The sequence below is a fragment of the Scomber japonicus genome, chromosome 2 (genome assembly GCF_027409825.1).
Source record: "Scomber japonicus isolate fScoJap1 chromosome 2, fScoJap1.pri, whole genome shotgun sequence".
NCBI lineage: Eukaryota > Metazoa > Chordata > Actinopteri > Scombriformes > Scombridae > Scomber > Scomber japonicus.
Genome location: NC_070579.1, coordinates 21,172,506 through 21,453,211, shown reverse-complemented (window position 1 = coordinate 21,453,211; position 280,706 = coordinate 21,172,506). Strand labels below are relative to the sequence as shown.

At 39.9% G+C, this 280,706-nt stretch overlaps 9 protein-coding genes and 1 non-coding gene across 19 annotated transcripts in view; 7 read left to right on the top strand and 3 right to left on the bottom strand.

Annotated features, from left to right (window-relative positions):
• pax5 (paired box 5) overlaps nt 1-19,068 on the bottom strand; it is a 44,392-nt gene extending 25,324 nt beyond the window's left edge. The window contains exons 1-5 of the mRNA XM_053330122.1: nt 19,026-19,068; nt 10,547-10,712; nt 6,704-6,901; nt 5,823-5,884; nt 2,553-2,678 (exon numbers count right to left, since the gene is read on the bottom strand). Of these exons, the coding sequence (XP_053186097.1) occupies nt 2,553-2,678; nt 5,823-5,884; nt 6,704-6,901; nt 10,547-10,712; nt 19,026-19,068 (595 nt within the window). The remainder of the gene's footprint in view (nt 1-2,552; nt 2,679-5,822; nt 5,885-6,703; nt 6,902-10,546; nt 10,713-19,025) is intronic.
• An 18,045-nt stretch (nt 19,069-37,113) lies between these two features.
• Nucleotides 37,114-86,082, top strand: zcchc7 (zinc finger, CCHC domain containing 7). Its single transcript, XM_053337200.1, has 10 exons — nt 37,114-37,186; nt 41,810-42,499; nt 43,875-44,112; nt 66,389-66,444; nt 66,945-67,082; nt 67,192-67,362; nt 70,303-70,338; nt 83,144-83,239; nt 83,906-84,023; nt 84,439-86,082. The coding sequence occupies exons 2-10, from the start codon at nt 41,918-41,920 to the stop codon at nt 85,047-85,049; spliced, it is 2,046 nt and encodes a 681-aa protein (XP_053193175.1). The 5' UTR covers nt 37,114-37,186; nt 41,810-41,917; the 3' UTR covers nt 85,050-86,082.
• Nucleotides 86,083-87,899: 1,817 nt separating this feature from the next.
• On the top strand, nt 87,900-97,839 carry pgm2 (phosphoglucomutase 2). The gene is made up of 13 exons (XM_053334646.1): nt 87,900-88,053; nt 90,023-90,190; nt 90,729-90,920; nt 91,514-91,597; nt 91,766-91,959; nt 92,384-92,573; nt 93,091-93,188; nt 93,382-93,562; nt 94,014-94,107; nt 95,525-95,654; nt 96,274-96,466; nt 96,590-96,723; nt 96,849-97,839. Exons 1-13 carry the CDS (start codon nt 87,979-87,981, stop codon nt 96,949-96,951), a joined length of 1,836 nt encoding a protein of 611 aa, XP_053190621.1. The 5' UTR covers nt 87,900-87,978; the 3' UTR covers nt 96,952-97,839.
• A 371-nt stretch (nt 97,840-98,210) lies between these two features.
• Nucleotides 98,211-148,125, top strand: tbc1d1 (TBC1 (tre-2/USP6, BUB2, cdc16) domain family, member 1). 2 transcript variants are annotated; one of them, XM_053336994.1, is made up of 21 exons: nt 98,211-98,254; nt 99,318-99,958; nt 116,798-117,394; nt 119,730-119,819; nt 119,923-120,027; nt 121,698-121,830; nt 122,932-123,023; nt 123,593-123,709; nt 123,977-124,102; nt 124,337-124,485; nt 125,229-125,489; nt 127,137-127,270; nt 133,048-133,248; nt 136,432-136,593; nt 138,322-138,480; nt 139,723-139,823; nt 139,997-140,140; nt 141,265-141,424; nt 143,375-143,544; nt 146,297-146,473; nt 146,569-148,125. In XM_053336994.1, exons 2-21 carry the CDS (start codon nt 99,359-99,361, stop codon nt 146,872-146,874), a joined length of 3,984 nt encoding a protein of 1,327 aa, XP_053192969.1. In that variant the 5' UTR covers nt 98,211-98,254; nt 99,318-99,358; the 3' UTR covers nt 146,875-148,125. The 2 variants fall into 2 exon arrangements, with proteins under 2 accessions (XP_053192969.1, XP_053192978.1); XM_053337003.1 differs by lacking the exons at nt 98,211-98,254; nt 99,318-99,958 and adding an exon at nt 104,470-104,603.
• A 22,836-nt stretch (nt 148,126-170,961) lies between these two features.
• klf3 (Kruppel-like factor 3 (basic)) lies at nt 170,962-185,975 on the top strand. 4 transcript variants are annotated; one of them, XM_053337070.1, is made up of 6 exons: nt 170,962-171,155; nt 179,195-179,255; nt 179,698-180,244; nt 180,774-180,921; nt 182,872-183,038; nt 183,149-185,975. In XM_053337070.1, the coding sequence occupies exons 2-6, from the start codon at nt 179,214-179,216 to the stop codon at nt 183,328-183,330; spliced, it is 1,086 nt and encodes a 361-aa protein (XP_053193045.1). In that variant the 5' UTR covers nt 170,962-171,155; nt 179,195-179,213; the 3' UTR covers nt 183,331-185,975. The 4 variants fall into 4 exon arrangements, with proteins under 4 accessions (XP_053193045.1, XP_053193060.1, XP_053193052.1 ...); XM_053337085.1 differs by lacking the exon at nt 170,962-171,155 and adding an exon at nt 172,036-172,054; XM_053337077.1 differs by lacking the exon at nt 170,962-171,155 and adding an exon at nt 173,991-174,032.
• Nucleotides 185,976-186,660: 685 nt separating this feature from the next.
• On the bottom strand, nt 186,661-186,732 carry trnap-agg (transfer RNA proline (anticodon AGG)). Its single transcript has one exon. It is a non-coding gene; the product is annotated as a tRNA-Pro (tRNA).
• A 447-nt stretch (nt 186,733-187,179) lies between these two features.
• fam114a1 (family with sequence similarity 114 member A1) lies at nt 187,180-199,790 on the top strand. 4 transcript variants are annotated; one of them, XM_053337044.1, is made up of 13 exons: nt 187,180-187,235; nt 188,751-189,059; nt 189,561-189,645; nt 189,768-190,000; nt 191,623-191,757; nt 191,936-192,088; nt 192,174-192,354; nt 193,959-194,044; nt 194,941-195,195; nt 195,360-195,499; nt 195,599-195,671; nt 197,595-197,648; nt 198,329-199,790. In XM_053337044.1, exons 2-13 carry the CDS (start codon nt 188,757-188,759, stop codon nt 198,452-198,454), a joined length of 1,824 nt encoding a protein of 607 aa, XP_053193019.1. In that variant the 5' UTR covers nt 187,180-187,235; nt 188,751-188,756; the 3' UTR covers nt 198,455-199,790. The 4 variants fall into 4 exon arrangements, with proteins under 4 accessions (XP_053193019.1, XP_053193027.1, XP_053193010.1 ...); XM_053337052.1 differs by lacking the exon at nt 187,180-187,235 and adding an exon at nt 187,247-187,326; XM_053337035.1 differs by lacking the exon at nt 187,180-187,235 and adding an exon at nt 187,605-187,661 and having other exon boundaries at nt 192,174-192,315.
• Nucleotides 199,791-199,795: 5 nt separating this feature from the next.
• si:dkey-192k22.2 (uncharacterized) lies at nt 199,796-206,145 on the bottom strand. 2 transcript variants are annotated; one of them, XM_053337097.1, is made up of 10 exons: nt 205,817-206,145; nt 204,929-205,225; nt 203,801-204,112; nt 202,858-202,992; nt 202,638-202,691; nt 201,667-201,702; nt 201,544-201,582; nt 201,424-201,456; nt 201,267-201,314; nt 199,796-199,912 (listed from the first exon to the last, which is right to left on the bottom strand). In XM_053337097.1, exons 1-10 carry the CDS (start codon nt 205,902-205,904, stop codon nt 199,875-199,877), a joined length of 1,080 nt encoding a protein of 359 aa, XP_053193072.1. In that variant the 5' UTR covers nt 205,905-206,145; the 3' UTR covers nt 199,796-199,874. The 2 variants fall into 2 exon arrangements, with proteins under 2 accessions (XP_053193072.1, XP_053193080.1); XM_053337105.1 differs by having other exon boundaries at nt 202,858-202,968.
• Nucleotides 206,146-239,762: 33,617 nt separating this feature from the next.
• On the top strand, nt 239,763-263,805 carry klhl5 (kelch-like family member 5). Its single transcript, XM_053337014.1, has 13 exons — nt 239,763-240,358; nt 245,005-245,193; nt 250,695-250,831; nt 252,195-252,391; nt 253,425-253,637; nt 257,104-257,290; nt 258,185-258,409; nt 259,158-259,233; nt 259,642-259,728; nt 260,810-260,884; nt 261,247-261,384; nt 262,541-262,712; nt 263,749-263,805. Exons 1-13 carry the CDS (start codon nt 239,763-239,765, stop codon nt 263,803-263,805), a joined length of 2,349 nt encoding a protein of 782 aa, XP_053192989.1.
• A 7,735-nt stretch (nt 263,806-271,540) lies between these two features.
• wdr19 (WD repeat domain 19) overlaps nt 271,541-280,706 on the top strand; it is a 15,741-nt gene continuing 6,575 nt past the window's right edge. The window contains exons 1-21 of one of the 2 annotated variants that reach the window (XM_053336983.1): nt 271,541-271,631; nt 272,844-272,935; nt 273,034-273,099; nt 273,210-273,335; nt 273,444-273,559; nt 273,661-273,776; nt 274,136-274,216; nt 274,486-274,598; nt 274,708-274,881; nt 274,979-275,049; nt 275,136-275,308; nt 275,854-275,974; nt 276,076-276,182; nt 276,312-276,428; nt 276,775-276,930; nt 277,833-277,980; nt 278,141-278,354; nt 279,437-279,596; nt 279,736-279,846; nt 280,076-280,185; nt 280,627-280,684. In XM_053336983.1, coding sequence (XP_053192958.1) covers nt 271,626-271,631; nt 272,844-272,935; nt 273,034-273,099; nt 273,210-273,335; nt 273,444-273,559; nt 273,661-273,776; nt 274,136-274,216; nt 274,486-274,598; nt 274,708-274,881; nt 274,979-275,049; nt 275,136-275,308; nt 275,854-275,974; nt 276,076-276,182; nt 276,312-276,428; nt 276,775-276,930; nt 277,833-277,980; nt 278,141-278,354; nt 279,437-279,596; nt 279,736-279,846; nt 280,076-280,185; nt 280,627-280,684 — 2,436 coding nt within the window. In that variant the 5' untranslated portion in view covers nt 271,541-271,625. Of the gene's footprint in view, nt 271,632-272,843; nt 272,936-273,033; nt 273,100-273,209; nt 273,336-273,440; nt 273,560-273,660; nt 273,777-274,135; nt 274,217-274,485; nt 274,599-274,707; nt 274,882-274,978; nt 275,050-275,135; nt 275,309-275,853; nt 275,975-276,075; nt 276,183-276,311; nt 276,429-276,774; nt 276,931-277,832; nt 277,981-278,140; nt 278,355-279,436; nt 279,597-279,735; nt 279,847-280,075; nt 280,186-280,626; nt 280,685-280,706 lie in introns of both variants that reach the window. The other variant, XM_053336976.1, reaches the window with a different exon arrangement.

Below are 280,706 nucleotides of genomic sequence, written 5' to 3'. Positions count from 1 at the left end.
GTGGAACTAATAGCATTAAATATGGTTCAGTGAATCTGCTACACTGGAGTCATGGAACTGGCAAAACTAAACAGGATTCAGCATCATTAATGTTATTAATTGCACCTGTCCTTTCTTACTATGACATGTCAAAATGTCTACTGCAAAATTTGTCTACAAGAACTGAAATGTGGCGGCACCCCAACGATGAACAAAAGCAAATCACCTTATTTCTTGAACATTTTGATGACACATGGCCTCACACCAAAGCATGTCACTAAAACTTCACTAAATCTTTTTTATTTTTTTAAATGCGTTTTTTATGACTGGAGTGCCTTTTTCTTTGAAATTAGTTTCAGGGAAATAAACACATGATTTACATATCTGTTAAATGCTTTTGCCTCACACATTGATGTACTGCAGTATGTGTAGGACACTGGGGTTCACTATTACTGTCTCATCGTGTAACATTGTAACATAGTCACATGTGCACAAAGACATACATTAACAAGAGGCGGCTGTGTGATTGTTGGCCTTGTGATTGTGTGTATATTTCTGTTTCCATCTGTGTGTGTACAAATGCCTGTACAGACAAGCATATGGGTGTGAAGAGGTTTGCATTATTGTGTGTTTGCATATGTGTTTGTCTGTGTCTGTCCATGTCAGTGCATGCTGTTCCTCCTGTCACCCCTTGCTGTGTGTATGTGTGTCATTATCCAGCGGGGGCTGCTCTAATGGAAGCTGTGATTAGCAATGCTGTTAATTAGACCACAGAGCCAACCGCGCAGATCTCTGCTACAGAAACACTGCAGATAAAACACACCAAGCAAACGTGATGTGCAGAAACACAACGTTCAAATTACGGTTTCTGGCTGCTTCAGTGAAACGTGAAGTGATACAGTGTTTTTCGATTTGGATTATGAAACACTGGGTCCAGTCGTGGTTGAGCAACAGACAGACCACACATGTAGCACATGGTGTAGAGCGTCATGCACATAAAGAACAAAGTGAAACAATAATGCTGCTAATTAGATTACAGAGCTCATACTTCTCTCTACAGATCTGACCACAGAGGCTTTGCCACAGACAAAAGAGCACATATATTTCTTATTATTCATGTCAGAAAAATATGGTTTATAACAAAAGTAAACCCACAACAGAGCTTTTATTCTACAGATATTTTGACTTGTCGTAACAAGAACAGCACGGGTGTTGCTAATATAATATGAATATGAGTAACATTAACAACAATGGCTGTACTATTATAGTTTCCCAATGAGTGATTTGAACTGTAGCACCTCAATCTATATATTATTGTTATGTTATTGCTTTTAATCCAATAACGTGAAAAGGGCTGTTGTAGCTCTGAGTTAAACATGGCGTTTTGAGTAGTGATGACAATGATTGATATTGGTAACAGTGGGAAGTGATCACATCGATGTTTAAAATTAAAAACTCATAATAACTTTTGTGTCATCTGGTTTTGGGTACGGGGCTGGGTGGCCGGGTGTGCTGGGTGACTGGATACTGCACAGTTCATAAAGCACAGTACAATTTGAATCTTCAGCTATCCAAGAAAAACATAGTTTTCACCTGTGCCCTGTAAGTGTGTGTGTGTGTATGTGTGTGGTGGTGGGGGGGGGGGTCTAAAGTCTTTGTGCTCTGCTGATGGGTAAGTGAGCCGTATCCGAGCACATCAGAACTTAGGAGGTACACAGGGGATTCATCCTGGATTCTGCTGGAATCTTTTGGAAATTCATCAGCAGTGGGAAAAGGGCCCCATATCTGTATATGTGTGTAACTGTGTGTGTGTGTGTTGGTAGGTGGGAGATAGAGCGCGAGAAAGAGAGGGAGAGAAAGAGCCCCCAGTGGCGTTCTGTCACCCCCCCTCGCTCCGACATCTGGTCCTGTCTCATTTACCGTAGGAGACTGTCTGCATGATGGCTTTTTAATGCCATTGACACTGCCACATATACACTCATAAACATGCACAAACACACACACAGACACACACACACACAGGCACACACATTTTCATTCACATACCCAAACTTATACATACATGTACAATACATGTGAGAGCACCTGCGTGTACACACACACATACACACACACATACACACACACACACACACACACACCTCTATTAACATGCATACAACATTGATCCAGTATGACAGCGTATATGATCAATAGTGCATGCATAAACTGGCTTCTCAGGTAGCTCTCCTGTGAAGCTCTCTCAGTAAACAAATAGGGGTTTCTGAATGAAGATGTTTGGTTTACAACTCCCAGACTGCACACATGCGTACACACACACACACACACACACATCTGTCATTGATCCTCACGTGCTAAGTTCTTTCCATCTGGGCTTTCCATGCGGGAAAGGAAGGGAGGCTGTCCATCATAGTATAATATGTTTATATACTGTATGTTGTGTGTGTGTGTGTGTGTGTGTGTGTGTGTGTGTGTGTGTAGTACATGTAGGAATGCCAGTATTGCACTGAAGAATACATGCATTTGCCAGAACAGAAGGACAGGCATGCACACACACATATTCTTTTGCTCACCTTCGTCCCTCTTCCTCTTCCCCACGTCAGCAGCTGAGCTGATACCCAGAATGCCACTGATGGAGTACGAGGAGCCGGCCGAGTCGCTGGTCACCGCTGAGACCTGTGTGGCAGCCACAGATGTCGCTGTGGACAGATCACATGACATTGTGATGTGAGGGGTATGTAATCATCTGCAACTTGAGGGATTCCTATTACCAATATACTGTTTATTAACATTTTCTTTCTTTTGTCAAAATAAAATATAAAGCTCCCATCAAAGCTAATATAGAGTGTTGCTGTAAATTTCAGTATCGCAGATCCACTAAACTGTGCCAACTTTTATTTTAACGGTTTACAGCTGGATTTTCAACAAAGGGGGGGTGGGGCACTACTCCTATAATAATAGTATCATCTTAGTTAAATTACTGTAATGCTGAGCCATGTGATTACATACAATGAAATCTGATCAATAAATAAAATTGTATATGTCCAATACTACTACTTGTTCAAAGCAACAATCTCATATCTTCATTCGGTTATTTGTGACAACCAAAACATTTTTTTCGCAGTTAAAATCCCATTTTTCTCTTTCTAAACTCAACGTAGATGCACTTTGATCTCTGGAAACTTTACCCAGCTACACACTAAATTGAAGCAAAAAAAAAAGGCACAAAGGACAGGAGTCAGTGTTGTGCTCCTAGTTGTCTCTCCCTCTAATCTTCCCCCTGGAGGAGACAAGTTCCTCGCTGGGCAACACAGCGACATACTTGTCATCGCTTCAGTGACAAACACACACACACATTTCATAACCTCCTGACATACACACAGACACACACACACCGAAACATACAGTCACTCACTCCTTTGTCCCTTATCTGTGCCCCTGTAAGCGGACGCAGGACTGAGTGACAGTATGGCATCCCAGGAGGGACAGAAAGGTGTGGAGACAGACATCCTAATCCTCTCTCCCAGCAGACCCCCCAAACACAGAAAGACAAGACCGAAAAGGGAATAAAAAAAAAAAAAAAGAATGACAAACCAGAGGATCAAGGTCCCTTCCAGCCGTTACTCCTCTAACGACAGGGAGAATATAATGAATGCATATCCCTCCTTTTCCCATCACTTGATTTAGCACTTCAATTATCTGATTTTCCTTTCTCTTTCTTTTCACTCTTTTTTTTTTTATCAGAACGTAACGCTTTTATTCTGCAAATCCAAATGTTCAATTTTCCGCCTGGGAGTGGGACCCATTTATCTGTGTAATCTGTAAGTGTGCGTGTGTGTGTGTGTGTGTGTGTGTGTGTGTGTGTGTGTGTGTATATATATACATATACAAGGCAGGAGTCAGGGAGCAGTGTGTGTGAAATTAATTTAGATTAATAGACAATGTGTGATTATGAAGAGAGGGAGAGAGGGGGAGAGAGAGAGATAGAGAGATAGAGAGAGAGAAAGGGGGGGGGACTCATTTTTACTTGTAGTCTGAGATATTCATCGAATGAAAGGAAATAATGTTGCAGACATAGCTGTAATAGATATATTGCTTCAGTCTGTATCATGATTATAAACTACAAATGAACATCCAACCCTTGTTAATCTAAACAAAGGTGAGTTTATTCGGTTTCTATCGTCACTTTAATGAGCAGAATAATGATGACCTTCCTTTCTAGGATTTCTTGAGAATGGACATAAGAGTCTTCAGTTCTTAGATGAGAAATTTGAGGGCTATTAAGATTTTTTTGTCTTCCATAATGATGTCATCACACAACATCACTTTATGAGCAAGGATAGTAATTTCACTCTAATGACAGAATCACTTGTAACACCACCTTAATTACTTATTTACTCAAATGTCCAAAATTGGCAAAAGAAAAAATGGCTGATTTAACCCGCCAAGGGGAAGAAATGACCTGCGAGTCCCTGTTTGTGGTAATTTAATGCATGTAAATCTTGGCAGCTCTGAAGCCCTTATAATTTCAGTTGATAATGTGCTATAGCGGTGCATACTCGCAAACAAATTTACAATTTACCAAATAACCACACACATGATGAGAATCCATCCTAGCTGTGATCTAGAGTTTGTGAACATAAATACTACTCGTTTTAAGACACATACAACGTAACTGCTATGTCCCCTCTCTCTTTAGTCAGGCTACCCAACTCTCAAATACAGACAAAAATATTCTTTTAAAAAGAACCAAACTCAGAGTGCCTTTATAGCCGAATGGTTACAATGCATATCACATAACCGCAGCGTCCTTGGTTTGACTCCGGCTGGGGATCCTTGTTGCATATCGTGCCCCTCTCTCTCTCTCTCTCTCTCTCTCTCTCTCTCTCTCTCTCTCTCTCTCTCTCCTCTCTCTCTCTCTCTCTCTCTCTCTCTCTCTCTCTCTCTCTCTCTCTCTCTCACCCCCCCCCCCCCCCCCCCCCACCCCCCCCTCTCTCTCTCTCTCTTGTTTCCCGTCTATTTCTCTACTATCAGATGTTCAATAGAGGCAAAAATACCCCAAAAAGCACATCTTTAGAAAGACAGCAGAGATACGATTTCAAATAGCTTGACATTTAAGTGCTTATAGTAATTGTATAAATACGCTTTTTTTTCTTGGGAATGGAATTGGTTCAGGTCCACATTTTGTAGGAAATCATTTAATTTCTGTGGATCAATTATCTTAGAACTTAAATGTCGTCTAGCCTGGATGACTTGTTTTTTTGTGAATCTAAACATTTATGTTCAGGTTCATATGCTTTGGTGTTGCGTGCTCCAACAACTTTCTTTATGTTCTTTGTAATATTGTATCCTCCACTGGCTGCATTGTTGCATTTCTTTGTTATAAAGTACACCTGTGCTTGGTTGCAACACATTGTAGTACTGTCCTGCTGAAAACTCATCCGGGTTTCCTCAGGACGTCTTTTGAGTCTCACTGGACTCCTTTGTTACATGTTATCATCCCTCACTCTCCTTTTCCTGTCAGGGTAAAAATGTTATAAACCCCAACCATCACATAAACCTGGTTAGAAATCTAAATGCACTTATTAGAAAAAAAATAACAAATTTTAATTATGGACTCTCCATCTGAAGGCATCGTCAATAAAGCATTCAAGTGATGAACTGACTGGAACATATTTCACACTGTGTCCATGTAGGTTTGCCGTCCAGAATTTCAATATGTTTCGTTGTTCCACATACAGCCCACAGTCGGGCTCTTCTCCTGTGAGATTCCCATAAAAACGGCTCTCTTATAAAATTTTGCTTTGACAGTTATAAGCAGGATTTTTATGGCAGCGACCTACCTAAGTTGTGAGCCGACACTGAGCCCGTTTGGCCGGGCTGCTGAACCTTAGTCCGAATGATCCTGCAGGAGAAGAGAAGAGATATTAGTGTATGTGAAGTGGTTTTGAGTGTGTGTGTGAGAGAGAGAGAGAAAGAGGATTCTGAGTGACGGAGAGAACATGACCATCGTGGGAGCGAAACTGTGTGTGTGTGTGTGTGTGTGTGTGTGTGTGTGTGTGTGTGTGTGTGTGTGTGTGTGTGTGTGTGTGTGTGTGTGTGTGTGTGTGTGTGTGTGTGTGTGTGTGTGTGTGTGTGTGTGTGTGAGAGAAGTGGCTGAGGCAGGCTGACATGGCAGAGGGGCCTCACACTTCCTGCTTGGCTGCTCATGCAAGCCTTTTCTTCCTCTTTCCTTTCCTTTCTTTTCCTTTCCTCCCCTTTCCTCTCTTCTCTCGTGTCCTCTTCTTCCCTTTCCTTTCCTTCCTTTCCCCTTTCTTTCCTTTCCTTTTGTGTCTTTTTTCTTCCCCTACTCTCGCACACCTTCCCTCCCTTTTGTCTGCCTCTTTTGCTCACTCCTTCTCTCTCTTATTTTACTATCCCTCCCTCTCTCTGCCTCTATGCTCAGGGGAAAAGGTTGTCATTGTACCATCGTGTTGAACCACTGAGCTGCAGCCACTTCATACATATGGAGACTGGGGCCTCTTTGCTATTCTCTTTTCCACTCCCAGACACACACACACACACACATACACACACACACACACACACACACACATACACACACACATACATACATAAAACACAGTAGTATAGTGCCTTGTGGTCTACCTACACTCAGTACCTGTTGCTATAAGTTGATACTCACTCACTCACACACACACAGATTACACACAGACTGTAATACCTGTTGATGGAGCTGACACTGGGGACGCTGTCGTTGTCACACACTCTCTCAGCCAGGAGCCTGTCCCGGATCTCCCAGGCAAACATGGTGGGGTTTTGGCGTTTGTAATCGGCAATCTTGTCGACCACTTTGGGTGTAGCAACCTTTGGTTTGGATCCCCCGATTACCCCTGGGCGGATACTGCCCGTTTCATAGTACCTGCCAATCAGAGCATAGAGGAGGTTTTCGTTGGCAATAAGCAGCAACACAAGAAGGTTGTACAATGATAGTAGAAGGAGTGTTGAACAGATGCTGTTATAAGGTTCAATCTCAAAATCCATGCCTGTGCTCTGTTATCAGTGTGTGTGTGTGTGTGTGTGTGTGTGTGTGTGTGTGTGTGTGTGTGTGTCGCTTCCAGTCCCACGGGGTGTTTTGCTTAAATGTACTATGTTATCTTGAAATTGAATTCTGAAAATTAAAAGTAAAAATAAATAAATTATGCAACAATATCTTCTTTCATCTTTCTTTATAATTCGTAACTGTGTCCTGATCGCTGATCAGGCATCTGTGTTTATTCTGACACCATTCACTGATACTGATTTCTTTGTTTTCAAAGGAGTGATGGCATTCTTTTATTATTTCCTTATTGTCAACAAATCCAATGAAAAGATCAAAACCAACAATGTGTTAATTTGTCTTTTAACATTTTCTTCCCCTGTCTGCGGCACTCAGCATCAAGCCCATTTTAATCCTGCTGAAGACGTATTTCCTAAAAATGACTCGCGAATAGTTTAATCTTTTTTTAAAAAAAGCTGAGTAATTTCTTGAACAAATGTTTCTCAAACAGGTGTAAAAAGTCCATTTGTTGGGGACTATTTTCAACAGATTTGGTGAACTGATGACTCTTTACTGTTTGTGGAATCTCTAAAAAAAACTGCAAATGCCACGTTCAATGCAGTGAAGTAATATAACACCCCATGCAGCTGGATGGCTTATTGATGGACTATGACTATACACGTGTCAGCAGCATAAAGTAATGGCTGGTTTTGGTGTTTTGATGGAGTAACAAAAATACAGAATATTATCATGCTTTTGCTTTAAAATCATGGACTTTGATGATTCCTCCATCTTTAAATCTTAAATCTAAAATACACAACTGCTGAAATCACATCATGATTGGCAGGACAACTTTTATTGGCGGCATCAAAACAATAAATTAATTAGATTGAGCTCTGCTTCATTGCTGAGCTCAGTTACACACTGTACTCCAGAGAAACCCCTCCTCATGGCGATTTGGACGAATGTTCCACTCAGTCTCTACTCTTTCCCCTCCTGGCTCTCCAGTGGAGGAATGACCTTCCCAGTGCGGTCAGGACTTCTTTCTGGCTTGAATTCAAACCTCCTCAAGAAACATTTCACGTCCCACTGGCCTGTCCCTTGCCCTCCTCCTCCACTTGGAATAAGATGATCCCCCTGTCTTATGTCTTTTTTTTTTTTTTTTTAAAGGTAAAAAATGAAGGTAACATCAAAATAGTTATCGGAGGCTGTAAATGTTCCTGCTGTCCATACTGATGATACAAAATCAAATCCTACATCGTACAAAATCCACAGTCCTTGTTCTGTGACACATATTTATTGTCCTTAATTTCTTGCCAGTATACTTGTATAGCAATAGGAGAGAAAGCCTCTATGTTTTCTGCTCTAATGACTCGAATTGATTAAGGAAACTAATAACCTTGCTGTAAACCGCTCCCTTATATTTGCCTTTTTTGTTTTGTTGTTTGTTTTTATGCTGCTGTTTAGCTAGGTCACCGCTACAAAAGTGGTCTTCAGCCTCATTAGGACTTACCTGGTTAACATTACTACTAGTTGGTTGATCATGTTGCAGCCATCAGAATACCAACTGTCACAGATACCAACATCAGCTAAATAGTAAAACACCTGCTGAAAAGTATTTCTCTGACCAGTCATACAAATTGCTGTTGTTTCCTTTAGCAGTTTCACATTGTGACACAGAGGTAAGACGAGGGTTGACACTGATACACACACACACACACAAACACACACATAAGGATTCAGGCGTTTCGTGTCCACCATGGCTATTTCATGAATGTATTTGCATGCAGAAGGGGCATGGGGGCAGGGGGTGGGAGGACAGCAAATGCGCTACACAGCTTGCAGAAAAGGGGGGATGCTGTGTGTGGATGCAAGCTGTCAGTCAGTCTTAAACCTGCTGCTCTCTCTCTCTTTCTCTCTCCCTCTGTCTCTCTCTCACTCTCCACCGCTGTACGGTAGAGTAATCCCTTCCGTGAAGATGTGTGTTTCTGTAAATGTGCGTTTCCTCGTCTGTCTGTGTGTGTGTCTGTGTGTGTGTGTGCGTGTGTCTGTATGTGTGTGTGCGTGTGTCTGTGTGTGTGTGTGTGTTGTGGTGTGGTGTGTGTCTGTGTGTGTCTGTGTGTGTGCACGCGCATATGTGGAAGTGTTGCGCATTTTCACTATTCACAGCTGGAGTATAAACACAGCTAAAGAAAAAAACAATCTATTTTCAAATGGAAAACTATTTAAATTATTCACAGCTGAATCATTGGTGAATAAACGAGCGTGGTTATTGATATCCGCACAACTATGAGCCAGTACACACACATACTTCTCTCTCTCTCACACACACATACACACACACACACACGCATATACACACACACAGGGTGGTAGAGTTGGTGTTTTTGTTCTGCTGGCACCAGAGAGACAGAGAGGAGAGGATAAAACAACCCTCCCTCCCTCCTTCCATCCCTCGATCCCCTCTCCTCCCCCCTCACGGTAACGCTTCAGTGAGTTGAACGGCCAGGACAGGGGAGAGAAAGAGATAGAGAGAGAAAGAGAGATGAAGAGAGAGAGAGAGAAAGAGAGGCAAGGGAGAACAATGAGCAACACATTTTTTGATATAGCTGAGGGTCGCTGTAGCTAATCCTTCCCCTCCGTCCCCACAAATGGTCTCTCTGTCTCTCATTCGTTTTTTCTCTTTTCCTCACTCTTCTTCTTTAACACGTCTTCTCCTGTTTGATTGTGTTCCTTGTTCTTGTCTTTCTCCCATTCCCCATCTCTCTCTCTGTCTTTTTTATATTATTTTTTTTTTCTTTTGGGTGCAGAAATATGGTGCCACTTTCATTTTGATGCTAATTCCAAAAAGTGATGAATCTTTTCCCTTTTGTCCCCCTTTCTTCTCTGGGGGGCGGAACGAACAGGGATTTACTCTCGAATTTAGCTTTGAAAAGACAGAGAGAGAGAGAGAGACAGACAGACAGAGAGTAAGAAGGATGTGATGAGAGAGACAGAAATATTGAAAGGGGTCGGACGAGAAATACAGGATACAGAGAGGGAAGAGGAAGGTGAAAAGACAAAAGATGTTTGTTGGTGTTAAAAAAAAAAGGAAATATAGAGAAATACAGAGAGGGAAATCAGGAAAATGCAGCTTGTGCATTCTAAGACTCCTAATGAGTCAATGTGACCTTACAGACACTACAGTTTGACAAGTTTATCCAACACTTGACCAGCATGTGTGTTTATTTTCCTTGGTGACAAAAAAAAAACTAACCAGGGTGATCCAAAAATGAACCAGATGTGCAAAGCAAAATGTTTCTGGATGGACAATTTCATACTGCAAATGCACTTCAAAGGTTTCCGTTATGCATTAAGGATGATGTTGGAAGTAGATAATTGTGTCAAACTAGGAGGCTGACATTTTTGAACACCTTAACCAACTGGCCATGGCACACAGCCTCGCAGTCTGCTGGACTTTGAAAGAGCTTTAAAGGATTGCCACCATACGAGTGTAGTGTAGTTTTTTTATGTGTGTGTGCTTATTACCTGCCCAGTATCTTGCTGACGCAACCATGGCTGACTCGTAGCTGGCGTGAGATGTCACAGGGCCGAACCCCTTGGTGGGCGAGTTCCACAATTCGCTGTCGCACTACATCCGGGAGGGGCCTGCCATTTACAAACACACCTCCAAGCTGGTTCACTCCACCATGTCCTATAAGAGACAGGCACATAGTAGGAGACAAATCAAAACAAAGTCAGGAATAAGTGAGAGGCTGAAACATTATGGCTTGATTTAAGCTGTTGAGAAAAGATAAAGTAGGATTAACGACTTCTGTAAGTACAAAGTGTAGAATTAGTTGACAAGGAATGAAATTAAACAGAGGCAAAAGCGACCACATGTAGGTTGAGCAACACTATGAACCAAGGTATATGAGCTGATGGGCCAAGAATTTTAGGAGACTAAAGAGATTGTGACTTAAGCTGCATGTTCCTAAAACAAAAAAAAACAAAAAACAAAACATCAAGTCTCTATTAAATTTTTGACCTAATAGAAAATTGGACTGGAGCAAGACGGTTATAGTGTTCACATGTTTGAAACCAGATTTAAAAAGACAGATTAACTGTGAGGTTTTCAGGAGAACACACAAGAACCACCAGTACACCTGATGCAGCTGGAGCAGCCTGTTAAAGAGCAATGAGGGAAGCCTTTATATCATACATAAACATCACTGGTCATTCATCAGGAGCTACATATTCCAGTAACAACACTCCAGTATGGATTAAAGCATCTAGTTCTTACCTGCTCTGCCTAAATACTATTCAATTCTCAGCCTTATGGATTAATCTTGTCCAGAACTCATACAAACGCTAAAACACTAAAAATATAAACAGTATGTACAAAAAATCTGGTATATTTGGCTACTGGCATTGATTTGCATGTATATGTGATTTTCATTTATGGAGTTTGGTCAATAAATACTACAATAACTTCAGCAGAGCTACTTTCTGGGCATGTATCCCACAGCTGCTGGCCTCTAGCTTGAGTCAATTTACTATCTCAAATACATCTGCTTTCTCTCCCGCCACTTATTAATCTTGCTCAGCATAATAGTAGTTCGGCTAGCCCAAAGTGCAAACTTTGCCCATTTTTACCCCAGGCAGACTAAGCTAAGATTTAAAGTAAATGAAGGGATTTCAATTAATTATTGACCAAGGCCTTGCTCCTCTGGCCCCTTACTGAACTGCTAATATTCCCCCAGAGGGATGAAAGTATAAGAGGAGACTGAAAGACTGGAGCAGAATAGAATAGTAGACAATTTGAATCTTTGCATCAAAGAGTAATTCTGTCCTTTGGATTGTTACACAATGTTGAAATCATTCTTCTCTAATGTTGTAACCGTATGACAGAAAAATCACAGCTATCTGTTGATTCATTTGACAAAACTTCAAAACTGCTTCAAACTAGCGCAAAATGTATAACCATGCAAACTAATTTATAGCAATGAAGTTTGTGTCTAGCTTTACCAGTTATCTTCTCCTGTGGGCTATCCCAGCATGCAATTGACAGGCATTATGAGTACATTCTGGACGGGCCAGCAGTCTATCACAGGACAAACACATATTACACAGATGAACACATTCACACCTCTGCAAACCCTAGGACCCTCTTGCTTTGAGGTGACAGTGCTAACCACTGTATCAGCCACTAGTGAGATACAGTATGCATGAGTGAGAAAGGAAGAAGGGGCTATTTGGTTTCTCCCTCTTCCCATCAGTATGTGTGTATATACTGTATTTATCGCACCAAAGGCAAGGCAGAGCATAAATCAAGCAGAATTTCTCCACCACATAATCCACTGGCTTTTGTATTACCATAGTGATTACGTCTTTAGGGGAAACACACACACACTCACATTCACACTCACTAATCCTAGCTATGGGGGTAATAGATTTTAAACACATTACCCCAGCAGGGATACCCCCTAAAACACAAAGCTGTCCCCTGAACCTGTCCCCCTGTCCTCTTCTCTTTTTTCCATCAGCATAAAATAAAGAAACACACACAGAGACTCCTCCAGCCCAAACATAAATAAGCTAACACTGAGGATACATACAGAAATGTGAAGTCTAGAGCGTCTCATTCTGTGAAATCAAACAAAGCCATTTCCCAAACGGCTGATGTGGACGGTCACTTTCTTCCTCACTTTATTTTTTTTTTTAAGGTAGAAGCCTCATTATGCAGATGCCTGCTGCAGACAGCAGAATTTGAAAAGCAATCACTCTTTACAAAAGACAGCAATATATAGACGGTCATATCCATTTATGCAATGCACGAGTGCTCTGCCCAACCAAAATCTAAATGGCATAAAATGTAACGACCAGCATGAACTTAGCCAGTATAACAACACCAGCTGTGTCAATTTGACTTTTATTACCACACCGCTTCAATTAAAGGACCAATCCACTAAACTGCAGTAGATTTGTCTTAGTGTTTCAGATTTGTGTAGGCATGGATATGGTGAGACAGCTACATTGAAGAGGCACTGCATTCATTTTACATATCAATATCAGTTTAATCATTAGTAGTACTACTCAGCTTGTGAAGCTTTGGCTTTGGAGGAGTTTTGTCAAGTCTGAAAAAATAACCCTGGCGACAGCTCCTGGAAATTACAAATGTATAACGGATAGAGTTCATAATGCTACTGATTTACATTGTGGGCCGCAGGCATTTTTGGATCTTGACACATACTAGGAACTAAAAGTCAGGACCTCAGTCAGGCTGCTTCAATTTTGACTATTCTTGTTTAAATATGTCTCTTGCAAGTGCCATAACTTTATGGGCATGCAAAACTAAATCCCTGCATGGCCCTTTTTTATCAGTGTCAGCTTTATTGACCAAGTAGGTTCACACATACATGGAATTTGACATAATAAATCCACTGTGGCAGTGCCTAGCAGTAAAAAAGACATTCTGGACTGGGGAAGTAAGTTTTTTAAGTAAGTAATGTGTGTAAATATCCCTGCATGTCAGAAGTTTGTCTGCTGGTAAGCAAGATGAAACATCATGAGTGAAGAGGATAATTGACTGGATATTGAGAAAACCTGTTTCAACCTGCTCAACTAGATTAAAGACTCTTTAGATTTTGTATCAACAGAACAAGTATGTATCTGAATGACAGAACTCAGTAGTGGAAGTCACCTGCACTGTGTTGGATCATTTCTTAATACATTACATGTCATTCAGATTCTCACTTTTGCATATCTGTGTTGACTTTAAGCTGTTTTTTATCATCTGTTTGAAATATGTAGTGTCTGCAGGTGTGAAGTACTTGATACTCCATATGTAATGATGGTTTGTTGACTTCCTTGTGTGTGACCCTGCTGTTGGTTTTTGGTGTAATTGGTATGGTACGGGGTGGACAGTAAAGTCAAGTTAGCTTTACACATATAACCCAAAATCATAATTCACAATGTTGCCTCAGAAGGTTTTGCAATCTGTATTGTATGATACACCTTCCATCCTTCCTGCCTTAAATTCACTCTGCTAACTCTGAGCTCCACTGTCTTTTAAAAGCAGTTTTGGCTCTTTCATGCCTTAATTAGAGAGTTAAAAGACATGCAACAAAGGTTCCCGACTGGACTTGAAGTGGGGATGTCGGTCAGTGCTTCAAAGACCACCATCGTTCACTTATACCCCTTTTAGAATTAGTTTTGTTTCTGTATCTCTTATCTATGATTTACAGTGACTGATTAACATGATTTTACTCAAAGTTGTGACTGTAATGCCGCATGAGGTGCAGAGATGAAGAAAGAAAACAAACACACACATGCACACAAACACATTTTTCGATATTCCTCAAAACAAGAAAGAGTCTGCACGAACGAATTCAAGTCCTAAACACAATCATTCGTTCTCTGTTAAAGCTTTGTATTGCCATTATTCCTCCGTCCTCTCTTTATTATTATTTCCGGAAACCTCTCAGTGAATAGAAGCACAGTTTTTGCAGGGTAATTTATAGAAGCCTACTGTGCAACGTCCTCCTCACCACAGGTATCTGCAGAGAAGACTCTCTCTCTTTCTCTCTCTCTCTCTCTGTCACTCTCTCTCTCTCCCTCTCTCCCTCTCTCTCCGATAACAGTAAATGAAATGGTTCTTTTCACCCTTCCTATCTGGGCCAGGGCATGAAATACGCCTTGCTTTGTAAAGAGATGGAGAGGAATGACTTGTGACCTACAAAAACCTTCCAGATAAGTATTTATTCACTTATCTGTGTATTTACTGTTGGCATTAGATGTTCAGGCTCTCACCATTCTTGGGGTAGGCTATGGGGATTATGTGTGTGAAATTTATTTCCCAAGCCTATAAATACTGATAGGGACAAACGCAAAAACTTACACATTCTATAAAGGCATTTGTTTATCGGGCCACTGTAGTATAATTCTCTGAATAAGTGATATAAGTTCTCATTTTAAAGGCTACGTGACATGTTTTTACACATAGGAGGCAGCTGCAGAAATGGTTCTCGCCTAAAGCAAGTTACAGTTTTTATCATTATAACAGAAAGAAATGCTCAAAAACACCCAGAAATGGTCTGGCATTTGAGCAGGAATCTATACCTATGAAATTAATTGGACATGCTTCACCTCACAGAAGAATTTAAGGACTGATGTTTCCTCATATCTGTGTCAGTTTGGTGACAGAGGTCCACTAATTATTTATGCTGACCAAACAAATTAACCACTTACTCCCAGAAATTCAACCAGCATATGTAGCTGAGGAGCTTTTTTGTTGCGGATACAAAGATTTTTGCCAAATTAGAACATCTCAGCTTTTTAAGGGTCTTTCTATAAAAGCTGAACCAACAAAGTCTCAGGAGGGCAAGCTGTTGGCAGAGGCAGCAGTTTCATTTTCATCCTGGAGAAACGGAATCAGAGAGGGACAGACACAGCCAGGGGACCAGGGGTCATTATGCATCCCTGTTGTATTTTATTTATTTACCCTTTATAGGAGCTGACTTAAGAGCCCAGCACCTCCTTAAATGTTTGATTGATTCACTGTTTCCGGGAGGAAAAAAATACAGAGATAAAGCAGAATATATTCGAGTTCCCCCATCCAGAAAATAAGGTCCATTAGGCTCTCTGTCTCTCTCTTTCCCGCTACCCCCCCCCCCCCCCTCTCTCTCTCTCTCCTTCTTTCTCTCTCTCTCTCTCTCTCTCATCTCTCATCTGCCTCGTCACGGCCTGACGACTCAAAAATAAAGCAAAAGAGAAATCACAACAAAACGCCACCGGTACTCTCTCGCTTTCTCTTCTCTCTCTCTTAAAGAAAAAAAAACGGAACTAGAAATTACTTTTGGCTGAAAACCTGTTTGGAAAGTTTCCCGCGAGAATACAGATGAAGCACATTTCCTTGAGCAAACAGTGAATAGATCTGTGAGATGTGCCAGGCAGGCATTTTGGACGTATAGTGTTATTCTGGTGTTTCCCCCCCATCAACTATGAAATTATAAATGTTTTGTCAGGAAAGTGCGACTCAGGGAAGCTTGTTAATGAACATTTGGATTTACAAAAAGTTGTTCTATATTAAAAGAAATCTATTCTATACATATTTTCCCAGATAAGTACAATTTAATTAAAAGCCGAGTTTGACAACGGCCTGATAAATAAATAAATAAATAAAAAGGTAAATAGATAAATAAATAAATAAATACATAGTAAGCCTGCAACAGTCTATTATTCCTGTTTCTATACTTCCCTATTCTTTGGACAGTTTCATTCGATTTGTCAGATTAAAATGTATTTTTTCATGTTCAAAAAAAACAAAAATTTATATCCGAATTGTTTTTTTTTTCTTTGAGCCAACTCATAACTTGATCACTAAGGTAGGCCACAGCCTTACATAGCTACTTAATATTCAGCATGCCACCATTACCATTACAATGCGTTATTATGAAATTCAGCTCATTATCATCACAATTACCTGGTATAGGTTTTTTTTAAGAAAGAAAAAAACGTCACTGACATATATTGTCCCTAACACACTACAAAGTTAGCAGGTTTCCTCCAGATGTTTCTGGTTTTTATCAACGATATTGAAGACATGTAACTAATATCACTGAGAAAAATACAGCAGTGATTGTGTACGTGAAGACAATCGTCTTTAGTATTGAACACAGACTACTTAATGTTTTATACTAGTTAAGCAAAAAAAAAGTGGACAAGTGAATATTAAACTTTAGTTGATATAATAACTCCACACCTAAAGGCTGCACATATTCTGTGACTTGTGAACTCTAGGTTATGAAAGTGTAACACACACACACACACACACACACTCTCACACACTCTCTCTCTCTCTCTCTCTCTCTCTCTCTCTCTCTCTCTCTCTCTCTCTCTCTCTCTCTCTCTCTCTCTCTCTCTCTCGGACAGCAGCATTTGGACGCGTCACAGTCGATTCCTCCCAACCTCTCTGTCTCTACCTTTGACATTTTTTAGGTGTAATCGTTTTAAAGCGTCTCCGGGCTTTGACATATATAACTTTAGCTCCGCTGTTACCGTCAGCACCGCGGATCATTGGCTTTGGTGAAACGGCAGGGAGAGGAAACGTGATTCGTTCTAGCTTTTGGATGTGTGTGTATATGTGTGTGTGTGTGTGTGCGTGCGTGTGTGCAGTTTTTTTTTAATCCTAAAGGATAACGCACCGTGGGAACCTCTGTCAGTCACATAACACGGGTCCTCTCCGGGATTAAACTGCAATAAAATACAGAATGCATAATCTATTACATGTTTTTTTTTTAAACAAAGCCTGAAGCACAATTCATTGAGCCTTTAAATACAAAAGCTACATATAACATGAAGAGGTTGCTAATGCAGTCTTCTTAAAATGTAATTATCTCCATATATGAAATAAAACTCGAAATGGGCCTTTTTACAAAACCTATTATTTTCCATTACAGACAAACTTCAGAGTTTTCTAACCATAGCCTAAATATTCTATTAATTTGAAGATTATAAATTGTTTTTAAATGTGAGAATGCACTCAGCTGATAGGGCCTATTGTCTAATTAAAGACTCTAGTTTAAAGCTTAATTTTATCTTATGTTTTAAAACTTGAAGAATTGTGTAAATATGAGTCCTGTTTTTTGTAAATAGAAATCCTTTTTTTTTATTACTCTTCCTGATAGTAACAGACATGCCATGCCAATACAAATACATTCCGACTGGGGGGAGATGGCTGGTAGTTGGGGAGGCAAAGTGGCCAGAAAAACAAAGCAGGGCCTGGCATGAGTGACTAAGTTGTGTCCCACATTTAAAGCATATGGTTGCGACCCCAAGCGCCTGCTGAAGTGTCTCTGAGCAAGACACCGCGGTGCATGCTGTGAGGATGAACCTGTATGTGTTCTGACCTGCTGAGCAGTGAAAGGAGAATTTCTCTGCAGGCGATCAACGAAGTCTCGCCTTATTATTATAAGACCTGAGCAGATCTCCGCTCGCACCTGTGCGTGTGTGTGTGTGTGTGTGTGTGTGTGTGTGTGTGTGTGTGTGTGTGTGTGTGTGTGTGTGTGTGTGTGTGTGTGTGTGTGTGTGTGTGTGTGTGTGTGTGTCTAACTTGGTTACGTGCAGAAACACTGTGGATCAAGTTCAGCTTTTAGTCATGCTTTGTTACCCCGGTGGGCTCTCTCTCTCTCTCTCTCTCTCTCTCTCTCTCTCTCTCTCTCTCTCTCTCTCTCTCTCTCTCTCTCTCTCTCTCTCTCTCTGACCCCTGCACCTCCTCTTTCTGACCCCTGCACCTCCTCTTCCACTCAAGAGAGGAGGAGGAGGAGGAAGGGTGCAGAGCAAACCGTCTCACACAAGGCACCTACAAATACACCAAAATGCGGGCCTGCATTTCAGTTGTGTATTATAAATACAATTTAAGGAAACCACTCCAGCTTCTCATTCCACTATTAATTTAGTCAGTTTACACCTGTTTAAAGTGCTCATTTGAAAAACACTGCAAGAAAAAAACACTAAAAAATCAAGTAGTAGGCTTAAGTGCAAATGCATAAATGAGGAAAGAGAATACTAAAAAACAACCACACAATTTAGGCCTAAAGTTTTGCATGCATCCAGATTTAAAACACTGCAAGAAGTCTTTAAGTGGGAAAAAAATGTGACAACATGAGAGATAATTCACTTGCAATGTCTGTCCACCGAGTTAAATTTCTTAAATTTAACTCATCTTAAATTTAGGCAGATCAATTCACTATTAAAACGTTATTTAATTTGCCAAAAATCTTAAAGAAGACTGCTCATTACCTTAGCATTACTGCAGACTTTTAGATGGGAGAAATGAAAATAAATATAGACTTTATGACTGTTTTATTTTTATTTTTATTTTTTGCAGTGGATGGTGCAGCTGGACAGAATAGTACCCTAGTAATAGTATGTAATGGTACATGCACAGAGTTTTTGGTCTGGGGGGAGGGAGGGGGGTTGCTTCAGCTCAGGGCAGATGGAGGAAATTATAAAGGTATAAACTTACTGTGCATAGCCGCAAACGGGTCGTGCTTACAGTGAATCTCCATCGTTTAGGTGGGGCTGGAGGGCCCCGATGTGAGGGGTCTTAAAAATGCCACCGGACGCCCCGCTTCAGTCGATCACTATGTTGACAGACCGTGACCTCCAATAAATGGAAACGGGTAGCAGTTCCAATTCAAATAGATGAACTTTTTCTCTCTTTTTTTTTTTTGATGAATTAATTTTAAAAAAAAAAGAGAAACTTTAATTGATTGGCAGCATGGCCCAGGCTGCGTACTGACTCGTGGGAATTAAAAGATGGTTTAAAAAAAAAGATATGTTTGCAGGTGGACGACAAGAAAGAAATGGCGTCAAAAATATAAATCAGAGACGCGCTCCCTCCTCATAGGGACGGGACACCAGCGCGGGTCTGATCTGGCGTCTCCAAAACCTGAGGAGGGAAACAACAGCAGTGGTGCTCATTCCTTCAGCTGCTCACTCCAAAGAGTAAAACTTTTTCAAAAAAAAAAAAAAAAAAAGAAGAAATATTTATATGTAAAAAAGCAAACAGTATCCAAGTCCTCCCTCCCTGCCTTTCTCTCCTTCTCGGTCCGCTGGCCGTGACCTCTGAACTGCGACTAAACCGATGGGGGGGCTAAACTTTCTCCTCTCAGTCTGTTAAAACAGATTTCAAAAATTCAAATCGCTGTCAACAACAAAAATATTCGTTACAGATCCGCGGTTGGGTAATTAGTTTTTCTTCTTCCAGATTAGTAGCTGCAGATTCTTCTTGTCAAAAAAATCGTCCTAGACAGTTGCTTTCACATTTACACTTCAGTCTCCCATCAATAAAGCCAGAGAGAGTGGATGAGTGCTCACTTCTTGAAGTCCCGTATCCACTGTGCCAAAAAAACAAACAAACAGGAAAACAACAACAACAAGAAGAAAACCAAAAAAAATGCAGTGTAGTAAAATAAAGAAAAGCAGCACTCTCTGGTGGGAGCTGCTAAAAGCTACTCGGAATGAGAGTTATCTTGTTGTATGAACAGGAAATGTAGAAATGCAGCTCTTGGTCACTTTCTCTTATTTCCCCTCTTGAGCGCACGGAGCTGCAGGACTCCCAGGTTTATGTGTGAGTTTGGAGACGCATTTCTTCAGTTGGAAAAAGTCCTGTCCAAATTGGGGTGGGAAAAAAAGGGGGTCGTTTTTCTCTCCGCTCACGCCAGGAAACGCCAAAGACAGTGATGTAAATATGTACACAAACAGGCTTCTTGAACTGCGCAGTGAAAAGCTGCCTGCGCCCAGCTTCCACGGTGGCGCACGCCGTGTTTCAGGACCTGGTCTGCGGACAGCGCCCGCGCTCCCAACCCCCTGCAACCCTAACCTACACACGCCGGCCAGCCGCCCGTCACTCACAGCAGAGCCAGCCAATCATAACGCGAACCTTGCCTCAACGTCACCGCCAACCCTGGATAGGATCGGGTGGGCGGGGGAGGGAGGCGCTGATTGGCTGCTGGGAATCCCGTGGGCCAATGACGCCCCGCATGTATTGCCCGTCGACCAATAGGGAGGCTCGGTGAAGCGACGCAGGGCTCGGGGAGCAGATGATCATATGTTTAATTTCAATTAACGAAGTAAAAAACCTAATGCCTTTATACCCATTTGCGCTCAATTTATTCATGTCAATATTAAATGGCTAATTAATTGAGTATTACTAAAAATGAGGCTTAGTTGCAGCAAGGCTTTATAAATTAGAGAGTGCTCAGGAAAGTCAAACAGTAGTTGTCCATATTTCTCATTGTAGGTATATAAAGAAAAAAAAAAGAAAAGAGTATATGAAGAGAAAGAAGTTCACAGCATGTCAGAAACCTTAACTGTGTGTTTTTCCACTTGCTCTAACCACCTTTACAAGGCCTACAGAAGTGAGAGCTGTCAAGTGCTATGAAAACACTTGACCCCCCTCCCACACACACACACACACACACACACACACATACACACACACACACATACACACACACACACACACACACACAATAATTCTTCTCTTTCAACACAAATGTTATAAATCTTCAGCTTGGGGAGAAGTGAGAGGAAGCATATGAAACATGCATTGGCCACTCATTACCTAACTGATTGCTGATCTGAACGGATATGTCGTGTTTTTTGTTTTCTTCCTTTTTGTTTAATGAAATGCAATTGGCGAGCTCCGCATTTACACTCCAAACTGAGAGAGAGAGGGGGGATTCAATACATGTGCGTCCCACCTGATTTGAGAGGGCATATCTAAGCCTCGCCCCTGTAATATTAACCACACAAATAGCCTAAAGCATGAGCCAAATGAAAAAAAAGTGTTATTTCCCTTCTTCCTGTTTCTAGACATTTAATCATTTCAGTTCCTCGCTCTTATACTGCGCGCGTGACCCTTAGATTGGACATATTTATAGCTCCAGGACAGAAACAATCATGTGACCCTTACCTATATCATTAAATATACTGCCTATATGATTATTTAGAGACTTAATGTGCACTGCTGAATGTACGACAATAACAGCAATTTGTCCATAGTTCACAGTTGTATCCTCAAAAGACTTCCAGGCTTGATGTACCTCAAGGCGATGCATCAGATCCTGAAAAGGTCAATATATGATATTATTGAATTTATTTCATTTCTTAGGTTTATCTTTCTTTCATGACGTGCACTTCTGTCTCTGTGGTCATTTTGAATCCCTCAAAGCCCACCAGAAACAGCCTTAAATCCAAATGCAGCAGAACTTGTCAGAGGCAGGTTGTCCTCATTAAAACTGTTTATTTCACTTCATGTTTTCTTCTACTTCTTCTTCTATTAGAAATCATATCAGAAACCTGATCTCTTCAGCTTTTCTTTGGGGTTTGCTCTCTGTCGGAGGCTTCTTTAGTGTGTGTATTTACAACATGAACCACAAGGGGGCGTTCAACCTTGGGCTATGTGCCAGCACGCGCGCACGAGCACACACACACGCGCAAATACAAGACACACAGGAACTTTACCATCAACATTCTTGAATTTATAAGCTTCCAAGCAGTCCAAGAGGGCCATAAACTAATCCATAATATGAGTCAATGGACCTGTATGGAAACATATTAATGCACATTATACAGGATCATTGAAATAATACCACTCAGTTTCTCTAACCCACATCTTTAACACTAAATGTGGTTTCATGAATCTGCATTGATTTCATGTTACTGCTCTTTAATCCACTGACAGGAAAGTACAGCCCGAAACATTCACACTAATCCTCATTCATATTTCACGTCTCTTTCTTGAGTATCCATGAATTATAAAGTCTCATACAAATCTGACAGGCAGCAAACCGGATTGATTTTGTTTCCTAATTCCAAAAAAAAGAAACCGAGGGAAACTGAAACTGATATTTAGACTTGGATCATGCACATAGACAGAGACATAGACTTTAATGCATTTAGGCCACGTAGGGACGAAAGTATAGCAAAAGCAGCTCCAGACAGACTTGAGAGACACGTGAGACATTTGTATTTTCAAAATACATTTTAACATGATGTATTTACTTTTTTTTTCCTGCATTCATTTCATTTTCCATAATAAATTAATATATAAAAATAGCAAATAATACAGGCCTATATTTGCATTATTAGAGCATGAGGTTCTTGGGGTCTTCAAAGAGGGGCTCTAAAGCAACAAAAAAAAGCAAAAAAAAGCAAACAAGACAATATAATATTATTTTGTGTGTTATCTTTCTCGTTTTCATTGTATCCGTTCTCCCTCTGCAGCCAGAGTCTGTTTTGGTAATTTGAGATATAGACACAAGCGGTTTCTCCCCACATAAGTAAGTTGCAGTCGCAGCCCTTGTCTCTCCGATTTGCAAATTAAATACATAAGCAATTAAAAATCCAAACACAATCAATCATGTATACAAATTGTTGTTGCTTTAGGGTTGGAAATTTAGAGGAAAAAACTTCCATCAGGGTAGGACGACTTTAATCCGGGGGTCCAAATACATTACCATATTTCATTACCTCTCCAGTGTTAGAAATGGGAGGATGGGTGGAAGAGGAGGAGGAGGAGGAGGAAGAGGGTGTGTATACTTTTTTAAACATTAGTAAGAATGTGGTTGACTTGTGATAATCATTTGGAGGCAAATTGGAGGCAATGTTGTTGCTTAAGTGCTCCCTCTCTTTCTCTCCCCTTCCCTCCATCCACCATGAAAGCTTCGGCTGTTTTGCTTTTTGCGCCCGAGCCTCGAAACGAAAAAGCAATGAAAAATTAATAGCGCATGTTAACTCCACCAGCTCGTTTATTACACGCCCGCTGACTGTAAACATAATGAGAAAGCTCCCGTATCTCTTCTTAAGTTTTCATTTGCTTATAAAATATAAAAGTCATAACCAATAAATAAAATATATGGACTGGAGAGTGAACAGTCTTGGACCTCCGTGGTGGAACTCGACTGTGTACCGAGCAGGTTAAATCACTCTGATGCGTCCTTCAGTTACAGGCCTCATCAGATGGACCTATTTGTATTCATTTGGCTCGATGATAACGCAAGTAAAGACCAGTCTGTCATCTGTCAGGTGGGATGCGTGGCCCTGACCGTAATATCAGGCCCTGTCCTGTGGTTTGAAAGGGCACTTGAGGTCATAACGAAAGTAGGCTATGCCATGTGAGGTCACCTCTCTCTTTCTTTTTCCCCCCTCCCCTCTTCCTCTCCTCCTCTCGCTCTCACTCACATATCGTAGATCTTCTTGGTTTCTCTTGTGCAACCGATGCAACATCAGAAAACCTAATCTGGCTCAAAAGCTTGGTGAAGGTTTTGGCATTTACTTCAACGTGTAGAAACGAATATAGTTTATTAGAAATATATACAAATATAAAGCCTGAACAGTCAGAGAGGCGCTGTTTGGGATCCATACACTGTTTGGTCTTTAAGCTGCAGGGGCACAGACATAAAAAGGGCTGATTGTGGCTTACACCTAGTGTAGTATATGTGGACCAAAGCTTGCATCTAAATGGTGGCTGAGTGAGGGTTTGGTTTTTACTCTGCAACAGGCAATTCAGATTTCATCATGCTGAAATTTTGTTGTTTTAGAGGAAACGATTTGAGGGGGAAATGGCTCAGTTTTGAGTAACACATTAAAAGTCACAGGGAGATAAAGATTTCTGTAATTAGACCAGAACAGATAAATTGAGCCACGTCTATTTTTTCACATTTGTAAAATAATTATTTCACGTCAGTCACTGTCCCCTATACTTGAAACGGGCCTTGCTTTTTCGAAAGAACCGGCCTTGAGCACTTTTACGCACGACCAACCTGCGTGCGGGAAGAGGCGGGAGTCTCATTAGATCCACGTTCATTCTCACAGACTCTTCTTTGTACCCCAAGCACGTATTTTAAAGTGAGAGGAAATGGAGAGGCTGTAGGTATAGGCCCCGGGCCCTAAAGACTTGACACATCAACAGGGGAGGGCCTCCTTTAAACTTTGGTTTCCTCCGTGGTTAAAGGGTTATTATCCAATTGCTACAAATCCCATTGCTTTCACCGTGTATCGAGGGGAAAGGCCCACTCCACAAAAGGAGGCATTATTTGTCTTACAGACCATAGGCATTATTTAGTGACAAATGTCCACAGAAATCTGGGAACCGGCTAATTTATTTCCATTTTAAGACAACGTGTCTGAATCGCGGCACACTTCCTTTACACGATATTATCAAAATGATTCACCAAATATTTTCAGCACAGTTTTGGTAATTTAATATGTATATTCTAATTAACAGGCACAGGTAAAGCAGATTTATTTTTGCTTTCATGGATAAAAGGCTTTTCACTAAACACATTACCCTTTTAGATAGAGGCTGATGACCTGCCCACCGTTTCTTAACGACAAAAGACGTTTTATCAATGCAGACGCAGCGGGCAGCAATATGAAATGATGTGATATCCATTGGGTGCCATAACAAGGTCGATGGCCTGCTCCATTGCTGTACCAGACCCCGCTGTTTTATGAATAGGTCTATAGGAGATTAACCTGTTGAATAAAGTAATGGAGACACGCAGGAACGAGTGGAGCTCAGACTCACTGAGTCAACGAGGAAACTGAGTCTGCACTTCAACTTCTGTTCCATAAAACAGCCTCCATTGGTTTATTTTCTCCTCATAACACAAATTCAAAAATATTGATCGAATTGGATTTAATTAGAAGGTGAACTGATGCCATACAAACACACACACACACACACACACACACATAACTGCAAACAACCACCATCACAGTCTCTCACAACTCCACTGCATTTTTCATTAAAAGTACCAATAAAGGTACCAAGGTGCTCCACTCAGGTAGTGCTGAACATACCAACACGTGGAGCTGAACTAGATGACGCACAACGTGGTGGTCCAAACTTAACCCAACAAGCAGACCCACAACCAAAAACTGTAAACTTAACCAAAAAACCAAACGTTTAAAATAATGATTAAACAAATCCATTGCTGCCAATAAAATCCAATTTCAACCAGCAGAATATTAATTCTCAAAATTCTCCAGCCACAACAGTTTTTCCTTTGCTGTTTAAAGTCAAACAACACATTTAAAAAAACATTTCTTTAACACAGCAACAAGTTTCAATTGAAAGATGACTAACTGATCCCAAAAGTTTTCATCAGTGGCAACAAAAGTCACAAACTTGAGAGAAAAAACCCATTTTGGCTCGTGTATGGGCAACTAGTTGAAAAGTATGTTAATGGTACATCTTTTCTTAGTTTTAGTTATGAGGGACAACTTCAGAAAACTTTGTAATAGTTCAAATATTTCGGAAAACCACACAAAACTATAGTCTAAATAACTTTCACAACACAGTGAAAAGTTTTTCATCAGCATAACATTCAACAAATAAAACAATGCCACCAAACTGCGTTCCACCTGTTAAAAGATCAATTAACCTCATCATAAAAGTGAAATGAAGCCGGTGCGACCCTACCTGCTCTCCCCAGCCGCAGTGCAGGACTCTTGGGCCCCTGGTCCATGTTACTCGGTTAGAACAGGGGGAGGCGATGGAGGGAGAAAAAAGAAAAAGAACAAAAAACTTTTTCCTATGTCCCTTCTGTCCCCCCCTCCCTCTCTCTCTCTCTCTCTCTCTCTCTCTCTCTCTCTCTCTCTCTCTCTCCCTTCCTCTCTCCCTCTCTCTCTCTCTCTCTCTCTCTCCTCTCTCTCTCTCTCTCTCTCTCTCTCTCCCCCCCCCCCCTCTTCCTTACTCTCTGGCACTGTTTTCCTCTCTCCCTCTTTTTTTCCTTTCGTCCTACAGTACTTTTGGGGCGAGTTGTAGGTTGAAATAATTCGACCCTTCCGCTCCCTATTGCACTCCCTGCAAGTGCTCAGTCAGCTGCAACTAAACGCTTTAGGTGGAAAAAAGGCTTCGGGGGGAAGCGTGAAATGATCACGCCGAGTAAAAGAGCCGCTCTCTCAATGTGCGCTCATGTCCTGTCCTTTTCCTGCACGGGCTGCACACACAAATGCAATAAACGTACGCGCTCACGTGCACGCATTAAACACGCACTCTAGCTCTCGCGCGCACACACAACATACAACCTCCACCCTTCCCTGCAGGGCCGCGCCCCCCTCACTCGCATCTGTTACCAAGTTCCACTTTACTAAACTTTCCCGCCCCCGCCCCACTCCCCCTCTCTCTGTGTTTTTCTTACTCTGCCCCTCTTTTATGTTAGATTAATTTCCTCTGTCTCACACACCCCGGCTGCTATGTAGGTAGCATTAAATTAGCCAATATGCGTAACGACAGGTTCTGTTTTCAGTAACTCACAAACCAGAGAAAGTTGTGTTTTTACGCGAATTTATGTTCAGTGTCCCTTCCAGCATCTCACAAAAGAGTGTCTTTGTGAGTTTTTTCCAAACTTCTCTCTTTCTCTGCCAGAATACACCTGTTACGCACGATGCACTTTACGCATTACGCACGGACTGAAAGACTGAGGAGTAGGTGCACAAGGGCTCACACACGCACACACACACACACACACACACACACACACATACACACACACACAGACACACACACACACACACACACACACACACACACACACACACGGCTACAACTTCTTGAGCTCCCGCGTTCTGCAGAGGAGAGTGCAGCCTTCTCCTCCTGCACTTGACTGTGGGCAAAGTGTTTGTTACAAAACGGATAGTTCCGGTCCTCAGCTCTGATTGTTCGCAGACACACACCTGTGAACGCATAACATTTAATTTAAATATTAATTTGCCAACGGAAAATTTTCCACTCATACTGATACTCACAGCTTTGTTATGTTCTCTTCGCAGGGAACTTTATTCTCTGGCGGAACAATGCCATTCAAGATTTCTTCAACATTTCTCTTTGCACCTGCCGTCTCACTAAAGCACATCTCCACTGAAAACAGACATTTTACACCAACTTAGAGGGTTTTACTCCACTTGGCACAGGGTAACAACCCTCCTGCACTGTGTAACGTTGACCCTCTGGCTTATCACTAGCCTAATACATTCATTCTCAAAATGTGTCGCTTGGATTGATAGCAACAGGAAGAATTTATGAAATGTGCCTTTACTAAAAATGTCAGTAACCTACACTCGTGTTGACACGTAAACATATAATTAAATAGAAGCCACAAAAAAAATCACTCTTCCCCATTCAAAGAAAGGTGGAATAATTAAAGCTCAAGACGTAGGCTGTTATTCAAAATCAATTAAAAGATGTGAATATTTGCACGTTCCAGTTTGAGACCAAAGCTAAAAGTAGCAGCGAAAGTTTCGAGTCTTTTGGGGAAGAAATGATAAGAGTTAGACATGAGCGCGTTCAGCTTCAGATTTCAACCAACAGATAGAGCATGAGCCGAAATCAAGAATGTCATTTGCCAGTTGTCTACTGCACCACAAATAGATTTGGTTTTTCATGTGTGCACAGATTCAGTGACAAAAACGCTATGACGCCAGGTAAAATCTGTGGAAATGATTTAGTGCCGAGGGAAAACATGAGGGAAGGGAGTTGAAATCAAGGCCACTCTTATATCAGCACTGAATAAAGTAAACGCTTTTGCCATAAAATCCTGACAGACATGACAGCGAAGGGACGGTGAAGAAGAATTAGAAACATTTTGTTGTTTTGCCTCCTTGCTCTGTGTCTAACTGCTCCTTCCTCTCCTTTCCTTTCCTCTCTCTCTCTCTCTCTCTCTCTCTCTCTCTCTCTCTCTCTCTCCGTTTTCTCTCCTCCAGACAGCTGCAGGTCTCAAGGTTCACGCGCAGCCCCGAGACAATTGAGTGTGGAACAAAGCACGAGACAGCGATCCATTTTGCTCTGCTTGTCGCCTCGCGCTGCAACACTACGACCCTGACCTCCGGCTCGCGCCCACACAACATCGCAACATAAATACTAATGTTTCCATGTGATGGCGGGAAACAAACAAAAAAAGGAAGATCATGTCTGACCTCCCCACACAGAACAGCCAATGAATCAATCAATCAATCAATCGATTCTTATCAGGAAAATATTAATTTATGCTACTTGAAGTGTTGCAGAGGCTGCAGAGAAAGAATAAAGAAAGAATAAATTGATGTTAGTATAAAGTGAGACATATTTGCAGTATTCCACAAGTATGGATAACCGTTAGAAATAGGCTTTATTAGGTTACTTATTGCCTACTGCAGCTACTTGTCACTTATTACACTGTTAAATGTATAGAGTTGTAGATTTCTTATAGCCTAAACCAATGAGTTATAGCAGAAGTCTTTTCCTCTCTGCAACACTTACAGTTTGCCTACAGGGGAAGAAGATCATGAATCCTCGACAGACGTGCCTTGTTGTTATCTTTTTATAGGCCCAAAAGTTGAATCTGTATGCATGGCCATGGTAGCGGATTATTCAGTGCATTTCCTAAACGTGTGAGCTCGCACTAAAGACTGTACAATTATCTTTTATTGAGCTATTTGAAGAAACTCAGTTATTATAGGCACTATAATGCCTTTAAAAAAAAAGAAGTTATGTTGCCAAGGTTACAGTGCGGAATAGGATGATTGAGAAGACTTTTTATTAAAATAATATAATAATGAAATAATATAGGCTAGTAATACTTAATACATAATATGTAAAATTGACACAGGTTGTGGAAAATAAGGTTAATAATGCCCATAATTAAGCGTTGCCTGTCAATATGAAAATGTGAATAGTTATACTTTATTATTACTTACTTTATTATTTTTACTTTATTTTATTTTTATATTATTGTATATAATAAAGTATAATATAAGTATAGTGAAGTATGTATAATGAAGTATGTCATATATATACACACACATATATATTTTAGTCATTACAAATGGAAAACTTACATATTATACACATACACACACATAAATAATGTAATAATAGCTATATATAATAGACACGCCCCTTTTGAGAGATAAAGGGGAAAATTATATCATTGTTATATTAAATAGGTATTGGTGTAGTAAAATAATTTTAATATCTTAGTAGTAACAGTAATAGTTTTTTTTTTCTTGTTGTCTCCTGCACTTAGTGAGGTGTCGCTCCACATTTGGCTTGCCTGCAGGATCTCTTCAAAGAATTCGCCATAGTTTAGATATTAATCATCACTTGTTTGTTTTTCATCCCCGTACTAATTAATGTAATTAATCTGAGGGGGAGTAGTTGGATCGGTGACCCGCGCTCTGACCGAGCGGAACCGGAAAGAATCGCATTAAAGCGAGAGACAGAAGAAGAACTACAGGGACGATTATAACAATAAGTAAACACGTAAACACAAGAGGAGATGCTGTCTGTGCCTCTCTGGGACTTTTGCCTTTCACCACGATGTTTACATGTAGTGTAAACTGCAGGCAAAAAGAGCTCAGGTTAAAGGCCTGCTGTTGTCAGGGATTTAGATAAATGCATGTGTGAGGAAGACTGCAGGCAGGATTGACAGAGACAATGACCTCAGTGTATTAATGAAGAATTATGCATCAGAACCAGTCTGTCTGTTTATGTAGCTTAGCTGTCATGGAAGATCAGAGCCTCCTACTTGAGTAAAAGTAGTAGTATACCACAGTGCAAAAATATTTCACTACAAGTAAAAGTTTTCTAAAATAAGTAATTACTTGCAAAAAAGAGTGAAGAATGTAAAGTATTCATTATGCAGATAGACTCATTTCATAGAGTGTGTGATATTATGTTGAATGATGATTATTGTATGTGTATTATATTATTACAGATATTATAGTCTCATATATAACAATGTGTAATTTCTTATAAATCCATCATACAGCAGAATCTTTATCTGCAAAGTAAAATTGCTGTCAGATAAATGTAGTGGAATATATTGTGAAATGTTTACCCAGAATTAGTAATGAGATAAAGGTTGCAGAAATGAAAGTACCTTAAAATAGAGTTAGGTAATGTTTCACAAACACAAAAATAGAGTCCATTACCATTCTTGCTTTTCCCCTCTAAATAGGAGCAGCTACAAATGCTCAATTCAGTTTTTTGTTTAACTTCAGAGCCACATTTACATTTTTTGACAGGACTTTTACCAAGAGGTGGCTTTTGGGTTTGAAATTAATTTATATCTCAACCAGATGTTCCCTAAAATATGCTTAAAATGAACAGAGACTACACATATGTGCAAACTTTGGCCCTAAAGTATGAAATAGTTTACCTCTCACTATCAGATCATCTAATTTACCTTTTTTAAAAAAAAAAAAAACAACAACAAACAAACAAACAAACAAAAAACCCTCACTTATATTCCCTCATGTTTTTAGCAGATGTTTTACTGACATTATTTCTCTTTTATTGATTTTATTTCTTTCCTGTTATATTTGTCATTGTCCTGTTTGATATTTTGTGCTTTTAATTTAAGGCACCATATAACTTCTATTTTGAAAAAAACTACAAGTACATTTTTTACTCTCTTACAGACTTGCTTACTCTAGCTTGATGGTTTAACTCAAGGTTTCAGTGTTTTTACTATACTTGAAGTAAATCATGTGTGTCTGGAAGCATAATAACACAGTAGCCAATAACACAAAGACAATATACTCCTTTATTGGGTGTGTTGTAATTCTCCTTTTGGTAGATTTTCTTCTTATATGTCTGTATACCCAGACATTTAAACGCTTTGATAATAACTTGTGTTTGCCTTCGCTTTCCCCCCCGAAATACTCAGAGCCACAGTGCCGATTGAGCTTACTTCGATATCCCTGGGATTTAATTCAGACTGGCACTTCAGTGTGGCGACACAAGGTTCCCCTTTTTTGCAGCCACAGGGCCTGGGTGTTGCTGTGACTATAGAGGCTAGAAGGGGGCTTAAGGGCTGCAGGGCGGATTGAGAAATGGGACACATTATTTGTCCATGAAACATTATGTGACACAACATGACACCAGGCCATTTGTATGTAAAGGTAAACATTTCAGCGTGACGATTCGACAAGAGCGGACAAGGCTCCTGTCAATGTGGTTTTTATACTTGCAGCTGAGAAAGAGGTGTTGTGGCATCGTGTAGTGATGGAGTGTGTATATGGGACTTTGTGTGTGTGTGTGTGTGTGTGTGTGTGTGTGTGTGTGTGTGTGTGTGTGTGTGTGTGTGTGTGTGTGTGTGTGTGTGTGTGTGTATAGAAATTTAATCCCCATAGACACAAGTCACTTGGTTTTGTCTGAAAAGGTGTTGTCAGGCTTGTTCTTTTTCCTGCTGAAAACACTGACAGACTGTTGATCACAGAGCTTCACAAAAGGTGTTTTTTTGGGGGGGCGGGGGGTGTATGTGGTAATTTTACCTGAAAGGGTAATTCATTTAATTGAAAGAAAGTGTGATGGTCAAACATGTCCAGCAGGTGTTTAATAAATATATTATGAGCCAGATTGGACCACAAAAAATGACTCAAGTACATCAACAGAGAGTCCAAAGATAATGATTCCTGAAGTTTTTGGCTTGTGACCCCTTAAAAAGAAGTAAGTTCTATTTGTGACCCCTCCATCACATTTGGAAATGAGTTAAAAGCATTTCAAGTAACCATTGTTTTTTTCCTTCTAGAATAGTTTGATTTGAAGTAGAGTCTGATATTAAACCATCAGACAACATAAACTTTAAATTGTCAGAAATGTTGTAATTTATATTGATGGAGGTTTCTATTCCTTTAAGATCTCTGGGTGTGTCAAGGCATTGTAGGCAGTGTTGCAAATCAATGAGCAGGATCGTTTAATGGCCATATTGGATTTTTATATGATTTTTGCATCAATCTAATGAAATACTTTGATTTGTCAGGTGTTCGGTTTTGGTGAATTATCCTAACCTGACATTCAATATGATTCTATCTATAAACAGTTTCTTTATTTTTTTATTTTTTTTTAATAGAAAATAATACATCATGATATAAGTCAATATCACAATAGAAAATTACACTACACATACAGTGATTGAAAATGTTATAGTGTCATATTGTCAGGAAAAAAAAAAAAAATAAGAAAAGTCAAGGACATTTTTTTTGTGTGTGTCAACAGGATTGTTTTTTTCATCCTATTATAACTAGTGACCCCAAAGATTTTTGTGGTCCTGACCCCCAAGTTGGGAATTTGTAGTCTGGGAAAGAGACTATGTAATCACAAAGTTAATGTCTTAGCTAAAAGAGGCTAAAATGAACAAAAAAAGAACATTAACTGTAGTATGTGAATCTTTCTGCTTTTCATTGTATCATGAGTCAGAATCAAAGCTAGTGGTGTGGAAGAGGTGTCATTTTTAGGGGCATATTATATTCCATGTCTGAAAACTGAAGTACAATTTCAACATAGGGTAGAGAAACTGAAGAAATATTCTTTTACATGGCACAGAATTTCAGGTTATGCCCCTGTGACAAGTTATCATGCCCCTACGGCTGTGTTTTATCATTTGTTTCTTCCTGCATGTGAGCTTTGCCTCTGATTAGTACATGCTCCACTTGGCATATTAACTCCAGAATCTACTGATTTTTTTTTTTTAATACAACCACCAGTTTCTTATCCTGCAAAGCTATTTGTTGCGGTGATATCTATTAGAATTCATGCAAATATAACACCTCTGTTTATATGATTGAAAAGATCAAACTTTCACTGAAGTGATACGACATTGTGAAAAAAAAATCCCTGGTGATGGGGCTTTAGGTTCAAATGCTGTACATCCAAGATATGTGAATGACTGCAGCACAGAGGGCCCCATATGGGTGATGCATGGGAGCCATTTTTGTTCAGAAGCGCTGATCCAGGGCAAGTCTTTTTTTCAGAGGGAATTCCTCCTGCCTGGCTGCTTTAATACAGGCTGACTGGTTGTATTTACATACATACAGTAACAAGGAAGCCTGTGCCAACAGCAGAAAAGGAAGTAGTATATTTTCTTTTTAACAGAAGTCCCTTTACAGAATTGAAACAAGCTGATGCAATAAGTTACTGTTACAATCTACATCTGAGCAGGTGTTAAATGTGCTTTAAAAAGACATTCATTATGCATTTCAAACCTTACACTTACCTCGAGGGTTTCAACTAACAATTCATTATGGATTTCTTAATTGATTTCTTAATTGTTTGGTCTGTAGAATGTTAACATGTGTATATATATATATAAAACAAAATTAAAAAAGAAAAAAGTTCCCAGAGCCCATGGTGATTTCTCAAAATGTCTTTTCACAAGACATCAACACTCCTAAATTTAAAGATACTGTTTTCTTTCATATAAGACAAAGAAAAACAGAAAATATTCACATTTGAGAAGCTAGAACCAGTGATTTTTTTCTACAGTTTTCGCTTAAAAAGCTAAATTAAATCATTGCAGATTCATTTCTTATAGTCGACTAATCATTTCAGCTTCACTTATTTCTGAAACAACTGCACTATGGACAAAATATTTCACATATTTTTATTCTTCTGCACCAACAGATTCACCAGAGAAAGCCATATGCTATTTTAGATTTTAGTACAATTTCTGTGAAATCTTGTCATTAACGTTTCATCACACTGACTAAATCCTGGCAATATCAGTGTTGAGGACACAGTTGGGTCTTAAGACAAGTATAAACTACACAGTTACAGAAAATTGCCAATAAACCACAAGAATCCTGTATGGATAAAACACTTCATTCAGAGCGTCTGGCTCCAAATGAAAGTGGGAGGCACTATGGCACATACAAACACCATCAAATGAGAGCAATGACATGCTTCTTTTAACTCCTTCTCCTCAATAAAGATCATTCATCAGGCAGAACCATCCCTTTGGAATGTGTGATTGGAAATTGGGTGACTTTAGATCCCAGTCCTGGACACTCTATCCATCTTCAACACGCCAGTGGTCTGAACACTTGGAGATGAGCCACTGAACCAGATGCCTCCATTCAGCCGATCTCCTCTACCTTTTCTAAAAAAAATAATAGTAAATACCAGAAAATGCATGGAACCCAAAATCAGGCAGCCACATCACAATTTCACTGAGGCAGTGAGGCATCCCGAACCTGCATCCAATTTAGGGAGAGACGGGAAGCAGAGGAGGCAGAGGGCCCCCCATAAGCACTTCCCAAAAACAAAACAGATGCAGGATCATAAGTGTGTGTATGTGTGTGTATGAGATGTATACATGGCCAAAAAGAGGTGATAGTGTTGAGACATGAAGTGCAGCCTAACCTTTGGTAGGAAACAATCCTAACTCATTGATGGCCTTTCCTGTGTTGACACGCATGGAGAAACCTCTGGAATCAGATGGCATTCACCCTCTGATTCGCTATCATGGCACCATTTTCTCACTGTTATTATGACAGGGGTGCCTATAGCTGGATATACAGAGTTCACAATTATTATCATGATATGAAGGGGAGGAAAAGAAGGATGTTAATGTTACACAGTCTGCAGGAGAGCCAGGATGGCATAATTTTGCTGTATTCAACTTGTAATAAATATGACTGATGGCGATAGCTCGTCTGCTGAATTACATTTACATATAGATTTACATTTCCATCAACATGTAATAATAGCACAAGCCTGAAGGTCCATACTAGTCGCTCAGACATGCATGCACACACTCAGTGCACATATTCTGACATTTCATAGCTAATATTTGTGCCTTATTGAGGAAGGTGAACACGCTTTGCATCCATCAGAGTGACAACAGTCTATGTGGTGAAAAACAGTGCAGAGCTCTGCTGGATCTTTTGTCTGTAGAAAAAGATATATGATGCCTCGGAAGTAAAGCAGCCCAGTTGACAATTCAACAGTAACTTAAATAATGACTTTTAAAAATCACAATAATGAAGTTAATGGGTACTCTTTGAGCACAAAGAATATGTGCCACCATAAGCTCACAATATTTTGCATAACATTAGAGCTCAATCAGGCCCTGGAGGTATGTTTTTATGCAAGTGTTTTGTTGGCATTATGCCTTAGATAGTGATAGTAAAGAACGAGAGAGAGAGAGAGAGAGAGAGAGAGAGAGAGAGAGAGAGAGAGAGAGAGAGAGAGAGAGAGAGAGAGAGAGAGAGAGAGAGAGAGAGAGAGAGAGAGAGAGAGAGAGAGAGAGAGAGAGAGAGAGAGAGAGAGAGAGAGAGAGAGAGAGAGAGAGAGAGAGAGAGAGAGAGAGAGAGAGAGAGAGAGAGATATGACATGAAGTAAACTTCCCCCAGCTAGACTTAAACCAGGGATGTCATGAGTGCATGGTCAGCGTCCCAAACCCTTTAGCCATCAGTAGAAATCCACTTTAGATCTGCTATCATTGTAAGTGGATTTCTATTTCTTTTGTCAAACCTGAACAGTTTTGTATGATGATTTATCAGTCAGCCTAAAGATAAAAAACTATTCATTAATTCTCTCTCAAAATTAGTTTGTTTGTAAGTTTGTAAGTTTTTGGACAACAATGGAGGTCTGCATCACAAAGAAATAAGATATCAGGGTTTGGATACACACATAATACTGGTTAGAGGATGAGTTGATCAAGTTTATCGGGGATTCACTTGAGATTTGTTGACAATAAGAACAATATAGAAAATCACTAGCCTTATCCTTTAAATTTGTATGATTGAAAATGTATTTTTTTCTGTACTTTAAAACTTTCCATAACCTTAAAATCACCACCTGCCCCTGTGGGAAGTGCTGACTTGCAGAACCTCTTTACTAAATGTCTCGTCGGATTTCATAGATTCACAGTTTTGGTCATTATAGATAGTCTTAGTAAGAAAAAAAAACTCCTACAGGGAAATGATTTGGTAATCCTATAATTATACTAATTATACTACTTCTACAAACTCCACATCACATCACCTAACCCTAACCCTTCCTTTAGGATATCAGAAGAATATAATGACACCAAATTCAGATGAGCAAATAGTGCACAGACACACTGACGGTCCATGTCAGCACATGATTAATTCACTCAGATCGAGCTAACAGTGAGGACTTAACCCACAACTGAAAGTCCCTCTCCACTCAAAAATGTGTTTTCCTTCTTGTTCCAGTTGGATGTTTGAGCTTCACTGTGCAGACTTATGTATGTACAGATTTTGACACTAGAAAGCTGTTTTCACATTCATCTGCTGACAGTGGGAAATTTCTCTGTGCTCATTGAAAAAACAAAACATTTTAAGTGAAGCATGATTTGTGACATCACAGCTTGAAGGCCAATCCTGGTTCAAGACTGAATTTACACAAGTGTGATGTGGAAACTTGAATCCTCCAGTGAAGAAACACTGAGAATGGACTTTACAGTGAAGACAGAGACATTGAGGGTTCAGAAATTAAACTTGTATCTGCATATTCACATATCCATGAATTTCTATTGAGGGAGAATAGGAGTAGCTTAGATGTCATTTAAGGATTTTAATGAGATAGACCTAATTTAACTTTTTTGTATGGAAAAAACATATTAGACACAAATTATTACTCAGTGTAGATAGCTTTTATAAAAAATCTCTGGAGGTTATCTTGAAACAAACACAATCACAACAGCTGACAGTTTCACTACAGCCTCTGTAATATCTCCTGGGTTTTGGCCTGACGGAGTGAAACGTTACGCTCGGCCAACCGCTTTCCTTTGGACAAACCCGGATGTTAATCGTCTGTCTCCCTCTGGCTGGAAGTGAGAGAGCAGCCTCCGACACATGTAACCTCATCAGTTTGTTGGATAAAAGGTGAGCTTATGATTATTGACAATAAACATGAAACATGCTCAGTGTTGGCGTGACGCAGGGTGGCTATAGTCTCCATTATCGTCTGTCTTTGATGGATGTTTGTGACTGAAGTCCTTCATTGTTTACATCCGGCTGCTGTGCTGCTTATAAACACGTGGACTGACAGGGGGGACACATGCTAACCAGGCATGGTCGATATTCAGAAATAACTGGAAGCAGTCACTGCTCAGGGGCTGTTTCATTTAGCTATTTGGCTTTTTGGGGCGAAATTACTGTGTTTCGTTTAACTGTAGCTTTAAACAACAGCTAGCTTTAGCCTCAGTGTGACTGGTAGCTAGTTAGCATGTTGCTAGCCGGTGCTAGCACTGAGCTAACTAACTGAAGTTAGGAGCTACTCACAAAACTGGTGAATTTGCCGCTTTAATGGTCATTTTGGTGTAATCAGTCTCACTTGTGTGCTCAGGATCACACCCTGTTACTCTCATCGGTGTGTGTTTACCTGAGGAATCAAACATCATGGCAGCCACACATCAAATCAGTACATTGATTTCTTAATTTGTCTGTTTTTCCTGTTTATGTTTAAGGGCTGTCCGTAAGTGGACTGACAGCAGAGAAGATAAGATATGATTTTAATACTGTCATAAACAATATACACTTAACACACCTTAAAAGATAAGTTACCAGCCTGTCTTAAAAAGCAACAGTCAGGTGCTCAAATGAAAACCGAAGGAGGATTGAAGTTAGCTCTCATTACCTACGTTATGAAATGATCTTCCAATGCTCAGTATGAACAAGAGGGATGATTGTGGTTAGAACAACCTAGTTCAGTATTCATTTGGGCACCAGGTAAAGGATATGCATTCAGAATTAGAAGTATTAGAAGTAACATGTTAGTAGGACTTAGATACTGTTGGTTGAGGTGGATCTACTTTAAGCTGCTTATTCACAGTTTATATCAGTGCACCATATTTTATAAGATGATCCTGTTTTGCGATTTGGGTTGTGAACTGTTGGTTGGGACAAAACAAGTAATTTAAGGACATCACTTTGGGCTGTAGGAAACAGTGATTTTTGGACATTTTATAGACCAAACAACTTATTGATCAATAGAGAAAATAATCAGTATAACTTATCAGTAATTAGAATAATCATCACATGCAGTCCTAAAAGTAGATAAAATAGACATTTTCTAAATAAGTACCTCACAGTTGTATTATTCTGACTGATTAGACTTCTGGTCAGGTTGAAGTTGGTTTGAGCTATGCCGGGATGTACATGAGGTCCCTGTATTCCTTTAACTAATAGGAATGATAAAGGTGCAGTACATCCCACCTTAATAGGAGCAACAAAGCCTCAATTAGGTGTTGTGTGGATATCCATCAAACAGCCTGTATATACCTCTCCTGAGAAGAGGTCCAATTAGCCAAAATAAGTAGACACACAGGTGTTATCAGCTGTTTGGCTTTATTAGACACCTGCTTTGGGTTATGTTGCACAGAAGTATAATAGGTATTTCGTCACCAAACCAGTAGGCACACGGAAGCTACAAGTGTCATCAATGATAGCTTTGTTAAATTCAAATGTCCACTAATGACTAGTGAACCATCATGCACAATATCAGGGAGCTAAAACTGAAGCAGCTTTGTGGAAATAGCCGGAAATCGTTTTATTATTTACACAAGCTTTTCCTACTGTGACACATTAAAATGTCTTCCGTGTTGAGGAAGGACTATTACATGTGAAAAAGCTAACAGGAGAGTTGGGGAAATGTCAGCTGAGTACAGGCCGCACACACCCACACAGTCCTGAGAGGGGCTTTAATTATATAGATTAACTGAAAACACCTCTGTTTGTGGACCATGACTCTGCAAGAGCTTTAAGTACAGTACTTGAGTAAATGCACTTAGTTACGTTCCACCACTGCAGTCATTTGTCGGCTTCAGGTCCCTGTGCACTGCTAAACTTTTTACACATAAATGACACTCTCCCTCTGCAGCCAGTAAGACTCTTCTTTCTGTCATTTTAATCCCCGGCGGGCAGCTTGTGACTGTGTAGCGTGGCGTTTCTGCCGTGTGTGCGGTCTGGGAGCCAATCATCTCCAGCCATCATGGCACAGACACGCAGGACTGGACAGAGCAATGGGCCAGTGCCATTTTCTGTTCGCTGCCTGCCTGTGTGAGAGGGAGAGAGAGAGAGAGAGAGAGAGGGAGAGAGACAGACAGAGATTGGGAAAATTAGTAGCACAGTGTGTGTTTTATAGCATGTCACAAGAAGATAATTTCACAGCTTCAAGCATTCAAAGTGAGTCCCAGATGATGTCTTGTTAAACAGTTTGCTGACATCCTCACCTCACAGGTGATGAACTTGGAGCTGTTTGTTGGCACCAAAGCACTGATGAAACAGTCTACAGGTAGAAGAAAAAAAGTGAGTGCAACTGAAGCGTGCTCTTCCTCAGCTTTGTTAACAAGCCCTTATGGATTTCAGAACAAGACCAGAGTCTGTGCCTTTTCTGTAATTGATGTTGGCCTGTCACTACTTGTTCTTCATTGCTGTAGATAATAGTCCAAGTATTTTTATACTGTGGTCACTGAAAAATCTGTATTTTGATTGGCTGGAAGAAGGTGACACCTGACCTATAGTGTTTCTTTGCAATTCTTAGTGCTCCAGTAGGGTTGGGTGATGCACCATATGTGTTTTTTTAACAAATACCTTGATATCAATATTGCAACAATATTGTAGGGCTTATTTTTTTAATTATATCAATATTATAATACTGATTTATTGCCCAGCACCATGATTGAGTATTAAACAATTATTAAGGACAGCAACAATGATATTTTGTGGTTTGTGTTACCACCACCACAACTAAAATGATGAAAAAATCTCATTGAGAACTATGCAAACTTAAAAACATTTTATATTTGTGTGAATCTGGACATCCAAAACACTAACAATAGGAGGAAGAAAGGTAGGACCTTTGTGGTGAAGCTGCATGGTGCAGGTCTGAAGAGGGACAGCTACAGGGGAAAGCAGAGGGGAAATCAGAACAAAACTGGACAGAAAATAGAGAGATGGGGAGAAGGAGAGGGAAAGAGAGAATGATGCAGAAGTATCGTAAGTGCTGCATAGCGTAATCTAAGATGGAAAGGTTGACCCTGAGCAGGATGCAGCAGGGCTCAGCTTATCGAGAATTTGGGAGCAACCACTAAAATTGCTCTTCCAATTTTAAAAACTCCTGGCCCAGCATCCTGAACCCCTTCCAGTTATGCAAGATGTTGCCTAGCAACACAAACAGTGGGTATTTTGAAACTATTTCATGATGTTTAAAACAGTAAAACAAGATCACTACTACTTTTGAGAATGGCTGATATTTTTTAATTTGATGACATATAATTTTAATGTCAGGTATCCATCAAATAATCTGGGTAATAGAGACCTGGAGTGAAACCAAAGCTTTCAGGTTTTGTTCCAGAAGTAGAAAAACCTCAATTCAAAACCTATTTACATTTGTAACAGTGCAATTAACTAAAGATCCAGCCTTCCAGCAGAATCTTTCTCAACAATATGTCATGTTTTTCACTCCGTATGTAATGCTGGTAAGAAAAAAAAAAGATTGATTTAATCACCCGTAAACAAAACTCTACTCCATGGTGGGTTAAACATGCTTTGACAAAAGAGCTGATCCTACTGACAAGTCGAGGGGGCCATAGTAAGTACAGAGAGGCCCAGTTTCAGGTATTTTCCTTTGTGTATTTCCATGTAATGGATACTTTAAAATACTTTCCCTTTTCTATAAAATACCAATACCAATCAAGATAGTCAAGATTGTCATTGACCTTGTCCAGATGTGAGTGCACCATGTTGAATACATTAAGAGATTGATGTAGATAGGTTTTAAATTAAAAAGGGAAAAACAGAGTTGGTATTATACAGGTACTTGTTTTAGCCAATACTTTAAGTGAAGGAATCGGACTAGGTCTTAGGACAGATGGGTCTCAGTTTGGCTTTATTCATCGTTGCAAATCTGCAGGACTTGCAACCAAGCAACAAACTTTATACAATAAGAAACTCCGAAATTCATGCTCTCTCTCTATATTTTACTTATTTTTATGTGGTGTTTGATTTTCCAGTAACATTGCTTTAGAGCACAGTACTGTTTAGCTGCTGATTCTTAAACAGAGGGTGAAAAAGCTTGTGAACTGCACTTGAATACACCTCCTTACTATATTATTAGTTTATTATATTATTAGTCGAACAGAAAGGTAATCGATGTTAGATTAGGTGTTAAGTTTAGATGTTAAGTTTAATAATCGACAACTATTTCGTAATTAAGAATTAATTTAAGTCATTTTAAAGCTAGTTTCAGCCTCTCAGTTGTGAGTATTTAAGGACTTTAAAAAATGTGATTGATATTAATATTATGATATTAAGTGAGCATTATTTATAAATGGGTTCTCAGTTTCTTAAAGTGCAGTTTTAACATTATGACATTGTTACACATATATTTATAGTTTTTACATGGTATTTAAGCTTGTAATGTCATGACTGTGTATTCATTTTGATGACTTGATTACTAAAATAACCCATCTTTGATTTTGTGTCTGTTTTTATCTCTGCATTCAGCTTCAGCCACCGGGTCACCATTTCCCAAGGTGTGAGTGTTTTCGTGTGCGTGTGTGTATGTGTGTGTGTATGTGTGTGTGTATGTGCTGAGAGTGCTTTGTGGTGGTGATGTACTGTAGCTATCAGGACCGAGAGGACTTGGAGGATGATCTCTACAAAGATGATGTTGGGGACTCTGATGGGTCAGAGGCCAACAGTGAGCTGGAGTTCCGCCTCTACAGCCAGCTTCACTACTCTTCCAATCCTGGAGAGGTGGAGGAGCAGGAGGACAAAGGAGACGAGGGAGAGGGACAGGGTCAGGACAGTCCGCAGCTTAAGGAGACCAAGAAGACTACAGATATTGATGTAAATGGAGAGCTAGAATGCAGTGCGGAAATCAGGCCTCCATCATCTAGTGCTGTCAAGTTACGGCAAGACCTGAAGACGAAGACCAAGCAGAAGAAGAAAAAGAAGGAGGAGGAAGAGTTACAGAAATGTGATAAACAGAAAAGGGGAAAAAGTGATGTTAAAGGTCAGAAGTCGACATCATTACTTTTTGAGGAGGTCATCGTCATTGCCTCCAGCCCTGATGTTATCTCCATCTCTGAGGATGACACTGCTGATGGTGACATTTCCGATGATGACGTAGGGGTCTGTGCCTTAAAGGGTCGGAATTTACGCCAACTGCAGACATCCACCCCTGTCCAACAGGTAGAGAACAAGAGAGTGAGATGCTGTGTGTGTGTGTGTGTGTGTGTGTCATTGCTTTGGTATATGAAATTGTCTACTGTGTGGGTCAGACTAATCAATTGTTCAGTTAATTTCAATCACTGCATGAGCTGATTGCTGAAGTACAACCTAGAGTCTGACACTGAAGATCCCCCTCTGACAATTTTGAGACAACTACAACCCCCAGTTACCATCACCCCTGCAGCAATCTTAAATTGTGATCATTGAGTTTTTTGTCTGTAGGTCTGATGTTTTTAAACACAGGACAGATATATGTATATGAATGGGTAGAGGAGATTGGCAGAGTTCAAGGAATATAAAATTCAGATTATTAGTAATGCAATGAAAATATAGTTAGTGCAACATGAAAAAAGTTTATTGATGGATTTTGTCACTCTTATTATTCTTTGTTCCTTGTCTTGCTTAAATTTGGGGGATAATAATGCTCTCAGTTTTGCTACAGTTCCCACAATGCTTTGGGGGATGTAAACAAAGTATAATTTATATGTGTATATATATTTAGGGAGCTGTGAACCCTGTTCAATCAGCTTGTATTTGTTTAGATTTTAGCAAACTGACACCATGAAAAGTCATGCCGAATAAGCTTAGATTAGTTTCTATTTGCTTGTATGTACAGACGTCTGTCACTGGATTACTATGATACTGAAGAAAACTAAAAAATGTGGATTGTCTGGCATATATAATGGCATATAACATTATAATATTGATATGGAGTTTAAGTTTTTCTATCGTTCTTGGAGAGATGTATTGACTTTTTTGTGATCAGGGCTTTTGATATGCTCGTGAATCACAGGTCAAAATGAATTTAAAAATATCTCTGTCATATCTCTGTGTTCAGAATTGACTTTGTTATGAAGCAGAATCAGTGCAGCATCAATTATATAACACAGTGTTATTGTGACAACTAATGATTTATTCTAGCAGTGAATGACTGACGTGAGGAATCCAAGTAATTGCTTTTTCCAGAAGGTCTGCATTATAAAGGACCAAGTCAGATATATGTGACCTTTTTACTTTCTCAGTACTGATCATGGTTAAGATGCTGCCATTAACACAGTAACTGTCTGTTTTCCATCCTCAGCTACTTTTTGTTGTCCTTGCGTGACACCACCTGACCCTCATAGGCAAAACACATGACGTAATGTTTTCATCCTGGGAGATTTCTTGGTTTCTTTACTCTTAATTTGCACTTCTGGCAGCCACTTGGTAAACATCAGCTACTATAGCTTCCTGATTGCTGTTGCAGAGTGCAACTGCAGCAGCCAGTGGGGCATGTAGCAATACTTTCAAGTCACTTGCTGCAGTAGATGTTAAACATTTTTGTTTGGTCATCTAGGTATCCCAGAAAAGGAAGAAGAATCTTAAAGTCCCAGTGGATGTGGACTCGAGCAGCTCAGAATCTGATTCAGAAGAGTCAGAGTCCAAATCTGAGACTGAGTCATCTGAGTCATCTGAGTCATCAGAGTCATCTGATTCGGATGATCTGGAGAACTGGATGCTCCTGGGCCGAGGAAATCAGGATGGAGACCACACGATCTCACTCAACCTGGAGGGAAGCTCTGACTTTAATGCAGGTGTGTATGTGTGTGTGTGTGTGTGTGTGTGTGTGTATGTTCATTTATAAGTTGTTTATGTATGTGCATTGTGCAGTGTTTTACTGGTTGTGTTGAGCATTGTTCAGAGCTTTGTGATATGTTTTTTTGGATGTAAATGTGTGTGACCAGGAGAACGGAAGCACAGAGTCATTTAGTATGGTCCAGCTCGATCAGAACACTTACCCTACCTGCAGCACATTGATAAGGAGCGGGCACAGCGATGGGCCATACTGTGAACAATCTGCCGCCTGCGTGCATGTTTGTGTGTACATATGCAGCATCTGTGTCTGCATGTTTACGAATTTGTAAGCTCTTAACATTCCTGGCACTGTCTGCCCAGTTGCTCGCTTCTCTGATGCATCTTTAAGTATGTTTGTGTGCATTATGTATTGATATGTGCGTGCAGGTTTGTTCAAGTCTGAATATTTGTGTTTATAAAATATTCCAGTTCTAATCAGCATGCATGTGTACATACACACACATACCAACAGTCATAACACTAATACCAAAAACAAACAAACGGAGAGATGGGGGTAATCAAAAAATGAATAAAAATGTTCTCTGCAAATCTCTTCAGATCTACACATTATCTTAACCTGCAACCTCAGCAACCTCTTCAGCTCCTCTTCCCCCTCCCTTCTCCCTCCTACCTAACACTCTCCCATCTCATTCTTTTATCCTATTTTCTCACTATTGTGCTCCCTCTCTCTCCCACTCTCCCTCCCTCTGTCTGTCTCTCTCTCACTGTTTCTTCCTCATTTGAATTTCCCTGGGCTGATGTTTCTGCAAGAGTGCTCACTGCCTCCTCTACACACAACTGGGCTAAAGGAGGGGGTCTGGAGCTGATGGGAAGGCTTGAGGTTTTGGCCTGGTTTTGGGAGGAAAGGAGGATTTTAGGTTTCTGCCCCCCCCCTTCCCCTCTCGTCTGGCTTCTCTCTGTGATCTTTGGAGCTTGACCTCATGTCTGCACATGGGGGGTCATGGGTGTGGTGTGAAAGGGGTCTTAAAGTGAGAGGGATGGGGGTAGGGTTTAGTCAAAAAAAAAAGGAAATGAAGGTAACGAAATTTAAGGGAAGAGCCTTAAATGCCTTGAGCTGTTTTCCACTTACCATTCTACACACTAACAAGGTGCTGAGTAAATGAGTAATTTGAAGGATAAGGCTGCATTTTAATTTGATATTTTTGTTTTGGTCAAAAAAATCACATGAAAATTAACTGATCCCACTAAAAAGTATTTTCTTTCCAGCCAAAACCTGATATAATTTATTCCTCTCTGTCACAGAGCTCCATTGTTGTCCATATTTCACCTATCATGCTCATTTCCAGTTCTGTATTTAGTTTTGGACTTTATTTTTGGATTTTTGGCCCTTTATGCAGCCCCTCAGTTCAGCCTCTGTGTCCTAACAGGCAGTCTTAACTTCTTCTCTTTAAGGCCTACTATACATATATATGCTATGAGCCCACTGTGTTCTGATTGGCCAGCTTTCTGGACGCTGCTGAAGGGCAGCCGTATCAGAGTTGTGTTGAGTTACTACCAATGCAAACCCAACACTTCCTGTTTACTGTTTCATATTAAACTATTTATTTTACTTTGCCCTGTTGTGTTATGGTATAACACTGACAGTGTGCCAGCTTGACCTGAGTTATGACTCGGCACGACTACTCTTAAAATAATAGAAACATGGCATAATGTTAGCGGAGTGGAGCTGTGAACTTGAGTGCTGTTGTGGAGTAGATGACCGTCACAAGCTGATGTCAGCTCGGCCCCAAAGTAGAAGAACTGAGTGTTCAGAACAGTCTGAAGCTGGTCCTTTTTGCTCGCAGAGATTTCTTCGACAAATGTTTACCTCATGTCCTCATGTATACATGGCCACATGTATATGATAGAAAATAAGGAAAACAATAATAGGTGCCCTTTAAAACACATTGTTGCACTAGCTGACCATTTTCACCTTTACTACTAATATGGACACTTTTTATTTTGAGTCAGTCCCACATATACCATCCTGCTGCTGTAAACACTCACTAGTGCACCACGCCTGTGTTCATCTGTTGCTGAAAATAGTCCACAACAAATGCATTATCTCCAGTTGAGTAACATTTGCTTAAAACTACAGTAACCTGCCTTAACAGAAATTAAACTGAATATATTTTACTTGTATCTTTGGGAACTAACTAGCTTGGAGCTGAGTGCCATACATAGTGTACTGTGGCAACACATGGTTGATATTGGTCTTTTCCTGATGATTAAAAAAAAACAAAACCGAGAATACCAGCCAGGGTCACCTACTGTGTTTAAAGAAGATATGGGCCATTTTACATAAAACAAAGACCATCTTTACTTACTTCATCAAATGAATTTGCTCTTAACTTTTAAAACCATTAAATCAAAAAATCACTGGTGCTATTTCATACAGAAAATGCCATTAAATTAATTTGGCTGTTTCGCCAGTTGAATTGTGATTTCAATTGATCACAATATCCAGGTGGCTAATACCTCAGCTAGTTTTCTGAAGGAAAAGTATTATATTTTTTGAAAAACATTTAGCTTTTTCTTTGTAGAGTTCAATTGGACTAATTGAATTTGACATTCTAAAATTAGTTTGATTGCCGTTACATATGGCATTACTTCCTTTTAGTACAAAATGGTAAAATTGTATTGATTATATATTTCCACTCTGCAGAAAGAGTTGGAATAACAATATATTTAGTGTCTGTATATATATATATTTAAAAACATATACTGTATGTAACTGGAATGCAGCTTTGATGATCTCTGTTCTCTTCCTCTTTGCCATTGTGTCTTTAATACTGTTTGCAGCTGGGATAGTATGCTGATTTATTTTTTTCTTCTGGGAATTTGTTTCACATACCCTTTTTATTTTACAAAGAAATGGAGTGAGAAGGCCAAGCTTAGGTCACTGAGATATGGCTGGCTGAATTTTTATCACTACAATAACCGTTACATCCATAACCGGGGGATGTTGGATAAATATAAAGATTGATTCCTGTTTTTATATGCCATGCTGTGTGTTGACTACTGTAGTCTAAGAGCCTTGCTTTGTGTTTTACAGTTGTGTATGTGTATGTGTGTGGGTGTGTGTGTGTGTGTGTGTGCACGGGTGTCTGCAAATGCACGGAGTAACAGGTTTGCACAGCAGTGACTAATAGTATTTGTACGCCTAAACCCCATCTCAGCATCACCATCAAATCACATTCACTACACTTAGTCTCTCCCTCTCACATACAGAAATTGAATCCTTTCATCCTCTTTCTCATTCTGTCTCTCTCCTACATGGTGCCACTTGTTCACATACTTTTACAATCTAATCTTTACTCACTTCCTCACACATGTTTTTTTATCAAATACATGGACATATGGACACACATGCACACACGTGCACGGCTCAAGAGGCTATCTGTCACCTGGCTGTTGGTGGGTGGATCTGTAGGGACACTGGATAAGGAAAAGAGAAAAGATAGTAGAGAAAAGGGGGATGAGCGAGGGCCGTCTGCCTGTCTGGCAGCTATGCAGCAGCAACCAGAAGGAACAAGAGAGAAAAATCAGGGCTTCCCAAAATCCAGCTCAGTGCCTCTCCCACCCGGAGAGCTGTGCGCGTACTTTCCTGTGAATGAATCTGGGGCGTAGGCGGGGTGTGCTGAAGCTAAACTTGAATCGTAAGTGGTTAAACTTCACTCAGTGATCACACTCACTTTTTTTCTCTCCTTTGCTCCCCCCAGTTCTCTCCCTTGCTTTTTTGTCCCTCTAGTCGTGGTCAGTGCACACCAAACTTTGTTTGAGGCTTAGAGAGTCAGCTCGCTATCGGGGTGGCCGATCACATCAGAGTTTCTCTGAGTGTGTATCAGTGTGTGTGTGCGCTCTACTGAAAGTCTTGGTGAATTAGAGAGAAGGGAGAGTGTTTTTGTGTTTGTACCCAAAGGTTAGCTCTCTCTGTCTCTCAGAGGAGGAAGGTAAGCTCTTTTCTTCTCTGGTCACCTCTAACTCCTCTCTTCAAGCATAATTTTCTTTCTGCTGTATTTTATAGTCTTGCTATTCAGTTTAGATACGCATAATGTTTTCATACTCTCATATTTGTTTATAAAAACAGGGTACAAATGTGTTCACCTGAGTATGTGCTTGATAGAGCGATGGTATCAGAAGAAGGCTTCAGTGTTGCTCTGGGCCTGAAGCTTCTTGCACTCCTGCGACCTCAGTTGGCCTTTTGTATATTTTGAAATGTGTATCATCCTAACTCACAGTGCGAGCAGAGTAAAATATGGATTTAGTTGGCTTCTCTGCGTGTTTGTGGCCGTGATTATGAGTGTGAGTGTGTGCTTATGTTCAGGGCATTGGGATTGTAAAATGAGATTACAATGGCATGCAGGGTACCACACTTGGTGTGTGTAGGTTTGTGGTGGTGTGTGTGTGTGTGTTGTGGGTGTGTGGGTGGGCGGGCGGGCGCTGCAGAAGGGAGGCATGGATAGGATCAGCTCTTATCTTAGCTGCCCAGTGCCACACGAGGTGTAACGCCACACCCACACTACCACACAGTGTGTTTGAACAGGCGCACACACACACACACACACACACCATGAAATCGCTGTGCCATAGTTTGACTTGTATTATCCAGTTTTTACAGAGGATATGCAAATGAGATCAGATTACTGAGTAGGCCTAATATTAGCGCATGCAAAATAAAAATTCAGTTGAAAGCCAGATGCTTTCATTTTTGAAAAGCTTCTGATTGAACAATCATTTGACGCCGACAGCCACTGAAATGTAATGACAACTTTAATGTGGTAAAAGAAACTGCAGTTTTTGTCATTTCAAAGATCTTATCAGTAAGCGGTCACATTTGGTGACAAACTCGATCAAATCTCTTGTCCTGTTCTCTGAGTGGATGTTTTATATATGTCAAACTAAAATAAATTCATCATTTAATGGAAAGACAACATTTTCAGATTGATTATTTAGCTGCATTTAGTGCTTGTTATTTGTCAGTTTTGGACATAGTGGTGCCTTGATTGTGGTATTCATTTTTCAGAATGAAGTGCAGGATGTTTGCTAATAATGTTATAGGGAGCTCACCTTAACGTATGTGAAACAGTAAAGAAAGTTTCATTAAAGTGCCTTTGTTTAGTCTCATTTCACTTTTCATTGCTCTTTTTTTTGTTCTTGTCATTGCTAAACACGTTCACTGTCAATTCATGTTTCCTTCCTTAAGCTCAGCCCCATGTCCTCTAGTGGACAAAAATTAGGAAAATTGATCCTTAACATGACCGAAGAACAACAGGGAGCGGGCAGTAGTATTTCTGAGCAAATTGGAAGGAATGTGAAACAGCTCTTGAGTTCGTATCTAAAGAAATCTGTGTGGAAGGAGGGAGAGCGAGGCTCCGCATCAGACAGAGGGAGAGAGAGATGAGAGTGGGTAAGCTAAAGTGGATAAGACAGGCCTTGAAAAGAATCGGCCATGGTAATGCTGTCGGTCAGGGACGGTTTGTCTCCAGGCTAAGATCTCAGAGTGGCTTAAACACGGCTGGATTTCTGTCTGCACAGACTGACATCCAGCGCTGTCTGTCAGTCCTGTCTTCGTCAATCTTCACATGTAACGCCGCTCACCTACAGTTGTGTGGCTCCAAGCAAAACCACAAATCTGCTTTCAACGCTGCATGTTTTTTGAGCTAAATGAAACAGCTGTTTGTCTTGTGAACCGTTTCAGATTCGTAACATGTCGGCCACGATTGAATTGGTTCGTGTGAGGCTTTGTACTTCTAATTTGTGCTGTCACAAATTTATATTAGTTTGATCATGAATTTAAGATGTTTACATTGAATTGATATTGGATTTTGCTGGCCAAGTATTGTATTGATCACTGTGGTATCAGCAAATTAAATAGAGTTTTATTGTACATAATTATTGAGAGTAATTTTTATGATCTTTTGATTATTTATTTGTTTACTGCAACCTTTTTCTATCCTTACTTGCATTCATTTAGTAGAATTACAGGGAGATTATTATTCCTGCTATTAGTCATCGCTAGTATATCTAGCTGTGCTACGTCTGTGCTGCTTGTCTTTTTTTTGTGCTTGTGCATCAGTATCCTGTCTGAAAGTAATCTTTGTCAAAATAATCTATGAAAATGTATTTCTCTATTTTTCTTTTCTTGGAAACTTTGACTAAAAACACCCACAGACATCTGTGGTTGTGGCTGCAGGTGCTCATTTGTATTAATGCGTCTGTTTGTTCTTCAGCGTCAGTAAGGGGCAGCATTTAAATATAATCTAGAGGAAAACATTTCGGCTAACTTAGACACATACACCGCAGCCCATCCGTCTTGAAACCAGCATTCTTCAGTGGGTGGATGATATTTCGATTTTGAAATTGAAGGTTGGAAATTGATGGTTTAATATGACAGTCGAAACTCTTCTTATATTCATCGTTGGCTATGATAATTGCAGTTTTAATATTTTGAATTGTTGGAACGAGAGAAGATTTTTCAAGTGAAAGTGAAGGTGTGATTCAAGGTTTGAATGTTGTGTGTGTTGGAGTGTGAAGGTGTGCGCATCTAAAGACAAAAGTGTGTGTGAGCTGGTGTCACCCTCACCACGCCTGAGATGAGCCCAATAACCGTGCCCTGGCCCACTGGAACGAAGTTTCACCGTCTTTAGTTCCGAATAGAGAAAGAATGTGACATTAAATGAAATAGTTTTCAGCACGGTTTGGATGTTGCACTGTTGAACTGTGGGTTTTACCTTGTGTGATTTTTTTAATTTTTAATTTTACAATTCACGGCCAAATGTGTCAGCACAAATGTGAGTTTTTTATTATTATTGTTGTTTTTTTGTTTTTTTGTTTAAATAGAAAACACACATGACCTCCTGTTTGTAGTAACTGTAGCCTGGAGGAAGGGGTAATAAACTGGAGACCAGAGGGTCCCTACTGTAGTTTAGTGTGTGTGTGTGTGTATGTGTGAAAGGGGGTGGGGGGTGTTCTTCTTTAACCTTTATTTAACCAGGATATCCCATTGAGATAAAGAATCTCTTTTCTAAGGAGACCTGCAGCAGACATTGTGCCCTGAAGCTACAGGATAAGACATCTAGACGAATACAGACACACACACACTGAAACACACTCATGTATGATTAAATAAAACTTCTTAGCCTCAGCAACCGTAATCACACATTGTATGTTCAGGTGGACAGGGGTAGTCAGTTTATTTTAAATGACAGATTGTCAAGTGCTTTTCTGTTACGCCACCATCTTTCTCCTTTTTTTAAGTCTCTTGTGCATTTGCACAACCTGTCTTGTCCTTTAAGGAGACCTGGAGGGAAGGGACAGAGAGGAGAGTAGCAGAGAAAAAAAATGTCAATTACAATTACCAATAATAATCATTATAATTAAGCAATCACTTAATAGGAAATCAAATTATTGTGGGGGTGACAGTGGGAGAGAGGGGGATCCCGTGGGACTGTATTAATTTCTGTTCTTTTATTTGGCCGGAGAACTTTCCCCTTATTGTCTTTCCTTGGTTTTGGGGCTGGGAGGGGTCGTCGAGAGGGCTTTATTAACTGGTAGCCTAGGGTGGTGATATTTTTTGGGGATGGTGGAGTTGAGGGGAAGGGGTTGGAGGGATATGTATTAATATTAATACGTTTTTGGGATGAGGAACAGGAGGAAGAGGGGTGAGCAGGGGTGGGTGAGAGGGATGGTGGTGGTGGTGGTGGGGGGGAGCAAAGGCAGTCATGGATCCACAAAATCACCCTTCTCCCCTCGCCTCGTTCTCCCCCCTCCTCCCCCCTTTTATTCCTCTCACTTTTCATTTCCCATCTTCAGCACCGGTAGAGGAGGAGAGAGCTGTTTTGGAATCAGAAGTTAAACAGTTTAACAGTCAACAGGACAAGAGGGAGAACCCCAAACACACACACACACACATTTAGGGTTAGTGCACTTGCTCCGGTATGCAAAGGGTTGCCTAATAATAGCTGGGCAATGTTTTTCACAAGGTCCCAGAGGGGGAGGGGGGGGGGGGGTTGTGTGTGTGTGTGTGTGTGTGTGTGTGTGTGTGTGTGTGTGTGTGTGTGTGTGTGTGTGTGTGTGTGTGTGTGTGTGAGATACTTGGCAGTGCACCACACAGACACACAAGTGTGCCTGTTTAGCAGTTTCCCCTCCAGAGGCTCCTGGCAGTGTGTATGTGGCCATTCCAAGGCTTCTCCCCATGTCTCTTAATTAAGGCTCTCGTCAGACAGAGACCAGCTGGGCCTGGTCTGGCCTAGCTGGCACTCACTTTAATTTCAGTCACTCCAGTTCTTTCCTCATTTTCATCCTCCTCCTCCTTTCTCTCACTCACTTTCCCTTCATCTTCTGATTTTACCTACTGTTATATACAGTATGTTGTCTGATTGCTGTTCATCGGTTCTACATATTTATGACATGCGTAAGCTTAACTGGTTGACCTTTCCATCACACCTGCCTTCAATAAAGCGCTAATTAGGAGTCCCATTAGGATCTAAGAGCTTGCCAGTTAATAGGCCCTTAAATACAAGGATTTAGATGTTTGGTAGAACATGCTAAAGACCAAATGCCAAACGGAAGGAGGAAATGCAAATGTTTACTCTTTAAAGAGAGAGAGTTAGAGCCTATATCTGTCTGAAAAATGTACAGTATTTTAAAAACACACAGGTATTAGATGACTGATCGAGATTCAGATTTTTATTAAAACCAAAACTCTTATTCATTGTTAATAATTTAAGGACATTTTTTTTGCAGCTGCATTGCTTGATATCTATCTAATAATTCCTGATGATTCAAGGTAGTATTCTTTCATGTCCACATAAGACTTAACACACAGCCCATACCCTCACATGCTAAGATTGAATATTCAGGAACTTACGATTTCAGCCAAAAAAATACATTGGTGTAGGACTGCAGCTAATAATTATTAAAAACAATAATAATACAATTCATTGTTTGGTCTATAAAATTCCGGAAAACAGAAAAAAAATGCTTGTCACAGTTTTCTGAAGGTGAAGGTGTCGTCATATTGAATTTACTATCACAGAGGACCAAGAGCAAATCATTACAAATAATACGCTAATGTTTGGAAATTTGGCTTTAAAAATGATATCAACAATTCATTGATTATCAAAATAGTTGCAGATTATCTTTCTGTCAATTGACCAATCGATTAATCAACTAATCGATGCATCTCTATATCAGTGTGATCATCGCCGAAAGGATTTTCATGATGTCATGATTTCATGAGGTGAAGTGAATTTATTGGCACGATATCCTGAATATTTCAAAGCCAGCGCAGGATAAGGGTGTCTTGGAAACTCAAAATCAGCCCGTATCTATACCCGCACTCCACCTTTCCTCCCCTTACCCTACAGCTCCACCCCTCCCTCCATCCATCCCATTTCTGTATTCCTCCACTCCCATTCCCAACCATCCTTCCATACAACAAGACCAATCCTTGGTTACGTGGCTGTTGCTATGCCGGGCTTGCAGGGTTAAGATTCATGCTATAGGCTGGCCTAAAATAATCCAGCTTGTACCTTGGATCCGTTTGAGAGGTCACACAGCTGACAGGAAACATTATGTCCTTATTCTACACATTCACAGTTCCCTTGATGCGTCCAAATGTGGTAAATGAATTTCCTCAGCATTGGTATGACAAGCTTTCCTTGCACATCTGTGTACCTGGTTTAAAGCATTGTGTGTCTGTGAATGAAGTTCAAGTCTTGTCTCGTGCACGTATTCCTGCGTGCACACATGCCTGTGCATTAGCACACCTAGGCTGCCCCTTTATCCGGGGGATTATGGTTAAATGGAATGCTGAGATTCTGGCGGCGAGCAACCGATAAAGCCAAAGTCGGCGTAGGAAAGAAAATTAATTATTGAGGATAAAATCAGAGCGAAGGAGATAGTTACCAACTCATTGTTGAGTTTAGTCATTGATATTTCGGCGCAGGCTTTCAGACAACACACAGTTCATGACACCCTTAATGTGAGCCTAGTTTTGTGTGTCTGTGAGCGTGTGTGAGGCAGGGCGCTGCAAACTTTTAAAGGTTTTGCTTTTTGTGTTAATTCTTTTCCTGGGGATCAGCTGGACTCTTCTCAGGCAGCGCCAGGTGTCTTCTTATTCAGTGTTATATAGTCAACATCAGTTCCCTGTTTATACTTAGCATTAAATAGTTATGCAGCAATTCAAAATGTAATAGTCTACTTGAATGGATATTCATTATTTATACATCTGCTTCAGTCTGGACAAGATTTATAAACAGTAACTGGAATTGAATTTGGACAAATGAGTGTATTGATATGATTTGATGCTGAATATTAAATATCAGCAATGGCAATGAAAATTGTTACTAAAGCCTTAGTCCCTTCAAAATAATGCATTTGAGGTTACAACGTACTATGAATCTTTTCCATTTTGATGACTTTTTGATAAATAATATCTTTTAATGCAAAGAAACAAAAGTACAAAGACTATTTTTTACAGTCTCTTTGTGTGAGTAAATGTCACACATTTTAGCCTTGAGCAAAGAATTTGAGCTACATTTTTTGAACAGAAAACTGTTGACATACTGTACAAATGAAGAAAATATTCCAAATGTAGTGGTAAAAAAAATCTGAAAAGATTTTACTTCAGGTACATAAAAACATCTTAGTCTCTCAGTCAGATGCTTGTCATTTGGTGTGAAAGAAGCTGTGACCAGTACAGTATACAGATGAGTACATTGTTTAGGAGAAAATGTTCAATGCTGTAAACAGATAACTAAAATGTATCAGCACCTGGCTTCAGGTCACTGTTACAACACACTGATAGGTATTGATATCCTTGTAACCTACAGATGTTATTTTCTGGTCCTTTTCTGAATTTGGTCTCTTTGTCTGAATTCTTTGTGCAAAATGGAGTAACTTGAACCTCACTCCCAACAAGATCTACTTTGAATAAAACATCCCCGAATGAATGTACAGCCACATAAACAACCACATTCAAATAATTGTATCCTCTCTGTGATGGTGTTGCTTCAAACTCCTCCCAAATAGTTTTATCAACACATGGAGTTTGTAGCTACTTTGCTTTTAACAGCCCAGATAATGAAAATTAAAGTACAGTTAAGACTCCTGGTCCTGATATGCAGTTACACCTCAGTATTTTGGGGGTTAAGTAAAAGTAATATATATAATATATAATGCTTTACAGGATTTTCCAGTTTTTAACAGTCCTGCGTGGTTACTCTTAAAAATCAGCTGTGAACAAATAACCATCTCTGACCTTACAGGACTTTCTGTATCTAGACAGATTTGTGTGTGTGCTTGCAAGTATGTGCGTGCGTGTGAGTGCATTTCTGTCCTCTGAGTGCAGACTGATCAATAGTAATTGGGTTGAGTGTCTCAGGCCTGTTTCTCTCCTTTGTACTGTGGGCCTTTTGTAGGCTGACACAGGGCCAGAAGAGAAAACGGGACAGGGGAGAGAAAGAAAAGAAGAAAGAAAGGGGGAGACGGAGAGAAAATGGAGGATGTTTGCAAGTCGACGAGCATGACCGACCCCCTCAACCAAATCTCCGGATATTTATTCAGCATTACTCGCTAATCTAAAAAAAATCTTCCTCCCTTTCTGCCTCTCCTCCTTTTTTTTCATTCACACATTGGAAGGGTATTCACACATTGGCAGGAATGCGTGTGTGTTTGTGTGTGTGCAGGTTTCCAGTGAGGGGGTATTGTAGGAGGAACCTAAAAAGGTGTGATAAAACAGAGCGATAACTTGTTAAGATGCATTATCGGGCGTCTCACCTTTTCCTCTCTTTCTCTGCCTTGCTTACAAACACAAACACACTCCCAGTGTGTCTCACCATTCTCTTCCCTTGCTATAGTGTCTCTTTTATGACTTCCATAAAAGCACTGTGTGTTGAGTTAGGGCGGCAGGCTCCAGCGGTATTAGCAGGGAGGCATTAGGCATAAACTCTAAGGTATATTAAAGCAACGGCCCTGTTGTTCATATAAACACGCCAATTCAATTTAGCCTGCCCCACGGGGAATGGGATTTTCAGCAGCTACCGAGAGGAGGAGGAGGAGGAGGAGGAGAGGGAAAGAGGGAGGGAGTGAGGGAGGGAGGGAGGGAGGGAGCACGAGCGGTGAATGAGGTAAGACATGAAGAGGAGGTGGGATGAAGGGGTCTTGGGCAGTAGAGGAGAGATGCAGAAGCAGGAAGAGGGGGGGATTGAGGAAAAAGAGGAGAGGTCAGAGATGTGAAGATTGGCATAAGGGAGTGGCATGGTGGCTAGTTGTAGGAATTCATTATTGTTGTTTCATTAACTACCATGACGTAAGCACCTGTGTGTTTGTGTGTAAGCACCGTGGATTTAAATGCACATACACACACACACACACACACACACACACACACACACACACACATATTCACACACTGTGGCAGGCAGAGGGGCTGCCAGTGTCTGTGCGGCGTTGCACGCTTGGACAGAGCGTTATGTGGGAAACCCTACAGTTATATTATTCAATCCAAATTCAAATGGGCTTGTCAGGAAAGCTCCTGCTTTTTATTACCTGTCAGAAAAGCCAAGGGATGGACGGAGCAGAGGGGGAGCAAATTAAACGACAGTAAATAAGACCCCCTATCTCTCTCTGCTCTCCTTCTGCCAGTCCTTCCTGTGCTGTATTTTGGAGACACACACACACACACATACAAATCTGACAGCATGTTGTTGTTCGGCTCAATCTGTAGTTTACCTTAACCAGGTTTTATCTGTCAATCAGGTGCAGGAAGACCTAATTATCTTGTTCATCACTGAATACATTCTCCAGCCAATATGGAATCAACTGAGAACGTCACATATTTATTGAATGCGTTTGATGTCTATAAACCTCATTGTTTAGGAGGAAATGAAGAGAATTGAAGGGATTGAAGGGATTTCTTGAGGATGAACAGTTTATGGTGAGAAGTGAGTAAAAGAGCATCTTGTTTCCTCCCTTTATATACACCCACACACACACACACACACCCTGAACACCCTCTTCCCGTCTTGGCCCTTTCAGCCAGGCATAACCTCTGCCATCTGTCCACCCCCCTTTTCTCTTCTCTTCTTCCTTTTTCCCTTTTCACCCTCCTCCTCCTCTGCTCTTCCTCATCTCCCTCCTGCCCCTGTCCCCCCCACCCCCCCAATTCATTTAAGTCCTGAGTCCCCCACCTTCACTCGATGGAATTCAGTGGATTATTTTGTGTTTTCCTCGAGAGTCAAAGGGAGATTTTTATATCTATGACAAGGCGACGTAGAGGCAGAAGTTTTTCTAGAGTCCAAAGCGAGGAGTGTGAAGCAATGAAAGTTTTTTTATTCACACATTATAATCATTTATGTAAGTTATTTTTGAGATTTGGATTTTAAGGCTGAACAGCTCAATGCAGCTTTGACTAATATATTGTCATCACATGACATGAGTCTCAGTCTTTCTTCAGTGTCAACATCTAGCATGTGACCAGTATTGTCATTCTGAGACTTCCAGTAACACCTGGAAGACCTTGTCTTTCAATTTAGCTTTGAAACATCAACATCAAATTTTCAGGCCTGGTCAGAATCAAAATCAGTTGCTACATATGATACGTTCATCACATGGCCAGGTCTTCATTTATACTCCTTTTTCCTCCTTTTAACAATAATACAGCTGAATCAATGCATTTAAAAGTCCAATAAAAGAATACAAATAAATAAAATATGATACATGTTGTTGATACAGCTCCTCATATAAGTATTCTCTTGCTTTGTTTATCATTACAATATTTTTGGGTTACCAACATGACTGTTGAATAAGACAATATCAAAAGTTTAAGACTTTACTTTATGTGGTAATTTTAGGACATGAAGTTGTAATTGAATATTTTAGTTATTTTTATTATTTGAGTTATATTTTATGCCTTCTATTTGTGAGTCGACAGTAGAGAGATGATATTAAATGAAGGGAGTGAGATACAACATGCAACAACTGCTAGACTCAAAGTCGTGTTAATGGTCTGCCCCTTTAACTCCCGGGCCACACATGATGACCCCTCAGTTTTTACAGGTAGTTTCAACCCTAAATATTGTTTTGTTCCTATTCTATCCTACATTTACCTCCAACTTCTAACTTTGCCAGGTGAAAAGGACAGCTGGATGCATTTATAAACTGCATTTGAGTGAAGCGATAAAAGAGCCATATTAGGAGCTCCTCTTCTAATCCTCTATTGTTCTTTGTCTGTCCCCTGTCCCACAGAGGGGCCGCTCTAATTAAAGACTAATAATTGTATTGTTTTATAAAGCCTATGGAGACAGAGATTCTGCTCTTCAATCATTCACTCTCTCCGATGTACCCTGCCCATCGAGGGCTATCTCGTTGGATGAAGTCTCTAACACTCTATGACTGACTGTTTCGGATGGGTGTGTGTGTGTATGTGTGTGAGCTGTGTGGCATACAGTAGGAGGAGGAAGGAAAAGCCAAATCTAAATTAAAACTTTAAAGCACCATTATTTAATTACCCCAAAGGCTGTGGATTTGAAGGTGTGTGTGTGTGTGTGTGCGTGTGCGTGTACGTGTACATTGTGGGAGTTTTAGACATGGGAAATGAGGAAATTATAAGAATGTGAGGACATTTTGGCCAGTCCTCACGTCCTGTCATACCTTCAAAGGGCTGTTTGAGTGTTCAGACTTGGTTAAAGGTTTAGTTTAGGTTTAGGGTTTAGGTATTTATTTGTGATGGTTAAGGTAAGGGGCTAAGGGAATGCATTATGTCAGTGAATGTCCTCACTAGCCAGCCATACCTATTTTCTGTGTGTGTGTGTGTGTGTGTGTGTGTGTGTGTGTGTGTGTGTGTGTGTGTGTGTGTGTGTGTGTGTGGTGTTTGCTCATGCAAACGTGTGGTGCTGTCCAGGAGCATTTCGGTTTTTCAATTTGCCGTTCTCCTCAGAGTGTGCGTGTGTGTGTGTGTGTGTGTGTGTGTGTGTGTGTGTGTGTGTGTGTGTGTGTGTGTGTGCAGTGGGTGTTCATATGTGTATTTGTATGTGCAGTGCGTGTGACCACAGTGTAACCTCTTATTGGTTGCCCTCTCCCGGTGCCCCTCCTTCACCCCTACCCTCCACACACACAGGCGCGCGCGCACACACACACATGCATGCATGCACACATGCTGAAGCGCCGGCAGATAAAAAGGCATTATGGTAAATTCCACTTAATGACAAATTTTTAATTTGGGGAACAGGGCCTGGTGAATGGAGCTTAATTACCGGGGCCAAAGATCCCTCGGAAAAATAACCCCCTCGACGTGCCCAACCTGCCCGATAATGGAGCGCTCCGCAAAATGCCTCAGATTAACCAACGTCGTTTATCTACCCCCCACCCCCCCTTCTCTCTCTGTATAATAACAAAAATAACAATCATGAAAATTCTATCTGCCTCCCAGCCCCCTTCACCCCACTTCCCTCTACCGCCTTTCCCTCTCCCGCCCACTGGCTGGCTCACTCCCGCAGGAGGAAATTCATCAAAATGAAATTGAGGTTGCAACTCACTGGTTTTATTAAAATATATTTGCCCCTTACAGACATTGTGCACTGGTGTATTGCCGTAGAAGACAAAAGGGGGTACCCTGAATAATTTGGTCAGTTTTATCAGCGATAATTTCTGTGCATGCGTACACGAGTGTGACTTGAGCCATAAAAAGCAAACACTTGTTGACTAGTCAGCTACTCTGCCATCGTACTGCATTAAGTTAAAACTCTGAAGTCCTCCCTTTATCCAAATGGACTTATTGAAAACAACACATGGCGCCTCTGTTACAGCAGTAAAATCTATTTCCTCATATGGCCAACTGTGTAAAGCTCCTGATTCACACACTGGTAAAAGGGTTCAACTTTAATTTTGAAATATTTAAATTCAGATATTATTTTGGGGAAATATTATAGACAACACTACAAATTTTGTCACCCAGTTCTGATTGCAATCGTGTATGATTTTAATATTTTTTTAATATGCAATGTCAGCCCCACAGAAGACAACATATTGTTTCTTTTCCGGATCAGATTCTTATTTATATCTGACAATTATACTATACTGTATTATGTAAATTACATAGAAGCCCTGATTTCCCCATCTAAATTCTTTAACTTCCAGGTAAATTCCAGCGCATGAAGCTATTCAAATCAAGTCTGAGTCACTCATGCAATCGCACACCGACTTATCACTGGATCCATTTGACATTTGTGTTATGAATGAAAAATCTCATCTTGTAGTTGGAGATATATGGAGAGATACTTTGGTAGAGAGCGTACATGTAGAGAAGCCTAGTTAGAAGTGAGATCTTGCACTATTTTGTACACCCATAATGTCATAGGCACAAACCAAACCAACCAAGCATGTTTGGGGCAATTAAATAAAGCAATTTTTAATTCTGTCTCCTTTTGAAACATAGATTGATGATTGGTGAGACCACAACAATCGCTCACGAGTCAGGACAGTGTGTTTAATAACAACCACTCTGATTATCAGCAGATAAATGGAGATCAGTTTTTTTGTGATTGAATTGAAAATCTCCACAAAATAGACAGCTAACGGATATTAAAAAGACACAATGACTACCTGTCTTCTGTCAAACCCTCAGTCACACATTGACTCGGCTTTGGATAACTTGAACATGGTTCCGCCATACTTGCGCCCACGCACACACACACCACACACACCACACACACCACACACAGAATCACTTTTCTTGGCCTTCTCCGGTCCCTGTTGTTGTGTACCCTGATTGGACCATGTGGTTGCCATGCGGTTGCCAGGCCGCGCCCCTGCTGTGTGGTAATTGGTGTCTATGGTGTTGCCGCGTGGCGACGGTGCTTTGACTGACAGGTTTGGCCACCTGCCCTGCCCTGGCTGCCAACATGGTGTGGAAGGGGGCGAAGAGGAAGGGAGGATGTGGCACGGGCTGGCAGGGGGTGAACACTCAGCATGTCATGGGCGGAGGGGGGTGGATAATCAGAGACGGGCTGCGATGAAATATGACCACAAGGCAGATTCAACAGAGATCAGGGTGATGGCATCTGCTTGTATTTCACTTTTCCGCCAATCTGCAGTCTCAAAACTGACTGACGCCATCTTTTCATTTCTCCTTTTAAAAAATGCTTATTACATCAATTGATGATAGCTTCTTGGACTGTAACCAAGGCAGATTTCCAGCATCATGCAGCAGCTTGGCCAGAAAGAAATAAGAGTTCTGCTACCCAACCAGATGTTAAAACTGTAGGCTTCAGCTGGGTTTTACATTTTGCTCTGTGCTTTCCCAGGTTGAGTACTGCTATGGATACTTGGTCCTTTATGTTGATTCCTGTGATGCCAGGAATTGGAAGGTGTATTAAAATAATATGTAACCACTGCAATTTTAGGTCAAATTATGTGGAAAACATGCAAATGAAAGCTAGCCATCTTTGTCAAAATTTGTAATTTTTATAGTTTATTTTTTATACGTTTGACTATTGATGATGATCAATTGTGTTGTTTTTGTTGATAGTATGATGTTGCATGTCACATGTGCTCCTGTCAATTCGCTATCACAATGGGCCACTATGGAAATAAGTCTTGGGCCAGTTAGTGTGTTATCTTTGAGTGTGTTCTATGTAGTTTGATGTCCTCCTACTCATAATGTCAAATAAACTCCCTAAAACAAATACAAATGTTTCCCACAAGACAGCTGGTCTATATCCTTTCCGTAAATGAAGCATATCTTTGACACTTTGATGTTGATGGGCGACCTGCAGATTTGACTTCAACTGGAAATTTACACGACTGATTTTTAACTTGACTTTTCTGTTGGGGATCTTTCTCTCTCACCCTCCATCTAACAGAGAGATCAGTGAAGATGGGCAAAGAAAGAGCATGAAATGAAGTCAAATGAAATCTGCTGCTTTAATCTATAATCAGCCTGTACAGCTATTGATCTATTCCCTGCATGACAAACATCTACACACACACACACACGCAAACACACACACACACACACATAGACAGTGTCTGTCTCCTCCTGGTGCAGCATATCATTTCATCTTCTTTACCTAATTTGCTCCCACTCCTTCGCTGTCTTTCACATTTATTTCTATTATGAAACACTTCGTCCTGTTCTACCTAGATGCTGTTTGTTGTCCGGTGGGCTTGACACTCAGCCAGCTTCCTCTTTTGTTGTGTTGTAATGTGCGCCATGGCCCATACCCATGCATTTTCATCATCCTCACCACCCCCCACCCCTCCTTCCTCTCACTGCTCTTGTTCATCTCACTTGTTCTCCTGCTCTCTTTGCTATTGTGTTTTACATCCATTGCCAGACTTTTCTGTCACACAAAAGAATAGAGGAAAGCTACGAGCATGTGCGCGTGTCTGCGTGTGTGTCTGACTTAGCCAATCTCTCACTGTGTTTAACCTTGCAAAGGGCAAGGCTGTAGGGCAAGGGTGATGTCACAAAGGAAGCACTTTTTTTAACATGAACACACAGACATACACACCCACAGCCTGCACACTCCCGCCCACCCTCACCATTGTGATGTATAGTGTTGCTAATCCGGCCCTGTCGCTTCAGTATCAAACATCACCTCCATTTGGGGGGCAAGGCCCCTCTTTCACTCCCCGTTGTGTGTGTGTGTGTGTGTGTGTGTGTGTGTGTGTGTGTGTGTGTGTGTGTGTGCGTGTGCGTGCAACACTGGTTGGTGTGTTAATGGGCCCAGTCAACACTGTGGTACAATGGGCTGGTTTGGGATGCCTGTTTAAGTGTAGGGACAGGGAAAGAGGGATAGGGGCAAGGCGGGCCAAACCAAGGCTTTGATGTTCCTGGGACGGATGGGAGAACAGCTTGTAGATGACATGCACACACGCACACACTCATATCAGAGGACACTAGTTAATGGTCACATTTGAGGGTGGTTATTAGGAGAGACTGCCCCATTAGGATGTGTGTGTGTCTTGACATTCTCAGGCTATTCCTTTGGTTATCAGACTCAAACCACCCTGTCCCATGCGAGGGATGGTCTCTGTCTGTGTGTGTGTGTGTGTGTGTGTGTGTGGAGAGCCGGGTGTTCATGGTTCATTAGCCACACGTACACTTCCGTTCTGTTCTCGCTGGTAAAGAGATTCAAAGCATTTACACACACACACACACACACACACACACACACACACACACACACACACAATTCCTCTGTTTTGTTCTGTTCTGCCAGCTCTGATGAACTGACGCACAACCTCCTCCCCTCTCCCCCTCATCTTCTTCCAGTAATCAGGGTACCTATGAGACAGACAGGTAGCATCTGTCGCCTCCTCTCCCCTGATCCTTCCCTCCCTCTCTTTCCTTGCCCCCCCCCTCTACAACGCCATTGTGTTGAATTTCCCTCGACGGGGCAGTGATGTGATAATGTAAGAGATGTCCCGTAGAATCAAAATCAGTGCAACTTGCTGTAAATGGGGCGCTGTGGTCAAATTTCTCATTTTTCCTACAGATTAATTTATTGAAAGCACGTAGGCACCATTCAAGACTGTGAAGTCCCTCAGACCTGTCATGTCATTATCCACCCATACATTTTTTTAATAGGATATTTGGACTTAGACCTCTAAGATGGCTGTAAGGAGGGATTCAGCATTAGATCTAGTCAGATTGAACAGTTGCAGTCAACATGGCGGAGGCCTCTCTCGAGTCCCTACAGCTGCTCAGTGAAGCCGCTGCCATCTGCTTATTCAGCTCCAGACTCCTTCAGATCTGTTGGGCCACGATGGAGAGAGAGCAGCTCTGATGGTTTTGGTTTTGAACGGGGCCTCAAGGTTGATTAGCATATTTTCACCCAGTGTACAGACAACAACCCCCCCCCCCCCCCCCCCCACCCTTTCCTCTTTTCCTCCTCCATCCTCTTCCTCCTCCTCCAAACACCCCCCACCCCCCCATGTGTTTGATTCCTCGGCCGTGACAAAGAGCTTCACCCTTTATCCATGTGTGTGTTGGTGAGATGGGGGGATCTTAGATTAAGGGAAAGCTTCCTGCTCTTTATTTGGGGAGTCCCCCTGGGAGACGCTTTGGGAATGACTTTCGTTGAGTCACTAACACCACATACACACACACACACACACACACACACACACACACACACACACACACACACACACACTCAGACACAATTCGACACCCACATACACACCTTTCACCCCCCTGTCTTCTTTTAAGCTGCCCATTGACTGGGTGCTGGTTGTTGTGTAACACCAACTACGCCTACACGAACGAACGCATGCACACACACACACACACACACACACACACACACACACACACACACACACACACACACACTCACACGTCATGCCAAGGCCCCCCAGATTGCCCACAGTAGGTGTGTGCTGCAGAGGATCCTAGTTCACTTCTCTTGTACACTAACCAAAAGTAACTACACTACAATAACTCTAGCGTGACAGTGTGAGACACCACACTGTGATGCACTGATCTGACACCATGCAGTAAATTTCAAGTCTTGTATGTAATCTTCAGTGTGGTCGATCACTCAGGGAAAGTGAACTACTGATAACGACGGCACAGAGCACCAAATTAAAAATGTAGGCTAACTTACCAAAGCTCTTGCTCAAGTATTATCTATGGTTGTACTATAGTTCATAATAGATAAGTGCCAAATATAATATTCGTACTTACTTAATCACCACATACTCCTTTTGAAGAGCAGGAGAAAATGTGACTGATTCAAATTGATATAAACCGTAACAGGAAAATACACTTTAAAATGAAATTCACACCCTGAGCTTAATGGCATTAGTCACAAATTGAGTAACCTTAACAATTACTACCCGGTTACATAATACATTTTAAGTCTTGGAGCTCTGGTTTCCAGCTTTTGATCAGCAGTGTAGATGCTAATGTTAAAGTCAAAAATCTTTGGAAAAGCTTAGATAAGCCCCACCCAACATATCAACTTTTCAGAAACCAAGAAAACAGCCTTTGTTTTAGCTCAGTTACCATCCAGAGAAGATTTTTAGGTTTTTATCTCCCTAACCTGAGGACCCTTTAGTGCTGATAAAAAAGTAGAATTAATCTAAATTTGCCTTTTTATATGACAAAAACAACATGGAGTTTCTTGTTCCTTGCTGCATGTGTGTTTTTTGAGGTGAAGGTTGTGGCAGAAAGAAGCCCCATCCAAACAGCAGCCATTTTAATTTGTTTGACAGAAAGGGAGGTGATAACCTCCCTCTGCAGCGGGGAGAAGGGGGGGGTATGGGGGGATAGAAAACAACAAGGAGAGAACGAGCGAAAGCAAAGGAAGGAGGGCTGAACAGAATAGCGATAAGGGGCTAGGTAGAGAGAGTTAGAAAAAGAAAGAGAGAGAGAGAGAGAGGTGGAAAGGAGAGTGAAATATTTGATTATGGCTCAAGGCTGCGTGTTTGTCCAAAGGCTAGAGACTGTCAACCAGCTAATCGCAGGGGTAGATGTGTGGGTGTGTCTGTATGCGTTTGTGAAAGCATGCAAGCCTGTGTGGGTCATCACTATCAGAGTATAATTTATGTTGAGTACACGTGTCTCTGTGTGTGTGTGTGTGTGTGTGTGTGTGTGTGTGTGTGTGTGTGTGTGTGTGTGTGTGTGTGTCTGAGTGTCTGAGTGTCTGAGTGTTTATGTTACGATCTCTGGATGTCAGTTACAGTTCTGTGGGCCTGAGGAGAATACAGTGGTCTCCCTCAGGGCGCTGTTAGTGCCACTCTCATACAGATGTGCTGGGCTGCCACTGTGTCAGTTTCAGTGTGTGTGTGTGTGTGTGTGTGCGCATCCCACTCTTACAGGAAGCTAAAGTCATTCATTCACATGTTAATATTACATCTTTACCACAGTTCTGATATATTGTTTAAGTAACCATTGAAAGCAAAGATTACTGTCATTGTCTGCAGATGTAGGCTACTATGAGCAGAAATTTGTGACATTTAGCAACAAGTTTGAGTGCATCTCTGATCTCTTTCCTTGTTTGTTTTTTATTGTATTTTTGTGTGTGCTTAGTAAGAATAATTTATCCTTCTCAAAAAGCAATATCTTGCAAAACAAAAATATCATCATAGTCAAAAATCACATGCAGTCGTACATGAATGTAAAACTTGTGCACAAATGAATATCTGTATTTTATCGAAACTGGATTAAAAAATGAACACTGTCTTAAGTTACTGTATGTTAAAGTGCCTTTTTCTGTTCAGATGCTGAAGGAAAAGAACACGATGGCACATGGGTGGTCTCTGATAAGGACAAGGAGGTATGAGGTTTTACAGCTTTACAGTATTTAATTTATGATATAACCTAAACTACTTTTGTCTGTGTGATGTCTATTTCTGTTAATGGTTTTAATTATGATTATTTTCTGAAAACCAAGCAAGAACAGAAGGTTTGTTCATTCATAAATGAACAAAAAAAGTATGTTTGAATGTATAGAAAGTATATGTTCAAATTTGCAAAGTGCAAATACTTGGTTAATGAGTACTGGCTCATTGTGAGCATATAAATAAATGTAATATTAAAATTTTACAATATACAAACTACTTGTGCTTTGACCTATATATGGATATAACACATCCTCAGCTGACATCTATAATCTATTTCTTTGTTTCTCACAAATGGTTGGAAAATTATATTTCTATAATTTTCAGAATTGAGAATTGAACTTTGTGTTTTGTGTGTACGAAACTTTCAGGTTAGTCCATCGAGGCTAACACCACTAACATGATGCTAATGATGCATTGACTGTCTGTGTTTCAGGCTCAGATCTTCAACAAAGACAAAGGTGCCAGGTTATCGGTGCAGCGAGTGTCAAACAGATACTATACCAACAAGAACGTCCAATGCAGAAACTGCAACAAGAACGGACATCTATCCAAAAACTGCCCCGAGCCCAAAGTCAGTTCCACTCTGTGAACACTAGCATGTAAAGCTTAGACACACTGATGGGCACAAGTATGCACAGCTGCCAACTGTATTGTGTCTGTATATGTGTGTGTGTCTGCAGAAGTTGTCTCCCTGTTTCCTTTGTGGCACCCCAGGCCACGTGGTCAGCGCATGTCCCAATAAACACTGCAACAACTGCGGGATGCCAGGTCACCTGTACGATTCCTGCAGTGAGAGGGCGTACTGGCACAAACGGTGTCATCGCTGCAGCATGACGGGACACTTCTTTGATGTGAGTATAGCTTCATGTTTTTGATTGTTCTTAAAAGGTTACACAGGTCACAATAGGTTGGAATAATTAAGGGAAGAAGAATCTGGACCTCCATTTGGGTAAATTTGGAAGTGTAATAGATTGTTTAGAATATCATTGTATGCTGTATAGCATTAAGGATTCCCATTACTGGGACTTCAGAGCTGAGCTTAAGCCAGACAGTCTGAAACCGATTTTGTGTGTGTGTGTTTGCTCATAATGTGCATTTACAAAAGTTCACCTAATCAAACGTCACTTTGTGTAAGTAGCCGGCCACACTGGACATATAAAACTGCACTTCACTATTTGTGAGTCATAGTCGCTAACAGAACAATATGAACAAAGACAGGAAGAGATATGTGTTTTGATATCAGTGGGCAAAAACTTGTTTTCATTCACAGAACCATGTTCACTAAAACTATCTTTATTATCTTAAATTAATATTATCTATCACATTACAAGCAAAAAACATTCTGCAGATTTTCATTCTGGATCACCGCTGAAAACTCCAAAAACGTCTGCAGATTCCGTTTGCTTTTGGCCACATTAGTTTATTTGAAACAAGGGAATCAACACCATGTAACAAGACCAAATAAAACACACCTGTCCTGTGTGAAGTAAGTACGCATGGGGTAATGTGAGGAAACTTTCTGTGGTTTCTGAGATTAAAATACAAATAAAACAATAATAAAATACAATTTATCACAGGAAGGAAGAAAAATCAGTACAGAAATGAATTAGACAATCAAGAAATAGACCAATATAAGAAAAAGGAGGAAATGAACTATTGCATTGTATTGTATTCAGTCAGCTTTGTGAACAGGCAAAAACAGGTCGAATCTCCACAGTGTAGTCAGAATATAGAACAATTATAGCTTAATGTAACTGTGGCCAAACACCAGCCATCTTTACAATCGAAGTATACTGTATGCACCTTACTTTTATTTCCTATCCATCACTCCGTATCTCCCCATCACTCCCTCTTTTCCCCCTTTTCTCCCCCACTTTCTCTCAGTAATAATGAGTGACCAGGGGTCAGCACACGCTGCTGTTCACATTAATTGATACACTTCAGCAATTACAGCTTAGTTATGTCTCTACCATGCTGCATATTCCAGCTGTGGGCCTCTGTGTATGTGTGTGTGCGTGTGTGTGTATGTTGGCACTGAAGGGTGAATCTAATGACCATCAATGACAATTATCCCACCGCAACGTTCATTACCTTGCCCATTTACACTAATGCCATAGAATGGAAAACCCTGTGTGTATGTAAGAGCCCGCCTGTGCCCCCCCTCTCTCTCTCGCTCTCTCTCTCTCTCTCTCTCTTGCTCTCCGTCAGTCAGTCATGTACTGTGCTCTGTGTAATGGATGAGTAACCAGGTGAACACCGGAGGGAGAGGGGAGACCAGGGCACACACAGCCCATTTTCTCTCTTTCTTTCCACACTCACTCTCTCTCTCTCTCTCTCTCTCTCTCTCTCTCTCTCTCTTTCTCTCTCTCTCTTTCTCTTTCTCTCTCTCTCTCTCTCTCTCTCTCTCTCTCTCTCTCTCTCTCTCTCTCTCTCTCTCTCTCTCTCTCTCTTCTCACCTCCTCCCCCAGATCTTCATTTTCATCTTCTCTCTTGCATACTACTTTTAAAATCAAGCAAAGGTGCAAAGTCTTGTGATATTGTAATTACCCTTTTCTTGGAACACATCTTAGGCTCAAATTGTGTGTGTGTGTGTGTGTGTGAGTGTGAGAGAAAGAGAGTCAGGTCTCTGTCCCCTGGGCCTTTCTGTGTCTCTCATTAAAGACAGACGGTTGACGGAGCGCGAGTGTGTCGCTCGCCTCGCCTGTCGCCCTCGACAACAACACACTACCCCGGCGGTCTGGAGGGAGCGAGCAAACGGGAGGGAGCGGGTGTGGGTGGGTGAGGGGGAGTTGTTAAAAGAAAAGAAAGCTAGATGAGAGGTGGAGGAAGATACAGCTGTTGAAATTCATATTTGTCCACCTCTGTATTCAAATCTAATCAGCCCAGATTATGCCGAAAAACCACACACAAAAAAGGCCCACAGCTCTTTACTGTAAAGGTCAGGATTTGAACAAGCACTTTGGGCCAAGAAGTCACTACTAATGTGATGAATTTGAATGTGTGAAAGAATTTGCATGTCTGGCAAATATGTATAGGACCTCGTTTAGTGTACGACAGAGAAAACTAAACACATAGCCTCCTTCACGCAGGCTTAAATCTTCCCTTTGCTTCTCTCTTATTCTTGCTCTCTGTGCCTCTCTCACTCAGTAGGTGTGTAAGTAGATAAATCTTGTTGCCTGCGGCGACTGCGGCATTTTCAATTTCCCAGTGGGAAGTGGCGGTGGTTGGGAAAGGATGTCTGAACGCTTAAGGAACAGCATGGCGAAGCCCCAGAGATAATGCTTTAGCCACACCGGGACAAAACGATTGACTGCCTTACTTACTGACTGTTTGAGTGACTGACTGCAGAGAGATGCATGGATGGGAGAAAGGGTTGTTGCTGAGACATCAGGGTGATGAAGGTTTAGTGAGAGACAGAGGAAGGATAGTTAAAGAGTCAGAGACAGAGGAAGGATAGTTAAAGAGTCAGAGACAGAGGAAGGATAGTTAAAGAGTCAAACAGGCAAGCAAAGGACACCATGGCCCGTGTTTCAGTTTCCTTTTGGCCCTTTTTCAGTCCTCTCTGGTCTGTCTATTCATGAGCATCTGTAGCTACTTCACTTCTCATCTGTCTCTCCTCCTGTTTTCTCCGCACTGCCTACATGTTTCTTTTTCATTGTGTCTCTACTACAGTATCCCGCACACATGACAAGTTATCATTTGGAATTTTTACTTTCCTCTTTTTAAGCCTCTTTATTATTTTCATGTGGTGTTTGATGACTGTATAACAGAGTCTTCTTTTCTCTTCTCAGGCTTGTCCGGAGATCTGGAGACAGTACCACATCACGGTGAGTATTGTGTGACAAAAGCAAAACTGTCAGTCCTCCATGCAAAGCATAACATTTAAGCAAAATCAACACAGAAAATCCACAGTCCCAAGTATTTTGGTAACTGGGTCTACCCATAAGTTAAATGCACAAGCTCCATGCATTTACTTTATCATAATAGTAGTCAATGAAGATGCACCTGTTGGATGAAGTGATTTCATTAAGTATTGTGAACTGTGTCAGTGTTAAACCTTTAGCTGCTACAAGAAATAAGTCATTTTGTGACTTGTATTCTGTTGCTTAGTGCTTGTTTTCACAAATGAGCTTCATTATCACTGGCTAGTATTGATCAAAACTGTAAATAAAGACTTTATGTCTTAAGGGCGCACTCACACTAGGTAATCGTACCGTGCCCAAGCCAGATTATTTGGCTAGTGTGAGTGCAAGTGTACCGTGTGTACATTAGCTGAGCCCTGGTCATTTCAAGCAACACTAAATGCAACGAGGAGACATTATGCATATGGGTTCCCAATCCGACCATTTTTTGTGTATTATTTTATCATTATTAAGGCAAAGGAACTCAATTTATGTCCATTGACATTATAATGAATAGGCTATAGGCTTAATATTAGTTTGCATCCAGCGTTGACTTCATTACATCTGCTGCACAGCTGCTACCACAATTATGAAATGCTAAGTTTATTGTCTGTGACTGTGACCCTCATAAAAGTAATATTTTACAAATCTGCATTATATAAACTAACGCAATTTGTTAAAGTAAGTCATTTGGCGACTTCTAAGTCATTCAGTTAAACTAAGTCTATTCCTGCGAGCGTGAAGGCAACCGTGCTTGAGTACACTTTTGAGGTAATATGAGTGCGGGCCAGTGGGGGACAGGGGAGGGGAGACATTCGTGCTTCAGCACGGTACGCAACAACCGGCCCTAGTGTGAGTGCCCTCATGCAAATTGTTAAGACTACTTATTGACAGTATGGAAACTTAAGTATGCACATTTTGTGTGTGAAAGGTGCACAATGGAGTTACAGTAACTTGGGCAACAGTCAATGTTCATTATTTTGAGAGTAACAAACAGGCCAGAGGACATTTTTTTCTTATGTTTTCATGATAAAAAATGTTTTTTAACAGGGCAATGGAGCAAAATAGAAAAGTGGGAACTTGTCATGCCACCCTGAATGTGAAAATATGACATTTATAGATTTATATGTGCTTTACATTCAGTGATTTAAACTAAAAGCAGCCTATGTTGAATGTAATAAGAGTTTGGACACAACCTGTGTCACATATGGCAAAATATTACTGGATGTTGTAATTCTGTCCCAGACTCCCAATTAAAGCAGAGAAATGTAAAAGAACGAGGTGGTGGTGCTGGAGGGGGCGACTAAGCCAGCAACACACTCAACCCGGCCCACTTAGGGTGGTGACGCTTCTCAAATCTTCTTGCAGAACGTACCTCATCAGAATAGACATATCGGGAATGGACATATTTTTGATTAGTGACAGAGCTTATAAATTTAAACTCTGACCACTGATAACATTGGGGTCCTGTGTGAATCTTCATGCGGTATCTAACATTGATTTGATCAGTATGACAGAAAACAGCTAATGTGTAGTTCAGCATCATGTTCTGAAAGTCTGCCACAAAAACAGTATTTTTCCAGGAACTTCGTGAAGGTGAAGGTGTGACATGATCAGTCATAATCAATAAGTCAGTTGTGATTGGTATTGACCTTACCCTGTAGCAGATGAGTGAACCATGGCGAGGGGGGAAAAAAACTATCACAAAAGATTAAGGAAGTGCTGAGAGTGATGCAAACCTTTTTTTTGCTTTTTTAAAATTTATTTATTTAATTTTGCTTAATTTTCAAGTGCACATGTCACATCTGTGTGTGTGTGGGGGGGGGGGGGTGTGTAAATGTGTCAAAGAGTAGAAAACTGTGTGACAGTCACATGGGCCATATGTCAGCGGGGAGGTATTTGCTTATGTGTGTGCATCTCTGAAATCTGAAAAGATAACTAGTTTTCTTGGCTGCTTACTGTGTGTGTGTGTGTGTGTGTGTCTGTGTGTGTGTGTGTGTGTGTGTGTCTGTGTGTGTGTGTGTGTGTGTGTGTGTGTGTGTGTGTGTGTGTGTGTGTGTGTGCGCATCTGAGCGAGGGGGTGATATAGACCTCAGCCTAAGAGAAAAGAGCAGCTTGTTTGTCAATTAAAAGACGTGATAAAGCATGAAATGGGCTGCCAACGCCACGCGGGACGAGGGAGTGAGAGAGAGGGAAGAAGAGTGTGTGTTTGCATATATCTTGGCGTGCACTTTGTGTGTGTGTGTGTGTTGGGGGAGGTCTGTCACTCTCCTCTATGGAGATTAATTAGCAGGGGCTGTCTAATGAAAAGGCAGCATCGTTAGCGCTAGGGTAGCACGGCGGGAGAGACGGAGGGAGGAGGAGGGAGCGGGACAGAGAAGTTCCAGGGGAGACGCATGCAGAGAAAATGGGAGTTGAGTTTAATTGTTGCTCATTTGTTACTACGGGATGTTCTGTTTTATTGTAGAGTTTCACTTTCACAAGAGGAAAAGACACTGACAAAGAAGCTTTGGTCACATTGCAAGGTGATAAAAAAAAACAACAACATAATTTTGGTGTGTTTCTGTGTGTGTGGGTGTGTGTTTGTGTGTGATGGCGTGCTTTAACGGGTGGTGGATTGTGACCCAGGTCTAATTGAAGTATTTAAGCCATTTAAGCACTGGGAACAGAAGGTCGTTACAGATCCAAACTGGCATGGGGTTTAGGGGCCCGCACAGACACAAACACACTCTCTCACACACAAACACACCTACACACATGCATACACGGGGCTCCTTCTGTTTAAGACAGCCTCATTTTATTCATGATGCTGCTTATGACCCTGAACTCCCCAATGTGAGAAGGTGTGTGTGTGTGTGTGTGTGTGTGTGTGTGTGTGTGTGTGTGTGTGTGTGTGTGTGTGTGTGTGTGTGTGTGTGTGTGTGTGTGTGTTCGCTTTGGGAGATGTGACTCTGTCACCTTCCGCTGGGCTCAGCCAGGTGTGAAAAGGCATTCTGTCAGACCTCCCTGCTACTGGGTCCATTTATCCTTCTTGTGTGTGTGTGTGTGTGTGTGTGTGTTGGGTCCGTTTATCTTCTGTGAGTGTATGTGTTGTCTGCCTGCACCTGGCCCTCAACTAACAAACTCCTCCAAACCACACAGTATAGACCACAAAGCCCTGGGGTATTTACTGAGAAAGTAAGATACTGACACACATGGACAAACACACACGTACGCACACAAATATATAGAGCAGTAAATGGAGTAAAAAGCTATCCACAACATTTTCAGCTTGTCTGACTCAAATGGAGTTGAAGGCATTTTTACAAGAGTAATATTTATATAAAAATATTTGCTTTTTTGCTGTGAAGAACGGGTTTACTTCTCAGTCTCTCTTTCACTCACCCACGTACGCCCACAGATACCCTGGTTTTACTTCTTTTTTTGCATACAGCTTTGCAGCTTGGGGTGGCTCCTTTTCCTGCAAACCCCATCTGTCTCCCTCTTTTCTGTCTTTGTGAATCGTTACCTTTCATACCGAATACTGTACAAAATGTCATTGGAAAAATCCTTATAAAACTGTTAAATATCAGTGGTATGTGTAAATGTGTGATTTAATTGTTTTATTAACATCTTTTAGCCAATCTCATCTTGATACTTTTGTGTTTCTGTTTGTGTTGTCTTCCATCTCCCAGAATGCCTTTATAAAAAGCCCAAAAGGACAGGTGTGAGCCTGCTACCTTCAGTCTAAGATGAGTGTCTGGTTGAGTCAGTTTTGTTATCGGGGCTTGTCTGAGATCACACCTGCACCCTGTACACAAATCGCATGTCTAGGGACTGCATGCCCCCTCTGTTTTGGATTCCTTTTGATTGTTGAATACAAAATGGAGACTGTAGGCAGAGGCCAAAGGTTTAAGTTTGATGATTTAAATTGCTGAAAATTTTACTGTTCTTAAATTCTATTGGAGCTCCTCCACAAATGTGAGTGATGTCACGTTGTCTGTGCCAATCAACCATAAGAATTTAGAAATACAACATATGCAAAATGGACCCAGAAATGTAGCACATAGCTGCAACTGATTATTTTCATTATGGATTAGTCTGTTTGAATTTTTTCAATTAATCAAATAATCATTTTGCATTCAAATGTGAAAAATGCATCATGTATTATACAAAGGATGAACATGGAAAAAATAAGTACTTTCATCATTACCAACCAGCCACTAACACAGGAAACGAGAACAACAAGAAAGAGACAATACATGGTTTCAGCAGTAGGGAAGGAGAGAGAGAGAGAAAGAGATGGAAGACAGGGAAGAAGGAGTACGATGAAGGCAGAGACGGACGGATGGAGAACGATCAGGAAAGGCCCTAGTGCAAGTAGAGTGACCTGCTGTCTGTATGAAGGCTGCTTTAATGCATGTAAAGATCATGCATAAATGCGTGCATGCATGCAACGCACACACACGCACACAGTCACACAGTCACACAGTCACAGTGACTTTTTTCCCCTCTTGTTAGTGTCAGGACCCTGCAGTGCTGGGTTAAGACTAGAGCGCCACCCTCTGGCTGTCGCAGGAAGTCAAAGCTTTCTTTCTTTCTTTCTTTAACCAGCTACAATATTTGAAGTGGGAATTTCCCTCCTTTGAATTAGTAGAACTCTGAACATCCATCAAATCCTCATCAAACATTACACCTGTTTGTCCCATCTTGGTAAGTTTTTGTTAGCAGTGTGTGGGGCAAGACAGGGGTCACGTGACGTTAGATTCAACATGATTGACCTACATACCAGACTATGCATGGGCAAGAGACAGAGATGGGAAGATGTGTGTTGTAAGAGATGCAGGAGAAAAAGAGAGAAAGAAATGAGAAAGGGTTGAGTTTATTAAGCAGGGTTAAACAGACCAGAGAGAGCGAGAGGAGAGAGGGAATCTGAGTGCTGAGCAGCTGATTGGTACAGGTATATCGGTGTGTGAGCATTGATCTGGCCTCTCTTTAGATAATAGTGGTGACACCTGTATGTGTGTGTTTATTGATCGGTACCTCTGCCCACGGTGGTTTGTGTGTATGTGTATTGAGCGAGTTCTCTCATCACAGTCGTGTGTGTGTGTGTGTGTGTGTGTGTGTGTGTGTGTGTGTGTGTGTTCGTGTGTTCGTTCATGTGTGTTCGTGTGTGTGTGTATTGATCTCTTTCCCAGGGACGTCTGTCTGTCTGTCTCTTTCGGGGTAATCATGAAAAAAATAGTCTGTGAACTTTTTGTTCAACACAGAAATGAAGCCGTGTTAACTCCCCTCTTTAAACTCCATTTGGAGTCCCTCCTTCTCACCTGACTGCCTTTTTTCTCTCTTTTCATTTAGTGTGATTTACCTTTTTTATACTTTTTTTTGTCTCACTGTCTTTGTCTAGAAGGTTTCTTCGCTTGATTCACACATGCCTTTGTTAGCCCAAGGTTAGGACATTTTGTCCCTTAAATCCTCTTATTGTCAGAAAAAAGAAAATACCATTACACTCCTATAGGAAAGAATAATAAAATGACCCATTAACACAGTCAGACATTTCAGGTTGACCGTCTGGAATTTAAGCACATAAATTAAAAACTAAAACATTTACTCTTTATAATTCTTTTTTCTCTGTCATTGGTTTAACAAAAACGAGTTGTTGCAAGTATGACCTTTAGCCTTGAAAATAGTTGTTAAAAAAATCTTAATTTTCTCATGTTAGATTGATTTTTATTATTTTAAAGAGAGTGAGGTTAGATAGAAACTTGCTGGATATGTTACTCTTTAATTTGACTGCTTTTGTTTTTGATTTGATCTTCATTATTCTTTAAAACTGATTTTTGTTTTAGTATTGGATGATTTAATGATTTATTGCTATTATTACAACTGATTAAATTAATATCAACTAGGACTGCCAATAATTATTTTCATTATCAATTCAATTGTGCATTTTATTTTCTTGCTTAATTGGTCAGCTATCTGGTCGACAAATTGTCAGAAAATTGTAAAAAAAAAAATGTTGTTCACTGTTCATTTGAGGTGACGTCCTCAAATGTCTTGTTTTGTCCACAACACAAAGACATTCAGTTTACTGTCATAGAGGACTATGACACCAGAAAAAATATCACATTTTAAAAGCTGAGAACAGAATTTGAGGGTTTTTTTCTAAAAAAAAAAGTGACTCCACTCATTTGATTATCAAAATAGTTAATTAGGTGATTGATTTAATAGCTGACAACTAATAATAATGAGGATAAATGATTTGTATTGTGCTTTTTTTAGACATTAGTCATGAAGTACTTCACAAAAGCACAATGCAACATTCAAGAAAGTAAGAAATCCTAACAGGCCAAGTGCAACACTTAAAAACACAATGCATAATAGGAAAAAAAATATATAACTAATCATCATTGCAGCATAGACAATTTTTTGTCTCAGTATCTATCAACAGTTAGTCCTCTGTGTATTTATAACCCTAACCCTAACCAATATATAGAAGTTTATTGACTCTGTGATGGAGTCATTGTGTTAATGGGTAATTGTTTCATTGCAAACTTGCGCTTTTTGTACCATTGTGACCTAAAAGACAAGATCAGCTACATAAAAGCAGCTGGCAGTAAAGTCCTGGTGCTGTACACAGAACTGAGTTCACATTTAAAGCAAATGTAATCACATCACACAAACTTGAAATATATTTGAAAATGTATCTTGACAGACAACTATGTCAAATCATGATTGGTTACAGAGCATTAAACATCATCATCCTCTGGATCACTTTTAAAGGCTTTTTTTCTCCTTCAGTTGCATCAGAAATGATTAGAGTATGTTTTTTATCTAAAGCTTTGACTGTTAAATACATGTTAATAATAATGATGATGACTGAGTGCATCTTTTCCCTTTACCTCACCTGTCTCACTTCAGCAGTAGGCCACGGGACCCTTTCAGCCTTCTGTGTGGAGTTAAAGCGCCCTTTAGTGGTCAAATAGAAAACTGCACTCTGATCCAGCACATGGTTGAGACATTCTCAGTTAGATAAATTGTTTCTGTGGATTAATTGTCACTGTACATTTGCAGGATGGTTGTGTAGTTTATGTACCACTACCATGTTAAAGAACAAGTTTTATTCCTCTGTCCTACCAGTATTATGGTTTAATCAGCAGGAAGCTCATGCACATCCAGACATTTTTGGCAGGGTGCTGGGTAATAATTATCTTTCCAAAATTACCAAAAATGTCCACCTGCTGCTGCTTCATCTTGTTCATCTTTTATTCTACATGAACATATCAGTGTTTCAATCACAGTAACTTAAGTATGTGTAGGGGTTATTTTCCATCTGATTGTATGACATTATTGAATAGTCTTATTAATAATATGAATTAACAGTAACCATTAAAAAAACAGGAGGGGGTAATCAAAATAAATAGTGAGAAACCATCTTGTATGAGGGAATGCTTCTTTGCCAATTTCTCACAAATTAGTTTAAATAATAATGAACAATATCAGCTGGAAGTCTTTTGGTTCTTTCTGCTGAACTTAAAGTTACGGGTTTAAGTTTTGACCTTTATTCCACTTCTTGTCCTGTCCTTCCCTCTGTCTGGCTGACCCCTTTCTCTCGCTCCTCTTACAAGAATGCGCTCAATTCAAACAGTGCTCTGTAAAAATCCTCTAAATCCACCACCATTCAGTGAGCGCTTTTTGCTGTCTCATCATTGTACGGTTCAGGCTCCAGCCTTCCCACCTCTGTCATGTCAAAAGGCTCGCGTTCTCTATTCTCCCTCAGACTTCGACACTGACTGCACAGGGGTGGGGGGCGGGTGAAGGGTCCATTTTTAAAAGGAAATGGTTTTCATGTGTCTCAAAACTAGACAAGTAGCATCAGGGCACAGAAAGTAAAGACCTGCAGGTCATTTAGTTAGCACAGTTAATGAAGGAAAAGTGCAGTGCAGAGGGCGGCAGTTTGAGACAGAGTTTAAAAGTTAACTGGTGTACATACACTGGTCTTGTCCACCAATTAACAGCTTAAATCCAGCTCAAAAATGCATTCACATCAGTTCATTCTGCTCTGTTTTGGAATTTAGCTTGCAATGCAAAACAAACAGACTAGCCTTTTTAATATTTTTTAAGACTGTAGAAGTTGAACAAAGATTCAACTGAAATCAAACAGAGGACAATTTGGATCATGTATACATCTTACCTCCTTGGCCACAGTGACTTTCCAAAACATACTAGTCTTAACAGTCAACAGAGTACACAAGAAAAAATTGTCAACAGCAATAACAAAATTATTAATTAAAACCGTTAAAAACAATAAATAAAAATGAAAAATGTCAGTGATTCTCCTCAAAAGTTGCATACACTTTCTGTTAGATGAAGAAGACAAGGACCCTGCAGTGGGTGTTTTAGTCTATGGCACAGGTGTTTTCATTTACACTGCTGGATGTACACACACAACCATAGGAATGTACACACATGTTTACACACACTCACTCGTACACACAGGTGCTGTGCGTTATCAGAGGTCTTGCAGGCCTTGCTGGTCATTGTGCTTTTCCGCTTAGCTGGATGGTGTCGATATTGCGCCTCTGCAAGTGTGTGTATGTTTGTGTGCGATTGATTGGCTGAGATGTAGAATCGGGGTTTAACATCCTGACCACGGCACAAGAGACTGTAGCATGGAAGGTCTGTCTCTAGGTCTGTCTCCTATGTCCACATGTGTCATCTCAGTCCAACTGCAAGGAATCAACTGTATTACCTTGAAACAGGAGAGAGAAAAGCCACTGAACTCAGCATTGAGCTCTGAGAACAGATATTCAATAACTTGATTTGAATAGATTAGCTTGTATCCTCTGTTCCGCCTTCCACGGTGTGACCAGATTACCTCCAGTTGCTGCCCCAAAAGGGGGTTTTCTCCAGTGGTGGCAACCCCGCCACCGTTCACCCATGAATCACATTATCATTACATTCCAGGAGCATTTTCTCTCTCTCCCTCCCTCTAAAGAGAAAATCAGGACTCCTGCTGATTGTCTTCAGACTGATTGACTGACTGACGGGATGAGATAGGAAGAGCCTCTGGGAATTCGTGTGCGAGCGTCAGTGCTATCAGGGCGCAGGGTTAAGGCCTTCGGTCTGAGTCTTTGTGAACTGGCAGACACAAAGGGGGCAGGAATCACATCTGGTTTTTTGGAAGACACCCCCCCCCCCTTCTCCTCATCCTCCTCTGTAGCCTTTCTAACCACACATGAACACCTTCACCTTAAACAGTCTCCTAAGAACGTCTGATTCTTCATGAGTGAGAGTAAACATTATAATTAATTTCTTTACCGTTTTGTAAATAGCGTAGTTCAAATCCCCACATGACGGTAAGACAATAAGAGGATTAATGATCTGCAGTTCATTTTTTTTTGCGCTCTGTTTGAGAAGATGTTCACCTTATAGCCATTTCATCTCACTAATTCACAACTGTCTAATTAACCCTCCGTGTTAACCTAATATGTACATACTGGCATGTTGCACACACAGATCTGTTTGTTTTGGTATGAACCCAGTAGTCTTGTGTTGTGTTGTGAGGCTGTTTTCTATGATAAAGCATGCAGAGTTGGTCCCCTGTGGGTCCAGTAACATATGCAAACCTCTCCCCATTGCTGCAATAACATATGCAAAACAGCGCCGCTGGCCCTGGCCCCCTCGCTCCCACCACCCGTTACTGTTCAGATCCCACCCCCTCACACACATGCACACACACACACACACACACAATCCGAGAAGCAAACAGGCTTGTGTGTGTGTGTGTGTGTGTGTGTGTGTGTGTGTGTGTGTGTTCCTTCAGATTGTAGTCTGTAACAGTCTGAGCTTTGTGTTGGCCGAAGGATTATCACGGCTTTGCCACCAGCAGCTAAGGCAAGGAGCATAGGAGAGCGAGGCTTAGACAGAGACAGAGTATGTGTTGGGACAACTGTGGGAAAACACTGTTGTGTGTGTGTGTGTGTGTGTGTGTGTGTGTGTGTGTGTGTGTGTGTGTGTGTGTGTGTGTGTGTGTGTGTGTGTGTGTGTGTGTGTGTGTGTGTGTGTGTGTGTGTGTGTGTGTGTGTGTGTGTGTGTATTTGACAGAGAGAGAGCGCTCATGTGTCTGTGTGTGCATGCATGAGAGGCCACGGATGGCTGGTTGTCTATGTCCACACAGCGAAGCCCCTAGGACCTTCTCAAACACCCTCCTATACACACACACACACACATCCTAAACCGTCAGTCCTCTTCCAAGCTTCAGTCCTCTTTTTGTCTGACTGGCAAAGTATCTCTAAACTGCTCCAGAAGCTCCTCATGTCACATCAGCAGGCTCAGACATAGAACATTCCTGCTGTCTCTGCACTCGGAGGATGTTAGTTAAACAACAGCAACCTTTTTGTCCTCTCATGATGGAGGGATCAAGTGAATGTGAGGATGAACAGATTAGGACCTTTTGGGAAAAGGGGAAAAAAACTTTTATATAATTATTTATCTGATTTCAGCCGAGATGACAGTAGGAAAGATATCCAAAATAAATGTGGTAATAAATTTAATATAACTTTACTGTTCAACGTGATAATTGGCATATATGACAATAACAGTGCACATTTTCAGATAGCAGACTAGAGTAAACTTGTTTAGACCTCTAGCTAATTTGTGTTAGTTTCAGTTTTAGGCTAATTTTTGAGGATCACATTACTCAATGAAAGCACCTCTCCTTTCATTCTACACTTTGTCTTTTTCATGCATGTACGTTTGTAAAAGGCAGATTATAAACCTGATATATATGAACGAGACATCTGCATTTTCCCGGAAAAATCTACCTGGAGAAACAATGCTTTTCTACTTCCCTCCTCTGATTCGTTTTTTTTTTTAATCACTTTTCAAATTTCAGCCTGATTACTTAAAGCCAACCATTTATAAGTTTAAGATTTTGCCGCAAGATCTTGAAAGCATCCTCTGAGAATTAGATGGAAGAGATGGGATCCCAACCAATCAGTATGCCATTTAGATGATTACATCACTTGTTAGGTTTCAGAGCTAAACTATTAAACTTTTAAGTCTAGTGTTGTAAATATAAAATAATGCCTGACTCTGCAACCACAGAGTCTGTTTCTTTGCTCAGATTTAACCAGAAACCAGATAGTGCAGGAGAAATGTGACCTTTTTGGAACATTGACCATGTATCCAATTTGAAAATCCGAATCAGTTCGGTTTAGGAAGTGTGCGTGTTGATGTGTGACCCAAGCAAATACCGATTTAAGCTTTTAACCGCTACAATAAGTGAATCAGAATTAGTGGATTGGATTCGAATGACATTAAACAAAGAACCGTGTGTCGAGTTTGATGCTGAGCTGAAACAAATTCCCTGCACATGATAACTGGTGGCTCTAAAACTGTCTAAAACTATGCAAAATTGACTTTAACTGCGCAGCCAGACTCTCTAGGACTCCCTTCCAAACCCCTGAGAGAGTGAGAAAGAGAAAGACACCAAACTGATATGATCCCTCAGGCCCAAACTCCGTTAGCCATTTAGAAGGAATGAGAGAGGGTTGAAGGTTCATCCAGTTAATTAATATTGTATGAGACACACACACACACACACACACACACACACACACACACACACACACACACACAGGTTTCAGACAACTATCACAGGTTGATGGAAGAATTGGACGGGATTTCATTTCTTCTTCTTTTTTTTCATTCATTCTGTCTTTCGCGCTGGATCAGAGTATGTTGAGATAACACAAGCCCAAGGTCAGGGAGAGAGAGACAGAGGGAGACCTACAGCCAATTTACATGAAAGATGAATGGGAAGAGGGGCAGGAAGGTGGGGGGGGGCGGGCTTGAGACGGGGACTGTGATCTCCTTAGGGTGTGTGCGTGCGTGTACGTGTGCTCGCAAAAGGGTCTGTGATCTCCTGGCCTTTGTGATGGAGATGGGCCCGGCCGGCCTGACCCGATAATGACGCGACGCTCTAATAGCATTCATCCTTTCTGCCGCAAAACTACTCAAGCGGAAAAGAGGGAGAGAGAGGGGGGAAAAAAAACAAGTGTGAGGGGTAGATGTGGGGACAGAGGGGTGTGTACGGAGGAGAGAGGGAAGCAAGAGGAAGGGAGAGGAGAAGAAAAGGAGGGGAGGTTAGCTAAGCTATGTTTAAGAAATGACGTGGGGCACAAATCATTTGTAATCTCAGAATCAGGGGAAGAGAGGAGGGAGGGGGCACCTTAGTTGTGTGTGAAGGTGTGTGCAGCTGTGTGTGTGTTTCAGAGAATGGCATTAGGTGTGTGTGTGTAACATTAGCAGTAAATGCACTGTGCCTTTGTCTCCTCTCTCTCTCTTTATCAGTGTATATTTGCTGTGGGCGCTGGAGCATGGAAGGCTTTCAGAACACTGGCCCATAGGGGACGGGACCCCATGTCACATACACACACACACACACACACACACACACACACACACACACACACACACACACACACAGACAGTTACTTATCGTACAGGGTCATTACAGGCCTCTAACTATAGCCCCAGTAATCACCAGTTCATATCAGCACCCATATTCACCGTACAATACACAGCAGCCCGTATTAATAGAGAGCATGGGAATGATGCGAGAGAAGTGGAAGATTAAACCACCACGTTTCATTGTATCCTGCAGGTTTAGAGGATCATTGAGAGAAAGCATTTTGAATTTTAACACAGTAACAGTCTCTTTTAATTTTGTCTCCTTGTATTTTAGACTAAGACAGGTCCGCCTGTGAAGCAGCGGGGAGAGGACCAGGGCCGAACCCCTGCCTACTGCTACAACTGCTCCAAGAAAGGACACTTTGGCCACGTAAGTAGCTTTCATTTATATTGCATGTGCAGGAATGAACCATTTCCAGTGCTTCTTTCTGGCCTCTGGACTAAAATAAAGCCCACATTGATGGAAAAAATTGTGAGCAGGAACTGTTCAAAGTATAAAATAGAATTAAAGGTTATTTTACTCATTTGCAACTGTAAAAATTTCTTCTATGAGTTGTTGGTAGAAAGAAAAACTGTTGGATAAGTTCAGTTTTCACCACTATTCTTACTCTTGAAGTTATTTATTATGTCTGTGTTACAGAAGAGCTTTTTGGAGGGAGCAACACATTTCACATACAAATGTTTGAACCTTGAATCAAAAAAACTCTTGCACACCTGCTGAGCCTTTGGCATAGATGTGTGTTAGTTGAGTAGCCACATACTAAAAAGAAAAAGGCAACCCCATGCGGTCTTCACTCAATAAAGATACTTTGACATATTAAATGTGTCAGTCAAAGACCTTCTTCAGGTGACTTCAGGTATCGCCTTCATACCTGAAGAGGGTTAATGACCAAAACATATGTACATATTAAAATATCTTTATTGAGCAAGTAGTAAAAGATTTTTTCAGCTAGTCATTATCCTCAACCTCTGTATCTCTTACTGTAGGTGATTTATTTTCCTGTCCATATATTTTTTATTTGTGTGTTTTCCTCAGGCATGTACACGACAGAGGATGTTTAATGGAACTTATCCCAGCACCCCATTCATCAACCATTACGACACTATGGAAGACATCAAGCGTAGACAACACAGGACAAAGATTAAGGTTAATGGTAGGTCACACATATTTTCTTTTTGGTTATTGTCAAAAAGTTGACCCATAGGCTATAATTTTTACTGTTAGGATTAATGTATTCAAACATTGATGTGTGGTTAACAAGTAATCTCAATGAATCAACAAAAACATAAGGAAGTAAGTATTGCTCCAATGTTATAATGCTACAGTAAAGCTCAGACACACCAAGTGTGTAAGCTGAAATCCTGTGACCTCTATTACTGAATATTGCTTTATGAGTTTCCATTTTTGATTGTGCAATTTGCAGAGGTGTAACATTAACTTGGGTTGGTTTGAATATTGACCCTGTCTTTTTTCTGACCTGACTTTGGCTCATGGTGCCATAGCAGTATCCTGCATGAGAGGCAAAAGACAAAATAAATCCTTAAAGTATTTATTTCTGTTTTCCACAGACCTGAAGAAAAGTGGCGTTCTCCTTGCTAGCTCTCAGGCCCCTCTCACCCCAGGACCATCAAAGAAGAAACAGAAAGTCAGCCATCACAAAAACAACCACCAGTCTAACCATACACCTCACCATACCCCTAACAACTACAAACCAAGCTCCAGCCACATCTTTTTTGCTGACGATGACTTTACTGATGTGAAATCGAAAACAAATAACCACAAAAAGTCCAAACGGCAAGAAAGTATCGGTGCAGGGAAACCATGGAAACCCAAGAGACCCGTGCCGACCTCGAGAGACCAGGTCTCAACAGGTAAACTAATTTTGGATGAAGCGGATGACTTTCCCAGAGGTGGAGGCAGAGGAGAGGAAATAGAAAAGAAGAAGAAGATTAAGAGGATGCAGAAATCAAAGAAAGTTCCTCTAGAGGGACACAGAGATAGCAGACCAGATGGTCTTTGCTGGACTGTAACAGGGTCAAAGTCAAAGAACCAAGAGAGAGAAAACAGGAAGAAGAAGAAAGATGCTGCCCGCATGATTGCTAACAAGAAACATGCTGAACAGATGTACCCAACCGATGAGAACCTGTTTATCATAAAACAAAGGAAACGCAAGAGATAGTATCAGTTTGTGTGATGGGTGGGTGTCAGGGGGTGTCAGGGGGTGTCAGGGCGGCAACCTTTATGACCAGAGTATTTTTGTGGGCGTGACAGGAATGTGATAAACATTTTGTTGTCTCAGGTCTCGTTGCAGAACAGTCAACGTTTATTTTGTGTCATACTGTAAACTTGATCCTTATTAAAACAGCAACATGTCTTCATGACATCTTCATTGGTATGTTTGAGTGACAGGTGAAGTGGCAGTTCATGGAGTCTGTTTAGTTCAATTATTTTTGACACTATGAAATAATTTCCACAGTGATAAACAATCTCAAATAAACAAGATGAGACGCATTGCTAATGAACTTAAAGAAACTGTTTTCCTCCATCAACCTACAATGTTTACAGTTCATTATTTAAAAAGAAGTGGAAAAAATAAGTTTAAAATCATCATTTAATTATCATTTACAATTTATCTCTTTACATCAGTCATTGCAAAGTTTAAATTAAAAACAGACTCCTTGAAGTACAGTCGGAGAATCTCCGTGCCCCTGAACTGAAGTACTCATAAAGTTGTTAGTGCTGTTTGCTGTTGGAACCAAAGAGGATAGTGTTTTTAAAAAATACTTCTACAACTTCTTTCCATTTAGAACTGCAACACATACTAATTTTAAATTAATTTAAATGTGTGAATATACTGTAAATACCTGCATTACACATGCTTGATGCACATCTGATGGTTTCCAGATAGCATGCATCACTGACATGCAGCCCTGACAGTAGTAAGTTTTTAACCATCCACTAAACACAGCTGTACATAGTCTCACCTTGGAAATATGAATACCGGTTACTCGAAGTCTGCCCAACAAAAAGAAGACTTGAATCTTCTCTGTCTCACTTGTTTTGTGATTCAGGAAGAAAAATAGGTTGCATCAATGTGTGCTTTACATCAATTTTGTTTGCTTTTGTATCCTGGATAGCTTTTATCATTTAAACAAGGATTCACATCACATTCTTTGTGGTATAATTTATGTCAATGGTCCAATAAAATCATATGGTTCCACTCATTAAATGTCCTTTTTTCCAACTTGATGAGAAACCTGTGTGATTGTCAGCAATGTGAATATTAATCATCAGTTCATCTGCAGGCACAAACATACACACATTGAATACATTTAAATTAAACAGTTAACTGCATGTTGACCTACATGCTCATGGTCTCCACAACATAATTATCCCTTTGTGGTAATTTAATTGGGTTTGGGGTGAAAAAAAAAGGACCATGTCATTTTACTGAAGGATAAGTGGAAATACAGAGATGCTCTGTTATGAATACAAGAACTGCTTTCAAAGCTTTATCTGCAGTAAGTTAAAGTACTAAAGTATTATCAGCACATAATGTTTGTGGGGTTTTTTGTTTTGTTTTTTTCAGCACAGACTCCTTTATTTAACAGTAGACAGACAGGACTGGGATTTGAATTGGGGTCAGCTGCATATATGGCATGTGCTCTAACCACTCAACCGCCCAACCACCTGTGCACCCAGCACATAATATCTTGAGAGTAAACTTAGTCATGTGGAATGGGCCCTTTCACAGTAGATTTTTTGGATGCATTTATGTTCAACTTCTGCATACTATACTTCGCAGTGTTTTTTAATTCACATGTAAATTATTGTTGGGTAGTTTAAATAGTAGTGGAAGAAGTACTCAGAACCTTTACTTAGGTAAAAGTAACTATACAGCAATGTAAAAATACTCAAGTAAAAGCCCTGCATTAAAAGTCATACTTAAGTAAAAGCACATAAGTATTATCAGCTTGATGTAGTCAAAAGTATTAAAGTAAACATATTGTTCAATCCCTCTGAGTGATATATTATTATAACATTAGATTATTAATACTGAAGCATTGGTGTGTAAGCAACATGTTACTGTTGTAGCTGCTGGAGGTGGCGCTAGTTTCAACATCTTATACAGTAGCGAGTTTAGTCCAGTGGTTCCCAACCTAGGTGTCAGGACCCTCCAATGGGTCACCAGATGGATCTTAGCGGTCATTAGATGATTAATGGAGAGGAAAGGAGAAAAAACAAAGTTCTGATAGACAAATCTGTTTTCAGACTTTTTCTCTAATCATTGATTTTGGGTGAAACACTGGAACAATTGAACATTTATTGAAATTAACCATGTGAGAAGTCTGGGGGGGGGAGACACTTTTTAGTGGAGCTGTTAACAACTCATAGACATTTCAAATTTGACTGCTTTTTGTTAGACGTCAAAAGTCAAAACATTGGAAACCAGTGGTTTCAACTTAAACAATGTGTTGTATTTCAAAGCTTTAAAAGCTCCATTATGCATGGTGTCAAATCTTAATCCAAGTAGAAAGAACAATATTTTCCTCTGAAATGTAAGGAGTGGGGAAATGGGCAATATTTCAGAAGTGTACACTGCCAGAGCCCTTCTATTAGAAATTCTCTGGCAGTACTACTACTACAATTGAATCCCCTGAGAGAGGTTGAAGTAGGCTACATCAAATTTACAGTGACTCGTTACAGTTACTGAGAAAAAATGTGTTGATGATGACAAAGGGCGTTACATCTGAAGTCAGACCTTTAATATATTAAAAATCGTACACAAACGTGCTGTTCTGTACTTTTAATTTTCGTAAAACAGTAAAAGATCTCCACTATTTCCCAGTCACCCTCTCCACTTGTTGAAACCGTCAGTGAAGCCCTCAAGCTGTTATTACCACATTTACGGAAACACCTGAAGGCACCAGATGAGAAACTCGTGACGCTGTACGTCGCTCCGCCTCACGTCACGGACAGCAGCGCGGTCACTCCCACAGCTGAATTTCCCGTTTTGTGTAGAAAACAGCTTTCAGAGAGAGCATATTCACCTCGTGTGACCACAGACAGCCAGCTGGACAGTCTTCGGACTCAGTGTAAGAAGAGAAATGGAAAACAGTCAGTCCACAACCGGTGACACCAAGCTGGACCAGGCTATCAGGCAGTGGCTGCAGTATGACAAGGTAAGCTCGTTAGCTTCATGTGCGGCGTTCATATAAATGCAGGAAATATTACCGGGAGTTAAAGAAAATCGTCTTTGTGACCTCTAAGTTAGTGATTATTAAAATACCAAACTATAATCACATAGTATGTTACTACGTATGAATAAAGTGTTACAGTGTTAAGTTGTTGTTAAAGTGTAACATTAGGATTAACACAGTTTAAAACACTGCTAACTGACACTGCTATTTTTTTCTTCAAACATAATTTCCAGATAATTTTAAACAAGTGTCCTGTAAAGAGACCGTGTCCAAATTGTCCACGTCTATTAAATCAAATGTAAATTAAAGGGTCGGGGTCACAGTCCAAATGAACATGGAAACCGCTGTTTCTTGCCATAATCATTCCTCTTGATAGATAGATAGATAGATAGATAGACTATAGATAGATTTACTTTATTAATCCCCCAGGGGAAATTTAAAATGTCAGAGCAGCAATACCGCAATACATGGCACAAACATAGCACAAAGACAACAGACATAGAAATCACACAAAATACCTAAGAATACATACAAACACAGTTAACACACCCTCCCACCCTCCGCATTGCTAGAACCCAGTATAAAAGCACAATGAGTATATGGATGCATGTAAAGGCACAATAAATACATAGGTAAAAGTGCATGTAAAGTAGTTAGGGTCAGGGTGCATTATGTAAGTGAGTCATTGTACAGTTGTATTGCAGTGGGTAGGAAGGATCTTTAGTAACGTTCTCTTGGGCAGCGGGGGAGTCTGAATCTGTTGCTAAATGAGCTCCTTGTTCATACTCATATTCATTGGAAGATCCCTTTTATAATGCACTTACAATGCATGTGATGAGGGCCAAAATCCACAGTCCTCTGTCTGTGCAAAAATGTATTAAACAGTTATTTTGAAGCTAATATGAAAGTGAAACTGTCCAAATAAGTCAAATCAAGTACTTATCTTTCACTTTTCATATGGACACCTGACTGCTGTTTTAAGACAGACTTGTAAAATTGTGAACCTATCCTTTAACTTCTCATTTAACCAGTAGAGTCTGTTAGTCAGAGCACAGCGGATGAGCTTAAAGTATACAAATGTGGAATTTGTCCACATACAAGAAAACATGTCACCATACATGGAGAACAAAAGTTTCAACAATAAATGAGGAATTAATAAATATTCCCTTGGCTTGTAAAATGGAGCAGTTCTTTCAAGAAAGGTACTGTTTTGCTATTATTACTATCACATCGCAGGTATTTCTAGGAAATTGTGCTGCAAATACATTCAACTAATATGAAAGCTAAGTTATGTGTGCCACATTTAATTTCCCTCTCTGCTGTCCTCACCAAAAGGACAATCCACTTCCTACATACTGTCAGATATGCTGATCAACAGTAATTTCACAGAGAAAATACTCAGTCACGCGACACTAACGAGCACAGACACAGATGTGTAGGAAGACTAACATGCATCCACTAACACAAACAGAGTCATTCATGGCCCTAAAGAGACATGGGATGCCACCAATCAGGTCACGTTGGAAAAGGTACCTAGATTCATTAGTATTAAGATAATTATGTTAGAGAAGCTTCCTCAGTGACCCTGAGTGGCCCATTTAATCATTGAGTGTCATATGGAGCTACTTAACGTATTTATGGATGCTATATGAAGTTTTTGCTATATTTAGAAAACTGATTGTTTCATTCACGCAATGCACAAAACAAAATTAATCATAGTTGATAGATAAATACTTTGCGTTGAAGTCAGAAGAACAAATATCCTCTATAAACGCTTCCTCCACACTGTGCATAATCTGATTAAGACTAGAAACAATTAATTCTATAATCACTCATTTTGTCATTATTTTTAAGTAAAACTGCTGAAAGTCCTTTAGTAAAGGACCTTTACCATACATTTTTAGACTTAAGAGTAATTGAGTTATTCATAAAATGTGTGTGTTCTCCCTAGAACCCAAAGACAGTGTCCATCGTGGAGGATCTGTTGAAGGATAAAAAAGTGGAGACCCTGAAGAAATGTTTCTCCTCCAGGATGGAGTTTGGTACCGCAGGTCTGAGGGCAGCCATGGGCCCCGGCATATCCTGTATGAATGACCTCACTATCATCCAGACCACACAGGTTGGTTAATAAATGTTACCTACTAACACACACGTGTTACACATCAGGTCACATGGAGAGCCAGACATACAAATTATTCGTTCTTGTTCTCTGCTGTTTGAAGCAGTGATGGCAGTCTCTCATGGTTGACTGCAAAGCTTACATGCCATCACCTTTTTTACCCATCTCTGTAGCATCTCAATGCAGCTACTTGTTTCACAGGTTTCCTGTTGCTATTTAAGTGAAGGTTCATTACCTTTTTGGGTTTTTATATCATTCTGTAGCTTCACATTAGTTTTCCATATGTATTCAAATGCGGAAATTCATTCCTAGAAAATAGCCAAAGATAGGCACTCAGCAGCTGTTTGTCCCTCCATTCCGTCCATTGCATTTAGAAATATCTTACACACTCAGACTCAGCACTGTGACATCACTCATAGTATACAGTATCTGAATCATTTTTCATGCTCTAACATACACTGAATGTTAGGAGAACACTGTCAGCAAATCGCTCTTCTCTCATTTCCCAGTTTCACTCACATCATTCCCTCCATTACAGGGTTTCTGTCACTACCTGGAGGAGAGCTTTCAGAACCTAAAGGAGCGAGGGGTGGTGATTGGGTATGACGCCCGGGCCCATCCTCCCAGTGGGGGCAGCAGCAAGCGATTCGCTAGCCTGGCTGCAGCTGTATTCATCAGCCGAGGGGTGCCTGTCCACCTCTTCTCTGACATCACCCCTACACCTTTTGTGGTAATCACTTGAACTTCTGTTATTTCCTCATTTGGATTTTTTTGGGACATTGTAATCACAGTTAAACTTACAACACCTTCAAATGGAAGTATCGTTTTATTTCTTATGATTACATTTTAAACATGCTTGACATTGCATTTGGAGGGTCAGTTTGTGTGCTATAGTACTTGATTGGTGGAGCAGGTTAGGGAGCTTAGGGGGCAAATTCCATTCAAAAAGCACTCTTCCCACTAGTTTGCTCCATGTTGCATAATGTACATGATTCACAGGGTTATACTTGGTTCAAAACCTGTGTAAGGGCACCGCTTACATGCGCTTGTGTCTATACTACACATGCATACAAAGATTTCATCTTTACATCTGCTTCATTACAGTCGTAAAAAATTGTTCACCTTCAAAAGTTTGTATGGCTTTATTTTGCCCTGTGACAATTACATTTTCTTGAGAGTAAATTACCTTTTTGTCCACACATGCAAACTACAAGTCTCATAATTTTTTTAAAACATTTTTATTTGTTGCGTTTTCTGTGTGCTTTTAATATATTTTACAGCTAGTATACTATGATCTTTGAGTGTGTATCCTTCTTCCTGCAGCCTTTCACAGTTTCCCACCTGGGTCTGTCTGCTGGTATCATGGTGACTGCCTCTCACAATCCCAAACAGGACAATGGGTACAAGGTAACACATTTTACTACTTATCATTTACCATCTTTGTTTTTGCATAAGTGTTCCAGGCTAATTGTGCTCCGCAGCCTGATATGGCTGACAGGTTATTTGATTGATCAGTTCTTGTTCTGGTTTCACTCTGTTGTCACATCTTTCCTTTTTGCTCTGTCTCTATCTCAGGTTTATTGGGAGAACGGTGCCCAGATTGTGTCCCCTCATGACAAAGGCATCGCCAAGGCCATAGAGGACAACCTGGAGCCTTGGCCTGAGTCCTGGAACACAGTGGAGGCCCTGAAGAGTCCCTTGCTCAAAGACCCCTACCAAGACATCCACACACAATACTTCAAAGCCATCCAGAAACACTGTCACCACAGGTGCTTCATAGACAAACTACTTGCAGAATAGCATGTACCATTTGAAATGCCTGATTAAATCATGATGTTAAACTAGATTTAAAGAACGTGTTCTATAATGTGTGCATGTGATGTAGATTTAGGCCAGAGGTGTCTATAAAGGCTCATATGACTGCAGATTTCCATTCCAACCAAGCAGAAGCGCACTAGGCTTGACTCATTTAATCAGTTGATCTAAGTCTTCAGACATTTTATTGGTCAAATTGTGTGCTCTTGATGGGTTGGAAGGAAAACCAGCGGGCACACGGCCCTTCATGGAATAGTTTGGACATGGCTGCTTTAGGCCATTGAAGGACATGCATGCAATGCTACAGAGTATAAATATAGATACACAGACACTCAAAGACAAAAAACAATTTTTTGACCTGGGACTCTTTCTCCACAGGGAGATAAACAAGAAGTCAGAGGTGAAAGTTGTGCATACGTCTGTGCACGGAGTTGGCCACGCATTTGTTCAGTCAGCTTTCAAGGCCTTTGACCTTCAACCTCCATATGCTGTAGAGGAGCAGAAAGATCCAGATCCCGAATTCCCCACCGTCAAATATCCCAATCCTGAGGAGGGAGAGGGAGTCCTGGTATGCACTGAACATACACACAAACACACTGTTAGAGCCTTTTGGTATTGGGTTCATTATTGTATGTGTGTGTATGACTATATTGACTAGTGTGGTTCCCCATTCACACACTAGGTGGTGTGTGGAGTATGGGGAAGGTTTAAATAGGTGATGCAGTAATCACATCCAGGTGTGTTACCTACGAGAAGCATATAGTTTTTTGACCATCACCACTGGTATAGTGTTGTTTATTTATCATGCATGTTAAATGGACATAAGTGAATGGTGACAGCGATCTAAACTGCCGATGGACCTGATCATGTAATAAATACCACATTGAAGCATGGCGACAGATGTTCATGCATTCATGCTATACATATGATACACGTCAGTTAGGCAAGTACGTGGTAACACAGCCCTCAGTGGCTTGTAAGTTTTTTGTTTCGTCAAAGTCAAGTCATTACACATTACACAACACGTGATTGTTGAAGGTGTGTGTGTGTGTGTGTGTGTGTGTGTGTGTGTGTGTGTTTTGTAGACACTGTCGTTCGCCCTTGCAGAGAAGGAGGGGGCCACTGTGGTGTTGGCGAATGACCCAGATGCTGATCGACTGGCTATCGCTGAGAAACAGGAGAGGTCTGTTTTTGTGTGCAGTGAAAGAATTTCATCCTCCTTTGCAGAGGAATTTTCATAAGTTATTCTGCAAAATGTGGGACTGCTTTAAACATCACAGAGTGGTGATTTACAAACTTGTTAAATAAGATCCTGGTTATATTTGCTTGTACACTCAAATTTCCATAACCTCTGTCTATCTCTCTCTCTCTGTCAGTGGACAGTGGCGAGTGTTCAGCGGTAATGAGTTGGGAGCGTTGCTTGGCTGGTGGATGTTCCGCTGCTGGAAACAGCAGAACTCTGACGCTGCTGCTTTGAAAAACCTTTACATGCTGTCAAGCACTGTCTCATCCAAGATACTGCGTGCCATCGCCCTGAAGGAAGGCTTCCACTTTGAGGTAACACAGTCAAGTTCAAAACTGTAGTTTGAAACTTGGGAGCAGCAAGGCATTAAACATAAAGCACCTACTAAATGGACAAATATTAAATCTCAAATGCAGGGGTCACCTGGGTGGCCAAATGTTAAAGACACTTACTACTTAACTGCAATGTCACATCACCTCTAGTAGATCAAATAAAGGAAAAATGCAAAAGAAAATCTTTCAAACTCAAATGTACAGTGTTGCCTGCGTAAAACAGGCTCACTGTGTCCACCTCTTCCTGATTTTTCAGTCAAGTATACCTTAAATGTTCTTTTATTCTTTTCCTACTTTTGCAATGAAGATGGTTCATAAAATACAAATAATTATAGTAATTAGTAATATTAGTAATATAGTAAATGCACATTTGTTTTTAGGCTCAACTGTTGCTTCAGGATTTTCTAAATGCCATCACCTAATGTTCTTATAGGAAACACTAACAGGGTTCAAGTGGATGGGGAACAGAGCCAGAGACCTTTTGGATCAAGGCAAGACTGTTCTGTTTGCCTTTGAGGAGGCCATAGGTATATATACGCATTCACGCACACACACATATACACACATGTATCAGACCATAATCACTTTTGGAGACATTGTATAGACTTATGTCAATTTCCTGGGGACATACCCTAACCCTGACTATCAGCACTAGTTGCCTGACCCTAACTCTCACCCTAACCTTAACCAATTACCCTAAAATCAGCTTTTCTCAGTTGATGGAACAGCTTTTGTCCCCAATTGGACAAGCTGTCCTCAATTAACTAGTCCTAAGTCTGAAATTTGCCCCCAAAATTAACCTATGACAGACCACATGAGTTAATGTTGTCCATGTGTAGGATCATCTGGAGGCAATGCTGAGGAAGTCAATTTGATCTGCCTGAAAGTATTCATGTGATGTAAATGTATCTGGGATCAGGTGACGTAAAGGACAACTTACTATTTGAGTGTTAAAACATTTCTTTTGCCAGCTCACAAGATCTAAACTGGGCTGATGGCTGTTACGAAACCGTGTTTTATGAGAAACAAAATAAGAAGAGTATGTATGGTAGTAAATTTTGGCATCCTAGAACTACGCACCTGTATCACCACTGCAGGCTGATATGAAAAAGTCATGGAATATGAGATTATTGGGACAACAAATTAAATAAGATAAGACATCTTAAAGCTGCAGAAAAATTATATATTGTGTTAAACATTTTATTTATTTTATTAAAACTACTTTTTAATTAATGTATGTAATGTGTAATTATAAAACTATGCAGTTTCTTCTTTAGTCTTTCTTAATATCTCAGTCAACAGAACATGCTTTGTCCCCTCTAGATCATAGTTATTACGACACTGAGTGCAACACTAAATTATATTGTGTTTTTAATTCAAATATTGAGTTACATTAGTGTAACCAGTTTAACCTGTATAACAATCTGTTCTCTAGAACTAAAAGCGGCTCTCTTCAAAAGCTTTCTATGTAGTCTCCTTCAGCAGACTCTTAATGCATGTAGCAGCCAATGTCTTGTGAAGACTGTTTACACTGGCTTTCCAACCATGCTGTACAGTCTTGGTCAATTGATACATGCATAAATGGTCATTAAAAACAGAGGAAGCATGAAAATGTCACACTTTAGTCCACTGAAGTCTGACCAAAAATGTGTCATTTTTGAACCGTGCCTGCTTTCAAACGCCATGCAGGGTTAAAGGTTGTCTGGAGTTTATGACAAATGTTCAGTCAAACACACACACATGCACACACACACACACAACATCACATAGTTTATTGCATTCCCATATAACATGATTATAATGCTGTAATTGGAATTGCATGCCTTTGCACACACTGTTAATAGGAGAGGCACGTGACTATAGCAGTTGGAGGTTTGAGCATTGTGTGTGTGTGTGTGTGTGTGTGTGTGTGTGTGTGTGTGTGTGTGTGTGTGTGTGTTGCAGGGTATATGTGCAGTCCCTATGTATTGGACAAGGACGGGGTGAGCGCTGCAGCCATAGCAGGAGAGATGATTTCTTATCTGGCCACTAAAAAGACAAGCCTTTCTCAGCAACTCACTGCCATCTTTGTAGAGTAAGACACACACACACGCATACATATACATCGCAGGACTCATCTGTCTTTGAATTCTGAAAATGATGTACTAAAGATTTTATTTACTGTTAATTTGTTCCATCTCTCATCAACTGTGTTAATTATCGTCATCATTTAACAGTTTTCCACTGTGCTACATGAAGTCTGACTTTTATGATAATGTTATGGAGTGCCCTGGTGGTCAATTGGGTAGAGCGCATTCCACATAATCGCAGCGTCCCTGGTTTGAATCTGGCCAGGGACCGAGCTGCAAGTAATTCCTCTCTCTCTCTCTCTCTCTCTCTCTCTCTCTCTCTCTCTCTCTCTCTCTCTCTCTCTCTCTCTCTCTCTCTCTCTCTCTCTCTCTCTCTCTCTCTCTCTCTCTCTCTCTCTCTCTCTCTCTCTCTCTCTCTCTCTCTCTCTCTCTCTCTCTCTCTCTGTTTCCTTGTTTCCTGTCGGCATCTCTGCTAGTTACTATCAAAATAAAGGCACAAAAGCCCAAAATAAATCTTTTAAAAAAAGCAAAAAAACCTGTTATGATATTGAATTATATTTTACATTTTTCAGAAACTAAAATTGGATGTGGAGTTGTTCATCTCTCTCTGGTCTTCATTCTCAGGTACGGCTACCACATCAGTAAGAACTCATACTTCATTTGCCATGACCAGGATGTGATCCGCAGTCTGTTTGAGCGTCTGCGCAACTACGGTGGCCAGAAGGACTCATACCCAACTAAATGTGGTCGGTTCTCCATCTCTGCTGTACGAGACTTGACCACTGGCTACGACAACAACCAACCTGATAAAAAGGCTGTAAGGATGTACAGACTCGTTTACACCCTCACAGAGCACAGCCTACCTCTGACAGTTAATGTTCCTCTTATATTTTGTTTTAATTCTTCCTGTCCATGTATTGCTTGCTCTTCTCGTCCACAGGTTCTTCCCACTTCCAGTTCCAGTCAGATGATTACATTTACCTTCTCTAATGGCGGCGTGGCGACTATGAGGACCAGCGGCACCGAGCCAAAAATCAAATACTACACTGAACTCTGTGCTGCGCCTGGTAACAGGTACGTTCCTACTGAGATCAGGCCATTTTCCCACAGTGACAACAGTCTTTAACTGTAAAAGGAAACCCAGTTATCTTAACATTGTTACTTTATTATTTCCCTTTGTTTTCCTCTCTCTGTAACAGTGATGTGACACACCTGAAGAAGGAACTGGATGACTTGGTCGATGCAATCATTGAAAACTTCTTTGAGCCAAAGAAGAATAATCTGCAGCCTAAACCAGAGTAGAACTGATCTTTATAATTGCAGACAGACATATAAACAGGACCAGTTGTGACTAATATCTCTGACCAGCATGTCATATAATGTCTTAAATACATCAGAAGGGATCTAACTCTTAATTTGAACAATCTGCAGGTTAATTGAAATCTCTAATCCTTATTCTGAGTTAGTTAAACCATCCATCCGGTTTGGAGCTTTAATTTTTGGGTCCAGTGCCAGTTTTACATTAAACAATCACAACACATCACAGCTACATGTTTTGTTTACAGTTGATCTCAACGCTGGATATTGTAACATCACAACTGTGAAATATTCAGCATTCCCAACTACAGTCATTCCTGCTTCCTGAGAATAGCGATAGATACACATATTAATGTATTTATGTATGTAACAGTCATTCATTCCACAGTGTGCTTCAGCAACGGCTGCAGGGCTGCTAATACCAAGAGTGTAAATGAAAACTTATATTGTAACTTTCAATTAATGGTTGTTGTATACTCCTGTTAAACCTTGAATATGAATATATTTGATTATCTAAATTTATATTGAGGTATAGCATTTCAAGTGACAATAGAAAGAAGATTAATTCAAAACATGATGTGAAAAACTACAATTTTACAGTTTGAAAAATGATGAAACCTAAAAGCTGATAGCCCCACTAAGTGGAGAAATTGTACATGAATCTTTCAAATGTACCCACTGTTCATTCTTTGAAATGAATAGTTAAAACTTAAAGGGACTCTTCACACCATCATGTAATGTACAACTAACCACCCTTTTTTAAGTGATCATGAATGACTGTTCCAGAAATGGGTAATTAGAAGCTCACCTTTCCTGATGTGCCTCTTAATCAAAGATACTGTGCAAAAAATATGTTTTCAATAAATGAAGCTTTCTAACGGTCTAACTGTCTAAGTGGAAGCAAATGTATCGTTTATAAAGCGGGAGCACACACACACACACACACACACACACATATATATATATATATATACACACACACACACACACACATTCTATATTGTGTACACACTGCGTCGCCGCGGCATCCTCTAGCAGCGCATGCATGCAGCATGCCCTCTTCATGCCCCATCTGAGTATAGAGAGGAGAGGAGGGAGGTACAGCAGGCGACCCTGCCATCTATATTTAACTCAAACTGAAGACAGACAGGGCTATGCGGAGCCCCCCTCCCCGTTCCTCTGCGTGTGTGTTGTGTATCGTTTCTCTGACATACACTACAACCTCTCTCCGTTACACTTGTCCCGCTGCACACGCCGGATAGGACCGTTGAGTTCTGGCAGTGAACAGGTAAGTCGACACAATGAGGAGATGAAATTATGTCATGAAGTTAAAACATTTTTTTATATCAATTTGGCATTAGCGCTTATTAATAGTGCGTAAATCATGCGTAAAAATAACTGGTTCCGTGCGTACAATAACAAGAATCAGAGGAGTTGTTCGGTAAAGTTGAAAATATATTCGAGATGTCGTTTGTGATTCAATGATGTTTCGCTTGTGAATTTTTGATCCGGGAGGTTCGATTCTGTGAATATAATTCCAACTTTACCGAACTTGAAATGAGGCGAACATGTCTGACTGCGCCCCTCGGATATAGCTACAAACCCAATTTCCACTTCCGCGCACTGTTAAAATGCTGCAGACAGACCCCGTAATGCTCTGCACTGTCCCAACTGATGTAACCTGAGGGATATATTTATGTTGCAAGGTCAAACATGAGGTACGTAAGCAGCTGCTCTGATTTCATCCTTAAAAATGATTGTCATGGACGCTATGATTCTCATTTATCACCATTGTAATCACCTTCCGCTACGGTAACAACCGCCGCTGTAGCTTGAACCTTTTATCCATGGCTTTGATTTCATATTCATATTCTAACACCGTACTCTGTAGACTTTCTGTCAGTAATTAAATTAGACATTATAATATAAGTTTGTTGATTAATGTATGCAGGTTTAAATGAGTCAGCTGGACCCCTCCCTTCTTTCTGTATTACTGGCCAAATATGATCCTCACACTAGTGTAACTGTCATGTGTTTGTGTGTCCTTGACACTGTAAAGGTCTAGGTCGGTAATCAAGCCGTGTGTTTCTGGCTGGGTAAACACCAGGTGGTCGTTTTTGTAGTACCCTCTAAATGACCCTGCTTACCACACTATAGGGCTTCTCTTATTCAATTTGTCATGGGAATGTTGACCTGATTCTCCAGCAATGACAAAGTAGAGCAAAAATACAGGAATAGCATTACATTATAAATCTGTTCAAAAGAAATGTTTGCTTAATGTAAAAGCTAAACAGATTCTGCATGTCCCCATCCTGTTACCTGCTGGATTATAAATAACTGATGTTCTGCAGGTAAAAGCAGAGGCTGACAGCTACCTCTGGCCACACAAGTCATGGAGGGACTCTACTTTGAAGTGAAGCCCAGAAGAGATGAAGCCCTCAGGCCAGGGAGCTCTGACAAACCCCGTCCTAATCTGACTTCAAACCACCGCTCATTTCCATCACTTTCACATTTCACCTCTTCTCAAAAGCTCACCTCAGCCAGGGAGACTGCTGCATGGAGGGAGAAGGTGGAGGAAGAGGTAGAGGAAGAGGAAGAGGTACGATACAAACTGACATTAATCGGATCTCTACCGGTCCACCACATGACCACCATGGCCATGCTGCCCTGGGTGGTGGCTGAGATTAGCAGATCTCGGCCTGCTGAGTGGGAGGAGGTGCAGTGTGCAGGACCCGGCGGAGGACAGCTGTATCCCCCTACCCGAAATCAGACAGTTTTTCTATGCGTGTCGGCATCATTGGTGCGGTGTATGTCCGTTTGGGCTGAGGGGGTTGTCTGGGACCCTCTTACACATACAGTGCTGTTTGAATGCCGTCCACACCAGGTGACAAAGCTAATTCATAACAGCCAGGAGGCCAGCATCTTTGGCTGCCTGGTCAGAGGTGCACCTAACTGTGCCTGCTACGTCTTCCAGTGCCAGGACAGCACTAAGGTAGGTGTGGGTGCATGTGTTCACAAAATATGATATTAGAATAAACACTAGTGTCTAAGGCTGTAGGCACAATATACACATGTATGAAAAGTAAAGACGCTTAATTGAAAAGGGGTGACTTTATACCAGTGTTTAATTTAATTATTATAGTTACAAAAACAGCAGCAAAGGTGAGTCATTATAAGTATCATGGAGTCAAATTAGAGCTCAAACCTCAACAGACAGGATAGTTTAGATTGGATCTGTAGAGATAAGGACTTTCAAATAAGTTGCACATTATAAATAAAGCTCCAGATATAACCATGTGCTCCAGACCTCATTACTTAAGAACTTTAGTCATGTTAAATGTCAATCAGCTATAAAATGCCTTTGGTAACAAGAAGACAACAGACAACTATAAGAGCTCCAAATGGCGCAAGTCATCTGTGCTCACATTGCATGTGATCGTGGGGAAACCATCTCAAAACAGACTATATTTCAAAGATCAACACATTAACACAATGACAGACTGACAGAGATACACTGTAGCATTCAGATGACACAATCTGGCACCAACCTCTTCTTTATATTTAATAACAGAAAGCTTCCTGAGCATTCGGTGTGACCTTGCCAGTATTTATTCTGACATCTCACGGAGAGAAACAGGATCTGGTGTTATATGGCAGCCCACTGTGCTTTTTACTTTTTTTTTCAACAAGAGAAGCAAACACCGACGGGAATAAAATCCACACACAGTACACACTCTCACACTCTGCTGACCAGCAGATCCCTGACCTCTAATCCCTTTACCTCTCACATGGCCTCTGTGCACTGTAAAACTGCAGCTAGTGTCTGATTCTGGCCAGAGACATATAGATTGGTCAAATCATGGAGATGGAGACAGAGGAGGATATTAAAATGGGACTAAAATTAATCAAAGACGACAGAATACTTTGTCAGAATATGAACAGCCAGCATATACTATGTAATATGCTGTAAGTATGACTGAGTGTACATATATATATATATCACTGAATCTAGACCTGCTGCATGTGGTGTTAATGTACACCACATACAGTATGTGTGTGTGATTATGCACAGTACATGTGTGTGCTACTTGAGTGACAGGAGATTAACTTACATCAAATGAACCAAGCAGGATGTAGAACCACGTTACTATGGAGACAACTTCCGGTGGCCCAGCGCCTTTTACTTGCGTGATAGTGTGTGTGATAGTGTGCGTGACAGTGTGTGTTGGTGCTTGTTGTTGTCTCTCTCTGTCTTTTCAGGCCTTCCAAGAATGTGATGGTGATGTCAGGCTGACCACCTGTTGCTCTAGCTCTGTCACGCACACACACATACATACACACATACACTGATTATATATTTGCAATCCTTAGGAATTGCTGTGGGGCTTTGAACACTCATTTATCATACAGACTGCTTTTGCTGTAGTTTATCAGATTTTTTGGCCAATATACTTATACATATAGAAGGTATGTACACTGCACCAAGCTAAAGAGGGAATCAGGAACTACTCTTTCCTTTGAACCAAACCAACCATACACACCATCAGATCTATAAACATCTTCTACAGGAAACACTGAACCACTCCCAAACACACAAAATGACATGTTACGTATAGACAATGTTACTTTCACATGGTGGAGGTGATGGTATAGTTTCAGAACAATCTCTTTATATCACAATTTCATGTGCAGAAATCATTCGATTGTCCATAGGCACACTTCTCTCACATATAGCATAACAGGCACATTATACTGTATACAGCTTTTAAGAATGTACATGTACCAGTTCATCCTCAGCAAAAAGTTAAAGCAGCATTCACACAGTATAGGGCAACTCTGTATGTTATGCTGCTCTGGTAATGCTCTTTTCCGGTAGTCCACACCCTGCCCCAGGCCAACAGTTAGTTGCACTGCAGTGCAGGGAAAATTGCCCCATTACCAATTAGGAGGACACTTAATAAACGTAGCACACAGAATTCTCCTAATATTGCAAAAAAGGCACTGTGTTGTACTATACATAGTGTACTATTATGACTACTAGAGAGTGTGTGTATTTGCATTGCTTCTTATCAAACATATTTGCAATGATATGAATTAAAATGATAGATGTTGTTAATATGAGATATAATATATAATATAGATATAATATTATATATTATATATGTATATACACACACACACATATATATATATATATATAAATATATACATACATATGTGTGTGTGTGTGTGTGTGTGTGTTTCACCTAAAATATTTGCTATATGTGTTTAATTGTGAATAGTATCAACACTCAACATATAGTGATTTGTTTACATATTTTTGTTAATGCCATGCAGAGCATAACAGAAATGTAGGACATGATGTCTGTTACATGCATTATTTCTGTGTGGTATAAAATGATTATTAAGGAAGAATGTGCCATTAATGCAGAGATGAAGAAGAACTTTCTCTTCTATGTCAAGGAACATGAACTGTCCTAGAGAGTCTGTGGGGTTTCCCCTGCTACTCTTGTTGTTAAAAAAAGAAGAAAAAAGCAACCACTAGATGTCACCACTGAAGTGTTACAAAGTGCACAATGCTTCACTGAGATGTGTTCAAGAATGTGTGCTCCTTGTAGTACTTTATTGTTTAATTAATGGACAAAACCTTTCCTAAATTACCTATTATCTAATAGAAACTGTAAATATTGCTCTTATTTTAGTCATTCACTTACATTAATTTAAATAGCAGTTGGTGGGAATTTGGGTTTTAATCACTATACCACTTTAATTAATTTGCTTTCAATTAAAGTATTTGTTTTAATGAATTAATTATATGAATATAATGAATTAATTATACTAATTTAGTTTAATTCATTTATTACTATTACTTAATCACTGATGTACCAGTCAACAGATTCTAATCATTTAAAATGATATAGTATGTGTCAAAGGCAATTCTTGCACTTATATTTTTTACTAGTCAAACTAAAAAAATTAAAAATGATTAATTATCTTATTTTCATAACCAGTCAATTATATAATATACTTAAAACTCTATTAAGTAAGCTATTCTCATCTCAATGTGATTAGGATATCTGAATAAACTCTTTTTAGAGTTTTGTAAACTTTAATCACTAATCACTAGGATATTATAATTAGTTTCATGCATGTGTGAGAGATTTGGCTTGTGACATAAAATTTCTGGGGAATCTGACAAATAAGAGTAATTTGATCGAGTCTAAAAATAGCTAACCTAACTCGCCAGTTCATAGTCAGATACTAATAAATATTAAATATTAAGTGATAGTCCATTCGTCAGTCCTACCTGCTGTAGGCTCTATCATTGATTTTACTTGCTATTAAATATCTAGTGCAGATTTCCACTTCTCATCCATATGATCAACAGCCACCGATTGATGTTTAGGTTTGATCAGTCTTTCATTTGGAGGGTAGGCCTATTTAAAAACTGATGGTGGTCATTAAAAGGTGGCTAATAAAATGCTAAATGAAATATGTCTGTTCAGTTTTATTATTTTAAAGGACAGGTTCACAATTTTTCAAGCCTGTCTTAAAACAACAGTCAGATGCCCATATGAAAACTGAAAGATGTTTTCTTCACTGTAATCATTCCTCCTGTTACCAGCATAGACTGTATGGTTACCAGCTATTAAAGGACCCCCTTCAAACGTGCTTTCAATGTAAGAGATGCAGGTCAAAACCCACAGTGTGTCCCTTCAGTTTATGCAATAATATGATATATATATAGCACAAGACCAATCAATATATTATATTGTTTATCCACAGCAATCTGTATTAACAACTCTCTATACTCTGTTTAAATGTATTTTCGACTGTTTTTTTTTTTACAAATGTATTCTCCCCGTATGAACAGGAGGAATGATTCATCTTCATTAAATCTGTTTTTTAAAAATAGATTAGAAAAATTGTGAACTTATCCTTTGACACATTGATTTAACATAGCAACTGTATTACACTGTCATGGTTCAGCTTGAAATAAAAGTATCAAATGAAGATTCAGAGGCTTTAGCTATTTGTCATACTCCCAGTTCTCAATCTGTTGCTCTTCATACCCGGGGGCATTCATTCCTGCTTGATTGGGTCAGCCATGTCCGCAAACAGGAAATGTTGTTTATATTCAGTCATTTCAACGAAGATAATGGCCACAGTTTAAACCATGTATCGGCGGTGAAGTGTAAACCGCCCCATAGTCTGCCGCCTTAACGTTTGAGTGGTCCGGGACAGGAACTGTGTCCACCCCAGTCTCTAAACGTATTGGCCGATTTAGCAGTGCCAAGCAAACGGAGATAAAATCGGAAGTTGGTGGACTTGCTTTCAAAATAAAAGCAAAAATCTGCCTTGTGTGGACGATATCATTATGAACAGATTGGCATTATCTTAATTTGAAATTCGTTGTGGTCGTGCGTCAGCGAGCTTGACGCCGCGCCGCTGGGTCTTGAGCTCCAGGCAGTAAACTCAACTTTCCAATGAAATGATAAGTGTCCCACATTGGTCTGAGACTAGCTTGAAACGAGAGCGACCCCTCAGACGCTGCTTTTGGAAAGTTTATGGCGGATGGGATGAAAGCACGACTCCAGCGGTTCAACCTGTTCACCGCCAAACAAGAGCAGAAAGATGTAAGTGAAGTTGAAAACGCTGCTGTTGTCTGTGTCGCTCGGGTTAGTTTGTGTGCCGTGCTAGGTGGACATTTAGCTAACATTAACCGAGGTAGTTAGCCAACATTAACATTAGCCAAAATGTCTCGTTGAGGTACATGACTTGTTATGTTACTAGACTTGAATAGTCTAGTAATGTTTTCCGTATTCACCATTGACGCACATCAAATATCTTAATATAAGTCTATTTAACGCTAGCTAAACTTGTAGACTCTCAGGCTTTTTTCCTAGGTGCCAAATAGATATGTTTATTCTATTTGTATTACAGTGTAAATATGAAGTGAACATCTATATACACTGCTGCTCTTGTTCCTCAGAGAGAGGGTGGTGATGTAGTCGGTCAAGTTACCATAACTGGTCAAGAGCTTTTGGGTGGAAAATGTCATCACTGAGTGGTTGCTGTTGGCGAGCTGGCTGTAAATATTCAGGGCAATTTAGGCTGATGCAGTTTAAGTCGATTATTTGTGTAGTGTAGTGAGGTTAAGTAATTTACTTCAACAGTAGATAAAGATGAAAATGTTTAGCTTGTTACAGGATAAGATTTTGGATGCACGTGGGTATTTGTGCCTCATGGACTATAAATAAGGATTATTATTTATGTTTATCTTACTTAAGCTGAAGTTTGTGTTTGTGGTCTGGCATAGACTTATTTTTGGGGACTTCAGACTCAGGACCAGTTGATTGGGGACTACTTGTTCTAAAACCATGTCCCCTACTCGGAAAAGCCTCATTTTGGGGCCAGTGGTTAAAGTTACAGTTACGGGAAGGATTAGGGTTAGGCAAGTAGTGGTTATGGTTAGGGTATTAACCATAACCACTACTCAAAATAAATGTAATGTCCCCAAAAGTGACCACGATCTGACGTGTGTGTGTTGCGGTTAGAATAACAGTGTCAACATCTTCACTGCTATATGTTTAAGGCTGCAGCTAACAATTATTGTTATTATTGAATGATCTCTCTATTAATCGTTTACTCCTTGAAATGTCAGAAGACTGTGAACAATGTCCTTTTCATTTTCCCACAATGTTTTTGTGTGTGCAACCAACAGGGGAAAGCCCCAGAGTTTTTCAGAGTACAATTACAAATAATAGAGAAAAGCAGAAAATCACAACAGAATAGCTGCATTATTATATAAAGAAGCAAATTGATTATTATTATTGTTATTATTATTATTATTATTATGTTTTCCTATTGTTTGACTGTTATCGACAAATGATTAATGTTTAATTGCTATGTCGGCAGATTTATCAACAATTTTCAGTGGTTGGAACCATTAAGCTGATAGTTTGTGCTTTCTGACACAGTGCATCATACAGAAGAGGATCTCTCCTTTTCCTCCCACCTCATAGTGTTCAACATGGTTTTTGAAAATGTGCTCCTAATAAGGCAACAGATTGTCTTGACTGGACAGAGTTTGAATCACTGATTCTGGTAAATGATTAATTATCAAACACTTTTTAAAAAGAAGAAGCTGAGTACATCCTAATCCAGTCTGTTGAGTTGTTGTGAAAATGAGCCAAATGTAGGTGTACATGAGTGAGTGAGTCATGGCGATATCACCTCCAGAGCCATTGTGCTTATGCCAGGACTTCACTCCTGGATCAGGATGCAAGTCTCTTTCTGCACCTTATTAGTCATATGTTTTATACACACACGTCTGTCTTTTATGGCTGGTTTCACACATGTGCAACCTTAAAAGTATTGTGAACAAGAGTATTAGTGATAGTGCTGTATGCAGGTTTTTGTTTTTTGTTACTAATAGTGATATAAATTGTAGGGGGTGTAGGTAGCTTACAGTTTACTATATCAGTTTGTAGAGTAGTGGACATTTTTTTATATAGGTTGAGACCTATGAGACCCAATGAGTATAATTGACCTATTTTGGACTAAAGATTCAGGGCTTGGAAAGTACTGAAAACATTTTTTAATTTAGACACAAAAGGATTAGAGTTAATGGTTAACTAAACTGTCCAAGATAGTCCCCTATCACCTTTTCTCCTTTCTGATATACCCTCTTCTTGTAATACCTTGTTCTCACATGCTTCTCCCTCCTTCTTTTTTATGTGACTTCCCTCTTCTCTTCATGTGACACACTCCTTGCACCGTAGTAAAAATAAGACAGTAAAGTGGACTGGAGTCACCTTCCTGTCCTGTCTATACAACTGACAGTGTGTCCCTGAAGCAGTTTCAGTCTGCTTTATGTCTTTTTGTAGAGCACTTTGTCTCTGACAGTGTTCATTCAAGAGTTTCTTCTCCCCCCTGACATCCTGTCCGTCTTAGAAAAGGTTTTGAGACCTAACCCAACATTCCCACCCTCGGGTCTCTTTCAGCACTCTCAGATTGATGAATCTGTGTTATCTGTGAGCCTTACTGACCCAATTTACTCCCAGTAAAGAATTCAGTTTGACTCAGCACAGCACTTTCAACAAGCCCCTTCATTGTGTCTCTGTTATCACATTTGAATGAATTTGTCATCTCTGTCGTGCTTGTCTTTGTGCTATGAAGTGGCTCCTTAATCTCAGTGGAGTGATGTCAGTGTGTTGGAACCTTGTGGTGAACCAATACATGGACATTTCCTGCCGCCCCTTTATTTTCCCCCCGTTTCTTTTTGCACTTCACTCTGTGTTAAGGAGGCTTCTTGTCTGCTGAATGGCCCCTAAACTTTGAACTCCTGTGAGATTTGGCTATGCTTCATGAGGCACAAGATCCAGGCACATGACCATGGGAAGTGCAGAAGTGGGACTTTTAGCTGGCTCGTCATCGTTGTTGTTGATTTTTCTAAGCTGGCTGGTGCGTCACTGGGCTTTCAATGGTATTTCCCTCTAACTTTTTATTTTTGACCTTGTATTTTTAGTCAGATTTATAGAAGTGGAATAATTATTTAGATAAATTTGGCAAATTTGAAGTGTTGTATGGGACAAATTCTTCCTTGTGTGTGTTTTTTGTGCATGTTTCACTAAATTACTCCATGATATGAAGTAGAATTGCAACAATGAGTTGATTAATTGATTAGTTGATTTACAGAAAATTAATCATCGATTTTTGTAATTTTTCAAGCAAAAACACCAAATATTCTTTACTTTATTTAGTTTAGGTCTCTGTTACAGATAGGTTTGGGGTTTTTCTGTCCTTTCTGTTTATTGGTTGAGCAGAGCTGGGTGGGAAACCTGAGAGTTTGCAGCTATGCAGGTTATGGGTTGTGCTTTGAGAGGTCACTTCCTGCCCATTTGTTTGGCGGGAGTGACTGATTGATAATTGGGCACAGCTGATCAGCAGAGAGAATCCTCGAGAGCATGGCACCTGATCGGAGGCTACATTCACACCGCAGGCCTTAATGCTTAATTCCGATTTATTGCTCCAATCTGATTCTTTGTTTGGCTGTTCATATTACACTTTTAAATGTGGCCTGTCTGCGGACTGCGATGTGAACAGCTCACGCTCCTGAAGGGACCCGCATGCTCAGTTGATCATTAATGACGTCACGCACAGAACGGTGTTTACAGAAGCGAACATGGCAACAGCAACAGCCGGTGAAGTTAATGGTAGTCTCATTCATGGTCTAACGTTAAAAACAGTGTGTGGTGGCAGCCAGCACATTTGTGAGCGGGTGATGTTAAAAAGGAGGAAGAGAAGAAAGAAAATCAATACTTTAATGATGTCTTTATGCGGAGCATTAGGTGTGTGTTGCTGTGTGTTGCTCCAGAATAACGTGAAAGCCCCATTAAATGTGACCTGACTGTTCAGATTGTGGTCACATTCAAAAAAATCTCATATGTATCCGATTCAGTACCACATTTGAAAGTGGACTGAATCGGATTTAGAAATGTCAGTTTCAATGCTACTTGTGCTGTTCACATTGTCAGAAACAAATCAGATATGGGTCACATTTGAGCGAACAAATCTGATTCAGGTCATTTTTAACTGCAGTGTGAACATAGCCAGAGAAGAGGCCAGGCCGCGTAGAGATCAGACCCGAGTCTCCTACTGGAAGGCGGCTAAATTGTAGTGTGCCCAATGCGGGGTCGGACCGAGTAGCTGCCCAACCCAGGAAAGGGCGCAGACTGACAGGACTCCAGATTGGAAAGCCCTCACACTCCGCTCGGCGACTAAACACCTCTCTCTCTCCACGACTACATCAACAAAAGCTGAACTATATCTACCACCACGGGCAGGCTGGTGGCTCACTGAAGCTGCGCTTGGGTTCTTTGGATCACTGAGGGGAGACGTCCTTGCGGGGGGTCCGGAATATCACATGGCTGCAGTAACTGTAAGCATAGCTGCCAGTTACTCACCACTGGGTTTGACATCAGCTCCGAATTACCATTGTCTGCCTTCTTTCTTTAATTCTTAAGGTGTACTACGCAGTGACAAGTCTGGAGTAGGGCATATTTAGGTAGTAGCCTAACTCCCTCTCAGATTGACAATTAGCTGTTTTCATATTTGGCAGTAAATTATAATTATAATTATATACTCTGTTTGGGCTGTTTCCTGGACAAAAAAGCAAATCACATCAGTGGGCTCTAATAAACTGTGATTTTTTTTCTTTTCTTCCCAATTTTTAATAATCTATTAAATGCCAGAGATCAGATAGTTCAAAAAGTCTAGAAATAAAGGAAAAATAAATGAAGTCAAATAGTAGAGAAAACTGATGTAGACAAACCTGTAAAATACTTTTGTGCTTTAGTTTTATAGTCTGAAGAATTCAACATACATTTCTGACCAGGCAGCTCACTATGATATCCTCACCTTTGACCTTGTTCTCTCTTCAACAAACAACAAAAGTTTATTTTGTTTATTGCACTCAGTTGCAGCTTCTCTTTTACCGACAGCACTTATGTAACTTCCTTCTTTTTGAGGTCAGCACTACAGTAGTTCTATTTAATTCTGGTTCGGTGAAAAACGTGGTGTTTTTACTCTGTGAGAGACTGAGTCTGTGGGTCACAGCCTCAGGCTGTGTCCAACTGCCTTCCTGTTGCAGATCAGCCTCATGGAAATGTTTCACTGAACAGATACTGTGTGTCCATGGCTGAAGCTGCCCTCTGAGGAGCCGATCCTCCCTTCGCGCCCCAAAAACTTCAAATCAGATTTTTTTTTAGCTTTGTACATTAGGTCTAAAAGACTTGTAAGAAGATGTCTAAAAAAGTGGAAGTATCAGAGTAGGAAATCAAAGAACTGACGACATATGATGATGATGTACAAAGAAATGTGTCAACACTCAGTGTGAGTGTGGTGTGAGACAGCCATCACATGTAGAAAACAATTTATTTGTTTCCTCTCTCTAGCATGATCACAGTAACAAAGTCTATTTTTCTCCTAACGCTGCCTTTCTTATATTTTAACAATGTGATATTGTGCTTGCTACAATGGTATGTTTGCAGTTGGTCGTCATGTGAAATGAATTCATGCAGACACTGAAAATGCACTTTTTACTGCAAATGCACTTGGGAAGGGAGTGACTGAATGAGAAAGTAGAAGTGGCTGATAGCATCATCTTGCTGAGTAGTGAAGAAACAGCTGTCAGCCAAAGATGGAGTCAAACTGGTGTAGGTGGACTGAAATAATTAAATGTTTTGACTAATACAGCAATATAATACAATGTCACTCTCCACACAGCTGCTCTGTGTCTTTTTAAAGGCAGAAGAATATGAGAGAGAGAAAGAGAGAGAGAGAGATGAGGAATGAACAAGTACTAAACTGTATCCGCTGGTTGAAGAGTTTCAGAGCATCATGTAGAGAAAGCAGAAGGAAGAGGAAGGGGTTGATGGGGGGGGGGGGGGGGGGGGGGGGGGTAAAACAGAGAGAGGTCTATTGTTAGTGGACAGATAGCAGACTCTCCTCTCATGCCAGGATGATTAAAAACAAGTGGACACTAGAATGTAGAGGGTGAGAAACAGGGTGTCCGGATACTGATGGGAGAGAGGACCTGAAGCAGTGAATGAACTGTTAAAGAGAGTGTTAGGAGATGACTAAAGAAGGTAGGGATTAAAGGAAGATGAGTCAGGGTCTGTGGGTAAAAGATGGCAAAAAGAAGTGATACAGACAAAAAGCCAAATGGACAATTCAGCCCCTTGTAATTGGTTTATTTTTAATTTAAGTGATTTAAATACCGCCTCCATAAGCATTCAAGACATTGAGAATGAGGGAAATAAAAACCTGTAATTTATGTATTATAATGCAAAAATCATGGCTCAGTAGTAGCACAGTGTTAGTGTCATGGTTTCATATGCTGCCAGTGGATTGTCAGTAGGCTGATGTTTTTTCTCTCATATAGACACGTACAGTAGTGTGGATCACTTGTCAAACCACAATAACCTACTTTTTTTATTGTGGTCAAACACAACTTTCATAACTCATAATCTCTCTCTGTCTCTTTTCATCTTTTCTTCATTCTTTATGTTAGATTTCGTAGTTTTAAGGGTTATTTAAGGATTCAGCTGCTCTCAGGTTTTATTTAGGCTACCATAAAAAAGTTTAGAAATACAGTCCCACTGGTTAAAATGCGTACCACATAATATCATTATGTTGCTTGTTTTGTACACGGTTTGATACTTGCTGCGGGCCTTTGTTGTTATCCACATTTCCTGTCTCTCTCTCTTCACTGTCACTCATCAAATAAAAGCAAAAATACCCCAAAAAAGGCAAAAAAAGAAAAAAAAAGCTTCTATTGTAATACCCGCAATAGTACACAATAGTAATATACTATTATATTTCTATGTTTGTAAGCATTATTGGACAGTTTTATTCAACACAGAAGCTATCCAGTAGAACAGTAAATCATATTATGTGTTATCTGTGTCTGTCTCTTATCTAGCAGTCTCTCCTGTCCAGAGTCTTCCTTTGGGACTGAGGCCCTTGTCTTCTAAACATTTAGTGTTTATGAAACCCTTGACTGGATCTGAAGGAGCAATCAGAAACAATGCAAAGTCAAATCTAATAATCACTGTTATCCAAGTTGTTTAACTGTATTTAATGAATGTAAATATATGGAAGCAAAACAAGTGGACCTGGAAGAAAATAAATTAAACAGTTTGAGTTCTTGGTTAGTTTTAAAAACTACTTACACACAAACAGATACAGAGATAAGAGCACATGTTGTTACTGTCAGTGCAGTGCAGCACTTATTAACTGTCTGTTTCTGTCAATAAACAGCTAAAATACCACAAGGGCAGGTTTGTGTCACACCTCAAGTCATGTTGTTCAAGCTTTCTGTTTCTTTCCTTTCTTACTGCATCTTTTTATGTTTCTCTCTCATTCTTTGTCATTCTGTTAGCACGAAAGGACCTTGTAACCAGTATTTCCTCATTTGGGGGAAGTTCATATTTTATCTACAGGCAGTACTTTATAACTTAAGTCAGGTAGCAGTCCAGAGCAAAGTGCTTGTCACATGCTGCAAAGTCACACAGCCGACTAGGCCATATAGCCAATCTAGATAAGAAGGAATGCATATTGTCTTTTTTTTTTGTTCCCCAAGTCAGTCATTATACAACAGGCCAAGATTCTTGGTTCCTAGTATCCACAGAAAAGCAAAACATGCATTCAGATTCATTCATTCCATTCAGAGGGTATTTACAGTACCTTTGTAAGCCCTAAACTCTACATTTGTTGTTTTTGTTTTTAATTTAATAATTGAACATTGTAGACACTTTCGACTTAAATCTGATCTAATCACTTGGTCTTTGACCCACCCGCGTCCCGCTTAATAATGTTACACGATGATGTATGTTTAACACCCAACACTCACACACAGGCGTTTTCACTTATTCACCTGATAGGACCTTTGTGTACATAAAGTGTTCTCATTAATATCATGTCCATGTGATATTGAAGTAATTACATTTAAAAGTTTACAGCTTGTAAAGAGTGTTCATGTCAACCTCCAAGTCATAATTACAACTGGGGAAACTTTTCAAAGCTCTGATTTAGCTGACTTTAATACTGAAGTGCCTGAAAACAAAGTAAACATGGATTGCTCTCGTCAGCCTAAGTCTGTTGCTCAATGTAATTAAATCCAAAATTTAATGGATATAATGTAATTTTGTCAGTGCACAGTGTCATAACCCTTCATGTGACCAACTTAGCTATGGTACAACCTTCCTAAGTTGTCAGATGATGTGAACAGTCTTTAGCACTTGAATCTTACACAGCATAAGGCAGGACCACTTATACTTTCATCATCCTCATTAGTATGTTGAGATTGGTGATGTCATTTTATCACAATACCTATCACCAACTTCAGTCTGAATCTAATCAGTCAGGTGAACTGAACACAGCTGTGTGGGTGTGCAGAGCCTTTAAATGACTGGTTTGTCATTACGAATACATTAAAAGCCGCCTTACACACAGGTGTTTTCACTTATTTGCCTGATTAGACCTTGTTTGAAGACAATGTGGGCATATTTATTCTGTGACCCTCCTACAGTATAAGTTTTGTTAGACCTGTTAAGTTTGCGGTCAGACCAAATTTTGCCTGGCAAAATGTATTCGTCGTGTAGTGTGGTCAAAAGCAGGTTTGACCACATGAGATATACTGCAGGAGCTAATGTTGCTAGCAGGCTAACAATAGCAGACCACAAAATGAATTATACAGCTCTATTGTCACTATCCTTGCACTCACTCCAGCCAGGCAGCATCCCTCCTTCTCTACAGCTTGTATTATATCACCAGGTAGTTCTACAGGAATAAAACATTTCTGAATGTGAGGTCAATCCTACTCCCTCTCTCCGAGAAGACATCAGAGAGACTCACTAATTCAAAGTTCAGTCACAACCAGAAGTGAATGTGTTCTCCACCATAACGAATGGGGAGTGAAATCTGGTCTGACTGGTCCTTTTAGGTGGGAGAAGTATATCTATCTTTACCTTCAGCCCCACCTAACTCTGACCTGAGCAGAGCTATAAGTAGCTTGAAGTGACAACACCTGTGTGGGTGTGCAGGGCCTTTAATTTGTAATCTTGAGGCTGGTTAAAGTGAAATACACAATTATCCTCAATTAAAATAGTTTAGAAGTATAAAGTAGCAAGAAAATGCATATTGATGTACAAGTACATTAAAATTGTACTTACTCTACTTGAGTAAATGTAGTTAGTTACTTTTTTGGAAACCTTTGGATGGTCAGAACCATCCGTTGTACTTTTTGGACATTTAGCTGATGCTCTTACCCAGAACAGCGTACACTTATTGTTGAACAAAGCACCAAGTGTGGAAGTGTGAGTCAGGTATTGTTTTAAAAAAAAAAAAGCAGTAGGAGTGAGCACACCTCATGAGTAGACGAGACCCAGCAGGACCCAGCTGACAGCATGTGTGTGAGAATGCAGATTTAGTAGCTGCTATGGCATCTCACATCAATGACATCACTGATGTGACTCACCCACTGCTTCTGCTTAACCGGTCTACTTCCTCCTTTTTGTTCCTTAGTCTGGTACGCTGCCAGTGTGGTGTAGCAAAGTGGGCCCACAACAGGAGAAGCATGTGTATGCTGTTAAGCTGTCTGAATATGCTGTTGATAATGATGTGATATATTTTTGTATATCTTTAGTCCTGTGGTTTTAATCAAATACAATCAAAAGAGTAAGAAACAAAATCCTAACAAGAACCATTAATTTGATGATCCAATGTTCTCATCTCCCTGCAGAATTAAATTAGTATGGTGAACCATAATTATTATGAATCACTACATTAGTAAGCACAGTCTTTGTATACTTTATATAGTAGTGGTGCACAGTCACAGGACAATAATAATTGTAACTTCCCACTTTGAATTACCCTGTGGTCTTTTTTTGTGTGCAGGGTTCCTGTGTAGTTTACTATATTTACATAGAGGAAGTCACTGTAGGTAGTAGCCTGGGAAATGTTGATGGTTTGACAACATGAGTCATGTTTTCAGAGTAAAAAAAATGTGTAAAAAATCCCATATGACATGCCACTGGATGTTTTCTGCCACCTCTGATGCTGACCTCATGGCATCTGAGAGAGAGGAGAGAGAGAGAGATGGGGAGAGAGAGATGAGGGAGAGATGGGGAGAGAGAGAGGGGGGAAGATGGGGAGAGAGAGATGGGGAAGATGGAGAGAGGGAGATAGAGAGAGAGGGGGAGAGAGAGAGAGAGAGAGAGGGAGATTCTTCGTTAAGAAACGTTCACTTCGGGGAAATAGTTATGTTCACACGTTAACCCCCGAAGAGAAAGTGTTGGTTCTGCTAGGTGAAGGTACAGCAGCTCCTCTAGCAGCTAAATATGTATCTGCTTGTCACAGCCTGAGGGACTCACTATAATATCCGAAAACAAATTGTATTGTACTGTAATGAATATGAACTGTTTTTGTGATTATAATATATATGTAAATATTTTGTAAAATGCTTTGGCAACAACACATTTCTGTTCATGCCAACAAAGCTGTTTGAAATTGAAAAAAAAAAAAATTGAGTGTGTGTATGGATGTTTTTAGTGAAAGACTAAAGAAAAACAGAATGATGTGTAACCGAAAGGAAGTTGTGGTGTTAGGTTGTGGTGTTTTTGCTTTCACTTTGGTCGACAATACTCAACAACAGTTCTTTCCCTAGAGACACATCTGGATGTCACTTTGTTCAGCTGCTTTCAGAGTGTACGACACAACACTAAAGCTGATTTGTGTCTTTTATCAAACCAGATTTAATAATGATTTCAGATTACTTACAACAACAACAAATGGAGGCTGTGTATTTAGCCACATTTATGTGAGATTATGGTTGCTGGGAGAATAACCAGCACGCTCCTGTGTCTCCAGTGCTTGTCTGTCTTTAGACCTGGCACAAGCCGTGTGTCAGACTGTTTAAATGGTCATGGAAATCATCTGTTAGTAATGGAAAGAGTGGCTGCAGAGAAGAATGTTCTGTGAGTGAGAGCGCTGAGTTGTGGTCTGTTTGTCCTAGTCTGTCGTCATTGAACCCCTAAATGTCTTTTTATTTGCTGACTAGTTTAAAACAATAGCAAAAATCGTTTTGCTAATTTAATCTTAAAACAAATAAATAATTGTTGTTACCTTATTATTTTTTATCTTTTATGAATGATCAGAACAGTTGTGGTAGTGAAATGTTCTTTATTTCAGAGGGCATGTATTCAAGTAGAGATGCAACAATTACAGTAGTCGAATCATTTATTAGTCAATTGACAGAAAATAAATCTCCAACTATTTTGATAATTGATTTATCGTTTTGAGCCATTTTTTAAAGAAAAGATGCTTGAATTCTCTGGTTTAAGTTTATTAAATGTGAACATTTTCCAGTTTCTCTAGTCTTCTATGATGACAAACTCAATATCTTTGGGGTGTAGACTATTGGTAGGGACAAAATAAGACATTTAAGTTTGTATCTTGAGCAAATGAGAAATGATCAACGTTTGTCCCCACGTTTTATAGACCAAACAACTAATCGATTAATTGAGAAAATATTTTCCCGAAAATAATTGTTAGCTGCAACCCAAATTTCAAGTGTGCATGTGGGTGTTGTTTGTTGTTATTAACTCTCAGAGGGCTAATAGATATTACATTTACAACATTATACATTTTTGCTTAAAAAAAATATATATATATATGTATAATGTATGTATATATATTCATATATAGTCATATATATTTATAATCAAAATAGATAATTTTCTGTTGATCAATTAATAGATTAGTCATTGAAGCTCTAGTTCTGTGAAATATATGTCATGCTTATAATAGTAATGTTTTTGGACACTTGGGTGAAGTATTTGTTTGACATGTTGATTTCCAATGTAGAACTTAAGATACTTCAGATACAGTACAGTAGATTTCTGTTTTGTCATCTTCTGGGAAACAAACTATTTAACCAGCTGTGTTGATTAGTTTGGATTCATTTCCTCTGTTGGTCAGATCGCATCTCAGATCTGGTGCAGTTGCCCTTTACTTCAGGATTCACTTGTTGTATCACAGCCTGTCCAGCTGACTGACATTCTTAGTAAACAACTGATCTCAATGTTGTAAAGGTTGACATGTTATGGGATTATATTCACATGTCTGCTTGAGCACACCTGTCTTTATCACACTTACATTTCCTCCATAGACCTCCATTTGTGCAAATAGTTAAAACTGTACCATGGACAGCTAAATGTCATTACTGTGGTTGCAACTTCTTATTTGTTTCTAATTTTCTCTGCAGGTCCCTGAGATCATCAGTACGCTGAGGCAGGCTGGCAAGAGCTCTGCCCGCAACAATGAAACAACATCCAACAAAACTTCAACAGGTTCTGCAGGCACTGAACCGTCAGAAACATGTCTCAACTCTTCCTCTCTTTCCACAACGACAAGTTCTGCAGCACATGCAGTTGCTGTGTCTCCAACAACCTTTGCCAAGAAATTCGAGGTGCTGTTTTGTGGCCGCGTGAGCGTTGCACACAAGAAAGCCCCTCCCGCCCTCATCGATGAGTGCATTGAGAAGTTCAGCCAGTTGCATGGCTCAAGGATGACTGATAAAGGAGGAAGTAGCGGGGGATTGGTGGGTGGGCTGAAGAAGGCATTATCCTTCCAATCCAACGGACTCGGGAATGCTCCTGTAGGTAACGGTGCTGCGGGAAGCCCCACCTCCGGGAAACGCCCTGTCCTGTTCAAACGAGATCCCAGCTTCCCCTCTCTGCAGGCCCTGGATGAGAACGGGCTCTCACCAGAGATATCTCATGCCAACACTACTGATGCAAACACCCGCTCACCTGGAGTACAGCCCACCAGCCTGCAGGAAAACAGGACCATGCTGTTCACGGTGAATTTTTTCATAATTGGACATAATTGGAAAATTGCTGGTTTACTTGACTGCCACTTCCAGATTGTCATACTCAGAACTAGTGATGCCCTACACTGATTTTCAAATATTATCATAGATATATCTTAATTTTCCTCATCTTAGAGGTGGTACAGTACACTTCACATATTATAACTCTATGGAATTGCTAATCTATCAGAGTGACATAGAGAATATATTCTGTCTAGTATCCTCTGAAAAAGATGCCATGATTTAATCTGACAGTATCATATTTCACATTTTTTATACCTGGAAAAGCTACAGTAGCAATAATTACAAACACAAAGTGAAGCTGCTCAGCGTGATTTAGTTTCAGTCAATGTGGATGATGGTAGGAAAACTACACAGCTCCTCCCATAAATGTGCACTGGACATTATTGGCTTTTAGCTACAGAAGGAAAAAGCTATTTTGTGCACCAATGTCATGCTCTGCTTGTAGAGCTACATGTTTATCTGTGTGGAGAATAGATAATCACCATTCTTGTGGTGGATCACTTCAAATTAGTCTACAAATGAGGCAGAACTCAAAAGCACGAATGTTTAATCTACCCAAAATGTAGTTTCTTAACATAACAATCATTTTGTTGCGAGTGTTTGCAACACTGGCATTTTAAACAGAATTAGATGCCACATGACCTGATTTCCACTTCTGGCTCATACCTACATTGCGTCACATTTTTGAACATTTTATTTATCACCTACTGTACTTGTTTGGAAAAGTTTTAACCAATTTACCAGAATGGTTTTAATACAGAAGAAAATTTCAAAGCACACTGCTCTTTATTTTAAAATGTTCCTGCTCACACACAATAGTTCATCAGACGTCTTTGTTGTATAGGCAGTAATGTACAACTTTAGAATCCCTAAATTATAAGTCCTTACAGTCACTCACAAAGGGCAAAAAGAGGGAGAGAACAAAAGAGAGACAAAATGTATAAAGGAGTCTCATGGCCTCCTGGTTTGTGATTTTAGAGCGCTGTATCTTCTCCTGAAGGTCAGCAGAGAAAACAGGCTGTTGTATGGTGAGCTGGGTCCTTAATGACCCTCACATTCTTACTGAGGCACTGCTTGGTATACAGCTCTGGTGGGCTGGGCAGAGCTCACACACAGTGATGTGCTGTACCATGTGCACCACCCTTCCCAGTGCTGTGTGGTCTGTGGCGGTTCAGCTGCTGCACCAGTTGATAAAGCAGCCGGTCAGCAGGGCCTCTATGGTGCCCCAGTAGAAGTCTCCCAAGATTTGGGGCCTCAGGCCAATTTGTTTAGGCACCTTACTGGCAATATAAATGCTGTTGATCCATTCTAATGACAGTGGTGGTTGTCCACCCTTTACCCCTTTACCTCGCTGTGCTGTTGATGGCTGGGGCTTGAGTGCTTCTCCACTTCCTGTCATCCACAATGACCTCCTAGGTCTTGGAGATGTTCAGGGAGAGATGTTTGTCCTGGCCTCATTGTTCCAGGGCACCTCCTCCCTGTTGGCTCATAATCTCATCGCGTGGGAGATCATGCTCGCAAATGCTGACTATTGCTCAAAATGAGCTTAGTCACGCTATCCTAATTGACCTTTATTTGACCTCAGGGACCTTCTGCCAACAGGAGTTTTCCTGTTTATGCTCTGGACAGGAAATGGTCACCACTGGCACAGGAACCACCAAGGCCTGTCGCTGTCCTCCTCAGCAGATACAGATATAGTATTGACAGTGATGGTACATCCTGTGATGCTAACATGGACAGACAGAATTACCTCATTCTGGAGACATCATCACATTTGTTTCCTCAATTTTGAAGACACATTAATTCCTAGTCAATCTCTTGAAAGACTGTGATGATGTGATTTTTATTTTTTTGGAGAGGATCATTTCTTCACTCACAGACTTGAGATTTAACAGACATGAGACCGCTTGTGTATTTAACCCTCTTACGAGATAGTAACTCATGTCCTGATGGTGTGTTAAATGGGATATCCCCTAAAGCGGAACTGTCTTTTAATTCATTGGTACTTTTTGAGAAGAGAAAAAGTGAAACAGCCTTTTCTGATAAACGCAATGACTAACAATTGTATTTAAGTTTCTTTCTATTTCAGCCATTAAAACATAGCTAATGTGAAAGTGTGAAATTAAAACAGTGCTCAGAACTAGTGTGGTTTGTGAGGTTTGTTATTGCTGTCAAACCACAAACCTCACCACACACACACACACACACACACACACACAAGCACACACTACAGAGTTCAATCCTGTAACGCTCAACATACATGAGTCTAACTGTGTTGTCTGTGTTTTTCTTTCTGTTGTAGATTGGTAGGTCGCAGATCTTCTTGGTTAGTCCAGACACTAAAAAAGTTGCCATAGAGAAGAGTTTCAGAGAAATCTCCTTCTGCTCACAGGTATGAAGCTCTGGACGTCTACACAAGTTTCTGTTCTTTGTTTGTGTGTGATTGTAAACCTGTTCTGACTGAGTCCTAAAAACATCTGATCATCTCTTTCCAGGGTATTCGTCACGTCGATCACTTTGGCTTCATTTGCAGGGAGACAGTGGAAGGAGGCAGCTGCCACTTTGTGTGTTACGTCTTCCAGTGTACAGATGAATCACTGGTGAGATGGTGCTGTGTGCATTCTTACTCTTTTTGTGCATGTACTGCCCCTATTTTTTTATCAGTGACAAAGTTAGCAAGGTACAAATCAAAGTTGTCACCATCACTTGCCCGTATGAAGATTGAAACAGGTTTTGCTGGCTGTAATCATTCCTCCTGTTCATACTGGACACATGAGGTCACATACCTCATGTGTTTTATAATGGAGTTGGTTTTTAGGACGTGTGGTACAAGCATGTCGGAAATCAAATGTGTTTATAGTTGTTCTAAACGGTTTCACACAGAGGGGGAGTGAAAAGCCGACCATCACAGAGAGGAGGGGGAGGGCACAGTATTGTTTAAATATTGAGATAACGGTGCATATTTTCAGATAGTCTCTGCTGGACGGCAGTTATAGCGTTACACTTGTAAAAATTGACAGAAATAAGTGAGAGCTAGAGAGAGAAACCCTGCTGACTCCTTTCTTACCTTCGCCCAGCTGGCCAATTGTTGTGTGAAGTGTGTGTGAAATTCACTTTGTCTGAGGTGTGGTGGGAGGGAGTTTAATGGGCTTTTCCACTGTCCAACAAGCATGTCTGAAGGAGTATACAGCTACCTCTATTCAAATTATGAGAATATCTTCCAGAGTTATATCCTTTTTAGAGCACAATTCCCTGTTTGTGTTATAATAACGCCACTGTAGCTCAATAAGGAAACACTATCCAGGGAAAAGACTTTTAAGATTTGAAGATATTCAATTTATTTGAATAACCCAGATATCTGAAGCCTGTTATTAGCTCCAGGTCAACTTTTGAATCAAAACAAGCACTCTGGATGACTTCACTCACATTGAAACAATCTGCTAATGGCCAGTATGAACAGCAAGAAAAACCAGTTTGAATGTTTTTATGGATACCTGACCTTTTACGCTTGAACATACTTATGTGCATTTCCTGTAACTGTCATATGTATATCTGTATATCAGTGTTTAGCTCTCAGTCATATTTGATGAGCTCACTCAGTTTAAGTCAACACTTCCCAAGTGATTTGAATTGAAGCTGATTTTCCACCAGTGTTTTCTGTCAGTCAAGATTAAACACAACTCTAATTCTTTAGACCTATGACTGTAAAAGATGAGTGCATCTGTGCTCTACCAAGTCATGATAGACTAAATGGTCTGATAAATCGCCTCGGCCATTAGATGGATGTTTTGTGCTGTATAATAGTCAGCTAATTGTGCTGTGTGATTAGCTTATACTAGATAGAGACTTGACAGAGTTGAAATAATGAGTCATTCAGTCTGCTTTAGTAAACATCAGTAATTACATGTCTGTCACTGCTGCCAATGTAAACTGGGCATCCAGTGGGGAAAAAACTGGATATTCTTCTCATTGTTGTGTACAGTGTATCCCTGTATGGCAATACATTTTTGTTTTTCTTGCTATTTTCCACTACATAACATTTTAGCCTAACATGTGCTCATGTTTGCAAAGGCCCAGATTTCCTACTGCCATTATTAAAACTACTTCTGTAACAGGAAAGTGGAACACAAATGGTTCCTAAATATATAACATTTATGAATCCTTTGTTTAATAATAGATGTGTTCAGATTGTGGAAGATGTTGATGTAAATTCACACTGGAAGAAGAAAAGTGGGAAATAATATACAAGGACTGTTCTCTACTCTTGTAGGTAGACGAGATCATGCTGACTTTGAAACAGGCATTCTCTGTAGCAGCCCTGCAGCAAAATGCAAAGACCCAGAGTCAGCAGTGTGACAGCTGCCCCATGCAGCAGCTCCACAGACTGTGTGAGAGAATAGAAGGTAGGAAACTGTCTGCGGATTACTGTATGTGTCTGGAAAAAATCAGGAAAATGAATAACATATATACATTTACATACACCTGAAGGAGAATATCTGTTTACATGACATTTTTCATTTGAAATCCGGTAAATAAATTAACAATTTTATTATAGTTTTTATTAGTAGAAATAATAATAAAATATGTTGGACACATTAACATTTCTTGTGAATGATATGGATAAGAGTTAATGTTTGTTACGCAGTCATCAAACCTTCATACAAAAAATTTCACAAGTCACCTGACTCATGTGGCAGCACAAATAACTTAGATAATAATATTGTGCTATGTGTGCTTGGTTAGTATCTATTCTTCATGCTGTTTCATAGTTGCTGGTTTTCACATTTCAAGGACAAACCAGCTGGTCAGTGCACGCTTAGAAAGACATCCAAAATGTAGCAGAAGTATGCAGCAACATCTTGAGTTTTCTCTGAATTTACAGAGTAGTGGGACTATAATGTTTTATGTTTTGCTAAAGTAATCAGTGTTTTGTGAACATAATGATGTATCACTGTGGCTAGTAAACTTTTCATTTCTAACAAGTCATATCCAAATTAAGATAGCTGCATCCCGAAGGCATAAGGCATAGTTAATATTATGCTGCTGGATTAGGTAGCTTGAGATATTTGAAAAAACACCACTGAACCTCAGTACCTGCCATACCCATAGGGCGGCTGTGGGCAGGAGGTAGAGCGGTCGTCCTGCAATTGGAAGATTGGTGGTTCGATTCCCGGCTCCTCCAGTCCACATGTCGATGTGTCCTTGGGCAAGACACTTAACCCCAAATTGCTCCCGTTGCTGTGCCAACGGTGTGTGAATGTGAATGAATGTTAGATCCCTCTGATGAGCAGGTTGGCACCCTGCGTGGTAGCCCCTGCCATCAGTGTATGAATGTGTGTGAAAGGGTAATATGACATGTCATGTAAAGCGCTTTGAGTGGTCGCACAGACTAGAAAGGCGCTATATAAGTACAGTCCATCTACCCTACAGACATACACATACTTTATGTAAAAGTAATGTGAAATGAGACTAGCACAGTGTTTTTACTCTGTATTTGTGTTAAGGTCTGCACCCACCTAAAACCAAGCTGGAGCTTCAGAAACACTTGGCCACTCTGGACAACCAGGAGCAAGCGTCAGTGTTTGAAAACACTATGGTAATGTATTAATTTTGTCCGTGCACCTGTAGGGCAAGTTGCAAATTCCTAAGATACCCTTGGAGGTTACTACAACTATCAACGAACCAGTCTGTCTGCAACTTTAGTGAAGTACAACATAACTGAATCACTGTGGAATCACAAGTTTTTTCATGTGGCATTTTTACACATGACTTAAATATTTCTGCCACCTCATCTCTGTTTATACTCTTTGGCTCCCTCAATGTTTTTGTCTCTGGATTTGTTTGAGCATGTGCCTCAATTAACCATTGGAAATGAATCAACTATTCTTTATACCTCTTGAAGTTATTATCTATCATTGTAGCTTCAGGCTGATGCACAGTGAAAGGAGACATTTTAATAGTGTGTTAAGAGAAGAATGCCTTTGAATATTTGTCTATGATTCAACTGACATCTGCTGGTGATGTAGCTGAACTGCAACACTGCGGTGCCTCTTTGCACAGGAGTTTAAGCTGTCCCAGATTTCTAACATTATAATGAGAACCTAATGTAGAAAAACATAAAAATTTGATGTTAAGTCAATAGTATTTTGTGTTTGTGTGTACCAGAGGGCTCGACCTAAGAGTGACCAGGAAGAAAATGAGCTGATAATGGCATCTTTGAGGAATCTATACGATGAGAGACAGAAGAGCCATCAGCACACACTGCCTGGGGACAGTAAACAGGTAACTTGTCTGTGTATTTTATGTGCACATAAACATTACAATCTGTCTCTTCTTTTATTGCTCATTTCTGTCTCTATTACATTTATGATCTGTGTTTCCTCCGAACTGCCAACAGCTCAATGACAGAATATGTCACCAAGTGGATAGATGATAGGATACAACACATAGCTGTCTAATAAACATGTGAAGATCTCCCTTTCTCTCTCTCACTGTATCTCTTTGTCTGTCTGTCTGTCTGTCTCTGTGTCTCTCTCCATGTACATGCAGGTGTGTGAGGAGGCAGCTCCAGTACCAGTAGAGGCACAGCAGCAGAGTAGCAGTCGGCAGCGTCTCGAACAGTTCAAGAGCCGAGCAAAGCGCTCACTCACTGAGTCCCTGGAGGGCATCTGGAAGGTAATAATACTCTTTCTGTCTTGGTTTCTATGAAAGTATGCACTTGTGATTGTGTTATAGTAGTGCCATTACTTTGTATTACATTAGAAAACAGTAGATAGTTGTTTTATTATTTAATGAACTTAATGAAGCAGTGTGTTATGTAATGAGCGCTTTTCAGTTCGTGTCCGGGTTCGTTGTCTTTGGTGACATTTAAGAACTCATGTGTAAACTTAGTGTGTTTGTTCTTGGCAGGGAAGCAGCAAGGCCAGAGCTCAGAGGAACAACAGTGACGGAAGTGACAGCAGCTCTTCCATTTGTACTGTCAACAGCAGTCAGGAGCAGTCCTGTTATGATGACCCCCTCCCTGCCTCCTCCCAGCTGCAACCCACCAGCCCCCTCAGGTAAACACGCTTAAACAAGCATGCACGCACACTGACTCATATCATGGGTCAGAACAACCAGTGCTTGAAAGGCCACAGCAGTTCTATATGTTATACTTAGATTTTATGATGACATTGGCATGAATGTGACCTGGACTACAGGTGTCAGCTGTTTTTTCATCAAAACTATCAACAGCAGCTCAGACCGGCCCTCCCAATACAGTGGCATCAGCTCACAGGGCCTCCTTGGGCTCAGCCATAAAATAATGTGGCACAAAAGGCAAACTAGCTGCAAGGTCAGGCAGAGGTCAGTGCCAGATAGATGGAAGTCAGAAGTTGGGGCTTTGGTGCACTGACACCTGGCTACGAAAACTGTTGGATGTGAAATGTCACATTTCTTGTGGGAGACAGGCCAAAGCTAATGCAGAATGTGGAGAGGAAACCGCTACATATAGTTATGCTCACCTCTATGCAAAGCATCGGGTCTGGTTCTGAAGTCCTGGATATGGGCTGGACTCTCTTTTGCCAGAGTTTCCCAGAGTGAAAGGAGCCAGACAAGCCATATTTAAGCATCACTGTATCACACCACCTGGTGATGAGGTGGATCAAGCAGTGGGGGAACTTTGTAGAGAAGCTGCAGGACAGACCCGTAAAACCCAAAGATACTGAGAGTGGGAACTGTGATTGTCTGCCTGAGGCCCAGGTCCATTCAAAATATATTGAGATTAAATAAAGCTTATATTTTTCTTTTGTCATCCCCTCAGGTGCCACAACTCAACAGGAGACCTGAAGCGTCTTGACACCTCTCTTTCCCTTTCTCCTTCCTCATCCTCTTTACCTGGAGATGCTCAGCCGCAGGGCTTCCGTAGAAGGGCCAGCACCTTCAGCCATTCTCCGACTTCCACCTCAGCAGAGTACTCACCCATTCACACAGTAAATCACAAACCACAGGACCCTACTGCTGCTACCAAGCCCAAGCTCGTACGACACTACTCTGTCAGCACTGACACTCCACACCAGAGCAAGTAAGGAGTGTGTGTGTATGTGTAGACAGTTAATATGTATATCTAATTTAAAATGATATGTGTTAATATGTAGCCTTACACCACAGTCTTTAAGGTAGGTATTTTTATGCCTTTCTCATTAACAACTTTTATCCTGGAGCACAAGGTTTTTTTATCCCTTTTTCAGACAGCTGAAACATGCAGCATGTGCTGCACACCGTTGTTTACAGGACATTATTAGTTCATAAGTGTGGATGCTCATAGTTATTGTTCTAAGTGTGGGCAGCCTTTTACAGACCTAAAAACATATATAGATCCATCACCTCTCTGCATTTAACTGGTGTATAAGATGCACCCCATTTTTAAATGAAAAAAATTGTAACAAAGGTGTATCTTATTTACCAGTTTTTACAAAAATGTCTTTGACCAATTGATTAATTTGTTCATTATTGCAGCTCTGCTCACAATACTTTTGATATTCTTAGAAAAATGCAATTAAAAGTAATGTGGGTAGCACGATCAAGTAGGTGAAAAACTTTTAATTTTACTATTTAAACTTCATCCACAACCAAAGAGTCTGTAAGAAACATTTAAAAAATGCAGACATTATGTCATCACATACACTGTGTACTCCCATCTCTACTGTACCTCAAAATACTTTTTCGGTCATTTTCTTTGCTCTTTTTCTTCTTCTTTTTTGTGTTTTCATTCTTTTTTCAGTGTCTTTGACTTTGCTTGCTCTTTTCTTCTCTGTATTTGCACTGGTTGTCAGACCTGTCCCATCCGACTCCACCCTTCCTCCTGTTCCTCCCTGCTCTTCATCCCTCTCTCCTCTGCTTCCTCATCATCCTTCCTCCCCCTCTGCTGGAGCCAGGTTCAATAAAAGGAGGTGAGAATCCTGCATCCCTGCATTACTTTTCAGTTCAACTCATGCAGCATCTCTTTTCATGTCAATTTAAAAGATTTATGGCTTCTTCTGGCTTGTTTTCCACATTATTGTGTAAGGCCCCGTTAAAACAAAGCAACGCTAGAAATGAATGAAATTACAAAGTACACAAGAATACCAAAGTGTTTTTTGTTGAACCCCTTGTGACTCACTGGATGCCAGTTTTAGAGGTGATTCAGGCCACGTCTCTTCAAAAGTAGAACTATTTTTATCTTCTCTCACCTGAGCATCATAACACAGAAACACGCCCAAATGCCAGGAGTTATACTCGTATTTTGAAATAAATTAAATTAAAATACATTTCTCTGAAGTGATTTCTCTGTGTGAACGGGGCCTAAGTTTCTCTTTTCATGCCCTCTTTGCCTCCTTTTTCACCTCCATCTCTCCATCTCAGTCCTCTTGGTGGTCTGCGGGCTCGTCTCCACTCCTCCTCCTCTGTCCCTAATTTTCTGAAATTTCAATTTTTGGCTCCTGTCCAAGAGAATGATTGCAGGTACACACACATACACCAAGTAATCGTGCACCTTAGTGTCAAACACAGTGATCTGTACTCCTTGTTTCATAGATTCATGTAACAGATTTTATGCCTGCATGTTCATTTGTGTGTGTGTGTATACAGTGTAGTATTGCTCCTGCCTGTTTAATATTTATATGGGCATACTGTGTAAACCTGTGTGTGTGTGTGTGTGTGTGTGTGTGTGTGTGCTTGTTTGTATTTTCAGTGATGTAGCGGCCCTGTCCACACCAAGTGCAGCATGTGCGGTGGGAGAAAGCCCTCTGCGCAGCCACCGTCACTCCTGGAGGCAGCAGATCTTCCTACGGGTCGCTACTCCTCAGAAAAACACAGAAACCAGCGGTAAGAAAGACAAACACATTTCTCCACCACTGCTCATTGGCCCTTGAAGTAGGGCATTGACTTATTGTCATCTCTGTCACTGTAAAGATATATATGTGTGTGTGTGTGTGTGTGTGTGTGTGTGTGTGTACATATAATATAAAACATTTTTTAACAATATGCATAAGTAATGTGGTATATGTAATTTAAATTTCTACTACATAGTGTATGTTATTAATGCATCCGTTGTACTAACACCCTGAATATATAATAATTAAAATACTTGCTATATGCAAGAAACTTAAATTTGAAAAATCTTGGAGGTCATGAGTGCACTCTGATCATTATCCCAGGTAACAAGAGAGAAGATGCCAGAATAACATCTGGCTGCAAAGCTGAAACCCAAAGTTCACTGATATGGTGTTTTAGACCAAAACCTAATTTTGTTTGATGAAATAGATAACTTGATCATCATCTTCATGTAACTGACTTGTACCCATAGTTTACCAAATCATTTTGCACACCTGTTTGAGATTATTTGCCTAAGTAACAAAAATACTGGCTTTGTTTTCTTGTGAACGGGTCGGTGTGTATATAAGAGGGTTGGCAGGTGAGATGTTGCATCTAGGATTACTCTTCATGCTCCATTTGTAAACTTCAACATGTCTTCTTCCAAGGAAGCAGGCAGACCCTGGTTAAGAAACCTGTGTAAACACACACTCTTATGTGTTTGTTTTTGCCTCATATCCTACCAAACTAAAAAGGCATGCGTAAGACACTTCACACTTACTTTGACACCTGAGCTAATATTAAAAATAACACTACATGCAGACAGTGGTGCAGTAACAGAGCCTTTCCACTCTGTGTCACTCTTTCATCTAACGTATCTAACGTGACAGTTCATGTGAGTTTAGAAGAGAGAAAGAGAGTGGGAGATCACGGATCAGTGAGGGATCAGTTTACTTTTGCTCTGTCTCTCTTGTATGAACTTGATATATATATTAATATGAACTATTATCACCACTCTGATGGCAGTTGTTTTTCTCAAACTGCTGTCTGTGTCACAATCAGTACGATCCACTGCTAATTTTCACAACACTAAAATTTTAAAAAAGTACATTGAAAATGTGCTACTATCTATAAAGTATATATTTATAAAGAAAGCTAATGTCATTCCCAACAAAACTTTTCACCAATGTTTTAATGTAAAGTAAATGTAATCTGTAGCTCATTTACATCATCTCCATTGTTATCAAGATGTAACTGACTTACATGCACATAAAAGTTTGTGAAGCTTGTGTCGATTTTGGAGCTTTGCATTTTGCAGAACTGAATGAGCATGTGTTGCTCTGTCTGATATTATCAGATGAAATTTGCCCATAGAACTATTGAAATGTTTGACAAAGGTCTGAAATTAATTAAATGTATAGAGAAGCCTGGGACCTGTTGGGTCTGCCTGGGAATTGACAGTCCTGTCAAATATTTTAGAGGTGTGATGGATACAAACAGAAGGGTGTTTTACATATAGTGTAATATTGTTTAACCCCAGGTACTTTTGAATATCAACTTGTATTTCAGTGTATATCACACAAAAGTGTGGGTGTGTGGAGAGGTGGTAATCATGCTTGTGCTTACACGTCTTGAAATCCTGCATTTCTGATAATTATATGTACTGTGTGTGTGTGTGTGTGTGTGTGTGTGTGTGTGTGTGTGTGTGTGTGTGTGTGTGTGTGTGTGTGTGTGTGTGTGTGTGTGTGTGTGTGTGTGTGTGACACAATGAGTGATGACAGTTGAGATTGTTGGGTTGGTCATGCTCTAAAGTCTGTATAAAGAGCAAACAGTAAAGAAAAGAACTCCTTTAAGGAAAATATATGATCCAGAAACACTCATGTAAAAACATGTACACACAAAGTACTTACGTTAGGCACGGAAAGGAAGTAATTTCTTCTGATAGTTTGTTGCCGAGTCATATAAGCACTGACTCACCTTGTAGCGTAGAGTTTGGGCCAGTTGGGATTTTCATTGACAAAAGTCAGACAGTTTTACTCTCCATTATCAGGGACTGTAACAGGGATTATTGTAGCCTTCAAAGGGGGTGATGTTAGAGTGTGTGTGAATGATCTATTGGTGTGGTTAACAGAAGTTTAAAAATGTTCTAAAAGATCTTTTAAAATTTCAAATCTTTCATGAAAAAAGAGGCCTATAGATGTTGGTCTTGTCTTTTTACAGTAAAAAGGAGAAAAAGCCCCACGTCACCAATATGAGTCAATGGAATTACCCTAAATGAACTAGCAGGAGCACACAATGCCTACGATGCCATTATAGTTTGGACTCTAAGCTGCACAATCCTGTTCATTTTTATTCAACCTAATATTAATCACTTGTGTGGCTGCCATTGCTTATTTGTCCAGAGGAATAGAAAAAATAATGTCAACACAGCATGGGGAATAATCTTAATTTTAAAGGGGCAAAAATCAGTATTTACTATAATAACAACATATCAAATGACAATGCGTAATGTGAGAATTGTTACTCATAGTGATGAACCTCCAGAGAATTATCTGCCGACTCTGCACCTCCCCCTGAGTTTCAGCTCGTTTACTTGTTTTGATTAACTCTCAGCTCACAGCTTTCATAGTGTCGTTTTTGGCTGCAGCCACCTGCTCATCACCACACAGTAAACAGTTACAACATAATGGTGAATGAAGTGGAATCAATTAGTGACTAAAGAGCCAGATGTTTCCCTCCAGATTTAGTGAGACCAAAACGAGAACTAACGAAGAGTGAATATTGGACTTACATTTATCTTGCATAATAATGTTGCTTCATTAATGCTGGGTTTGTAAATAAGCAGCTGTTTCCTAACAAGTTCAATATCAACTTCCCTCAACAACATCTTCCTTCCACATGCTGTTGCAGCATGTACAGTAGCACATGGAGAGAAGAGTAAAACAAGTTTAAAATTAAATATGGTCCAATGAATCATAAAAAGTCTGGAAAAAAATCTACTAAAAATGTTGACACATTTCAGGTATTTCTCAGAGAGGATGAGAGGGTGGGAGAGCAATGCCACGTGAACATGAAGAAGCAGTGGCAACAGTATAAAAAGCTGCTGCTGGTAGTAATGCCATAATAATATTATTATAGTGGCAATAAAATGAATCTGTTCATTCATTTTTCTCCATGAATTCAAATGGTGACAGAAGGCTGCACACCGAATTGACAACACATCGACGTCAGACACTCGTCCTCCTACAAACCAATCCATGTCAACTAGGCCCATGTTGGTTATGATGACAGAATGTAGGTTCTTTTGTGCTCTTACATAGTTGTAATGCGAGACCAAAACTAACGTGATCAAATGTATGCATTTTGACAAATCATGGAACTTGGTTTGGTCTTTCAAATGTAAAAAAAGGCCCTTAAAAACACACAACATAGGACAATGACAGAAACAGCACTGAACTGTAAAGAGGAGCTGTTGTCACTATAAGACTCGCTCAGTGAAACAGGATATTTACAAATCAGCTACTGTGTGGAGAAAGCCAGGCATTGCTGATGCCTGCTGTGTTTCATGCAGCCACTCGGGGGTGCCAAAGATTTTAAACATTGTGGCTTTAAGGGTGCACTCCAGGCACATTTTTATACTGATCAGTTAACATCGCTCAAAAGTTTAACATTATAACATTCAGAAGTTTATGAATCACAATGTCATAAGTGTAACATTTGAAGGTGTTGCCACTATTATTTCGTTTTTGTTTTTTGGGTCTAATAAATGCAACGTGGAATGTGGGATTAATGTGACCTTTTTATCCGCCTCCTCAGTGATTGTGTTCTTCTGAAGTAATTAGCTAGGTGTGAGCCTGTCATAGTACATTAAGTTCCCTTTACAAATCAAACAGGTAAACAGCTGGTATGACATCAATCTTTAATCTTAATTAAATCTGCACCTGAACTTTTATTTCAACAGTCATATACCGTGACGTGCTTGACAAGCACTCTCTTTTAGCTGGTCAGTGTCCCAGCTTAATGCAGTACTTGGGTGTGTATTTATGTGTGTGCCTGCATACATGAGGTCATGGGTGTGTCGAGTGTGTGTGTGCGCGTGTGTTTGGGGGGGGGGGCCCTCAAGGTCATGTTGACAGTCCACACACAGACAGCGCCAGAGGAAAGCGCCAGTCTTGTTGACCCACTTTGCATGTTTGAGAGTATGTGTGTGTGTGTTTGTCCGTGTGCGTGCGTGTGTGCTTGGTTTTGGCTAATTTGGAGTGTTTACTCAGGGAGTAGATTGTGCCACTTTGTGCAAGAGGGTGTGTGTGTGTGTGGTTATTTTGGCGTTAAAACATGGTTTTAGTATTAAAGTTAGGCACACATTGGAGTTCTTGTGGATAAGGTTAGATTAGGGTAAGGGGTTTTGTCAGTAGAGAGAGAGAGAGAGAGAGAGAGAGAGAGTGTGTGTGTGTGTGTGTGTATTCAGTAGAGTTTTGTTAAAGCGGTGTAGAAGACAGTGTTTGTCTAACATGTCTTTCTTAAGAAAGTTCACCCTGTATGTGTGTGGTGTGTGCATGCACGTTTGCCTGTCTGGTATGTCTTGACTTCTTTCATTACTTAAGAGTCATATGTTTGTATAGTGACTGTGCTGTCCTTGAATGTCCCTGACGCAGACACAAAGGCATAAATTAATGTTAACATCATTTGGCACAAAGACCACTATAGGCATCATGTGCGTGTAATGTGTTAATGTACAGTCTGTAGGTTTGTTTTTTTTAGTATTCAGTATCAGTACACACTTTGTTATTAATGTGAAGGTGTGTCCAAACGTTTGACTGGTTTTGTATATTTTGAGAGATTCAAAGGGTTACGTGTCTTACATATTTTTGATTTTCCTGAGAAGAGTTTTTGGAAAGATTAGCATCAAATTTACATACCTATGTCAAACTAAGCTGCGGGTGCTTGTGTCTGTATGTGTGTGTGTGTGTCTGCGTGCGTCTATGTGTTTACGATCAAAATTTAATCTTCCTACGAAGTGAAAGAGAAGCAAGTGCTATCAGGATAGTTGTTATGTCCTTCCTCTAAACAACACAGGGTATTTTGAGGTTTGGGATCCACCCTGTACTTTGGGGTGGAGTCACACAAACACTTTTTTTTTTACTCTGCATGCGTTGTAACCAACAGTGTCAAATGTATCTATGTTTAGCATTTTTCTTTTTATTATGCATGAGTGTCCAAGGGATTGACAGAGAAAAGAGGTCAAGCGGTCTCTTTCCAGTTTTAACCCAGTTGATATTTTCTTGTCTGGGTTCTACAGTACATTTTGCCCATTTCTCACTCTCCTTTGTTCATACTTGCAAACAAATTTAAGCATTAAAAAATCATTTTGAAACACTTGAAGGATGAAACACTGGATTAATTGGAGTGACAATAACCCATTTTCACCTCTGTAATCCTCCCAAGAATCAGTGTGTTTTGACATATATCATGTAACCACAAAATTGTTGGTATAATTCCAGACAAAGACCTTTGAAGCACAGAAACATCAAATGATCACTCGTTAATTGAAATGTATAATCGTAACTGATCACTTAATCACATACTGCATTATGTTAGATTATACAGTACTTCTTTTTTGACTGTAGGTTCATCAAACTAACTAAATTATCAAATTGTTTGTTTTTGTGAGTATTTATTCTCAAATTTCACATCACACATTTCTTACATTTTCTGTGTACTTTCATCTTCTGCTTCAGTGGAGACCTAATGTTGCACAACAACGTAAAATTATCTGATATGTCTTTCAGAGAGGGGGGATTCCTGTCTAGAGGGGGGTCGGGTGTGTGCGGGCCAGGTGGTAGGTGGAGGAAGTGGGGACTCGTCCATGAGGGTGGTGCCTGAAGAACGGACAAAGAGGAGCAAAGAGGAGCTGAGGGAGCTCTGGAGGAAGGCCATCCTGCAGCAGATCCTACTGCAGAGGATGGAAAGGGAGAACCAGAAACTGCAGGGTGAGTGAGATGGATGAAGGGTGGGAGAAATGACTATCGCACCCACCTATCCACACAGAAACAAACAAATAAACGCACACAATAAAGTCTTAAACACCAAAAAAATACAAATAAGCTTCACAACAAGGATAATTGTGTAATAGCTCATTACCATCAATAGCAATCACATTCTTGCATATGTATAGTAACTATACATTTTACTGCTGGCTGGTCTTACAGAGTTATATTTGATTTGTTGTCTGTCAGCATGATAACAAGAGCAGCAGCTTTGTTTCATTTAACAGTGTTGGCTTGGCATCACTCACTTTGTAATGCAGTTGAATTACATGATGAGTTGGTGTCTCTAGAAGCTCCATAGCAAGACAAATAAGTCTTCTTTAATCCACCTCTGGCATCCAGCCTTTCCAGATGTGCACTCTCACACACACAGATACAAAGCAACACACGGGGCAGGTAATTGACTACACACCTATTTTTCTTTGTTTATATTTAAACCCCACCACAAAATAACAGGTTATATAATATATAGGTCTGTGCGTGTGTGTGTGTGTTTTTGCTGGTAGAGGCATATCTTAACAGTGTGCCAAATGCACCACCTCTTTTCTGACCCAGTTGGCACATACCAACACACACCTAAATATGCGTCACACCTCTAACTACCTGCATTTTACGCAGGTCATTAATTCACACAAACGCAACACTTAAGCCACTGCACACATAGACATTAAGGGTGTGGACGCATAGAATGTGGGTCAATGTTGATGTAAGAAAATCAAGTGCGGGCAGGAACTTCGCTCTGTTCAGCCTTACATGTACAGTACACACTCACAGGGATAAACACTTGCTGTACACATACTATACGCTCTAATATACACATCTCCAGGCTCTTGGGCGTCTGTTACTTAATTGTATTTTATTCCCCTCACAGGGTGCGCTCCACCTTTCTATCTGTTATTTGGGTCTGGGTGGAGCTCAACTCCCTCTCCTCTATTCTCTCTGTTTATCTTTCTCTATGCTGCTTGGTTTATGGGTCAACTGTGACAGTGTGTATCTTTGTCAGCTCCAGGGTGGAGTATCCTATCCTGTTGTGTGTTATCAAGGGTGGAGTATTCCGGCAACAGAAAGGCAGAGAAATAGAAACTAAGGAGATATTGGAGTGCGAATGGCTTGAGTGTTAACTGGGCTGCAGCCAATGAGTGTGTCCTGATGGACTAGACTCTACTTGCTCCAGACAGCTGATAAGACAGCAGAGCCACAGCCTCTCCAATAGCATCTATTCTTATTCTGGGTGTGTCAGCTATCTGCTCCATCCAAGTTCCCTTCCTTTATTCTCCAGAGTACACCTTCCAGGTCATTCCCGCTACTTTTCTGTCTTTGATTGTAGAGGCTTTGATATACAACACTTCATAACAAGTATTCAGACCTCGTGAGATGTTCTTAGTTTATCAGACAAGTTATTTAAAATGATTTTATTCTCTAATGTGAATTCTAGATGAAGCACTTGTGACTACCTTTTACAAAGCACTGAATTTTCTGACATTTTAGTTAACGTGTTATATGTAAAAACACCAGTTACTTACTCTAAACCTCATTAGAGTTGTGGTGTTTATCATAAATACCTCAGTTTAGTTGTAGACACATTTTTCTGATCTGTTTTAAATACATTTGGCTAAGTCTTGCTGTTTGCTACACACCTAAATTGAAAGTTTGAGTGCAGGTTGGAACAGGAAGTGGCTTGCTGTCTCCCCTGTCCGGTAATGATGATGTCATCTTCCCAGCTCTGCCAAGTTGCAGCTGGTCACTGGGTGGATACCACACATGAGCCGGAAAAGGGTGGAGAAGTCCACAAGGAAAGGAGGGAGAGAGAGAGTGAATGTGGTTTACAGACGAGACAAATGTGGGATTGAATAAGAAGAAAAGAGTTGAGTGTCGGAGAGAAACAGAAAGAGAAGAGATGGGCTGTGGGTTAAGAGATTAGGAGAGTGGAGAGAGGAAGGGTGTTGTCAGAAAGAGAGGAACAGATGAGGGGCGCTGGGTGTGCCCTCACCTTCTTTGATCAGTGGTGTCAACATGTCGCAACGGAATTCACAGTTTGTGTGTTTCTGTTGAGTTTATATGCTGCGTTAGTCTTAAAGTCATGGGCCAGGCTTTCCCCGCCAATTTGATCATTCAATGAGAATAATATGACAGGGCTTAATCAAAATAAGTTATCCAAGGGGCCTATCTGACATTCCTTGATTTTTCTCCCTGCCTCCAAATTAGAACATGATTAGAACTAATTAAAACTGTCAATCTGTTTTTCATCTGGAGTGTTTTAACATGTCATGTAGCTAGATGATTTCTTCTAGTTGTGTGATCAGACACACAGATCTGTGACCCCGCTGCCCTCTGATGCTACAGTATGAACACAGACATTGACATTAAAAACAACCTGCAGCACCGCTCCAGCAGTTTTCTCACACCTTGTAAGCTGATTCTGACAGTTTGAGCCATTTGTCTCCAACATTTCCCACATGAAATTTCCAAATAAAAAAAATTAAAAGGTATTCTGTTTCTGTCTTTGATTCATTAACAAGAGTCTTATAAATCCTGCATCTTGTACCCTAGATGATGATTGACAGCCTCACACCTTTTTTTTTTTTTTTTTTTTTTTTTGTCTAAAACTATGTGACTATATGTATTTAAATGTATTCTTCTGATCTTAACAGAGGAGCTCATTGAATTGCTGCAGTTACATTTTCTCATCTACACTGTTTTTATACACTGTTGTTATTAATTATTGAGATGATATATTTGGGTTAAATTGCCATCTACATTTCTCTCAGAATTATTATGTCAGTTTTGTGTCTGATTATTTAATTTTGTCAAATATTTACATTTTTAATGACAGGCTTGAGTGAAGACCTTGTGAAAATCAGTGTCAGTATGAAAGTGAATGAGTGCAGCGACTGATGTTGGTGCATAACAAAACTTGAAGGTAAACATAAAAAGTACAGGGCTACAGGGTTTGGTGCTCTGTGAAGAGAGCGGCACACTAGTGTCTGTGCAGGTAGATTTAAATAGCTTAAATGAACTGCTTGCAAAAACACACAAAAAAAAAAGACCACCCACGCACCCCAAGACCAAAGGGCACTGGGGCATTCACATGATTGATGTATACTGTCTGTGTTTTCATGTTTGTAGCCTCAGAGAGCGACCTGCAAAACAAGCGCCTGAAGCTGGACTATGAGGAAATTACTCCGTGTCTGAAGGAGGTCACTCTGGTGTGGGAGAAGATGCTGGGAACTCCTGGGAGGGCAAAGGTCAAATTTGACACAGAGACAATACATGCTGCAGTTGCACAAGGTACTCCTCAAATACATACTGCATATCAGTTTTTCTCGGAAATGTTTGCTTTTTTTTTTTAAATCACCAGGTATTTCCAAATATTGACCATAGCTTAATGTATAAAGCTCCAAAATGGAAAATATGCATTGTAGCTTTTCTCTTTATCATCTGCCTCTGCCCTTTTCCCAAATACAGCAAAAGAAAACGGCATAAATTCCAGTTTTCTTTTTTTAATCCAGTATGACAGTAGACTGGGTGTGTTTTTCTTGAGCAGCTTCACCCCCAATGTGCACTTCTCATTGTCAGGGCTTTCTGTTCTGTCCATTATTTAGTATCAGCATGTTCTCCAGAGAGGACAGGCAGGTTATCTCCTATGCCCCCGGTCTCAAACGTAACAGTAGGGAACTAAAGTCCAGAACATAACATGCATACAGAACATAACAACCAACAAATAGCAGCATTGCTGGATCAGGCTGTGCTTGTACTGAGTTGCTTCCTGCTTTGAATTTGTGTTGATACGGCAATAATAAATTCTTATGCTTAACACATAATTGTGGGTGTCTCTACTGGTTATCTGTTATTCTTTGACTGATTTGATTGTGAAAAAGATATCGGAGTACAAAGAGATCAGAGCACATTACTCCAGTTCTAAAGTCTTTACACTGGCTCCCAGTCAGCTATAGAATAGACTTTAAAGTTCTGCTACTGGTCTACAAATCACTGAATGGTTTAGGTCCAGAATACATGAATGACATTTTACTGTAGTAGAATATAAACCCAGTAGAGCTCTGAGATCTACTGACTCAGGTCAGATAGTTGAGCCCAGAGTTCAAACTAAACATGGTGAAGCAGCTTTTACACAACTGGAACAAACTACCAGCAGAACTGAAATCAGCCCCAACTGTGAACATTTTTAAATCCAGGAACTTCTCCTGTGCTTATGATTGAGCTCTTTTAAAGCACTTTAAATTTTAATCTTTCATTTGCCCTGTATGTCGTTTTAATGGTTTTAAAGCAAATCATTATTTTATGATGCAACCTTATATTTAATGCTCTATTCTAGTATTTTATTTCTCTCTCTTTCTATTTTTCTGTACTTTGTTTTTATTTATTTATTGTTATTAGTGAGGGGGGTTTGTGTTTAATTGTATGTTTCCATGTTTTTACTATTATATAGGATTTTATTTTTATTTTTTAAATTGCATGTTTTTTTGTTTCCAATTCTTACTGTTAAATGTTTGTTTTATGTAAAGCACATTGAGTTGCCATTGTGTATGAAATGCGTTATATAAATATAGCTGCCTTGCCTTGCCTTACAAAAACCCTTTTGTAATCAGGGAAAATATAAATATGCTAAACGCAAAGTCCACTTACAAAGGCCTCCATTACTCAAGCTTCAGGGGAAAAACATTGTAGAACTCCCCTCTCCCATCACCATTTACAAACCTTTTCTCAAGACAGAGAGAAAGTGCTTTCTGAAAATCAATCTCTCAAACTAATTACTGGGTGTGACATGAGGTATCTTGTACAGTTGAGGTAAAGCAGCTCTGAAGTGAGCTGACGTCAGATCTCGGGATTTGCATTCAACAGGCACATTCTTTAATGGGTCAGGAATGATGGAAATTGTTTTAGCAAGTCCTGCACCTGCACGGCTGTCAGTTAGTATGTTACTGTCTAGCACCACCTTTACACTACTGCACCCCACCCAGCCGCACCCTTCTCATCTTCATCTCTCATCTCCCGCAGGTGTCCCAAGGCAGCATCGAGGCGAGATTTGGAAGTTTCTCTCGGAGCAGTACCTGCTCAGGCAGACGGTCCCCTCCCGACCCCCACCCAATCACACTCCGTACAAAGAACTGCTGAAACAGCTCACCTCGCAGCAGCATGCCATCCTCATAGATCTCGGTAACGTGCACACACACACACTCATGATTTAGGGGCTTTTTGAGCTATTTTACTGTATGGAAAGAACTGCGTACAAACCCACTCCACTTTAACAGTCGCACATATATTTAATTCAGCAACATATTTTAGATTCAACATCGCAGTGTTTCAGAACTCACTTTTAACACTTTCACCCTCGAACGTTCCCAACACCTACACCCACAAACCCACACACACAATACTCACACCCCACCCATGTAACACCCCTACATACTGTATACACATCTATCCTCCTCTGTTATTGCTGTTGTTCCTGAGTCTTTCATCTGCCTAGCATGTTATGTACGCTACATGAAAAGGGTGGGGACAGTAGTAGCAGTTGTTAACCTGGGCCAATATAAAGGTGTTATATACTGTTGGATAAAAGCGTACAGTGTTTATGATATTGAAGCATCAACACAACAAGGCTTTGCACCTTTTAAATATCCAAAGCAGCCAGTTTAAGTGTCAGCAAGAGTTACACAACAAGGTATAGAATTTAGGCTTGTGAAGTTCAGCACACCCACACCCAACATTTGGCGCTTAGAACAGACATACACACTTTTCCTCAAGGCAGAGGAGGGAGCCACGGCATTATCTTCACAAACATAAATCCCCCAGGGCACATTCCACACTCACACAGTCGTCATTGTTTTCTTTCAAGACTCACTGTCATACACACACTGTAAGTCAAGAGGGCCTCCGTCCTTAAACACACACACACACTCACAGACATACACACACCTGCCAATTACCAACCCATCCACAGTAAGAATGCTCTTTTACAGATCTCAGGCCCTCATTATGTTGTCATTCTTGAAAGGTGGATGTCCCATCTACCTTTACATGTTAAGCTTCTGAAGAAGAGTGTATGATCTTGGTCTGAAGCCACATTCGTGTGTGTATGAACACATTGTAAGCGTGATGACTTGGAACAGTTTGGCAAATGCGTGCACTGAGCTCCCTTTTTCAACCTCAGCAGCAAAGTGTGAAGTCTAGCATCCCGAGGTGAAGTTCAGCAGGGTTGATGCTTTGCTCAAACATGTGTACACACTCAGAGGTTTCGGTGTCTAATAGATTATTCTCAGATTGTTTTTACGAGTATTTCAGATGAGATCAAGTTAACAGAATCTTATAAATTGTGTTATTGCTTTTTTAGTTGTATATCAGTTTGATCACAGTTGTGTTGCATACTAAAAATCTCTCCCTTTTCTTGTGTCTCAGGTCGCACTTTTCCCACTCATCCATATTTCCAAGCGCAGCTGGGGGCAGGACAGCTGTCTCTGTATAATTTGCTGAAGGCCTATTCACTGCTGGACCCTGAGGTAACATTCATGTTGTGTTTATGGCGTTCATTCTTTTTCACTTTCTTGTTTGGGTGTCGGTCTTTCCTGCTCCTAAATAAACTAAATGGATCTGTCATCTGTCTTTTAGGCCTAAGCCTATTTCCCCTGCCCTGTTTGCATAGATGTCAAGTTTATTTTTGTTGTTCTTGTAGGTGGGCTACTGCCAGGGCTTGTCCTTCATTGCAGGAGTGCTGCTGTTACACATGGGGGAAGAGGACGCCTTCAACATGCTCAAATTTCTAATGTATGACATTGGGCTCCGGAAACAGTACAGGCCTGACATGATCATCCTGCAGGTAAAATGTCTGCACACACTGTGCCTCTATATCCTTGGTTCCATAGTACATATTTATGAAAACATGGATCTGAATACAAAGCAGAGGACTGCAGGTCACCATCTCTTTATGTCCATTTATCAGCTTACGTCAGCACTGATGTCATTACGAGGAAATCACATTCCTCATTTCTGTTTCCATTCTTTTTGTGTCTAAATAAGGTAACAAATGTATTGTTTAAATATCCCCTCCTCAGTAATGTGAAAAAAGTGTCAACCTCTGCTTATACATCATTCTGCACCATGAAGCTTAAATATCCAAGTGAACAACAAGAAAAACACATTTTTGACTGGAGGGCAACTTCAGTAAATAACTTCAAACGGCGCTCCATTATTGCTGGGGTTGAGACATGACTACTGTTGCTTTGTTAATACTTGATGCAAAGGGATATGGGTGTACTGCCATAGATACCTGCGGCACAGCTTTGGAATGATTGTTTAGTTGGATTTGATTGACTGATGACGCGACTGTCATGCTAGACAGATCAACATTATGTGATCAACAGGCCTCCAGACTAACTTTCACCGATCCCAAAACTGGCCCAAAAAACTATTTTTAACATTCCAAAAGTGAGAGTAAACCATCCCAAACAAGGTGCAAATTAAATATTTTATCCGTGGCTAGTGAATGTCTAAATTTTACCAGCCACTTTTTTTTTGGCTGGTGAGTGAAGTAAATCTAGCAGCCTCTTGCATGTTTTACCAGCATTTGGCCGGTGGTTGGTGCTTTTTTTGTGCTTTGGTCCCAAAATCAAAATGTAGTTATTATCATCTATAGTTGTCAGTTGAATAATAAAATCACCATTAAAATGTTGAGGAAATAAATAATTATGTTTATTTTGCTCCATTCAAAATGCTCCGTGTCGCATTGATGTACAGTGACGGACTTAACTATGAGCAGCTTCTCGAGGCCCGCCCAACTAAAAAGGCCCTAAACAGCTATAGTTTAACATTTCAACCAGATCCAACTTTGAATCTATGTGTAAAATGATAATATGGCATTCTGCACATACTGTACACTCAACTGTATCCTCCCAGTCCAACCAGTAAGCAAAGCTGTCTGTGTCGTGTTCGTGTTCATGCCAGATTCAGATGTACCAGTTGTCACGGCTGCTTCATGACTACCACAGGGATCTGCACACCCACCTTGAGCAGCAGGAAATCGGACCCAGCTTATACGCCACCCCCTGGTTCCTTACCGCCTTCGCCTCACACTTCCCCCTCGGCTTCGTGGCCAGAGTCTTTGGTGAGTTAAACAAAGTCTTTAAAAAAGCTCTGCAGGAAAGGTGCAGGATGGTGGAGCTTAAACCAAGATGTTTAGATTATCTCTCCCTCTCTCCCTTGATCCCAAATGATGGAAGAGGGAGGGAAGAGGTGGTGCAAGATGAAAATAAGCAAACAATTATGTAAGGGGCAAGAAGAGGAAATAGAAGATTCAGAGAGTAAAACACTGCATTAAAAAAGTTTAGCAGTAAGGAGAAGAAGATGTTGTCAAGAGTTTTATTATAATTACGGCTGCAACTATGAATTTTTTTCATTATCAATAATTCATAATTAATTTCGTTTTTGATTAATTTTTTGGTCCAAAAACATTTAAACAACAATGACAACAATTACATTTTTTTAGTCCATCTGAAGAGTCTGACTTCAGATGCCTGATTTTGTGTGATCAGCTGTCAAAAACCCAACAAAATCCGTTTAGTGATTTTAAATGATTGAAACCCTTACAAAGGAGAAGCTGTAACTAGAGAACAATGGTCACTTTTGTATTGGCCGATACCGAGTACCGATACCAGTGTGTTTATGTTGTACTACGTCTGCATGATTGTGATATGCCTGGCTCAGGTTAAAGCCTTTGTAAAACATGAATGAATACAGCAAATGGAAGCCATTTATTTTTAAATTTATTTTATATAGAACAGTATAAAACAGTAGTGCAACTGCAACTTAACTAAATAAATCTAGGAATATTTTTTTTTTTTAATAAAGTGCAGCCACAATATTGTAAAATAAAAAAGGCAGTTTCCAGAGTTTGCTGCTGCAGTTTGTCCTTCTTTTTTCCCTTAGCTTTGGTAAATTCGTCGTCCTCTTTAGGTTAGCTCCTTGTTACAGGTGTCAGGTGATCAATGCCCCTCTATAACCACAGCTGCCGATGGCAACATAGCCAAACTGTTTTAAGAGCAGCGAAGAAAAAGTGTGTCAGAGCTAACGTAGCTAGCCAGTAAATAGAATCCTATTTCTAATAAATTACGTGGTATCGGATCAGTGCCTGGACTCCAGTACTCACCGGTACCGATGCCAGCATTTTTGGCAGTATCGGAGGCATTTCCGATAGTGGTATCGGAATCGGAACAATTCTAATTTTTACTGAGAAAATAATTGCCAATAGCTATTAATTGATTAATTATTAATAATTAAAACTATTATCAAACTTGGACAGCAGTTTCCTTTGATTATAATGTCATATGCTGAGTCATACACATATTTGAGATAAAATCTTTTAGTCAGATATACGCTGTTGTTTTCCTCTCAAGTGACCTTTTATCATTTATGTAAATACCATCACACCCACAGGCCCGTGTGTGTGTGTGTGTGTGTGTGTGTGTGTGTGTGTGTGTGTGTGTGTGTGTGTGTGTGTGTGTGTGTGTGTGTGTGTGTGTGTGTGTTTCTCTCCCTCATTCCTTCTTTACTGTTTTTTTATGCCTAATTTCTTACTTGGTGCGAAGTCACTGAACCAGACTCACTGGCTCCTCATGCTTATCCGCGCATAACAGTGCGTGTGTGTGCGTGAGCCAAAGGGCATCATCATAGCGCTGTGTAGTCTTTGATATGATATGTGGATCCACTCACATATCACTCACTCTTATTTGATGTCATGCAGTTGTGCCTAAACCATACTCCACCCTGATGCATTCAAAGCACACACACAAATATACACACCTACAAACTCTGTCCATATTCAGCCAGCCTATCTTTATGTTTACGTAAACCTTTTGTACGGACGTCAAACTGCCTATCACAAGAAACCCTTTAAATCATCAATCAACACAATAAGCTTTGTTTTGATTATGAACATGACGTCAAGTCAGGGCATTGAGTAATCACCTATGTCATTGTTTTCTTTCTCTCTTTTCTTTCTCTCTTTTGTTTTTCCCTTAACTCTGACTCCTCCGTCTTCTTCTTCTACTTCTGTCAGATATGTTATTTCTGCAGGGGTCAGAGATCATCTTCAAGGTGGCCTTGAGTTTACTGGGGAGCCACAAGCCTCTGATCCTGCAGCATGACAGCCTTGAGTCCATAGTGGACTTCATAAAGACCACACTGCCCAACCTGGGCCTGGTGCAGATGGAGAAAACCATCAATCAGGTGAGAGAGAGAAGGAGTTAATGAGTTAGTCAGCAAACTGTAACTCTGATTTAAGTACAAAGTAACTCGAATTTGTTAGCATACATAAAATTACAACTCCCTATAACATTTACCACTGTGGCAGCCTGAGTACATAGAACTTCTTAGAAGTTATCTTTAAAATGTTGACAGAGTGTGTTCCTCTCTGTTATTACGCGCTGTGGCTTATGGCCCATCTGCAGTGATGGAAAGTCACTGAGTACATTTATTAAAGTAATGCACTTTACTTCAGATACCATCAGTGTTTCCCCAATAATTGATCTATGGCTAAGCCCGGCCCCCCTCCACTCACTCGGACAATCAACATTCAGTGACAAGTGCTATGGCAGGTGTCACAGTAGGAGACATTTCGCAGGAGGACATTGATGATGTTTGGAGACAGAAAGATCAGATATCATCTAGAAGTCACCAAAAGGTGACCTTACCTTAGAACAGATGTAGACATCCTTGTTAATTGTATTCACATTGAGTTGATGTTGTGGTCTATCGCACAACTTTATCCAAAGAAGACACAGTTGAGATGTGGCTTAGGGAAGGGTAAAAAATATACCTCGTCGCCCAGCCTCTCAGGATACCTTGTGTTGGAGTTGGATGTACACCATGAACACCGTTTGACCATTTTTAAACTTCAAATCTCATAAAAAAAACTCATAAAACCCAACAAAAACTGACTTTTTGTAATGCATATATCTCCTAGTCTTCCTTTTTCTTCTCTATACCCCAACCAGTTGAGTCTGGTTCTGCCTGAGGTTTCTTCCTGTTAAAAGGGAGTTTTTTCTTGCCACTGTCCCCAAGTGCTTGCTCATGTGGGAATGTTGGGTCTCTTTAAAATTAAAACCTGAGGAGTACGGTTTAGAACTATGTGTAAAGTGCCTTGAGATAACTTTGTTGTGATTTGGCGCTATACAAATAAAGATTGATTGATTGATGATTGATTTCAGTGGAAGTGCAGGCAGAGAATGTCCGAGTGTATGGGAATGACTATACGCACTGTGATTGGCTCATCGCATTTGAGGGCGGGACTTAGCCATAGGTCAATTGTACTGAAAAATATACAAAATATTTCTTAATGCCAAAAATATCAATATCAAGCTACCATGATATCAAAGATAAATAATCTCTTTAGGTTAGTTACTGGTGAGTCAATGACCTCTTGTAGCTATAGGTATAAGGTATGTGAGTTGTTGTTCACACTTCACTAAACAAATGTGTTTCATTATAAGTTCTTAAAACTCATAGCTAGTGATAAAGATACAATCTAATTGTTTTATGACTAAACAAGAAAATGGAGAATGATATGCTGCTTGAGTGACCGAGGTTATCGAAGTCAACCACACCCTCTCCTATAACAGTGATGAGAGCAGCTGATGGGTGGAGTATCACTGAAGTCATTTAACCATCACCTCATGCGTATCAGTGTTTGTGGTGGGGAAAAAAAGACAAACAGGAAAACTACTGTGTGCTGACATCAGGCTCACATGTGCAAAGACTCCAAAAACCAACAATCCCAGAGTCATAATTAATATAGTAATATTGTTTCTATGAGTCTGTCTCATGCATGTAAACTGATGTCAACATAAAACATTCTCCATCAGCTCGTACACAGGAAACTGTCAGTTGTCTTTAGATGGAAGGAGCTGACATGACTTTGTCAACCACACCCCAGTGCCACTTATCCTCATTATATCATCTATATGTTGACTGTGCTGTGACTCACAGTTTCACCTGCAGTTAAAAATGGGGCCACTCACCAGATGTGCACAAAACATGTCCTGTTGTTAAATTTCATCAGGCAGTAATGTGGAATTTATAGCTACAAGACAACAATGAGTTGCAAAATCTGTGGAATTTGAGATGTGAAAAGGAAACATTTTAAGGGAAATTCCAGTTTCATACAAACTTTGAAATCTGGAAACATGGTAACCTCGTTAAAAAGGCATCAGACAGGGCAAGAAACACTGATCAGTTTGACAGTCTTAAAACAAGTCTGACAGTCTTCTTTAAACAAAACCACAGTTTAGCCAACTTATTTGGAAGAGAAAATGAAAAAGAAGCTAAAATTATTCGCTGTGAGTTTTGAACACCTTGACTTTTCTAACTTGTGCTACACAGAATTGTTTTCATCATTTTCACGTTCACTCTCAGTTTACCTGCAAATAAATAGGTTTAGATCATCACGCTAAACTCTAAAATGGAAGAACTTGGCAATGTGTCTTGCTTTATAAACAAAAAAAAGGGTGTGGGCCTTTGCTCTTTGGAATCAAGCGGCACCACAAATGTAAACAAGAATGAAAAATCCAAAACCCACTGACCCACAATGAGAAGCCTTTAATATTTTATAGCTGGCACAAACATGTTAATCACTAAAACACGTTGGTTTGAATCTAAACTGTTTGTCTGATTGTCTGATCACCCACATTCTTCTCCATGTTGGCTTTTGTTGTAGAGATGATGCCTTGTTCCAAGCTAACTTTGAGCTTTGGCAAAAACACCGTTCTTGTAACCAATTAGAGTGATGGGCAAAACTAATATATAATATATAATATAATATAATATAATAGGCCTTTAAACCTAAAACAGAGTTAAATACAGACAAAACAGACTTTTTGCTCATGTGTAATTTTAAGTCTGGTGGACTGAAACTTGAGCTTTGATTAATAGTAGGAGTTTAAGAGTGCTGCTTCATATTGTGAACTCTCTCTGTGTGCGTTAGGTGTGTGAGATGGATGTGTGCAAGCAGCTCCAGGCCTATGAGGTGGAGTACCACGTCTTGCAGGATGAACTGCTGGATACGCCCCCGACCCTCAACCAACACCAGCGAGCCGCACAGCTCGAGAGAACCAATCAGAGCCTCCGACAGCAGAACCTCGACCTGCTTGAGGAGCTGCAGGTATCCTACATACTCGTGCGCTTACGTGTAAAATTATCTTACACTTTGATCATCGTCACCTTCACTCATTTCCTCCCTCTCACTCACCCACCCAGGTGTCCCATGCTCGTGTGTGCAGCCTGGAGGGTCGATTGGAGACTTTGGTCCAGTCAGAGGGTCAGCTGAAGCAGCAGGTCTCTTCTCTGGAAGAGGAGAAGAAGCAGCTGTTGAGCACCGTCACACACCTCAAGGACCTCCTTGCCAGCCTGGGCATACAAACAACCCCCGACGGACACAAACTCCCCCCGCCCTCTGAAAGACATGTAGTTACAGCAGAAGCACAGGTGGAAGGCAGAGAGGGGCTTGGGAGCAGGACTGTGGACTCCCTGCCACATCCATTGGCTCTTCCAAAGGGTTTGTAGCTGCACCAAATAATTTTCCAAATGGTAAAATCGAGCGGAGGAGGAGCCGGTTGTGGAAAAAGGAGGGGAGACGTTAAGATGACTCCCTGCGTCAACCTGTGTCCTTTTCACAGCCCCAGAAGGTTTTAATAAAAGAGGAAGAGACTTTAGAAACCGAGAGAGAAGCAAATGTATTATCCCAGATCTCTTGAGCTATATTTAAGTTCTGTTTGTGCCACAAGGGCCCTCTACCCTTCTTCAATAAATGTAAACGAGCACATGATTTGACCAACAGACCCCAAAGATAGCACTGTCCCACTGGGCCTGTACTTTAAAAGCAAAAGTTACATTTGCACCTGTACTTTTTTGTCTTTGAATGTCAATGAGTGATGTCTCTGTGTTTTATGCTCCTGCGAGAAAGTTGAACTGTTGTTGAATGAAACAAGGCTAAAATGGCCAAAGAATGTGTTTATTAATGTAAAACAAGCTCGAACAAAGAACTTTTGAAAGAACATATTATTGATCACTTTCAACCATAACTAAGAAATACAAAGACTGTTTCCAAAGAAAAAAAGAAGAAGAGACTAAAAGAGAGAGAGAACAATAGCTGATAGGACGGGTGAAGAAGTAAACTTCATGACAGTGTTATTTTCTTATTTTTAAAAAAAATGAATGTGACATAAGCTAAATTATATTAGATTTTGGATGGTGGTGCTTGTACTCAGAGGTGAGAGTCTTCCACGTTCTCTCTATCCGGCCGTCACTTTCCTGATCCTGTACACTTAAAACTTAATCTAGTTTTAGTAGCTTACAGGAAGAGCAACACAATAAATCCAGTCCATTTCACATCCTGTTTTTTCACCTTTTGAATACACTTCGATCCATCTGTGTGGAAAGAGAAATAGATGCAGTCTCAGCAGAAAAACTTTAAAACGGTGGTTGTGCCTTTCTTAGTTGGGGTAGGGGGGTTACTTCAAATTACTGCAGAACAAACGTGTCTCAATCTTCAAATACTGCAGGAAACCTCTGCTGTTGAGACAGTCTGTCAGCTATTAATCATTTACTGTATTCAACACTGAATCCCTTCAACCTGATCTGCAGTTTGGAGTGTCTGTACGTGAATGTAAGTGTGTCTGTGTGCTCGTACACTTCACCGATTGCAACAAATCTGTTGATTTACACTGTAAAGATACTTTGCTTTTACTCTCCTTGCACATGTTTTTGTTTTAATTGATGATTATACTATTATTCTGTACTTCTAAATATATTTCATATCCTTTCAGCACATCTGAAGCCATTTTTTTTTTGACCTCTACGGTAAATACACTCACGTGTCAGACTGTGAAAGTCGGTCTTGATTGTACCACCTCCTGTCTAAACATGTCAGTCAGTACAGGCTTGATATGAGGTTTCGAACATATGCAAATATACTGTACATACTATTTAAAACACAGACATGTGTTTGTTTCAAAGGAGCCCCTTTCCACTGTAGGTTCTAGAAAAAACAAGTTTGGGCAAGTGGTGACTCAGTTAGTATGCCTGTGCATGTGTACACAACAGAAACAGCAGACCCTAAAAAGGCCACAAAAAATCATAGAAATCCAGCATAAAACAAAGAAATTGAGATAAGAATGTTTAGTTTCCCCTAATAAAAGACATCTTTACTATGCTGTTACCACCAGTGTTACTCTTAGTGTTAAATATTAACGTGATCGTTACTATGTTAAAACTGCTTCCAGATTTTGGGTACAATAAAGGCTGAGGGACAGATTCAGTGGAACTATTTTACAGAGTTACCAAACAGTCACCAACACCATAAACAAGGTGCACAGTGCTATGTAGTCTCAATAAAAGGAAGTATATTCATATCTGGTTATTATTAACCAACCTACTATATGTACATCCTTCCAATAAATGCCACTAAAACAATTACATAATAAACCTAAAAAAAAATAAAAAAGAATCGTGTCCTGCAATAATATCTCGTTAAGATCTTGATAACCGCTATTTGCACTTCCAGTTAATCGTTTTTATTCTGTTCTTACACATTCCGTCAAAGTCCTGCGCAGTGTAACAGGAGTATATGATTACACTCAGAGCCCCCAGCAAGATCTTTTTCTCCTCACATTCCTAAAGCTGTTTGAGGTCCCCTGGGCACACCTTTTAATTAACCAGTGGCTCAAGTCATATCTGCATCTGTAACAGAAACATTTTAAATAAACCATCATCATTTTGTAAATTTAAGTTAAAGCAGTTGGCTGTTCATTATGATCACAATAAAGCTGCCAGCTTGTGACAAATTGTAATACAGAACAAAACACTGCAGTGACCACTTTAAAATTCCTCAGCTGCATTTCAGTCATCCATCAATTGGAGCCGTGAAGTTGAAGCCCTTGCTGTGTCAAGCTCCACCCTGCTGAGGTGTTGTGTCCTAACTCCATACTACAAACTTATCTAAGGCTTCAACTACTGATTATTTCCCCTATTAATCATTTAGTCCATGTTTAAAAATAATAGTTTCTCAGAGGTCCCAGTGATGTATTCAACTTTGTTTGACTAACAATCCAAAACATTAAAATATGAAATTCAGTGTAATATATGGCAAAGAAAGACAACGTAATGTCAAATTTATGAAACTAGAACCAGACAATGGTCGGCAGTGTTGCATTGAAGAATTACTGAAACAATGAATCAGTTATCAAAAGAGTTACAAATTAATTTTCTGTTGATCGGCTAACTTAAAATTACATTTATAAAATATAGGTTTTGCATTCTGTATACAAAGCCTAATTAACAGGTGTGTTGTGTCATTAACAAACCATGAAAGAACCAAAGAGTCTATACATGCTTCACTTGTACTCCGGTTTTGCTCCTCAGACCTTCATCAGGTAAGATCCAGTTTATATATTTTACGTGAATGCCGAATAAGAGTAAGCAAAATGTATGTCTTAAGATCAAAAACTTTTTTATTTTCTAATATTTTCCAGGAGCTGTCACAATGATTCACAATTTTTTTTATTTTATTTATTGCAGCAGTGAGACGTGGCTCCATTTTTTTGCATAGTGGGGCAATAATTAACATTAAGAGAGTACTCACAGATTGAAGCCTTTTTCTAGCATGCAATATGGACTTGGGTTGGGTTTAAATATGTTTCACTCACAAAACATGCAATCAGTTCGATTATGGCCTATTTTACACATATTGTTGTCTCTTAAGGCAACAATGAATTGAAGCTGCTGACACTGCAACAGCTCCAGAAAAAAACTGTTCTGCAAACGACCCTGACCTTTGACCTCCCTATGGAGGAGGACAAGACAAAAGACTTTCCATACAGGGATCAACAAAAGATTCTTATTGTCGTTAATAATACTGTAATTAATACTGTTAATCTGTCATCTCTCACTCTGATATGTGTGCTTTAAACATGCAGCTCATGTCTTGAGCCAAACCAAACAATGGCTGAATGGAGATTTCCACAAAGCAGCAACAAAGAGAGTCAAGTTCTTCACATAACACCGAGACACACCTTACTCTGCTAATGAGACTGATCAACAGGTAAACTGCATGGCTGCTTAATAAGTGGCCGCACCCTGCAGACCACCAAAACCAGCTTCACTGAGGTACCATACAGCTAATCTATAATGATCTCCTGTATGTTTAAATGGATTTTTTTTAAAGCTATATAACCCTGGACTGAGCAGCCCCGCCCAGCTCATGTGTGTGCTCCTGTGTTAGAGGCTCAGTAGTCGGGCAGTGTCGTAACAGCTTGGGATTTGTAGTTTTGTTTGTGTGTGCGTGCGTGCTTACCTGTAACAGGATGAGGATGAAAGGGCACACATATCTATTCAGAAGCGTTTTGTGTGACAGTGGTTGAAACTCTGCATCTGTGAGCAGATTTTCTTGATTCTCTGGTTGTATGTGTATGTGCACAGTCTATGTATCTACAGTGTGTGTTTTTATGTGTCTCACTGCCAGGCCGAGCAGACTGCCAGGGGTTGTGCCGTTGCCCGGAGCTTTGTTTTATTTGATTTGGCATCTGTTTACCCTTCCACACTCCACCTCAGCCCTGCCCTGCCCAGCCCTGCCCTGCCCTGTGCACTGAGCTGAGCTGAGCTGAGCTGTATCCTCTTATGCCAACTCTGACTTCTACACACGCTGTATGTGCCTGACAGACGGAATGATGAAGATGTGATCATTACATATTAATCCTGAGGGCAGTATATGTGTGCGTTATCAGAGGTTATCAAGCTCCACATCTGCGGGAAACAATTATACCTGCTGTGGCTTTATCAACTCACCTTTACATGCCAACAAATGCCAACTTCACACTTTTATGTGGCGTATAAAGTAATTCAGATGCATGTAATCATTAATGATGCTTTGTTTAAAGACACGCAACAGCACATCAGGTGCTGAGATGAGAGTGCATTGGCCAGTACAAAAGGTCAAACAGACTCAGTAACAGCTCATAAAGCTGTGCCACAGCACTAAATCATGATAAGCAGCTACTTTACCTGAAGTATCAAGATAATTCAAAGTGATGGAAGCCATAAATTCAGCTCCTGATTATCCTGGACCTGTTGACGTTAAGCTTTCAATGGCTCTATGAGGCTGCTACCTTTAGCATCAGTAGAACTAATCAGCAACACTAATCTCCTTTTTTCCCGTTTTAAGATTTGTATTTTATATTAAAGTATCAACAACAGGAATATTATGCAGAAATAGAATAATATGTTTTATTGTTTTGCAAAAAGTAGACAGTCCCCAGACTGAATCAGACACATTGAAAACAAGGTCAAACGTAGGCATTTTAAAGCATACAGTAGATCCAGTAAAATGACTGAATTGAAAGCTGTTAAATGTTGTTTGTGTAAAGTTCAATAGCATAATCTTTGACATCTATACAAAGGTTCACCATAATCACCAATTTATTTGGGATGTAAATGAAAGTCAATAACTTTTTCTTTGATATTGAAATTTATTTCAGTCTGCAAATATTTACACACACAAATATGCAAAAAAGAAAAAAAACCCGAACAAATCAGTACAGTAAAGAGGTGTTCGGACACGTGTCATGTAGCAACAGAATCTTTGGTCCAGTTCCGGTTCTTGGACCTTTGTTGCACATCACAACCCCCTCTCAGATCCTGTGTTTCATGTTTTGTGTATAATGTAAGCTGTCTGGTAAAGATAGAGCACCAAGGTACTTATTATAATCATACCAATATCACAATAAAGATTACATTATATCGTACTAATTGCACACAGCTTTATGTTTGTTCTTTAAGCACATTCTGTGCTACAGCTTTTCAGTTTGTCACTACAGCTGTTCCATAAATGCAAATTCAGCCCTCAGGACAGTAAACCCTGTCCTATGTGTATCCTCAGCATTTTCAAGCACGCTGTCACTGTGAATCCTTTGAACATTTGCATATTATCACTCAAGAGTATACACAATGTTATACAACAGTTTATTTCCCCACTAATTCCTACTGAAAAATGACACAGCACACCTACATACACAGCATTACTATACTTAAACATATTACATTACATTATTATCTTTTATTGTACATTAGCCTTTTTAGCACACTCATACAATGTCACTTTGCATTTGTCACATATTACTATGTGACAAATGTAATTAATATTGCCCCCAACCCCCCGTTTCAATTAAAATAAAGTCATTTTTTGTACATAATTCCTTGAAGAGCCATTGTTTCACATGTAAACATCCCCATTTCTCTCAGTCACACTGGCTTTGGCAGAAAAGCATTTAAATGTGTCTCCCTTTAAAGATCCTATTACCTAATAATAGCAGTTTGTGAATTTGTGAAATATTTCTTTTGACAGATTGTTCTGTCAGTGCGTGTCATTCAGTCTTTTTCAAAAAGTTCTTGTCACGGAAATTGCACATATATCCGTCCCTGTGCATTTCAATATCACTGTGTGTGTGTGTGTGTGTGTGTGTGTGTGTGTGTTTCATCATCATACCAGCCAGACGTTGCAGTTCCACATGTCCAAACTGCTAGTTAACACGTCACCATTGTTCAATGGAGCATGCATTCCTCTTAAATCCCACTGGATTTAACTTTTGACATGACACAATTGATGGAAATTTAGAACCCTTGTTGTAAGTATAATAGGAGGAGCTTATTCTACTTTTCTTGTTTTTAGCTTATCCTGCTGATCTAAAGATAAACCAATCAGCGTGTGTTTGAGATTAAAAAAAACTGTAATAAACTTTGGGACCAGATGTGCAGTTGGTTTGAGGTTACAGCCAGGTGGTGTGGCATTTTATGAACAATGATTTATGACTAATATCTGAACTGATAAACACATAAGAAATAAAAGGTAATAAACCATTTGTATTGGGCCAAACCCTTGGGTAGGGTTCATTATTTACAGCAAGTAATCAGAAAGAAATTAAAGTGCCAGTGCCAGGTATAAAGAAGCATCAGCCTGCAGGCTCACTTGGATTAAGGACTCTAATGTAAGTTTATGTAGGCCGATTCTATTGGCTGATTTTAGCCGATCATAGAAATACATGTCGGCTGATATATAACAAGAATCTGCAGAACAGAAAATCAAATGTTTGACATGGTTAAAGATTATCTGCAACAATTTCCAAACCCTGTGCAGCACTGAAGTACAAAGCTACATCACAGTTGGCTGTGGAATCAAACCTGACCCCACCCAGCTGTGATGTCGGGGCTGCTCCAGATGTTCAAGGTTCTGATGTCTTTCAACCTATAGGTGCACTGATGTCTTCCTATTGTTACTGTTTAAGACATTTTGTCCACCGAAGAGGACTGACAAGTTCATTATTGTCTTACTCACAAATGTTAGGGATCTGTATAAAAAATGGCTTAATTTAAAATAACTGTATCAAGCTGAAAAATAATGTTATGACTGGGCTCTATTTTTAAAGCTAAAATGTTTGTTATATATGTGTTTTATGAGTAAACTTTCCTACGTATGTCAGGGACTTTTGGCTTACACAAAATTTGATAGTTCATTGTTGACTTTGGAAACAGCTGTGGACAAAATCTGAGCTCAAGGTCCAATTACTCACTGTTTCAAGAGCTTTTGATCATATCATACAATCTTTATCAGCAGGCGGAGTTTGCTCAGAACAATGTCAAAGCTTTATCATTTCCAGTTTCACGACAACTGCCCAAACTCTCAAGTGTGACACAGTTAAAAGCTACAGAACAAATGAGTAAGGGTACCTTGAGGACTGTAGCTGTGCCTTGATGTTTCAGAAAACTCAAATGAATCTAATGTCATAAATGTACAACACTTGAACACTCAAACATATAGTGGACTGTTAATAAGGTGGTTTTCCTTTTTTGATTCTCAGAGTACATTTCACTCACTGCAGGACTGAAGTGTGCTGCAGAGTCTCTGCCAGTGACCTCAGAGAGAAAGAGCGAGGCCCACATTATGAAAGAGGCAGATTGTAGTCGTCCTGCTGAGTCACAAACTGCTAACATGGAACAGCAGGCTGAACAGAGAAAAGACGTCCTAACTGGAAACCTGGGAGGGATGATGTTACAGGATTGTGATGTGTGTGTGTGTGTTTGAGAGAGAGAGAGAAAGAGAGAGCGAGTATGTGTGTAAGGGAGTTGCTGTTTGTTGTAGAAGGTCAGGCGCCACAGTTTGGGTGTGACCACCGCTGTCCTGTCAGCACATCCAGTGTCCACAAAACCCCTCCCTTTACCCCCTGCTCTAGCTCTCTCTCTCTCTCTCTCACACTCTCTCTCTCTCTCTCTCTCTCTCTCTCTCTCTCTCTCTCTCTCTCTCTCTCTCTCTCCATCTCCATCTCTCTCTTTCTCTCCCTCTCTCTCTCTTTCTCTCTCTCCCTTTTTCAATTCAACTCAGTTCAAAGGGGCTTTACTGGCACGGGAAACAGACGTTTACATTGCCAAAGCAAGTGTGAAATGAGAACAACCAAAAAAGAATTGTGATTTCACAAATATAGATATAGATATATGTAGAAGTAAAATTAAAAAATAAGTTAGAAAAAATGTAGGCTTGCAGTTAAATAAGAGTGAGAATTATATAGGCACTGCAATCATTTTTAAATGACTGTATTTAAAGATGTTTGTCCTGTATGTATGTGCAGTAAGTATGTCTATGTACATGGTCAGTGCAGAAGTACACAGATGATTGACGGTCTTCATGGTGGTTGCTGCATTTTGCACAGCAGGTATGGAAGTTTTATGTTATCAATCATGTTTTCAAAGTCTTTATGGGTGGTTGTAATCTGTGTGTAGTATATGTCTTGGTATCAGAATCAGATTCATTGGCCAAGTATGGGTAACCCTAATCCAAGGAATTAGGTTTGAGCTTGTACATATTAATAACAGACAGTACACTATATACAAGCAATATACAGACAATACAGTATATATACAAGTAATACAGTACAGTACACAGTATACAGTATAGTGGTTGAAAAGTGCAGCTGGGTTTTGACCTCCTGCTGTGCACAGTGGGTGCAGAGTTCGTCTTCTCTGTGGGGGCAGGTCTGCCTGTGGTGGCCTCTCTCCACAGTGAGGCTGAGTCTGTACATCGTCAAGGATTTCCTTAGTACTGGAACGGTCACAGTGGTCAGGTGATCAGCCACTGAGTGTTGTTCGTTTAGAGCCAAATAGAACTTTAGTTTGCTCTGTTTTTTGGTTGGTTGTTTCCTATGTGTCAAATAGTTTCTTTTTATTTTCTTATAATTTAGTTTAGTCTAGTGGGGTTTCTGTCTGGGGTCCCAAATCCAGCTGCCTGAGGGGGCTTCTGTCTTTGTCGATGAGGGCTTTGTTATGAAGCGTGTGAGGGTTACTTTCTCTTAGGTGGTAATAACATTTAAATTCTCTATTCTGGATTTTTAGTATTAGTGGGTATCGTTCCTAATTCTGCTATGCTTGCGGTATTAAGACTTTTTGGTTGGATGCAGAGAATGGATTTTCAGAATTCTGCATACAGAGTCTCAGTTTGGTGTTCGTCACATTTTGGAAAATCTTGGTTGGCGAGTTGGACCCCAAACCTCACAACCATGAAGGGAAATAGGTTCTATAACCAAGTGCAGATTTATAAACCAGGTTTGAATTGGGATGCCCCCCTCTACCCCCTTTTTTCTATCCCTCTTTCTCTCTCTCACTCTCTCTCTCTCTCTCTCTCACTCTCTCTCTCTCTCTCTCTCTCTCCTCTCTCTCCTCCCACCCCCTCCTCTTCCCCTCTCCCTCTTTCTTCCTCCCTTCCTCAGAGCCAGGGTGTAACCAAGACTCTACTTGTCAGTTACTCAGATCTGTAAAGGGAGAGGGGGGTCTTTGTCTGAGAGTTTGTGTGTGTGTGTGTGTGTGTGTGTGTGTGTGTGTGTGTGTGTGTGTGTGTGTGTGTGTGTGTGTGTGTGTGTGTGTGTGTGTGTGTGTGTGTGTGTGTGAGCGACAGGCACAGACAGCATGCAGGTTTCTTGAACAATAAAGCTGTCTGTTGGTTATTTCTGAACCCTAGAGAGGAAGCAGTACTCCCTGCAGGGTGGGGAGACGATTCACAGAACCCCCACCCAACACATGCACATGCACATGCACAAACATACACATGCACAAACACACAGCACTGTGCACACCAAAACACACACACATGCACAGAGCGATTCAGAGACACACAACTCATAAGTCACACACACTGGCTATCTTTGAGCCCAAAGTCTCTTTCACTGTCGTGCCCCACCCTTCTTGTACAAGGATCGGTAATTGTGTCATGGAAGGAATCATCTGTTATAAAGCCAGGCATTTTTCCAGCTAAGCTCAGAATGACTGGGTAACTTCCTTCAAGCCTGTACTGTCTGCTGCACAGCTAACAGACTCAGGATTGAGGTGCGCTGCTATAGAAAGTATTATGTAAGAAGTTTAAAACCACCTTTAAATGTAGTTTTTATAAGATATATTACAAGTTGTTTGTCTGTAGGAGGAGCTCGTTTTAGGCAGTTAACTAGTGTATATAGACAGAGAATACATTTATGTTTATGTGTGTATGCATGGACTGATGATGGTAGACAAAATGTCTACAAATCTGCGGGTGTATTTTCTTTGCCCTTCAGTGACAAGAAATGAAAATTTCATCACCATTTTTTATCAATTATAATTTAGAGAAATATTAGAGATGGAAGCTTTTTTCTTTTCTTTTTTTCTTTTTGGCCATCAAATGTTTCACAGAGTCAAGAAAGTTGGGAAGTGATTCATACACATATGCTACAGGTTATACTATAGCAGCTCTGTGACAATACTAACATGCTGATGTTCAGGAGACATTTTTTTATACTGCATATAGATTATAAATCTTTGTATTTAAAAACAATTCACTGAAACCAGGTAAGATATGTGAATATCATAGGGTTTTTAATCCAGAAAATCTTTGTTTACATGCCAGTCTTGCCTGGTTCAATATGGTGGCAACGATGAGATATTAAAACGAGGAAAAATATGTTTATAACTGGTATGCTGTAAATTCACACAAAAAAAGAAAACATTAGAAAACAATTGCATAAAATGCCAAAGAGCACTGTGCACCACTTAAGCTCATAACCTTTGAAAAATGCAGCACGGCAGCGCAAATGAGGACACATTTCACACTTCATTTGTGGTCGTTACTGTGTTTGCCTGCTATGTGACATGACTGTACACATACCTAACAAGACACCGCTGCTTATATGCAAAGCAGAGGAGGCAGTGCAATCCACATGGGTGGAGCTGGTATTCAGGCTGAAAATAGGTGTTGTTGTTTTTACGTGTGTGTGTGCGTGCATGCGTGCGTGCGCGTGTGTGTGTGTGTGTTTGACAGCATTGAAGCCTCATTAGCTTGGAGAGTGCCACACAACAACAGGATAGAAGGTGACAAACATGTTGATTGAACAGCAGGTTTATCGGATGACTGGGAGTGGTTTCAGGCCACACGACGCTTGACTGGATTCCTGTAGTTTAACTCATGTCACTCAATATTTGAAGCAGAATAGCAATAACTGTTTATTCAGTGCTTTATGTAATCTGCTTAAATCTAGGTTTTATCTATTGTGTGTGTGTGCGTGTGTGTGTTGGTTGCACCTTTAAATCTCTAAGAAATGTCTTGGTATTGAAAGATTTGACAAGAGTAAATTAGTTGCTAGTAAACATCTTTACCGTCCCATCACAAGCTGTGACATTTTGCAAGTTTTACATTTTACAGATTTTACAGGTTTGTGTAAAACAGTGAATGTAGACTGGTCTGTCTTGTTGGTGACATGCAAAAACAGCCTGGCTGCAACAACAAATCAGTAAGAGGGTTAAATATCATCCACATTGATCAAGAAACAGCCACTTGGCCTGTACGCCAAACCCATCCTCCTACAAAAACTAGAAAAACCTTTTACATGATTGTACTCATCCCCTTCACTCCAAATTCAGTCTCAGTAGCAACCGGACCTGAGGAAAGAGACTCCTAGGGGAAAAAATCCCTCAAAACAAGTAGATACAAGAAATCTTGATTCCTCAAGCCATCAGTCTGTATAACATGCAGGTTTAATCAACAGGTCTCTTAGATGGTCACTTGCACTTTTGCTTAAACTTTCGTCTGTAAATGTAGATGTTATGTGGAGAAAGTTGATTCTCCAGACTGTCATATATCTGACTAAGCTAGCATGGTGGATGCTATTTAGCTGGTAATTTAGTTTGACATCATCAGCAATGTTTTGAATTAAATCTGTGGTATACTGAAGTTATTTTGTCAAATGCAATTAAGGTTTTCGAAGGTTTATGTCTTTATTAAGCAAACATTTGATCAAGTTTCCAGGTCAGTAATGTAATAATAATTTATCTCCATGTAAGAACTATTTTGTGTGGTTAAACCTGTGTAATTATATGATGTGTATATCTACTCTTTTGGTATTTGCCATGTTAACCTTCATGTTGTATCAGTTGGCTATTTAAGTTACAGTTAGTAGACGTTACCTTTTAAATATATAGAAACAACTTGTGTTTATGTAGAAACTACTTTGTATGGTGAAACCCGTTTTAATTACGTGATATTTAACTTTGTACCACCTGTTGAACTTGAAACACACGTTATAACATCGTCATGGTTTAGCTCACTGACCTTTCATGCAACCAGAAGACAAGGGTATTTAAGGTTCTTTGCTGATCAGTTACATGGTGAAGAGCAGTAAACATGATGTGGAGACACTAATGACTGTAATGTGATAATCGGTTTACTGTAAGGTGTCTTGAGTTAATTAAAGGTAGTGAACCAACTGGTTGCACCTGTAGAGTTTAATTCACAGTCTACCAACCTGCACTGATTTATAAATAGATCTAATGAAGTTGAACAGCCTCACCTCAAGATTCATTTAGTTTTCTTGTCTATAACTGCATGCTGGCTTAAAAGCTCAACTTTAAAGTCCATTGAGTTTCCATCAAGGTAAGTAAGTAAAGCTTTCATTATAGCACTCTTTTTTAAGACACACAGTTACAAAGTGCTTCACAAACACGACAAATAGAGAAACTAACGAGAATAATGTCAATAATATCACTTTTCAAACCATTGTCACAAGATATTTTATAAAAAGCACACAAAAAACAAACAATTGGTATAAGTACAAGTTAAAAGTAGTATGGCAAATAAAGACTGATTAAAAAGACCTCAAGGCTGAGAAGAAAAATCAAAATTTGAAAATGTACAATTGCATGAGAAGTGGGCAACTCCATGTACGACACAGTTGAATGCTCTGGAATAGCTACTGAATGGATCTTGTGGTGAATTGTTTCCAACTGGCCTGCCTGTTTCTTCCGCCTTACCTAGAGGCGTGAGACTTAGTGGCCACAAATTAGTGTAAAGTTTCCTGTTGTGGTTCTGTATCAGGATGAATCAGTCCGTCATTCACGTCAACAGGAGACTGACAGATTAATTAAAAGCTAACCTTCTCCTGAGTTCCTCCATGACACGTTTTTCAGCTGAACAATAGTTGCTTATTATGTGTTTTTGTGTGCATGATTACATTGTATAATAGTGTGGATGGATTTCCCTCCAGGTTGACTACATGCCTCAATTAGTGGTGTTTTAAATATGTTTCCAAGGCACTCTCTCAAATAACCAGACACACCCTGCTCTGATTTTCCCAGTTCACCTGTACTTGACAAAGTTAGACTTCAGGAATTTTGAATTTCAGCAGCTTTTGTGAAGATTTGCAGCCAGACAAAAAAGCAGATATTTGTTCTTATATGTTGTGTGTGTGATTACGCCACACCGTCTGTCTGTTTGAAGTGACTATAGAGACAGAAATGTGATTGTTCCCCCGAGAAGACATTGATATATTATAACAAAGCTCAAAGTAAGAGTCATCCATTGTTACTACGCAAACACACACACACAGTATTCATCTACGATTCGTTGGAAACCTCAGACATAATAATCTCATTCTCTCACACATATATTTTATGGAATCCATCCGTCAGTTGAGGTTGGATATCATCCAGGGGCCATAATTTTACATTCCTCAAAATTAATTATCTCTTTATAGTAGATTATTACTCAATCTCTTTAATGGTGTTTATGATGGGATCAAGTGAAAAAAACAGATATCTTGTAAAATGTTTTGCTTCTGTCAGGTTCTTCTTTTTGTTTTTCAAATAATTTACTCCCTACATGCCTACAGGCTATAGACGGCAAAGCGATTGATACAGACATGTTTATGTGTCATCATCACCTTGAGCTTTATCAGTCTGCAATCAAATAGAATTTCATAATACAGGCGGTATGGAAAAAGTGCCTCTCCTTTCTCCAACTTATGATGTATGTTGTTGTTGTCGAGTGGAAAATTTGAATGTGATGTATTAAAGATATTCTGCAGCCATAAAGTCTCTTGCTGTCTAATTGTGTTTAAAAGCTGTTGCTGATGAATTAATGTTGAAACTATGATCGGAGAGAGAACTGTCATTTTGCGAAGATAAGTGTCTTTCATAAGTGTCTTCTGCTGACTTTTGAAACACAGAAACTAAAGAAGTGGGACAGTCCCATCTCCCCTTGTTATTCTGTCAGTGTTTCAAAGATCGTGACTTCTCAATGGGAAGTCATAAAGTAATACACTCATTTTTATTGCGTATTTTTTGTTTTTGTTTTATTGTGTGTGGGTGTGTGTGTGTGTGTGTGTGTGTGTGTGTTTATGTGTGTGTGTGTGTGTGTGTGTGTGTGTGTGTGTGTGTGTGTGTGTGTGTGTGTGTGTACATGTATAACAATAAACAGTGGAGGTTATGAGGGAGTGGCAGGGAGGTTCTGTTACCTGTCCAAACCACAGCTGACTCCCAAAATCACTGGTCGATGTGCCAGAACACCTGTTGTATAAAGTCGTCCATGCTATCATTTCTCAGTTCAGTATGTACGTGCGTGTGTGTGTGTGTGTGTGTGTGTGTGTGTGTGTGTGTGTGTGTGTGTGTGTGTGCGCATGTGTGTGCGCATGTGTGTGTGTGAATACAGAAGTAATACCAGCAGTGTGCCCCCTCAGGAAAGGTCTGACTAAATGATAATTATGGTTTATCTTTTTTAGCTCTGTCTGAATACGCCTTTGCACTCCAGATAGGTCACACCCTGGACAGATGGGTTGTGTGTGTGTTCTTGTACATCTGTCTGTGTGAGGACATTTTTTGGAAAGTGAGACATTGACATTATGGCCGATTCTCAGTTTGAGACAGACCTTCAAAGGTGTGTTTGAGGGTTAATGCTTGTTTTTGGTTAGATTATGTTTAGGAACAGCAAGAGTTGTGAATGTGTGAATGCATACCAAAAGGTAGGTGCTGGTCATGACAATGTCATGTATCAAATTACCACACAGTAAGAAGCAATGTTATGTGGTGATCTGCTGTCATCAATTAAGTAGAATTATCCAAGCGTGGAAAGGCCTAGAGGGGAGAAGGAAATGAAGACATCTTACCACATTGTCAAAACTTTGTTTGCTTATTTATTTTAGCAGCAACAGCAATGAGCTCCTGTCGCTCAGATGATGGTATTATCATGTTTCATCACCTGACCTCTCTGGTTCCAGTGAAATCTTACCTGCCATCAGCCCACTGTTAGTCTGTTCCACAGAACTGTGTTTCCGCATAGCCTTTTTTATATTGTCACTGGTTATCTCTCAAACTCCTCCCCCTCCCTCACACCAGTGCCAGCTTTTTTTCTGTCTCATTAGGCACATAATTCAATGGTTGAACTTAAAAAACCATAAATATGCCTAAAAAACACACGTCTTCAACTACTGTAGCTTAACAAGTGGTCTTTAAGTTCAACATTTTTCCACCATATAAAAGAGATTCAGCAGATCTAATTTGTTGTGAATCTGATGGCAACAGACTTGAACAATCTGGAGGTCTCCAACGGAAGATAATAAATACTTTGTTGTGACTGACTCCTCTGTTCTGACTGATTCATCTCTGTAAGTCAACAGTGAAGAAGTAAGTGTTCACTGTTGCCTGAACCAAAGAGGACTTCTGTGTACTCTAATCTTTGAAGTCAGATCAGCTGGATGTTATAAATATACTTTTTGTGTCCTCAACATCCTTAAACCAAAAGGAATCACTGGAACATTTCAGGCCTTCTGCAAAAACAGAATACAATCAAAGGGATGCAAGAGAGCAGATACTTACTTACACTGGGTGTGATTATCCCTGGGGGGGGTCAAGCCGTCACTAAGTTAGACCCAGCCCAGTGTTGGTATGTGCCTGTTTGTACCTGTAAGAATAACATGTTTGATGTCAGAGCAAACACATTTTTGTCTTGTGTCAACTAAAACAATAATTTCAACCAAGCAAATGGACTAAATTTTTACCTGGTAAAGGCCATCCGTTCTTGATTTTAGAAATAATAATCATGACTTCTGTTCTTATAGCATTAAAGCACCAAAACAAATTACAAATTACTTTACAGCAAAACAACATAGTAAACAATATAATATGACGAAATAATGAATCTTAATAAATCAGTAAAACAAGGAAGGTTAGAAAAAGGCAGGTAGAGAGTTCAATCCCAGTACTATAAGATAAAATAAATGAAGACAATTAAAGTTGTTCTGCAGATAAAAGAGGGTTTATTATATCTGCAGTAACTTGTAATCCCCCCTCCAGTGATGCCATCACGTCATCACAATTATCACAAACTTTTGTTCTGTGCATCACAATGTGTCTTCAAATGTAACTCAGTGACTTTCACATTCTTTTCTGGTATGACTGATGATGGTGATAACGCTGTAGTCGTAGTTTTGGCCCATTGATGCTATCTCTGATTCCACCAAGTTCCAGCCTGTTAAGCTTGAAAATCAAATAGATGTTTTATATTTGAGTGAGTGCCTGTGGTGTGACAATGAAGTTTATTACAGTATTATGAACTCCATGCTGGAATTTAGTCTGAATGTAATAATAAGAAATAATAATAAAACATTGAATTTGTCCCATGCTTTTCCTTTATAGTGAAACTCAAAGTGCTGCAGTATTAATAACACAGAACAGAGAATAGGAGTTAAGATGAAAAGGCCTTTCTGAGACTGGGGGTCTGTGCTGCTCTAGTATGGTTAATAAGGCTGTTCCACATTTTCATTTTGAATGTATTATTTTAAGATCAGTTTGCTCATGGGCCTTTAGGCATGTGTTTCAATCTGCAGTTCATCCATGAACACAAATGTAATAATTTAATGCACATTTGTCACATTTGCTTATGGCCAAAGTGGCATCAACACAAACAGGAAGTTGGCCATTATTTCTGCTATGCTTTTTCTAATCACCGTCAAAGTTTCTCAGTTTGATAGAAACATCTTTGTTGCATCTGTCTTCTATAAGGTTGCAGCTGGATGTTGAACTCACTGGTTGCAGCTTGTAGCATGGACATATGAGCTGATACTGAAACCAGCAGCTAGAGATAGAGAGAGAGAGATTGGTTCTCTCCTGCTGCGCCAATACAAAGTAATAGACTCAATAGAGGTTAAAGCCACTCTCTATCACACAGCATCTCCTTTTTTTCTTTGAGTTGGATGAGCCATCTCTGTTACATGGTCGAAACTCTCCTCTGCATGACGAAACTGGGCCGCTTGGCAGCTCAGTGGTGGGTGAGAGCAGCAGAGGTCTCTGTGTGATGGTTTGGGCATTCACAAGGAATTTCTGTCTCATCAGAGGTATGATGGTTCCACCTCACTGTTTATCACGCCTGTGCTGAGGGGTAAACGGAGGGCAGATGTAATCACAACACTGTGCTTGGATAAGGCTGGGAACTTGTTTAAGTTGTTTTGTTGAGAGTTGTGTTAGTGGGGACTTGTTGTTTCAGGCACTGCTTGCATGATGAAATACAGTCTGGGACTTCCAGCTTCATTTGCAAATCGCTATGCTGATTCAAATTGTTTCATTGATTAAGTCATTCTTCCTTTCTAACCGAAGCAAATGCATCACGTTTCAAATGCATTATGTGCTCTACATACATCTGTAAGTGTACACCATTTTACAGGATCACGTCTGTTTCTGGTTCAAACTGAACACTCAGTTCAAAATTAGCCTGCCAAGCATTGTTTAAGATATTAATAGCTTAACCACTCATTTGTTACAGAGTTGTCACATCATGATTGTCTGTGTGGCTTTTGCGGTGTTTTAACATGCTTTTAAAGGGGAAGACAGTAATGTGTTATGTATCACAGGCAACTGATGCAATGCTCCCAGACACCAGTGAGGAGCTCCACATGTTAAAAGCTTGTGATTCATTCAGTGACAGCAGTGAACAACATTGTGAACTGACTTTGCAGATTTAGTGTTAAAGATTTATTGGTACATGCAGTGAAGATTAGTCAGAAGGCTTATCTGACACCACAAACGCTTCACAGCAACCTATAATACTTTTAGACAGGATGTTATTTGCATTTAATTGTTAACTTTTAGATATATGGTATTCACAGTGTTGAACATTTTTGTAGTCACCAGAGCAGTCACTTTTAAATAAATGTGAGAAATCAGGTTAAAGTCACAGCACTTTACACAGAACAGTCAATTTATTTGGTTTATGTGGTTTTTGGGGGGAGTGTCATTGGTTTTGGTTGGACGCAGCCTGCAAGAAGGAAACATGTTTGTGGTTTGGGGTCCTTTTGATGAAGGATTAATCATGTAAAATATTTGAGTTCAGTCCCATATAGAGGAGACAATAAAGGTTGAATTATTTTGTTGGAAATTAGAATATTTACTCCTTACTGTTTTTATCTGATTTGTTTTAGTTCATCTTATTCTTTATTTTATTATTGATTGCAATATGTTTGAACGAGGGACATTTTTGCAATCCATAATTCTCTCGCTCATACACCTACACAGCCAACACTCCTGTCCATCAACTCTTCTTCCCTCTGTGACTGATTTTAGGTTTTGCATAATATCTGCACAGGGAGCTGTCTCGTGTTTTTGTTTGCATGCCAACACCCTCACCTCCACCTGTACTTGACTTTTACAAACTGTGCAGAGCGAGTCATATTTGCATCACTTCAGAGGATGTTATATTAACTTACATTCATTTCCTGGAGACTTATCCTTACCATAATCACTATTTACCCTAACCTTAAACCAAGTATCCACTCTAAAATTAAACCATTTATATTATAGGGGCTTAATTTTTGTCCCCACATTTGACTTTTCAAGCATATTTAAGGCCCCACATAATGAAGAAATACCTGATACACACATATACACACACTCACACACATGTGCACAGTCCTTTATCATTTTTTTTAATGCACAGCTAATAAGCATAATGTTTTCTTATTATTATTATTGAAAAAGTTAAGAAATTGTTGAATACTAGTGCAGAGCAGTTTCGGTTCTATGATAAGTAAAACACTCCTCAGATACAATGGGACCATCATTCAACTTTGCAGCAGCAGTACTAATAATATTAATGTGTTTTGTAACTCCTCATCATTGTTGGCAGTGAAGCATCACATCATGTAGTGCTTGACGCTCATCTATTTTGTTTCCATGGAAAAAAATCATGTCAAAATTTTCAACAGAAGACAATATGATATCACAAATTCCACATTAAAACAAACACGTTACAGAAACTAGTAAATGTGAACTCTTACCTACACACCCATACACAGATAAATAACTGTTGAGTCTTGTGATTCCCCACATTCCTCAGAATAGAACAACGGTGAAATAAAAAGTCTTCAGTTACATGCAAACACATGCGTACACAAACAACCTGATGGACAAATTAAATTCTGTGGAGCTCAGCCTTACTCACTGAGGTGGTGAAACAAACTAAACCTGAGCCAAGTAAGCACAAGTTCAGCCATTATTTCATTTTCCTCAGGTAGTCTATGTTTTACACTTGTTTCCTGGCTGTAAACAAGCTTGTGTAGAGGTGGGAAATTGTTGCAAAAATGTGCATGCCACACCTACGTGCATTTGCACTGGAAGTTTGCACTCGCTTTTGCTCTCAGTTTCAGGATATTAGGGGTCAGAGAATCTAGCCTCAACTTCTACAACTCTGGATCAAATCTGATCAGGTGTCCAACGTGATTTCTGCTGAGGTAAAAAATAAAACATTTTCTGTTTCTTAAGTATCTGTTATCTGATCATCCTGCTGCAGTAAAATGATACCTTTGGCTGTTTATTGTTAGTTGCTGTTTATGTGGATGATCCAAAGTGTTCATTGTAAATATTTTAATTCAGGCAATGTCTTACCTTAACCTCTACATTGAGCATGTTGTGTAGGTTGTATTCAGTAGGCCCAATATATTCAAATATGACTGCTTTTAGGCCAGCAAGAGCAATTATTACCAGCTTTATCAATGGATATTACAGCACTTTGAATATTACCATCATTTTTTAATTTTATTGACTAATGTCAAATATCAAACAAATATATTTTTACTAAATGTGAACTAAATTGGCAATTTTATTTGACTTTTAATTGACTGTTTATTTGAGAATCTTAGCAAGCAACTGCATAAATGATCTCTTTTTATGTAGAAATTATTTTGCAATAATTTATTTTTTGCAAAAAAAAAAAAAAAAAATTAAATCCGATGTAGACCACCAATTCAGGCCAGGAGATCTGTCCTCTGTATTTCTAAAATAATGACTGTAGACCTGCTTAAGTTATAGTTGATGTGTAAGTGTGTATGTCCTTCATCACCATTAAACTGTTAAACTGATAAAGGCAGCAATGAAGCTTTAAATTTAAGTTATGATCCCTTAATGGCTAAATGTCAAACTAACTAACTAAGTCTGCATGTATGAACTCACCATGTGTGTGTATGTGTGTGCGTGTTTGTGTTTGCATGTCATGTCATGTTGGCACTTCACAACTCATGTACTCATGCCTATAGGCCTGCTGGGGCTCAATTTTCTGCAAAAACTTTTATTAAAGCTTCTATTCAAAAATGAAAGTTTTTCATTGCTGGAACATGCACGTGCTAACACACACATACGTGAGCGCAGACACACACTCACACACACACACACACACACAGACACACATGCACACACACACCGAAGACTTAGAAAAATCAGGGTGCGGATGATGACAGTGTGAAACCTGCTTGCTCAAAACCCAAATCTTTCATATCTTATTTCAGAACAACATCTGCAGGATGCATAAGGTGTTGGTTGTGTCTGCATGCTTATATAATGTATATATTTGTACATACATTTAAAACTGACAATGTGTGAATGTAATTCTCCATCATATAAGCATGCAGCAATGCATGAGAAGAGGCACAAAGAGAACAAAACAAAACAAGTTTATCAGCAGCATCACTTAGGCGTGGCACACAGTACAGAACGCAATTACAACTTAAAACAAGTGGATTAAAAAATATTTTAAAAAACACATACAAAAACAAAACCAACAACTGCAAATTATCTTCCCACTTGTGATAATTGTGATAGATGTCATGTCACCAACCCAGTAAAATGTAAGTGGACCCAAAGGCAATGAATACCTCTGTTTTCCAGGGACAGTTATTTAAGATATTTTACAATACAGACTGTGGACAGTTTCTTTGGGAGTGAAAACCACCCCAGATATTTTGTCTACTACCTGATATGTATATATACATTATGCACATACATATGTATACATATACATGCAGGTGGGTCTGAATATAGTGTTTTGGTCAATGTGAAATAAATCAAAGATCAAGAAAGATTAAAAATCTGAAAATCTGCTATAGGTCCTGCAAAGAGTGATACTGACTTATAGTACATCTAGAAATGTCAAGTCAGACAACAAAAATAGTTCCACCTAATCCCAGAGATGAAGCATTAAAATCACAAAACAAACTTTGCTTGTAATTGCTATCCAGACACAATGACTAACATACCATGGAGATCTAGCAAAGTCACACACCTACAGTATGACATTTTACATAATGCCACCTACAGGTGCAGAGTGTGCAGGTTCCTCACGTATATTTTGTTCCCTATGAATCGTTTTTGACACAGAAACACAATTACAATGACTTATCTGACCCAAGCAGCCCCCCATCATGTTCCCATCCATCCTGCACTGTAAGACATCACCACATCTCATGCTTAAACTATCATGAAGACGGAGCTGGTTAAGCCTAAGCGGATGTGTGTTCAGACTTGAAAGGCATACACCTCAGCTAATATAGAAACCATCCATGAAATAACAGCTGTCAGATCATCACAGCCTTATTTCAACATTCACCTGGCACTATCTCGCCTCGATGCACAGGCCCGAGTGAGCATGGAGGACAGATCCATGATGACAGATGCCATCATGTGTGTAAGGTTAGGGTTTTTTTTATATAGGTTTTGCCCTGCCTTTTTCTTTCATAATAAAGAGGAGCAGGAGCTTGTAATCCAGTGCTTTTTAACCTCTCCGTTTGTCTGCTTTTTCTTACCAACTATAAAAATTACAAATTACTAAAGCATCAATTAATATTTAAGTGCATAAGTATTACAAATACAAGAATGTTTAAAGTGCACCATATGAATAAATGAGCATGCAATGTAAATCTAACTACTGAGGAAAATGTGTGAGTCGGAAGCTGTGTGGAGTGGATAAAACATCAGGAGAACATAGCGTGTATCATCTATACTGTACCTAATAAAATGCAGAAGATGTTTGTTAATCCTTGGCTGGTGAGAGGTACAGCTAAACTAACTGATTTGTGTGCATCAGGGAACAGAAAGTCACACAACAGTGACCTAAGCTGTTTGCAGTTGAAGTTGTCTCTCTGGCTGCCTAAAAAATGAATGCAAGTCTATTATTACGCTTGAGAAAATGATTATCTGAGTCTTCAGCTTGTTAGTAATAATCATACCATGTGTCACAATGATGGATGACTATTAGAGAACAGCCAACCTTTTTTATGAGATAAATTCATGTTTTATGATATGTTGCTACTAACACGACTGCCCTGACTGCTGTCACTTTGTGTTATTAACATTGTCAACAAATGTAACACATTTCATAAACACCTAAGTGATTCATATGACAGTCTGAATCGGACAATGCAGTGCTTCACATTTTATTGATGCAAACAACTACAGCTGATGTTAGTAACACAATATGACAATGATTAGTGAGTGTCTGAAGTCTCTATTTATCACACTGCTCACTACTGAGTAAACTACAGGGTGTGAATGTGTGAAAAAGGGAGTGATTTCGGTGTCGGTTCTCAGTGGGTTGAGTAGTACTGAAAACGTGTTCATTTTGTATTGAGTCATTTAATTCAGGTTAAAAATTATACTGAAAGTGTAAAGTGAACCATTAGGGGTTTTTTCTATGGTTACCAGTAGTTCATTATACTGATTTATTTTAATGACAGCGTTGACAAGTGGTGTTCTGAAACCTGATTTCAATGACAACCTGTCAGCCAAGCAGTAGAAATGGTATAAGTGACAAAGGTTGTATATTACATTATATAAGCTGTGTTTAACTCTCGCTGCACCATTTTCTGTCCCTCCCTCATATCAGTAAATGCACTTCCTTGTAGGAAGAGCCTGTTCTTTGTCGTACACCTTCCTCCTACACTCACAAATGGTTTTGAAGGGTTGCTAAAGACTTGTTTGTATTTACAACCGCAGAAAATGATTTTCAGTCATGTGAATTAAGAAAAAACGCTGATATTACATTTCTAGGTCAAATTCTCAGAAAGTTAATGAATAGGACAAATTAATGCGGTCTGAAAACAAACAACCAAACAAATAACTAGATACATAAATAAATACATAAGAATATGTCATTAATGGGTCCTAAATTAGAATAAATTATATTTTCATTTTAACATGTGCGTTTGCTTTATTCTTAAAATGTACACACAATTAAATCAATTATAAAAATGATAAAAATTAAAATTATGATAAATTATGATTTTAAATGACATTGTGCAGATCAATATTCACTGATGGAATGAAAGTGAGTAGCTTTATATGTCATTTTGAGGTACTTCTACTCAACATGAGTATTTCCATTGTATATTATTTTATACTTGAAAATCCAAAATATAGCCTACAGTATGACAAGTTTATAAAATATGATGCATGCCTGTCAGTATAAACGTTAATTACACAATTAAAGTGATGCCTACACAATAATGCATCCTCACAACAATCAAATTATTAGATAACATTTTAACACTGTCAGGAACAATTCATGCTCTCTGAGTAGTTTATCCTTTATTTATTGATGATTATAATTTGTTAGGCTACTGCAGGACAGTGTGGTGTTGCTATTATCCATTTATTACTACAAATATAATTCAAATAATATTAGGCATTTAATATTAAAATTAAAATGTTGTATCTCATTTAAAATACACTGCTCCTGTGTTTGAAGATCATTAGTGTTAAAACACACGCGCGCGCGCGCGCACACACACACACACACACACACACACACACAAACTGGACCACCCCGCCCCGGTCCCGCCCAGCGGCCCAACCCCATGGAGAACAGACAGCGGATCATGTGACAGCAGCAGTTTCTAAACGACAAAACCGGAGACACACACACACACACACACACCGAAAGAGAGAGAGAGAGAGAGAGAGAGAGAGAGAGAGAGAGAGAGAGAGAGAGAGAGAGAGTTTCGTAACTTCGGGAAGTTTTGTGGAGCCATCGATCACTGGACCGTCTTGTTTTTTTTGAGCCGTATGTCAGTGACACACACAGCCGAGTCGCCTGCGTCACTTTTTCAGCGGAGTTTGACTTTGTCGTACTGAGAGGAGTCTGAGCTTTTCAGCAGGGCATCTTTGAAAGGAATAAGCCTGTGTACTCCAGCTGAGAAGTAAGTTTTGACAACGCTGTGGTCTTCTTCTGAATGACCCCGGCACACTGAGTTTCTGTGGAGAAGACCGAAACAGTTAGTGTTGCATTATTGCAAACTTCATTATGACAGAGAAACAAAGTCTATACATGTGGAGTTGATGTTAAGTTTAATAGGTTCAAGCTGCTAGTGTCTGTTTTGTATTTTAAGTAATTAGTTAATTAACCCAAAGAGGTCTTATCTTCTCTTTGTGAATGAAAATATTCCATCACAAAAATTGACCCGATGACGAATGATCTTATATGGCTGATAACTGACGTAAGGCAGCAGAGAGGCAACTCTATTTATAGCCTTCACTGTCTTTTTTTTCCTTTTTAGCAATTTGTTGCTGAATTAGTTGAAATAAAAAAGTTATTAAATTATATATTTATGAGGAAGAAAGAGTGACACTGCTATAGTATTCTGCTCCTGTGTGTATAATTGGTTCTTGTCGTTTTTACTCTTAGTAATATCTTGACCGCATGATATGTGTTTTTAGTCTATTTTGGTGGTCCACATTTAGACATTTACTATAATAAAAAATGCTGTGGTCTGTTATGGTTCAGTTCATCTGCAAATAGTTTTATTCAATGATTAACTGCTGAAATGTCAAAAACAAAGCCCACATTGGTGTCTTCAAATGTATTTTTTTTGTGTCCAGAGTCAAGATTTTAAATGACTTAAAGCTGGAATCAGAGAGTAGGCTATTTGACATTTGTGCTTGATAAAACAGAAAATTTTTGCTTGATTGATTAATTGTCTAATTGTGTCAGCCATAGATCAGATTGACAGGCTGTCAGTAAAAGCTGAATCTGACGCTGAAGCCTTGGTGTGAAAGTGTGAGGTGACCCCCAGTGTGGCTGCACAGTGTCAGAGCCTGAGTGAGTGCAGGCAGGGTTACACAGAGAGTGGAGTATAAGTGACAGGTGTGTGTGTGTGTGTGTGTGTGTGTGTGAGAGGGAGAGACAGCGATTCAAACATTCAGTCACACCTGAGCATCCGTCCCCGCGTTGTCCTCCCGCTTCATCGTTTACAATACACATCTCTTTCTCTCTGCCTCTCTGTGTTTCTCCGTCTCTGTCTCTCCCTGTTTCCTGTGCTTTGTTTCAAGGCTGAGGCTTGCGTCACACATTCCACTTGGCATATGAAGCCCTTATCCTGTTTAGAGCCTGGAGTGAGAGAGAGAGAGGGAGAAAGAAGGGAGGAGAGAGGGATGTGGATGTGGGGGGTGGACGGGTGGAATGAGGGCGACCTTGCTGCCTCTTTGTCTTACTTTAAACTCCTTTTTACCTCTGGAAAAGTTTAAAACAAAGTAGAAAAAGTCGAGCCGAATTTTTTTTTGTTATGATTTTTGATTTATTTGTCTCTCATTAGGGCAGGACAACACACCTACACACCCCAAATACCCCACCCTCACCTACGCCTCTTTTCCTGAATCAACATGCTGATGTTATCTGGTGGAACAAACACACACACACACACACACACACACACACACACACACACACACACACACTGCTCAAAGGGCATGTCTGAGTGAACATTAGAGCTAAACATTAAACTCCTGGATGCTGAATAGTTGGTGATTCTCCATTAGAAGTAAAGGAAGTAGGGACACTGTGGTCCACAAACAGCCATAAACTTAAAAAGCTGTAACTCGTTACACAACTTCACATGTGTGCCAGTACGCGCATGCACGCACACACACATTCATGTACAAGCACACACACACACAAACACTTTTGCAGTGTGTCTGTTACCGCTTTTAAACCGCTGGATTGAGCCACTGTGACTGCTCTCTCTTACCGCCACCCCCCCTCCCCATGTTTGAGGTTCATTGAAGTTTTGTCATATTTTGGTCGAAACCCACTTCGTTTTTCTTCCCTGTTTCTGTCTCTGCCTTGTTCTTTCCACTTCCATTTTGACATAGTTTGGTCAGAGCGGCTGTTTTCTTTGCCCTCACTCTCCTTTCATTCCCCCTCTCTCCTCTCATTCTTCGGGTAAGGAGGTGCGGTGTTGGAGGGGGGAGTCGGACAGGAAACCGCAGGCCCCCTGCAGCAGCACCCCCCATTTGGCTTCACTCTCCTCCTCCTCCTCCTCCTCCTCCTTCTCCTCTTTACACCCCCCGACCCATCACGCAGTGTGGAAATAATAACAGTCAGACTAAACTCTGAGGGCTTCCGCTCTTTCTCTCTGGCAGCCTCTCTCTTTCCCTCTGTCCTCAGTTGTCTGGAAAGCCTCAAAACTTTGCTGTCTTTGACAAGTATGGTAAGAGGTGCATGCACATGTGTGTATGTATGTGTGTGTGTGTGTGTGTGTGTGTGTGTGTGTGTGTGTGTGTGTGTGTGTGCGTGTGTGTGTGTCAGTGTTTGAGCCTTATGTCAACTCCAGTGTGTCTTTAAATGTGTGTTTGTGTGCGTTTGCATGTGTGATGATGGATCCTGTTTCCTCTCCCCTGCTGATGGCCCCCTCTGTCTTCCCCCTGAGGTCTGCAGGCCTGCAGTCTGACGAAGAGAGAGAGAGAGAGGGGCTCTTGTGCCTGTGTCTGTGCATGTATGTGCATGTGTGTTTAAGGATGGGAGGAGTGGGTTTGGCAGCTCAGATGAGGGTATAGCCAACATCTGAGGATAGGGGGGCTTCAGTGGGGGCCTTAAAGTGAGAGGAATGAGCTGAAGAGTTCAAACTAGGAGTCAAAGTCGGAGGATGTGAGGCATTATTAGGGGAGTCAGGAGTAGGAGTGAGGTAAGGGGTTGAAATTAAGGGAGTAGGGAGGCACACTTTGGGGGTGAAAGAAGGAGTAAACTTGGATGGGTAGGGGGCAACAGAAGGAGTGTGGAGAGACGTGAAACTGCGCTTAAGGTGAGCTCAAGAAAATGAAAAGTTAAATGCTGGAATATTAGCTTTGCACCTTGATGAGTCACATAATTAGGATTTTAAATAAGGATAAATCAGTGCATTCCCAGGAGAGAGTTGAGAATATAGGTAACATGGTATGAGTATAGCTACAGTATGACGTTCTACACTGTAAGCAATGCTTTGTGTTAGGGCTGTGTGAATCAAAATGTTTCAGGTAAGTCATACAAAACTGAAAAAGTGGTGGTGAAGAGAGAAAGTGAAGGATAGGAGTCAGAAGCAGGGAACTGAAGGCTGTGGCGTAAATGTGTGTGTGTGTGTGTGTGTGTGTGTGTGTGTGTGTGTGTGTGTGTCTATTGTGGCGTGTTCTTGGACAAAGCTGTTGTCTGGAGGTTTCTGGTCTCTCTGGTGATCTCATCATCTCCAGCCTGTTGCCATTAGAGTGTGTGTGAGTGTGTGAGTGTGTGTGTGCAGCCCCGCGTGTGTCTGCGTACGCTGAGAATGTGTGTCTGTAATAATTTAGTCCTTTAGTGATTTAGTGTGTGTATTCTGTTGAGCTAGCAGAAACTTGGTGTGCGGCTGTGTGTGTATGTGTGTGCACGTACATATGTGTGTGCGTGTGGTTGAGTCGGTAGCCAGGGACTCTAAGCCACAATATTTTCCCCCTCAGTCATGTTGTTTTATATCATTCATAGAGAGAGAGAGAGAGTGTGGGGTGGTGAGGGGTTCAGATAAATACAGTAGTAAAGACATGAGTGATTGCTGAGGAGCGACCGAAGAGAAGATGTAGAAGAAGATTTGGTGTCCAAGGGTGGAGAGACAGAGGGGTGTAGGAAGTGTTTGCTGAGTGGGTTGGGGTTGAGTACACAGTAGCGCCACTGACCTAGAAGGACAATATTTGCAGACCGCACTTGACATGCACAAACACACACCCACATGAAGAGAGTGCACAGGGAGAAAATACATCCCAAAAACCAAAGGTAGGTTACTTATTTACCAAATAGGTGCAGTACTCAGTGGCTCCTTCACGTCACAGTGTGGATGTCTTTTGATTTTCCACCTGAGGGATACACAGTACCTCCAGCAGATCAGTTTGACTTGTTACAAAAAAACAGCAAGCTCCAGTTGCAGATTTATCTCCCTCTTCTGGCTTGTCGAAGTTTACTGAAGAAGATGCAGTTTAAATAATTAAAAAAGTCATTTCCTGTGATTGACTCAACTTTCTGCACTTCATTGCATCCCCAGAGGAAAAGTCAGTCTTTTCACAAGGATGGTCTTCCCAATCACCACCCAGATGTTACATGCTGGCTGATCATTCTCCCCTGTTCATTTCAATGTGTGGTAAAGCCACACCAACTGACTCACACCTCCTCACAGATTAAAATGAACAGAAATGATTTTGTGTGACACTGGTGTATGCCACCATCACCCCAACTGCTCTCTGTTTGCTCAAACCAGTGCTGACTGACTGACTGACAGGCAGCTTTGTCCAAGTAAGCTATACAGAACGTGTCTTAGTGTCTCAGATTTCATAAATCAACTTTTAGCGAGCCTGGGAGGGAAATACTGCATGACAGGTGAACTCTGGCAGGAATAGTATGTTCTGTGAATGTACGTGTTATTTTTTCTTTCGAGGACTTAAATGTACATTAAGTGCTTCTGGGGTTGTGCCAGAGAGATGAATTCAGATAAGCATCAATTGTGGTTCTTTACAGTATGTTAAACTAATTGTGATATTTTTCTTCTGAACTTGGATTTGCATACACATGAAAAAGCACACATGACTCACAGGTACACACATAACTCCCTCAGGCTGAGCACATCCTGCACTGACAGGATGATTTGCATGTATAGGATTTGACCCTGACTCACTCCCGTTTGAGTTGGCAAATGCATATTTTTGTGTGATAAGTGATTTTTTTTCCTTCTTAGATAAGTGACACCCTGCTTGTCAGTGACTCACAACTGTTCTGTTTTTTTAGGTACGGGGGGGGGGGGGGGGGGGGGGGGTCTTTGGTCATTTTAGAGCAGAAAACAAATTAATAGCAGCAGCAGTTTAAGACCTATTGATGCTGCCTCATACAGGCAATGTAAAGGGATTTCCAGCATGTGGCACAAGATTTAAAATTGCAACACTACTACTTTCCTTGACTGTAGATGGCGGGAGGGCTGAGTGTGTGTTTGGGTTAGGTTTAGGGTTAGCGTACAGATCTTGTGAGTGTTTCGCAAATGTTCCTTCCGGTCCATTCAACCTACTGTAGCACCAACCTGACTAGTCTGATCTACTTTTCCAGCAGATAGTTGGAACTAGTTGGTAGGGCTGAACATTGATCAACAGAAAATGAATGCCCAAAGATCTGTGATAATTAACCACTTAATACATTTAACAAGCAAATATGCCAAAGGTTTGTTGCTTGAAGCTTCTCCAGTGTATGGATTTGCTACTTTCTGCTTTTTTTTACTATTCTGTACTTAATATTTTGGGGTTGGGACTGTGGATCAGACAAAAACAAGTATTTCGAGATGTCACCTAGTTTTTTACGTTATTTACATGTGTTGCTCAATACTAAGTTCACATCACCAAAACTCTTAAAACAATCACCACAGAAGCAGCCGGTGTTAACTAGACTGTAAATAACTGACCGCATAATACACATTTCATGAATTTCTCACTCAAACTCTGTGTATTTACCATTTGCAGTCCACTTTCAATGCTTGCATACTATCTTAAAACCAGCTGATTCCCATTGTAGCTGAGCACCTGCCAATGTGATTATGCTTTTACAGTAAACATGGACCTAGCCAGACACAGAGAAGAATTATTTTCCTCATGGAGGTGGAAAGTTTATGACCACTATCCACATGATCAGATGTCTTTTTTGGATGCAGTGAATTCTGGATGTCTGGACATTTCTGCAGAAGATGGATCAGACATCCAAAAAGACTTTTCCCCAGGTGTATAGCAAGAGAGGACATACAGTAGATGAGTGCTTGTGGCCAAATGCAGAAGACAGGGCTGATACACACAGCTGTATATCTGATGCTATCCTATACATATAATGAATATATATATATAGCTTTGTTTTGTGTTTCATTTCTGGAATTACTTAAGTAAAATAAATCTGACTGCAGGATATTGCATAGAATCTTTTCATTGTGATGGAACCTTCGATTATACAAATATGTGTGGAAGGAATGAGTCTAACAATCACAAGAAACTGTAATTATAACACATAATTAGCAGATGAATTGCAGGACTACAGGTTGGACTGGTGCCTCGGGGTCCAAAGTAGTGAATGAAGTTGGATTATATTGTCTAAGCCTGGTTTCTGTTTTTTTTCCATCAATAACACTGTGTCACCTTGTTTGTAAAAGTGTTTCATGTGAGTCAGGCATGTGTCGCCTATTGCATCACTGCATCACTGCTTCAGCAGCGAAGTGGAATTTACATACATAATATGAACACAGGTCAGATGCAAGATGTGAAGAATTTGATCATAATGGTTCAAGCCCGAATAGTTTTTATCTTTTTATCACTTTTAGCTTATGATACTTGTGTATTTAAAAAATGTTCTCATGTTTTTATTAGTAGTATGTTGTTTTGAATGTTGTCCTCTCTTCTCTCTCTACTGAAAATATATTTAACTCAACTCTTTTGGACATTCTGAGCTTCCTGTTTTTGCTGGTAAAATACACACTTGGCTGTGGTTACACTTATAAAACTGAGAAGCTGAGCGCATGTCACCTTCGATTACATGGCCTATGTGTTTGTGCTCCATAGCTGCTTTTATTGTCACCTCTATGTGTGATTCACAGCCACAATAGAACAACTGCTTGACCTTCAGTTGAACTACAATACAATACAAACCCGGATTAGAAACACACCCTGAAAGACATAAGTACACACACACGCGCGTGTGCACACACAGTTACGCACGCGCACACACACACACACCACCTGACTGCACTCTCTTTGTTTCTTTGGAGCCGGGCGAAGGGTGAGGCTTCAGTCGTCATGTTCACACCCTTCCTGACCCAGCAAGCAAGCATCCTGCTCTCCTATTGGTCTGCTCCCCATCTGTACTCTGCACCCTGTGTGTGTGTGTGTGTGTGCATGTGTGCGTGTGTGTGGGTGTGACAGTTCTTGCCCATTTGTTAATAATTAAAGGCTAACTTGTCTCCAGACTGTGGACTTTAACCAGGTCACACACACACACAGACTCCCTCAGGGTACATTCTTTGACAGTTCATGTTGCCTTAATGCTCCAGCGAGCACACACACACACACACACACACAGAATCTCACTCGTAAACACACTCGTTTAGGCACAAACACAGAGTCATCGCAGCTGCACCTGGCCATTCAAAGTCGATGTAACTGGAACCACCTTTGAAACCTCACACGTTTCTGCTCCAAACACTTGACAGGCCTCTCAGTAGGTGGTGTATGTTACTCTCTGCCTTTTTGATACTTGAGGTACTACTACAGCATCACCATCCAGTTTTTAGTATTATATTTTCTGGCGACATCACACCTGGACCCTACTGTGGTCTAGTCAAAAGTCTTGACATGAAGTGGCCTGCAGGGTTCTCCAAGCCGAGCGGTTTGTAAACATGATGGATAGATTCTGGTTGTAATGGGTGGAAGCAGAAAGGAGGAGACGACACATAAAATCTGAAATGGAAGTGCTGTCGAGCTCACACAGACACACACTTCAGACACTTTTTAGGCACCTATACTTAACTACAGACTTGGCTTGTCTTGCCTCTCCCTCCACTTTACTTTTCGTCACTTCCCAAATGGATGTGTGTGTGTGTGTGTGTGTGTGTGTGTGTGTGTGTGTGTGTGTGTGTGTGTGTGTGTGTGTGTGTGTGTGTGTGTGTGTGTGTGTGTGTGTGTGTGTGTGTGTGTGTGTGTGTGTGTGCGTGTATATGTAAGTCAAAGTCTTACTATAAATGCTTTGCAGTTTATTTCTTGTTTTTTTATTTCTAAGTTCAAGCCTTAGAAATAATTTTACTTTAACAGATGAAAAATGTTAAACTGTTCCGAACACCAAATATAAAATGAAATGAAAAATAAGTGTTCAAGTGTGAGTCCTGAGTTGTTGAATGTTATGTATGAATTACGTGTACTGATGGTTGTGTGTCTTTGTTTTTATTTTATTTAGGAGCCTGGCCTGTGCAGCCATGCTGATGTATGATTACCCTTTGAAGACAGACATGGAGACGGTAAGACACATGTGTCTTTGTAGCTTTGAGTTCTTGTATGTGTGTTTTTGTGTGCCTCTGTCATGTCTGGGCTTGTTCTGCCATACAGTAACTCTGACCTACACACACACACTCGCACACACTCCTGCTACGTGTCTAGACGGACTGGTTCCCACATTCCGGCTCTTCCTGGACAAACAGGCTGCTGTACAGGGGAAATTTGCATACAATGGGTACACACACTGCCAGGCATTGGGCTAATGGACACACACACACACTAGTGTCAGATATAACTGTTGTTCGCTCACAAACAGAAGTGGGTTTACATTTTTTGGCTGGCGTTAGTGACAGAAACATGTTTTCCCTGTTATACAATGCAGAACGGAAATTTTAACTCTCTGCTCTTTTGTCCCCCTTCACTGCTTCCTTCTTCTGTATCCTCTCTTTTTTTTCTTTCTCACAGTCATTCTACTCATCGTTAGTGAAAACCCCGGAGCCATACGGAGTGATCTTCTCTCACCCAGCGCACATCTACCACCCCACGCACATGCACGCCTTCACCCAGTCCCACACCCCCAGCAATCCCACGCACACCCAGCTGGAGCCCGTTGACCTGTCAGTCAGCAAGCGCTCCTCCTCCACCTCTTCTTCCTCCTCCCCTCCCTGCTCTTCCGCCTCCTCCCCAGCTTCCTCACGCAGCTCACCGCCTTCCCCCTACAGCTCGGCGAGCCGTGGCTCCCCCCGCTGCTCCCCTCAGCTGTCCCAGCTGCGCTCCTCGCCCTCCCACGCTCTGCAGCCGCCCACTTCCTCACTACCTTACCCTACTATGGTGGCTCCTCTGATCGGCTCAGGATCCGGGGTCATCCAGGGGTCAGGGGTCATGGTGTCCCCAGTGATGGTGCCCCTGTCTGTCCTCTACCCCTCCCCTCTCCATCTGCACCAGTCGATAATGGTGAGCCCGCCAGTCGGCAGTGACGACGACCATCATCGAAGCAGAGAGCACAAGACAGGTGAGACCACTTTTATGGTTTTGTTAAGTTCAACCCTCACCAAATACAATACAGGAGACTTTTAATTCAATTTAAAAATCAGATTCATGAAAAAAGGGTTAGTTAGTTGAATGTTGATATCAAGAAACAGAAAATGAGGAAGTGCTCTTCATTTTCTCTACATTTAAAATAACAGTTTCGGCACTTTTCTGTTTCTTAGGAAAACTGGAGGTTACTGTAATTCTTAGAGGTGAATCTCATCTGTGAGAGGGACAGATACAGAAACATAATGACAAAATTCATCCATAACTATTAGGTGCATATTTATTTTATTTCATACTTTGTTTGCAATGTCTATCCTTATAGGGATTTTTGTAGTAGCATAATAACAAAAAATGCTTGAATTGAAGGTTCAAATTTTGAAATATTCTGCTGTAAAAATGAAGAATGAGGCAAAAAAAAGCAAAATAAAACCCTATTTTTATTAACTTAGATGCTCTGCGAAGCTACACTGACCATACTGACCGGGAATTTCTTTGCCTCTATCCAGTTCACTCTTCAAAGGCCATGGAGCTGCGAGGCGACGCCCACGATCTGCACAGGCCAATCAAAACAGAGCCTCGCCCTGAGCTCGCTCATGACCCCCACAGCAGCCATGAGATGAAGTCATCGGTCATCAGGATATCGCACGAATATGAGTGAGTGACGCAGACTCAGTCACGAATTTGGAAAGAAGCACCAAAAGTTTCACAATTTTCACTGTCTGCTGCAGCGCTTCTCCTTTAACCTTATATGGAAATAGCAGTCAGAGACTGTTTTTTGAGTGGATCCATATCTGTTCCTGTTATGATTTTTTTTTACTGCAGGTGCAGTCCCAAGACTAGGGCTGGGCATTGCTAAAAGTTTTTTGATACCAGAACTGAAAAGATAAACCAGTTTTGGTATGCAGTCCAGCCCAACAAGTCTAAATTTGGAAATTAGAGAATAAATCTGCTCTTTGGGAAAGTGTGCAAAAGTGGCAACATCTCGATACGCTCTGATGCCTCTTTTTGTTCCTGCAGTGGGAAGTTAACATAAAACAGCTAAAAGTCACACACGGACATTAGTGTTTTAATTTACAGAAATAATATAGGAGCAGTTACACAACAGCTGTCATGATCAACACACTGTGTACTAACTGTAATCTATAGTATGAAGAAGTCTGACCCCCATAAAGGGTCAGATTCCTTCATTCCACAGTGGCGTCTTTTAGTCTTTCATTTACAGTCATTACAGCTCTTTGCCACGTCTTCTTATCGCTCTCACAGGTTTATATCAAACTACCATCTGAATCCTGTCACCTCCCCTGTTCCTCTTCCTCCTCTCTCTCTTTCAGTCTTTCTCCTTCCTCACTTGGTGCTTCCTGTATTTTTTAGCGCTCATTGTCCGGCATCTGCAGCTCCCACCCCTTTCTTGCCCTCCTCTTCCGCTCCCCTCCCATCTCCCCCCTCTCCCATGCATCGTCTGTTTTTGACCGTAGTGTTTCATCTTCTGCAAAGTAACAGCTTTTTATCAAAGAAATAATTGCAGGTTGCGCACACATAGTCACACAATAGTCAGGGAATGTTGTGGAAGCTAGTTTGTGTGTGTGTGTGTGTGTGTGTGTGTGTGTGTGTGTGTGTGTGTGTGTGTCTGTGTGTGTGTGTTGTTCCACCCGCACGCTCCCATCCTTTAGTCGTCAGGGTGGGTGCCAACACAGGGCGATGTTGTCACCACGCCAACTGCTTTCATCACCTCTCTTGAAAACACAGTCACACCCTAATAGTATAAATATACAGTACGAAAGTATACAATAAATAGGTCAAATTTGCGCAGTATGCGTAATGATGGGCTGGCCTAATTGTGTGTGTGTGTGCGTGTGTGTGTGTGTGCATGCGTGCGTGCGTGTGTGTGTGTGTGTGTTCCACGGGGATTTTCGGCACATTCCTTTACGCAGAACTGATCTGAGAGGGATTCATATTTCAACACTCGACACCTGCTCTCAACTGCCACTTACACACACATGCGCGCACACACTTAAATGATATAGTGAAAAGACAACTCCTTCTTGCTTTTTGTTGTTTTCTTCTTTTTTTTACTTTACACTTTAAAGGGTCTTTATTCTATCCTGTTGTCGGTTGTATTACATTGTTTTAGTGTCTCATTTTGATGTTATATTTCTGTACACACATGTACATACAGGGTGCGGAGTGTTTGAAACCGAATCTGCTTTTGGTCCATTGAACTTGGATTTGTGACTGGAAGGAGAATTGCAAAGATGTATCTACTATTTCACAGTTTTCAAGAGCTTGCTTTTCAGCTTTGTGTTAGTGTTGCTCGGTTGAATGGTGAATGAAATCAACAAACGCCATAGTGGTGACAAGACAAAGCAAAGGCGTGGCAGACTGGAATAAACGGGAGGTGTTTTTCAACTTCCTGACTGGTAGACGTTTGTTATTGCATTGGAGAGTGGCAGCAACCAAATAACTGTAAAACTTGCATTTAGGTTTCAACATCATGAAGGAAGGTCGCTCTTACATGACACCATCGCCCTCTCCTGGTTATATCAAGTGAAGACACGTGAAGCTCTAACATCTTTTTTCCTCTCTCTCTCTCTCTGTGTCTCTTAGGGGAAACAACCCGTCAGTAATAGTTCATTCGGGGGCAAAGCATCCTCTCCCTGCCGACTCTCCTGACTCGCTGAAAAAGCGCAGAATCCACCGCTGTGATTTCACAGGCTGCAACAAAGTCTACACTAAGAGCTCCCATCTGAAAGCACACCGCAGGACACACACCGGTGAGACACACAAGCCTTACTTTTCCAATCGGTGCAAACATTCTCATCATCCTCCCATCATCCAAAAACCGTTTTTTAATGTTGATCTGTTTTTTTCTTCCTGTGTGCAGGTGAAAAACCCTACAAGTGCATGTGGGAAGGCTGCACATGGAAGTTCGCCCGTTCAGACGAGCTGACGAGACACTTCCGCAAGCACACAGGAGTCAAACCATTCCAGTGCCCCGACTGTGAACGCAGCTTCTCCCGCTCCGACCACCTGGCTTTACACAAAAAGCGCCACCTCCTGGTGTAATGCGTTGCACAGAGCAACTTGAAAGAAACTTGGTGCTGGCTTCAATGTTGGACTGTACCACTTTGACTTGAGGGGTTGGGGTCTATAGTAAAGAGCTGGCCTTAAACATTGGACTCCAAGAGGGAGTGGGGAAATGTTCCTCAGGGTGCAAGTTCATACCCTTTCACCTCATTTGCCTGAATATGAGTTGGTGTCAGCCTGCTACTCATCTATCCATCAATTTTGATCCTCTCTGCAGATTTACCAGCTCATCTTAACATTATAATAGAAATCGGAGTGTTGTACCAGACCTCTTATCAGCTGTGGAGGATCAAGACGCTTTTTTATTTTTACTCTCTTTGAGAGGGGCCGTAGCATCTCAGCTGGCCTGAGAGCAACACCCTCCTGTGGCCACAGATCCGAACCGCATCTACACCTGCTCTGTTTAAAGGTATACTCTGCAGGATTTGTCGGTTAGTGCTGGTAAGCACACAGCATTCAAAGTTCGCCCCACCTTCCCAGCTCAATGAGCTAAAAGATAAATAAAACGCTTTATGTTCTAAAGCACAAATAAACACCTCTGCACAACCCTGCGGGAAGGTACTGCTTTGTCAGATTTTGTTTGAATGCAGAGCTTCGTCCTGTCCACTGAGGCCTCTCTGTTCTGCATGTGTGTAGCTCAACACCCCACCCTTGGTCAATGAGACATGCAGTCCTGCAGCTCTTTATACATCCATGACACAGAGACAGAGAGCAGAGCAGAACAGAGGAGAGAAACAGAGACAGCAATGTAAACTGGTCACTAAGCTACGAGTCCTGACCTCATACCCTGTGTGCTGTTATTGACTGGAGGCTACACACCCACCACCCAAAGGTTGACACAGAGAAACATCGTAAACAGAACAAAATAATAAGAAAATACAAGCAGAGGGCAGAGTCTCTGTAGATACACCGATACATCATAAGTAATGATTGAGAGGAACTCATTTGTATAAGTCTATACATTGTTTTTGTTTTTTTCTTTGTATCCTGCATAGTATACCTTTAAACTTCACAGCTGAGAAAACACAGCAAGACACACAAACATCATACTCTTAAGCTTTCGTTTTATAGCATCAGCTCTCGCTTCTCTGCATGCATTTGAGTGAAGATTGTGGACACACACACACACAACACGTTATTTGCTAGCTAGGCCAATATAATGTGAAACTTTCCAGAATGTATCGTTATCACACCTACTGTGCATTGTGTTATATATCAGCTTTCTTATCAGTGCAGCTACCTGTGACATAACGCTAAGGCTAACACCTCCTTCATGACACCACACACCTCATCTGCCTCTACAAGCTTACATCATGAAGTGACTTTAAAAAAAACAAACAGGTAGCTAATGCTTGCTTTTTCTTCTACATACATACTCATGTTTTACAGCACACACCAGAAAACATGCACTTAGTAAAAGCAGTGTGATCTTGTGTACTTTTGGTGTCAGGGTTGAAAAAAGGGGGACTCATTCATTGTCAGAGTGAAGTGTTTTTTTATGTGTTCATTCAGAAATGTGAACGTTGCTGCACAGGGGCATTATCGTTTTTTGGTGAGGAAAAGACACCACTCAGTTGGTTTAAGGGTAGAAGCAATGAAATGTTGTATGTCTTAGATCAAGTTTATGTGTCTATGATATGAATTATGTTTTTGGTTTGTGATGTGACACCTTGGTAGCATTTTTTTATCATATGACACTTTTATATGGGAAAAATACAAAGTGCAAAGCAGGGAAATTTGCGCTTAACTTTTTGTTTTTCAAGAGTAGATGAGTTTTATTCAAGCCTGCCTTACAGGATCTGTTAGGATTTTTTTTTTTTTAAAGTCATTTAATTCATTAGTGTTCAATATTTTAATATATCCATATAATGCCAATCAGATGCCATAAGGTAGCAAATATTTGTATTCTATGCCATCACAATTGCTGAGCACAACTTTTTTTTTTACAGCTTCTGGAGAACAAAAAAGTTTTGTGTATAGCGTCTTAGTACATGTCTCCAATGTGCACTTTATATATAAAAAAAAAACATTCCCAAAGCCAAACATTCACAGTCACATCAGTTTTGCTCTATTCATAAATCTGCAGGTCAGTTTGATCAGAAACAATCAACAGGTTGTCATTTTATAATCATCTAATGCCATTAGACGGCTTTTTTTTTGGTCGCATGCACACACACACACACACACACACACACACACACACACACACACACACACACACACCGAATGTAGCGGCTCCACTAATCTGCATTTGCTCCTGGATTTTTTTTTGTGGTTTTTGCTTGTATATGTTTTTGTGTGTGCAAATATAAGTTGTATATATATAATATATATATACTGTACATATATATATATATACATATATATATATATATTGATTATTAGACTGAAAGGGCAATTAAAGGTTTTTATTAAGCATGATTTTGATACTCTTATAATAATGGATGGATATTACACATTTCTATAATGTTGTGTCTGTAATAAACCCTATCTCTTTTAATCTATGTTGGCAATTCAAAGGGAATGTGTTAAACTGTGAACATATAACTGTACAGGTCTATCTGCAATTTTGCATTTATTTTAAAACAGAATATTCATACCACTCAATAAACGTATTGATACTATTTTCAGAATTGAGTGCTGTGTTTTACACTCTGTGTGTGTGTGTGTGTGTGTGTGTGTGTGTGTGTGTGTGTGTGTGTGTGTTTGTGTGGGTGGGTTACTGCTGAAAACTTGAATTGAGTTGATTAGTAAGTAATTAGTTTATCAACAGGAGATTAAACCATTTTGATACATTTTCTAATTGTTTAAATGATTTCTCATACAAATATTTTGTATCCACCTTCTTAAATTTGAAAATGTTGTCTTTTTCACAGTTTATCATATGTTGAATATGAATGTATTTATGGTTAGGACTGTAACTGATTTTTAATCTATAGTCTAAAGTCTATAAGATGTGAAAAACGTGAAAAATGCTCATCGCTATTCCTTAAAACTAAAGATAATGCCTTCAAATGGCTAGTTTAGTCTGGCCGTGAGTCCAAAATCTAAAGATATTAAATTTACTGTTATATATGACTGGAAGCACGTAATCTAATAAAACACAGAGAATTATAACAAGTAGGACAACAGCAGAAACAAACAAAGGTTATCCATTAGTCTTTAGAAAGACATAACACTTTTCTCTGGAAAGTTGTGATAAGATGTAGATTACGACTTTTTCAATTGTGTGTTTCAACAAGTCACATTTTTAGTCACTACTTGTGTCATAGGAGAATTATTTGATTGATGACATCAAGGAAAAAAAGCGGGCTCGTCCGGGATTTGAACCCGGGACCTCTCGCACCCTAAGCGAGAATCATACCCCTAGACCAACGAGCCGCGGTGGCGTGTTAACGGACTGTACTGTATTAGAATATAAATCAAAGGTAATTTCCCCCTTTTTTAGTCGTATAGTACTAATTACTCTCAAGTTTTCCGATTTGAAATTCAACGACGCAAAAACAAGTCAACTGTGTTTCCCTAATTAAACGTGTCGAAAATGGGAAATAGTCTCACTCCAACATCCGTCTTCGACCAGACTGGACCGACAATTTATGCCAAACATAGGCTATCGCATATATTGGACGTACTGTGAAAGTCATTAAAACGTAGAAAACGTTTATAGCGTTGGCTCATAATCTAAGGGAAACCATGAAATAGAAACTGAGGGAAAACATAGACTCTCTAGCCAGTAGGCTGAGTTGCAGTGAATCGCTACGTGTAGCAAACAGTTGTTCCAGAGGCAGGGAACTATCTTGTCGGTCGGTACTCTTCGGCGCTGTCACCTACCGGCCTGCCGACGTGGCGGGGCGGAAGAGGAGCCGCTGGCTGGCACCAAACGGGTGAGCTGCACTGTCACTTTCACAAAAACTTGAGCTTTTTAAGTTTCTTTTGACTGCAACAACTAAAATAAATGTGTCTGCAACAAAACAGGCGAGGAGACGAAGAAGTTTTGATGAATTTGCTGCAGTGTGGAAGATGCGTTTGTGTTAAACGTCATAAAGATTGTACATAATCCTCCGAATAACACTAATTGTGATATTCGCTTTGAAATAGAGGTGATGTTTGTGGACGATGTGCTTGGCGTTGTTATGTATGTTGTCATGCTAGTGTGTCGATAATGGTGTTAAAAGATCCAGAGAAAGCATTGAGATGCGTAGAAAAGGCTCACAAAGATGGCATCAACATAAAATGAATGATTTAACCAGTTTGAGGGTCACTAGTTAATGTGCAAGTCTTTACCAATACAGGTTATCGTGAGAATTAAGGTAAGTGTAAAATATTGAATATGTTAGTGCTTCAGATCAAAACAAAATATTGTCAGATTATATAGCCTAGTCTCTAACTTCTTTTGCAAGATGTATAATAACATATTTGTACTGGGATTGAAAACTATTTAATTACCATCTTGTGAACACAGTTAGTCAGAGATAATGTTCATAATGACAGTTTGCTGCCAGAAAACGGCTTTAAACAAACTTACTGATGATTGAAAACAAGGCGATGACAGTAGTCATGTGCACAGTAATACATCAGTTAAGCACTAGATGGAGATGTTGCACCATAAAGGGAAAAGATGTGGCGAATCACAGTGATTGATTTCTTTTGGAAGATTTTCAGAATGTTTCAGCATTTCACATGTTTGGTGCAAAATTTTATAAAAGTCTGCATTATGTATCTTAAAGCATCCCAACATTGTGTTCACACTGAATTTGAGTCATGTTGCTACATAATGCTCTCTATGAGTAGCCTGTAATTCCCTTCAAAACAGACAATACAATGGTGATTTCCTCTGACACTATACAAACAGTGATGAGATTACAGAAGTGATGTAAAAAGTTTGTTAACTGAATGCTCTACACTACTGTAAATATAATGTAGCAGAAGCTGACTTTATTATACTCCTTTGTTATATATTTACTACAAAGTCTGTGTTTTTATTCAAGATGTCAAACATTAGATATTTTACTCACTTAGTCATCAATACACAGTAATCCACAGTAATATTGTAATGTTGGAAGTTATAATACAGCACACCAAAACATACACTACAGTAACATGACCTCAATACATTACATCATTTTGACAGTAAAAGAAGGATATAAGTGTTTGCAAAAACAGGTTGCATTGATTTAGTGATCTATATGTTAAGTAATACATGTTTGAACTTTGTTCTAAGGTGTTGGCTGTATTCAGAGAGGTCAACTCAGCCCTCAACAGTTGAGCCCAGAAAGCCTGATATTGCTGTTTAACCTTTGACGTAAATATTTATGTTGCAGGATAAAGACGTATTAAAAATCTGAAATCATCTCTTGCTCAACTAAAACCACTAAAATCACAGGTCTCTCCACCACCAGATCACCATGTCCCAGGCTGCCCCCTCTGATGCAGACCCCTCTGCAGACACCACTCCCCCACCTGCCCACATCGACACCGACTCCTGCCAGGATGTCCCAGCAGCCCTTGAACCGCCCTCAGCCCCTCCGCAGCCTCCTTTGATCCCAGAGAGTTCCCTGCAGTCCACTGAGGAGCTGACCACAGAGGACACCGTGAAGACAGACAATTCAGAGGGTCTGATGGAGCCTGCCACTGAGGGTCAGGTGATCGAATGTGACCAACCAGTGAGCCTGGAGCCAGATACAGACGCTGCAGAAGAGGATGTGGAGGTTTGTAGTTGACATACAGTGTGTTCTATAACCTGACCAAGTCTGGATTCACAAGTCCAAAACTGATATTGATATATGAGAGATAATAAATCAGATGATGATATATCGTCTGATATTCCATTTTTAAAAATATAAACGCACATCTGTAAAGATATGTAATGGAGGCATGATGTTTTACAGTTTAAACTTTAAAACAGTAAACTTATCTGGGAATTTAATCATATAAAGTTACTATAGATAAAAAACAGAACAAAAAACGTATGTACATGTACTTGAAATAAAAAATAAGGTTCAGATATACATAAAATGCTGCCTATACAACGAAAAAAGTATATAGATAATGTTGGCGCATATCGGATCATTTGAGGCCAGTAACTATGAGCAGTAACTTTGTTCAGCTCAGCAGCTACTGCAGTATTTCTCTGTAGCTCTTTAAATTATTCATGTTCATATTTTTTTATTAATACTGTAATGTATGTGTGCCTGTGGTTGTGTGTGTAGGGAACACCTCAGGAGAAAGGAAAAGGGTGGGGAGGTTGGAGTTCCTGGGGAAAATCTCTTCTGAGCAGTGCCACCTCCTCTGTGGGTACGTCACTTCTTGTTTTCTTTCATTCATCCATTTTTCTTCTTTTGCCTCGTCATTACCCCTGTACACATGACCTCTCCTCATCCCTGTGATTACTTATGTTTGTGTGTCTGCGTGGACAGGTCAGGGTCTGACCTCAGTTAAGGTGAAGGCAGGAGAGGCTCTGCGCATCCACAAGACCTCAGTAGGAGAGGAGGCGAGAGAAGAAGAGACAGAGGGATCAGAGGTGAGGAGAGAGGCAGAGGGAGAAAGTGGAGAGGCTGACCTGTCCACCTCCGGGGAGTCTTCTTCTGTTGGTACTGCAGCTTCTAACAGGGGCGTCTTCTCCACGATCACCAGCGCTGTGCAGAACACAGTGAGTGGACACACACACACAGTAGAGGTTTAAGGCAGCAGCTGGCTATTGTTAATTAAAATAGTACCTACAGTTTAAATCTCCAGGATAAAATATGCCTGTCAATACTTACTTGGTCACAAGCCTGAGTAAAAACTGAGCTATGTCTAAAATCCCTCCATATTTACTATAAAGTGCACTATATTTATTGTCTGGCATTTTATTTGAGTCACCCAATTCATTTACTATATATACATAGTGCCCTTAAAAAAACAAAAACATTGTGTCAAATGTAGTTTCTGCTAATAATTCCACAATGCAATGGGAATTATTTTTACAGATATGCTGTGTGACTTCACAGCTGTCAGTGGTAAAGCAAAATAATGAATACATAGGGAGTAGTGAGAGATATGAACAAAGCCCAGATGTAATGATGCCAATTAAAAATCTGTGGGATTGTGCCATAGTGGTTGATACTAGCAACAGACTGCTCACCTGAAACCAACTGCTGCTGGCAGAATAATATGTTAGCTACTAAGAATTTTAAAAAATGGACTTACTGTCTCATCATTTACACTTTGAAAGTCTAAGCTGTGACTTACAGCAACATAATTTTGTAAAGTTAATAATTTTCAAAATTTTGACTTAGTATCATTACTAAGCTTTATCAACATTTAAAACTACAACATTGTCAGAGATAGAAGTCATAGACGTGTTGCACCTCCATGTTTCTACAGTAGCCCAGAACAGCCAAACCAACACTCGTTCTAGAGACGGCCTCTTGCATTTTTCACAAGTTTCAAGGCCACTGTACATTTTCCTACACACTTGGGGGGGCGGGGGTTATTCAGTTGGGTGCAATCTGCAACCTCGCCACTAGATGCCACTAAATCCTTCACACTGGTGCTTTAAACTGCTATGGACCTGTGCCGCTAGTGGTTGCTACTGGCAACAGTTCACCCCACTGCTTGTGACAGAATAATAAGTTACTATAAAAAAATGAGATAGTAGTTTGACATATTATTTTTATTTTACCTGAATATTTTTATCATCCCTATTTCTGTTTGTGTCATAATATGCACTCTGTAGTTTACTGCGTAATAAGCAGCATATTAAGATTTCAGACACTTCATCATCATGCTGATCATTTTGCATCATCACTGACAGCTATAGTGTTGCATGACTGTAATTTTTGCAGCAAAAAATATAAAGCATTGCATTTTGGGATTGTTATTGTTTGAGAAAGTAGTGTACGTGCCACAGGTGCTATGGTTTTCATTCCATTGTGGGAATTTTGAGGGTATCATAGTGCATCACATTCACACTCAAAATCTGGACACTCAAGTAAAATAGCGGACAGTAAATATTGTGTATTATATAGTTAAAAGTGAGTGATTTCAGACACTGTCATAGTAAGTCAAGGTTTAGCTTTAGTGCCTCATAATTTTGCCACAAATATCTTTTTTGAGTACAATTCAAAATTTTGACTTTTATTTGTCACAGTTGTCACTTACTACCTCACCATGTCCACTTTCTAGGTCACTTTATTGTTCATGTCTTTAAAGTGGATTTTCTATACTTTTCATAGTAATTTGGATTTTTTTCCTGTGTCTCACCCTCTTTGTCTCTGTTGTCTCTCTAAGGGAAAGTCAGTGATCAGTGGAGGTCTGGATGCCTTGGAGTTCATTGGAAAGAAGACCATGACTGTTCTTGCTGAGAGTGACCCAGGTTTCAAAAAGACCAAGACCCTGATGCAGAAGACGGTTTCACTGAGTCAGGTACGCTGAGACACACACACACACGCATGCGCAGAGCACTCACAGAAAACCTTTACGTCTCCTTCTATTTGATAAATAATGTAAAACTTGTGTATTGTGTGTCTGAGTGAATGGAGTAATTTCTGTAATTCATCTTAAATGACAGCTGTTGTAATAATGATACTCTGGGATTTTTCAGATGTTGAAGGAAGCCAAGGAGAGGGAGCGGGCACGTCTGACCAACCAGCCAATCAGCGCACCCACAGCTCACTACGGTATTCTGTTTGACGACTACCAGGGCTTGTCACACCTCGAGGCCTTGGAGATCCTGTCCAATGAGAGTGAGGCGAAGGTAAGGCGCATGCAGCCACCAGTATGAAGAATGTAGATTACTGTCTGTTTTTAAAAGTGTAGATAAAGTCCTGTGCTGCTCTAAGGTCCAGGCCTTCCTCTCCTCCCTGGTGGAAGAAGAGCAGGACGAGGTGAAGAAGGAGCTGATTTTTATCAAGGACATCTTCATCAAGCAAGAGGAAGGAGAGGAAGAGCAAGAAGGGAAAGGAGGACAGATGAAGGATAACGGTGATCTAAGTTCCCAATTACACTGTTCTACCCCCCTATGTGAGTCACCCACACCAACGAGACCTCCTGGAGGTAGAGGGGGTCCCTGAGCACTGACCCAGGATCAGTTGGCCCCAGTTTACCCCCAGTTTCAGCTTGAACTCTGGAAAAGGGGACACAAGTCCCTATGTAGGATCAGAGGCATCTATATCCAAACTGTTATTTCACTTTGGTGACATTTTTCTAGTCTTTTTAGTCCATTATTTCTTTATAAGGTCAGTATCAGAGCTTTACACAGACATAGAATAGTGGATCAGGAAAAAATAAAATAATTAAATATGATGGAAAATAAAGCAAAAAAACTTGTTTGCACTAAACCCTGAATTCTTAACGACTAGCAGGGGGTAACTCAACTGACTCCAAAAGTCTATGAGAGAATGATCCTACTTCTCACTTGATTTATTACCTCAGTACCTACCTTCCAAACAGGCACTTTATTTGTCTTTGTCAAAGTAGTGTTATAATCACTACTTCAGCTGTAAGCAGGACTTTTTTTTATAAAACCTCTGTTTTGTTGGTGATTTGACAGACACATACAGCTGCAGGCGTTTTAATGCAAGATGCTCCCAAATTCACATTATCCTCCTCACAGCTTGTAATACTGACACACGTCACTCTCACAAGTAGTGATACAGAATGATATTGTGACTTCTCACAGAAAGAAGGCGACATGATGCAGCCTGACTTCAATGACAATTTATGAAGAAGATATTACACAGGCTATTGTAGACCAAAACAAAAGATATTGTAGCACTGAGATTTGACTCACATCACTCCTCCTCATCTAAAAAGCAGGATAAACAATTCCATCACCCAGCCACAGGTACCATGGGGACCAACAACGATTAGTTGATTGATCCCCAACTATTTTGGTAATGTATTAATTATTTTAAGTCAATTTTGAATCAATCAGTCAATTTTTTTATCTGAAAAAAATTCAGTGACAAAGTGGTAAAAAATGTAGTCAGTCCCTTTTTTTGAATACAAAATTGTTAAATAAGCAGTTGATCCCTGTAAATTTAATCTCTTTTTGATTGTCAAGGAAGTCAGCGTCAAGAGAAAAACAGCAGTCACAGTTTTTGAGACACTACAGCAGGGAAGATGAGTGCTTGTTGTCTGTGCAAAAGAAGAAGAAAATGTTCAACCAAAGTGAAATTTCGCCATATCTCACCAGCCAGATTTCAAAAATTAGTGTCCCCTAACCTAGAGGATTTGACGTAGTGCCTGATCCAGTGCTGGTGTTCAGGGACCACCTACATATTCACATCACACCACCGCTTCAAAACAAAACCAATTGAAACAATCTAACTGATCCAAACTTCTCATTAAAATCTGCATGTGTGCTGAACACTTAAATTTATCAGTATAATTTAGATACAGATGTTTGAATTAATTTGGCACTAAAACAAGACTCTGAAGTGCACCAAATCTCTGCTGTGCTGTTCTGTTAGCTAAAGGGAAACGAGCATGGGGGAAATTAAACCATTCCTGGCATGTGGCAGAAATCTGCTCTCATTTTACATCTATAGCATCTATAGCATCTATGTGTGTGTGTGTGTGTGTGTGTGTGTGTGTGTGTGTGTGTGTGTTTTTATTTCTGTTAGCGGCTGACGGCGAGGAGTTTATGAGTGTTCTCACCGAGCTGCTGTTTGAGCTTCATGTTGCTGCCACGCCAGACAAACTCAACAAGGTGACTCACACACACAAACACACAGAGATTGGTTTTACAGATATTTAGAGAACCATCATTGACATCTGGATGTCAACTAATGATTTATGTTTTATATACTATTTCAAAGGTCAAAAAACGAGCGGTCACTGTCAATGTCACTTATTTTCTTTAGCAAGTATTGTTGCTTCTTTGAGAGATGCTGTACAAAATCTCATTATGACAATAAAGATATCTAGCTCTATGGAAGAGGGCCCACTCCCTCTGTAGATTTGCAGGGCTCATTCTAAGGTAACAACAACACATCAGTTCTTATTTTCAAGTGATTATACACTAATTAAAATATACTGATGAATATTATACACCATATCTGCCAAGTTCGTCCTGCTAGATGACACTAAATTATACACACTGCACCTTTAAACATGTGAACAGCAGTTGACAAAATAATCTTGCCACATGGTCCAATCACTAGCTGTCATCTGCTGTTTCCAAGGTGAATTTCAGCCGCTCATTATAAAGTTAATCCTGGTTTACACTGATCATTCCATAGTCTGTTAGAGCACATCATTTTCATTTAACCCTCACACTAAACTTCATTCTAAATCTAACTTTAACTAGTAAAATGTAAAAATGTAAAAAAGCCAAATGTGTCAGTCTTACGCCCTTGTTTGAAATTTGGCCCACACTGGTACAGAAACACACACCCATGAACTCTCTGTCAGTATCCACTCCCTCCAGCTGCAGTCCTGGAAGTTATATAAAAGTTATCACCTTTGAAGTCCTACTGCATAATCAAATTCACACATATAGGACCTACATTACCATATAATCTTGTATACGCATCAAATTAGCATAAATCAAGATGGTGATCTCTCACCGTGTGGAGCTGATGAATGGTAATTATGCGTCTCCAGGCTCGGATGAGGGCCCATGATTGGGTGAGTGAGGTGGAACAGCCTGTCACTACGGATACAGTTGGCAGGGAAACGCAGGACCAGCCGGGAGGAGAGGCCTTGCCTGGAGAGAACGAGAAGGAGGAGACGAAGAGAGATAGAGAGGAGCAAGGGGAGCAGAGGAAGGGAGAGGAGGAGGAGGAAGAGAGGAAGGGAGAGGAGGAGGAGAAAGAGAAGAAGGAAGAGGTGAAAGAAAATGACCCCAGATCTGTAGAGGTGAGGTCAACTCAACACTCAAATCAGCAACTTTAGAGACTTTTTTCTTTCATTTTTTAATTTAACCTCCCTCTTCTCCTGCTGTCACCTGCTGTGCGTGTGCGCGTTTGTGTGCGTGTGCGCGTTTGTGTGTGTGTGTGTTTGTGTGTGCTCTTCCTCTGCAGAATGTCTACCTGTCATCAGTTGGGAGTCTGGCTGAAGTGACGGCTCGCAGTATTGAGCAGCTCCACAAGGTGGCAGAACTCATCCTCCATGGCCAGGAGCTGGAGAAACCAGCCAGAGACCAGGCACACATCCTCGCCATGTGTGTGTGTATGCGTGTGTATGCTTATGGGAGACAGTGTGCACTACATGTGAGAGGGGCAAGATTTGTTAAAAATGACATTTTCATTTTTCATTCCAGGTTGACATGTGCCATGTGCAGAGAGGTGGACTGTTTGGCCAGAAAGTTTTCTGATACGCTGCTTCTTGTTGGGGTAAGTGACTGGGATTGTGTATGTGTTTGTGTGTGTATAGTGGGGGTGTTAAAGGATAAGTGAAGCTAGCTTTAATCTATATTCTTCTTTTTTTTATCAGCAAATTCCATTAATACCAACACCACAAAAATATGATTGTCTGTCTCAGTACTGCCCGACTTCCTAGCCTGGTCTATGGCTCTCAGCACCACACCAACTGGCAACTACTGAAAATGTAAATACTTGAAAACAAGCCATATGTAGTTGAAAGACATTGAAATGCTTATTTTAATGCCTCCAAAAGAGCCATGCCCAAAGGCATTATGTTTTTTTGTCTGTCCATCCCATTCTCTCATGAAGATGATATCTCAGGAACTCTTTGAGGGAATTTCTACTAATTTAGCACAAATGTCCATTCATGGATGAAATGATAAGATTTTAGTGGACAAAGGCCAAAGGTCACTGTGACCTCACCAAATACATTTTTGGCCATAACTCAAGAATTCACATGCTAACTATTCGTGCTAATAGGATCAAATGACATTTGATATCCACAAGGTCAAAGGTCAACTTTACTGTGACATCATAATATTTTGCAAAATCCCCTCTGGCCATTATTGAACACAATATCTCAGGAACTGAAGGGTAGATTGTGACCATATTTCACAGTTGGTTGGATACTGAATTGCTGACACTAATCTTTGGTGCCTACATTGAAACTGTGGTGATTTTATAGATATTCAGTGCTGCCTTGTTGAAGATGTGTGTGAAGCATCCACATTTTAGTATTTGTGGCTTTTTTACAGCAGCATCCATATCTGAAGCATCGTCTGCTGTCATGGCTACAGCTTTGCGTTGTATCAGAATCAGCTTTATTGGCCATGAATGTGAACAGGACGATACACTTGATACATTTTAATAAATTCAATCAAATATTATATGAGTTTAGACAGACATTGATGTAAACTGCAACTTGACTGGGACAACCGAGAGGCAGTATATCAAGTTTTTATCTGTAGTTACTGAAGTTCTAATCCTGTAGCTGTTATTTCTTAGTATAAGTCATATATATATCAAAAAGAGGTTTTTAACAGTTTTCATATTAAATTCCCTCTTTTTCCTCTTTCTGTAAAATGTAACACATTTTTGATTATTCAACTTCAATTTGTATAGATACATTTATCCAATCAAATGATTGATTGTGATTTGGGGCACCTAGCTAACACCTCCTATCATAAAACTACACTTGATTGCTTGCAAGTCACAGCTAGCAGAGTAATATCATAATAAAAAGAGTATGTTTGATTATTTGTGGGCAAAAACTTTACCTCTATATTTCTAATGAATGTGGTTGAGGTCTTATTTATTAATTTTATCCTTGTTTGATTCCTCTCTGTATTCTCTAAGCTACACCCATGTTTGGGTGATCCAACCAAATCTGAAGGATATGCTTTGATACCCTCCCCACATGCTGCATTTCACTCAGAAACACATTAAAGCTAAAACACTGTAATTGCTGTTTCATTGTCACTAATTTAAAAAAAAGGTTCAGATTTTCTAAAACAGCGGGGTTGCTAGAGCTTTCCATAAAAAGGTGTAAATAGTACATTTGTTTGAAGCTATTTTTAGCTGCGGGTATTTCATTTCATTTTCTACACTCATGTTATCATTTGCCAGCAACAAGACTGACTCCAAATAAACTGGGAATGAAGAAACATGTGTTTTTAATAGTTTTAAACAATGGATGGTTAATAGCAGGCTTTGGCTACACAGGCCAACTGTATTGGTTTTGTTTTTTTATGTGGTTTTTATTAATGTTTGTGCTCATAATTGTTTCGTGTTCTCTAACCAAACCAATGAATCTCAATGGAGACATTGAGAATTATGATTCATCTTACATTCTCACTCATTGCTGCTTCCCATCTCTCTTTGTTTTTCTCTCAGGGCCAAAGAAAAGCAGAGGAGTTGAATCCGCTGGTAGATAGCGTGCTGCTAGAGGTGAGATACACAGGGTTTTTTTCCTCAGATTATGAATAAATCAAGTTAAAATTAATAAAAATAATGACATAGCCATCCTAGCAGTGAGTGACTGCTAGACATGTCATTGCAATGATGTGATATTTTATCATTTGGATGAGTTAATGGGGAATGACATGCACAAGATATATATTTTTAAAAGTTTTAATTCATTACATATAGTAGATAGAATAGTAGATAAAAACTAAATTTTGAATACTGGGATAATACTTAAAACACACTTTATTCCAAGTGCAATCAGTATTTTAAATAAAACAAACTGAGTTGCAAATATTTCTCCACAGCAATCTCTGTTTTAATGTTTTATGCCTTGTTCCAGCAATTGTATTTGTATTCTTTACTATTGTGTTTCTTACTCCAATAGTGTTTAGTTATCATTTATATTAAATTCTACAAATGTTTTGCTGCTCATATATTTTGACAGTTTTGCACTCTGGACGATAAAGCTGTATTACTTTCCATTCTACTCTATACAATAGACAGGTCTAGTATTCTCAGACAGCTCAAAGTAAATGGTAAAATCAGAAATAACCTCTTTTCCCTCATTTATACTATACATTTTCATAAAAATAAAATAAAAGGATGACAGTGATTATGATGGTGATGATAGTGAGTGAAGGTCCTGGGTGTGTTGTTTGCAGGGCTCCAACAGTACCACATACATCCAGAATGCATTTCAGCTGCTGCTGTCCGTTGTGCAGATCTCACACATCCAGAGCCAGAACTGCAGAACCTCCACAGAACCAGAACCACAGACACAACACTAACATACACATACACACATGGCTACCTGCTCACCCGCTTGTCTTAATGTATCTGTTGTTGTACAGATAAGTTATAGAAAATAGACTATTCCAGACTAAGTGCTTATAACTACATTATGTGCCATAGCTACAGACTGAATATTTTGTTTATATACATAAATATATATAAATATATACATACAGTATAATATAATCTTGAAGATAACAATTTAAAGAACAGGTACATGTAGAAATGGTCCACATGCAGGTTGTATGTGTGTCACTTCCATATTGTACTTCTGGTTGTTATTTTGTCTGTTTTGCAGTTAATATTTTGCTTTGAGGAACCAAACTGTGTTCAGAGCTGTGACTCATTCTGTCCGACCAACAAAAATGTATATTCTATTATCTTCAAAAACTGAACCAAAATCACAAAAGTGACTGATTGTGTTGGATTGACTCTACATTAATATAATTAAGCTTTCTTTGCACTCCTTATAGTTGGTTAGTATTTCAACATTGTGACTGACAGTAGCTGAAAGGTTTTATATTGGTTAGAGTCCATAAGCCAGTATTACTATCTACGCTACAGTACATGGTTTACTTATTGTTTTTTTTAATGTTAAATTATATGAAGTAACACTACCTTACATATACTCTTATCCAGTTTGAAAGAATAATTTTTACACTATAATTTTGAATACATTTGATTGACCTGTGTGGATCCATTGACGGTTTTATGTAAATTAATTCATCTCTAATTATGTTTTGTTAATCAACACTGTGTCTCTCTATGGGTTTTTTGTTTGTACATCCCAAAGAAGGTGCTGCCAAAACATGTTGGTGGTTTTTAAATTCGTCTTACCCTCTGAATAAATGTTGTTTTGCAAAAAACTAGATGTAAACACTTCTTATACTCCAGAGGTGTATATTTTCTGTATTACTTTTCCTCTTTTCCGTGGCACCTGTGGAATTTAAATTATCCTAAGGCACCACTGTGTTTTTGAATATCCACTGTTAAATTGGCTCTCAGCTTCCAGCCTACAGCTATTTAGATCTCTGGATGATAAAGTATTCTCTTCCCCTCCTTCCTTCAGCTTCTCCCCTTTTAAAGGTACATTGATGTGGGCAAAACAGTTCAGCTAAGAAAATATTAGTCAGTCCTGTCATAATGTTTTTGGTTCCTTTCTGCTATGACCAGATGGTGTAAGGCTGTTTATCAGCTCTGCTTCTGCCTTGGAATACAAATTGATTTGTAACGTGGAATGAAAGCCAATTAATTTATTTAGGTTTGGACTGTTCACTAATGTATTAAGACAGTTTGAGAATAAAATGTTGCAAATAAACAAGTTAAACCATATGTAAGTGTCTCAGATGTTTTTATTTTTCCTGAAAGGTGATGCAGTCATCTTTATTTTGATCCAGTGTACAGCCATCAGGCTTGCTAGGGTACGGACGGATGGCTGCGATGATGCAAATTTGCTACAGAAAAGGACAGAAAAATGTGACACATTTAATGGATAGCTTGTTAATGGATAAATAAAGTTTGATATTTTTGGCAGTAGACATATTGGCTCAGTGATAGAGAGTAAGCTATGTATGTAGCATTAAGGCTGTGCAGCAGGGAATTAGCTTAGCTTAGCACAAGGGCTGGAAACAGCATTAGCCACTAGCATGGCTTTGTCCAAAGATAATCAAATCCACCTCATGTACCTCTAAAGTTTGTTTTACAGTATATGACTGCTAGATGTGTTAATACAAGAAACAAAGTGCAATAACAGATATCCGTTTTATGGTTATGAGCCTGGACTATTTCTTTGCCAGGTGTAGTAAGGGGTTGCCTGGCAACGGCCCAGAGCCAAGAAACATTTCTGCACTTAATAACACCTCTGGAAAATGGTGAATTATTGTTTTTACACTGAGGTCTTAAAAATGACATACATTAGCAAGTTAGCTTAATATTTGATAAACTGTTTACTATGGAAGGGTTCACAAGTTATGTCTTAAAACAACAGTCAGCTACCCAAATTAACACTGAAATACGTTTTTCTTGCCATAAACATTCCTCCTGTTCATACTGGCCATTAGAAGATCCCTTCATTATGCACATAAAGTGAAAATGATGGGGGCCAAAATCCACAGTCCTCCTGTGTAAGAAGGTATTTCAAGGGGACTTGGAACACTTGCTTTTCCTTATTTTCAGTCATATAATGTTACAATGTTGAATGTTCACATTAAAGGTGGCCATAGTGTCAAATAATGAGGTAAATGTATGTAGAAGAGTAAAAAAGGACATCATCAGACTCTCTGCTGGGTTTCCAATGTTTTCTTTCAGCCCAAGCTGATGTCAGCTTGTGACAAATTTTCCTTTACATGGTCATCTTCTCCATGCACAGTATGCAAGTTCACTGCTCTCCTCCACTAACATTATTTTTCCATGGTGTTGGGGGTAGTCATGCTGAGCCATGATTCGAGTCAAGCTGGCATGCCGCAGCTCTTGATCAGACAGTCCCAGAATAAGAATATAGAGCTGGAAATGAGTCCTCTATAGGTATGAACAGGGGGAATAGTCACAGTGAGGAAAGCCTCTTTTCAATGTTTATATGGACACATGAATATTGTTTTAAGACAGACTTGAAAAATTGTGAACCTGTCCTTTAACACTACAACAGTATAAAAGCTGATCTGAAAGTGAGGGAAGGAGTTTGTTGAGTATTGTCATTATGAGTTCAAACAAATTTAAAGAAAAACATATACATTGAAGTGGCTTGTAGTTTTATATTGAAAGCTAGAATATAAATTCAGTTCATGATTGCTGCAAGAAATGTACATTTACCAGTATAGCACAGGTCGACATTTCCATCCATCAGAGTTTCTATGTCATCTGAAAAAAATGTACATGAAGTCTATTGACAAACACAAATTCACAGGAGTTATATAGTTTATAGTTCATGTACTTGTGATCTGATTAATTTCTCTGAATGTGTTCCTACCTGGAGTGTCTACCTCTTGAATGGGTGATAGTCCTGTCCATTAAAAAAAAAAAAGAAGAAGAAAAAATGTGTTATTAAACAACCGTTTAATTCAAACCATGTATGTGTTTGAGAACTGACCTGACCAAGCCCGGGACCCATAGGTGTGAGGAATCATCCCTTGTTGGACAGTAACAGGGAAATTAAAATACTATACTACTCAATATACAACATTTAAAATTATGCCACTGTAAATCACCTTACCTTTAGGAGCGTTGATTTCTGTGTACTTTTCCTTATCTAGTTAAAAGACAAAACAAAGGGGTATTGTAACACCTGGAAATAAAGAGAGCTAAGTAGCTTGTGAAATGCAATTTATCTGATTATTCAGGAACGAGAGAGTTGGAAATAGAAGGAAGGAAGTTTGTTTTATGAACGGCTTATGTATATATAGACCTGTATAGATTATGGTTTTATAGCACTTTTTGACACAATGTGCATTTGTAGTGTTGGATATTGTTGGCCTGCACTGCCAATAAAAACAGATCACTGGCACTCACAGATCAATAGTGCTCTTAATTATTGTGGGCAAAAACAAACATTTCACAGCTAGAAGTCATCATCTGTGTAACCAGAACAGCAGAAATGGCAATTTATATACAAAACAGGTGAGGTTCAAACACCAATTAACAAAGAGAGTACATAATTGCGTAATAGGATCCATCTGTGAATGAACCACCCAGATACGGACCACTCCTCATGAAGGTGGTGTGACCACAATAATCAGAGAGAACAATGACTGATGCTGATTGGCATTTGAATTGACTGTTAGGTATATAAATCTCTATTTCTGCTGTTTTGACAAATGATGGCTTCTTGCTGAAACATGTTCATTTTCGCCTACAGAAACGAGAAGACTATTGATCGTGAGCGCCTTTCTTAAATTGTTATATTTTGTATTTTTTTAAATTGTTTCATGTGTGTGACTTGATTGTTTTTGTGTGTGTTTGGAAAACTGCTTGCCTAAAATTGCTCCTTGGGAGACAAATAAGAGTGTTTTGAATTGTATTGAATATTACAATATTTCATATTAAATAAAAAACTGGGAACAAGAGAAGTGAGAGAAGTGTGTATCTGGGTTCATAATACTGTTGGAGACGGGCATAAGGGGAAATGTGAAGTAGAGCAGAAAGTCAGAAGACACATTAATTCAGAAGGCACAAGTTTAAATTTACCATTCAACTGCTGTCCAGTGAGGTCGTAAGCAACAGGCCACACCTTTGGTTTTCCTGACAGAAGGGAGACATTTTAAGATCACTAAAACTAGTCAAGTGGACAATACGTGTGTGTGTGTGTGTGTGTGTATGTGTGTGTGTGTGTGTGTGTGTGTGTGTGTGTGTGTGTGTGTGTGTGTGTGTGTGTGTGTGCGTGTGTGTGTGTGTGTGTGTGTCTTACTGCAGCAGCATCTCTTCCAGTCGATTTGTCTGAGCACACTTGTAACTATAGTCAGCAGCACCACACACAGCAGAACCAGCCACAGCACCCTGAACATACACCGCCACTCATCTGGATGAGAGATAGGAATTAAAACTGAGAGATTTTGGAAAGAAAAAGGTCAAGGCCTTTAATAACTATTATTTTTTATTACTGAATAATCTGTCAACTAAAATCACGTATGCAATGCCAGAAAATAGTAAAAAAAAAAAAAAGAAATGCCCATTATAATTTTCCAGGTGAAGGTGTCTTCAAATTGTTTCTTTTCGCAGTCCCAAACCAAAACATTAAATTTACATAAAAGAGAGAAAAAGAGCAATTTTATACAAATTTTAATTCGGTCATCCAATTAATCAACTTATTGTTTCAGTTCTGAACATGTTTCCATCATGATATGTGAAAAGCATTATAAAGTTGAAATGGAAAATACGGACAAGGCGTGTGGAAATAGGAGACATATTTGAAGTTAGAGGCTATCCAGCATTTAACATTGCAGACTGGAAAATATGACTTAGTTATGAGGGAGTGTGGGAGCCAAACAGAAAGACACAAAGCTAAAATCAATACAGCCTTAGAGATACAGTGAATGGGGATGTACTGTAACTCTCTTAAAGTCTGATTGACCAACCAGAAGGGAGAGAGAGAGAAACAATGTCACAAAGAGTTAAGAAGAAGAATTGAGTGGAATTCTTTCCATTAAAAAAAATGGCCCAATTGTGGATAAAAGTTAATGGACTGGTTGAATAAAATTGGATCAGTTTCACCCAAAATGAAAACTGATTGGCCAGTCTCCTGCTGTTTTATTGCCTTCTCTCCTCTCCACTCCTCTCCTCCTCTCTAATCTTATAGTGAAGCCATACTGACCACACTTGTAACAAAGAAGCTCTCTCATCTTGACACCAACCTGTCTGTGTCCGTTTCCATGGCAGCTTTTCCTTTGCTGTTACAGTTAAAACTGTTTGATTGGCGAGCCAAAGGAGACAGCGACTGTGACTGGCTGACTCTGAGGTGGGTGGGACAGGGAGACAGCAGTAGAATGCCTCCCTCTGCCCTTCATCATCCTTCTTCTTCTTCTCCTCCTCTTTCTCCTCCTCCTCCTCTTCAGGTGGGTAGAGGTGTAGGGAGCTGTAATTTCTGCGTCCGTACAAGGTGAAATTAAGGGACTCCACATCTTTGAGTTGAACTTCTACTGACATCTCAAGATAAACCATTATGTCTGTGGATAGATGGATGCATTAGTGGATAGACAGATGAGATACAGATACCTTAAATTACTGGACCGCCATGCTAACAGCTCCAATGCTATAAATGCCTATTGTGAAAATGTTAAACTGAAATCATATTTAATCATACCTCTTTACAGGCAAAAGTAATGTCAACATATTTTTTAATTTATTGTTAATAATTTTATATTATTATGACCAAACAGGACCAAAGTGACATTTTCAGGAATGTTTATAGCAGCCGAGCAGCTAATTAGCTATCTAGCCTGCTGACATTAGCGGCAGGACAGCTAACATGGGTTGTTGTTCAGAGGCTGTGGCTCTTGTGTTGTGTAGCAGGGTGCAATCAGGCTCAGTGTGACCGTCTGCTCTGCCAGTGATCTAAGACCACATTATCACTTTATTCAAGCTTTGATTTGCTGTATCAAAATAAGGTATCCAGCTTTGTAAGCAGATGATGTGACAGCATTTAATCTCAATAATGTAAAAGGAGGGATAATCATAAAATAAAACTTATATTAAACCTCAGGGGAACATTATTTGTTTTGCAGGTAGACATACATAATAAAACACATTACAAATTTGACTTTATGATGGCACATTATATCAAAAAAGTCAGTGATTAACTACATTTTTAACAATTCATCCTGAGCAGGGATGAATTGGGCCAAATTTTATTGCAATTCAGATTTCAATTTATCTGCTGAGCAAAGGTTGAGATATTTCTATCTGAACAAAAGTAGTGCAGTATATTGGAGCCATGTTGTTACAATGGGTAAAAAGCTTATCTTTAAAACTTTGTGAAATACCTGAAGACGACATGTTGCTGTGTAATTCTGTCATGTCCATATCTGTCTCACACATGAACCAGCTCATCTGTTGGTCTTCACTGAATCTCTTAGAGTCTGACAGAGAACTTGTCATGTTGGTTTGACTCTCTTGTGTGCAGGCCTGCTCCCATTTTTCATCTCCTGGAGTCTGAGAGAGGTCGCAGATAACCTTTCTTCTAACCTCAGCATCTCCAAGCTCGTCTTTTTCCCCTTTCTTCACCTGATTCTCTTGTTCACAGGTTCGGTGGGGCAGACAGAGGAATTTAACTTTTGATACTGAAAGGAGACAGAGAATGTACAGCATAAAAATTCAGAAAGATTTCACAGTGGGAGACGATCAAAATGCTCTCAAGTCAAGAAATCAGAGCAGGATCTCAAAATGGAAGCTGTTGCCTCGAGTTTATCTCTGACAGACAAAGAGAAACAAGGAAATACATAGAGAGGAGGAGGGAAACATAAAAAGCAAAGCTATTGAATGCAAACACGAGTACGAGTACAAAGGCCAGAGCAAGCTGCTCTATAAAAGACAACTTTTCAAGGCAACATAATGCAGAAACATTTTCAATGCAGCTGTCAGTCAGTGTTGTATGGAGCTATATTGGGCAATGCGTTTTAGCTTAGAAAGGCAAGACAGAGGTCAAGTCAGATTGAGTCTACATGTTGACTTCACTTCTAAAATGTAAAGTTTCAAAAACACATCTAAGAAAACTGAGCCAAAGCTAGCAGTTCTTTCTTTTTAAAGCTTTAAATAGCTCTGAACCATACATTCAAACAAGCACACAAGAATACATTGTCACACAAATCACACGTCACACATGGCAGACAGAGTGGAGAAAACTTTTATGTGAAGCTGTTTGGATGACCCACCTCTGTATATCGTAAAGAATTCTGGGAGGCAGAGGATGAAGATGATGATCACGAGGATAAGCAGTTTAGTCAATGCTGCTCTTACCATGGTTGCACCATAGGATCACACACATAGACACGCACTCCTTCATACCGTTATGGGCATGACTTGTGGCCCGTGGTATCTGCTTCCTTCTTTCATTTCAAACAAACATATATACTCACAGCCTGTCTCTTACCATCAGACTAGTCTTTAGTAGAGGTTATGAAACCCTTACAGTATCTCATATTTCAAGTTGAGGCAGGCGACAACGCAACGAGATACATGCACACAATTCGCAGCAGCTCAACACTTCACTTCCTTTTACACTTCCTGTAATTTTCTCAGAAAGTGTAAGGAATGGAGAGTTGCAGTAACAACAAAGATTTTCTATCAGCAGAATGTAAGTAGAAATGTTTGGGTGTGTGGGTTTGTGTGAGATACATCATGTACACACCAAGGGTCCTCTCTGAAGAAGAGATGGTTAGACTTTATAAGACACTTTTTAAGTGAGACTTTAAGATCGTGTGAACTGCAACACAGAGATGGATGTGTGTGTGTGTGTGTGTGTGTGTGTGTGCGTGTGTGTGTGTGTGTGTGTGTGTGTGTGTGAGTGTGTGTGTGTGTGTGTGTGTGTGTGTGTGTGTGTGTGTGTGTGTGTGTGTGTGTGTGTAAGAGAGTTAAGAGTTTCTGTCATCAGTTTTCACACATACTGTAGAGGTGTTTTTCTGATACTTGATGAAAGAGAAAAACAACAGGTTTAAAACTACTGTGGTCCAGGTTTATTATAGTTTTGAAATTTCCATTAGTTTTTATTTTTATTTAAGTGATTATGTAGTTTTAGTTTTATTTTGAGTAATTGACTAGTTTTAGTTTAGTTTTTACAGTTAACCAGCAAATATGCTTTACCAAGTCATTAATTTATTAAAGGTAACATATCGTACCAAATCATTTTATTATTTAATCATTAACAATGCTCAACCCACTGCAAAGCTCAGTAATTACCACTTGGAGCTGTAAATGGTCTGCAACAACAAACATGGATCTGATATTATCTGCAATTCTGTTTCCTTTTAGTTCGTTTTAGATTGTTTATTGTTGTTTTTATTTCAGTTAACAAAATTATTTTGTTCACTGCTAGTTTTAGTTTTAATCCTATCCTACTGCTACTATAATTGGAGAGCAGGATGTTTGTCGTTCCGTCCTTCCATCGTTCCGTCGTTCCATCTGTCCGTTCACCTTTCGCCAACCCCCTGACGTATATGCATAGAGACACCATACGTAGGGGCGTGAACGATGGGAGGAGAGAGACAATGGGTCTATTCAAAACCGCATACTTTCCTACTACTCGTACTAACTCTGACGTCATTTGAAGTATGTAGTGTGTTTCAACTGCGTAGTACAGTATGTAATTTAGAGTATGCGAGAAGTTCCCAGATGGTTTACTAGATCCACCAGAAATGCAGAGTATGCATCAAGAGCTGACTACTCACCCAATTACCCAATATGCAAAGTTAGCTAAAGCGAGGTTATGTTCGCTTCCTGTTTTCAAAATAAAAGCACCAATTCTATCGTTATGGTTTTCTTAATAATAAAAGGCAACAGGTGTTTTATTTTTGTGAAAATGACCGGAAGCGGCTCCCAATTTGCAGGAACAAAACTTTAAACAGGTGCTATGTGGACAAATTAGCGTAACATTGTGGATCTAAAGGGCTACTTTCTCGCCTAAAAGGGTTAGAAATGTCGATAAAGTGGTATATTTACAGAGTTAGAGCTAAAATCAGCTCGGGTAGGGATGAAATGCATTGTGGGTTAACGTGTACTTTACTACAGTGTAAACGGTCTGCTTACTATCTGGTCATTTAGTGTGTAGTGTATAGGATGGAAGTATGTAGTATAGAAGTATGTAGTATGTAGTATGCGGTTTCGAACACAGCCAATGAGAGGCAATATATATATATCCACGGTCACGGACATTTTCATCATGCCAAATCACCGTTGGAAAATACTTGCGCATGCAGTTCCATTTGATACACCTCACATGGATTTAGTCTGCATTTCCTGCACTGCTGTTATGTTGCCTTGGGAGACATAATTGCATGTATTATATTAATTCTATACAAAGATGTACATATCTTCTGTCAACAATCCCTAAACCAATTTTCACTAAGTTATGGTAGATAACATTACATTTGATTCCGCCCCCACATGAGGATATACATTAAAACCAAGGTTGTGCCATGCTATTTGAAACATGGTGCTAAAATTAATGGACATGGCTGATGATTTTCTATATGTTTCTTATTGTCAACAATCTCATGTGCAGGGCCAAACAAGCAATGAATTGATGTATTTACTATGAGACATTTACATATAAACTGAAAACACTGCTTTTGCTGCCATTGCCTTCTGGACAAAAAAACAATTGACAGGAAAACAATTTGAGACTCTATCTTGTAATCAAGACTTAGTATCTCATAATTAGAAAGACAAATTTTCATAATTACGAGATTGTTTTCTTGTAATTTTAAGCTCTGGATCTTATAATTATGAGGTAGTTTGCATGAAATTCTGAAATAGTTTCTTGTAATTATGACATAAGATTGTGTTCTCATAATTAAGAAATGTAATTATGTATGTTGTAATGATGAGATAGGGCTGTTTTGTTTCCTTTGGTGAATGCAAATTTGCTTTCATAGACATTGAAGTTTTAAAATCATTATTGTCATCATCAAACTTCATAATTATGAAAAAGTTTCTCGTAATTATGAGAAAGGTTATGTGTTAGATTATGTGACAATGTGTGGTAATTATAAGGGAAAAACCCCAAAAAACCCAAAAGGGTGGATTTAACTTTACCACCTTTAATTAACATTACTGCACATATAGAGCTGAAAGGTGTTTCACTTGCTCCTGGAGTGGAAATGACCTTCCTGTTCATCTGTATATTCTACTCCATTATAGAAAAAAAATGTGTATTTTTCCTTTGTACTGTTTGACTTGATCTCTGTTGGGCATTTAGTGTAGCTCAGATTATACGGCTGGGTGCCTGAGAACCACTTATCTTGGCAGGCCGGGGACAAGGACACACACACACAGACAGAGGCTCAGACAAACATTCATACTCAAACACGCTGATGAGCATGGCTGGCAGGTGGAGCCTTATCTCCACTCCACAGCGGCTTGCCTCTCTCGGGGCTCAGCTTATCGGGATGGAAGCAGCCAAAAGTCACTCACAAAAAAATTCACTTTCTTTGCTTTTATGTCCAATCAAAGCTGCTTGACACTTCAAGCATTTTCCAAATATTTTGAGTATATGGCTGAAAAATATTTACCAACATACGACTTATGATTATTGACAGACTGGTAAATAAAAGCAATGTGTGAGGAGATGCTTCTGTCAGCAAGAGTCCGCCCTGATGAGGTGTCCTTGAGCAAGACAGTATCTCCCTCCCAGCTCAGTGGGACTGGGAGACCAATAACATACCAATATAATCTGTCATGCTTTGTTTTCCGGAGAAAACTATGAGAGTGTTCAACTAGTAAACCCCCAAATAATTCATTAATATCATTTCAGTCAGACCAATGCAGGATAAGTGGATACAAAAATACAAACATAATAATAATAAACTAATAATTAGCATCAAATTACATTTCTCAGGAAATGTCTAGGGGATTATAAAGAAAACATTTGGAAATTACAGGCCTGTAAAATAACATTTATTGGAAGGAATTTCACTTGGCTGTATATATATATTGAATTTGAGTTTGATTAATATGCTTTTTTTTTGTATTTAGGATTTGATGCTTGTATATTATGTAAATTCAAATACCTTTGGGGTCACTTTAGACAAAAAAAAAATTTCCCCCCATTATTTTCTTTTTGTCACAATAAAACTTTCTGCTTCAATCGTTGCCATTCTCCACCTGTCCAACAGATGCCCCCTGGACTTTTTAACCTGATACCTGTACCTACCTGCTCACCTCTTCCTCATTCGCCAATCAACCCTGCCTTTCATGCTGCCTAATCACCCTGTTTGTATAATATATCTGCACACTTTCCATTGTTATCTGTAGTTCATCAGTGTTACTTCATGGCTTTTCTATTCCAGCCATCAGATCCTGTATTCTGCATCCCAAGTCTGTTTACTTGTTCTTGTTATCCTGTGTCCTGTCTCCCTCCAGCTGTTTCTGATTTCTGCTAAATATCTGCTAAATGTGTTTTTGACCTGCCTTCCTTGCCCTCTGGACTGATTTTGTCTGATTTTCAACTGCCTTTTCGTCAACTTGTAAGCCCGTTTTTGAACATTGAACAGAGTCACATTTAAATGTCTCATGATTTTGGCATTTGATTTATTTTTTTGTTACAAAAATCAAACAGACTTTGTTCACATGTGTATGATATTTTAATGTCCTCCTTCACTGTGATGTGTAGCCTGCAAAAAAATTTAAATATATAAAAAGATAGAAAAGCAGAAATTGTATTTCCTTCTATAAATTTTATGCTCAGTATGTTATCTCACAGAGGCATGACTCCACACAGACAGTACAAGGTACAAGCTGTAGCTTAGAAGATAACAGAGAGCAGTGGAACCAATGATCAAAATAGTTTTTATTGGCTGCAGTGATACAGTGAAATTGAGTGTTCCACATTTTTCAGGGGACCAGCTGGATTCCTCTCCAGGATCTTCGAGCTCCCCTGAAACCTGGTTTGAAAACCACAGGTAAGGACTTGCCTCTGCTGCCGTTTGTGTGTATGATTAGCAACCTGCTGTGATCCTGCTGTGTTCGCTTACAAACCAGTCCAAACAACAAAATAACAGCATTATTCTGAGCTAAGGTGCCTCCTCACCCTGTCAGTAAATCAGATAAATCATAATTGCACTTGATTGGGCAGAAGCTCCAGCAGATGGACTTGGAATCAAAATTGGGCTGAAAATGTCCAGAGAGAGCTGAGAAGAAAAAAAGATGTTCAAACATGCTGGGTTTGGGATGTTATACACCCTGATGTATTGCCTTTCCAGCAGCAGGGCATAAGTAAGAGGATGTCAGTTAGCCAGAGGGGTATGTCCCAATACACACACTTGCAGTCTTGAGCAGTTATTCTATTTTATAGTTATTGTCCAGCTTTTATTTTATTTATTTTATAAAATTGACTAAACACTCCTAATACCACTTTGAAGCGATATTCAGAATCAAGCATATTGATCTGAATGTAGACAAAAGAGCAGACACAGAGGCAGACATGTTGGACCTCAACCTTAGCAGTGGAAGTTGGTCTTCTTCATATCTTTTTGCATTAACATTGCATTGAGATGGCAGGAGGATTTTACAGTGGCAAGATATAGAGTCTATTAAGGATCTTATAAAAAGTTTGTTTGCTAAGGTTTTATCCAATGTTGTCTATGAAACTTTAGTATATCAAATAATCTGATGACCATAGATAAGAAAATACATCTGGCAAGTGGCTCCAAGCAATACAGAGTTTAAAATTGATGCTTTGCTGCGGAGTACAAACCGTTTGAATCACATTTTGTTAGTTGACTAATGGGCAGATGTTGTTAATGCACTGTCATATACATTGAAATATATTGCAGTTTGTGAAATTGTCCATTTTGAGGTGTGTGTGTGTGTGTGAGGTTTACTGGGAGCAGTGTTGATTGTACAGTCGAACAGTTGCAGAGAGGAAGGACTTGCAATATCGCTCCTTCACACACTTTGGGTGAAGGTGTCTGTAACTGAAGGAGATCTCCAGTGCAATCAGTGTCCCGCATGAGGTGGGAGTCGTTGTTCATAAGAGAAGACAGCTTTGCCATCGTTCTCTCCCACCACCTCCACCAGGTCTAGGGGGCATCCCAAGACAGAGCTGGCCTTCTTTATCAACAGACCACCCCATAAAAGATGGCTGATGCCACCACAGCTTCATAAAAGGTCCTCAGCAGCACCCCCTGCACTCCAACGGACCTCTCCTGAGCAGATAGAGTCTTCTCCGACCTTTCTTGTAAAGTGCAGTGGTGTTATCTGTCCAGTCCAGTTTAACACCCAGGTACTTGTAAGATGTCGCCATTTCAATGTCCGTTCCCTGGATGTTCACTGGTGTTGGAGGGGAATGCCTGTGCCTGCGGAAATCCACCACCAGTTCTTTGGTCTTCCCCGCGTTGACCTGGAGGTGGTTCCTCAGGCACCAGTCTGCAAAGTGATGTGTCAGTTCCCTGTACTCTCTGTCGTCCCCATCTGTGATGAGGCTGACGATCGCAGAGTCATCAGAGAACTTCTGCAGGTGACAGCTGGGTGTGTTGTAGGCGAAGTCTGCAGTGTAGAGGGTGAAGAGAAACAGAGCCAGAACCGTTCTTGTGGGGCCACCATACTGCATACTACAGTGTCAGACACACGGTCCCGAGACCTCACATACTGTGATACAGGAAGTGAGGTGCCTGTCCACTCCTGTGTGGCCCAGCTTGTCCCTCTGGAGCACAGGCTTTATTGTGTTGAAAACACTGAAGAAATAAAAAAAACATGATTCTCACAGTGTGCCTTATGACCTATTGTCATGATAAAAACTTAATGGTATAGAGATGTGTGATTGCTAAGCTCGTTATATGTTGTGAAATGTACAGTATCTGTGTGTTAGGTGCAGATCAACAAGTGCTTCTCTCAGATTTACATAGTGTAATACTAAATGGAATGAGGAAGCTTGTAACGTAAAGAAGAGACATTACTAACAGATCCTGTGCTGATGAAACCCTTAGACGTGTTAGTCATACTTTATAAAAGAAACTTTTAAGATCCCCTTTCCAGAGAGACTTATCTACCACTGCATGACTTTCATGTAAGAGTTTTACACCTGTCCTCTTGACTTGGAAGTAAAGAGGTCCTGAAGGATGGACGAGTCACCGTCCATGATCCTCTCACTCCTCTGATTACTGTTTGAGTCTGACCTTATCCTGGATGTTGGCAGGCTCATATCAGACTGTTACTGAGGAGGAGAGGATGGACTCAATAGCGGGGTAAGACTGGATCATCGTTGTCATCGGTGGGTCGGGTTTCCTCAGTTGCCTGGGAATCTTTTTCTTTGTTTTCGCCAACAGGGAAGTTTCACATGCAGTTTTGGATCTTTAAAAAATGTTCACATATTTTAGGGCCCAGTTTTATTGACTTTTTGTTATATACTTTTTATGGGAGTTTTTTCCACTATTGACTAACTGTTCCTTGCTGATGTAAACAGTAAACTTGGGTAACATTTTCAGTTACAGTAATTTTCTTTTGTAAGTTTGAAAATTGAGACTTGAATTGACTTTAAATTGGCACTGTACTGCAGACTTCTCAGTTTAAACTATTGTATAAAGACTTTTAAGATGTTTTCTTTCAATGCTGCCATTTTGTCTGCAGCTTGCAGCTCTTGAGTGTATCCCACAGTTCACCACGGTATATTGGGCAGTTACCTTGTCTGAGTGTTGCCATTTCTATCTGTTATTTTCAAATAAAAGCCCTCTAGCTTTTTATACATGATCCAGGTGTATAATAGAATTTTGACATAGTCTTCTTAGTTTTGGGTTCTCGATACTGTATGTAGCTTTAGTCTTTATGCTGAGCTACACTAACCGTTGCCTGGCTCCCACTTCATATATAACAGAAATGAGAGTGATATCCATCTTTTTATTTAGCTTTTACTTAGTTTCTCTTTTGCAGTACCTCCCTGAACACATTCCTATCTTGAAGCTACCCAGTAAAACCAGTCTGACCAGAGGCCTGTACTACGAAGCTGGATTTTCTCTTATCGAGATAACTTCAGGGTTAACCCTGGGTTTTCCGTACTACGAAGCTGGTTCACTTCTTACCGGGGTAAATCACCATGGTAACTTATGCTGAACGGCTAACCTGCTCCGGAGCAGGTTATGTTCTGGATAAGAGATCAATGAGTACAAAAGCACCACCTCCTGACCAATCAGTTCTCTTAGAAAATGACCTGCCCATTCTTAAAAGATCCTGTCAACATTGGTGCGCGGATCATGAGAGGAGCGCTTAGAGAAAGAGCTTTTAGTGATAGATGCAATTTTTTAATTGGCCAAAATATATATTTAAAAAATAATCATTGAGGCACGTGGGGGATATTATTCTGTAGGTTTGACATCCTGAGATCAAAGTGTCAGGGAGCATAATAACTGTATTTATTTATTGTAATTGTAAAAAATTGACGAAAACATATATTTGTAAAATAATCCTTGTGGCACATGAGGGATATTATTCTGTATGTTATACAGTTGGTTTGAAATCATTCACTCAAATGGTTGAAGCGCATAATAGGTTTGTATTTTGAATGTTGAATATTAAACTAACTTAATGTCTCTTATGAAAGGAAGGGCACTGAGGAAGCGATCTGCCTCAAACGTCTGTGCCGTAATAAAGTGGCATTGTGTGATCAGAGTGATGTCCGTTTATATTGTCTGATATATTAATATTGTATGATCTCATGAATTTAAACATTAACAGAGTCAGCTATTTCCTGCCAGCATTCCTTCCTGGCTTTTGCTGCAGCAACAGTGTTGCTTTTGGCCTGGATGATGTTTGAATTCTTCATATTTATGAAGAATAATTGTCTGCTCCTCCATGGTAAAGTAGTCTGCTCTGCAGGGTTTCTCCATGTTTGTGATTGGTCAGACGCTGCAAACACCTCCCCTTTATGTGAGCGCGCAGAGATCCAGATTGGAAAACCCTGGGTTGATTTACCGAGTTGATATCCAGTTTCGTAGTACCGCTTATCCTAGACTGCGAATATCTGGATAAATCAATCCAGGTAACGGAGAGAGATCCTGGATAGGTTAATCCAGCTTCGTAGTACAGGCCTCTGGTGACCACTGAGCAGCTCCACTGGAGCAATTGAAATTAAGGTCAAGAGCGCCTCAGTAGTGCTAATGAACTGCTGTTTCAATTTCCCCACCCAGATTTATTTATTACTGGTTCAGGAAAACACTTCTGGTGTTCCATGAGGCCTGTACTACGAAGCTGGATTAACATACCCAGGATATCTCTCCATTACCTGGGTTGATTTACCCAGACATTCGCAATCATGATAAGCGGTACTATGAAGCTGGTTATCAACTCAGTAATTGAACCCAGGGTTTTCCAATCTGGATCACTGCACTCTCACATAAAAGGGGAGGTGTTTGCAGCGTCTGACCAATCACAAACATGGAGAAACCCTGCAGAGCAGCCTACTTTACCATGGAGGAGCAGACAATTATTCTTCAACAATATGAAGAATTCAATCACATCATCCAGGCCAAAAGCAACACTGTTGCTGCAGCAAAAGCCAGGAAGGAATGCTGGCAGAAAATTGCCGACATTAAGTTAGTAATATTCAACATTTATTTGACATCCAAAATACAAACCTATTATGCGCTTCAACTATTTGAGTGAGTCATGTCAAACCAACTGTATAACATACAGACTAATATCCCTCATGTGCCACAAGGATTCTTTTTTAAATGTATATTTTGGTCAATTTTTACTATTAAAAGGGTTAGGGTTAGGGTTAGTAAAAAATGTAAAATGTAAAAAATTGACGAAAAAATATATTTGAAAAATAAGCCTGGTTGCACATGAGGGATATTAGTCTGAATGTCATAAAGTTGGTTTGACATCATTCACTCAAATGGCTGAAGCACATAATAGGTTTGTATTTTGAAAGTAAAATGAATGTTGAATATTAAACTAACTTAATGTCGCTTGAAAATCTGTACCTTTTGTATAGGATGTCATCAGGGACATCTAAAGAATTGCATCTATCCCTAAAAACTCTTGCTCTCCTAAGTGCTCCTGTCATGATCTGCGCACCAATGTCGACAGCATCTTCTAATGGGCAGGCCATTTTCTAAGAGAACTGATCAGGAGGTGGTGCTATTATACTTATTGATCTCTTATCCAGAACATAACCTGCTCCGGAGCAGGTTAGCCGTTCAGCATAAGTTACCATGGTGATTTACCCCGGTAACCAATGCCATAGGACGGAAAACCCAGGGTTAACCCTGAAGTTACCTTGATAAGAGAAAATCCAGCTTCGTAGTACAGGCCTCTGGTAGCCTGCTGGTTAAGATTCAGGCCACAAAACCACAATGCAGTTCTATTCCAGCAGTGAACCTTTGTAGCATGTCATTTTTCCATTTCACACTCCCTTTGTTTCATGTCATCTCATTACTTTGCTATCTATACAAGCATAGAATGTCCTAAAAATAATTTACATTAAAAAAAAACTAAGAAAAAAACATCAAATCACTCCTTTTAAATTGTGTGATGTTTAGGGTCCCCAGGTGATTAATACTAATGTTTTGCTAACTGAATAACCCAGTGGCTTTCCTCAAGTGTCACTATCCAGCAGACATTTTTGTGGTCCAAAGATATTTTAAAAGGTTTATTGCAGACTGCCACATTTCACACTCAAAATAAACTTACCTATCATTGATTTTAATGACCCCTTGACATTTACTCTGGACAGCCTTAGGACAAACTTTTTTTGCAGCTCTACAAGCTACTTAAAATGCAAATATATCACAATCGTTTGGTATAAACCTTTACAAGCTATAATGAACTCTGCAGCCTGGAGGGACTGCAAGGAGATTTTTACATTTGTTTGTAAGAAATATTCACCTTGGAGTTTCTTGGTATATCTTGGGATTGTTTTAATCAGATGATGCAATCAAACAAGTTATATGTTCTAACATGTCCTGTAGTACAGTCTGAAGTAACTGTTTCATATAGTTAACTCTACTCGTTAGCACTGCAGTCAGAAAGATCTGTTGACGAACGCAACAGTGCAGTGTGTGTGTGTGTGTGTGACTGTGACTGTGAGTCAGAGGGTAAGAAGATGTGTGTCCTTATCAGCACTTTTCTTAACTTTTCTTCAAGACCCAGTGATTTGCTGAATATGATGATCATTAACCATAAATCCTGTCAGACACTTTGACAGTCTGCGCTTTCACCACAGACAGACATCACTCGAAAGATCCTGTATGCGGGCTATTTCTGGAGAACTCCATTACTGCAGAAGATGTAGAACATTTTGAGATTTAATGTAACGGCGTGACAAGATTAGGGATTTAGGTACAAGAGGAGATATTTAAGAACAGGCTATGCTCAGGCTCATTGCAGGTTATGGTTGTATTTCAGGCATTATATGCTTTATTCTTGATCTTCCCCGTCATTTCCTCTGCTGTGATGTCTGAACTTAATCCCTGGATCTGCTTTAAATGGACACAATGTTGTTCTCAGATATAGCTTAAGGCATTAGTAGCAACAGAAGAGCATTTTGAAATTCCCTTTGTCCTCTACGTCCTTGCGAATGTGAGTCAGTGTTAAGAAATCAGAAAAAAGATGTCAAGCAGGTTTGTTTTGAGTTTTTAGGACTGCCTTTTTTTAACCAAACAAGTACAGGCAAGAATTCAAGAGTGTAAACCATATTTAACTTTGAATATCATGTCCTGTTTGGTGTTTATAGTCATTTCAAAATTAGGCTGAGTGACTGGGATGTTCCATGGTGGGAAACGTCATCTGATACTTGCTTCTTTTCTGAGATGTGGGTTTTATCATTAATGTCTAAGATTTTATTTCATATTGTTTCGATTGTTAATTCTAAGCTTTCATTTAATACTTATTGCCTATTGTGTTGTTCCTGTTTTCAGGTGCATCTTTTATGGTCAGCTTTTTCACTGACTGTATGAGTATTTTATTTAGAGGTCTGTTTGTTAGTGTTTCTACTGTTATGCCAAAATGTCTTTTGGAATGTCTGCCTTAACTCTTTTATTTGTCATTGTGGATGGGAATCAAAGCCAATTCCCCCTCTGTGGAATAATAAAATTATCCAACCTAATCTAAACTAGCTCCGCTTGTGATGTAATTATAAAACTGAATGAAGTTCAACATGGAAAATGAGACAAAAAAGGATTTCTCTCTGGAAGCTTTTCTGCCTACATCCTCTTATATATTACCAGTGTCAAATTCTCATTTGACATTTTGCATCTCAATAGAAAAACACACCATCTAACCAACTTTTTCACTGTATTACTGCTACAAGCCCCAACATGATAACATGATAATTACAGGCCAGTAAACTTTATTTATATATGATCATAGAAGATCATTCTTGACCGTTGGGAAAAGAGTAAAGCCTGCACACTGACTCCATACAAATGTATTCAGATGGAAAGAACCTGTGATCTTTGTCACTTCTATTAACATCTTCTCTGTTGTCACCTGATGACAGGTGTGTTAATCATCCCACTCAGTCAAGGTGATAGGCAGCTCAAATCAGTTTGTTTACTCTTTTCATCAATGATGTTGTCCAATAGCCTTGCACATATAATTATGCTCCTTCAACAGTATATGTGAAAAAATAAGTTCAAAGGTCCACTAAATAGCCTTGGGAGCTTTCAACTGCAAATCAGTCATGCTCAGGTGTCTTCACATGACATGCATGAATATGAGAAAGAGGTCATAACTCCTGTCTCTGTTTAAAGATGGTCTGTAACATCTGATCTGTGATTATTCTCTTGTCGTCTGCTGACTACTGGTTTATGGCTTTCATTTCCAGTTGATGCAGTGACTGGTTTTAGTCTGGTGTTCACAGTCAGCCTCCTGTGTTTAATCAGACTTTTGCGCAGGGTCCAACTCCTACACACAGTAGTCTTTTTCCTTCAGTTTTGAATGTCACACACCACTCCAGGTTTTTTTCCTTTTTCTGGAACTCTCGTCTAGGATTCCAGACCAACACACACTACAGACTACTAATATTTGTACTATGTGTATCTGTAATTTATACTGTGTCACATTAAATAGTAGTTGTTAGTTTAGTTTGCCCAGCTGCAGGACAGATAATCAATGCTATTTTACTTCAAATGATAACCCAGTTTACAGACCAATGGCATCAGCTTTAGACTTTGACTTGATGATGAATAATAAGTAAGAAAATATTTCCTGTTTTACAAGCCTTTTGTGTTTAACTCTGCATATTTTAAAGGAGCTAATTGTTATGTCTAGTAACAGTGTATCACTTAAGGTATTTTGAGATGATGAGCAGAACTTGTGAAATTCCAAAGAGTTATAAAGGAGAGACAAATAGGGGAGAAATATGAGTCGTGAGCATGATTTTCCATTAAAAACAGAGCAGCAGGAGGAGGAGGAAGAGGGAGAGCATGGTGATTTAGTGCTATGTCAGCAGTAAGGCGTCGTCTGGCTCCCCGGAGAAGAAGTCACTGTGAGGCTTTATGACTCTTTATGGAGAAATTACAATGTTTCACAAAGAGATTATCATTACGGGTGAACCTTTAAAGGTGATGAAGATTTCCAGACGTATCCTCTTTGTTCTCCAAAGTGTCTGTCTGTCTGTCTGAATCCCAGTGCTCTGAATACTGTTTGTCCTTCAACTATTTCTCTTACATTCCTCACCATTTTGTTTACTGAAAGAGAAAGATAAGGGCTTATTTTGCTGTCTCTCTCTGATTTTTGAGGTTGTCAGAGTCAGCCACATCTTTGTTCAAATGTGTGTGTTTGTGTGTGTGTGTGTGTGTGTGTGTGTGTGTGTGTGTGTGTGTGTGTGTGTAAATGTATTGGGAGGGGTGGCGCTTTGCACTTTAAAAGGATGGTACACACTAAAGTGGGCTAAAGTGGGGTGAGTTGACAGGGAAGCTCAAAGACATCATAGTGCTGCATCTCTTTTGAATCCATTTGTGTTTCACCTTCTCCCTCCCTCTCTTTTCTCCTCTGCTGTAACCTTTACTAGTGAGAAAATGCCATGTCAATAAAAGCTTTTTAACATGAGGAAAAATCAATGTGCTCCAATTGCACCTTTCTTTTTGAAGCATGCCTGCTGAACAAAGATGTGGTCCTATTCCTGTACAGGGGTGCAGACAGTGCATGAGGAGTAAGATATTAAAGTAGAATTTTGGTAGTTTTACATACTGTATATTGAAATTATAGTCAAAATCCACACGCAGCTTGAGACACTTGAATTTCTGGTTATGTGGATGTGACACACAAACACTTAAAGGTGCTTTATTGTTCACAAGCCACAAATGTTACTGTCCTATAAGGAAAACACTGCTTGCAGGCAGAGTTGCAATAAAAATGTGCAATAAAAATGTTATCATAAAAACAATAGAAACACATTTACATAAAAGCTCAATAACACGCATGATAAATAGCATTATCATATACCCACATCAAGCTGGTAAGACCAGACAATGAATCTCACAGAGAATCAATCAATTGTTCTCAAAAGTCTTTATTGCTCTTCAGATAGTAATATTTCCACTTTATATCAGAGCTGCGGTAGAAATACAGACCTTTATTCTAAACACAGAAAAGTCACTGTCATCTAGTGCTACATTTGTGGTATCTGTACTTATTCAGACGACTTGATTTTTTACTTGTATAAATCTCACAACACACACCATAACCAGATTTTTTTTTTTTTGACGATATCAACAATTTTAAACTACAAAATCAAGGTATATTACAGGGGACATGTAAATATGGAATGAAATTATTGGTGAATAACAATCATTTTTTGATATATTTACATTAATGATGGATCAAATGATCACGCTCATCAGTGTCATTTCAATCAGAAAAAAAATCTCACATTAACCACTCAATTAGCAACTAGCTGGTTAAGCGTTTAAGGCACATTTAGTGATAGCATTTCCTTCAGGAGTTGGGGCAGACCAACCAGAGCTAAAAGGAGAGTGAATATTGAACTTACATTTATCAGGTGGCCTAACGAATGATGATGTTGCTATGTGTCTGCTTTTTGTATAAATGTTTATCCACCCCTAAGAGGACTAACAAATTATTTCTGCTTTAAAGAGACAAAGATTTAGAGAACATAAATCATGTTATTAGAAGAGGAAGGTTACTATCTTCCCAACTTATATGACTGCTCATCATCATGTGACCAACACTTTGTCATGTTCAGTTACGTTAAGTCAGTTCCATTTGCTGATGAAGAACATGAGATGCATCTACTCCTTTTGCCTTATTAAAACGTCCATCATATGCAAAAAATTTTCATTTCCAAAGTTTACAGGCTAGATACAAGTTGTCTCAACAAGTCTCCTCCTTCACTGAAATTTTTAATGAGTGTGCAATGCAGACACATTTCCAATGTCTTAATACAATTAATGTTTTGTTCAGGTTGGGGCATGCTCTCATCAATTGGTGTAAGGTGGTAAAAAAACTCCGTCCGACCTGTCTTCAGTCTTTTTCTCATCTTGACTTTCCAATTCAATCAAACATGTTTAATATTATTGTAGCTTGTAATCATGGCTCATCCAAATAGTGAAGTCCAATGACATGAACATTGTCGACAACCAATTTGTTCACTTTCGCCAGCACCAAACACCAAGCAGCAAGTCCAAGTAGGCGCAATAACATGAGCAAGCCTCGTTTCTCTTGGACTGTGGAAAAGGAGGTGAAACTGGTGGAGTTGTGAAGGGAGAAAGAGTGCCTCTTTGACGAGTTCTCCCATTTGTACCAATTAGGGTCGTGTCCACATTCTGCGGTAGCTTCTCTTTTTCTTTTTGGCTGTTTTTTCAGAACAAACCACTGCACACACAAGGGCATATGAGGCCAAAAGCTGCTCCTGTTTTTCCTCCATTGTTCCAACAGCTTTTCTTCTTGTAAATTTCCACCATGGGCAGGATGGGAACATTTTTTTTAAAGGAATCTAGTTATAGTCTTGCAAACAGTGATCATACAAGATCCCCAGTCTTTCAAAAAATCTTATAGTCTGTGACTAAAAACTCAGTGACTTATGACACATTGTCTTTAGATGTGAAAGGGTGTCAGACTTTAATCTTTTAAATGTCTTTTCGGAGTCTTATAAAAGTCTTCATGTGTATGGCAGGCATTAGTTATGTATTGAAACACAATTGGCTCTGAATTTGTTGTGATGTCACAAATCATACTCCTAGGCTTTATCAGATTTTTGATGAGCATCAAGAAACTTTACACTTTCAGCAGATGGATGCCTTCTGGTGTCGAACTGTGCACATAAATCATTGTGCACAGTGAAGCTCAAACATCAAACTGAACATACAAGAAGAAAACCACATTTTTGGCCAGAGGTTGGGCTTTAAAGTTCAACTTTACACCAATTCAGTGAAGTAATGTTAATTTTAAGACCTTTTCTCATACATTCTTTTGGCTTTAAAATTAAAAACAAAACTCCATTTCAGTGTTGAGAAGTGTCCTTAAAACTAAATCTCAATCATCTAGGGGCTGAGTGGTTTGACATAAATTTCCTCTACAGCCTGAAATAAATCATTTTTTGTAGCTTAAATAGACAAAGATGCTCATCTGGAAACAATGTTAGTCTGTTGTTCCTTACTGCAGGTTTTATAGAGGAATTTACATACATGTGTATGTATTTGTGTTTTGATGACCCTGCTATTTATAGAGCTCTTCATCCATATTCTTTAAGAGCTTTCTAAAAGATTCCTCTGTCTGCTTTGTATATCATGCTGTATTTCTAGAGCTGACTATTCTTGTCACGTCTTGAGAGAATAAAATAGGCCTTCGATCTAATGTTATAATGAAAATCAACAGGCACAAACTTTAGACACACACATAGACACTGTTTCTCATGCATGAGAGCAGATTTTTATTTTTGGAATTTTATTTTAGGATAATGTTATTCATGAGCTCACTAGAAAAGGAACAAGCAGCTGTACTTGGAAAAATATGGCTGGTAGATTTGACATGTCATTGACACAGGCTTTTCTTAGATTGTCTGTGCACTGTGGTATTGTGCTTCTGGTAAACTAAATATTAAAATGAAAGCAGGTTAATTATAGCATTTGATTGTTAATCATGTTTTTTGCATGGATAGATCTAATAATACATCAGTGAGAACATTCTGGTCATTACGGCTTGATTAACATTTTATCACCTATCTCCAGACTCTCCACTGACACATCCTAAATGCTCTCTTCTGTCATGTGATGATTTCATTCATTCTCTCACCGTCTCAATAAAGCAGATGCATGCTAAAAGCTCCCTTGTGTGAAAATATGAAGTACTGGGGGCCAGTTGTGAATTGATAAGCTGCAATGTCAGCGCCTTCTAAATGATCCCCCCTCCCAATAATTATACCACCTACCGCTGATTAATGCTTAGTCACTCTATCCAACAAGGCCTCCTGCTGGCTCCCCCTCTCCTCCTCTTTGTTAACACCATCTCCATCCACTCATTCTTATTCTGCATCTGTTTCATCTTGCCATGTTCCTTTTCATCTGGCACTTAGCCACTAACTCACTTTTAGCTGTTTGAAGGCACAGAGCCCATTTTAAACAGACCTGATGACAGTGGCCTGAGCAGAATACAATAAGAAACCAGCTCCTGTTTAGATGGCCACTGCATTCTAGGAGACATTTTGTCATTGATTTTCTACATCTCATTAGTCTGGTTTACTTCTTCTTTTAATCTTAAAATGACTGAAAGCATTTAAGAGACCAGCACTTCACTCCAAACTGAAATATCACAACAGCCTATAAGAGGATCAGGTTCTCAGTGCTTCCCCAAAACCTTTGAGAAACAATGAATGTGTACAGTTTGCTGCATGAGAGAATGAGTGAAATTAGTGCCAATAGACTTACCCCGATTACAGAGAGGTAAATACATCAGGAAAATACTTCAGTTTATGAGAAAATATATCATCTGTATGTTGTTATTAGTGATAATTACGTAAGCATGCTAACAGGTCACACCAAATTATTGAAGGATGCAAACAGCATCAGCATGTTAGCATGTAGCTCAAAGTAGATTCTCATACAGGTGGTACCATGGCTGTAGACTCTCAGTCTTGTTACTTTGAAGGTATAGTGTAAAGAATTTAGTGTCTGAATGGGCAGAAATGGGATATATTATTCATAAGTATGTTATAATTAGTATATAATCGCCTGAAAAACAATAATTGTTTTCGTTACCTTAGAATTAGCCCTTTTAATCTATACATAGGGAGCAGGTCCTCTTCCACGAAATCCACCATATTGCACCACCTTGTTTCTACATTAACCCAAAACAGACAAACCAAACACTGGCTCAAAAGAGGGCCTTTTGCATTTTATGCAAGTTTTGGGGCCACCATAGGTTCCATGGACGTAGTATAACACTTGGATACCTGACTGAAAATGGTCCACATTCAGTTCAATAAGAATTGCTTGATTTACACATATGCCAGAAAAAGGAAAGCTTAAGAAATATAAAACCTCCATAGATCATCTCTTTGCAATAGTGGTCTATGGGTAAATTGTTTTTTGGGCCGCAGGGGGATTTTTTGTTGTAAATAAAAAAGTGGCCACTGGGAAGAATTTGCTGCAAGTCTGAGCGGTGGAGCTTTATTCAGCTCTTGTAATATATCCATGGTAGGTTCTCCTATACACTTGGAAGGGTACAAGGAGGGGTATTCAGTTTGTTGCAACCTGCAACCTCACTGCTAGATGCCAAACAGTGCACCTTTTAAATAAGATATTTTCAAACATACACTATTTGGTAATGCCTCTCTGGTTATACAGATGTAATATTACTGAGAGTGATAACAGAGTTGGAAGTAATTAGAGATACATCCATTTGTTACAAAAGTGTATCATTGAGGGCCCAGTTCCCTTCAGCTTCACACTCGTTGCTTCTTTTCCTGTTCATCTCTTTCCTTTCCCTTTTTTTTCTTATACTGGCCAAAACAAAACACAGATGCAGTGAGGCATCACTTTCAAACTCTCACACCAATTGATGAATTGATCTACAATTGATCAAGTGCTTACCAGGTGACAAATGACTTTAAGATTGTGACTCATGTGCCATGATTAGTGTCAGATTGGATTGACATGGAGGTAAAGAAACAACCAGAATTGGACTACGCCTTTAACCACTATAATATTCATTGATCAACTATTAATTGTCCTCTTTCACCTTTCGCATGCGATCTCTCTGCTCTATTCCTCTCTGTTGTCTCATTCATAGGTTTATGGGGGGGTATGTGTGCATGTGACGGTGTGTGTGTTTCACACCTGGGGACAAATTGTGGGGTTATACCAGCTGATTGAGATAAAACAAATGTCCCCAGTTGTTTTCACCACAACTGAAAATTGGTTTCTGTCTCCAGTGGGATAAAATGAAGGTGAGGTTAAAGCTTGGGTGAAGCCTGTACTAATTATTGGTATAGTGAAAGCCTCCAGGGAGTGAATGTAAACAAATAAAAATCTCCAAAAGTAACATGAACCAACCATTTATATGCTAGTGTGTGTTTATTTAACTGAGAAAGGGTGATGCCAAAATTATGGTAGCTAATGAACTCCAACACACTGCATCTTACAGCTGTATTAACCCATATTTTATAATAAACAATGGATCTTATGGAGTGAAGGGGGTCGCTGGTAGTGATGAACTCATAAAGAATCATCACCAGACTCTGAACTTGAAAGGAAAGGGAATATTGGACTTATGAGAAACATGACATCAAATGAATGCTAATGTTGCTCTAATGGTTGTGTAAACAGGCCGTTGGCTAACACATTCCCCATATCAGCTTTATAAGGTCATAAAATGTCAGTGTTGTGTTTATAACTTTTCTGCTACTCTCAAGTACAGACAGTTACAGTTACAAGATGAACACCATATCTGTCTGTTAAATATGAAGCCACTGGTGTCTGACATTTATATCAAGTTGTCTCACATGTAGTCTGGAGAAAATATCAAAATGTATCCACAAAGTAAAGATCCAAACACAGAGCTCTGATTTGTGTGATTATATTCAACCAAAAACATAATTCATTTTTACTTGGACTAAAAGCTTCAGTGTCTTTGTTCTTGACATTTAACAGTGAGTGTTTCAAGGCTTTTAGACCAACGTATGACCCCAAATAATTTATCACAGTATCGAGGGACTGTCAGACCCAACATAGAAGCCTCTCTCTCTCACTATTTGTAACACACTCATTTCTATTGGAGCGCAGGGCTGTGATTGGCTTGTGGCTTCAGGGCAAAGTAAATTATTAAGGCCTGCTTTTTGGTTGGCCAAAAATGCTCTCTCTCTCTTTCTCTCTCTCTCTCTCTCTCTCTCTTTTCCTCTCTTTCCATCTCCCTCTATCAATCTCGTGTTTTCTGCTTCCTCTTCTCTTCTCTCTCAGCAGTCTGCCCATTCAGGCAGAGAAAGAACAGGAAAGAAGAAGCAGCTGCTGCATGGAAAAAGGAAAAACAGAAAATAACAGAGACAAATGTGGTTTGTAGTGACGAGCAAATATGGAGAAAGAATGTCAGTAGGGAAATGGGGAAAAAGAGCTATGGAGCATTGGAGAGAGGAGGGAGTGACAGAGGGAGAGAACTGATGATTTGCACAGCAAGCACTTTGCTATCCTCCACCTGCCAACTGCCCTGTACTGAGACCTGAGTGCATCATGCAAGAGCAAACCTAAGAATAAAGGCTATTCGCTGGTGTGTGTGTGTGTATACTCTATGTGTGTGTGTCAGCAAACTAAACCAAAGAGGGACCAGTTGAGTGTTGCTGTCATTAGAGAGCTGTTAAACTGTAAAATGGGTGAAGGCGGAGGGGGGGGGGGGATAGAGAGAGAGAGAGAGAGAGAGAGAGAGAGAGAGAGAGAAAGAGAATCAGAGGGAGAGAGGGGGGGGTGAGACAGTTACTGACAGAGAAAGAAAGAAGAAAGAAAAAATAGAGTTGTTTTCATTTCCATCAATAATTCAGGATGTGTATTATCTCCTGTTGTGTGCAGCTGCAAACTTCATGCCTCAGCGATTTTAACAGCAGCAAACAACCCGACATGTGCCCAGGAGTGCGCGCGCACACACACACACACACACACACATACACACACACATACCTACAACCAAGGAGTATTAGAGATTGTTTGTGTCATTTTTCATGCCCAACATGTAATTTGTGTAAATATGAAATTCCCACTGTGAGAATTTCTGACCACAGAAGAGTCGTGGGTTGATGATTTGTGTTTATCTGTTGGTGTCTGAATCTTTCACCTACTTAGCAATAATAACATTGCTCTGCCATAAAATATAATTGCATCATCTTATCATCCAAGTTTCTCCTCTCCTGTGTATGACTTTCATCTTTAATGCTGCTGTAATCAGTATTTTTATTTTAATGATGGCTCAAATGACTAAAGCTGTAACTTAAAATGACAAACCCACTGAGAATTAGGTATAGGAGTATAATGAAAAAATATAAATATATTTTAATAATTAGAATTAATCAGTATCAGAAAAACCAAACTGAAGCAATTATATGTATTATGTTGATGACAGTAGCTGTAGAAAGATATGTCTTAACACAGGATTTAAAATTGCACTAAATTGGGAGGAAAGACTTCCTTTGACCAATTAAAACAGTCTGGAGGTAGAATAATAGCTGATGCCAATCCATGCAATGCTTTACAACAAATACAGCAAAAGAATATTAAAAGTGACTCGCTTGTAATGAGTGAGGGAAAACCAACACATGGAAGTTTTTATTTCTCTTTTTTGGCACCAATGAATAAACTTGTGGCTGCATTTTGGATGAGCAGGATGTGTCCTAATCCTAATCCTTATGTCCTAATTCAGTGTTGTACATCCTACTCCAGACAGTAACCCTCAGAGACCCACAGGAGTGTCTGCGCCTCCGACCGACACAACTGTCTTTCAGAGGCTGTAGCAGACTCAGTTTTAAAGCTAGAATGAAGATACTGGTATCATATGAAATTGGAGAATCAAAGGCATCTGCTTGTACCAATGCAATCAAATGTCATGCTACCAGGAAGGGGTACAAATAACACTTCTAGATATCTAATTAAAAATGAGTTGTATGGCTATTCACAAGTCTCTCATTTATAGACATATCCACTTTATGCAAATCCATTGTTGTTTTGGACTAAAACCATTCAGTTTTTTTTATAATGAGTCCCTAAACAGTCTTGGAATTGCATAAATTGGGTCTTTCTGGAAGGCTGAGACTCTTGTGAATTCAATGAGCCCAACTGTGTTCATGTGTGTGTTTCATTGTAGTGAGACCATCTTTCAGAAAAACTTGACCTCACTGTATATAATGACCTATTGTGACCTCTAGGATAATCACAGACCTTGGACATTCAGAGCATGTATGGCTTTACTAGGTATATCGACAATAACAGGGTTTCTGAGCAATTACCAAAACAAAAGTCCTTGCTATTGCTGAAGAATTCTTACAGAAATCTCCAAATGTCAAACTTGGTGTCTTAATGTGGTATTTTGGAGGGATTTTGACCATTTTTATGATTTCTCGAGTGGTTCAATTGTTGTACCAAATGCTGCAACAAGTTCTGAGACTCATGGGAATGACCATGATATACTTTCATCATAATGTTCTAAGCCCTTATACACTTGAAACCTTCAGATTTATGATTAGAAAAAAAACTTGACACACAGTGCTGAGCTGCATCTCAAATGATTATGATGTATAGCACTTCAATGTGGCATATACTGTTGACCTGCTATCTCTCCCTAAATATCCTCTGTTCCCCCCTAAAAAAGACAAAAATTGGTTTATGCTGGGTCTCTAAGGGTTAATAGAATTACTGAGAATGATTTTGATGCTGCATGAATATTTTTGGATTGAATCAGGTTGTTATCTTTCTATTTGCTCCCATTGCTGCTGCTGCTGCTGCTGCGGCTGCAGGGCACACTGCGATTTATTGAAGTGTCATATAATCTAATAACATCTGCTCATAAACTTCTGTTTGTCCTGCAGCAGCAGATTTGAATGTCAGAGTTGAACAGGTACACAACAACGCCAAATGTCGACCGCCCGACAGATCAACGGCTGCTTCTGCTACCAAAAGATGTATATGTGGGTGTGTGTTTGGGTGGGAGCTGATGTAACACAGAGTTTGATTAGATTAGATGACAACCAATGCTTTTCACAACAACTGCTGCCTGCTCCCATTATCACCATCACCATCATCTTCCTCTTCCTCCTCACACTCTGGAGTTCCTAAACAGATGCAAAGCTCAACAAATGTGGTTAAATTTGGCAGTTTGCATTCTCTATTCTGCTTCTCTGCTTTTCTCCTTCCTCCATTGTGTTCTGCTAGTAAAGCAAACCAGAGCCAGCTAGCCAGACCACAGTCATTTTGTGTGTTTGCGTGCGTGCGTGCGTGTGTGTGTGTGTGTGTGTGTGTGTGTGTGTGTGTGTGTGTGTGTGTGTGTGTGTGTGTGTGTGTGTGTGTGTGTGTGTGTGTGTGTGGTTGACATAGGCTACTTTTAAGGACAAACTTCAGACTAAGGATCAATTAATTGTCCAGCTTGTCCATTTGGGGACAAAAGCTGTGTCCCCAATTGAGGAAAAATCAGATTTGTTTTGGTCAGTGGTTAAGGGTTAGGTTTAGTCAAATAGTGGTTAAGGTTAGGTAAGTCTCCAGGAAATTAATGCAAGTCTATGTTGTGTTCCCAAAAGTGACCTGCATGCATGTGTGTGTGTGTTTGTGTGTGTGTACCCAGGTATGTGCTTTAAGGCAAAAAGAGAGAAACTATCTCTCCTCCCAAAGCAACAGGCATGGATCAAAGTAATTGGACAGTTTGTTTCACACTTGGGCAATGCAAAGCTTTGTGCGTATGTGTGTGTGTGTGTGTCTGTGTGTGTGTGTCTGTGTGCGTGTGTGTTGTCTCTGCCTCTTAGACCTGGTGGCAAAATGCTTCCATATGGCACACAGCCATTTAACTACACACACATACACATACACACACACACACACACACACTCAATAACATATTTTTCTTGCTACATTTGTGTTGAATAAAACATGGCAGGAAAAGTGTGTCAAAGTCTTGCTCAGTGCAGGGGGAGCGAGATGCTAGGTTTGTGCTCTAATATAAGATCAGATAAAAAGTGTGTGTATGTGCCTCCCTTTGTCAGTGCAAGACATAGATGTAATTGTGGGCAGTTTGGATGTTCTGATCCTTGCCCGCGGCGTTCCCATTTCTCAAATCACACAGGCGTTCTATCACCATCTATAACCCTTCTGTCTGTCTGTATGTCTTTTCTTCCTCCTACTCATTACAATCCACTCTACACTACTCTGGCTACTCGCACACACAAGACACACCAAATTAACACAGGCCTTCCTCTTTCAGTAGATCCATCTCCTAAAGGGAGGAGGATATCAAAAGAAATAAGAGAACAAGGGTAATGGATGGGAGACGAGTGGAGGAGGAAATTAGTAAATGGACAGAGGAGGTTGTTACAGGAGGTGATCAAAAGAGGAACACAAAGGAAAGGAGACAGATGAGCTGCTCTGCTGATCAGCGGGCTGAGGCACTGCTCGTTCTGATTCTTGTGAGATTGAATCCCCCTTATGAACTTTACTGCATGTATTCTGCCCGATAACAACATCCTAATGACTCGAGGCGGGGGAGCAGTGAAGCGAGGCGTCTAAATTTGCTGATGGACTGATGTCGAGTTTCTTTCATTCTTTCATCTCTGCTGTTAGTTACTTTTTCGGGAAACTGGGACAACATAGTCCATGTGGAGCTAAAACACACTCCCTGAATGCAGATTGGAGCTCAACACACACACACACACACACACACACACACACACATATATATAAACACACACGGGCCACAGAGAATGCAGTCCTTGATCTTTGTGGTTCTGCTACTGACTGATGTGATGGAGGATAAGAGGGAAATTACCAGCTGAAGGTGGTCTGCCTTTTATTTAGATTAGACACACACAGACACACATACACACACATTAAAACCACAGGTCTCCTTCCAGCCTGCAAGCCTTCTTGTATGTGTGAAATTGATTTTCTGTTCAATAATATTAAATATTGTACCTAGACATCAATTTAATTGCAATCACACGCGCATATAAACACACACATACATACGCACACACTCTCTCTCCCTCTAACTCATATGTTGTAAGGAGCCAGCTTGTCAATTGTGAAGAAGTAATTATTTGCTTGGCCAGTCTGAGCCTGATGTGAGTCTCAAGGACGGACTGGCCTGCAGCAACAGTACCAACCAACAGTGCGGTTACACAACGGAAAAAGGCAGTGAGCGTGCATGTAAGCATGTAGTGTGTTTTTGTCTGTGTGTGTGTAATGTAAAGGCCGTGACTTGAATGAAAGTGCGTCTTTGTGGGGTTTTGTGTGTGTTTGGATGTGTGTGTGTGTGTGTGTGTGTGTGTGTATGCAGGCAAGATGTATATATGGTTCGTGTTTGTCAGAGATGTGAGTGTATGTGTGTAGGTGCATTCACAAGTCATGCTGCATGTGAATCTATATAGAACAATCACTTCATCGTCCCTGCAGGTTTCCACCTCAGGGAATCAGAGCCACAGTCCAACCATTACATACACATGCAAACACACGCACTCTGTTGTGGGACTGTGCGTGAAGGGATGGGAAGCAGGAAATTGAGGTTGGGAGTGAGATTGGGGAGAGTGTGGGTGGAAATAAAAGGAGGAAAGGAAAAATGAGCACAGTGTAGGGAAGAAAGAGAAGACCAAAGGAAAGGAAGGAAAGAATGGAAGAAGGCCATTGGAGGATGAAAATCAGTCATAAGAGTTGAGCTGATCGTCACAGTCAGGCCACACAGATAATGTTTCACTTTCTGGCCCAATAAAATCTTTTACGACAGCTTTCCCCAGATGACTGCTACCTGTTTTTATTTGGCTCTGTATTTGTATGAGTGTGTATTGTATGTAGTTGTGTGCTTACAGAGTGCAAGTGCGTGTGTGTGTGTGTGTGTGTGTGTGTGCTTGCATGGTTGCATGTGTGAATGCGCATAAACAGTGTGATTATCGAGTGTGAAGTGTGTGTGAATGAGATTTCACAGTGTCATTTTCATGTGTGGGTGTGTTTGTGGTCATATGTGTGTTTATGTGTGTGTGTGTGTGTGTGTGTCCAGAGTGCTCTACAGCCATAAAGCTGTGCCAGAGAGTTTTGAATGATAGCCCTGGACAACCACAGCCAGGAGACCAATAACAGTAGGCGGCTCAAGGAGGCTCCTGCCAAGTGACCAATGATTAGATCCAACTGGAGGAGACCAGAGCTGAATGGCACGTCATTCCACAGCTTCATTCCCCCTCAGAGCCCCATTCCCAGCCTCCCCCAGTAACAGCCCGGCATTTCCATCGTGAGTGTTACAGAAATGCAGTGCTTTCCTCTTTGGCTCCTTTTGTTGTTGTTTTTGTGTTCATGGCTTAATAGTAGAGATTTCTTCTTGGCAAAAAATTTAAAGGCTGACTTAAGTTATCCATATGACCCTTTAACACATGGGCTCTTAAACTCAAACAGCACATAAGTGAAATATAAAATCTGTTCCTTACAATGCAGACTGATGTAAGCATATTACCACTCTTGTCAGGTAGAGACCCACCAAGAACAGGGAACAAGGCCAGATTTTGGCTCCTGATGCAGCGTTTATGCTCAGAGAAGAATTTAAACAGGCGATCAATATGCATGACAGGTACACACAACCCCCAAGTGAATGTTTTAATTGTTTAACAAAAAGGAAGATGAACTTCCACACACAAAGTCTGTCTAATACATTCACAATCTTGCAGTCACAGACTTTCTTCAGGCATATTGATCATGTCAGACTTGATCCATAAAATATCTCTGACCTTTTTTGTCCAGATCTCCTCCTCTGTGCAGCAGGAGCTAAAGCTCAATGCTCTGACAATTATGTTTACTAATTCAGTTTCAAAGGGTGTATGTTTCCCCTACAGCCAGTCACTTCAGGAAATTGGTCATACAATATACGTTAACACAGGGTCAACAGTAAAATGAAATGCGTTGGATGAGAAAACACGTCAGCTCAACAATAATAGCCCTAATCTACGCAAATTGCCACATGTAGTTTCCATCTTTCACAGGTGATTACAAAGTCTACACTAATCAGCCGCCATTTTAACAAAAATATCCAAACCATTAAAGTTAGATGTGTGTGGTTCAGTGGTTCACCGTCAAATCTTGTTACTGACTCATCTGCTCCAAAACCTCTGTTACGTATTTCCTTTAATGATACTGCTGCTTGTTTTCATGCCTCCTTGCAGCAGCGACTTGCATGTGAGTATATTGACTTTGTTGTATTGATCAAATAGAGCAGTGGGGTGGTCCTGCACGTTGTTGTCAGTGCATCCTGAAGGAAAAACCCTCTGTTTCTCAGAATCTGGCAAACTGAAAGCAGTAAAACATAAATCGGTCTCATCTGCTCCATTCAGTCATTTATTTATGGAAAAAATTATTCCTCAGGCCTAGCAGTTAGTCTACTGGGCCAATTTATGAGTAACACGTCTCCCGTGTGCGTAATTCAAAAACTGACCTCGACTGTTTGACTTATTGATTTTTGCTAGAGTGGGGCTCCTAAAGCATCCCTCCACTCCTGTTGGTGGGACTTCATCCAGAACGCACTGTGTTCTGGCTCCGTGGTTCTGCCACATCCTGTGGTCGTCCGGAGGTTACTGCAGAAGGTGAGGAAGGTTCTGACTGGCTGGTCTGCTGGGTACCTCGGGCGTCTGGATGGGATGGCTCCCCCAGGACAGGACCCGATCCCACTGATCATTATTGTCTATGAATAGCTGCTGCATTGCAGATGGAGGGAGGAGACAGAAGGAGAAGGAAAGGTAGACAGGAAGGAAGTGTAGTAATGGGTGGAGAAGAGCAGTGGCTTGTGAAGAAACAGGGAACGAGGGATAAAGAGGTGCGTGTGTGTGTTTGTTTACTCATGTGAGGATATTTTTCAGTTTCAAGGACACTCGGGTCCCTCACAGTGGTGGAGGTAGTGCTTGCAATTTTCTGTTTTCAATACCTGCTCAAACAACAAATCTGCTTGTCTGCTTAACGCAGCCTGGTCTCTTAACAGTGTGATAGTTTGGAGGCAATAAGACAGAGAGAAACCAAGAGAGGTGTTGATAGGAGAGTGGAGTGAAGACAGCCAGACGGGGTGGAAATGGAGGTGATAAAGAGGATGTGTTCACCGCCTCATTACATTTGAGAGTCTTTGATGTACACGTAATGATTGCTGTACCCTCACAAACGTATGTTCACTCACTCTGACAAACTCACACAGAATCTTGGGTAACACTTTCTATGAAGGTCTCGTGTATAGTGCATTGTGAGCACATTCATAAGACATTATAATGCATTTATAAGGCTTTATAGAAGCCGTTATGAAGGTTTATAATCATATATGGCAACTTATAACAAGGTTTATAAAGTATTATAAGTGGTGGACTTAATGCATTATAAATTCAGCATTCATAATGCTTTATAATTCCATGCCAAACTGACAACAATGTTTGAAAGAAGAAATTGAAGTCCTGGGTTACATAGCAAATTATAACTAGCATAACTTAATCCAGTTATAAGACTCAAAGAACTGCTCATACATATAATTAATGCTTAGTTTCTGAAATAGTTAGTTTGAAATTGCTTCAAATTTAACACCACAATTTCTTAACACCAATGCTTACCACATGGTTGGTAAGCATTGGTGGTTACCACATTGACACTACACACTAATTTATCTAACTTTAGCTTTTTCTCAATGTGTTGGCTGGGTTAGCTTGGCTAAATTACCCACATGGGCAATCCAGTGTGCTTGGAGGCTAATCTTAAACTTGGCTAGCATGTTAGCAACTTTGAGGCCAACTTCAGCCAAAACGACAACAAATAACCTAATACGTATTGTTCATATTTTCACAATTTTTTGAAGTTATGAAAAATATTACCTGAGACTTTGTGCCAGCGAACACAGGATAGCTATTTTAAATCAATAAAGTATCTCTTCCACATTCCACATATTGCTATAATCAGAGTTAAATATGAACTATACAGTCACACAGTGCATAACTACAAACAAAATACATATTAAAATGTCAACAAACACGTCTAAAAAGTCAACCAAATTTAGGACCTGTAATTCAAAGTTGGACAACCATTTAATTCATTTTAACAACTCGGTGTTCCTTTTCCCCATGTTCAGACTGTCTTGAACGCAGCAGTCTCGACGGATGCCGGGAAGACGCGGGAGATTGTTACAGTTGTGGTATGCATGGCCAATTTAATACTTGATGAAATGCGTCGATTAATACGACAAGAGGACACCATACACAACCGGAGAAAAATAGTTGTGTGGATGCAAAGAAGAGGTTGCATGATCTGTTCCACTTGCAAGAGAGCAATGCGCCTCCATGCTGTCTCCAAAGCTGATGGATATGTATGGTAAGAAACTTCATTACAACGTTAATCCGCCCTGTTAGTGGACATTTGTGTATTAGGGGGGTGAATTATTGAGGTAATTTTGCCTTGAAATTGGGTAGGACTAAATTTTGTAATTTTTGTGTTTCATCCATATCCACTGCATTTTGACTGTGTGAGATGATTTTGTTAAACTGGAAAGGTTAACTACACGATGTGTACCATAGACTTCCATTATAAACAACTTTTATTAACCCCCCATTAAATTAAAGTGAAAAAATATTTTTATTGTAATCTCCCTTTTCTCTGCAGCAGTCTTCATGAGTTTGTAAAAATAAAGTCAGTAGCTCCTCCCCCTCTGACCAACAAATTAGCATAATTGAGTATTTCATGGCTGCAATTCAAACCAGTTCAACTCTTTTTTTCTCAACTAAAATGGTTTGTGGCATGTTCATGACAAAATTAGATTGTGTGTGTTCCCCTGCCCCATTTTCGGTGGACGACATTGCTTTGTGATATTAGATAAAGTAAATTCTCCCACAAGAGGAAAGTAAGTAGTGCGTGCTAGTTATTTCTTTTGTAAATTCTTAATTTGTTGTGTGTTCATTAAGCATAACTGAAGTACAGTATTGGGCTATCATTACTGTGCTACCGGCTAACAGTTTGTAAAATTGCTTATTCTTTATCATCATGAAACTGATATTTTTGTGTACAGTCCTCTTTGGTGTCTTGTCTCTACTTAGGTTAAATAGCAATATTTTGCAGTGTCATTTTAAAAAAAGTAACCAACTGGGTTGAAAAGTGGCTTCCAAGAAAGCTTTCTCACTCCGTCTGAACATATTTGGTTTTACAGTATAACAGAGGATGCTTTGGACCTGCCTGGCGCCGCACAAAAAAAGTGGATCTTTGGCTTACTTGAAGTGGTGCAAACATCAAGAAGACCCATACTGAAGGTGGTGAGAGGCCGATCAAGAGAAGATCTCCTGCCAACCATAATACGTCATGTGAGAGGAGGATCACAAATTGTGTCTGATAAATGACGAGCTTACCAGCGGGCACTTACAAACCTACGGTTTGACCATCACACAGGGTGCCATAAAAGGCATTTTGTTGACCCAAACACTGGAGCTCACATTCAGCACTTGGAACGTGCATGGCAGACATTCAAGGTTGAAGTATGGAGGTACCATGGAAACCATACCACAAAACTTTTGAAAGAACATTTAAAAGTGATTGAGTGGGAATACTGGCTGGGCAGGAATAATAATAATAATAATAATTTCAAGTGATTGGCTGCCTGTTGCATGATATTCAGAAATATGCTGCTCATAATTGTTGAGAAGTCTTGATGGCCAACAACTGGGTGCTGCTGCTGGAGCAAGTCCTGGCCCTGGTGGCCTTACTGTTTTATTTTGTGTTGAAAAACTGAGCTGTTGAATTAGGACTTTATTTTGAAAAGATGTACAAAGTGAGAATTGAGAGAATAAAGATTTATTTGTAATAACATTATACGTGTTGTCACTTTACTTAAAGGTTGAATATGTAGAATATTTATTAAAAGCTATATTTTTTTTTAAATAATACAGCCACGGGGCGTTTTGAGGGGTACAGAATGAAAGTATTGCTTTTCCATAAAAAAAAAAATTTAGACTGAATTAATATTTTTAAAATTTTTTGACGGGTTCGACAATGACGTTCTGACACGTTCTGTGTACATTGTACCAGCCATTTAGCGGCCGGAATTGCGGGTTGCCAGGGTTGTCTGTTGTTCCGGCGCAGCTACTGTAGGCTGGCACTGGGTGAAATGGAGTTGTAAACAAACACGGCCGTGTTGGACTTACTAAAACCAGCGTTTTTTGCTCTCAAGTACAACTTTTCATCACAAAACTTCGAAGGTAAGACAGAATATCTGTTAGTCGCTGTAAATAAGTGGTTGTTTACCTTTGTATGCCACTGGTTCACTGAGTTTTTAGCGCAATAATAGTGGTACTGTTGAACTCGCCAGGGTCTTAGCTTTCATATGAGATGCTATTTGTTTGTGTACCATGAAGTATCAAAACGGTAGCAATGGAAATGTGGAGAGTGGGTTGACTTTCTGACGCTATTCGGATTTTGATATTTGATCATTAACCTCTTAACGCACGCTGTTCCGTTCACGGGACGGGACGGATGTTAGGAGGTAGCCACACGTTCTTCTGAATGTTTTAAACACCAACCCTTAAACATATATACTCATGCCGTACATTGTTGGAAAGCTTAGATTGTTCTGATTCATTCAAGACCACTCACGACTTATATGGTTGCTCACAGCCGTAATAGTATTAGCGATTAGCTTGGCTAGCCACTCAGCTAAGTGAGAAAAGCTATAATGCCTACATACCTTCAAAGTCTTCCCTTTATCCACAACGATCATCTTATGACACAGGACTTGTACAGCTCGCCAAGTATCCATTCTTGTGAAATATGAAATCCGTTTCCATAAAACCGGAATATTTTCCTCAATATGTCCATGTATTTAGTCCAACACGTAATGCAATAACACAAATAACAAACCATATACGGTCCGTTTACGTCATTTCCTGACCTGCGCGTCCATCTCAGACTACACTTGACTAGATGTTTACGACCGTGAGCCTCTTCTGCTTCTGACGACACCACACACAAGCCAATCGGTGTTTAGGATTAGGCAGTACATGCAGAGACATTGCTGCTACTCCCACTGGCGTGTTACAATCATAGACTGTGGTTACAATGTAATGTACCTCGGTGGTTTCAAGTCAGTTACAGCGAGGGTATGTTCGCTTCCTGTTTTCAAAATAAAAGCACCAACTCTATCGTTATGGTTTTCTTAATAATAAAAGGCAACGGGTGTTTTATTTTGTGAAAATGACCGGAAGTGCGTTACTCGCTACGGCTAACTTGAGTGGCTCCGAATTCGCAGGAACAAAACTTTAAGCAGATATTATTTGGACAAATTAGCGTCACATTGTGGATCTAAAGGGCTACTTTCTCGCCTAAAAAGGTTAGACATGTGGATAAAGTGGTATATTTACAGAGTTAGAGCTTAAATAAAATCCGGCACCGGACCTGGCAACCCGACTGCTGGAATTACTTTTTGGTTGTTGCGACTACGATCTCGAGACATTAGATGGCGTTGTTCTGCTCATTCTACATATTCTACCTTTAAAGCTCTTAAAGTCATCCTATAGCATATTATTGATGTTTATAAGGCATTATTCTATTTTAGAAACTAAGCATTATATGCCTGAGCAGTTCTTTGAGTCTTTATAACTGGATTAAGTTATCATAGTTATAATGTGCTATGTAACCCAAGACTTCAATTTTTTCTTTCAAACATTGTTGTCAGTTTGGCATGGAATTATAAAGCATTATGAATGCTGAATTTATAATGCATTAAGTCCACCACTTATAATACTTTATAAACCTTGTTATAAGTTGCCACACATGATTATAAACCTTCATAACGGCTTCCATAAAGCCTTATAAATACACTATAATGTCTTATGAATGTGCTCATAATGCACTATACACAAGACCTTCATAGAAAGTGTTACCAAATCTTGTTTTTTATCACTTAGGAGATTGCATTCACTTATACTCATTTATCTTAACCAAAACCAAATACTTAACCCTAAAATGTGTTGTGTAACCTTGTGGGGATGTGAACAGATGTGCCCACTATGTGAGTAATACAACAAAGGCTGCAACTAACAGTTATTTTCATTGTTGGTTTATTGTTTGGTGCATTGAACATCAGATCATATTGAAAATCCTCACTTAGGGAAGCAGGAAACATTTGAATGCTTGTAAAATAACCAATCAATTATTTATGCTGTTGATGAAAGAGCTTAAACAATTAGCTGAATAATCAGTTTATCAACAGAAAAATCTATTAATTTAATAATTTGTCATTTTTTCAAAAAAAAAAAAAGATAAAACATTCATTGGTTACAGCCTCAAAATTTTAGGATTTTCTGCTTTTTCTTTGTTAGTCAAATTTAAAAAAAAAAATAAAAACAGTTTTGAAAAGTAAGTAATTTGTTGGATTTTTCACTATTCTCTGGCATTTTACAGGCTAAACGATTAATTGGTTAATCAAGAAATTAATCAACGCATTAACTGATAATGAAAATGGGCTAATTGTTAGTTGCAGCCATGACTGGCAATTAATTTCCTGTTGATGGACTAATCAACGGCTCTGAATTGAAGCTCACACACACAGGCACACGTCTAATGGCCAGCGCGAAGCCAAACAGATTGGTGAGCTCCAGCTTTACTGATTATTGATTGATTGTCTGGCCCGGTCACTATATTATGATGATGATGACTATACAAAATGCCTGTGGCCTGCGCTGCATTATTTGGCAGAAATGTGACATTAATTTGTCCTTGTAGGGAATGTTTGTGGTCTGGTTTGTGCATGAAAAGCTTAGGCACTGACGTTAAAACTCTGTGTAGCTCTCTCTCTCTCGCTCTCTCCCTCTCCCTCTCCCTCTCTCTCTCTCACTCTGTCCATATACTCCACTATACTCATCTCACTGCCTCCAGTCGCGGTTAATGCGCGTGCGGTTGCCAGGAGAGACACGCGTACGATACAGTGTCCAGCTTTACCGGCAGAGCTGCACGGGCTCTCCCCGCCATTTCCTCCGTGTCGAGCCCTGGGATGTCGAGTAGCGGCTCGGGCTCTTCCTCGCGGAAGGAGTTTGATGTAAAGCAGATCCTCAGGATCCGATGGAGGTGGTTCGGTCACCCTGCGGTGCCTCCGCCTCACTCTCCGCCGCTAGGAGACTACTTCGCCGGGAGGAGAGCGGGAGGCAACCCCGGAGACGGACCCTCAGTTAGCGGCTGTAGCAACTCCAATCCCTCCGGTGTAAACCCCGGCGTGGGGAGTCACAGCGGTCTGGTGGCCAGCGGCAGCGCTGGGTCTAATCTTTGTAACAGCGGCGGCAGAAAGTTTGCTGATCCGGCGGGGAGTCGGACCGGTCCAGGAGGAGCAGCAGCTGGAGGGACGGGGAGCTCCTGTCCCCGCTCCTTCAGCCAGCCAGAGTGCAGGAGCTCTGCCGCGGCGCTGCCCTGGGTCTCCCCGCCGCCTCATCGGCGCTCTCGCCCAGTTACAAACATGGACCCTCCCGGTGAAGCCCCGGTGCCCCAGCTGGTGCCCGAGCCCCCCGTTCATCCCGGGGCTGAGGAGGCGGCGTCGGCAGTGCCACCGGGCACCGAGGAGAGCAACCACCCGGAAACTGACTCCAGCTCATGCAGGTAGGAGATGGAGGTGGAGTTTGGGTGGTTATATACCTGCTTTAAGACTTTTCAACTGAAATTAATAGAGCAAAATCTACACAGACAGAACCATTAAGGGCCACTTAGTTTGTTGAATTTGAAATTCACACGCCCCTAAAAAGTTAGGGCAAGTGAAGAACTTGTGCACAGACTGTGTTAGTTACTTCTACAGGAAACCAGAGGAGTGCAACTGCAGCTTGATGAATCACATTCAATCATCAGTTTTCCGGCTTATTTACTGATATTAGCTGTCACTTCACTGAATCATAATGTGCACCTTAGGCACAGTGACTAGTGACAGGTGGAAACTGTGAATGTGCTGAAAATAGCTGAAAAGTGAATAGGGGATTCACTGAGCAAGAAGAGGCAGTTCAGACAGGCAGGATGTGGTAGTGGAGGGTCACTCATTACATACAGACAGACTGAAAGAGGCAGAGAGAAAATGATGGCTGAGTACCTTTGGGATAGCATGTGGTTCACTGATTTCTCCCTTCAACCTCCTAATGAGCTTCACTATGCAGCCTCTGTTGGAAGACAAACACACAAACATAAACAGAAATGTACACTCTGGTGAATATGGGATTTTCAGAGTCAAATTAACAATATGACTCCAGGGCTAAGCGCCACATGTAGCTACATACTGCACTTGACATTTATACTGTTTTGTTTCCAAGGCTCGTTCTCCAGCTCTGAATAACAATCCTTTACATGTTTTGTGTGCACATGCATGCATGATGTGATGTGTTGCATTAGTGTGGCCATCCATCAGCTATAGTGGTGTGAAAAAGGAATTTAATTAATAGTTGCCACGGAGACAGCATAACAAAGCAATTAGGGCATCACAACTCCTCTTAAGCTCACAGTATGTCATTATTATGATGCAGCAGTAAATGTAATGGAGTAAAGACTGAAACAGTGTGTGTGTGCGTGTAAGTGTGTGAGTGTCTGTTTATGTGTGTTTACTACTCTGGCATAATGTGGCATAATGATGCAGCTGAAAGCCTCCTATCATGCTCCACGTTCCCAGGGCACAGATCAGAAAATATAAATGATTAATGCGACAGGCAGGGACACACACACACACACACACACACACATGCACACACACTCTCAAAAACAGCTTTCATATGGGCGCAAATGCACATGCATCTTGTTATCGATTAATGTCTAAAGCTCTATTGTCCCCCAGTTATATTTACTACAAAGGTGTATGTTTGTATGAGAGAGGGAGTGAGAGACTGAAAGAGAGAAACACAAAGAAGGAGATACATTTAAAAATATCTATTGTTATGCAAGGCTTGATGTCATATCTTCAGTGATGATGGGGATCTGGCAGCGCTTACATAGAAAATTACTTCTGCCTAATGGTAATGCACACATACACACCAGCTGCATTACACTAGGCAAAGATGAAATTATGTTGGGAACCTGAGCAGATGTATAGTACATGCATTTAGTCATGTTCTTGCACATGTTATGGTTGCCATACCAACACAGAGAGTAGTTTCTGCTGCATACATGTTCAGATCTGAGGGTGTATGATTTGTGATGTGTGTATGTATGTGTGTGTCTTTCTGTATGCTTTTCTTCCTCTCCCTCTTGAGAGATCCTGTGTACAATGTGATACTCCAAGAACACGGGTGGCAAAACCCCCAGTGGGATTCATGGGAAGGGACACATACAGAATTCCTGTGTGGCTGGAGGTTCGGCTCGGCTATACTCATCCCTTCCTCTTTTTTTCTCTCTCTCTCTCTCTCTTTCTCTCTCTCTCACTTCACCCCACCCCACCCAGCTTCCCCCATTCTAATCCTGGTGTGCCTTTCCTCAGTCTCTCTCACTCACTCTCTCCTTCTGTCCCGTGTTCGTCTGTGCCCACCCTTGTCCATTCATCTGCCCTCTCTTTTCTTCTTTGCATGTGTGTCACGGAGGATGTAACATGTGACCAAGCAGGCACCGTGGTTGTACGATCATGTCGTATATCAGCTTACAGAACTAAGTTTAATTTGCATTAGCTGTTAGCCCACAGGCTAATCAGGCGAGATAGTTAATCACGAGGGAGCATGTGTATGTGTGTGTATGTAAGAGAGAGAGAGGGAGGCAGGGAGAGAGACAGTACGACGGTTGTGTGAGTGTCCTTGCCTGGTGCAGGGGTTTAAAAAATCTGGCTGCATGGTGTTGATTCGCCCCAGACACACTCTTTCTTTCTCTCTTTCTCTCTCTGTCCATTTTGAGTGCCTGCCAGGCTCAATTAAGGGGACTGGAAGGCAGCGTTCCCCCACTTCAAAGCCATCTCCTCTGGCTGTATTTAGCCACACCATAAGTCTACATGCACGCACACACACGTACACATGCACACACACACACGTGCACACACCAGAGGACAGTAAAGCTTGCCAAAAAGCCTCTATGGAGGGTTAGAATGGGATAGGGAAGAGAGAAAACTGAGGCCAAGATGGATGTAGGGGTGATGGTCTGAGGTGCAGTGGAGTGAGTGATGGATGAGATTAGTCGAAGATATAAAAATGAAGACAGGAGATAGACAGAAGATCACACATCACATCAGCAACAGCACACACGCAAACCTGAATGTGCACACCACTACGACAACGTTGTTTTATTTATAACAGTGTGTCAGATTATTTTTAGACCTAAGTCACTTTAATTTATGAAGTTCAAAATCACAAATTTGCCTCAGAGATCTTCAAACCTGCAATACCTGATTTTTTTTTTTGGGCCATTTTGGGAGTCGCTGGAAGAGGCTGGAAACACAACACTGACAGTATCACCACCTTTTAAGTTAATATGGTGAAATTGTTACCAAAACATTGCCTATTCACACACCCAGCAGATATATTTCTGTCCATCTAACAGATCTAAGTCCAGTATTCACTCTTTATAACTCTGGTTTTGGTCTCCACCAGCTTATTAGGCAAATATCTGGCTCGTCAGCTGATCAATGCTCCACTATGTTCGCCCCCTTTGTCTGCTGTTTCATTAGAGCAGCTAATAACGATGCTGATGGGAGCAGTGAGATTGAACCAAAACATGACCTGAAAGATGCTGTAAAAGTTTGTAGATAGTACAAGGTGAAAATTCTGTGTTGGTTCATCACTACGAGTTGATGAAGACAAGTTGTCATGTGATCCATTGTTAATTTAAATATTGATTATGACCAAACTGTATACCATTAGTCTTCTTCTTTTCCTTTTTTAGGTTTTGTTTGTTTGTTTTCTTTTCGTTTTGATTATTGTGTTTTGTATGTTTAACATATAGTTTAACATATAGTTTAAAGCAGAATAAATATAATGTTAGGTTTAGTGATCTATAAACTGGTTAAGGAAAAAGTCTACAGAAAACCCCTTAAATGAGACAACAGAAAACATAAGAAGGATTTTTAGGAGGAATACACATGCAATAAATGCTGTATATACAGAGTACACAGAATGACAATATTTGGTAACTGAAGTGCAAACACACATGATGAAAGTGGATCAGAGAGGAAGCAGAGCAGCTTCTAAATGTCTTTTGTATTATGTGGACCTGGAAAGAGCACAGATTTGTTTATATTCCTGTTGATAATACTGTCGACATTTTAGTATTTCAAATCATCTTGTGTTTACAAACAGCAATTTCCAATTAATTCCCAGAATGTATGTTTGTGTGTTTGTGTTTAGCTTGTGTTTAGCAAACTCATGTTTGAATATGCGTGTGGAAAATTGCAATTTAGGGTTGTTTGATTTGCAGCAGCTTAGGCTTTGGATACAAACACACATATCTCCACATCCGTGAGCAAGCGTGATTTCCCCACGACTGTAGAGGTGAAATGAGAAATATCGGTTCATTTCTTATCTCTTTGTGCTGCAGGGCCAGTCCTGCCACCACGGCTGTTGAATTAAAAATGGAAGTACAGCTCTGGCTCTCATAAATTAAATGATTCACTGGGTACAGTGGCTATACTTCAGTGCTTATCTTCAACACATGCACACACTAACTCGCATACACACATACATCATCACACACCTCATCAGCTCAGACTGGAAGAATAAGGCATAACAGCCCTGGGCTACAACACATCCACCATAGAATAGCGGATGTTTAAGCCATCCTGGCCAAAAATCTTGTTTCATTTCCCATTGTTGGTATAGATATAAGGAAACTGAGTAACGCTAGAGAACAGAGTAAATTACTGCACGTCCTACGGGCTCAGCTCCCACAGCTATTTAATTGGCAGCTTCTCTTTTAAGCGGGCTAAATTTATCTGGCCATTTACCCCTAGTAATTGGACCATTAAATAGCTTTTGTCTGCTTCTGGCGACATACTGTAACCCTGTTGAAAAGTGAAGGAGAGTGGGAATACGCGTGAGAGAGCATTGCAAAGAAAAAGATGGCACATGGAAGACAGAGAGCATCTGGCGTAGCTCTTTCCACACATCTGTCTCTTTGTTTTGAACAAAAGAGAATCAGCATCAACACACTCAAAGCTTCTCCTCTGTCTGTTTGTCCTTGTGTGTTTGTCCTTGTGTGTGTGTGTGTGTGTGTGTGTGTGTGTGTGTGTGTGTGTGTGTGTGTGTGTGTGTGTGTGTGTGTGTGTGAACCTTTGTGCACTTGTCACTGTGTGGGCCTAGGACATCCAACAGCAGTGCCACATTGTCCTCATGTGTATCGATGGAGCCATGTGTGTGTCCCGAGGAGTGCATGTTCACCGCTCTGTCCCATGCAGACATCACCTTCCGCAAGATGGAGGGCTACCTGAGGTCCCGGCAGCTGTGTGATGTTACACTGGTGGCTGGAGACAGGCGGATACCTGCACACCGGTAAGAGCAAAGAGAGACACAAATGTCACATATGTGCAGCAAAGACTGTGATGTTGAATACATGTTTAGGGCTGCAGGTAATTATTATTTCCATTATTGTTTGTTCAGAACGTTTTTCATATTCCTATTGCCCAAGTTGATGTCTTGCAGATTGTATGTTTTTTCTGAAGTCCAAATCCAAATCTGATAATCAAATAATTGTTTTTGTCATTTTTTTAAACAAAAATCCCCAAACTTTGCTGGTTGCAGAAATGTGAAGATTTGAAGCTTTTTGTGTCGTAGATGATAGTAAGCTTAATATCTGCAGATTTTAGACTGTAGATAGGACAAAACATTTCAACACATCTCATGGGGTTGTGGGGAATTATAACAGGCTTTTCTTTTACTATTATCGGACGTTTCATAGACTAGACGATAAATCAAGAAAATAATCAGCTGATTAATCAATAATGACTATAATCATTAGTTGTAGTTAATGAATTTCCTCCATTATTAATCAGAATTATCCAAGAGACAGAATGAAAGAGTGATCTCTGTAGGAAATAAAGGCAGGAGTATAATTTGAATATAATTTCAGTAGAGTCTGTAAAGCTGTTTTAAACATATTTTTACACATATTGTAAAAATGTTATATTTGTTTGGGTCAGATATGTCTCCACTCTCTCAACACTTACTGGGTGCACTCTGAAGCATACACGTTGGAAACACTGTCACTAAACACTTTTACACTTTTATGCACACGCACTGTGTCTATACACAAGAACATATCGACAAATGCAACACACACGCAGAGATACACAATTATACCAACACATATGACAGAGCCAAGACAATAGGGAAAACTAGACTTTTAGACTTAGACTTTATTGTCCCCAAGAAGAAATTCCTTTCCATAGCACTGTACATATCAGACAGCAGTTCATACAACAGCACACAACAATAAAACAATAATAACATAAAATGACAAGTACGCTCAAAGAAACCAAAACAAAAAGAGCGAAAAAAGGCAACAATAACAACAAGAATGACGAAAGAGCGCGTGTGTTGTGTGTGTGTGTGTGTGTGTGTGTGTGTGTGTGTGTGTGTGTGTGTGTGTGTGTGCGTGTGCGTGTGTGTAAGATATAGAGGGGCAGAGAGAGCATAAGAGGGAGTATTAACCAAGGGAAAAAATTAAAAGAAAACAAATAATAAATAAATAATAACATAGCAAAAATGCACTTGGAGGTCATTTCTGGTTGGGCTCTAAGGAAAAAGTGCTGGGGCGGATCCGGAACCGGATATATGGATGTTTTTTTGTTTTCCCTTCCTTTTAAATTTCTGTAAGTTTGCTTGTTTTATAATTCTTTATTCTTAATCAAACGATATACCTTAAACCATAATATGTGCACCCAACCTTTGCCTATGTATGCAGGAGCATTAGCGCTTAAACACAGCACTGAGTCATTTATCACAACCTCTGACTACACACAGACACACACATGATGACACACACTGCACTCTGAATGTTTAGTCAGAATCATTCACAGCACAGTCACACTCATAAAAGTCCCCTTTTTATTTGTGTAGTCTCTCTGTTATCGCATGGTGTCAACTGAGTCTCTGAACCATGCATCAAACACCATGCACACACACACATGTGTCATCCACCTCTTAGCCCCCTCTGTCCTGCTCTGCTGCTGTTTCTCTCTGGGCAAGTGGCCACCGGTGCAGCACTGGGGTCCATCTGCACAAGGATGAGAGAGAAGAGCGGCCCTCCACCGCCAGAAAGACTCCTTTTCTCTCTCTGCCTTCCTCTTCTGCCTCATTTAATTTAGTCCTCCAGGCACAGATGGTGACAAACAAAAGACCCTGCTGTATGAGAATCCTAATGGTGTTTGTGAAAGAGTGTGTCGGCTTCTGAAGTTGTGTGTGTGTGTGTGTGTGTGTGTGTGTGTGTGTGTGTGTGTGTGTGTGTGTGTGTGTGTTTGTGTGCCAGCAGAGGGGGTGGGTGTAAGACATCTTTGTTCGAAAGTAGTTGTTTTGTTTTGCAATTGATTTATTGTATGTGTAGGATAAAAGTGCTTTTCTGGGAAGAAAACATAGAACCTTTTCCTATCCGTCTCTCTCTGTCTTACATGTACACACAAACAAATGCACCCTACATGCTGAATAGGCCACTCGTATAGCATACAGCTGCATATTTCTTGTGTTGAGTTTGTTGCAAGCAGTGCATTTTGAGCAAACCTGAGGCTCTTTCTACAGTGTGTTTACTTTAAAAGAAGTACAGCACGATTATACTTTTTGTCTCTGGGGCTGCATCTTATACAAATGCATAGAGGTACACTATTTTGCAAGTCTATTTTTTTTACTTTTACTTATTTTAGTCAGTATACCTGCATGACTTCTATACTTCTTTATACCTTCATGGGAGATCAATGGGCATGCATGTTGGGACCATTATGTGCATGTTTCCGTGCAAAAAGGCATGTTCATTTTTGAAAAGTCATAATAGATCAGGAGACCTCTCTCACCACCCCTCCTGCTGTTTTTTTCCACCTCTCTGTTTTTCCACTACTATATCTCTGTACCAAGGAGTACATCCACATTAAAACACAAACAGACACAGTGTTCAGTTTCCAGCTCTTGCCCTGCTTTTTCCTGAGTCCAACTCTTCTGTTTCCTGCATGCTCTCCTCTCTCTAGCATTTTGTCTGCTCTGTACTCTCTCCATTACAGCGTGACACACAGCCTGTCATGTCTCTGTCTTCAGCACGGCTCACTTGTGTTTGTGTGTAAATAACCCTGTGCTGTATATAGCCTCCGTCGCTCACAGCAAGTCAGACAGGGACCCACATGAAAAATTAAGGAGTGGAAATGGTGTGCGTCTGTGTGTGTGTGTGTGTGTGTGTGTGTGTGTGTGTGTGTGTGTGTGTGTGTGTGTGTGTGTGTGTGTGTGTGTGTGTGTGTGTGTGCGTGTGCGTGCGTGTGTCAGAGAGAGTTTCACACTCAGTGATGAGACTATACACATGTACATACACACATGAGGTGAAAATCTGTTCGGATGATATCAAATAGAGCTCTAACGTGAGCTTGATCATGATCAGTTTACTCATCATCAGCCATTTTTAGAACAGGACAACACCCTTTTTTTTACTAACTAAATATTTTTGTGTGTGTGTTTAATTTCACAGTAACATGAAAGGATAATGGATTGTTGCGGTGGGGAATTCATTATCTTTTAACAAGTGACCTTAGGATAATGCCTCTCTGTCCTTCATCTGGCTTGCTCTCCATTATGCCACTCATCTTTCTTCTCAGGCTCTCTTGCCTCTAAATTGGACATTGACCTTCCATTAACTTTCATCCTGCCACCATATTTTACATACAGGGACTTCCAACTAGGGTCTCTGAACATCAAGAATAAACTACTGAAAGAAAAAGCCGTCATAGCAAAGTGCTAAATTATTTCTTCTCCAAAAACATTGTTAGTGATTGTAATTAGTGTCAGCTGGAAAAAAACAGATAATAATTATTTTTAGGAAAGTTACAGTTCATTTGCATATTGTGTAAAATATATTCTTTTATTTAATACAAATTGAAGCTTTTATCCCAAGTACAATCTTTCCACTAAGTGTAATCACACATTCTTGTTTATTTATTGTACTAATGCACTTTGTAGTCACATTCATATTTATTCTTTATCTTTGCACTAAATGTTACCTGATATATTGTTTGATGTACTGTTGTTGTGTTAATTGTGCCTTGTAAGGTGTCCTTGAGTGCTTTGAAAAGCACCTTTTAAATAAAATGCATTATTATTAAAGTCTTGACAAAGAGAGTGCCCCTACTACCCCTTAATAGTGTGTGATACATTAAATTAGGACCCATGGCAAACATGAACTCAATAAATAGAATAAATGGTTCCAGCTTTTGAGTCCCCCAGGACCTCAATACATTAGTATTTAGAAAAATAACAAATTAAAACAGAAACAGAAGATGAGATCAACGAATTGACAAATTGGAATAATAAAAGGAAGCACCTGTGAGATGTGACAAAGAGTCCACCTCTGGGGTCTTGCCCTTACCTCAGTATGTGGGATTAATGTTAAACATATTCCTCTCTCTTTTTCACTGTCATTTTCTCTCCATGAGCTCAGCTGCTGTGATTGACACATGCAAATTGATCTCCTCTCTGACTGCACGGATTGGCAAGTTTTTGTAGTGCTTTGAAGGGACTTGATCCAGCTGGGTTTATGTCTCCTTTTATATCATTATGTTTGGTCACTTTAGGTGTTTAAAAAAAAGAAGTGTTTCTTCAAATAGTGAAAGCTAAAGTAACTAAACAAATGAAAAGTGTCTGAAATAAAAAGGAACACTTGTCTCACAGGGTAGAGCCAGGAAACAATGAAACAATGATCTGTAGAGATGCAGTATGAAATAAGGAGACAAACATTATGTGGAGTTTATATGTTACAGTTACATTACATTACTGACCCTCAGGTCATTCCTCTTATTTTAAAACATTACTTTTTAGAGAATATCACTATGTTAAGACAATCACGTGCTCCATGACAGTGTCATTAATGAGTCTTGTGTAAATGAGTGGAAACATGTCAGCATGCCCCTCCTTAAGATGCTGTAAAGTCCCAGAGCTTAGTTTGATGCTCAAAAAAACACAGACGGTCTATAAGTGACATTATTCTGATGTATGATTCATCTTCTCTCTTCAACTCTCCTGCTGAATTTATTTTGACACCTCTGCTATACTTTCTAGCCCACACTTCTCCTGTAATGCTGCACTACTACAATTGAAATGGCTTGTCACATGTTTGAACTGTGAAGTCAAGTCAACACCATCAAAACCTTATAAGCCCACTTAAGTTTGCTTAAGTGGGCTTCACAACAAAAATGAGACAAATGGACAGGAGAAATAAAAGTTATGATAAATATGCAATAAAAACCATAAAATAAATTAAAATAAAATAAAGTGCACTTTACTCTAGTGTGTTAGGCTCTGACCAATCAGTATTGTTTTTTGAAACTAACAGAAAGCTGAAACAGCCCTTACATGTTACTATCATTGTGCAGCCTGAGTAGGAACAGAGTTGGTCCTGATTGTTGGCAGGTAATAGTAGGAGACACTTTTCTAGCTTTAGTCGTGCAGTCATAGACTTTTATATGTTTCACAAAGAATAAACACTGTCTGGTTGTCACCAACATTCCTGCAACGTCTCTCTCATTTCCTGTTACAGCTCTACTATCTGTAATAAAGGCTTGACATGGTTTTAAATCACCGACAGGTCATTCATATTTATATCTGCTCTGTGATGTATTTTCAGGATCATAAAAGTTTGTGTTTTCATGTTGTGTCGTCTTTGCCAGGCTGCCCTATCCCTGTCTGTTCTGCATTTTTTCCCTGTCAGTCCAGACTTGTGCTGTCAGCAAGGTCAAAGCACTCTTAAGTTTCTCCATTACAGCTGTCTGTCCTCTCTGACTGATGCCTGACACTGTCTCTCCTCACAGACTGGTTCTCTCATCCGTGTCAGACTACTTTGCGGCCATGTTCACCAGTGATGTGCGGGAGGCCAAGCAAGATGAGGTGAAGATGGAGGGGGTTGACCCGGATGCGTTGTGGGTCCTGGTGCAGTACGCATACACAGGTACAGAAACACTTATCTATTTTTATTAGAAAAAGATCAGTACATGCAGCCATGCTCCGCTCTTCCTCTGGAAGAAATCCCAGTATGTGTGCACTTTTATTTGCAAAGTCACTTTCTTCAAATTGCCCCTTGAGGGACAAAGCAAGTATTTTGAATTGAACTGAATAAATTGACAGTTGTCAGACTGGTCAAATGATTATTTAACCAGTATTACAGTGCGGTCAGATGTACTGTATTTCAGAAGTCACGACTGATTACAGCATTAAGATGCATGCTGTCTGTCATTGTACAAGATTTAGTTTTTTACAAGAAGATAGATGCTTAACTCTACATTCGATTTTTGAAGGAGGAAAAACATAGCTGCATTGTCCTCTATGGATTGAAAAGTATAACCATGTTCAGACAGGACGTGACAAAAGTTTAGAGATAAAGCAGATCAAGTAAATGGAAAGACACAACTTATACAGATATGACAGAATGAGTCAGAGATTGAGCTGAACCTGTACCCAGTTGTGATGTAGACTGATACTATAGTGCTGCAGTAAATCCTCACTTGTGGCATAACATGTGTATTAATCAGCAGCTGAGGGTTAGTGTTTAAGATTACAAGTATGGTCCCCATCAAGTACACAATTACTCATGCTTGAGTAAAATTATTTTGTTAAATAAATTAGAAATTATGGAGACATTTTTAAAAACTGAATCTATCTAGTCCATTTTTAAAGATTAAAGTTTTCAGATGCAGTAAATGGACTTGGGGCTTGCTGCTACAGAAATGGTAGGGAAGTCAAAAAGAAAAATCAAGAATAATTCCAGCCATACCTGTCAAAGGCTGATACCATCAACCTAACAGTGACTAAAAGTGCAAGGTCCAATTTCCAGTATAAATCTCATGTACAGTGTACATAGCCTATATATTTTTGCCTCAATGCAGGTGATGTTGGGGAAGGGCACTGTACACAAATCACAGTGTGGGCTTTAATTTTAGTAGTGGGTGAACTTAATGTAATGACTTATCTCTGTAGACATTACTGAATCCATTTAGGTCACAACTTCAGTAGGTTTTGGTTTGAGATTGTGGGTTCAAAATGTGATTTGCTGTTAACAGCTAACATCTCCAGGAAGCTGTCTCAAGCTGCAATCACATTTTCTACGGTAAATGGTTTCATTTTAGGTCACAGTTCTACGAAAAATGTGTTAGATTTAATGAGCTTTTGCTTGTGTTGATGGGCCTGTTACTTTTGATCTCAAACCTGTTAAATAATACATTTCAGACTCATTTTAATACATAGCCCTTTTGTGATAAATAGTCTTTCGTAGTCTTTATCGTCCTACGTCTACATGCTATCTCTGTGTCCTCCAGGCCGTCTCGAGTTGAGGGAGGACACCATAGAGTCTCTCCTTTCAGCCTCTTGTCTGCTGCAGTTGTCGTCTGTGGTTCAGGCCTGCTGCTCCTTCCTCATGAAGCAGCTCCACCCCTCCAACTGTCTTGGCATCCGCTCCTACGCCGACGCTCAGGGCTGCCATGACCTGCAGACGGCCGCTCACGCCTACACCATGGTGGGTGTTTGCTATACTTCTAGTGATTGCCACAAGAAAATGAATGAAATGACAGCTTGGGAAAATATAGACCTGAAAACAATGATGTAGATTGAATAAAACAATATGAAAAAAACAAACGTATGCTTTCACATTTCCCAACAATCCACCTCCCTACCTCATATTCCCCAGTCAGACTATGGTCATTTTCCAGTCTTGATGTTATTCTCTGTAACAAAAAGGTTCCTCACTCACAACACACCACATACCATTATCACCATGGCTGTTTTCTTCACAGGGTTGCTATGGTGACTGTGAAATAGCTTCTTCATCCACTGGATCATTCTTTTTTTCTTTTCTTGTTCTCTCCCGTCTTTACGTGCCTGCCTCCCTCTGTGTCTGTCTCTGTCAGTGTCACTGTTTCTCTATGTAAGTGGATTATTGTTCAACTTTAATCTGGGGTAATTATGTCATTGAGGTGGCTTCATCTGGGTTTTACTGTCTGCCTGTGTCTGTAATTCTCTCACACAGATACACAGCTCATAGGATTATTATAGCCTACGTGTCAGAGCTATACAATAGATGGACTTGGTAGAGAAATGCTTTTTTTAATGTTTTGTTAATTTGGGAATCAGATTTCTTTGCTTTTTCTAATCTTTACCCTAGAAAATACCTACCTTAAAAGAAAAAAAAGGATCTGGTTTTCATTTCTACCTCATGTGTATTCAAATTCTTTTTCGATACGGCTGACTTATTCCAACCTTTTCTTATCCAGACCCCTTTTTTTTCCAGCTCTTCTCATCCATCTTCCTCTGACCTTTCTCAAGCCCTCATTTCCTTCCTTTTGTCTCTCTCCTTCCTAACTTTGATCCATTTTCTCCCTTCACTCAAATCCTCCTATTGTTTTTTTTATCCTCTCACCTCCCTCTTTATGCTGCAGTTCATGATTCATTCATCCATACTCTTTTGAAACTAATCTGTCTCTTTTCCTCTTTACTCTTACAGCCGCTCAGTTTTACACCCCCTCTCTCTCTCTCTCTCTCTCGTCCACCAGGAACACTTTCTGGAGGTGGTCGGAGGCCAGGAGTTCCTGCTGCTCCCAGTGGAGGAGATGGAGAGGCTTCTCACTTCTGATGACATCAACGTGCCCGATGAGGAAACCGTGGTAACCTCTTTGCTAACTTGGGTCCGTCATGACGCCAACACCCGGCAACGCCACCTGCCTTTGCTGCTTGGTCACATCCGGCTGCCACTACTACAGCCACAGGTGAGAGCTCTTTTGCATATCGCACTTTAATTATTGCCTGATTTAATATCCTGTGACCACATATCCGTTATCACATTATCAGCTGCCTTTGTCTCTGTTTTCCTTTTGTCTCTTCCTCATCTTTCTATCACCCCTGAATCAGCTGAATGGATAATAAGTCCATACTGTATGTTGCCAAGAAGCAAATGTTGAAAACATGAAGATTACATTCATTAACAACAAAAAAGCACTGTCAGTCAACTAGAACTGCAACAATTAGTCAATTAATTGATTAGTTGATTAAAAGCAGATTAGTGGGCAACTATTTTGATAATTAGTAAGTCATTCCAGTAATACTTTTAAAGGAAAATACCAAAGATGTGATGGTTCCAGGTTTAATATGAAGATGTGCTGTTTTTTTTACATGATAGTAAATTGAATATGTTCAGGTTTTGTTCTGTTTATGATGCAAAACAAGACATTCAATAACACCATCTAGGATAATGTGGTGGTCATTTTTACAGTTTACTGATATTTTGTAGATCAAATAAGTAATCATTTGATTAAGAAAATAATCAAATCGAATCGATTAACTGATAATGACAATAATTATCTCCTCCACTCCCCCAGATTATTTAAATTTATCTTCAGCCCACACACACACACGCTGCCTTTTTCTTCACCTATGCAGTACTCAAGATCTGTAAGCAGGCTTTGATGTGTGAAATTAGTGGAGTTCCCCTTTAATCTTTTCACCTGTTCTTCAGATCTCTCGTAGCATAGTAAGAGTATAGTAAGAGTTTTTGCCAAATTTGTCCTCTCTCCATCCTGCTGCTTCTGTCTGTCTCTCCATCTCTCACTCGGTCTCACTATCCAGCAATTAGAGAGACTATCCATATCACAACTACTACCCTGTCAGGCGTGTGCTTGTGTGTGTGTGTGGTGCGTGCCATACTCTTTCTCATCCTCCCTCTATCGCTCTCTCTCTCTCCTTCGTAGCTACTGTAGCAGGGTATCTGACTGGTAATGTGATGCTGAGACATTTATATGCTGGGAAGAACCTCAGTTACTGCCTTGGGCTTTGAATGTACAAACACGCACACACACACACTCACACTCACCACTCACACACACACACAGACACACAGACACACACACACACACACACACACACACACACACACACACACACACACACACACACATTTTAAATCTTAATTAACCGTGATATCTCTCTTAACTGCAGCTAAAGTATCTGTTCTCTTCATCTCCCTCATCAGTCATTTCCTTTGCTACATATAAAGAAACGAAGAGTTAAAGCTCCTGCTGTGCCCCCTCCCTCTCTCCCTCTCTCCCCCTCTGCCTTCATCTATACATCATTATAGCACACAGTATGAACACCTCAGATATATGGTTTTGCCCCGGTCAGCTGAAATCACAAGTAGCTGTAACATGTAATCAGGGGTGAAGATGGATGGCAGAGAGGGAACAGTGAAGCGTGATGGAGCAGAGACGGATAGCAAGACAGACACAGAGATGAGGCTTGATTCAACCTTTAACAATGGGCCATGTGCAACCCTGCCACCGCCACCACCGCTGCCATCATCATCACCATGCTAAACTGACAAATGGATTAACATTTTGCAGCCTTATGAGCTGTGAAATGCCAATAAAGCAAGAAATAAACCTCACACAGACAACCGATCAATACTCATCAACCAATTAGTCAGCTCTCTATCTAGGCCGCCATGCAATTACTCATCAAGAGGATGTCAGTGCACCACATTATTACCTTTAATCCCTACTCCCAATTACCACTGTCACACACACACAAACACACATGGTTTAATCTCAGTCAGAAGAACATCTGTTGGAGGGAAATGAGACAATATGCACCACACAGATTTACAAAGCAGTAATTGTGTGTTTGTGTGTGTTTTAGGACTGCAACAATTATTTAATTAATTAATGAAATAATTAATCTGGTGATAATAATTCTGCTGATTATTTTCAAGATTTATCATTTGCTCTATAAAATGTTAGAAAATATTAGAAAAATTTCATTATCTACATTAGAATTTCTCACCGCCTAGTAGGCTGTCTTAATTTCTTTTTTTTGCTTTGCTATCTCACAAATGGTCCAAAACCAAAAGATATTCACTTTCCTATTATAGAAGAAAGAAGAAAGTAAGAAAGTAAAGCTTCACATTTGAGACGCTGGAAAGTTTAGCATTTTTACTTAATAAATAATAATAATACGTTTTCTGTCGATTACTGTAACTAATCATTTCAGTTCCAGTGTGTTTGTGTGTGTGTGTGGTGGGGAAGATGCAAAGGCAGCATGCGCATACATATTGAAGATGGAGAAGGTGTTTGGTAGCAGTATGCCTTGCAAGAGAAATAAGATGAGAGTAAATATGAAAAATATGGGAGGAGCTGTGTTTCTATCAGTAAAGGAGTTTGTCATAAGTAGGTCCACGCTATTGGAGTGTGAGCTTTGACAGAGAGGGGAGCACAACAAAGAGAGGACAAAGTGGAGACGGTGGGACGCCTGCAGGATTGTTTCTTATCTCGCCCTCCACATTCAGTTCTTCTCAGTGTGATGGACAAATAGCACAGGAGAGGACAAACAGGTTTTTTCCCTATCTGTGTCCTTCCCAAGAACACACACACATACGCAAATGAGTGCCGCAATAGGGTTCATCCTAATTTGTCCCTCTGTGATTATATGCAATGGAAGCGTGGGTTCACCCTGGCGGGTAAGCTACTTATCCATTTACCATGCTTGCTTTACGCTCTCCATTTCTAGCTGAGAAAATTGATTTTATATTCACTGACCAAGTTGAATTATTTGGGCCAAATCGTTCTTTTTCTGGAGGTGGAAATTATACAGGAAAGCACAGTGGAGAAATAATTTAGCATGTCTTTTATCATATATCATCTATTACACTTGTTTCCTTGTGATTGAATGTTAGCAGTGTCCCCACTGACTTCAGAGCCAACACACACATACATGCAGGCGCACATACATACACAGCCTAGAAACTTCAAATGACTTTCCATTCTGTCAACACACACACGTACGCAAACACACACAGACACACCTATCTAAATGTAAATCACGTAATTCTAGCCTTCAGGGAAAACTTGCCTCTCACCACCCTGCTTCTCTCACATACTGCAATTTCCTGTGGATGTATTTTAAGGAACAGACCAGCAGATTGAAGTGCTTCATGCTGCTGGCCCTGGCTGTGTGTGTGCGTGTGCGTGTGTGTGTGTGTGTGTGTGTGTCTGTGTGAACACTAATGACTGCTGGTCTAATCTAATCTCTCCATCAATGAATGAGAGAACGGATTTCTTTCGACCCTCAGACCATCGCAATCAGTGATAATATCGTAACCCACTCTGACCTATACCCGCATTACACACCCTGTATTTGTGTCATCTGCTCGTTGATAGAAGTGGTTACATGTCCCTGTGTGTGTAGTTCTTAGCAGATCTGGAGACCAACCTACTTCTCCGGGACAGTGTGGAGTGTCAGCGACTGCTGATGGAGGGGATGAAGTATCATCTCCTGCCCCAGCGCCGGCCCCTGCTTCAGAGCCCACGCACCCGGCCACGCAAGGCCACTGTAGGGGCAATGTTTGCTGTGGGTGGCATGGATGCCACGAAAGGTAGCACAGTCACTTGCATGAACCGACAAACAACCAGACACACTTTTTAATATATATTATGTATATTGTATCATTAACAACTCAATTTCACAGATCAGATTTTTCTTTTGGTTATGAATTAATAACCAATAATTCAGCGTAAACATCTCCATGATTATGGAAAAACCTAAACTTACATTCTTTTTTTCATTTTTGTTATTGTTGTTTTCAGTAGCTGGTGTCATTCTTATAAAACTTATTTTTTCCAAATCTCATGAAAACACCTAAACTGGCTGAATTAACAAGCTGAATTAATTGGTCCTACTGAAAAGTGTTGATTGTGTAGCAAGCCATGTGCCATGTAAATGAGCCACACAGTTGCACTGGGCTTTGTAGTGTATTTTGAGTCAATCCCAAATACACAGTCCTGTTATCAGTCCAGTTATCACATTTACTGCTGAGAATAGAGAGTAAGAAATGTACTATTTGCTGCTGTCTCAGCAATGTTTGCTAAAAACTGCAGTGCCCAGCTGTTTTAAGACATTATGTCACCTTTCTTAAAAAAAATGAAATAATATATTTGTGACTCATCAGTAGAGATGGGGCTTAGTGCCATTAACAGTCAGAAAGTTTTGAGATACAGACAAACACATTGTTGATTTTGGTGTTTTCATCATTATTTCAGTTGTAAACAAAAATGAAAATATAGAATAGCACCTACCTCATAATTTAATGTTACAGCCATGTCCACTGTGACAGTACAGATAAAAAACAAAAAATCTTACAGACCAGGATGTAACCTGGTGCTCTTACTCCATACATAAGCACAAAGCCAGAGATCAGCATACATCCCCTTACACAAGACCCACTGTTTTACTTTCACATCGTGTGCATGTATTTTTTTTATCTCTCCAGGTGCCACCAGTATTGAGCAGTACTGTCTGCGTCAGGACACGTGGAGGCAGGTGGCCACCATGAGCGGACGGAGACTTCAGTTTGGCGTAGCTGTCCTCGACGGCCGTCTCTATGTGGTGGGAGGCCGAGATGGACTCAAGACCCTCAACACTGTGGAGTGTTACAACCCCCACAGCAAGACTTGGAGCGTCATGCCACCCATGTCCACACACAGGCATGGCTTAGGTGAGCCTCCTATTTCGAACGCAAATATGGTTTACATGAACTGTAAAGGGCTCGAAAAGATAAATGGAAACTTATTTTTAATTCTTCCTGAGTGTCAATACAGATTGCAATTCACTGGCTTACAATCGGACCGATATTTTTCAGAGGATTGGTATTAGATATTTTAATTTTGAGTGTGTCATTATACAAGTGCAGTTTTAAAGAAAAACACTACTGATATTTCAATCTTTTGTGATATTTATTGATCCCTGCTGGATCTTTTTCTTCCTGTCACAGTAGAGCCAAAGGTCAGTTTCTACTACAAAACAGCACCTCTGCAGTAAGGTCAATATTCAATATTATGCTCAAGGGCACTTCAGCAGAGTGGCTTTAACTCAATTGTTTTGTTTGAAGGACAGTCTCTCCACCCACTGTGTAAGCTGTTACCTTTACAATGACAACATTTGAAGGCGTGCTGTGCTGGTGCTTTATTGTGTTTATAAATGTGTGCATGTGTGTGTGTGTGAAAAGGGAGGTGGGGATTCAAACACACATCTGGCGGCACAGATGTTCTGGCAGATAAATCCCTTGAGTACAGAGGTGTCAACATGCTGCTAACTCTGCATGCCAACCCTGGCTGTAGCTTCACACACAGTAAAAACTCCCACCTCTTGTACTTAATGTGTGTGGTTTTATGAGCTTGTCCGAGCTGATATTGTTCTGGTGAATTACCATGATTTAATCATGCATATGTGGTTGTGTGTCGCAGGTGTGGCTGTCCTAGAGGGGCCCATGTACGCAGTAGGAGGACATGATGGCTGGAGCTACCTCAGCACAGTAGAAAGGTGAGGGAGTTCTATGCACAGCTGGCTGAGCATTAGTGGTTGCTTTATTTTTTAATTTAGTGGCAGCCAGCCATGCAGAGAGTTTTGGTTTTATGTGCTGAAGTTTTCAGAGATAAACATCTGAGATTTTGGCCTTCAGCCCAATACAAAAGGAAGCTTTTGTTTCTACAGTTCACATCACTGAAAAATGACATTTAAGAAATAAACCAGTAACCAGGTACAATGTTGTTGAAAAAAAAGAGGAGCTCATTCACAGTAACTGAGACTATTTTCATTGTTGCTGATGGAAGATGAAGTGACTGCTTTGCTTATTTCGTCACTTGTTGCAATTGCAAATTTTAGAAGTTCAGGTTTGCCACACTTTTATTATGGTTAGGACTGAGAAGCTGTTTGCACTCTCCCTACCAGGTGGGACCCTCAAGCTCGCCAGTGGAGTTTTGTTGCAAGTATGGCAACACCCAGAAGCACTGTAGGAGTAGCTGTACTCAATGGCAAGTAAGTGAGCTCAAAAAATGTGTTTGTTTTTTGGATGTTGTATGCACTTATTGCAAGCCACTTTGCTTGCTATACATAAAAAAACTACTGTACACACTGTACAGAAATAGAGCCGTGTAACCACATTTGTATAATGATCACTGTAATCCCAGAAATAGTCAATTAGGTCAAATTCAGTGCTAGTGCTAGACTGCTTGAAACAGTACAGTACAAATTTGGTCTTGCTGCTAAGCCCTAAGAGGAGAAGAAATACAGACTTGTCATGTGTGAAATGCCAGAGAACATATTAAAAACTCAATCTCCATGAGTTTGGAGGATAAAGGAAATAGTGAAGGTGTGTTGGTGTAAATATTCTGTTGCTATATCAAACCGTATTGGAAAAAGTGACTCACAGTCTGACACATAAGACCACACACAGTCAGTCATGTGCACAAATGCACATACTAATAGAAGGATTTGATAAGTTCCAGGCTTGAACATCCTCACTTGCCCTGAATTTTTACAGCAGCCAGCGAGTTATTAGACCCGCAATATTGTGCCATTGTTTTTATTATTCAGTGCCTCGGAGAAACGCTACAGAGAAAGGCTTTATAGATGGTAATTAATACAGAAACAACTGATTTGTGCTAAGCATGCCCAGCAGTAGGTGTGTATGTGTGGCTGCGTGTGTTTGTGAGTGTGCGTGTATGTGTTGTGTATTCTCCGGGCTCCTCGCCTGATGGAGCTCATTACTTGCTCGACTGGTTCTGTTACACTTCTTTCTTTGCCCTCGTAACTCCACATCCATGGATACATGCACACACACACGCTGAGTGACGGCTCGAAGTGTGATGCCCCCAGAGCGTTGGGTGATTGATTTTGCTCACCTTACTTTGTCGCCTAAATCCTGCACACACTCACACACATACACACCCCCCCCTTGTACCATCTGTTTTGGTGTCACTAAATTGAAATGGGACTTCCAGAGTCTGGAAATGTGTGCAGCGTTTTGTTGCAGGTGTGTGTGCGTGTGTGTGTGGGTGCGTGCGTGCGTGTGTGCATGCGTGTCCAGAGGGATGACACTATCTTCTTTCTTTCACAGGTTGTATGCAGTCGGAGGTCGTGACGGCTCATCCTGCCTGCGTTCAGTGGAGTGTTTCGACCCTCACACCAACAGGTCGGGGACTGGGGAGTTCATTTAACCAGAATTAATTGCAGTCTCCTGCTTTATTATCTGTCTGCTGTTCTTTCCAGTGAAGCGTCTCTGTGCTTATTTGCCCTCAGATCAAAGGAGACAGCTAACCCTCTCAGGGTGTTAGAATAGACCACATTCAAACAACTTCTGTTTATCAACTGCATTCATTAAAGTCTCCACTTGATTATTTTCTTATACATGATCCTGAATAAATTAGATTTCATAAAATAAAGCAGAGCAGAGATTTTGACCTGACTTGCTTCACATTAATGTGGTAGAAAGTGTACAAATCGTTTTAATTTTTTCTCTCCGATTGTTTAAAACCTGCTGACCTCCATCTACAGGTGGAACGGATGTGCTCCAATGGCTAAACGTCGTGGGGGTGTGGGTGTAGCCACATGGCACGGCTTCCTGTATGCCATCGGAGGTCATGATGCTCCAGCCTCATCTTTGGCCTCTCGGCTAAGTGACTGTGTGGAGAGGTGAGTCTGTTGCCATTTTGTAAAGGAAACATGTCGGATGAATCAAACTGCAAATCAAATAGATTTTTATTTGCAATGCCCAATGTGCTCTGATTAAAACTTTTGGTTTGGTACTTTTGTTTCTCATTTTTATATGATTTGTGTTGTATTTGACATGTCTTTCATGTGATGTATGTTTTAAGTTCCCTATAGGTAAAATCTGAATTCAGTTTCAAATTAACATAAAATAGAAAATATAGGTAATCACAGTAAACCTTGATGCAGTCTGTGTGATGTTTTCAGATGTGTTGGTCGGGGCAAACAATGTGCATGGAGTTACAAAGAGGAAAAGTGCTACTGGTTTCAAAAATGTTTTTCGCCATTCTGTATTGCCATTTCAAATTTTTCATTGTCAATAATGATTAACATAGAAACTTAGTGGATGATTTATTGATCCTAGAGGTTTATTTTAGAGGTTCATTTCAGCTTCGTTTTTGAGAAAACGTGTTTTGTCTTTGATTTTGGCATGGGGGATGGCTAAGAAAACTACGAGACCCATGAGCCTCAGCTAGGAAATGACTTTTAAATAACACAACACCAGGGCAAATTGTCTCTATGTTCAGACTTGGAAATTGTTGAAGTTGTAAACAAAACACAGAGCCATATTTGCCAAAATAAAACTGAATTGACTCTTAAGATTGTAAAATCAGTTTTTTCTTGCTGAAATGCACCTTGAGAGATTAGTTGTAGTCAACTTCTATCCCAAAATGTTTATGTGCACAGTCTTGTGCCTTCAACTTTTAATTAAAGAACCAGATAACGCAGTTATTCATATTTTGAATTGATGACCAGGAGAGTTTCATGCCAGTGCAAGTCATAGAAGTGCTCAAACTATGAGTCGGGTAACGTTTTCTATCGGAAACAACTGATCATCTGATACTATGAACCCCCAAAAGAATTTGTTCCATATTTTGGGAAATATGCTTTTTCACTTTCTCACCAAGATGTTAGATAAGCACAGATATCAGAGTAGTATTGATCTTCTCATCTAGCTCTCAGAAAAAAGAGAGCAAACATGAAACTTTTTGAATATTATCCTTTAATACTGTGGGCCATGGTGTGGAAAAAAGTAAATGTAACATACTAATACGTATGCTGTGTGTGTATGTTTGTACAGGTATGATCCTCAGACAGATGTGTGGACGGCAGTAGCCCCCATGAGTATTAGCAGAGATGCTGTTGGTGTTTGTCTCCTTGGCGACCGTCTCTATGCTGTGGGCGGTTATGATGGTCAGGTGTATCTCAGTACTGTGGAAGCTTATGACCCTCAGACAAATGAATGGACACAGGTACACACACACACACACACACACACATGCTATTATTAGAGGGAGAGTCTTCACAGTTGACAGAATCATGCAGTCTGACCTTTTCCCAGCCCCCCTTTCCATGTAACTTGACATGTTTTCATTGTTATGTTAATGTCTGTTTTCCTCATGCTAATATTGTCCTTGCCGCCACAGCAGCAGTGGGCGATAAAGGCGACTTTTTCAGAGCTGAACAATCCCATTCAGCAGGAGTTTTTCCATCACACCTCAGTTTACACCTCATCTCCTGCATAGCCTTAGAGGATTTCTAACCAAAGTCGCTGGAAATCTGCCATTTTAGAGACAGGCACCATGCTGAGAACAAAAGGTGGGCGGATACGGAGAACATTCAAACTGACACAGTGGGAGGAGGACAAACTGAGATGTTAGGGAACATGTTGAGACCATTAAATGTGTCCTCTGTTCATTGTCAGACACTGAAACAAACAAACCAGTGGATATGTTGTCTGTCTTGTCCTAACTGCAGTAGCTTCACTCTGCCTATTCGCTTGAGCACAGACCTGTCAATCTGTAACTCTCCAAGACAGATAACATGGATGGTAAGTTTATTCTTAAAATAAAGTGACTGATAGACAGCTTGGACTGTCTGTGTAGAAACAGCAGCTACAAAAATAAACCAGACAAAACCAAAAATTCAATTCCTCTCCATGATTCACTTTACATTTTGTTTTTAAATGTTGAAAAAATATGTAGCAGTGCTTGTGGATGGATTCACAGTGTTGTCAACTGAGTAAGTTTGTATATAACCAACTAACAGTTGACTTCTGGCCTGCAGGCTTGTTCAACCAGGCAATTTGGGTTCAATGCTACGCTCTCTTGTGGGGCTGCAACATCTGTTATTTTCTCGAATCATCGATTAATTGTTTGGTCGAAGATGGTGAAACTTACATGATTTCACGTCACTATGGTGTTTTATAATTCTACACAAACCATAACTGCATCTGTTAATATCCAGACTTGATTATGATTCTTGTTGTTTTCTCTGTTTGCTCTCCAGGTGGCACCTCTGTGTCTGGGCAGAGCAGGGGCGTGTGTGGTGGCCGTCAGACTGTGAAAACACAAACTCTGACATTTGATGCAGCTCAGAGACCTTCCTCTTTGTCACTCAACTGCCTGCCAGGATGTGACCAAACGCTTGGACTGCCAGTCGATCATTTCCATGTTTTGGGGTGAGATTAAGGTTGAGGTATCAGGTGTCAGGCATCTGATAAGGTTTTCACATTTGTACAACCTGATAACTTGAGCCAAAGTGAACCAGCACCCAGCCATGATGAAGTGGAATCTGCAGTGTTTATCTGAGCATGACAGAACAGCTGTCAAGCAGGGTTTTTTTTCTTGCCTGTTATTTTGTCTCTCTCACACTCACATACACACACACACGTAAAGCTACATGGCAGCTTTCTGCTTCTATTTCTGCTGACAGAAAAAGGTGAGAGAAACCGAGAGAGATTGTCAACACTGTTGAGAAGCCTCATCATTTTTGCTGTAGTTTTTCTTAACAACATCTGATCATCTGTATTGATGCTATTTTAATACCAGTATATTCCCTGTTATTTTATACTGCAGATGGCAAGTCCTCTTCTTTTTCTCTCTCTTGCCCACTGACAGATGAAAAAAAGACTTTTGACATAATCAGCACAACGTTATGAAGAGCTATACTGTAAGGAACTGCAAACCTCTTTATTCTTTTCAGTCAAAAGCATATCATCGTGTTTTATCTGATTTCTCTTTGTGTATGTCTTCCACGTTGCATCAGCCCACATCTGAAGGATACAGTGTACTGTGATATGGAATTTATTGTTCATCTCGGGTTCAGTTTTAGCTTTTTTTAAAGCTACAATAGCATATTATCCTACTTTTTCTTTTTTTAGAATTTTTCACATAATTGAAGTCCATGAAGCATTTTTTAATGGGTAGCCTGAGTAGTTATAATAATGATAATAATAATAATAATAATAATGATAATGATAATAATAATAATAATAATAATAATAATAATAATAATAATAATAATAATAACAACAACACTGTGGCCCTTCATTGTTGGGGATGACATTTTGTTTTCACTTTCCCTCAGAGCACCAGATCAGCTATTTACAGGTTTGTTTTGTGTGTGTGTGTGTGTGTGTGTGTGTGTGTGTGTGTGTGTGTGTGTGTGTTGGGTGCTCAGAAATTGCAGGAGTATATTTTTATCTCAAATGAGAATCTTCCCCCTTCCCCTCTCCACATCTTCAATTCCCCGCTGCTTTCACTTCATCCCGATTTTCCCATTTCATCACCGCATCCACACACACATAGAAGCGCACACAGACACACAAAAAAAATACTCCACCACATTTTAGAGAACAATTGGGTACCCAGACAAAATGAACAACAGACCATATAATGAGACCATGAATTTAATAACGATTCAGCTGGTGCCGACGATTTGTTTGATGTCGAGTTCAAAGCATTATTAGATTTGATGCTGCTGCAGACAAAGTATCAGACAGACATGAGGGGAAAATGAATCCAGTAAAAAATACCCAAAAAAACCTCATGTGTCCATATTTCCGGCTTGTTGAAGTACACTTGCCAAGAAACCTTGAGAATACGAAGACGCTGACTGCAGGTTCAACACTGACACATGCCACAACCATTTTATGTTATACACTTAATTGTGTTTATACCCTGGTTGCTTGGATCGGCTCTTCTGCTCTGGTGTGTGTGTGTGTGTGTGTGTGTGTGTGTGTGTGTGTGTGTGTGTGTGTGTGTGTGTGTGTGTGTGTGTGTGTGTGTGTGTGCGCACAGACAGCAAACTCTTGACAGTGAGAGGCAAAGCAGGCATCCTGTCTGAACTGACAGATCTAGAGCTAATGTAGCCCCAAGGATGCACTTCACAAACACACGTGGACATACATCATACACACACATGCACAAACACACATACACACACACTTAACCACACAGCTGAAAACCAAGTGCCCCAGGAGCCGGCGGAGATTGAAAAGCCTCCCAAATTTGCCGGCATGACATCTAAAAATCAGTTTATTCAAGCCTAATGCATTGCTGCATTATTCTATTTTCTTCCCCTTCACACATTCATGCTGTTTATTTGGGGTATTTTGAATAATTCTCTTTAGATCAGAGAAAAAAGAAGCACTTCACCTCCAGTGTGTCGACATATTTGGAGAGTTTGATTTAGGTCAGAGGTTAAAATGAAAAGATAAAGACATTCCAAATGACACTATACATTAGTGTATATTCTGTTCATAAATAAATATCAAATCTTTATGTAGTCTAATTGCATTATGCTGTATATTACACAATGCTCACTCAATATACTATGTGTTATTGTATGCTTTCCTTTTGTACCATGAATTAAGATGAAGAAGAGGTGTAATAAAAGTGACCGTTGGTGAGAAATGGTGCAGCTGCTCATCACCTCTTTTTTCTACCAGAATGTTACACTTCTTCTTTTACAGTATAAATTATGTATGTACTATATATGCTGCTGTAATATGCTGTTATTGGTATTTTATACATTAAAGTCAAGATGTGATTTAAAACATTTTGTTTGTTTTTTCTTATGTAAAATACATGCACAACAGTTTAACAATAACAGCTAGATCATGTTTATGTTACAGATGGTTTTGTGGACAGGTTCCATTCATCACAAAAGCATATAACTATAAAGATAAAGAAGCTTTATTGTCATTGCACACACGATACATGCTGTCACAGTGTAAAAGTGTGTGTTTATAAGTGCAGCTCTGGTAGCGGCCTTTGTGGGTCAGAGGTTTCTGTGGGGTTTATGCAAGTTTTGCTGCTGAATTAATATTCTGAACCGTTTTGAGCCTGAAGGTTAATATGAACACTCATTATTCTTAAGTGAGGATGTTCCAACTTTAAAAGCTGCAGCCTGAGCCAGAAACACAGGAGTGTGTTGAAGCTTTCAGAGAATAGAGAGAAGTGTATGAGGAAGAGGAATGCTCACATTTTACAGATACTTTACCCCGGGACTGCAGCCAGTACCCAGCTGATTCACTCTTATTTATTGCAGGAGAAGCTGTAAATCATACCGGCTCTGACAAAGCGCCTCCTGTGGCACTGGGAAATGACGCCAGTGACCTTGTCTCACTGCCTTAACAGTGCCTGAGTCCATCAGGTCTGACAGGAACAAGAGGGAGACGGAAAGTGCTGGACTGTCTGACTCCACATGTTCATCATTCAGATGTAGAGGTATGAGGCGTCAGTGCTATACAGACATGTACACATCTGCATTAAGCCTTACATACTGTTCAGGGTCAAATTTGACTCATTTTTACATTTGAGAGTTGTAAAAACACCCTATACACATTTGTTTTAGCTGGACCTTTCCTAATGTGAGCCACAGTATAAAAAAAATGGAAATAAAATGCATCATTTTTTTATTTTTTATGCAGCTGATACACATTTCTTTATGCAAATTTACAAAATTGACCCGTGTTTATTAATACAAATTTAAAAATCACCTGTAAAAAATTATGTATTCACCATATTCTATAACACTTATTAATGACTGATGGGGAATTTATGAATGTGAATTGGTGTAGAGACTAGTTATGACTCAGAATATGAACAGTATGTGAGGGTTAACCAGGCGGCGTAATTACCACTAATAGAGTTATAACACTGCCCCTCATTCACCAGCTTTAGGCCTTTAATCACTTTGTGTAGACTTGTGTCATGTAATTTATTTCCAGTAGTTTAACTGGTAAATCCTGAGGTTTATATCTCAACTTTGCAAAAGAAAATTTGTAATTATTGGTATTCATCACAGATGCATTTCAAAAATCTTAATATTTTGTCAAACACAATTGGACCATTTTAATGTGTATATCTGGGCCAATGCTGACAAAGACAGACCCTGTAGCACCCTGAATGCCAATGGTTGGTTATGTGAGGCAGATCTTGTCATCCTACACAATTTTAGGCCCTGTCTTGTAAAAAGGCCCTATGTCCCCTAGTTGTCAAAATCTTGTTAAGATCTCCAGTATTTCCTCAGATATCTTTCTTACGTGGTGCATAATGCTTTAAAACTTTTGGATAACCAAATTATCACAAACCCCAGGCAAAATAGCTATGCTTATGCTAGATAAGAGCCTATGGCTCATTTTTGCCCCAGGGCTTTCTAGCAGGTTAAATGATGCCCTGATTTGAGCAGATTTCTGTTGAGATCTAACAGAGAATTATGCTCATGGGACTCATTTGCCTGGGATGATCTTTAACACCTGTATTCAGACACACTAAACACAGTACATTTTCATCATGTTCATATCCACTGACAAACTGGATTCTCAATATGTGGATTATTAGGGATGTTCTCTAATCACTTTATACCCACTTCCCACCCCAAGCACATAAAGCCTCAAAATAAATGGGGATTAATTTACAATTACAAAGAGTAATAAATATGAATAAAAGTTGTATATAAAAGACTCAAGTACACATAGAAAATTTTAACCCCCTGAACTCTTTTCCTAAAAGTTGATCTGGATTTTGGTTCAGCAGTTTGTCATATCATTACTAAGTGATGTGTTGCTCCATTTCACTCACTGTTAAAGTTGGCAACTGATTCCCAATTGTGGCTTTAATAAGCACTTTGCCCGCCAAGGACAAAGCACACAAAGGATTGAAAGCACAAACATGAAAGGAAACCTGATTAATGAAGTCTTTAAAGTGGTCCAAATGAACATTCCCACAACAGCTAGGCCTCTCCAACTGCTGAGAAAGATCATGTGTTACAATTTAAGGCTCCAGCCACTAAATGGACCTTGTGGTGAGATTGATACAATAAGTGTAACACAAATGTACTGCATTGCATTCAACTGCATATTTGCTCGGGGGTTTAATTTCTCACAAAACATTCATTTTTCATCTGTTTTTTTTTTTCTATCTCTGTGCTCTAATTTTACAATTTTGCTTGGAAATCATACAGCTTCCCCCTCTGGTGCATCTTGATGAGATCTGAGTCAGCAGGGTGTATTCTGCTTCGGCATGCCGGAGCACAGAGAGAAATATTTGTGTCATACAGTTGGCATTTGTACAGGAAAAATAAAGATGTCAGCTTTCCATCAATGTGTAAGAAAGTACAAAAGATCAGAGTCTTCTTCTGCCCTATTTCTTAAACAGTGAAATTACAAAAGAAAAGGAGCAATTGACTTATTTCATATGGACATGAGAATGATAAGTAAGCATTTTCAGTGTTTCCTGTCTTCCAAATAGCATCACTAAGCACTTACAGGACAACAGCATAAATAAAATAAAACAAAACAGATTATGAATTATATCAGTGTAAGGAAGCAGTAAAAAGAGAAAAGTCATAAGAATTGTACAAGACTGCTCTCTTCTGGATATGTAGTGGAAACACAATGATACATTTGCTGTACCAAAATTACAGAATTTACATAAAGTGTACAGAAAATGGTATATTCATGGTATCTTTTGTAGGGATATGACACATGAGTTATAATCATGCTGCCTGTACATTCTGAAAACTGTTTACTATTGACAGATCACACACCAAGTTCACCACACTGTGAGTCAATCACTGCAGTTCATATAACATCTTAGTTTTAGCTGTAAGTAGTTGTGTCTGGATTCAATGTTGTTTCCTCTGCATGGTCCTGGGACCTCCAATGGAAGATGAATGATGATGGAGTGAATCAATTAATAGAGAAACTGAATTTTTTTCTAGACTTAAAAGCAGGGTCATGTGGTTATGATTTGTGCAACAACAATCTTTATATTAGTAAAACAAACAAGAGCTGTCATGCTTTATTTTACAGTTCACAAGCATGTACAAATTCTGTTTAATAGGTGTGAAAATGTTAGTTTGTACTGTATATTTTGCCTTCTGTGATAAGTTTCCCACAGCTGGCAAACCATAATTTCACATGGGAAGCAACATCTGGTTATTGCACTGCTTTGTTTGTCTGGTACCACCATTAAAAGAGTCAACTGAGACCAGTGTTCATGCTTGTCAGATTTTTATTCTACAAGTAGTCTCAGCACTGCAGGATGTTAACGAGCTACACTTGGACCTACACCAGATGGGATCATATATTCAGTGAGATGACACTGCACATGAAGGTACTTTGGCAATAGAAAATATCACATCCACTATTCACTAAGTTCGACTCCATAAAACATCTAATAAATGTCTGTATTGTTATTAACAGCGTGTGCTCCCAGTTTACTGCAGTTGTTTACTATACAGAATCCCATCAGGATCACTAGGACAGATGTAGAGCTCAAATCTGTGTGCATAGAGTATCTCCTCAACAAACACAGCTGGCTACACACTCAGAGATTATGTACACAATATAATACCTCAAGGCTCCCTTTACATGCTGCTCCTGAATAGATTTTCTGCAGAGGGATGGAAACACAGAGAGACGTTTAAACATCCTCTGTTGTTTCTGCTGCACAATCTGTTCAGTTTTATCCATTTATGCTACATGTCAGGATTCAGTCTTTGTACGGTAGATGTCAAATCCAAATCATGTTGACTGTGATGAAGTACCTTGTTCAGGAGTATAAGAACAAAAAATGTAACAATAAGCCTTTTTCACAGCAGACACTTTGACATGTAGGAAAAGCACAGGTGTTAATGATGACTCTGTTCTCCAGACTCAGAAAATTAAAGTTACATAGAATCCAGCATCCATCATTGCTGACAATGTACACAAGACCATCCTGCAATAGAAACATATTGTGGAGCTATTCTACCATTAGTCGAGTAAAGTCTTTATTGTCCTATGTGGAATTTGGTTTACAGCATTGCAAAAAAACAGATGTATCAACACAGACTCATCCACAGATATAAATGAATGAATAAATAAATAAATAATGAGGTAATCCTAAAACAAGCAAAACAATAAGTTTTAAGTTATTGTTTTGAAATTAGTAAGTCAGGTACTGTATTTGTCTACAGTGTTGGTAACTACAGAGGGTGTAGATTAATTTAAGTGTATTTTTTTCACATACTATAAATGAATGTTTGAATTGAATGTTACCTATCTTCCTAAATGGATCATTTAAAGGATAGAGTCACAATTTTTCAAGTTTGTCTTAAAACAACAGTCATGTGTCCAAATGAACACTGAACGAAGTAATCATTCATCCTGTTCATACTGGCTATTAAAAGATCTTCCTCAACTATGATTTTAATGTAAGTGAATAGGCCAAAATCCAAAGTGTGTCCAGATAGTCATTTAGTACAAAATGCATTTAAAAGTTTAGCCAGAGCTTATGTGAGGCTTCAGCAGTCTGAGTTAGTCATATCAAGTGGATATCTGCCACATGTATAGTCTTTTTAGCAAGTCTACCAAGAAAACCCTAACTGCAGTAAGTTCAGCAAAAGGTCACTTACTTAAAATATTCATGTGTACAATACAATACAATACAATACATCATTTATCAATAACATTTTCTAAATATTAACTGTTTTGTTCATTCCCAGTGGCTGAGCTGCAATGTCCTGAGTCCTGAGTTGACTCATTGTTATTGGACAAGAAGTGTTAAATGCAGTGTGGGTGGACTGGAAGTTTTTGAAAACAAACTGAACCACTTTTTTTGCTATATTTTCTGGCATCCTGCTTTCTTCCATCTGCAATAGGTAGCTTAAGATTAGTCTTAACTCAGACCTGTTCACCGTTTTAAAAGAGCCCGCTATATACACCCGGACTCTGCTTTGGATCCACCTACCTGATTGGCTGATGACTGTTGCTATGACATTTTCTTTAGACGCTTGAGAGTGAAGCATTGTGGGATACGCACAGCAGTGATGTCGGAGCTGTTTTAAGCAGAAAAAGGACCGATTGAAAGTTTAAATGGTTGAATGTCATCAAGATGAAGGTCGGTACCAGCAAAATAATCGAAAAATGTTTCTGTTTTATTTATTTATTACGATGTTGACTTTGAAAACAGGGAGTAACGTTAGCTGCTGTATGTAGCCTCCTGCTAACGGTAGCGTTAATTACAGTAAGGTTGACTTTTTACTAAAAACACGAATATTGTGTTAAAGAAGTCAACTAACGAACGAATACACACAGTCGTATAATCCTAACACAGTGTGTCAAAGTTGTATCCTCTGTTAGATAATGCTATTGGGCCAGCTCATCCCTGTAACATTTTAAACAGCGTACATATCTCTCTCTCTATATTGTCAAATCTGAGACAATTTAACTCAGGGGTTCTCAAACATTTTCACCATGGACCCTTAAACTGACACAGATTAGACCACAGACCCCCATTTGATAAGTTTAGTTTGTGTCACAGCCTGGGTCCCCCATCTGATGAGATTGTTGTCTTTAAATGTTTAATTACTGAAAGAAAGCATGACCAAAATAGTCACACATTATGTTATTGTGTTACTTATGGATGGACTTATAGTGAGAGTAAATTATGCTGGGGACCCTCTGGAACACCCTCAGGGACCCCTGATGGTCCCAGGACCTCACTCTGAGAACCACTGGTTTAACTAATTTCAGCTGCCTAAATGACCTACTGTTTACACTCAGTGAATAAATGTTTGTCAAGCTGTATTTTGCCTTCATCTTGTTACTGTACACCTGTTGCTCATAAATACTGTTTCATAAGAGATGCTGCTACCACTGTCAGCGAATGTTGTAACTGCTTGACCATGTGAGGGTTATGGCTAAGATAACATTTTTTCTGTTTGCTTTATTTGATTTGAGAACTTGCCAAGTGTTATCTTAAACAAAGTATGTTATTATAACCCCAATAAAACTGCCCAAAGTTGAGTTATCAGGTGTAAAGCAGCATTGTCAACAAATACTTATATCTTATTTTACTATGATTTTAAGTTTTATGTCCATCAAAAATGCTGAAATATAGGGTGTTCAAAATGTATGTATGACTAAGAGGTTTGGGCACCAGATTGTTGTTTTAAGATAGACTTGAATAACAGTGAACCTGTCTTTTGATTAATCTCACTGGGTAGGTGAAAATGTATGCTACATCATTTGGTGAAAAATATGAATGCAGCTTGAATGCCTTTTTATCAATAAAACCATGTTAATCGGCAGTGACCGTTTGTGTTCACAGAGCGTTTTCATCCTTGCTGACAAAGCTTGGGCAGGTGGTAACCTACTGTATAAGTGGCAGAAAAACACTGGTAATTATATCGCTGTTGCCGGGTGAGTAAAATGCTGTGGTAGGAAATGTAGCTAAGAAAACTTTATACAAGATTTACATCAGCACAGTATCTAAAACTAAAATGTTTCTGATCATACAGACAAGACAACACTGTGAAAATATTTGATCGACATGGACACAAGTGGACTGAGCTCAACCTCCCAGGGTAAGTGTGAAAACTGTTGGGTTTTTTTTTCTCCATTTTTTTCTAATTAAAAAAAGATGTTATGAGGAACTGTTAGTTACTGTTACTTTACTTTCTGCTGCTCCTCCTAGACGCTGTGTGGGAATGGACTGGGATAAAGATGGGGACATTTTGGCGGTGATAGCTGCAAAATCTAGCTCCATCTTCCTCTGGGATGCCAGCGTGAATAAAACATCCCAGATAGACAGCGGAATGAGGTACAAGAAGCATCAGGCACATTTTTTTTAGACTGTAGTAACAGTCGGATGATGAGTAAACACTTTGTACACTCTTGATTTGTTTGCTGCTGTTGTTTGTTTCAGCAGAGATCAGATGTCCTTCATCCTGTGGTCAAAGACCAGCCCTCTGTTGGCAGTTGGGACAGCCAAAGGAAACCTATTGATCTACAATCAGCAGACCTCACGCAAGATTCCTGTACTGGGTAATACGGACACAACTGCACAGATACTTCTCGTTTTGTACACCTACATTCTTCATTTTGCTGTACTGTTTATCTCTCCCTCCCCTTCCCACACATGCTAGGTAAACACACCAAGAAGATCACCTGTGGGTGCTGGAGTAGTCAGAATCTGCTGGCTCTCGGAAGTGACGACAACACTCTGAGCGTCAGCAATCACGAGGGAGACACCATCAGACAGGTAGCCACACGTTACAGACATAAACACAATGATGTCAGTGTCTCATTTGCCATGAAACTATATTGTTTTCACATCAGATTGTAGCTATATTGTATAATTGTTGCTATGGACTTGAAAAAGGTGCATCAGCCACACTGAGTTTCACTCAGGTCACATTACAAAAAATTGTTTGTAAATACAGCTGGTAATCCTACAGTGGCCTTCAGTACAAGGTAAACAAATACAAGCTGAGAAGTTTTTCAGGAATGTATGAACAGCAAACAAGTGTCATCTCAGCACAATGTCAGTAATTAAAGGAGATGGGATAAGAAAAAAGGGATTAAAATGGATCCATTTTATCTTTTTTTACCTTTTGCTAGACAACGCTACGTGGTGAGCCTGCTGAAATTTGCTTTTCGGTGATGAAGACAGATGAAAGATCCTCGCAAGGAGAGGGCACTGTAAGTTTGTGTGTTTTCTGACACACTAAATTACTAAGTGTCTATACTGTCATTCTGTATTTATGCTAAAAACAAATGAGCAGTGACAGCAGTGTCTTTAGTTGAAGTTTCTCCTGTTTAAATTTGTAAATCTGGGTCTCAACATTTACCACAGGCTACCTGCTTTGATTGTGAAAATATATTAAATCAGTACATTACTTGAATTAAACATTTGAAGTCCTTGTGGGTAAAAGTAATGCAGTATTATGTTATGATATGTTTGCATTTAGGTGAGTGTGTCTGTGGAAAAGAAAATTCTGATGCTATTCAGCGTCAACGACCCTGAGAACCGGATAGAATTGACCTTTCAGCGTCACTATGGGAACATTGTGTCATACCGCTGGTACTGCACATGCTTACTCACACACCGCAACACCATAAAACAGACACTGAATCATGGTAGTGTGACATCGATATGAAAATGAGTTCTCCCTTCTTCCTGTCACCTCCAGGTACGGGGATGGATATATACTGATTGGTTTCTCCTTGGGGTACTTTGTGGTTATTTCCACCCATATCAGGGAGATAGGGCATGAGCTCTACCAGGCTCAGAACCATAAAGACAGCCTCAACAGTGTGGCCATCTCACCAGTGTTAAACATGGCTGCCTCCTGTGGGGACAACAGGTAGATATCACCTTTTAAAAGAGACACCACTGCCACTCTGTTCTGTTATATTTGGTAACGTGAAAAAAAAACTTGCCTTATGTGTTTCTTGTTGCAGCATAAAGATCCAGGATCTGTCTAACCTTAAAACTATGAGCAGTATAGTTCGGCTAGATGATGAGACTAAAGGTGAGAAATTTCCAGGCACACTGTGAAAGACCTGTCTTGAATAGACCACTAACTCCACCCCTATCTGCCTCCCACTCCTCCTGCAGGTCTGGACCAGCTGAACTGGACAGATGATGGACAGTTGTTGGCGGTTTCCACACAGAAAGGGATACTCCATGTCTTCTTGACCAAGCTGCCAATCCTGGGTGACAGCTTTGGTACCCGGCTAGCTTACCTCACCTCCCTGCTGGAGGTCACTGTGTCCAACCAGGTGGATGGGGTGAGAGCACACACACACATACATACATACACACACAGACACACAGACACACACAGACACACAGACACACACACACACACACACACACACAATTTATTTTAGAGAAGGAACAAATTAATCCAGCAGTACAACAATAAATAACTCAGTGTACATACCTCCACCTGCATTATAATTAATATAATTAATAATCAATATTTTAAGAAATAGAAAATGTTCTACTTTAGAGATACACAGATATGTGTGTCAACACCACAATCCACAGCTACATTTTGCACCAAATTTTAATGACATTTTTGTAGCTATTGTCCTGCCAACTAACAGACAACAAACGAACAAAACTGAATACATAATCTCCTCATTAGAGATAATAGATAGTAAAACAACCAAAGTTTAAGGAGATCATGTACAAGCTATGACACAAAAATAAATAATAATAATGTCTAAAGTATTGATGAGACATAAGTGAGCTCAGGTTAGCTAGTTGGGGTTAAACTCTCACAAGATTCAGTGTCCTTCATTGCTCTCTGCTGCTGTGTGTTTTTCAGGAGAAACCTGTGGCCATACAAGTGGACGTCGAGCCCACTTTCATCGCAGTGGGACCGTACCATGTGGCTGTTGGAATGAATAACAGAGCCTGGTTCTACGCATTGTTAGACCAAAAACCTGGTGCGTGATGGGATAATTATTATTAGGTTGTGTGTGTGTGTGTGTGTGTGTGTGTGTGTGTGTGTGTGTGTTTTACTTAACTGTTTTTGTGTGTTGTTCAGGTTTTAACAAACTGAAGGACATCGAGTATTTGGGGACGATAGCCAGCATGTGCCTTAACTCTGACTACGCAGCAGCGCTGTTTGAGGGAAAAGTGCAGCTACACATGGTAAGTCATCTGTATGTGTAGGTGTCAGCACTTTGCTCTTTTTTCACTGACCAGTTTGTAATAAATGAAAAGACTTCACCCTTTACTGTTTTTGTGGAGCATGAGTCTCTGTGTGTTTGTCTGTTGTAGATTGAAGGCCAAGACCAGGAGGAGAAGAAGCAGATGAAGTTGTTTCCAGATGATGACAGAAAAGGACGGATCCTGTGCCATGCGCTCACCGCTGACTTCCTCTACTATGGCACTGATGTAAGGCTCAGTCTGGGATGTAAATTGTCATTATCATCAAAGATCAAGGAAGGGCTAATCTTGAAATATGAGGCTTATAATATCTTTTTTTCTTCCTGTCATCACCAACTTTTATTGACATTTATAGAAAAAAAAACAACCTCTGAAATTTGTGAAAGTGAGTGTTTATGAAATGTTTCAGTTTTGTGGATTGAAGAAGTGTGTCCTACTGTTCCACCTCCTCTAAATCCTCTCATCTGACAATGTCTTTCCCTCCCATCTCTTATTAATTCTGCCTCTTTTTGTTTTTCTTATGTGGCCGTGAAATTTTCTCTTTCGCTAATGAATGTCTCTGTCTCTCTCTCAGTTAGGTAACGTGGTGTGTGTCTTGGTGGAGGACTGGGAGACTGTGAGCAGCTACAGCCACTCGGTGGGTGTGAGGAAGGTTTTCCCTGACCTGAACGGCACACGGCTGGTCTTCATTGACGACAAGAATGGCGGCTTCCTGCTCTCTCCTGCAAATGTGAGTATCAAATGATTATTTGGCACATCTGAAAATACAATACAATGGTAAGGTTTACAGTAATTTGCACTTTGATAAAAGCCAGTAATTAAGCACCCAGTGATAAAATAAAATGCTAAGACAAGATGCAATAAATAAGCAAACAATCAATAAGTAATGGAGTTAGGAATAAGTCTTGGGATTGTTTTTTCTTTGGTTATTTGTAAAACAGGAAATATGATTGTTTTATATGATAATTGGAAAATTACAAATAAAGTGTTAAAAAAACCCAACAACAACAAAATATCAGAATCAGATTTTAATTTGGCCCAAACATGAACTGAAAAGCAATAAACAACACAGACATAACAGTGTAAGAAAGAGACAATCTGTAGTGGGGTTGTGTGATCTACTAGTAAGTGTGTGCAAAAAAGCAGAAAATGAATAGAGGTATGGTAATAATGGTAAAACTACTACTACTACAACTAATAATAATAATAATCATAACCATAACTGTATTTGTGTAGCACCTTTTTAGTTAAGAAATTCACCTAGCTTGTTGTAAATAGCTTTACAACTAAGTATATTACATGCTAAAAAAAAAAGTACATATGAGGACATAAAATAATGTAAAAACATGAATGTAACATAAGAGGGCTAACAATGAATATGTAACTAACAAATATATATTAATTTGAGCATTAAAAAACTATGTGTGTGTATTAACAGGATATATATGTACAGTTAAACAACTAGTGCAGGACAGAAAAAAGACAGTGTACACATTCACACATATCACAGTTAGATTACCTGCCATTAACTGTCTGATTCCACCAAATATTGAATGCATTTGAGACTATTTTGTGTGTGTGTATGTGTGTGTGTGTGTGTGTGTGTGTGTGTGTGTGTGTGTGTCCATCTAGGCGACAAACTCCTGCTTTGAGCTCCCCAACTTCTCTCCCACCATCACTGGAGTGCTGTGGGACAACTGGCACGCTGACAGAGGAGTGTTTGTAGCATATGATGATGACAAGGTCTACACTTACGCCCTGCACAAAACCACCATATATGGTAAGGAGATGCACACACATATACACACACACACACAAATAGTGATAACTGACCCAGACACTTTAACCTTTACAAAGATCTGACATACAGTGTGCAGAAAGAAATAACAAGAGCGTTCTTTTAAACTGTATTTTCCTTCTCTCTCTTTCTGTCTGCCTAGGCCCACGAGTGGTGTTAGTGGGGAGCACTGCACTCCTCTATTCCCAGAAGCCTTTGCTGCTGCACAACGGGGAGCTGACGTGTCAGACGGCGAGCGGCAAGACCAGCAACGTGGCCATGAGCACACACTCCTTCCTCAAGAACTCCACTAGCACAGTAGAGGAACCACTGCCGGAGCTCAGCGAGCAGCTCGCCCAGGCACTCATGCTCAAGAGGTGAGCCAGGCTGCAGATACTGTTACCTGATGCTGTGTGTACTTCTGGTGGGAAAGACTTGGTAGAATATGTCCAAGCTTCCTGATGTGCTTCATAGACGTCTCAGGTGGCAGTAAATGTGTTAAAGAATGTCTCTTTTTTTGTGTATAGATATTGAATAGGGACTCGTATTCTTCATTTACAGGTTTTTAAAATATTTTACTCTCACTTTTTATAAACACAGTATCTCATGAGACAAAATGAAATGAAAAAAAGACAAAGCACAGCACCAGTACAGGCTTTCCGTGATATTGTTGACAGTTAATTTAATTTAGTGTATAATGATTGTTGGGCAGAAACCTCATATCTCCATATTTTGACATTTTATTTTTTTCATAAATCAATGCTATTTCACCAATGAAAAGTATTAAAAAAGAGCCTGTGACTAAATCTCAGTATTGCATTGGATCCATTTCATTTTTATTTGATTTTGGACATACAAGGTTTGTACCTGTCAGCAACCAATGTGGTTTATGTTACACGTGTTACAGGTCCTGTGTTAGTTTCTATGTGGTTTTGTATTAATTGTACTGTGGCTCAGGACAAGAATAATAATACTGAGTCAATGAATATAGCTCTGTAAACGGCTATTTATTCAGTCAGTTACAATTGTTAAATAAACCAACACAAAGTCCGGGTTGAATTTGTCCAAATCTGCTTTAAGATTAAAAAAATTATATATGCTAAAATCAGAGGAAAAAAATGATAGACCCCATTCCTATTCCTATATCCACCATTTTTGGAGACCACAGTTATTAAAGAACAGTGTGTGCAAACTGATGAGGCGTTAATGTGTTCACATCTATGAGACAAATATGCAAACAATGGTTATCAATTAGTTTTGTTTAACACGATGCAGTGGAACCAAACCGTCTAACATTTTTAGTGTTTTACTTGTTTTACGACTGAACAGAAAAGTGGGTTTCGTCTTGTCCCACGCTCCATTCCCGTCACATTACTCCTTTTGAAAAAACATTTCAGTTAATGGAAGACATTTATCAAAAGGAGAAATAATGTATGTTTTTGTGTGTTTTCCTGCCCAGGTTCCATGAAGCTTGTGATCTGTGTAAGTCAGCAGGCACTGACACAGACTGGGCCGAGTTAGGCAAAGCCTGTCTTGTCCACATGGAGGTCGAGCTGGCCATCCAAGTCTACCGCATGAGTGGCAATGTGGGCATGGTCCTGTCACTGCAGGGCATCCAGGTACAACTCACACAAAGTTTTTTTTTTATATCAGACACTCCTCATAACAAACACAACTTGGGAACAACAGTCTTCCTCTCTGTGTATCTCTCTCTCATTCTCTCTCTCTCTCTGTCTGTCTTTTCGTCTCTCTTTCCAGGGTATAGAGGACATGAATTTACTGGCAGGCCATTTGGCCATGTTTCTGGGTGAATACAACCTGGCTCAGGACCACTATCTGTCTTCAAGCTGCCCCATCGCTGCCCTGGAGGTAAAAAACAAAACAAAAAACAGAGTAAAAAGTGTATGAGACTTACTTGGATATTAGATGGAAATAGTTATGTAATTCCTTACTTATTAGATTATCATTAAGTTGGATTTTGAACTTCAAGCTCAAATTCAAACCTGTGTGTGTGTGTGTGTGTGTGTGTGTGTGTGTGTGTGTGTGTGTGTGTGTGTGTGTGTGTGTGTGTGTGTGTGTGTGTGTGTGTGTGTGTTAGATGAGAAGAGACCTGTTGCATTGGGACAGCGCTCTTATGTTAGCCAAGAGGTTAGCAGAGGACCAGATTCCCTTTATATCCAAAGAATATGCTGTCCATTTGGAGTTTATGTAAGTACACACACACACACATACACACACACAGATACACATCAGACCATGGTCACTTTTGGGGACATTGATTTCCTGGGGACTTTGCTTAACCCTAACTCTAACCACTACTTGCACAAACCTAACCTTAACCACCCAAGCCGTACCAAGTGAACTGGACCTAAGTCTGTAGCCGATGACAGCCTAAACATACACATAAAATACATACACACACACACACACACACACACACACACACACACACACACATCAAGCACTTCATTAGGAACACCTGTGTGGTCTAATGTAATCAAATACAACTCTGCAGCTCTGCCATATATTCTACTTTTACTAAACATGCATTTTCAGTTTTTGTAGAGAAAGGTGGTCAGTGAGTGGACAGCATACTATTCAGTGGGCCTGATCCATGTACACTGTATCTAAATGTATCTCTCTTTGCAGTGGAGACTATGTGAATGCTCTGGCACACTATGAGAAAGGCATGACCCACGATAATAAAGTAAGAGCTTTGTTTCCACTAT

What these genes read in the sequence shown, in the direction of transcription:
- klf3 (XM_053337063.1), top strand. Translation starts at nt 174,963, where the DNA reads ATGAAGAGAGTGCACAGGGAGAAAATACATCCCAAAAACCAAAG. An exon ending in ATACATCCCAAAAACCAAAG is followed by an intron (nt 175,007 to 179,194) that starts GTAGGTTACTTA and finishes TATTTTATTTAG; the next exon opens with GAGCCTGGCCTGTGCAGCCA. An exon ending in ACACCGCAGGACACACACCG is followed by an intron (nt 183,039 to 183,148) that starts GTGAGACACACA and finishes TCCTGTGTGCAG; the next exon opens with GTGAAAAACCCTACAAGTGC.
- si:dkey-192k22.2 (XM_053337097.1), bottom strand. Translation starts at nt 205,904, where the DNA reads ATGGTAAGAGCAGCATTGACTAAACTGCTTATCCTCGTGATCATCATC. An exon ending in TCAAGAGGTAGACACTCCAG is followed by an intron (nt 201,315 to 201,423) that starts GTAGGAACACAT and finishes CATTTTTTTCAG; the next exon opens with ATGACATAGAAACTCTGATG. An exon ending in TGTCGACCTGTGCTATACTG is followed by an intron (nt 199,913 to 201,266) that starts GTAAATGTACAT and finishes CCTTTTCTGTAG; the next exon opens with CAAATTTGCATCATCGCAGC.
- tbc1d1 (XM_053336994.1), top strand. Translation starts at nt 99,359, where the DNA reads ATGGAGGGACTCTACTTTGAAGTGAAGCCCAGAAGAGATGAAGCCCTC. An exon ending in GACACTCCACACCAGAGCAA is followed by an intron (nt 125,490 to 127,136) that starts GTAAGGAGTGTG and finishes TTGTATTTTCAG; the next exon opens with TGATGTAGCGGCCCTGTCCA. An exon ending in CTTCGTGGCCAGAGTCTTTG is followed by an intron (nt 141,425 to 143,374) that starts GTGAGTTAAACA and finishes TACTTCTGTCAG; the next exon opens with ATATGTTATTTCTGCAGGGG.
- pgm2 (XM_053334646.1), top strand. Translation starts at nt 87,979, where the DNA reads ATGGAAAACAGTCAGTCCACAACCGGTGACACCAAGCTGGACCAGGCT. An exon ending in CTCACTGCCATCTTTGTAGA is followed by an intron (nt 95,655 to 96,273) that starts GTAAGACACACA and finishes CTTCATTCTCAG; the next exon opens with GTACGGCTACCACATCAGTA. An exon ending in TGTGCTGCGCCTGGTAACAG is followed by an intron (nt 96,724 to 96,848) that starts GTACGTTCCTAC and finishes TCTCTGTAACAG; the next exon opens with TGATGTGACACACCTGAAGA.
- klhl5 (XM_053337014.1), top strand. Translation starts at nt 239,763, where the DNA reads ATGTCGAGTAGCGGCTCGGGCTCTTCCTCGCGGAAGGAGTTTGATGTA. An exon ending in GTAGCTGTACTCAATGGCAA is followed by an intron (nt 259,729 to 260,809) that starts GTAAGTGAGCTC and finishes TTTCTTTCACAG; the next exon opens with GTTGTATGCAGTCGGAGGTC. An exon ending in TTCGACCCTCACACCAACAG is followed by an intron (nt 260,885 to 261,246) that starts GTCGGGGACTGG and finishes CTCCATCTACAG; the next exon opens with GTGGAACGGATGTGCTCCAA.
- fam114a1 (XM_053337027.1), top strand. Translation starts at nt 187,620, where the DNA reads ATGTGCAAGTCTTTACCAATACAGGTTATCGTGAGAATTAAG. An exon ending in CTGCAGAAGAGGATGTGGAG is followed by an intron (nt 189,060 to 189,560) that starts GTTTGTAGTTGA and finishes TTGTGTGTGTAG; the next exon opens with GGAACACCTCAGGAGAAAGG. An exon ending in CCAATGAGAGTGAGGCGAAG is followed by an intron (nt 192,089 to 192,173) that starts GTAAGGCGCATG and finishes TGCTGCTCTAAG; the next exon opens with GTCCAGGCCTTCCTCTCCTC.
- zcchc7 (XM_053337200.1), top strand. Translation starts at nt 41,918, where the DNA reads ATGTACTGTAGCTATCAGGACCGAGAGGACTTGGAGGATGATCTCTAC. An exon ending in CATCCACCCCTGTCCAACAG is followed by an intron (nt 42,500 to 43,874) that starts GTAGAGAACAAG and finishes TTGGTCATCTAG; the next exon opens with GTATCCCAGAAAAGGAAGAA. An exon ending in GACAAAGATTAAGGTTAATG is followed by an intron (nt 84,024 to 84,438) that starts GTAGGTCACACA and finishes TGTTTTCCACAG; the next exon opens with ACCTGAAGAAAAGTGGCGTT.